Raw genomic sequence first — 288,358 nt, forward strand, 5'->3', positions numbered from 1 at the left:
TATTTTTGTGCCTTTATATCTAGCAGAATGTACACAGTAGGCACTTAATGATTTTTTTTTGCAATGAATTGAATTTTTCTTCTCTGATTTTTTAATCTCAGCTCTGGTGCCACCTCGTGGGTGAAATCTTCATTTAACCCTTGAGTTATTATTCTTTTCCTTCCTCAATGATCTTATTTACTAGTATAGTTATTATAACTCCTCTTTCTCCTCTACAACCTCCCCACTCCAACACCCATTAAAATCAAGGACAGGAGGGACTATTTCTCTTTCGTCTTTGCATTGGTAGAACTTAGGGTCATACCTGCACATAGTAAGTGCTGAATAAATGTTTAGTGAAATGAATTTCATAGGATTGAAGAATTTTTAGCTGGGAAGGATCTTAGACATCATCTAACCCAATGAAGAAACTGAAGAGGTTGTACTTTGCTGTAATGGTAACCACACTGGCATACGCAGGATGACAGCTAGTGCAGGTTCTTTTATCTGCTTTACTAGGAAAGACAGCTGTTTCAGGGGTCAACAATTTTCTTTAATTAAACAGAAAAAAATACAAAGAGGAGAAATAAAGACCAACAGACAGGGTTCTACTCCCTGAATCAAGAGAACCTTTACCTCTGAGGAATCTAGGAGCTCTGAGCATATGGCCACTCAGTCTCAACCAGGGAATCATAACATCTTTCTCATAAGCGAGCCCCCAAAGCAAAAGCTCACTTCTCAGAATATATACTCTTTCAGCTAATAGGTTCAGTGCATAATTAGAAATTAAAAAAGGTGTGTAAGCCTTCCTACAAGCAAGGAAGCTTGCCTTAATGGGCTCCACACGAGGCTCATTGATAGATGTGGAAGATCTTATTCCCCATTGACCTTACGCTTGCTAAAAGTCATACAAATAGTAAGTAGTTGAGTGGAAGATTTGAATCCAGGTTCTCTGATGACAAATGAGAGGATGGAGATTGAGCAAGGATGTAGCATTGCACTGATGAATGTAGACTGGAACCAGTTAAAATATGTGACATAAAGAAACATCTAGGATGGAAGGAGGTGATGTCTGTTTGAGGGGGCAAAAGAAGAAAGAAGAAAAACTCAAGCCCATACCACTAGAACTGTAGAACCTAGGATATTACACACAGAACAGTTATTCAAATCCTCTGGATTAGCAGGGAAATTTTTAATTTAATGTTATGGATGACAATAGTTACAAATGTGTAGGAATGTGACAACTATTTGAAGACAGGCAAAAAGGCTAAAAAACACTATTTTTACCACATTCACACTGTATGACCTTGGAAAAGCTACTTAGAAAATGAACAAAAAAGCATGTGTTAGGTGCCAAATATTAAGTGCAATGCATTATGTGCCAAACTCTATGCTTCTGAGCCCTGGAAACATAAATGAAAAAGCAAAGGCAGCCCTTGCCCTCATGGAATTTGTGTTCTTTTTTTAAAATTACATTAAAGTAAATTTTAAATTAAATTCCATCTCTTCCTCCTGCTCCCTCATTCTTTGAAAAAGAAAAGAAAGCTGTTTTGACAAATATATTTAGTAAAGCAAAACAAATTCCCACATTGGCAAGAAGATATATGTGTGTGTATGTGTATATATATATATGTATATATATATATATATATATATATATATATATATACACACACACACACACACACATATGTGCGTAGACGGTAATATATGTATGTGTGTATATATACATATATACACATATGTACACATATACATGTATACGTGTGTGTGTGCGTGTTCTTCTGCAACCTGAGTTCATCACTTGTTTGTCAGGAAGTGGGCAACCTGGTCATCATTGGTCCTCTGGAATAGGTTTTGATCAGAGTTCTTAAGTCTTTCCATATCAGAATTAGACAAACCTAATAAAGTTATATGAAAACAGACTCTAAGTAGAATTTTAGAAAAGTTAAATATAAAAGACCTCAGAAAGATGCATTCCAACAGAGGAAAACATATATGGAAGTAATCACCCAGGAGGGAAACTTTGGTCCTAAAAGTTACATGGACGGTAGTGAGTGGGCCAATGGGGAATAGACTAATATAACCCATCCAGGAGTTGATTTGATCATAATAACAGAACTTGGGGTGTGGGGCAAGCAGGAAGGACAGGGAAAGGGTACAAAAGGAGAGACATTAGGGTTGTCAGGGCTATGGAAATGAACAGAAAGTACGGAATTACATCTTATAGGAGAATCTGTAAGAGGGGGGATTAGCCTGAGTGACTATCTTTCAACTCTGAATTTATGATACTATGACTGGGAGTAGCTCGCTAAAGAAGACCAATTAGATTAGATTCCTTTACTCAAAGAGGGAGGGAAGATATACAGACAGAGAGAGCTTGAGGATCTAATAAATTTCTATCAGTAATGGTGTTACTCTAGAAGAATTCTACCAGTCCAAAAGCTTAACCTCATATGATTTACTCAAGAATATCTCATCAAGGTGGCTGTGGGTTTGCTTTCCTTAGATGGCAATATCCAGCCACCTTTGTTTACCTCATTATTAAAGCTCATAGACTGTTAGCATTGTCTGGCAATCAAAACTCACCATTGGCCTGAACCAAGATGACGTCTTCTCTGAACCAAGGTAACAGAGAGAACACATATCTTCTATCCTTTTTGTTTGAGTAAATATTTATTCAATCAATTCTTTTTCACTTGTGTCCAACTCTTCATGACTTTATTTGGGGTTTTCTTGGCAGAGATACTGGATTGGCTTGCCATTTTCTTCTCTAGCTCATTTTACAGATGAGGAAACTGAGGCAAACAGAGGTAAGTGACTTGCCCAGGGTCACACAGCTAGTAAGTATCTGAGGCTGAATTTGAACTCACAATGATGAGTCTTCCTTACTCCAGGTCCAGCAGTCTATCTACTATGTCACTGAGGTGCCAATAAGTATCTATACATTGTGCAATAAATGGTATGTTCGTTCATACATTCATTCATTCCAGAACCCCTATGTGTGTAGGTTTCCTCCCTTAGAATTCAAATTCCTTTAGGGTAGGGACTGTCTTGCTTATTTTTATTTGTATCCCTTATGCTTAGCACATAGTATGTGCTTAATAAATGCTCTATCTATATCTATTCTCAAAAAGCTGATATCCTAGTGGGGAGAATGACAAGTACAAAATTAGATAAATACAAAAATCATACAAAGTAAATACAAAATAATTTCAGAGGTCTAGGGAAAGCACTAACAACTAAAGACATGAAGCAAAGTGTCATGTAGGTGGTGGCGTATCAGTTGAACCTTGATGAAGGCCTGAGCCAAGATGGTGGCAGTAAGAGTGGAGAGAAGTGGATGAATATGAGAGATGTAGATGGTCTGGGAAGTTTTTGTCTCTCTTCCCTGAAATCTCCAACTTTACTAACTCACACCTTGTAACATTTGCACTTCCTGAAGTGGCTTGAATCTGCCAGGTGTGTTTCTCGTGCATGACTTTATTAGTTGGTTGAAGACCTTGTTTTACTTTCTCCATATCCAACCTCTTAATGGTTTAATTCTACTCTGCTTGTCTCTATGTTATACAAATGTATTTCTCTGATTGAAAAATTGGGTCTGTGAAAAACATAAAGGCTAGTCTAACCCTATTTCATTCAGTGTAAACATTTTTTTTAAAAAATATTTATTTATTTTTAGTTTTTGACATTCATCTGTATAAGATTGTGAGTTCTAGATTTCCCCCCTCCCCAAGATGGCATGCAATCTGATATATGCTCTACATGTACAATCATATTAAACATATTTCCATATTAGTCATGTTGGGAAAGAAGAATCAGAACAAAAGAGAAAAACCTTGAGAAAGTAAAAAGAAGGGGATGGTATGCTTAGATCTGCATTCAGATTTCATAGTTATTTCTCCAGATGTGAATAACATTTTCCATCATGAGTCTTTTGGAGTTGTCTTAGATCCTTGTATTGCTGAGAAGAGCTAAGTCTATCAAAATCAGTCATCACACAATGTTGCTATTAATGTGTACAATGCTTTCCTGCTTCAGCTCACTTCACTCAGCATCAGTTCATGTGAGTCTCTCCAGGTTTTTCCTGAAATCTGCCTGCTCATCATTTCTTATGGAACAATAGTATTCCATTACACTCATATACCATAATGTTTTCAGTCATTCCTCAACTGATGGCCATCCCCTTGATTTCCAATTCTTGGCCACCACAAAAAGAGCTGCTATAAATATTTTTGTACATGTGGGTCCTTTTCCCCTTTTTATGATTTCTTTGGGATACATAACAGCCCTATAAATGGTGTTGCTGGATCAAAAGGTATACACAGTTTGATAGCCCTTTGAATATAGTTCCAAATTGCTCTCCAGTATGGTTGGATCAGTTCACAACTCCACCAACAATGCATTAGTGTTACAATTTTTCCCACATTTTCTCCAGCATTTCTCATTTTCCTGTTTCTTCATGTTAGCCAATCTGATAGGTATGGTGTAGTAACTCAGAGTTGCTTCAATTTGCATTTCTCTAATCAACAGTGATTTAGAGTAGTTTTTCATATGACTGTAGATAGCTTTAATTTCTTCATCTGAAAGCTGCCTGTTCATATCCTTTGACCATTTATCAATTGGGGAATGACTTGTATTCTTATTTGACTTATTTGACTCAGTTCCCTATATATGTTATAAATGAGGCCTTTATTAGAGATGCTGGCTGTAAAAAATTCTTTCCCAGCTTTCTGCTTCCCTTCTAATCTTGGTTGCATTGGTTTTGTTTTGTGCAAAAACTTTTTCAGTTAATGTAATCAAAATGATCCATTTTGCATTTCATGATGTTCTCTGTCTCTTGTTTGGTCATGAATTCTTCCCTTCTCCATAGATCTGACAGGTAAACTATTCCTTGCTCTCCTAATTTGCCTATAGTATCACCCTTTATATCTAAATCATGTACCCATTTTGACCAAATATTTTTTTAAATACTCGTCTATGGAGAACCTTAGACAAGGAGAGCAATGCTTTTCCCATTAATAGAAAATGATGTGACTTCTCAATTGCATAGAGAAAGTTTGGCCTTAGCCAGCAATGGGGTGAGCAGAATTCTGAAGCAAGAGTACTCTAAACATATCAGCATGAGCAGTGCCAGCAACATAGTCCTGTCTCAGTGAGAGCCCTAAAGTATTAGTATCCTTTTTTTGTTCAGTGTGGCAAAGAGATGCACAATAGATGTGAAGATTTGTACTGCTCCTGTAAACAATCAGAAATGTGTGTGTGTGTGTATGTATGTGTGTGTGTGGATATATGTACTTTCTCTTTGAAGCCTCCATTTGAATACCTATTCAGTTGTTCCAAGTAACACACTACAAACACCAGAATGTAAGTCCAAACTTAACTCCAGCAAACCTGTTGTTAGAATAACAAGACTACTCCTCCAACTTCCTTTTCTCCCCTGTAAATATGTGTGTATATGTGTGTGTATGTCGATAAATGTGTTATAGGCATCTCTCACACACATATATACACACACACATACATATATATGTGTGTGTGTGTATACATACATATATATGTATATGTATATGTATATGTGTGTGTGTGTGTGTGTGTGTGTGTGTGTGTGTGTGTGTGTGTATATCATCCGAGAAAATAAGAGGGGGCACACAGAAATTTGACTTACCCTCAGATAATTGCTTTTCCATTTTGTGTCTCTAAGATCATTCTGACCTGGTCAACAGTTTCTTTTTAACACAAATTTCTCAAAGACATGCAATCAAGACGTAACATATAATGTGTTTGGCAGTCTCTCTAATGGGGAAAGCAGTGTAAATGAGCAACTTAGAAAACACTTCTAAAAAGGCAAAAAGAAATAAATGGGACTTTGGGAAGTAAAACAAAAACTACTACTCCCTCTAGGGAGTTATTTTTCTTTTTTCTCCCTCCACCCCACCCCCCACCCCCACCACAACCTGCTCAAACACACAGCCTGAATTTAAGATATATGATAACTGGTTAAACAAAGCTTAATGAAATATACAGACCTATGTGCTCTTAAATGGATAATTCATGTGCAGTTTTATTATCTCTCCAGGTTTAATTAAATACTTGCCTTTTGGCTAATCAGTAACAATTAATAAAAGTTGCTTCTATCCAGGCCATTTCTTGGGAATGTTGAAATGGCCTTCGTTTGCATCTTTGCATCTTCTTTATGAATGACAAAGAACAGAATGCAATGTTATGATATAATAGACATGAGTATAAGTCAAAATGAGCTTTGGCAAGAACGATAGGACAAAATATTTACTAAAAAGTATACGGTTTGAAATGATGGAAACTTTAAGAAGGTAGTTATATTAACATCCTTTGATTAAGTTCTTTATAATATTCCATTCCTATATCGAACATTGACTTTATCCTAAAGCTGAGCTGTAAGTAGTTTAGGGCAATCGGGGTTTTGTCCTGGGGCACTGAAATTTAAAGCTACTGATGACACAATCCTTCAGTAGAATAGAGACACCTAAATTTAATGCCTAGTTATCAAGAATAATTAATTTATCTTTGCAGAGGTAGGGAACTAGAGGGGTGGAAAATCACTTATACTGTCAAAATCAGTTGATGAGTTAGTTTTGCTGAAGTAACCTTTTTTCTTCTTTCTTTTTTAATAACCCTTTTATAATAGGGAAAGGAGAAAGAATATATTTGGAAATAAAGATAATATAAAATTATGATATTGATAAGAATTAAAATACATAAATATATAGCTCCCTGGAATTCTTTCCTAAAATAAAGCCTCACTGGTTAAAATAGAAAGTTACCAGAAGACAGACTTCTTTCCCCCAGGGACTGTATCCAAGGTGAACTCCTCCCTGGACTAGCCCTTCTCTGGTCCTCCCTCAGTCTCCATGGCAGCCTCTCCAACAATATTCTCCAAGAGTCTAGGAGTCTTGATTTTCCTTCCATATAGTAGCATACTGGCTTCTCTCCTACTACAAATGAATTTGCCTTAAAATTTTAATTTAAAGGTATATTTTGCGGGGCTTACCCAGGCATGTTTTTGTGACATATTTTCCAAGTGCCAAAGTGGCTACTTATGGCTCTGACCTACCTAATCGTAAAATGGAATAAGTATATTTTACTGTTTTCATAGGAAAAGAGACTTTGAACTTTCTCTGTGCCTCATTTTCCCTACTTGTAAAATGAAAGCAGTTAGGCAATGCAGTGGATAGAGTGCCAGGCCTGGAATCAGGAAGGCTCATCTTCGTGTCGTGAGGATAATTGGGGAAGTGTCAGAGAGTGGATTTGAACTCAGGTCTTCCTGACTCCAGCTCGATACTCCATCCACCTTAGCACCTAGCTGTCTCTAGCAAAGGGTAGAGCCAAGGAAAGAAGAAATCCTAAGTAACAGTGGACATTCCATACCTTATAATTAGGGAATAGGTGAGTGCTTTAGTTATGGGATGCCATGAGGAGCTCAGAATAACCATTGCATGGAAAACTTCAATTTGACAATTCTCTAAACTATTATATGCTTTCTTAAAAATAACTTAAGAAACCATCTCCTGCCATTACAATATAAGCTGTTAGAGAAGTTTGGTTATTTTTTTTCTCTTCCTTTCTGCCTTTGTATTCCCAACACCTAGCACAGTACCTGGCTCATAATAAGTACTTCATAAAGACATGTTTAATTGAATTGAATGGGCACTATCTTCTTTATTCATAGGGTTTAAATTAATTTGAGCTTCATCTCACAGTCAGAAGTGATGTGCAGGAAGGGTCCTCAGGGAGCCAAGTGGAGCACTTAATTCTTTCACTGCTGCTTCTCTGTGTGGACAAGCAGCATTTTATCCTTGTGTTTTGGAGGGTGATATGGAACCGTGTACCACATAGCCCTGGTGGTGTGATTTGGAGACCTTTGTCACCAAAAATCAAGTTAAGCAGCAAAACGGGGCTGCACTCGAATAACCTTGCAGAACTTCTTCAAATCTGCCTTGCCAGATCCTGTTTCACTGAAACTCTTTGAGTCTTTATTAATGATAAAAGGTTTTGATCCTTTAGTCGATAAATGTGTTATAGGCAGTTCTCAATTACGCAGAGTCTGATCATTCACTTTGTAGATGCCCTAGGCCCTTTGGTTTGCCTCTGCTCTCCCATCAGCTTGTTATCTCTTAACTATTTGACTACTCATTAGTAACTCAGGCTTAGAAAAAGAAAAGAGTTAAAACTCAAATCCATCAATGACATTATTAATTATCTCCCTGGTTTGGTGAGAAAGTTGGAAGTATCCAACATAACAAAGGCTTTGGAATTACAGAATACTGAGCTTGGAGTCAAGGAAAAAATCATTTAACCATATCCTATCATCCCTCTCTTGCCTGAGAATATATCTTCTCTGGAAGCCTGCTTCCTCCATCCCTATCCTAATTGATGAGTGTCCAAAGTGACACATTGCATCTAGGCAATGCTTCACTTTACCCCTGGTCACCTTCCCTTATCTAAGTACCACCCCTTCTAGTACTAGAACCATAATCAAATCACTCCTGCCATGGTTCCTGTGTCAGTCTGCTCCCAATTGTCTCCACTCAGCATCCTTGAAACTTTCTAAACCAAAATACCTCTCCTGGGTCACCATTACTTGATAGGTGTTGTCTCCCTCACTTTTAATTTAAGTTCCTTGAAGGAAAGAACTGGCTTCACTTTTGTATTTGTGTCCCAGAACTTAGCACAGTGCCTGGAACATAGGAAATGTGGCAAAATACTTAATAAATGGGTTTTTATTCATTAATTCATATATATAAAGGCAAAACCAACAATAACATAAAACAACTCTGCCCTCAAAGAGCTTACATATGTAGTGATACTCACTGTCCCAGAGCAAGGCTGGATGCATATTCTCCTCAGTTTCCCCCACTTAAGGCTACCCGCCTAACTAATAAGCCAAGGAGAGGAGCAAGGCCAAAGCACCAAAAAATGAATAAATGAACAACAACAATAACGAAGGACTGCTTTGATGTAAAGGATAGCCATGACACAATCCAATAGATGAAAATAGCTCAAAAACACCTAAAACCTCAGAGAAAAAACTTACCCACAAGATCTATTAGAATTCCTAAGAGGATGTATGCCAAGGAGATCATAAAAATGGAAAAGGATGCACACGTACCAAAATTATTAGTAGCTCTTTTTGTGGTGGCCAAGAACTGGAAATGGAGGGGACACCCATCAATTGGGGAATGGCTGAAGAAGCTGTGATATATGAATGTTACAGAATATGACTGTGCTATAAGAAATGATGCGTAGTGGATAAAGACTTGAGGTAGGGAAGCCAATTATCTGGTTATCACAATAGTCTAGTACTGAGGTGACGAGGACCCATACCAAGGTAGCAGTAGCGTCAGAAGAGAGGTGGAATATGTGAGAGATGTTTCAAAGTTAAACTCCACAAGACTTGGCAACAGATTGGATATGGGAGATGAGGGTGATGAGAGAGAGTCAGAAGGCAAGGATGACACCTAGGTTTTGAACCTGAGGGACTGGGAAGACAGTGCTACTTTGAACAGTAATAGAGAAACTTCAGAAGAGAAGGGTCTTTGTGTGGGGGTGGGGAGAGATAATGAGTTCAGTTTTGGACATATTGAATTTAAGATGTCCATAAGATATCCACTTTGAGATGTCCAATGGACAGTTGGACATGTGAATCTTTTGTCAGGAGAGAGATTAGGGCTGAAAAAGTATATCTGAGCATCATTAGCATAGGGATTTGATTAAAAGGAAGAAAGAGGAGCACCAAATTATCAGCATCAGAAATGAAAAAGGAGAATTCACAACAAATGTAGTAGTTGTTGTCATTGTGGCTGTTTGTCCTTCATTCTGAAGAGGACCATGACATCAGGGAGGTGATGCCATGACATGCAAGTCCAAATACATGCTCCAAATCTCACAATTTAAACAAAATATTTCTCAGAAAAAGCAATCGAATAAGAAATTGAACTCTTAAAGTTAGGGGGAGATAGGACTAGATGGATTTACAATTGAACTCTATCAAACATTCAAAGAACCATTAATTACAGTATTACACAAACTGATTGCAAAAGTATAAGAAGAAGGCAGCCTGCCAAATTCCTTCTGTGAGATAAATATAATCTTGATATCTAACCTCAGGAGAGTCAAAACAGAAAAAGAAAACTGTATACCAATATCTCTATGTTTGATTAAAAATTTTTAAACAAAATATTAACAAACATTATACACAATAACTAGGAATATAGTTTGGTTTAATATTAAGAAGACTATGAACGTAACTAACTATATTAATAATAAAAATAAAATCATGTAATTATATCAATAGATGCAGAAAGATATTTTGACAAAATATAATACCCATTTCTGGTGTCTGGTTTTTTTAAAGTAGAAAATATGGTAATAAATGGATCTTTCTTTAACATTGTATATAGTATATAACTAAAATAAAAAATCAGCATGATATGCAACAGGAATAAACTAGAATTCTGTCCAATGAGATGATGGGCAAAACAAAGATGTCAATTGTCACTTCTATTGTTAATTTGACACAGTTCTAGAAATCTTAGCTATACGAATAAGACAAGAAAACAAAATGGAAGAGACAAAGCATAGCTAAAGAAGGAACAAAATTATTGCTTTTTGTAGAGACCCATAGTCAACTAAAAAATGTTGAAACTATAACTTCTGCAAAGTTGCAAAATACAAAATAAATCCACCCCCCTCATCAGCATTTTTATGATGCCAATAAAATCAAGCATGAAAAGATAGTAAGAGAAATTCAATTTAAAATAATTGCTAAACATATATAATACTTGGGAGTCTATCTACCCAGGTACATACAATTTCTAAATAAACACAACTACAAAATGCTGTTTACAAAAATAAAGATAGGCCTAAATAATTAATGTTAATTGTTCGTGGGTAGGCCGAAGCGATATAATAAAAATTACAAAAGTAATTTACTAATTCAGTACTATACCAATCAAATTATCAAAGGACTATTTGATAGCTCTAGAAAAAAATAGGATGAAACTCATCTGGAGGCACAAAAATTCAAGAATTTTAAGTGAGAAAATGAAAAAAAGTGAAGCACAGAGAAATGAGAAAGTTAACACTTATAAAGAAGTCAGACTTTCTAATGTTTAGTAGTCAAACTGTCATTTAATTCAAACTAATTCTTAAGTGTCAATTAATAATTAATACAGAATAAAATAGGGTATCAATTTTCAATTTCACATCACTGTATCACCTAGCTGTCTCTAATCTAGAATTTTTAAGAAGTCTGATCAATAAATGATCAACCATTATTATAGAAGACGATAAAGAATACTGCACGTTTCATGACATGTTGGACAAACATACAGAAAAAGGAGCATTTTTGGATATTTCCAGTGTGAGAATTTGTTTTGCTTGCCTATGCTTCCTTCCTTCCTTCCTTCCTTCCTTCCTTCCTTCCTTCCTTCCTTCCTTCCTTAGCTCCCTACCTCCCCCTCTCCCTTCCACCTTCTTTCTCTGCTTTCTTCCTTCCCTCCCTTTTTCCTCCTCTTCTTCATTCTCTCCCTTCCTCCTTCTCTCCTTCCCTACTCTCCTTCTCTCCTCCCCTCTCTCCTTCCTTATTTCCTTCCTTCACTCCTTCATTCCTTACCTCTTTCCTTCCTTTCTTCTCTCCTTCCTTCCCTCTTTCCTTCCTACCTTCCTTCCTGCCTGCCTTTCTTCTTTCCCTCCTTCCTTCCTTCCTTTCTTTCTTCATAGTTGGTGGGGAGAGGTAAAAGGAAGAAAAAAATTGATTGATAATTTGAAAAAGAGAGAGAGAACAGAATCTTCATTCTGTTGGATGAAATGACAGAAAGAATCACAGACAAGTAAGACAATTTTGAAAATTACATGTCTGAATTTATCATATACTTAAAGAAAAAGAAGCTATATACAATAAAGAGACACAGTTTCATATACATACCTTTTCTGTATAGGGAAATGCTCATTTTTTTGGTATTTGTTAAGTTCAGTATAAAAAAATGAAAAAATAGCCTATCTCTTCCTCAGGTACCAATCAGAGATGAGAGGAAACCAAGGGTGACTTAAGAAGATAGAGAGAATCCAAACCTGAGTCATGGTGATGAGTTTTCAGGTGATAGCTTGAATTTGACTTGAATCTGAATCCTATTAGACTTCTGCTGATGTTATCATGAGGTTTTAAGGGTTTTCCTGCTCAAGAATCAAGTATAAATTCCCCTCTTACATTTTTACTCTTTTTCCCCTTCTCACACCTTCAAAACCATAAGCAGGGAAGGGTAACTGATGCTTTGCACCTAGGGCACCAACATTCAGAAGCCACAGAGCATTGTTTCCATAGTAGCTAACTTCTCCCTCCATTCAACAGAATTTGTATTCATTACTCCTTGTATTATATTCACATTATGAAATTCAAAGTTGATTTGAGGGTGCTTTTAAGCTGCTTACCCTAAGCCAGCTGCTGCTCTAAGTGACAAAATTGCTACTTACAGTATTCATGTAACTCCATGTCTTCATTCCACCATTGAAAAACCATATTAAACTTTCAGAAGTGCAATGCCAAGTAGTATGTTTTATAAAATGATTAAATACAATAAATGAAGTTTTACACACATATGTACATATATATGTAGCTAGTATATATGCTTATACATATGCATATATACACACATTTGTGTATATATGTATATGTGTATGTGTGTATATATATGATATATTTATGTGTGTGTAATGATAATTTACTACCTGCTGTTAGAAATTTACTGAAGTAAGATATTCTGAACAAGATCACAATGTGTTAACAATACCTAATATAAGCATAATGTGAATCAATAAATGTTCTGACTCTAACTTAAAACATTGGCTCAAAAAATTCTCAACAGATGATAGTATCTTGACCCATATTTTGGTTGTTATCTTCCCATTCATTCTTGAAGAAGACCTTCAAACTCACTTACTTGAGGCAGTCATGAGCTCCGGGTCTTTTAAGGGCATGGAAGAAAGGTAACAGTCACTCTTCAGAGTAAGATATTTGACAGGTAAAACTCAGTACTGAGTGGAGGGATTTTTTAATATCCTTTAAAAAATTATACCTTCATAAATCTTTAATTTATTATCAATTTATTTGCTTCTACAGACACAATCCACGGTACTGAGATGGATGCTGCTAGGGAGTTAGTGTTGCCTTTGTTAAAGTGTGTGCCCACGTATGGTTTAAGTGTTTCACATTGGGTGATCTGATTTAGGACATAATCAGAGCCATAACTAAGCCAAGGCAAATGGGACTTTTCCCTGGGGAGCTGAAATTTTATAAGTGCTAATGAAACTGTCAGTCCTTTAGCAGCTAGAAATTTAGCACCTGCTTATCAAGAATAATTCGCTAAAATAGGAAGCTAATAGAAGAAGTTCTTCACTATCACCACTACTTCTGCCCTGGAAGATATGCTACAAGTAAGAGTATCCCTTGGTCATGCCCTGTTTCTCTATCTTTTTGCCAACTGCCTCCCCAACAGTGTTCTGGGGTCTTTATCTCTTACTCCCCACTTCGCAACAAAACAAAATTAAGAATCCATTTGATATCACTTACCTAAACCCTAGTTTTAAAAAAATTGCAGGTAGTGATTCTGGACAGTTGTTTCTTAATGCTACATCAAAATTTATTATTTATAATAATCATTTCTCAACATGAAAGGCAGTAGGGTGGATTCTGGGGCAGCTAGGTGGTGCAGTGCATAAACCGCTTGGCCTAGAGTCATGAAGACTCATCTTCCTGAGTTCAAACTCTGCCTCAGACATTTAGTAGCTATATGAGCCTAAACAAGATACTTAACCCTGTTTGCCTCAGTTTCCTCATCTATAAAATAAGCTGGAGAAGGAAATGGCAAACCAGTATCTTGGCCAACGAAATCCCAAATGGGGTCACAAAGGGTTGGATGTGACTGAAATGACTGAATAATAAAAGGTAGATTCTACGGAGTCAACTTCTGATCTGGATGACTTGAATTCTAGTTTGACCTCGGACAGTGTAACAGTAAGACAATAATAACAAAGTAGATGATAATTGTCAAAATGCCTATGTGGTTCTGTATCTCAAAGTATAAGAGACTCTCCACATAGAAGGTAGAAGAAGTAAACCATTTATTCAGACACCAGAGAACCATATCCCATAACCAAATGCTCAGCTCCCACAACTAGTCAGTCCACTTTATCATGACAGCAAGGAACCCAAAACCTTCAATACACAATATGACAACATGTAACGTCGCCATCCCAAAACCTCTCCAACCCCCTGCTGGGGTTTTCCCCAAAACAAACTCACAGTACAGCTAAGTCAGCCTGTTCAGTTCTAACAATCACAAGGACAGCCATTAGCAACCATAACATCCTTCTCTCTCTTTCAGCATTTCCTGTGACATAACTTCCTTGTCCTGTCAGGAAGCTCCTCTCACCACATATGTCTTAGGTTTCCTGTGACATAAGCAGGTCACATGACCTATTAATGGGTGGGAAAGATCTTCAAATCTAATTGCTACTACAGACACGTACGGCTACATAACCCTATGCAAGAAATTTAACCTCTCAATGACCCAGGAACTAAGATTTTAAGTAGCCTAACAGTTACCAATCTTACATTGGTAGAAGAGTTTCCTCACCAGGAGCTCCTTAGGTCAAAGAAATTGAGAGACAATGTGGTGTAATGGATAGAGCATTGGCTTTGTAGTTGGGAACATTTGGGTTTGAATCCTGCCTCAAACTTTTACTAACCAACCATATTCCCCTGGGTCTCAGTTTTCTTATGTACAAAATGAGGGGGCAGATGACCTCAAAGGTGCCTTCCAGCTCTAGATTGTATGATCCCATGAAATCACTGGTCACTTTGGTCCTACAACACTCCATAAAAGAACCAAATCTCTCACTATGATGAAATGAGAAAGAACTTGTGATATAAAATTACTCTGATAATTTTGTTATTCCTGTTACTACAATATGTTGTCATTCAGGCATTTCAGTCAGGTCCTACTCTTGTGACCACATTTGGGGTCTTCTTGGAAGAGACACTTAAGTAGTTTGCCATTCTCCAGCTCATTTTACAGATGAGGAAACAGCCTTCAACATTAATATGGATTTAAGTTATTAGGTAGATGTGGTAGCATGGTGTAGCAGAGAGAATACTGGATTTGGTATAAAAGAAACTTAGGTTCAAATCTGTTACTGTGTGACAATGGATAGATCACTTAACCTCTCTGGGCCTCAGTTCCTTATATGTAAAATGATAGGTTCGCACTTAGTGATTTAAGGTCTCTTCCAGCTCAAAATAGATTCCTGCTACTTATAAATGAATGAGTCACTGCCTATGTTCCATAACCCTCTTCTAGTACTTTTGGGTGGTTGTTCCTTCCCCAGTGTCATAAGGGAGAAAGGAGGCAGAAAAAACATACGGCCTTTGTAAAACTTGGGATTCCAAAGCTATAATTTTAGTATGGTCATAAGATAGTGTAATCCATTCGGAGAGGGTGGGAAGGGCCACCAAAATTCATAAATGATTACTCCTGGACAACAAATGAGCTATATTGTCTCCTGGGCACATCTAATCACTCTATCAGATGAACTTAGGACAATCCCCAAGTCTATTCGATCTTTAAAAATTGAGGAGTAGGGGACATGGAAAGAACAGGGAGAAATCTAAGATATTCAACTACCTATTGCCCAATTATTTTCTTTACTAACCAATCGTGTGCTTGGGTGGTGTTTATCTTAACACCTTTACTGGCATAAAGAGGGACAGAAAGCAGAGGGAAAGCAAGTACTCTAAAAAACAAGTAAATTTCCCAGGGCCAGTGTACTTGAAAGTAGCTGCATAAGGAATTTTTACCTTTGAATTTTCCATTTTCAACTTTTTTTCCCACCAGTACTTCCAAGGCAAGGGGCTATGAAGTGAAGTCTGACAAGGAGAAAATGGAAAGCTGGAATAAACACTGGAGAGGGGGGCGGGGCAAATTCTCTTGAAAATATTTGCTTCTTTCCACCTGCCAATGGAACTGGGGAACGTGACAGTGATGCATGAGGGTGGAGAAGAGGTGTTTAATGAATTGTGAGTCTAGCTATCTCTGCTGAGAATTTTTACGAAGTTAGATTGTTTGATCTTCAGCAGCACTGCTGTCTCCATCTCATCACTCAATCTCAAAGTTAAAAAAAGAGTAGTAGTTTAGAGAGTTTTTGAGACTCCTTATATATTGCAAGTGAGAACCTCAACACTTTTCTATTCAGAAACTAGGAAGAATCCTTAGTGAGTCACTAAGATTCTGTTTTCACAAATGCAAATATATTCTACCCAATGCATTTCAGTGACAAGAAAACAAATTGCATAAAGCAAGTTCAGTTTGTTTCCTGGAGATGCCATGTAGATTGAAAGAGGTCCCAGTTCATGAAATTTCTTATCTTTCCTACTAAAGTCTATTTCTCTTCCCAACATTTTTATTTCTGCCATCCTCCTGGTCACCCAGGATGGCAAATCCAGAATCATCATCAAATCTTTTCTCTGTCTCAACCCCCATATTTAATCAGAGTGAATAGTGAGCTAAATTGAATTATTCTGTATTTCCATTTGTCTTTTTTTGCATCAAATTTAAGACTCCTTCAGAAATGATCAGAAGAAAGGCAACAGATTACAGAGTTGGAAGAATCAAATCCCTCTTGATTGTCATGTCCAAGTTTCTTTTTTTCAGAATTTTTCTAGTTTAAATATTTTATTTTTTCTCCAATTATACATTAAGAAAATTTTTTAGCTTTCATTTTTACAAGATTTTTGAGTTCCAAAGTTTCCTCCCTCCTTCACCCACCTCCTCTCTTCTGAAAGTGGTGTACCTATTTTATTGAATGACCATTTTTTTCCTTGATGTATTTATGCTTAATTTTGCTGGATAAATGATTCTGGCTTGTAGTTCTAGCTCCTTTGGTCTCCGGAATATCATGTTCTATGACCTCTGATCTTTTAATGTTGTAGCTGCCAGATCCTGTATGATCCTGATTGTGACTCCGTGATATTTTAATTGTTTCTCTCTGGCCACTTGTAGTATTTTTTCCTTGACCTCATAGTTCTGAAATTTGTCTATAATGTTCCTTGTGGTTTTTATTTTGATATCTCTTTCCTGAGGTGATTAGTGGATTCTTTCAATGCCTATTTTTGCCCTCTGGTTCCAGGATATCAGGACAGTTTTCCTTGACAATTCCTTGAAAGATGCCATCCAGGTCCTCCTTTTGATCATGGCTTTCAGGTAGTCCAGTGATTCTGATATTGTCTCTCCTGGATGTATTTTCCAGTTAAGTTGTTTTTCCCATGAGGTATTTTACACTTTCTTCCACATTTTCATTCTTTTGAATTTGACTGATTCATGACATCTCATAGAGTCATTAGCTTCCACTTGCTCAATTCTAACTTTTAAGGTATTGTTTTCCTCAATTAGTTTTTGTACTTTCTTTTCCATTGGTCAATTGTACTCTTTACGGGAGTCATCTTCTTCAGTGGACTTTTTAATCTTCTTTTCCATTTGGTCAATTCTACTTTTTAAGCAGTTCTCCAGGCTTTTGACTCTTTCTTCATAATTCTCTTGCATCACTCTCATTTCTTTTCCCAGTTTTTCTTTATCTCTCTTATAAGATTTTTAAGGTCCTTTTTGAGCTCTTCCATGAGATCTTTCTGGGCTTGAGTCCACTTCCCATTTTGGTGGGGGGGGGGTTGTATTTTGACATTGTTGTGCTCTTCTGAGTTTGTGTCTTGGTCTTCCCTATTCCCATAAAACCTTTCTATGGTCAGATTCTTTTTTTGTTGTTATTGTTTTCTGTGTATTCCTTTTTTTTGGGGGGTGCTTTTTCCTTTCTTTTAAATTTGAGCTCTATCTACTCCCAGGGTGGAAGCATTGTCTCTAGCTTCTCATGCTAGTGGCTATTTACCTGGTGCTGCTCTGATGTTGCCCTGAGGCCCTTGGGGGACTCTTGTGTCTGATGCTCTGCTGAGAGGGTGGGGTGGGGTTGGCTAGTGTTGCTGAAGGCCATAGGGGTCTGGCAGCTTAGTTGGTACTGACCTGGGGTCCTAGTGGTGGTCTCTGGTAAGTGCTGAGGCTCAGTGGGGTATTTCTGCATTTCCTAGTGGCTAGACTGAAGCACTTGTGGTTAGACCTCTGGAGGCTACCTGTTTGCCTAGCTGTGGCTGGGTGGGTGCTGGCGGTGGCTGGTTGCCTGTTTGCTTAGGCACCCCTACAGCTAGTGTCTATCTGTTTGGCCTGGGCTGTGCTAAAGCGTCTGACCACCAGAGGCTGTCTGTTTGCCTGGGACTAAGCTGAAGCACCTGGTGGTTCTCGGACCTGGGGGGGTGTGGTTTCCCTAGCTATGCTAAGGTATGTGGTGGGTTGCTGGTGTTGGCATTTGCCTGCTCCACCACACTGGGTCTCAGGATCTCCTGCTGAGGTGGGGCTTGCTACTGGCTTGCTGGAACGCTTGTCTTGGGCTGCGCTTCCCTTTCACTCAAGTGAGGTGGACCTTTCTTACCAATCCTCCAAGCTTCTTGGGCTAAAAGATTGTTTCACCCCATCTTTTTGCTAATTCTGCCATTCTGGGATTTGTTTTGGGGCTCTGTTTTAAGGTTCTTTGGAGATGCATATGGGAGAGTTACAGCAATTTACTGCCTACTCTGCCATCTTGGCTCCCAAAAGTATGAATTCCATGTCCAAGATTTTTTGAGCCACCATACATTATAAAGGAAATTCTGTCATCCTCTAATCACTCAAGTAAATGTAATGAATTACCATATTAAATACTGAAAGGTTATATATACCATACCAGTTGTTGGAATTGGCAAAATGTCAGCCCAAGGAATGGGTCTATAGACAGCAGTTTCTCGGTGATCAGAGAAACCCATGATACAGTTTAGAGGATGCCCAGGTTAGTCATTTCTTCATTCCTCTCTGGGATGTACTCTTGACACTCCACACTTTCTCTACTATGCCCCCTGTCTGGATAACTTCCTCTCTTCCTCCCTCTCCCCTCCTTGCTTTTCAGCTTTTCATATTCATATGTTATCTTCCTCCATTAGAATGAAAACTTCTTTAGGACAGAAACTTTTTTTTCTTTCTGCTTGTATTTGTATTCCTAGCATTTGAATAGCACCTGGCATACATCAAGTGCTTAATAAATGCTGACTTGCCTCAGTTTGACTAATCTATTGTATCTTACAATAATCTCCATCATTGCTGGTAACAAATTCATCCTTAATCTCTACAGTTGTGAGAGAAAAAAAGGACATCGATTCTTCTTTTAGTTTTTACTTTTTTAAGCATGGTGCAACAGAATGAATGCTGGATTTGGAGTCAGAGCTACCTTGGTTAAGATCCTAGCTCTGCCATTTCCAAGCTGTTACAAAATGTCACTTAATCTCTCTAAGTGTCAATTCCTCATTTGCAAAATGAAGATGTTGGATTACAAGACTCTTGAGGTCCCTTCCAGATCTAAAGGTAGTACAGTATTGATTTATTCTGCTTAATTCCTTTATCTTTTTGGAATTATTGTGGTATGTACTATAAGAGGCAGTGTGGCATTGGGTTCAAGCACTACCCTAAGGCACACTATATGTATGAGCACAGGCAAGTCACTTAACATCTTAGTGCCACAAGCAGTTCATGAAAACTTTACTTTGTAGGTTGAGTCTCCCAACTGCTTCTGTGGAAACTTCCACATAAGGATGAAATCATATAGCAGTTCTGGACCACATATAGACAGAAACAGTAACAACAAAATGCTGTAAGATGATGGTCTAAACCTATTTTCTGCAACATTTTTATCTATTTTCCCTAGTTTTTTTTTCAAGAATAGAGAGTTCATTCACCCCCTAATACTACATGACCTCATTTATATAAAAAGACTAGATTGCTATGACCATTACATTCTGAGTCTTACTCATCTAGTCATTCATGCATCAGTTCTTCCATTGTCTATCTAGTACCAAATAGTTTATGGAATGATTACTTACAATTTGAGGTATAGTTATGACCAAAACCCTCCATTCCTGTCTGAATTATTCACATATTTGCCTCAATTCTTTTATCTTGACTTTTTAATTTTGATTCCCTGTACTATGTCACACTGAATTATATAAATCTTCTCAATTAGAATGTCACTTGATTGAAGGGTGGTAATGGGTGCAAAGACCCTGTCCTGAATTTACCTTCTTGTCTCCTCATAGCGTACAAAAGTGCTTTGCACCCAGGGAGTACCTAATGAATAGCATTGTCTGACTAAGATCATAAAATCAGTTTCTAATTGTCTCTTAATTCCAAATATTCCAAATCAGTAAAAATCTTCTCTTGTTCTTTGACTTTGGTTTTGTTTTGTTTTGTTTTTTACTATCTTCCTTAGCTTTTTTAGAGTAATGCTGATTTTAATTTTGCTGCGTTGTAGTATTTCAAAATATTATTTAATGTGACTACTCCCTATTTTCTTGAGACTAATTCAGTATTTGTTTAAATTTTTATTTAATAAGTTGGAAGACATTACTGGTAGTTAGAGTGGAGCATTACCAAATGTGGTGTTTGTTATCTTGCTTAAAACATTCTTTGAAAATATCCTTACACATTGTAATTCTATTCATTTACTTCTGAATTCTCCATGCATATACATAGCTAGAGTCATATCTCAAAAACATCTGTAAATAGATGTTTAAATGCTGTGGCATTCTGAGTCACATCATCACTACATGCCTATGTAGGGCAGTGGAGGCTTGAACATCTATCTAATGGTATCATTGTGTCATGTGATGAGTTGGCGTTACTGTAGAGAATTCTGCCATTGGAACTTTACCCATGGAGATTATTCTTCCCATCCACCCTAAATGGGGAAATTAACTCATTATTTTATATTTCTTCTGGGACCATTTTGCCAATTCCATATAGGTCTTTGGATACTGTGTTCATGTATCTAATTTAACAGCTATGATAATTATAGCAGCCCTGGGATACTCAGTGTTGCTAGATTACAACACGATGCAGGTTATGTCCACGTTTAGACATTTTAACAGTCACAAACATAAAAATTAAAAGAAGACCTGTAAAAATTGGAAGAATGATCTAAAACTCATCAGAGATTACTGTTTCAGGAAAGAAATTCTCTAGACCTGTTCCAAGGATTAGTTAGTATAACAAATACATTGTGGTGAAAGCTCTGAAGCTACTATCTCAACCCCAATTTGCACTGGTAGATTGGGTACTTGGTAGATTGGCTACTAATTTTTTCCTTGAAATTGCAGGGCAACATGAAGGATTGGGGGTGTACTTAAAGTAATGGAGCTCATGGGTCCTCACCAGTGTGCTTCTCTCATTGATGATTGCTATTGCTGAGTTATTTCATTTGTATCTGACTCTCCATGACCCCATTTGAGGTTTTCTTGGCAAAGATACTGGAGTGATTCGCCATTCCTTCTCTAGCTCTTTACAGATAAGGAAACAGAGGCAAACAGGGTGAAGTGACTTGCCCAGAGTCACATAGCTAGTAGGTGTCTGAGACTGGATTTGAACTCATTAAGATGAGTTTTCCATAGTTGATATCAATTATCCAGATTTAATTAGCTTGTATGAAAGGAATTCACTAAAATTCTGTGGAAAGCAGAGTTGGTATAAAATCCCTCCCCTCAGAAATTATGGAGACAGCCTCTCAAGTACATAAAGAGTCTAGGGGAAGGTGGACTTATTCTGAGAGTACACAATGTGTCAAAAGGGGTAACTCACAGTTCCTTGAAGTTCTTTTCCTTTGCTTAGTTTAAACCTCTCCTCTACATCTCTCCCCCCCTCCCCTCCCCTCCCCTCCCCTCCCCTCCCCTCTTCTCCTCTTCTCCTCTTCTCCTCTTCTCCTCTCTCCTCTTCCCCTCCCCACTATCCCTCTCCCCACCACCTCTCTCCCCAACAAATAGCTATTTCTGCTTAGGGCTTGGATGGAACTGTGCTCAGATAGATGGATGGAAGGAAAGATAGACAGAGAGATAGACAGACAGATAGATATAGAGATAGAATAAAATGGCAAGCTAGTTTGGAACCCGGGTGTATACACACATGTACATGTGTGTTTACATTTGTATATATGTGTATATGTGCATGTATGACAGCTAGGTGGTTCAGTGGATAGAGCACCCAGCCTGGAGTAACAAAGAACTGAGTTCACATTTGGCCTCAGACACTTGCTAGCTGTGTGACCCTGGGCAAGTCACTTAACCTTGTTTGCCTTAGTTCCTCATCTGTAAAATGAGCTAGAGAAGGAGGTGGCAAACCACTCCAGTATCTTTGCCAAGAAAATCCCAAATGGGGTCACAAAGAGGCAGGTACAAATGAAAAGACTGAAAAACAATTACAGCAAGATGTATATATATATATAGAGAGATATATGTTCCAGGGACATCTCCAGTCATCTTGATCTATATACTGCCCCTGGACCCAAATGTCTCTGGTAGAGAAAGTGAACCTGGTGACTTTGTATAACCTTAAATCCAATTCACTTGCAAGTCATCGTATCACCTTCCTGATGTCATGGGCCTCTTCGAGAACAAAGGATAAATAAGAATCGATAGAAACATTTACACACATGTGTATATGTATGTGTGTATATATATATGTATATATATATGTTGCTGTGTGTGGGCGTATATATGTATGTATACATGTATGTATGTATGTATGTATGTATGTATACACAAACATACACACACACACACACATACATACACACACACCCCTAGGTTCCAAACTAGCTTTCCATTTTATTCAAGACCCACAGGACATGACTGAGTCTCCTCAAGCAGTTCTTCTATTCTTCCTGTAGAGCAGCATTGTATTTTGTCCAATGGCTTTCACTCTTTCTAAATTGATCAAGGCCATCTACATCTAATCTAGTATCCATTATTGGCTAATTGGTTGATTACCTGTTATTCATATGTTGTTCCTATCTATGATTCAATTGGGAAGTCTAGACCTATATTTATTGAGGGAGGGATATGACACAAACTTCTTACAAGATATCACTTTACTAGTGATTAGCATTACTAGTATATATTATATATTAGGTAGTGGAAACCATGTGTGGATTTGCCCAAGCTGGAAAACAAGTATTGACACCTCCCAGAAATCTAGAAACACCCTTTTAGTTCAAGATAGAGTTGAGAGTCTAATTCATTCATTGGCTGCTATTAACATTGCTTTAAAGGAGAACAATTCATTTCCCCACAGTCTCCCGCCCTCTACTCCCCATCCACTGTTCCTGGTGATAACCAGGTAATGAAAGTAGTATGCTGAAATGTCATTAAAGCAGAGTATGGGTAATTATCAATAGCTCCATTCTCCCATCCACTTTTGTGCTCACATTCCATTCACTCTTTCCTTCAATGACAGTTTCCTCAATTGTAACTGTCTGGCTTACTTGACTGAATTTTTTCTTGTCTTGTAAGTATATATTGAAAATTATTAGAGTGGCTCCTTTATAAGTGTATATGTGTGTGTATGTGTGTGTGCCTGTCTGTTTCTGTGTGTGTGTGTGTATGTGTATACGTAGCAATATATGGAAGGTGAGGGGGAAGAGAGGGAGGAAAAGGGAATTTCTGCCATAATGATTTACTATGTTTAATAAAATTTATGTTTAATAATTTAAAAAGACATCTGAATGCTTTCTGGCATGCATTAAGAATATTCAGAAGCCCTATCTCTAAAAGGATGTTTTTAAGAACCATACAAACTTTGGTCCAAACAATTTTGAAAGAATTAGATACTTGAATCAAAAGATGTGGTTTTAGATGGCTCTTTGATAAAACATGCTACCCACCTCCTGATGGAGAGGTGATAGATTTAGGGTGTAGGATGAGCCATTATCTTTTTTTGGACATGGCTAATGTGGAAATTTACTTGCTTGACTATGCACATTTGCTACAATTTTTCAATTGGGCTGAAGTAAGAGAGAAAATGGAGTTTTGTTCATTGAAAAAATACACTAAAATATTGGTTGGACTCACATTTTAGATGGTTTGTGAGGGTGAATAGGGCATTTCTTTAAATGCTGAAAATAAGCATAGGATTTTCTGCCTGTTCAAGTAAAATTACATAAAAATATTTAATGCCTCAAATCAAAATAGGAGTCATATGTTGGTTTTTAATGCTTGTGAACTGTATTTTCAGAATTGTTTTTCTGTTGTGTCTGACTTTTTGTCACCCTGTGGACCATAGACAATGCTGTCTATGGGGCTTTCTTTCTTTTTCTTGTTTGGTGAGACAATTGGGGTTAAGTGACTTGCCCAGGGTCACACAGCTACTAAGTGTTGTGTCTGAGGCCAGATTTGAATTCAGTTCTTCCTGACTCCAGGGCCAGGGCTCTATCCACTGCAACACCTAGCTGCCCCTATGGGGCTTTTTTGGTCAAAGATACTAAAGAGGTTTGCCATTTCCTTTTCCAGCTCATTTTACAGATGAGGAAAGTGAGGCAAATAGGGTTAAGTTACTGGCCCAAGATCACACAGCTAGTAAGTGTCTGAGGCCAGGCTTGAACTTAGGTCTTCCTGACTCCAGATCCAGCACTCTATATATTGAGCCACCTTTGTCTGGGAGGTTAATGTCCAAATGCTTGAACTCTAGAACTTAGAACTACCAAAAGGTAATTTCCATTCTGGGGCTTCCCAGGAAAATTACTTTTTCTATTAGCCATCTAAGGCTAATGATACCGGAGAAATGCAAAATCTTCCCTTCTTTACACAGAAGGTTGGGGTTAGCAAATAGTGTGTTTGAGCTATCTCAGGCAATCTACAAACCTGCTTCTGATATAAATCACCATTACTCCTCCTTATGGGGAAGTGGAGATAAATCTAGACACAACCCTTACTATACTCTGGAAAAAGGCTAAAGCAGAAAAGTGAAGAAGAGAGTTTTGTGGGTTGAATAAGAGAAGGAAAGCTTTGGAGAGACAAAGAGAGACAAAGAGACAGAGAGAGATAAGGGTAGAGGGATGGGGATGAGAGAGAAAGAGAGAGAAAAAGGAAAGGAGAGAAAGGGAGAGAAAGAGAGGGAGAGAGGCAGAGAAGGACAGAGAGAGACAGAGAGAGAAGCCACTAGGAGAAAAAGTAGTCAAATAGCCAATTATTAGGTAATCCCCATACCCTATCATTGTTACCAAACAATGACCCATGCCCTGTAATCTTATCAGGTTGATTGAGGAGCTACCCACAATCGATCAAGGACTCCTTTGATTCTACCCTTTACATATGAGTGTATCAAAGGCAAGTTTAATTCCAGTCGGACCCAATAGAATTAATGATCCCCATCAGGCCTCTCATTTGGACTGTGGCCCCAGCCATTCTACCTCAATTATCTTATTGCTGCCTTGGTGGTGGTGAGCAAGAGAGTGTTCCCATGTCTAAACTCTTGTGATTTTAACCCTCAGAGAGGTCTAGGAAAGAATCTGACCTTCTAGGGGTGCTTTGGAGCAGCAATCAAGCCAGACCCTGGGGACCTTCTGCCACTAGAAGTGAATGAAAGTTGAACTAGAGCAGGGCTAAATGTTTAGTGTTCAGCCAAAACGAGACCACCTTCAAACACATAGCAAAGTCAAATGACTATTGATCTACTCTCTACTGCCAGCTGGTTGACCTGGGATATTGATCAAGTCTTCACTTTAGCAGAAGTGCTAAGTGTCTCTTTTAGGCTCCAGAGTTATCTCTTTGACAGGTTTGTTACCCATACAGCTCAAGCTTAGTAATGCTTATACAATTTGTAACATCTGTAAGAATTACTTCTATTACTGACTATGTGCTGTTTTGGGCCCTCCAAAAAGTTTGTTTCAAAGTACAATTTCCAGCAGTTTGGCAGAAATTAGGTTTAGACTAACATATTACACTATGTACCATAATAAGCTCAAAATGGCTACATGACCTAAAAATTAAAAGTAATTACATTTTTTTAAAAAATAGAGGAATAGATCAGGAACTTTTCCTAGTAATGGCTAGGGAGAGAGTTCTTAACCAAACAAGGGATAAAAGCCAACAACACACACACACACTCACACAGTTAAATAATTTCAATTACATGAAATTTAAAATCTTATACCTAAACAAAATAAATGCAGTTATTAATTAATGGAAATTTTAAATTGGGAATCTGCAAAAGGTATCTCTAATAAGGGTATGATGTCCAATCATAAGAAACTTATACAAATATATAATATCAAGACCCATTTGCCAGTGAATAGTCCAAGAATGCAAACATAGTTCTCAAAAGAATTAGAAATTACTAACAGTCATACTCCTACTTACTAACAGCAACAGCAGCTAGTGTTTATATAGTACAGTAAGGTTTACAAAATCTATTATATGAGTTTCCTCATTTGATCTTCAAGACAGTTTTATAAGGCAGTTTCTATTATTATCCCCATTTTACAGGTGAGGAAACTAAAGCTAGGTGAGGTTAAGTGACTTGCCCAGGATCACAGAGCTCTGTGATCTGAAGCAGCATGTGAATTCAGGTTTTCCTGACTCCAAATCCAACACTCCAAATCCCAATCCACAGAGCTGCCTAACTCTTTAATAATTTTTAAAGTGCAAATCAAAATAACTCTGAGGTTTCTCCTTATGCTCATCAAATTAGCAAAGATGAAAAAGATGGAAATATTGTCGGAGGGGTGACAGAAAGACAGAACACTAATACCTGTTTGGTAGAGCTATGAATCGATACAACCATTCAAGAAAGCAATTTGGAATTAAACTAAAAAAGTTACTTAAATGGCCATATTTTCCAACCCCGAAATCCCAGTGTTAAAAATATATCTGAAGGAGATCAAAGACAGAAAAAAAGGTCCCAAAATATTCCTAGTGGTACTTTTTGTGGTAGCAAAAAACTGGGAGCAAAGTAGATGTCCATTAATTAGAGAATAATTAAACAAGTTGTGCTGGGTAAATGCAATTGAATATTATTGTGCTGTAAGAAATAATGAATAAGAGGAATTCAGGGAAGTGTAAAGACATATGATCAGAGTCAAGTTAAGTAAAATTAGGAAAGCAATATTACATAAAATCTATAACAATGTATTCCTTCTGACCACACCTCACTTAATCTGCCCTCCCCCTTATCATGCCTCACCTTTTTCTCTTAGCTCCTTCCCCTCCTACTTCACTGTTGGGTAAGATGGATTCTATACCCAACTGGAGATCACACACACACACACACACACACACACACACACACACACACGCACTCTTCCCTCTTCAAACCAATTTAGATGAAAGTGAGGTTTAAATGTTACTCACTCCTTTTCACCCACATTTCCCCCTCTACTGTAAAAATTCTTCTTTGCCTCTTTTGAGGCACTTCCACATCCTTCCTCTGCCTTCCTCCTTCTCTCAGTACATCCCTCTTTCTCATCCTTCATTTTTTTCTTTAGAGTTCAACATCATATCTATGCCCTATGTTTAAGTAGATGCCTTCTATCTGCTCTAATGATGTTCTAATGATACTGCAATGAAGTTCATGGGAGTTACATGTATCATCTCTCCATTTGGGAACATAAACAGTTTAACCTTAAGTTCTTCATGATTTCTTACTCATGTTTATCTTTTAATGCTTCTCTCAAGTCTTATATTTGAACGTCAAATTTTCTCTTCAACTTTAGTCTTTTTATCAGGAATGCTTGAGAGTCCTGTATTCCATTAAATATCCATTTTCCCTCTGAAGTTTTAAGTTTCACTTACTCATACTCAGTTTTTCTGAGTAGGTTATTCTTGGTTGTAATCCTAGCTCCTTTTTCTTTTGGAATACTATATTCCAAGCCCTCCATTCCTTTATAATGGTAGCTGCTAAATCTTGTGTGATTCTTACTATGATTCCATGGCATTCAAATTATTTCCTTCTGTATTTTCTCCTTCACCTGGGAGCTGTACAACATTCCTGTGAGTTTTCATTTTCAAATATCTTTCAAGAAACCATCAGTAGTTTTTTTTTTCAATTTATGTTTTGCCCTCTGGTTCTAGGATATCTGGGTAGTTTTCCTTTATAATTTCTATTACCTAATCTCTTATTTTATCATGGCTTTCAAAATAATGGAATAATTCTCAAATTATCTCCCCTTGATCTATTTTCCAGATCAGTTGTTTTTCTGATAACATATTTCACTTTTTCTTCTATTTTTCATTCTTTTGACTTTTTTGTTTCTTGAAGTCTCATGGAGTCATTAGCTTCCACTTGACCAATTCTAATTTTTAAGGAATTATTTTCTTCAGTGAGGTTTTGTATCTACTTTTCCATTTAGCCAATTCTATTTTTTAAGGAGTTATTTTCTTCAGTATTTTTGTGCCTCTTTTACCAAGCTGTAAATTCTTTTTCCATAATTTTTTTTCCATTGCTCTCATTTCTTTTCCTATTTTTTCCTCTATTGCTCTTACAAATAAGATTTAAAGTCTTTTTGCTCTTTTTAAAAATTTATTTCTTTACCTCTTCTAGAAAATCTTGTTGAGCTTATATTCAATTTGCATTTTTTGAGAGTTTGATTTTCAATGTTTTCATGTCATTGTCTCCTGAGTTTCTAACTTGAGCTTCCCTGTAACCATTAGTAGCTTTTATGGTAAGCTTCTTTTTTGTTGCTTGCTTGTTTTTCCAGCTTGTTCCTTTCTTGTTGCTTGTTTTTCCAGCCTATTTCTTGGATTTGGACTTAATGATATATTTAGTCTCTGCTTACCTGGGCTGGGGGGTCATTGTCCTAAGCTTCAGGCTTTTTTGCCCTGCTATTTCCACAGCTAGTTTTGGGGGCCTATACATTTTTGTTGCTTCCAATGTGATGCAATATAGGGAGAGGAATAGTTACTGCTCTCCTCATCTGTGCTCTGGTCCTTACCTGAGTAAATACCCAGTTCTTTTATGACCACAATTCTTTTCCTCCCCAAAACTGTGATCTATACCCAGGTAAGGTCCCTGCTCCAAGCACTTCTCTCTGCCCTGGTACTGCAACCTGGCATGGGCAATAGAGTTGCCAAATGATGTTCAGTCCTGCTTCCAGTGCCAGCACAGGGGTCCCGTGTAATCTCTTTCTGGTCAGGTGTTCAATCCGTTTACCATCTCTGGGAGTTGAGTACTCCCAGTACAGCTGTTACTGTTTCTTCTAAGGCCCACAGTTTGGCATTGCCAACAGACTGTGCTCCCAGCCACCACCCCCCCATTCCAATGCTACAGAATTCTCCTTCTGTCCTTCTAAGTTGTCCTGGGCTAGAAAAATGTTTCACCTTGACCTTTTGTTAGTTATGCCACTTTAAAATTCTATTTGATGCATTATTTTAGAGTTATTTAAAAGGGAATGTTGAGAAGGCATGGCTTGAATGCTCTCTTTACTCCATCATCTTGGCTCCCATGACTACAACAATGTAAATGGGAAGACTAACAACAAGGAAAACATGCCTCCCTCCCTTATTTGCAGAAATGGAAGGCTATAGGTGTGGAGTACTGCAAATACTATTAATCTCAATGTAGTGAGAACAGTCCCTTATATGTGTGGTTGTGGTGGTTGTCATTGTGTGGCTTAAAGGGAGGCAGAATAGACATCTCTAAACTCTTCTTCCCACACTATTCTACAAGGGAGACTGATTTCTTACAGGAGGAAAAGCAGGAGGTTGTATCCACTCTAGAGTGGTTTAGCCACTCTAGACTCCTCAGAGATAGCAGTACTGGGCTAGAATTATCTCCATCTGTTCCCTTACATATTATTAGTCTAGGAGGGTATGTGGTTTTCTGGTTCAACTAAACTTCTGATCACTGTTCGTTAGTTGGAAGAAAGGAGGACCCAAGCTTTAAATCTAAGGCTTGACTCCCTTTCAACCAAATACTTATTTCATAATAAACACCTATGGGAAAAGAAACTCATTTATCCAATTCAACAGCAAATCAAAGAAGGTATATGGAGGAAAATATATACAAAATAGTTCTGGGTGAAGGAGCTCTTCCACTGAGAGCAAGATAATTCAGCTCAATCAGGAAAGAGTAGCAGAACTCACCAAAGGAAATTCCTCAAAGTCTCTGGTGCAGCAAGCTGGGGATAGGGACATGATGGAGACTGCTAGCTTCTCTTGTGTTGCTTTCTTCCCATATGAATCATATTCTCCTTTCAGCAACCTGAAGTGGGGCTTGGTATCTTCCATCTTCTCTCTCAAACGTGGAAGCCAGAAATGCCCCAAATGACTGCAGAACCCAAAGAGACTTAAAGAGATTAAAGAAACTCCAAAAACTCAAAAAGACTAGTGTTCTCCTCTTACCTGTTCTCACCAACTCTGTCTTACTGCTACATGGTGTTAATATGATTAAAGATCCACTCCCCCCCCCCCATTTAATAGGCCTTAGGTGGAGCTAGTTAAGGGAAGCTTGATTAGAGGAGGCTTGTTTGTAGGAAGGCCCATACCCTTTTGCTGATTATATATGAAGCCCTTGGACCCTAAACAGGGTATATATAAACTCTGAGGGTAGCTATTAAGATCAGAAGAGAGAAATGTGAGGGAGAGAGAGCTACGAGAGAGAAGAGAGAACTGGAAGGGCTGAAAGAGAGGACTGCAGAGACACAGAGATAGAGAGACACAGAGACAGAGAGAGAGAGAGAACTGCAAGAGCTCCCAGAATTGCAAGCTCTCAGAACTCCGGGAAGAGAGTACACAGGCAAGCAGACAGTTAAGATTCATGAGTGAGTGTTTTCAAGAAGGCCCTAGCAGAGGGAAAGGTTACAGGATGTCTTGGCTCCTTGCTGTGATATCATGTTTTAATTTCCCTTGATTCTTGTATTTGAAAGTCAAATTTTCTATTCAGCTCTGGTCTTCTCATTGAGAATGCTTGAAAGTCCTCTATTTTGTTGAAAATCCATATTTTTCCCTGGAGTATTATACTCAGTTTTGCTGGGTAGGTGATTCTTGGTTTTAATCCTAGCTCCTCCCTTCGATCCCTTAATGTAGAAGCTGCTAGATCTTCTGTTATCCTGATTATGTTTCCACAGTACTCAAATTGTTTCTTTCTGGCTACTTGCAGTATTTTCTCCTTGACCTGGGAACTCTGGAATTTGACCACAATATTCCTAGGAGTTTTCTTTTTGGGATCTTTTTCAAGAGGTGATTGGTGGATTCTTTCTATTTCTATTTTACCCTCTGGTTCTAGAATATCAGAACAGTTTTGCTTGATAATTTCTTGAAAGATGATATCTAGGCTCTTTTTTTGATCATGGCTTTCAGATAGTCCAATAATTTTTAAATTATCTCTCCTGGATCTATTCTCCAGGTCAGTGGTTTTTCCAATGAGATATTTCACATTGTCTTCAATTTTTTCATTCTCTTGGTTCTGTTTTATAATTTCTTGATTTCTCGTAGAGTCAATAGCTTCCACTTGCTCCATTCCAATTTTTAAGATGGTATTTTCTTCAGTGGTCTTTTGGACCTCCTTTTCCATTTGGCTAATTCTGCCTTTCAAGGCATTCTTCTCTCCATTGGCTTTTTGGAGCTCTTTTGTCATTTGGGTTAGTCTATTTTTTAAAGTGTTGTTTTCTTCAGTATTTTGGGGGGTCTCCTTTAGCAAGTCATTGACTTGTTTTTCATGATTTTCTTGCATCACTCTCATTTCTTTTCCCAATTTTTCCTCTACTTCTCTTACATGATTTTCCAAATACTTTTTGAGCTTTTCCATGGCCTGAGACCAGTTCATGTTTTTCTTGGAGGCTTTTGATGTAGGCTCTTTGACTTTGTTGACTTCTTCTGGCTATATGTTTTGATCTTCTTTGTCATCTGAGTCTGAGTCCTTTTTCACTGCCTGTTCATGTTCCCAGCCAACTACTTGATTCTTGCGCTTTTTGAAGGGGTATGACTGCTTTCAGAGTGGAGAGTGCTTTGTCCCAAGCTTCAGGGGCCTTGTACTGTTGTTTTCAGAGCTACTTCTATTCCACAGTCACCACAAGCTCTACCACACCAGCACTCCTCCTCCCCCAAGAACTGCCAACCAGGTTTGCAACCCACATCCAAGCAGGGCAAAGCAAGAGAACCTGCCTCTGTGCCAGCAAAGGGCTCCCTGCACTCCCGCTCTGATATGCCGCTTGTTTCCTCCCACCTTGTGGGCCAGGGACTCTGGAAGCAGTTGCCTGGAGCTTCCTGCTGCTCCTGAAGCACCACTTCCACTGCCCCTGGGGGCTGGGGCCAGACAGCCCTCTTCTCTCACCCAGATCCAGCAGTTTTCCCACTCACCTGCTCCGTTGTCTTTGGTGTTTGTGGGTTGAGAAGTCTGGTAATTACTACAACTCAGTGATACATGGCCCTGAGGCCTACTCGCCTGACCTCCTCCATTCTGGTCTGTCCTGGTGCTGTTCATGGTGGGCTGCACTCCACTCTCAGTATGGTGAGATAGACTCTTCCCAGTGGCCATCCAGGCCATCCTGGGCTGGAGACCTGCTTCCCTCTGTTATTTCATGGGTTCTGTAGCTCCAAACTTGTTTAGAGCCATTTTTAACAGGTGTTTGGAGGGTTTGGGGGGAGAGCTTAAGCGAGGCCCTGTTTTCAAGCTGCCATCTTGGCTCCTCCCCCTCCTTGTGTTTTAATTTCTTTGCTATTATGATGAAGTGGACTTACTGGTTTTAGGATACAATTGTTGCTATGTTGAATTGGAATTATTGGTTTGGGGATTTGATCCTCTGGTGTCTGAATAAATGTTTTACTTCTTCTGCCTTCTATATAGAGAGTCTCCTATATTTTGTCATCCCAAACTATACAGGCTTATTCATGGTCACCATCAATATCGTGAATCTTGCCTTACTCATACACCCTAATGCAGGCACAGGGCATTGATCTCCACCAATGAGGAGAGGAAGAGGAAAAGAAAGCCCATAGCAATGAGTTTTAGGATTCAGGTTACATCAGTCAACATGTTAGTTTTGCTAAACAGCTTTTTTCTTCCTTCTTTTTTTCTATATTACAAAAAGTGACTGGTGTGAAGGAGGGAATTGAAATACTTAGATATGAAAGTGATGCTAAAAAGTATCCTTTTTTCATTAAAAAGAGAAAGTAAAATGTCTATAATCACATTAATTATACCATCTAAGGAGGAAGAAATTCATTCTTTGATCTTTCTATTCATAAGTATACTTTCCTCTTCAAATTACATTGCATTCTTTTATCTGATTAAATGTTTTATTCACTGCCTCCCTCCTACCCCCAGAATATAAGTCCTCTGAGGTCAGGTACCATTTGATTTTTGCCTTTATAAATCTAGCACCTAACACAGTTCTTTGTATGTGCTTAAGAAATATTTATTTTGATTGTATGGACTTAAATTTGGGTAAAATAACTATAACCCCACTGAAATATTTGGTAGTATTGCTCCATTTGGGATGCTCGGGTCCCTACTTACAGGTCCCACCATATTTCAGTAGATTATATTTATATACACTCTATTTCTGGAGTCCATCAGTGCAAAATTCTTGCATGCAGCCTGGTCTAAGGCAGAGATTCTTTCTAGTAATGTACCTAAACTAAGAATGTACTTTACCCTTGAGAAGGGTAAAATACATTTCCCAACAGCTTCATCCTTTGAACTAGACATCATCATCATCATGCACCTGTGCTGGGTACCTTTTTTCCTCCCTTCCTCTTCCTCATCCCTCCCCACTTTTCAGCTTCCTTCTGTGTGTTGTCTTTCCCCATTCAAATGTCAGCTCCTTGTGAGCAAGGAGTGCCTTTCTTATTTGTATCCTCAACACTTATCACAGAGCTTGGTACATAGTAGGTGCTTAATATATGTTTATTGTATTGTATATTATGGCATGGCATGGCATGGCATGGTATAGTATGGTATGAAGGAGCCATTGTGTAAGCAATTTGCTGCCTATTTTGTAAGTCAGTTCATACTGAAGTGAAGCTGAACAAATGAATGAAATATGATCAAGTTGGGCTGTTAGGTGGCAGCCTGGAGTCAGATACTTTTTAGCTGTGTGACCCTCGGCAAGTCACTTAATCCTATCTGCTTCAGTTTCATCATCTGTAAAATTAATTTAAGAAGGAAATGGCAAACCACTCCAGTATCATTGCCAAGAAAACCCTACAAAGGGTCACAAAGAGTCAGTCATGACTGAAACAACTGAACAGGAACAACATAACAAATGATCAAGTTGCCACCAACTTTACCAAGGTGGCATGCCCAGAATATAGACTAAGGATAGGGGTATGTTTAGACTTGTGATTTCACTTACATTATGAACTCCCTTTTACCAGTGTAGGTTGGCAACTTAATTCCAATTTATAGTGTTAGAAAGTTCCCTAGGGCACTATGAGGATAAGCAGCTTGCCCAGCATCATGTAGCCAGGATGTGTCAGAGGTGGGAGTATCATTGCCTCTAAGCTGGTTCTCTATCTGATACCCTGCTGCATCTCTCCAGACTATAATAAGATACTAAAGAAAGATTTTTAGTATTTTGGATCAATTTAGATCATTTGTAATAATTATAATAGCTCACATTTAGGGAGACTTCAGGTTTATAAAGTACCTTACAGACATTACCCAGAAAGATCAGTGCCATATTTTCATCCCCATTTTACATATGGATCTGGGGTCATAGTGCTAAGTGTTTGATGCAGGATTTATTTAAACCTAGGTCTTCTTGACTCTTAAACTCCCCTACAAACATGCTTTTGAAGAAGGTGAGGAAAAATCACAATCATTCTGACTGGGTCCACTACAAATTTATGTTATACAACCTCAACTTGACTCTCATGGTTGCTAAACAATCCTTCTATACCTAACTTATCAACCTACTCTCTACAGTGGCTCTTCCAAACCTTTTCATCCCTCCTCAAATCTCCTATGATTCCCCCTCTCCCACCCTTTCAGAAAAGAAGCTTGACTCATTTTACAGAAAAAAATGGGGGCTGTTCACTGTGAGCTCCCTCTTTCTCATCTCATATCACTCAGGTGCCTTCTGTCACTATGTCTTCCTTCACCCATCTCACTTGAAGACATGGCCTTACTGCTTCAAGACAAATCCCTTTACCTGCACAAGCAATCTCAGATCTTTCTATCTCCTCTATCAGATTACTCCTGTCATCCCCATTCTATTGCTTATTTTCAATCTCTCCTTCCCTATTGTCTACAAACATGCCCATGCCTTCCCCATCCTCAAAAAAACGTTCTCTTGATCTTTCCATCCCTGCTAACTAACATCCTCTATTTCTTCTGCCCTTTGTGGCTAATCTCCTAGAGAAGATCACCTAGGATGGGTGCCACCACTTCCTAGCCTCTTGCTCTCTTCTTAATCCTTTATGATCTGACTTCTGACTTCATCATTCTATTGCTACTGCTCTCCAAAATTACCAATGATCTCTTAATTGGCAAATTAATGATCCCTTCTCAATCTTCATTCTTCTTGACCTCTATGAAGCCTTTAACTCTGATTACTCTCTTCTCCTTCTTACCCTCTTCTCTCTAGGTTTTCAGGATACCATTCAATCCTGGTTTTCTTCATAGCTACCTGACTCCTCCTTCTCAGTCTCCTTGTTGGATTCTAATCGAGATCATGCCCTCTAACCATAGGTATCCCACAAGGTTCTGTCCTGAGCCCTCTTCTCTTCTCCCTCTATACTACACTATGTGTTTGTCCAATTAGCTCCCATGGATCTAATTATCATCTCCACGCTGATGATTCTCAAATCTACCTGTTCTGCCCTATCCTCTCTACTGGCCTCTAGTCCCACATCTCCAACTGCCTTTCAGATATCTTAAACTGAAAGTGCTGTAAACCGCCTCAAAGCCAACATGTCTAAAACTTAACTTACTATTGTTCCCCCTAAATACTCCCTGCCACCTACCTTCTCTATTACTTTAGAAGGCAACATCATCCTCTCAGTCCCATAGGCTTACAACCTAGGTGTCATCTTCAACTCTTCACTATCTCTCGCCCTCCCACATCCAATCTATTGCCAAGTCCTATTGATTTTCATCTTTATAACATCTCTCACATACACCTCAAATTCTCAAATTCTCTCCTCTTTGGTACAGGCCAATATCACGTCATACCTGGATTATTGCAGTAGCCTGCAGGTGAATCTGCCTGCCTCAAGTCTCTCTCTACTTTAATCCATCATCCTTTCAGTCACCCCCACCTACTTAATAAACTCCAGTAATTCTCTATCACCTCCAAGATCAAATACAAAATCCTCTGTTTGGCATTCAAAACCCTTCACAACCTCACCCTACCCCCTACCTTTCCAGTCCTCTATACTTACTCCCCAACATACATGCTTCAGTCCAGTCACATTGGCCTGCTGGCCATCCCATGAAGGAGATCCTTCATCTCTCAGCTCAGGTCATATTCTCTGACTGTCCCCCAGACCTAAAATATTCTCACTCTTCTTCCCTCTTCTCCATCTCCCAGCTTCCTTCAAATCCCAACTAAAACCCCATCTTCTATAAGAACCCTTTCCCAACTCTTCTCAGTTCTAATGCCTCCCCACTTTTAATTATTTTCTACATATAGTTTGTATGTATTTGTGTATATATATATATATATATATATATATATATATATATATAAATTTGTTTGCTTATTGTCTCCCCCATTAGATCTTGAGCTCCTTGAAGCAGGGACTGTCTTTTGCCTCTTTCTGTATCTCTGGAATTTAGCACAGTACCTGGCACAAAGTGGTGCTTAATAAATGCTTATTGGCTGACTGAATGACTGAATGACAGACCTCAATCCTAGTTTATACCATACTGCCTTTCTCTGAAAGTATGACTCCATGGAAGCAGATTAAGAAAAGTTTTTAATTTCTGTAAAAATATTAAGAAATATTGTATCCCCAGCCTAAAATCCTTTCCAGACCTTTCCCTTTAGGAAAATAGGAAGAACAAAAGCTTCTGCTTTCCTTTGAAATGGAATAAAAGTGACAACCAAATTTTTAACTCTTCTAGATAAGACCATTGTCTGTCCACCCACCTGAGTGATTTGGCTTTAACCTTCCAAAGAGTAGTGTCCTCGTTTACATTGGCTAAGACATTAATCAGAGGAAGGAACTCTTCTGTCCTTAAGGGGAGTGATAAGGTAACTCTTCTGGAATATTAACACCAAACTGTGTATTAAAATACTATGATCTTTTCACTGTTCTAAATTCCTATAAATGTTACATCAAATCATCTTGGGACAGAGAATCATATCAGAGATCATAGGAGACATTTTGTTATATTAAATAAAATTGATTCTAGCAGACAAGTCTAAACCCAGCATACTGTTTTAGTTATATTTTGTCTTCAACACCACATCAGTATACCATCATCCCCATAAGCTACCCAACATCTTCTCCAGAATCTTCTCCAGTAAGTGCTATGTGACCTTTCTGATAAAGTTCTCTTCTGATGACCCATTGTTCTTCCAGAGGTGGTTCTGGGTTCTTGAAGACTAGAAGGTGTTGACAGCTCTTATCAGGTATCTCATCTATAAAACGGGGATGGTAATATCTACTTCTCAGCGTGGTTGTGAGACTCAAATCAGATAATGTCTGTAAAGGACTTTGCAGACTTTAAAAGTACTGTATAAAGGTCAGTTGCAATTATCAAGTTGGAGATAAAAAAATACAGGCACGGCAACAGATCTTCTATGCCTGTTATCTAGAGGCATGGTAGATGATGCAGTGGATAGAGGGCTGGGCCTAGAATCAGGAAGACCTGAGTTTAAATTAGGTCTCAGATAATGACTAGCTAGCTGTGTGACCCTGGGTAAGCCACTTAACCTCTATCTCTCTCAGTTTCTTCAATCATAAAATGAGAATGATAATGACACCTGTATTCATGAAGGCACAGAGGACACAATGACCTATACAGGTGAAAGGAAGATTTATACTGATGAAGATTCAGAAAAAAATCTTGAAGAAGAAAACTTTAATCCGTCAGTACAAAGTTTTGTTATTGTTGAGTCATTTCAGACTCTCCAGGTTCCCATTTGCGGTTTTCCTGGCAAACATACTGGAGCGGTTTGCCATTTCTTTTTCCAGCTCATTTTACAGATGAGGAACTAAGGCAAACAGGGTTAAGTGACTTGTCCAGGGTCACACAGCTAGTAAGGGTCTGAGGCTGAATTTGAACTCAGGTCTACTGCAGGGCTAGCACTCTGTCTACTGTGCCACCTCACTGCCCTATGGTACAAAGCAGATAGGACAAATTCAGAAAAGATTTGTTGAGCTTTCAACATCATAGAATTCAGAGTTGGTGTCGCAGGAGATAGACAGAAAATGAAAGACCAGAGTTAGACAGAAACTCTGAAGATCATCTATGTCAAACTTATGTCAAACTCAAATAGAAATGCAGGCCATTAACTCAATCATATCTTTGCAGGGTGCATATTGACTTGGTTTTAAAATATACTGTTGTCTATGCTTTATTGCATTTTTATTTATTTTGTTAAATTTTCCCCAATTATATTTTAATCTGGTTTGGTTGCACTACCAAAGTGTTGTCCCACAGCTGGTGGTGTGTTTGACACCTCTGATCTAGTCTCATTCCCTCGTTTTACAGATAAAGAAATTGAGGCCCAGGGTGGGTGGGTGGGTCAAGTGATTTGCCCATGTTTAAACAGGGAACAGGTGCAATGCTATCTCAAGTTCTTTACTTTAAATATAGCACTCTTCCCTCTTACCATGCTGCTGATTTATATGCCCTTCATTATTCTAGGTACAGTAAGACCTACTAACAAAGGTTAGTAAGACATGTTCCTGTCCTATTTATTTGGAGAAGACAAGTTTGCACATGTGAAACAACAGGAGAATTGTGTAAGATGGGAGGAAAGAAAAACCTACCCTGGCTCGTGTGATACTGAAAATAAGCAGGATACGATTTCAGGGAAGTCAAAGATTACACCAAATCTGGGAAATTTTCGTGGAGAAGGTGAAAAGAGCCTGGTATCTAAGGATAGATAGGTAGATGTTGGCAAGCGGGAGAGGAGGGAAAGTAGCACAGGTGGCGATCAGCGTGGCATCGTATCTAGCAAGGAGGTCACTTGTTGAGTGATGAAATAGTGTTCTCTGTTCTCAAAAGGACCCAGTTCTTCTTCTGACTATTTCTATGGGACTCGGAAAAGTCACTTAAATTGTTCAGGCCTCGGTTTTCCCATCTGTAAAACGAGGGTGCTGGATCTTTAAGGACCCTTCCAGTTCTGATCCTCCATCTGCTACCTATGATCCTGGGATTCTAGGCTCTGACGGGTACTCACCTTCTCCTAAGACCCGCCCCTTCTTAGGCCCCGCCCCGATCCGAGGGGGATCTGGCGGGAAGCCCCGCCCACTCCTCTGAGGTTTCCCTGGTGACCGCGCTTGGCGTCCCCCCTCCCTTCCGCAGCCCTTTCATGCTCAGGTCACCTCTCCGCCTGGGGCCCGCGACAGGCGAGGGTCGAGGTGACCGGGGCTGCGGAAGAAGCTGGAGGAGGGGGCAGCAGCAGGGTCCCGGGGCAGTCGCCGCCGCCCCAGGAGGAGGAGAAGGTGGAGGAGGAGCAGGGAAGAGAGGAAAACATTGGCTTCTTCTTTCCCCCTAGACAGCCCGGCTGAGGTTCGTGGACCCTGAGCGGGGGTACATACATGGGTGGAGGCGGGAAAGAGAACCCATTCACGGCGTTTCCGCCCGTCCCGGACCCCTGCCTGGCCAAGGTTGGAGGGCGCGGGTGGGAGGGAAGGACGACCTCTCGGGGAGAGGAGCAGTTGGGCTGAGCCGAGGAGCGGGACTTGGTCACCACCCCACCTTTTTGAGAGTGCAGGCTGGGTGGGGTAGGGAGCACTTAAGCCTGCCCTCCTCAGCTACCCCACCCCCACCTCTCCCAAGCCTGTCCAGTTCTGAGAATACCTCCACCTGAGCCGAGTAGCGGAGCCTTCTAGAGGCTAAATTAGCAAAACCAGACCCCTCCCCACCCCCATGCCACATACCCGGTGCACTCTCAGTTAGTAATAATGATGAAGGTGATGATGATAGCAATACAATTAATCCAGCCAGGAAAGTCGGTGGAAACGTAAAGAAGAGAACTGAGAATCCTACTTGTATGTATGTATACACATATACATGCACATAAACTGATATCTACCAGCTGTATATGGATATAGATATATAAACATATATAGGTATTATATTCCCCCCACATATATAATCCACATACAGATATCTATACACATATGTATATATTTATATTACATATATATTCCACACACAGATATAAATATAGGTATGTATAGACACATACACACATATGTGTGTATTTTATAATACACATGTATATAATACATATTTCCACATATATATCTGTTCCACACATAGCTATAGGTCATTCCATTTTTTAATAGTTCCAAATGTTAGGCAGTTTTTCTTTACCTCAAGCCTAAATATGCCTCTTTTCATTCTTACTTCCGTTATCTCTCCTGCCAAACAAGATAGCCAGATAGATAGATAATATACCTGGATATAGATACGTATAGATATAGAGACTAGATATTTATTATTCATTATCTATCTATCTTAACCTTTAGTGTTAAAACTTTAGCTGGATCAGGCTTGTGCTTCTTGTGTCCTATATGAAATACCCATAAGTTGTAGAAAACTGGGAAAGTGAATGAGTCGGGGGTCCTAAATAATGAACTCTGAAGCTCAGGTAGGTCTTCATCAAAAAAAGCCACGCAATGCAAAATGTGGGAGAAGTTCCTTTTTGTTTTATTTTTTGGTCAGGGAGAAGTGATTCACTAAATTAAGGATATGGTCCTGTAATAGCGTTCATGCTTTTAAAAATATACAAGAAATTTTAGGTCTTCTTGCACATATAAAAATGTGTTATGTTCCAAAAGTTGACCTTAACCATCTTCTCTTCTTTCATTATTGCTATCTTGATTTTTGCAGCTGGAAGTCCATAAGACCTGAGATACATCTGGCCTAACCTTAAAATGTAAGTTAAGTTGGGCTTTCTAAGCTCTTTCTGTATTTATTATCCCATATTTTAAAATATGTATTTAATGTAATCAATAAATGTTCGTTGACGGGATTGCACACTCATCAGAAAGTACACAAATAATTCAAAATTATAAAAAGGATATAACTTTCAGTGGCTACTGTTGCTATATTCCATAATTCTGGCAAAGTGGAACTTTCTGACTTTTTAAAAACAAATCTAAATATACTTCATTTACTCTTAGTTAAAGTAACGTTGCAATTACATCTTTCCTTATAGATGTTTATGGTAACTTGTGATGTTGGTATGAAAATTTCCATCCCTCCTAAGTCAATGTGTATTGATGGAATCATTACATTGTACTATGTTGCAGACAACTTAGATTTCTCTTGAATTTACTTTGTTGTTTGGTCGTTTTTCAGTCATTCCTGAGCCTTTGTGACCCCATTTTGGGGTTTTCTTGACAAAGATACTAAAGTGGTTTGCCATTTCCTTCTCCAGCTTATTTTACAGATGAGGAAACTGAGGCAAAGTTAAGTGACTTGCCCAGGATCACACAGCTAGTAAGTGTCTGGGGCCAGATTTGAACTCCGGAAGATGTCTTCCAGATTCTAGGCCTGGCACTTGTCCATTGCACCACCTAGCTGCCCAGTCCACTAGCAGCTGAATAATTCATTCATCGTTCAACTAACATTTATAGAGCACCTAGGATGTACATGGAATTTATAGACTGTTTAATACCTCACAGTAACATTCTTAAAGGTTTAGAGAATTGGCATGAGACAATGGTGTCCACCTGATGTCTCTGAACAGAGAAGCAGTCATGGCTACATAATCATTCCTCCTAAAGTGCCAGATCCCTCCGGCCCCTCCCCAGCCACGCCCCTCTCCTATGGTTCAGGATAAAGTTGGACAAGAAGGATCGCCTTTGAAGAATTTTACCAGGAGGCCGAAATTTAAACTTACACTCCAGGAAGCTTTCAGTCTTACCCAGCACTCTCAAACCTTTCATCCTGTACTTTTGCATTCTCATTTGTCTGTGCTAGTGGGGGTCAACTACCAGAGACAGTAACTGTTACATAGTCAACCAGGAGATCAAAGGCCCCACCAAATTTCTTCTGAATACCACCAATGGAAAGGCTTTAGGCAGCTCTTTGATCTTTGGCTCAGCACTCCCTTAGTGCCAAATGTAGCACTTCCCATAAGCTAGCACCCTGGGTCGGTGCCCCCTCTCCTCCTTCTGCTCAGGATGTTCCTGGTACTTCTCAAAGACACTAAGCCTAAACTTCTCATATGGTGCTTCTTTCTATGCCCTCTATAGCTGGCAGCTGGAGAAGATTCCCATCAGCTAATTCCCTTCTCTCTCTTGTTTTCCCTCTCTTCGGCCTTACTCCCAAGGCCTCTTTCCATCTTGCTTTTAGAGTAACATTAGTAACCAGGGTGTCCATGACTGCAGTATAGGTGACCAGAGGCCTATGTCATAATCACAAGATCACACTGCACTCAATCTTTGATGTTGCCTCTAGCTCTGGAGGGTTTGGGAGCACAGCTAGACCAAGCCAAGCTTGGGGAGCGTAGCTCAGCTCAGTGCGAAAAAGGAGGCTTTCTAAACTCCATCAATGTGGTGTCTAAATTCAAGCCTACAGTGGGGAAACATGTAGACAAGATAGACAACCGTGGCAACTGTTCCAGTTACTGATGCTCAGAACCGGTATTAGCTTCCCCACAACTCCGGTCTCCTAAATTGCAGTACAAGTATGTATCACTGTAATTAAGCATGGAAGAGTTACAGAGCTTCAAGGGGGCTTGGAAGCCATCTAGTTCAGTTCCACCAATTCCCAAGGATGGATTCCCTCTACAACCCCGACATGAATATCTGTAAATCAGATGCACTATATGATTTACCCACATGCCTGGTGATTGGTTAGCCAGCCTTTGCTCAGACACCTCCAGTGAGGTTAAAGCAGTGCACTACCTCCAGAGGCAACTCGTTCAGCCTTTGAATAGCTCCAATTGTTGGGGGGAGTGGTTTCCTTACCTCAAGCCAAAACTGGCCTCTTTTCTCCCTCCTGCCAAACAGAACAAATCTATTCCCTCCTCCATGTGACAGTCTTTCACGTTCTTAAAAATAACTATCACCCCCCACCTCCTAAGTTCTTTTCTCCAGACTGAATATCACCAGACCTTCGAGGGATCATTTTATGCCCTAATCTCAAAACCAATATAATTGTCCTTCTCTGGATGCTTTCTAGCTAATCGGTTTCCTTCCTAAAATGGCGTACTCACATTACAAGCAACCTTTATGTGTACTGAAATCTATTCTGCCGCCTTGTCTTGGTATGGAGGTGACTCATTTCTTGAGCACCATGCAAGCTGAATATGACAACAAAGGTGGGATAGCATTAAGCAAGGGCCTGAAAATCAATTTTACTTGAGATGCAAATGAGGACCAGCCTGTCTAAATGCAGAGAGGTTCACCACAAGGATGTTGACCACAAGATGAAGATTTATTTTGGCCACAGCAACCCATGAAACTATCATTAAGGTGTGGAGGGCTGATAAAATGGGTCTGGAGAGGAGAGTAACACACTGGGAAAAAAAATCTCATGCAGCATTGTACAGTAGGAAGAGCACTGAATCTGGAGTCAAGACTTGGGTTTCAAATCCTAGCTCTTATGCTTGAATGGGATAGATAATTGTGAAGACTTCACAGGGTATGTCTAAGGGAGTAGGAGAGGTTTGGGATTTGGCCTTGTGATTCTGGAAGGTCAGGGCCTGGAGCTGTGGGCATGCCCTTCCCCCTCTCTCTCAAATGTTAGAAGATAATGGACTTCCTGTGAGCTATTTGTTCTCTGCTCCAGGGAGGTCTCTCCCCCCACCCCCTTTCTTCTCCTAGACTTTCAGATGCCACCCCAGTAGTTGAGTTCTGATAGGGAAAACCTGAATGGACCGGATCAACCTTGGTCCTCTGTCTAGTTTTCACACCTAGACTGTAAGCCCACCTCCCAACCAATGGTGAGAAGGGATATAGGTGGGTAGGAATCTTTTCATTAAAAGTATAAATTAAGGCAAGTTCCCTTTTACCTCGCCTCCTCCATTATGGAGGTGTGCCCAAATCTTGCAATGTTTGTAAAATAAATTTACTTTGTTTCTCCTAAAGATGTCTCTCCTATTATTTGAAAAGTATGTCCCACACATGCTTATGATCTGTGTGACTTTGGGTTTCCTTTCCTTATCTGTAAAATGAAGAGATGGGGTGAGATTATATCTTTGATCCCATGACAGATCTTTGGAAGACTTGAGAAAGTATGATACTTAACCAGAAAAGTGATCATCAAATATGAATTGATTATTTAAATCGTTCTAATATCAGAATTTCTATTTGATTTATAAACATTAACTCGGACACCTTTATGCCAGCACGTATTTTGTCTAAAGTGAACCGTCCTTATTTATGAGTATACTGTGCTATGGTCTTATCCAATGGAAAAAGCAGATGGTGTATTTGAGGACAGGGAGAGAACAGATGCCCATGGTAGGGGACAGCATAAGAGCAGCCCTTGGCTGCTATAATTTGAGTTTGAATCTTTGCTGTATAGATTAGCTCTGAATTCGATTTCTTTTTCCTGTTTTGCACGCACTTAAAATATCTCAACTTTTTTTCACTTGAAAATTCAGTTTTTACCACCCCCCATTCAAAGTTTATGCCTTCAGGCTTGCCAGCAGGGCTTACGGTACTTACATTAAACTAAATTTAAGAGTAAAGGTGCTCCCGCTGCTAATGTTCTCAGATCAGAGGAAAGCAAAATGAAGGAACTGGCAGCTGAAACTTTAATAGTAGGAAACGTTGACTGAGAACTTGAAAAAAAAAATTTCCAGTTGATCTGGATGACAAAGAAGTCTTGTTCATCTCTATGTACAGTACTTTGAAATGACAAACTTGACTTTGTTGGATAATTATCTTTTGGAGTGTGTTTTTTCTGTTCTGTGTTTTAAAAAAATTGAACATAGGTAGGCATATTTTATGGGGTCAGTATTAATCCAAGTCCTGTGATGACGGGATGCGTAGACAAGTACTATCTCATTTGACTGATCCTCACAACATCCCTGGGAGGTAGAGACCGTTATAATCCCCATTTTACAGATGAGGAAACTGACGCAGAGATTAAGTGACTTACTCAGGATCACACAGTTAGTAAGGCTGGATTTGAATTTAAGTCTTCCTGATTCCATGCCCAGGGCTCTATCCACTACAGCACCAAGCTGCCCCAATTGCCCTTTCTCAATCTTCGTCCCCTAGGACCTCTCTCTAGTGTCAGACACTGTTGACCACAATTGAAATGTACCCCCTTCTCACCTCCACCTTTTAAAATCCCTACTTTCTTTCAAACCTCAGCCCAACCACTACAAAGCCCTTTCTGAACCTCTTAACTATTAGTGCTTCCCCCCCAAAATAAGTAATCTATTTTACATCTATATCATATCATCTATAAGTTCTCTCTCCCATACATGTTATCTCCCCCTATAGAAAGGAAGCTTCTTAAGGGCAGAGGCTGTTTTCCTTTTATCTAGTCCCCGGAACCTAGAATGGTGGGTGATACATAATTGGTGCTTAATAAATACTTTTCTGTTTATAGCTGATTAGGTTTTTTCATACTTTCTCCTCACAACACCAAAGCAGGTAGCACAATGCCTGACCCATAGCAGGCATTATACAAATGCTTATTCCCTTCTTCTACTCTCCTCAGCCTGTAGCTCACCCTGAGGTTACAAAAGCAGTTGGCATGGTGGCTTAAGTTCCTGTGGTCAGTCAGTGCAGTGTTGGATGAAAGCAGAGGGGCCCCTTTAGATGTTTCGCTGACATATTATTTTGTAGGGATGACATTGCCATGGGATACTTAAGGAAGACAAATTTGGTCCCCTTAGGTTTGGATTGTTTACAGGGTATGTATGGCCCAGATGAGACTTTGTGACCTGGGAAGGACACCACTGAATTCCCAAGGAGACCTTTTCCCTACACAAGTTTGTCTTTTTAACTCATTTATTGTAACTGTCAAAGAAGCAATTGGAGAAGAACGGACATAGCCATATATGAACCTGTCACAAGGAGAGAATTTTCTCATGGGGTTGGGGTGGGCTTGCTAGGATTCTGGGTTGCTTTCAGAGGGATGGTCTTTGCCTTTTGGGGTCCTGATCACACCAGCTGGATTGGAATTTAGGTTTTCTAACTCCAATGCACTCTCCCTATTCTACCTCACCTACTCCATCTCAAACTCAACCATTCTAAAACAGAATTTATTTTCCCCTTTTGTTGTTATTCAGTCATGTCTGACTCTTCATGACCCTATTTGGGATTTTCTTGGCAAAGATACTGGAATGCCTTGCCATTTTCTTCTCTAGCTCATTATACAGATGAGGAAACTGAGGTAAACAGTGTTAAGTGATTTGCCCAGGGTCACACAGCTAGTAAGTGTCTGAAGCCAGATTTGAACTCAGGAAGATGAGTACTCTATCCATTGTGCCACCTACCTGCCCCTAATCTATTCTAATCTAATCTATATTTCATCTGCTCTATTATCTATTATCTATATCTAATCTATTTCTAATTCTAATCTGTATTTCATATTGCATATGCAAATCATTTATCAAGTGGCCAAAAGCAAGAAATGGAAAGAAGAAGTGAGAAAGCAAGCAGCCCCAAATCCTCCCTAACCTGGACAGCTGAGTGTCTGCCACACGAATGCTTTCAGTACCAGTTGCTGTGATAGCATATGGGTCTCTGATAAGATCTCCACACTTTGAAACCCTTCATTAAAATAAACAATGTTTCTGCACTTTTCTCCTAGTTCACAATGACAACTTTGCCACCTGTGCAGATAGAATATTCAAAGCTTGCCCGCTTAACAAGAAAGAGGACAACATGTTCCCCAGCAGGCCTCACAAGGTAAGTGGCTCTGATCCTGGTGTTTGGGGGCTTTTTTGTTTCGTTTTGGTTTTTAATTTCTGTGATTCTTTGTCTCCTACAATTCCAGTGGGCATAGAGGGAGGGTGGTCCAGGAAGAGAAATAAGAGAAGAATTCATGGAGTGAAGTTTGTCCCAAGAGATTATGATATCCCAAACATTTTCCATCAGTTCCATAGATTAAGTATGTCCTTGAATGTACCCAGGTCATTTACTCCTATACTGGTCATAGTTAAGCTAAAGGTACACTATTGGTTTCTGTCTCAAAAGAAAGAGGTCTGATATTTACCACTCACAGTGGATTGGGTCTGAGTTAACACCAGAAATAATAGCTTTGGTGTCATTGGTGACCAGCCACGGACTGTCTGAGTAGGAAGGCTATCACAAAGACACTCAGAGAATATCAGAACTCAAAGGGATCTCCTCAGAGGTCATCTATCACAACACACACCTAGAGTACGACTCCCACCTGTAGCGTCTCCGACCTGCAGTCATCTAGGTCCTGCTTAAAGACCTTCAGTGACAGAGAACTCACTATTTCCAAAGACAGCCAGTTCCCTTTTTAGGTAGCTCTAAGTGTTCAGAAGTTGTTCTCCATATTGTCTCAAAGTTGCCTCATTGTAACTGTTACTCTAAGTTCTGTTCTTTAGATATAAACAGAAGTGTTCTATTTCTTCCATATACAACACTGCATCCTCTTTTAGATAAGCTCTAGTTTTTAAAAGAAATAATATTTTTTTAAATTTAAAAATAGAAATCACAGATCTGAAACAAACAAAAAACACCCTGAAAATAAACATGTGAAATGACTTCCATAGATGAGAAAATAGAGTCCTACTGTTAGCAACTTTTTACATTTAAAGGCCTCTTAGTGATTATATTATATTATAAAATATAGCATATTATATGTGATATATTATATGTGATATATTATATGTACATATTACATAAGATATTACTTATTAATCTATTATTATATTGTTTTCAGTTACATTACTAAAGCTTCAAAATTAATATTTGAAGGACAAAAAAGACTTTATGACTATCCTGTCCTTGAATACCATATTGGTTTAGAGTCTGGGCTCAACAGTTTTTCCCACCTTGAAAATTTTCAGTCCTACATAATAAAGACTTGAACACAGCTATTTATTCCAAAGGTTTAACTCAGTTTACTCAATTCTTTGTGCAAAACTGCTCATCCCCAGCGGACTCATCAATGTTCCTTTCCAGTACTTCTTCTCCTCTGGTTTCCATCTGTATATCTTGTTCATCTTTCTACTTGGCACTTTAGTTCTCTTTTAACTTTTTTTCTCTCATTTAAATTTAGGGCTCAATTGATAAAAATTAAAGATGAGACAGATAAGTATCTGGAACTGAAATGGAAAGGGTTGACAAAAGAAGAAGCAGCTGCGTAAGTGTAGCCTTTAAAAAGGCTTTCATATATAAAGTTTGTTTCTTTTGTCTTGATTCTCTGTTGAAATTTCCAGTTCCCCTATTCAGTATACCTTTTTTATGGGAACATGGCATTTAAAAATTAAACATCCATTAAATTATGATGAATCATTTCTACTGATCTTACATGTATCAAAGTCCTTTAATTTCGTGGCTCTCATAATTCTCGTATTTACCAAGGTATTATGATATCACATTTGCAATATTTTAGTTAAGGTTTTGTCATTAATTGCCTCTTAACCTTCTTTTTAAGGTGTTTTTACAGTCATGAAAAAAAAAAAACTTGTATTAGGAGAGCTTATTAGATCCATATTTTTTTCCTGGTACTTTTATCCTCTATTAATGTACCTCTTTGCTTCCAAATACTGACTTAAAAGACTAAGAGGACTAGAGAATGTATAATAATATAGCTGCCATTTATGTAGTTTTTTTAAAGGTTTACAAAGCCCTTAATGGACATTATCTCATTCGATCCTCACAATAGTGCTGTGAAGTAGGTACCAGAGGTAACATTATCCCCGTTTACCTGGTGAAGAAACTAATGATTCTACATGGAGTAGGTTTTAGTGTGTTTAAATTTTTAAAATGTGAAAATATACGCATAATTTTTTGGTGTGCCTGATCTGTGTATTTGATTATTTTTTTTAAAATCCTTGTTAGACTAGGAGAAACTGACAAAGACCTAGAATAGCATTTAAATAAGCATCGTTTTTTACCTGTAGCATCAATGGTTTTGTTGGAGTCTCTTATGATATTTCTTAGTGTTAGCTCTTAAATGAACTCATTTTTTAGGATCCCAGAATCAGAGAATGGAATTGAAAGGAGCTCTCCCCTCATATATAGATGTAGAAACTGAGACCCAGAGAATAAAAAAAAAAACATGACTCTTAATCTCTTTTACGTGACTCATTTGATAAAATAGTTTAATTTAATTTTGCTAAAATCTTTGAAGTTCTTAAAAATCACATTGAAATTGTATAACTGAAATAAGGAAATGTACCGTTACTGAAATAATGTGTTCAATTCAGTTAGGAGTATTTTGATACAAAGGGGGCAATGCTTTAGTCATTTTCATAATGTAATAAACATTTTGTACTAATTTCTGACCTAAGTCATTAGCATATCTAGCACCAAGTCATTAGCATCTCTAGAACCTCTTTTTATAAAACATGCTTGCTGGTGCTTTAATGGAGTAAAATCAGTGGGGTTAAAAATCTGAAAGAATTTGATTCTAAATTAATTTAGGAGACTTCATAACAAGTGAACTGTGCAATACTGGGTAAACTTGAAGTTGAAATGATCCTCTAAAACCTTGATTAAACCTGTTCACTGTTAAGAGCAAGTTTTCGGGGGTGATGGGAGGGGGATGGAGGGAAAGGAGGGGGAAAAAGGGAAGGGTAGGGGGCGGGTGGCCTATAAGAGACCTTTTTTAACAAAGTAAAAAGAAGGGGAGAGTATGAACATAAACTAGTGGTCACTTGCTTTCATGCTTCATTTGAGCTTCATACAATACAAATGTGTGATTATTTGCATAAATAATTAATAAATTGCATGCATAAAGTATGTATCAGTTCTTTGCCAGCACATATACCTGTGCATGCTGGCTGAAAATAAATACTGAATATTTAACTGCATCAATATGCATGCAGCGTAAGGGAGGATTACAAACAGGCCCTTCTTACATGATTTTTAAAAAATTTTCCTGACTTATAAAATTTTAAATTAACTTTTATAAAGTAACTATGCAATTCAGTATTTCGGTGTGTCTTATGCTGTGTCCTAATGGGGATTTGAGATAAATACAATTCTCATTCTAACTTGATGTCCTTGCCACTAACAAGTGGTAGAGAAGATTCATGTTTAATACATTATGATGCTGTAGCTATTTTTAAAGGCAAATGTTATGTGTATGTGGTGCTGGAGTTCTGGTTTAAAGGTAAAGAAAGCAAAATCTTTTTAAACAATTTATTTTGGATTTATCTAGTGCTTTATAATACTTAGCCAATGGTGCAGTGAACAGCTGCCCAAACCTTAGCAGAATGGGGTTGGCTCTCGTGTATGCAGGTCCATCGTTAGACAACCCACAAGGGGGTAAGGTGGGCATCTGCTGATCCCTGTGCCTTTGACATCAGGGCCAAAGCCTCACTGGGGTTTATTTCACTGGGTCTGAAAGATTGAATGGAAATGGATTCAATTCGTAGAAGACAGGAAGCTAGCTTTGTGAATAGAGAGTTGGTTTCAGAGTCAGAAAGATCTGGGTTCAAGTTATGTCTCTAACATCTTCTGGCTGTGTGACCCTAGCAATTCACTTCTCAGTGCTCCCAGGCAATTTTCACAGATAATCAGTTATAGAGCAAGTCCCATGCTGCATTGCTAGAAGGAGTTTCCTCACTAGGAGTTCCTTATCCCAATGAACTGATAGGTTTAAATCTTTATGGCCACCACCACCACCAATTAAATATATATATACATATGTGTGTGTTGTGTGTATGTATGTATGTATGTATATATATATATATATATATATATATATATATATATATATATATATATATACTTTCAATGGCGGGACACTGATCAACCAAGTACTTGTGGAAGAAATTATTTTAGAGACAGAGACTGAGAACCAGGAACGCTGAATTATCTTTCTTTTCATTGTTCATTTCTTTCATGTGGTAGCTAATAGAGGAAGGGAGACAATAGGAAATAAAAGGCTTTTAGCTAAAATAAAAACCAGGAGAAGCTTTATTTATGGAAACCTGAAGACTTAGAGAGTGATGATAAATCATTAGAACAAAGTTTCAACAAAAAGTTAAGTAAGTGAATGGGAAAAAAAATAAGATGCTCCCAGTAGAAAACTGAGTCAGAAGATGGGAGTTGGAGGAAGGGAAAGAAATAAGCTTTTATATATTAGCTACTGCCTGCCAGGCACCGTGATTAGAATTTTACAAATATTTTTTTTCATTTGATCCTTACAACAGCCGTGGGAGAGAAGTGCTACACATTTAATGGTTAAAGAAACTGAAGCAAACAGTGGTTAAGTGACTTGCCCAGGGTCACAGAGTCAGCAACTGTCTGAGGCAAGATTGGAACTGAGGTCTTTGTGACTCTGGGCCCAATGCTCTATCCACTGTGCCATGTGGTTGCCTCTACAATGCCCTATCCACTGTGCCACATAGTTGTCTCTAAAAGAGACAAAAAAGTAGAAATTTCTGCGAAGATCCTGGCATATTGAACAGAAAGTTGGCCTCAGAACCAGGAAGACGTAAGTTCCAATCTTGCTTTTGATATATACTGGTTGTACAACCTTGGGCAGGTCATTTAAACTCTTACTGGTTTTGACAGCTCACCAAAATGGTCAATGGAAGAGAAGATGCAAACCTGCATTGGCCATGGGAGCTCCATTATCCTGGAGTTCCTATACCAATGAGATCACAGGTCCAGAGCATATCATTTATTCAGCGCTCATCAAATATGCCCAATATACACAGAACCATGGTTCATAGGGAGGCTGAGTGGTACAGTGGGCAGCAAGATGGCACCATAGTGCACACATAGAACACTAAGCTGGAAACCAGGAAGACTCATCTTCCTGAGTTCAAATCCAGCCTCAGACACTTACTAGCTTGGGTGACCCTGGGCAAGTCACTTAACCCTGTTTACCTCAGTTTCTTCATCTGTAAAATGAGCTGAAGAAGGAAATGGCAAACCACTCCAGTATCTCTGCCAAGAAACCCCAAATGGGGTCATGAAGAGTCAGACATGACTGAAAAAATGACTGAACAGCAACAACAGAGAGTAGTACCTTGGAAAGATGACTGACTCTGGAGTCAGACTCAGGTTCATATCCTGCCTCAGATTCTACGTGATCTTGGGCATGTTGTTTGGCCTCAGTTTCCTCATCTCTAAAATGTGTGTGTGTGTGTGTGTGTGTGTGTGTGTGTACGTGTGTACACTGGCTCGCCTCTGAAGTCCTTTCCAGCTCTAAATTCACATAACTATTATGTTTTATAGGGGATATAACGATCAATAAGATGTGTGCCGGTCCTCAAGTATCGAATGCAGGTGTGGAAGAATTAATTTTTTAAAATCCTTAGTGAGGAAAGAGGAGGATATGCATCCTAGGAGTTGAGTTCCTAGATAATTTTCTCACAGCATCCTCCGTACCTATGCTTCAGTGGAAAGTGGGATTCCATGGCTGTGAACGCTCCCTTCACTAAGGCAGAGCACTCCCTCTTTAACTAAAATAGTTATTCTTGGCAAACTGCTGTGGCCCAATAATTCATCATCAGCCTCAGGCTAACCCTCCCAGGAGCCTTTGAACTTAGCTGGGCGAGGCCTCAGATGACCAAGATTCAGGCCTTTGCTCAGCGGCCTTGACTTGGCCATGCTCCAAGCCTCTCTGGCTTGGGTAGAACCTACGGGATCATAGGCTTGGGCTGACACAACTTCAGGGAACTCAGACTGAATGCTACCCCACCAGAAGGCATGAGAGTGTCACTGAAGGAAGTGGTCTTTAAATATGGTAGCGATTAAGTTTTTTAAACTTTAGCTACTTAACTAGGTGGTACGGCACATAAAGGGCCTGGGGTCAGGAAACTTGAGTTCAAATCCAGTCTCAGACACTTACTACCTGTGTGACTCTGGGCAAGTCACTTAAACCTGTTTGCCTCAATTTCTTCATTTGTAAAATAAGCTGGAGAACGCTATGTATCCTTTCACAATATGAAGCAATTAGCCCCCAGCTAGATGGCCATGCAGTATGGAGAGAACGCTGGGCCTAGAGTCAAGGAGACCTAAGTTCAAATCAAGCCTCAGACACTTACTGGCTGTGAGACCCTAGGAAAGTCACATAGCCTGTCTGCCTCAGTTCCTTCAACTGTAAAATAGGGATGATAATAGCACCCACCTGCCAGGGTCATTATGAGGATCTAGTGAAACGATATTTGCAGAGTGTTTAGCACAGTGCATGGCACATAGTAGATAATTAATAAATGTTTATTTCTTCCCGCACCAAAAAAAACCATATGAAAAACCCCAAGTAAAATGAGCTGAAGAAGGAAATAACAAACCACTCATATTCCTGGTAAGAAAACCCCAAATGGGGTCCCAAAGAGTCAAACACAAATGTCTGAACAGCGTCAACATTTAGAGAAAAAAGTAGGAATTCAAGGTTTAAAAATCAGGGCTCTGAAGGAAGGAGTTTGTTCTGATTCTTGTCATATTTAGGAAATGTTAAGGGTTATTATGACATATTACCACTGCCTGCTGATGTTACTGGAGTACTGGAGTGATGAGGGGAAGCCATAAAGAAGTTAGTGCTAAAAGTAGAAAAACTAAAAGTTTCATGAAAACGGTCCTTTTCTCCTCCATAGCCCTGATGGAATTGTTCAATTATAAAAGCCACCAGAGATCACAGGTCCAGACCATATTATTTATTCAGCATTCATCAAATATGTCCAATACACACAGAATCAAGGATCCTTCAAACAAGATAGGGGCCTGTAGACTATTGTGCTTTAATGCTGCCATAGACAGCAGTGGCTTTTCAGGCCATTACATTCAATTCTGTTTAATCGTCTTTTTTTCTCAGCATTTATGGGACTATACCAACATAAAAACCATAGCTATTGACATTTTGTGACTTTTTTCAGTCACGTTAAAACTTCGTAGAATTCTGGAGTTTGTCTTCAACATGCCGGAGAAATGGTCCTGTCACGTGTTGCCTGGCAGACACCTCACAGCCTCATGAGGTGCCCAATTCCATTTTTGCTCAGCTCTCATCCGTCTGATGTTTAACTGAAACCCGCTCCCCGTGACTCCCATTTCCGCCTTGTGTGACCAGATGTTATTTTTCCTTAAATATATGATTTTTAAAACATCCATTCTTAAGTAGATTTCTGCTACATGAGCTGTTTTAAGCAGTTTATGTACATATTTTGTATCTTTAATTTACATATTTATGTTCTAATAATTTTATTCTTTCATTTCATTTTTACATGACACTTCTTAGCTGTTCACTGGTTTATATTCTTCCTTACAACAACAGAAAATCTAATCATTTCAGCAAAATCAACCAACATAGTAACAGTGTCTGGCAGCTTTTTACAAAATCCTACATCTACAATCCCTACCTTTCTAATGAGAGGAAGAAGGCTGACAAATATGCTTTTAAAGAGCTTTTTTTCCTTCTGTTTTTGGTATTTTAGTATATTGCCTCTTTCTCATTAGAGGGTCAAATGTGAATTCTTTTGAAGGAAAACATGTTATCATTTAGTTAACACTCATTAATCCTGTTGGACCTTTTCCAACATTTGAACTATGACTTCATTATTTTAAATTATAAAAGTTTTTGCAAATTGCTTAAACTCTTTTGACAAACATTCAAAATAAGTCATATTTTTAGCATAAATCTGTAACTGGTTCATACATGTGAAAGAGGGGCAAATTTGTTCTCTTTGAGGTTTGGGTTTTTCAGCTTGCTGTCTGTATGTAAGCAATTAGGTTTAAAATATAACCTGTGATTTTGGCCCATTTTACAAATCTTCTGTAGACGATTTAGGATTTCTCTGCAATGACAGACTCCACCCCCCACCGATGTCGACCTTCTTTTATTCTTTCCCGTAAAGATTGAAAAACACTCATCCTTAAAAGACAAGTGATAGAAAACTCATCTCTAAGCCTATCCTCACCCCCAGGTGTCACAGCCCTGCTCTCTTTTCTGTACTGGAAATTGAAGACACTGTGATAGCCTAGGTCACCTTGAGACTGCTCAGCGTGGCATGGGCTGGTGGTGTTCCGCCTGGTGCTCTCGCCTTCCCACGGCCACTCTTGAGCTCTGTTGTTCTTTGGACTGTGTTCTGATTTGAGTCTTCTGGACACACACGATTAGGTGGATCCTGTCTCTACCGTAGGACCATCTCTTTACAGACACATAAAACGTTGGTTTGTGTGCTACTTAAGAGATTTCTTGCATAAGAAAATGAAAAAATGTTACTTTCTCACTTTCTATAATAAGTAGTGGAGAAATTTTCCTAATTGTTTACTTGGGCAGCTAGGTAGCTGGATAGAGTGGATAGAGTACTAGGCCTGGAGTCAGGAAGACTCCTTCTCCTGAGTTCAAATCCAATCTCACACACTTACTAGCCGGGTGACCGTGGGCAAGTCACTTAACCCTGTTTGCCTCAGTTTCCTTATCTGTAAAATGAGCCAGAGAAGGAAATGACAAACCACTCCAGTGTCTTTACCAAGAAAACCTTCCAAATGGGGTCACAGAATCGGACACAACTGAAAAATGACTAACCAAGCACCAATCCGTTCTCTATACGGCTGCCAAAGGGATTTTTCTTAAATATAGGTCTGACTATATGACTAGGTTCCTTAAGAAGCTGCGCCAGCTTTCCCGATCAAATAGGAAGTCCTTTGTTTAGTCCTTTGTTCAGTCCTCTACTGCTTTGGTTAAAACTCTTCAGCTTAACCCCTTTCCTTGTCTTCTTACATTCTACTCCCCTCAATGAATTCCAGTGTTCTATGGATCAGTCCACTAGCTGTTCCTTGCACATGATACTGTGTCTCCCACCCCTTCACCTTTTTCACTGGCCATCCCCCATGTCGGGGATGCTCTCCCTCCCCACGTTCCTCCTCGTCCCTGGCTTCCTTCAAGACTCAGATCAAACGCTATCTTCTGCTAGAGATATTTGTCCAGTTCCCCCAGACTCAGACCTTTGCTAGCTGGGTGCCACTGGGTTAGTCATTTAACTTTTATCTGCCTCAATTTTCTCATCTGTAAAATGGGGATAATACCAATATCCCCTTCCCAAGACTGCTGTGAGGATTAAATGACATAAGATTCATATTGGGCTGTTATAGCCTTTCTCCTTACGGCTAGCTACCATTGATGATAGTATCTTGTTGTTGTTATTGTTCAGTTTTCTTGGCAAAGATACTGGACTGGTTTGCCATTTCCTTCTCCAACTCATTTAACAGATGAGGAAACTGAGTCAAACATCATTAAGTGACTTTCCCAGGGTCACACAGCTAGTAAGTGTCTGAGGCCAGATTTGCACTCAGGTCTTCCTGACTCCAGGCCCAGCTCTCTATCCCCTGTGCCCTCTAGCACACGTATCTTGATTATACCTGTTTAAATATACATGCTCACCCCTCCATTGATATATATGAGCTCCTGAATGGCAGGAGGCCTATTTTTAGTGTGTGTCCCTGGAGCTTTGCACAGTGCCTGGCACATAGGAAGCACTTAATGCTTGTTAATTGACTGAAAAAATAAGCTTGATCACCTGGCTCAGAATAGCCCAGTCAGGTCCATTTCGAACTCTTCATACTTTGTGTTGATTTACAAAGGTGATCTTGAGACCATGTAGAGAAGTGGATGGAATCCCTCACTTAGACCCCGAGTTGCATCCCTGTTCTAGCCACTTGGGAGCTGCATGAACATACAAAAGCCTTTTAGTACCTCAGATCCTCAGTTTCTTCACCTGTGAAAGAGGGATCATAATATTTGCATCACTTCTCTCACAGGGATATTGTAAAAATCAATTGAAATAATACATACAAAGCATTTTTATAAACCTTGAAGCATTGTAATGTCAATGAAAGTGGATCTATGACTCCTTGAGAGGATTGCACTAATGTGGGTAGTCCCCCCAAGGGTGACCATCACCACCCGGCCATTTCCTCATCTTTGAGGTAGGCCTACTTCAATATTTCTTGATATTGCATGATGAGGAGTAAGATTGCTCTCTCTGCTAAATTAGTTCATCTTCTTTTCAGGAAGGTATCTCTCTTTTGGGCAGCTAGATGACATAGTGGATTGAGAGCTGGGCCTGGAGTTAGGAAGACCTGAGTTCAAATCCAGCCTCAGACACTTATTAGCTGGGTGACCCTGGGTAAGTCACAACCCGGTTGGCCTCAGTTTCCTCATCTGTAACATGAGCTGAAGAAGGAAATGGCAAAACTACTTTAATATCTTTGCCAAGAAAACCCCAAATCGGATCACAGAGAGTCAGGCATAACTTAAAATGACTAAGCAATAAACAAACAAACACATCTCTCCTTTGCTCCACTTCTTGGATGAAACTTTTTGTGGTAATCCATTTCAGAGCTATTCACGCTTGTTCTGCGCCTATCTATTGTTGTTTTGTTGACCCACAACCTGAATCCCTTGGAGAATATAGCATCCCCTAGCTTGTATCTGTGAGGCATTAACAGCAAAATAATACAGATGTTAAAAAAGATGAGCCTTGAGGGGGTGGAGCCAAGATGGCGGCTGGAAAGCAGGGACCAGCCTGAGCTCCCTGCCGAGCCCCTCCAAAAACCTATAAAAAATGGCTCTGAACCAATTCTAGAACGGCAGAACCCACGGAACAGCAGAGGGAAGCAGGGCTCCAGCCCAGGACAGCCTGGATGGTCTCTGGGTGAGGTCTATCCCGCACGGAGCTGGGAGCAGGGAACGGAGTGGAGCAGAGCCCAGCCTGAGCGACTTGGACCATCCAGACCAGAAGCCGGGTGGAGGGGGCCCTAGCACCCTGAATCAGTGAGCTGCGGCAGTTACGAGACTTCTCAACCCACAAACACCAAAGACTGCTGAGAAGGTTAGTGGGAAAAGCTGCGGGAGTGGAAGGAGTTCGAGGTTCGGCTTCCAGCCCTGGGGGCAGCGGAGGTGGGGCAGCTACAGCTGCTGCTGCTTCCGGCTCCAGGCCCACCTGGTGGGAGGAATTAAGTGGCGGATCAGAGCAGGGGTGCACAGCCTGCCGAAGATCTGAGCCCAGTTCAGGTTGGGGGTCCTTGGGGAAGGAGCAGTGCTGGTGCGGCAGAGCTGGCACCTCCCCCCCAAACGTGGAACATAGAACTCTGTAGTCTACAAGCAGTCATACCCCACTGAAAAACTCAAAGGTCAAGTTAGTTGGCTGGGATTATGGCCAGGCAGCGAAAACGCACCGAGATTCAGTCTCAGACTCTGCATTCTTTCTTTGCTGACAAAGAAGACCAAAACATACAGACAGAAGAAATTAATAAAGTCAAAGAGCCTACAACAGAAACCTCCAAGAAAAACAGGAACTGGTCCCAGGCCATGGAAGAGCTCAAAAAGGATTTGGAAAAGCAAGTTAGAGAAGTAGAGGAAAAATTGGGAAGAGAAATGAGAAGGATGCGAGAAAACCATGAAAAACAGGTCAATGACTTGCTAAAGGAGACCCAAAAAAATACTGAAAAATACACTGAAGAAAACAACACCTTAAAAAACAGATTAACTCAAATGGGAAAAGAGCTCCAAAAAGCCAATGAGGAGAAGAATGCCTTGAAAGGCAGAATTAGCCAAATGGAAAAGGAGGTCCAAAAGACCACTGAAGAAAATACTACTTTAAAAATTAGATTGGAGCAAGTAGAAGCTAGTGACTTTGTGAGAAACCAGGATATTATAAAACAGAACCAAAGGAATGAAAAAATGGAAGACAATGTGAAATATCTCCTTGCAAAAACCACTGACCTGGAAAATAGATCCAGGAGAGATAATTTAAAAATAATTGGACTACCTGAAAGCCATGATCAAAAAAAGAGCCTAGATATCATCTTTCAAGAAATTATGAAGGAGAACTGCCCTGATATTCTAGAGCCACGGGGCAAAATAGAAATTGAAAGAATCCATCGATCACCTCCTCAAATAGATCCAAAAAAGAAATCTCCTAGGAATATTGTCGCCAAATTCCAGAGCTCCCAGATCAAGGAGAAAATACTGCAAGCAGCCAGAAAGAAACAATTTGAGTATTGTGGAAACCCAATCAGAATAACCCAGGATCTGGCAGCTTCTACATTAAGAGATCGAAGGGCTTGGAATGCGATATTCCGGAGGTCAATGGAGCTAGGATTAAAACCTAGAATCACCTATCCAGCAAAACTGAGTATCATGCTCCAAGGCAAAATATGGATTTTCAATAAAATAGAGGACTTTCAAGCTTTCTCAGTGAAAAGACCAGAACTGAATAGAAAATTTGACGTTCAAACATAAGAATCAAGAGAAGCATGAAAAGGTAATCAAGAAACAGAAATTGCAAGGGTCTTACTAAAGTTGAACTGTTTTGTTTACATTCCTACATGGAAAGAGGACATGGATGATTTATGAGACCTCAGTATTAGGGTAGCTGAAGGGAATATGCATATATATATATATATATATATATATATGTTTATGTATATATATAAGTGAATGTGTATGTATGTATATATCTATGTGTATATATATGTGTGACACAGGGTGAGTTAAAGATGAAGGGAAGATATCTAAAAGAAATAAAATGAAATTAAGGGATGAGAGAGCATCATACTGAGAGAGGGAGATAGAGAGAGATAGAATGGGGTGGATTATCTCACATAAAGGTGGCAAGAGGAAGCAGTTCTGTGGGAGGAGGGGAGAGGGCAGGTGAGGGGGGAACGAGTGAACCTTGCGCTCATCAGATTTGGCCTGAGGAGGGAATACCATACATACTCAGTTGTGTATCTTACCCCACAGGAAAGAAGAGGGAGGAAGAAAAAAAAATAAAAGGGGGGGGATGATGGAGGGGAGGGCTGACGGGGGTGAAGGTAATCAAAAACAAACACTTTGGAAAGGGGACAGGGTCAAGGGAGAAAATTCAATAAAGCGGGATGGGTTGGGAAGGAGCAAAATGTAGTTAGTCTTTCACAACATGAGTATTATGGAAGGGTTATACATAATGATACACATGTGGCCTAGGTTGAATTGCTCGACTTCTTAGGGAGGGTGGGTGGGAAGGGAAGAGGGGAGAGAATTTGGAACTCAAAGTTTTAAAATCAGATGTTCAAAAACAAACAAAAAAAAGTTTTTGCATGCAATTAAAAAATAAGATACACAGGCAATGGGGCGTACAAGAAAGGAAGGGAAAAGGAGATGAGAGGGGAGGGGGGTGATAGAGGGGAGGGCTGACTGGGGAACAGGGCAACCAGAATATACGCCATCTTGGAGTGGGGGGGAGGGTAGAAATGGGGAGAAAATTTGTAATTCAAACTATTGTGAAAATCAGTGCTGAAAACTAAATATGTCAAATAAATAAATTTAAATTAAAAAAATGTATAAACAAAAAAAAAAGTTGAGACCAAGTACAGAGAAATTGATTCAGAGTATCGGGTGGGGGGTGGGGATCCCCTTCTTGCTCCCAATCCCTCATGGAACATGCCCAGATATGCTTTTCCTAGTTCTCAACGACTGCAGGGACCTGCTTCTGATTATGTATGACTTAGCAATTAAAAGCTTGCATTGTGAGATGGCAAAAAATCTCATTATAGTATGGAAAACTAGGGGAACTGATGATGGGCAGGGGGTGGTGGGGGGTGGGAGATGGGCAGGGGGTTTCAAAGGGAGCAGTAGCACCCTCAGTTCTCCCCATCTGGCTACAAATCATGTAAGATGTGTGCTTCAGGCATGTGCTCAAAACTACATGGAGGCTGAGACGGGGGAATGGACTGCCCTCCACCACTGCCCTCCCACCCAACTCTCTGGACCCAGCTTGAAACAGTCCTGCGTAATTCACAAGTGGGTAGGAAGAGACACGTAGTTGAGGGTCCTGACTTCTCCTTTCTGTGCATCTACTGAGCTATCAGCTACTCTGGCTCTGCACCCAATAAAGGAACTCTTTCAACATCTCACACTTCAAGCCTCACAAAAATGAGTCATAAGTGGTCAGAAGCAATTCCCAGAACAGTCATAGTCTACAGAACCAGGAAGGGCATTTCTTAGTATGTTCCATTGGGGAGGTGGGATGGAAGGTTCCCAACACAAGAATCCAACTCTGGAAATTCATATTGATTCCCTCACCAAAAGAGTTAGCATGGGAGGCAGAGTAGAGTACTAGATGTGAGCATTCATTCATTCCTTCACAAAATAAACATTTATTAAGCACCTACTCCGTGCCAAGCATTATGCTAAGCACTGGGGATACAAAAAGAGGCAAAAGACTGTCCCTTACCTCAAAGTACTTACAATCCAAAGGGGGAAACAACATGCACACAAATATACACAAGCAAGCTATGGACCAGATAAATAGGAAATAGTTAAAATAAGGAAGGCACTAGAAATAAGAGGGGTTAGGGAAGGCTTCCTGTAAAAGATGGGACTTAAAGGAAGTCAGGGAGATTAGTAATTGGATTGGAGGACTGAGTTCTAGGCGTGGGGGACAGCCGGAGAGGATGAGGAAGATTATGGTTTCAATCCTGTCTATGATATTTATGAGCTCCATGACCATTGGCAAATCATCTAAATGCGTTGAACCTTATTTTCTCATATGTAAAATGGGCACACTTCCTAAAGCTAGCTTCCCAGTTCATAGGATTACTTTTAGGCTCAGATGAGATCATAAACACAACTGCCTTGCAAACTTTAAAGTGCTGTTTATTCACTTGGGACTACTTAGCCTGGATTTCTGTCCAATTTCTCCAGTCCTGGCTTTATAGAGGCCAAAGTTCTCTCACAGTGCAAAGCCCGTGGAGATCAGAGGTAGAGTTTCCATGTGTGAGGAACATTACAAAGGACCAGTTTGGCTGGATTGTAGAGATTATGAAGGGAAATAAAATATAATAAGGCTGACAGGAAGGTTGGGCACAGGTTGTGAATAGTTTTAAGTGCCAAATATAGGAGTTTCTATTTGATTCACTCAGTCATTTAACACACGCTAATTAAGTGTTCCAGGCACTGTACTAAGGTCTGGGAACAGAAATACAAGGAAAAAGAAAGACAGTTCCTGCCTCCTAGATTCTAATGGAGGAAGACAACATGTAAAAGGATGATGGAAAAGGGGATGAAGAGGAGGGAGGTGGGTGTGGGGCATGGTGGAGAAGTCTATAGCACAGCCTGGTGAGAAATGAAGAAATTGCTGGCTTGGGCACCCTCTTGGAATTGAAGTTCTGGGAGGATTCATCCAATCAGAGGCAGTGGACTACGAGACTGAGGACACCTCTAAAGTGCAAATTCCTGGGCTGAAGTGGTCATGCAGGATGAGGAATTTTCTGGGGCAGGATAGAGGAGTCTGGTTTCAAGATTCAAGACACAACAGAAAGGCACTGGAGTTTATTGAATAGAAGAGGTACATGATCAGATCCACCTTTAGAAAAACAATTTTGGCAGCTGTGTGCATTTATAGATTGAAGTGGGGAGAGATTAGGCAGAAAGACCCATTAGAAGGTTACTGCCAAAGCCTAGGCTAGGGTTGATGAGGACCTGAACTAGGGTGGTGGTTATATGAATATAAAGAAGAAAATAGAATGGAGAGATGTTGTAGATAGAGTTAACAAGATTTAGCAACTGATTCTGTATATGGAGTGAATGAGAGTAAGGCATCAAGAATGACATCAAAGTTGCAAACCTGGGTGATGGGGAAGATGATGGTGCATGAATAGAAGTTTGGAAGAAGGTAGATTTTGGGGCAAAGGCAACCAGTTCTGTTTTGGACATGTTGAGATTGAGATGCTTAGGAGTTGTACGACCTTAGGTGAATCACTTAACCTCTCTGAGATTCAGTCCTGATTTCCTTTTTATTCTCCTGAAGCCCAAGCATAATTCTAAAAAAAAAAAAAAAAAAAAAAAAAGATGAGCCTTCATCTCAGGGAGAAATGTTGGGTCATTCAAAGCATTATACAGTTTCCCCCAAATACTCCAGCTTTCTCTCTTCCAGTTTAACATCTAATTTTTTTATATGTGTATGTTAGTAAGATCACATCACTGCACTATTCAAATAACTTTCAGTGTCTTAGGATCACATATTTAGTGTTAGAAGGCACCTTGGAAGGCATCTAGTCTAACAGCCTCATTTAATATTATGATGATGGTGACGGTGGTGATGGTGGTGATAGTGACGGTGGTGGTGATGGTGATGATGATGGTGGTGATGATGATGGTGGTGGTGATGATGGTGGTGACGGTGATGATGGTGATAACTGATATTTATATAATGCTTTTGTCAAGGGCCTTACAAATATTTACCCATTTAATCCTCACAATAGCTATGGGAGGTAGGCATGATCTATCCCCATTTTCCATATGAGTGCACTAAGGCAGCATAGGTTAAATGACTAGCCTAGGGGCACACAGCTAGTAAGTGTCTGAGTCCAGATTTGAATTCAGTTCTTCCTGACTCCAGTTCCAGCATTCTAACTTCTATGACACTTAGATGCCGAGAAGTTAAATAACTCATGCCCAAGGTCACAAGGTGGTATGTGATGTCGGGCAAAGCCAGGATTTGAATCTATATCTTCTAACTCCAAAAGCAGCATTTATTTTCTTTACATCAAATATAAATTCCTGGTTTCCTGGCATCCAAGAGCCTCCAAAGTCAGGTTCTAACTTAACTCTGTTTAGGCTTCAGTCATATTACTACCACTCATATGCTCCACCTTTCAGCCAAGATAGCCTTCCTTCCTCCCATGTCCTCATCAGCCCCTCCCCTGACTCTCTGCCTTGCTAGGGCTATCCCTCCCATGTCTAAAACAGACTCCTGCTCCCCACATCTCCCTTTCCCCCAGGAAGCCTTTCTTTTCCATCAAAGCTCAGATAGAACTTGTATGAAGGCCTTCCCTGACCCACCCGGATGAAAGTGTTTCTCGCCTTTTAGATTTTTCCTAGTGCCTTTACTGGACTCTCCTTTCAGCCTACCTTGCTTTCTCCTGGCAGACTTATTTGTATACATGTTAGTCCCTCCCTCCTCATTAGATTGCAAACCCCAGGAGAGCAAGGTCTTGGTATATCTATTGTTGTATCCCCAGAACCTAGCATCGCACATTCCACAAAATAAGCACTTGATTTTTTTAAAGAACTTAAAATAGATGCCTGATGAATGGTATTGAATAAATATTTTCTGAGCGAATTAATCTTATATTATTCAACATACGTGATCCTACATAAAATTAAATCCTAACCCCTATACCTAACCAAATAATCTTAGTTTTTAAGATTATTTTCTAGTGATACTTCAACAGATTTACAAAAGATTTTTTGGTTGAAAGCTTTAAAATGTAACAAGACATGTTTATACATAGCAAGTTTCTAAGACCAGCATTTTTTAACATTATACTGTATTTTAATTTATTTTTTAAACATTTCCCAATTATATTTTAATCTAGTTCTGGTCTGCAGGGAAATTTAACACTTCTGCTTTACATCATTGTCAACATGTACATTAAAAGCTCAAATTGTGACTGTTTTATTGAATGATTACATTATCAATTAATGATACTACAAATCTTTCACAATTTCTTTTCAACTGGTATTCCTCAAAGTGGGTGCTCATGCACTGATTATAATTACCAGCCACTTTTACCTGTCTTTACTCCTAGACCAACTTCCTGACAGCTGATTTCCCTTTAAAAACATTTATTTACTTATTGTTTTCTGCATTCACTTTCATAAGATTTTGAGTTTTAAATTTTCTCCCTCTCCATCCCCTCCCCCCTCCCCAAGATGGCGTGCAATCTGATATAGGCCATACATTGACAATCATATTAAATATATTTCCACATTAGTAAGACCAGCATTGAATGTAAGCACCCTTAGGGCTTTCTTTTTCTCTCTGTATCTCTGGTGCCCAAGGCAGCCCAGGTGGTCACTGGGAAGGGTCTATTGCATGGTGCTGGGAGCGAAGCACAGCCCAGCTGTGGGCCAAGCCAGGACAAACCAGACAGGGAGTTGGGCATAGCAGGCCTAAGGGCCATGAATCATTGAGCTGTGGCAGTTACCACAAATGCCAAATCTCAACCCACAAATGCCAAAGACCACAGAGCAGGTTAGTGGGAAAACTGTTGGATAGGGGTGAAAGCGGTACAGCCCCAGCCCTAGGTGTGGTGGAAATAGCACAGCAGTGGCAGCGGCAGCAGCAGGAAGGGCCAGCGGCTGCTTCCAGAGCTCCAGCCTCAGCTGCTTCCAGAGTCTCTGGCTCATAAGGTGGAAGGAATCAAGAGGTAAATTGGAGCGGGAGTGCAAGGAGCATTTTGCTGGCAAAGAGGCAGGTTCTCTTGCTGTGCCCTGCTTGGACCTGGGTCACTGTCCTGGTTGGCGGTTCTTGGGGGAGGAGGAGCACTGGTGTGGCACACCTTGCAGTGATATTGGAATAGAGGTAGCTCTGGAAACATCAGTGTAACACCTAAAGCTTGGGACAAAGTACTCTCTACTCTACAAAAAGAGTCATACCCTGACAAAAAGCTCAAAGGTCAAGTAGTTAGCTGGGAACATGGCCAGGTAGTGAAAAAGGACACAGACTCAGACTCAGACTCTAGAATCTTTTTTTGGTGACAAAGAAGATCAAAACATACAGCCAGAAGTCAACAAAGTCAAAGACCCTACATCAAAAGCCTCCAAGAAAAATATGAATTGGTCTCAGGTCATGGAAGAGCTCAAAAAGAATTTGGAAAAGCAAGTAAGAAAAGTAGAGGAAAAATTGAGAGGAGAAATGAGAGTGATGTAAGAAAACCATGAAAAACAAGTCAATGACTTGCTAAAGGAGACCCAGAAAAATACTGAAGAAAATAACACCTTAAAAAAAAAAGACTAATCCAAATGTCAAAAGCGCTCCAAAAAGCCAATGAGGAGAAGAATGCCTTGAAAGGCAGAATTGGTCAAATGGAAAAGGAGGTCCAAAAAACCACTGAAGAAAATACCACCTTAAAAATTAGATTGGAGCAAGTGGAAGCTAGTGACTTTATGAGAAATTAAGATATTATAAAACAGAACGAAAAGAATGAAAAAATGGAAGACAATGTGAAACATTGCATTGGAAAAAACCACTGACCTGGAGAATAGATCTAGGAGAGATAATTTAAAAATTATTGGACTACCTGAAAGCCATGATCAAAAAAAGACCCTAGACATCATCTTTCAAGAAATTATCAAGGAGAACTTCCCTGATATCTAGAGCCAGAGGGAAAAATAGAAATTGAAAGAATCTACCAATCACCTCTTTAAAAAAATCCCAAAAAGAAAACTCCTAGGAATATTGTCATCAAATTCCAGAGTTCCCAGGTCAAGGAGTAAATACTGCAAGCAGCCAGAAAGAAACCATTTGAGTATTGTGGAAACACAATGAGGATAACACAAGATCTAGCAGCTCCTACATTAAGGGATCAAAGGGCTTAGAATATGATATTCTGGAGGTCAAAGGAGTTAGGATTAAAATCAAGAATCAACTACCCAGCAAAACTGAGTATAATGCTCCAAGGCAAAATATGGACTTTAAAGAAAAAAGAGGACTTTCAAGCTTTCTCAATGAAAAGACCAGAGCTTAATAGAACATTTGACTTTCAAATACAAGAATCAAGAGAAGCATGAAAAGGTTAACAAGAAATAGAATTCCTAAGGGACTTACTAAAGTTGAGCTGTTTTGTTTGCATTCCTACATGGAAAGACGATGTGTGTAATTCATGAGACCTTTCTCAGTATTAGGGTAGTTGAAGGGAATATACACACACACACACATATGTGTATATATATATATATATATATATATATATATATATATATATATATATATATATATATATATATAGACAGAGGGCACAGGGTGAGTTGAATATGAAGGGATGATAAATAAAATAAAATTAAGGGGTGAGAGAGGAATATATTGAGAGAGGGAGAAAGGGAGAGATAAAATGGGGTAAATTATCTCACATAAAAGTGGCAAGAAAAGGCAGTTCTATTGGAAGGGAAGAGGAGGCAGGCAAGGGGAGATGAGTGAATCTTGCTCTCATCAGATTTGACTTGAGGAGGGAATAACATACACACTCAATTGAGTATCTTACCCCACAGGAAAGAAGGACAAAGGGGATAAAAAAGGAGGGATGATAGAAGGGAGGGCAGATGGGAGCAGGAGGTAATCAGAAGCAAACACTCTTGAAAAGGGACAGGGTCAAGGGATAAAATTGAATAAAGGGGAACAGGATAGGATGGAGGGAAATATAGGTTAGTCTTTCACAACACGATTATTGTGGAAGTGTTTTACATAATGATACATGTGTGGCCTATGTTGAATTGCTTGCCTTCTTAGGAAGGGTGGGTGGGAAGGGAAGAGGGGAAAGAATTTGGAACTCAAAATTTTAAAAGCAGATGCTCAAAAAAATTGTTTTCGCATGCAACTGGGAAATAAGATGTATAGGGAATGGGGCATAGAAATCTATCCTGCCCTACAAGAAAGTAAGGGGAAAGGAGATGGAGGGGCGGGTGGAGTGACAGAAGGGAGGGCTGACTGTGGAACAAGGCAATCAGAATATATTCCATCTTGGAGGGGGAAGTGTAGAAATGGGGAGAAAATGTGTAACTCAAAATCTTGTGGAAATCAATGTTGAAAACTGAAATATTAAATAATGAAATATGAAAAAAGGAAGAGGCCCTGTGGAGAGTCATCTTCAAGCCTTCATACTAATATTGTAAAAGAGTAAAAGTGAATTTACTCATGTAAACTCAGCCACTTTTTAACTCAGGCAGCCTCTGATTTTTCCTACATTTCTACATGTAGCAGGTTGAAACATGAAAGGAAGAGAAGAAACTGGTTAAAAACCAACAGATGGAGGCTGGGAGGGAAAGAACGAAAGACTCAGTCACTAGTACAGTCCAGCAGTCAGGACAATGCAGCAAAAGGCTGAACCAAGCCCCAAAACACTTGAGAATCCCCTGAGATCATTCCTGTATTACTGTAGAGAGCAAAACTTGATGAACCTTATTCACAGGAACAGGGCACATTAAGAAGTTTGTCATACATTAATTTGGGAAGATTTCCATCCAAAGTGCCTAATATAAATTTTTAAAACATTTTGGGCACTTCTGGAAAATTCAGCTCTGTAGAGCAATATATTTCCTATGTTACCAGATAAGGGGCCTTCCTCTTAGTTGTAAGCTCCTCTCCAAGATTTACTTTGTGATTATTTTATATATATATTTCATATTGACTCCTCTCTGTCCCCCAATAGAATGTAAGCTCTTTGAGGGCAAGGGTTTTTGCCTTTATATGCCTAGCATCTTGCACAGTGCCCAACACATAACAGGCCCTTAATAAAGCTTGGTAAATGGACTTTCAGAAAGAACTGGGAAATTCTCCCTTCCCACTTTCCATTTCTCTCCTTGGGCTCCTCAGAGTTGAAGACAGAAACAAAGCTAGCTAAAACAGTGAATGACAGTCAGTATCGAAAAGGCTCTTGACAAGATCTGCATCACTGTGTTAAATTTAACAAGATGAAATTCAATAGGGACAAATGTAAAGTCTTGCCCTCGGGTGCAAAAAAATCAAATTCATAAGTATAAGATGGGGAGGCATGGTTCGACTGTATTCTGATAAAGACCTGAGAGTTTCAGTGAAATATAAGCTCAATGTAAACTAACTTAATGGCCAAAAAAGCTAATGGCATTTTGGGCTGCGTTAAGAGGGGCAGAACTTGCAGAATTAAAGAGGCAATAGTCCCACTGTACTGTACCCTCCTTTTGGCCGGATGAGTTGTTTTTTCAGTTATGTCCATCTCTGTTACCCCATTTGGAGCTTTCCTTCTCCGGCTCATTTTACAGATGAGCAAACTGAGGCAAAAAGGGTTAAGTGACTTGCTCAGGGTCACACAGCTAATAAGTATCTAAGACCAGATATGAACTTAGGAAGAGGAGTCTTCCTGACTCCACGCCCAGCATTCTATCCACTGCATCATCTAACCACCCCCATCAGTAGACCTCTTCTAAAGTATTGTTGCCAGTACTGAACATTACAGTTTAGGGACACTGATAAGCTGGAAAGTGTCCTGAAGAGGCAGTAAGGATGAGGAAGGGCCTTGGGTCTATGTCATATGAGGATTAGTTGAAGGAACTAGGCAGACCTGATTATCCTGTAGAAATGAAGACTTAGGAGGGACCTAGTAGCTGTTTTCAAATATTTGCAAGAGCTATCACAGGAGGAGGAATTTAGCTTACTTTATTTGGTCCCAGAGGACAGAAGCAGCATTTGAGATCTACGCACCCATACATTGCAAAGAGGCCAGTTTAAGTCTGGGGGCCGGAAAAGCTTAAACAATTAGAGCTGTCCCAAATGTAATGGGCTGCCCCTTGAGGGGGTGGCTTCCCTCTGCTTGGATGTCTTCAAGGAGAGTCTGGATGAGCACTCATTGAGGATGGTACATTTGGGGGGCGGGGGTTCCTTTTGTGTATGTGTCAGCCTGGATGGCCTCTGAGAGTCCTTCCAATTCTCCAATTCTGTCATTCTTTCATTCTGTTCTTGTGAGATTCTGTGACACTCCAGCCCTTCCATTTGCCCCTGTCACTTCTGAGGAGTCCCGGGTAATTCCTGTCACAGACACATGCCTTTTCCTGGGCTTCTTTGTGCTTCCTTTTGATGGGCGGGTGCCCAGCGAAGATTCTGAACTGCTGTTGAAAGCGTTTAAAAAGTACACTTTCTTGCCTGTTGTAAAATATGCTGTTTACAATCATCATCTCTTCTGATCATTTCAAGTCAAGTTCAGTTATGGTGCCGGGATGGCGCCTTTTGGAGTCTCAAGGTGTTTGTTCTCCCAGATGACAAACGAGCAAACATCAGTCGAATCGGGATGTTGATCAGTGCAGACTCAGAAGGCAGTGGCTCCGATTCTCATGCCTGGGAATCAAAACAAAAACCATTTTAGGACTTGCTCTTTTGTCTCGATTTTTTTTAATCAGTTAGCCCTGGTAAAATGATGAACTAATTAGAAATGATAATATTCCTTTTAAGTTTGGACAATGCCGGTGATTGCTTATGTTCCTTTCATTTCGATTCATTAGATATGTACTAAGCACCTACTACTTCTCAGGTACTATGCTAGACCCTGGGGGTAGTTTATATTTTATATATAAAGGCCAGCTTCTTTAATGCCCTCCTGTAACTCAACCAAGGGCATATTTTCTCTTGCTTACACAAGAATTATGAGTTATAACTCCACGGAGGAGCATATGGAAGGAATATAATGTGTTATTATTATCATAATGATTATGGTGATGATGGTAAACTTTGGTTTGGACCCATGCTTTTATAGGTTTAGGGAAACAGGAAACTCCTTTACCCAATTCAGCTTACAGTCCTAAGGGAGTTATTTAGGGTAGGCCAGAGCTGGGGAACCTGCAGCCTTGAGGCCACATGTGGCCTTCTAGGTTCTCGGGTGTGGCCTTTGACTGAGTACAGGTTTTACAGAACAAATCATTTTATTTTGCGGATTTGTTCTGTGAAGTTTGGATTCAGTCAGAGGGCCATACTTGAGGACCTGGAGGGCCACATGTTGCCTCAAGGCTGCAGATTCCCCACTCCTGGGGTAGGCCGTGATATACTGGCTAGAGCACTGGACTTTGAGGACCTTGGTTTGACTCTTGTCTCAAATGTTTACTAGCTATGTAAACCTAGGCAAGTCACTTAGCATCCCCGTGACTCAGTTTCCTCTTTTGTAAAATTGAAAGGGTCAGATTTGACTTCTAAGCTCTCCTCCCACTCAACCCACAATTCTAGGAAAGCCCCACATCACTGATGCCACTTTGTGCTTCAAGCCTTTTGTGTTCACCCCAGTGTTCCTATCACCCTCCAGAATCACTCTGTATTTAGTTTGCTTAGGGCAGTGAGGCGGTGGTGCAGTGGGTGGAGTGCTGCGTCTGAGTTAGGAAGACTCATCTTCCTAGGTTCAAATCCAGCCTCAGACACTTACTAGCTGTGTGACCCTGGGCAAGTCACTTAACCCCATTTGCCTCACTTTCCTCATCGGTAAAATGAGCTGGAGAAGGAAATGGCAAATCACTCCAGTATCTTTTGCCAAATGGGGTCTCAAAGAGTCTGGAAAGACTGAACAATGAAAATTTACTTTGTTGATATTTTGTATTTGCTTATCTGTGTATACTGCGTTTCACCCAACAGAATGTAAGCTTGTTTAGAGCGAGGCTTGTTTTCATTTTAGACTTTGTATCCCTGATGTTTAGCATAGTGCCTGGTACCTAGTAGGTTGTTGAATTCAATAAACCATTGTCAGAAATGGAGAAATGCAGAGGGACTAGATTTTGAGAGGAAAGATAATGGGTTTGATTTTAGACACATTGATTTTGAGCTGACAGTGGGATATCTATCTGAGTACAAAAGCCCAGGAAGGAGGAAGAGATGCAGAGCTCAAGATGAGGAAAAAAAACACTGCTGGAGACCTAAATCTGGAAAACAGCCTCATTGAAGGAACAGCTGAAGCCGAGACAGCACATGAGATGTATTAGGGAAAAAGTAAAGAAAAGATGAGATGCTGAAAATTTTCTCCCTAAAGTGATTTTGCAATATTCTGACTTCTCTTCTGGACTACAAATTAAATTTTTAATTTTATAGGATGCTGAGATTAACTATATCACATCTGCTGTTTTCTGATCAGGAAATATAGTTCTTTAAAAAGTCCAGTTATAATCATTAAAATGTGCTCGGTTGTGATATTTATACTATGGACACATCATGGAATGATAAATTCTCTCATCTATATACAAAGTATGAATGCACTTTCATGCTCTGAGGACAGGACTTCATTCTTCCTTAGTCTATTTAGTCTTTCTGCGTATTACATATTTATGTATACACTCATTTCTGTTCTTTCCGATGAGCTCTCTTTTAAATCATTCCTAATAAGTAATCCTGCTCCCTAACCCACCCACTAGTTGTGGTCCAGCACAGCAAAACAGCTTTCCCTGCTCCTTGATAGATGCAGACCCTGGAAAATAAAGCAGATCTCACCTCTAATTTATATTTCCAGATTTGGCCTTAATAAAATGAGATGAAGTTGGGGGCTTATAGTAGACACTACAGTATTCCCCTTACTAGAAGCAGTGTTTTTCAGCATAAAAACTAGAACCATTGCTAGCAGGGTGTGCAATCCTTGGGACAGCCCACTATATTCCTTATACACCCTTGAAATATTTTTCCCTAGGGGTCAAATGAAGTTAAAATGAACTTCAAGAGGAATCTTGAAATGAAAAAAAAAGATCACAAAAAAAGGGCCTCATGCCATCTCAGGAGGAGAGTGATAATTAGGTCAAAGTGAGTGGGACTTTGCTCAAGATACCCAAACTTAGATGGAAGCCAACAGCACATTTACTCATCCAGCTGCACTTGATGGTGGCAAGAGCTGGGGATTTGGTGTCAGAGAACTTGGGTTGGAATCCCAGCTCTGCCGATTATTTTCTCTGTGACTTTGGAGAGGTTCTTGAGGTCACAGAGGACAATCCTCAGTTTTCCCTTCTGTGTAAGGAATGAAAGCTTTGGTCTCAGTGACCTCTAAGGTGTCTTCCACCTCTAACCCTATGCTCCTATTGTATAGCATAGAAAACTACTTAGCAAAAAGAGAAAGCTGCCAAATGGTGTTTTTTTTTCCCCTTGCTCCAGGTGCTTCTCCTCAGGCCACTCACCTGCCCTGCTTCCTTTTCCCTCTTCCAGCCTCCATTAGAGCAGCATCAAAGTTTCCTTGGGTCTCCCATCATGTTCTCCCAACTCATTTTAGTTGATTAATTTTATGTCTCTTGCCCAGAGAGAAAATTGTCAGCTACAACTGCCATCCTGTTATCTTTTATTTAGTGTTGGAGGATTAAGGGGGGGGGATGGGGAAAAAGGGAAGGTGATGCTTCTGGAGCTGAAGTGACTCAGTGGATAGAGCACTGGGCCTAGAGTCAAGAAGTCCTGAGTTCAAATCCGGCCTCTGACACTTACTAATTGTGAGACCCTGAGCAAGTCACTTAACCTGTGTCTGGCTCATTTTCCCCAGCTGTATAATAATAGTATCTGCCTCCTATGGTTGTTGTGAAGATCAAATGAAATTATATTAATTTGTAAAATTTTTAGTACAGTGCCTGGCATATAGTAGGCACTTAATAAATGCTTGTTTACTTCCTTATGTTTCTGTATAACCTTGGTTGGGGTGGGGGTCTTTTTAGCTTTAGGTGTTAGTCACCACTTCCTCTAGTTAGCATCACAATGCAGGAATACCCTGAGCCAAGTGATCACAAGAGGGATGGTCTGGGCCAGGGCAGGCAGACATTCTCTTCACGTAGATTTAAAAAAAAATTATTTATGTGGGTTGAAAACCTGAAAATTGCTTACACTGAAAACATGCATAAATAACCAATGTACACATGTCTTTGTGACAGGACCAGTATCTACCTCCCCCCCACCTTCCTGCAACAAGGTTGTGGTAGCCCTTTCTAGTTGTTCAGTTATGTCTGTCTATTCAAATATACTGTCTATGGCAAAGATACTGGAGTGGTTTGCCATTTCCTTCTCCATTTTACAGATGAGGAAGCTGAGGCAAACAGGGTTAAGTGACTTGCCCAGGGTCACACAGCTAGTGAGTGTCTGAGGCTGGATTTGAACTAAGGTCTTCCTGACTCCAGGTCAGCACTCTATCCACTTTGCCACCTGGCTACCCGTGCAACAGCTCTTAGTCTTCCTAAAAGAGCAACAAAGCTTGGAGGGAGGGGAGAGATTTGATGGGCCTGTACCTCCCTAGACACAGCTTTCTGGTCACTTAACGGTGTGAAAAATCCCACCCATGTGCAGTCAGGACCTTTGCAATTTTGTGGACTTCTTAAGTCATTTACTCTACCCTGAATACTAGACAGAGTTTCATATGGAGATATGGCTGTGTGAGTGTAGAAGCCAATGGTGTCTGTATCCCTCCAAATTGTGCCCTGTGCTAGGATGTGGCCTTGCCAGTCTTGGAGCTTGGAGCTTGGAGTGCCTATCCTGCCAAAGTAGTTCTGTTTTGCTTGCTTTCTTCATAGAAGCAGGATTTCTTCCTGAATGTGTTCCATTTGACTTTGTGGCTAGCAATCTGTCCCTTTTCTACAAGCATTATTTCCTTAACAAGGTGTTGTTGTTAACCTTTGATTAATAGCAATTGATGAACCAATCTGCAAGAATTTATAAATGCCCTACTCTGTGCCAGTCACTGTGCTAGGGGCTGAGGGCTCAAAGACAACGAATGAAATAATCCCTACTTGCAAAGACTTTACATTCTAATGGGGGAGACAACAAGTACATTTATCAAAATAAGGAGAAGAAACACAGAGAAATACAAAGTAGTTAAATACAAAGTAGTTTCAGGGAGATGGTGTTGTCACTTGGGAAATCAAGAAAGGCTTCATGTTGGAGGGGGTTCATGAGCTACGTCTTAAAGGAAGATCAGAATTGTTAGGCAAAAGTGAGGAGGGGATGCCTTCCAGGAATATGTGATGGTTAGTGCAAAGGTGTGACATAAGAGACGGAGTGTTGTGTGTGAAGCACAGAAAAAATCAATTTGCCTGGATCTCAAAGTGTAGAAGGAGTGACGTCTAGTGAGGTCAGAGAGATAGGTTGGGGCCAAGTAGGGAAGAGCTTTTAAAAGCTAAGCAAAAGACTTTATATTTGATGCTAGAAGCAAAAAGGAACCACTGTAGTTGGTGGTGAAGGGGAGAGACATCGTCAGATCTGTGCTTCAGGAAAACAGTTTTGGCAGTAGTGTGGAGGATGAACTGCTGTGAGGAGATATTGAAGCGGAGAGACCAATAAAGAGGTAGTCACAGAGGGTTTATGGAGAGGTAACAAGGGTCTGAACCTGTGTGGTAGATATGTAAGTCAAGAAGATGATCTGAATATGGGAGATGTTGGGGGGATAGAAATGGCAAGATTTGGCAATTGCTGGATATGCCGGGTAAGGGATCATGAGGGGTTGAAGATAACGCCAAGGTTATGAACCTTGGAAACTGAAAGAATGGTGATACTTTTGACAGTATTATCTTTTAGTAATTTATTTTTTATTTTTCAAATAAGTATTTTAATTAATGTGTCCCCTCTGCAACATCCCCATTGAGTATTTTTAAAAGCCCTAAAAAAACAGATCCCTCAATACAAATCTACATAGTGCTTCCTGTATTCCCACATTTGCTGTGTCTAAAAGTGTATGTTCCAATGTGCACTTTAAGTTCATCACATCTCTATCAGGAGATGTGTCATATTTTATCTTCATCCTTTTGTGCTGCATGGTCCAATTTCTAATGTTTTGCAAAATTGTTTTTCCTCTATAATGTTGTTATCATGTATAAATTATTCTCCTACTTCTCATTTTGTTCTGCGTCAGTTCATAAATGTCTGTCCAGTTTCCTCCTTGTACAGTTAATCACTTCTTGTGGCTCAATAATATTCCATTATATTAATATGCCACAATTTGTGTATCCATTCTCCAATAAGAGGACCCCCCCCCTTAGTTTCCAGTTTTTGGCTACCACAAAAGTTGCTATGAATATTTTTGACGTACAGACCCTTTTCCTTTTCCTTTTATTTCTTTGGGGAATAGGACTAGCAATGATTTAGCTGGATCAAAGGGTATATAGAGTTTAGTAACTTTTTGGACAATGTTTCTAAATTGCTTTCCATGGTTGCTGGACCAATTCATGGCTCTACCCTAGCATGCCTGTTTTCTCACAACCCCTCTGATATTTGTCATTTCCCTCTTTTTCATTTTTTTCCAGTCTGAAAGATGTGAGGTGGAACCTCAAAATTCCTTTAATTTGAGTTTTTTCATTTCATCATTGATAGCTTGGATTTCTTCCTTTGAAAGCTGCCTATTCATATTCTTTGACTGTTTACATGTTGGATAATAGCTTTTAATATTTGCAAATTCGAATCAGTTACTTCTACAGACCTTTCTCAGAGAAATTTGTTTCAAAGATTTTCCCCCAGTTACCTGTTTTCCTTCTAATTTTTACTACATTAAATTTGTGTCAAAACTATTTGATTTTATATAATCAACATTGTCTTTTTTATCTTTCGTGAACCTCTCTATCCCTTGCTTAACCATAAATTCTTCCCTGATCAATAGATCTGAAAAGTAATTTCCTTCTTACTCCTCTAATTTGTTAGTGATATCACCTTTGGTTTCTATGTTATATATTCATTTGGAGTTTATATTGACCTATGGTGTGAAATGTTGGTCTACACCTAATTTCCGCCAGGCTACTGTCCAATTTTCCCAGCAGTTTTTGTCAAAGAGTGAGTCCTTCCCCCAAGTAATTGAGGTTTTTTGGTTTCTCAAACCCTATGCTACTGTTTTTGCTTGCTTCTTCACAATTGAGTACTTAATCTATTCTTGTATAAGCCAGTACCAAATCATTTTTTGATTAGCAATTTATAGTGCAGTTAGAGATTTGGCACTGATAGACACTCTTCCATTATGCTTTTTTCCTTCATTGAACTTGAGATTGTTAATCATTTGATCCTCCATATCAATTTTGTTATTGTTTTCCTGGCTCTATGAAATACTCTTTGGGTAATTTGGCATAGCACTGAATAAATTAATTAATTTGGGTAGTATTGTCATTATCTATCTATCTAGTTTGTTTATTCTTGCTGGACTTACCCATGAGCAATTAATGTTTCTCCAATTTATCTTTATTTCTGCAACAAGTGTTGTATATTATATTTATATAGTCCTTGAGTGAACCTTTAAAATATACTCCCAAGTTTCTTATAGAGTTTATAGTTATTTTGAATGGAATTTCTCTTTCTAGCTTTTCCTGGTGGATTTTGTGGAGTATGTGTAAAAATACTGGTAATTCATGTGTATTTATATTATATTCTGCAACTTCGTTGAAATTATTTATTTTATTTAATTTTGTCTGACTCTCTAAGTTTTTCCAAGTACACCTTAATGCCATTTGCAAAAAGTGATGATTTTGTTTCATCTATGTCCATGCATATTTCTGCAATTGCTTCTTCTCATTTTAGTGCTGTAACTAAAATTGCTAATACTGTGTTAAACAGTAATGCTAATAATAGTCATCTTTGCCTACCCCCAATCTCATAGGAAAGGTTTTAAATTTTGTCTATTGTATATAATTCTTGTTCTTAGATTTACATAAATATTATTTACTCTATTAAGGAAATTAACATTTATTCCTGTGATTTCTAGAATTTTTAACAGAAGTGACTGTTCTGTTAAAAGCCTTTTCAGCATCTTCTGCTGTAATCACATTATTTCATTATTTATATTATTAACATGGTTTATTTATATAGTTGTTTCTATGTTGAACCAACTCTGCATTCATGGTATAAACCCACTCTGGTCATAGTGTATAATTTTTCTAATATGTTGTTGTAGACTACTTGCTAATATTTTATTAAATTTTGGCATCAATGTTCATTAGAGATATTGGTCTGTAGTTTTCTTCCTCTGATTTATCTTCCTGGTTTATGTATTAAGAACATATATGAAAGAGAAGGGAAGGCCTTCTTTCTTACTATCACAGCTTATATAGAATTGGAATTGTTATGAGTGTTTGATAGAATTCACTTGTGAATTCATCTGGTCCTGGAGTTTTTACTTTAAGAGTTCATTTATTGCTTTGTCAACTTTTTTTTCAGATATTAAGTTAGTTAAATAGGCTGTTCCTTCTTTTGTTAATTCTGAGTTTATTGAAAGCAAATAAAATGGTCTTTGCCTTTTTAACTATTCTTATCAAGTCTTCCAGGGTCTCTTCCCTACTCAGGATTGCTACTGATGGTGGCTATAGCAATCACAGGGGTCATAGATTTAGAGGTTGACATATTTAGTCTACCTCTGTCCCCATTTTACAGATGAGGAAACTATGGTAACCTGGTCAAGGTCAGACAGGTAGAAAGTGGGAGAAATGAGATTTGATCCCATTAATTTGGCTTCTTCTGTATAATACAGAAAGAACATAGGAGGCAGAAGACCTGGGTTCAAATCCCAGTTCCACCACTTACTATCTGTGAACCCTCAGATAAATCACTTGACCACTACATGATTTCTTTAAATTTTTAAAATTCTATACTGGGTAACTCCCCCTCTACCCCCGTAAACCATTCTAGGCATACTGGAAACATGGGAAGATTATAATGTAATTAATTTTGAATTCTAATTTATTTTTTAAACATCAAATTCATAATGTTTTATAATTTCTGTTCCTATTAAGCACATTTCACTTCACCCAATCTCATAATCTTATGCATGTAGGTAAAAATAAAATTGCAGCCTCTCACATTCAGCAAAATAAGAAACTATATTTACATAGAAGTGGACTGATGTTCCTGAAAAGGCATCTGGATCACTAAATTTGTTACTTCTCTCTAAATGTTGTGAGCATTGCCTGGATAGAGTCTGTATTAGGCTCTGGAGTGATCAGCCTCTCTAGCTCAAATGAATATTTGAAAAAAATATTTTTTTTGCTAAAAAACAAAGAAAATAAGTAAAGAATTTTGTAAACAAAATGAGTTCTTCAGTTTTGTTCTCTATGTTATGATATTTTTATCATTATGGTTATTATTCTAGACCTGTCACTGTGTGCAGATTAGCCATTTGTCTGTAATTTATAGTCAGAGATTTTCCTGGCACTGAGAGACTGACTAATTTATCCAGAGTCACACAGCCAGCATCTGTCTGAAGGAGGACTTGATCCCAAGACTAGTCCCAAGGCTTGCTTTCTATTTACTGAGTCCCTCTGGTGATTTTTAAAGTCTTTATATTTTCATAAAGTAGCTCTCTCCTCCTCCACAAAAAAAGTCCTTGTCTCATTTAAAAGTAGGATCCAATTATGTTTAATGTAGAAACCAACAACCACAGAAATGTCTTTGCCTGCTGATCTAAATCCTTATGCTGAATGAATTTTCATATTTCCTTTTGATTACAATTTAATATTTACTTTTTCTTTCCATGAGATGCGGTATGGCATGGTAGATACAGTGCAGGTCATGGAGTCTAGAAAATTAGGTTTCAAATACATACTAGCTGTGAGACCAGTACTCCAAACACAACTAGAAGTTATATATAAGTTGCTTATATTTATAAGTGAGTTTCTAAACCTTATCTTCATAAGTGAGTTTCTAAACCTGAAGTTGTTTGTCCTGAAGAAATTTAAAGTCTAAATCCTACTCTTCACTGCTCACTCCTTACCCTCCCAACAATTGTAGGATGGAAGAGGCAAAGGGGACTATAGAAAATCATCCAATTCATTTAACATCCTCATTTTTACAAATAAAGAAACTGAGGCACAGAGAAGTGAGGGGACTCTTCTACCAAATTAATTTAGGGATGAAAGTTTTAAAAAATAGGATCTGGTTCACAGTATTAACTTTTGCATTTTTCATTATCACAAAAATATATCACTACAATTAAAGGAATGTCATCATAATAATATCATCATTAGAAAGGAAATATGAATGATTTTACTCCACTCCTCAAATTCCTTTTACCATGTTGATGCTTTTAAAAAGGAAAGGAGCTTGGGAGAGGAATAATAGTTTGCTATTCAATTTTGATTTCTTTGATATCGGACCACCGATCACAATGTTAATATGATTTTAGTAAATACTTTCATGTGTATGGTTTAGGAGCAGAGATTTAGTTCTCTAAGGGTCCAGTGAGATTATGGAGGGTGCGGAGCACCTTGTGACCAGCAAGTGTTATAGAAATGTCTGCTGCTGCTGCTGCTGCAGTTGTTAGAGCAAATACTGTCTGGAACATAACGGCAAGATCCCATTCGAATGTGTTCTAAAAGAATAGACATAGTCGGTCAATTGGTTTACTTTTCCTAAAGAAACTTCTCAGATTTTGTGTAATACAAAAGGTTTTTTTCTTGAAAAGGTTAAAAAAAAGTTCTAATCAACTTCTGTACATTATGTAGAACTTCATTTTCTAAATTCCGCAAAAGAAAGTTTCATATTTAATGGGAAATCATGAATTATTCCATTTATTATCTACTTCCTCCTTTCAAAGACATGATCTGGATAAAAGGCGGGGTGAATAATTTCAAAAAATACAATACATTTTTAATGGGAAGGTGCAAACTACAGATTCTCATGACTATTAGCAAGTGTAGAGGAAACAGAATTTTACTTGCAAAATCCATCAAACTCTTGAAAAGGTAAAATATACGACATACTGAATAAAAAAGGAACACAGCGAGCCGAAGTTTTCTTTTTAATGTTGCTTGTTGTTTTTACTAAGTTTTCGTCTTTATAGTCTACAGATTTATTTCCAAATGAAAGCTTTAATTTAGATTGCTACATGAAAATTTGGCAATTAGTTCTATTCATGTGGATGGAGATGAAATAAAACTATACATTTTTTTAAATGTACGTTGTTCTTCACGAAGTGGTATTCTCATTTTGGATATTGTAATTTTATTTACAAAGTTGTAGTGAATATTAAATTCTATTGAGTGAACAGTTAACCAGATTCTACTAATACTGTTATCAAAGAGGAGACATATTCTATTCATACAGGTAAATCCTAACAGTGCTATTGGCATGTTATATATGTGTGTGTATACATGCGTGTAAATTTATATATATATATGTATATATATATTTATATACATATATACGTATATATATGTGTATACACATACATAAACACACATATACATACACACACACACATATAGCTTTGTTCTGTGGTTTTTGTAGGAGTTGTATGTTCTACTTACTGAAAATAACAAACTGTTTTTCTGCATTTTAGAACCATCATTTACATATTTACAATTGAAATGCTAATTAAAAATCTTTGCCACCTGTTTCTTAAAGTAGGTTCCCCAAGGACTTCAACCAGGCTGATACTTTTTACTTTGCGTTTCTGTTTTATGATGTTTTATTGATGTTTTAAAACACAGTAATTTCTGTATATGTCATACACACAAATAACAACTTAAGAAACATGCATCCAGTGAGCTGGAATAACTATTTCCTAATATGCTTAATATTCGGTACTTGCCTCTTTGAGTAGAGCTCATTTGGAATTGGTTTTCTTTACCTCTGGTTTGTAGCAATTCTATCAGAATCTATCAGTTCCACTCCTTGACGTGTTTTGCCCGTTTTTGTGATAATCGATTGGTAACTGAGAATTTAAGTAATTTGAAGTCAATTTCTCAAAGTTTGCAATTGTTTTTGTAGTAGTTTTAAGGTTGAATGGATTTGGAACACGAATGAAAAGAATAATTAAAAATCTTTGCATGAAGGTACAATTCAGCTGAGGATGTTTTGACATGGAGTAAATGTTGTGCCACCAGTTTGGAAGGATTTTCTCTGAAAAGGATTCTTAAATGAGGTTGCTTTCCTACATTTCCATGTGGCACATTCAGTTTGAAACATTCTGAGAGAAAGAAATCAACATTTCTGCAGGAAACTGTTCATAGGTACTTGGTACTGGTTTCTTTTTCGCTTGTTTGGATTTTTGTATCTTTTTAAAGTAGATGATCTGTTCAGTTCTTCTTACACAACCCAGAGGGCTTTATATTATAACTCAATGGTTTTCTCTAAACATCTATAGGCAACTTTTCCTCTTATTTATGTAATAAATAGCATCTGGTCATATCCATTATATGAAATAAACCCTTTTCCAAAAAAAAAAATTGATGTGGTCACTTAACAACCAGGAAGGGTCATTGTGAATATTCTGTTAATAATTCATTGATGTTGATTGGTAAAAAGGACATTTTTTTGCTGTTATGGACAGGTTGTCGATTACTAATTGATGATATTTAATGCTTTTCCATTGATATTGAATGGGGTTTACAAGAATAAATAATTACAAATAGCATTATTTAGTATACTGTTTGCCATAGGGAAAATTCAGGATGACTTTTACAGACTGTGGTGTCTGATTGCAAAATCCAATGAACCTGGTGGTTGGTTCATCAACACTTGTTGATGCTGAAAAGAGCAGGTTAGTGACTCAGGACTTATGCTAGGCTGAAAGCAGATTTTTAAAAATGCACCATATTATATTATGGTGAATATAAGAAATAATGTCCTTCATCATAACAAATATCCCATATGCCCTAATACCAAGTTACTATTATTTAATGTCTTCTGACTCCCACAAAGCAGTATAATTCTTTGCTGAAGAAGAGCATGCCTCTTGGGGAATATATTAATGTCATTCTTTTGGGGACAATTGACAATCCAATCCACAAATTGAATAGATACAGAGAAATATGACTCCTCATCCTTTTGGTTGTTGTTGTTAGGATCATGGAAGAAACAGCAGGCAGATCTTCTTTTGTAAATTGCTTTTCCAAATTGCATTTTAATAGCTGCTGTATATATGCTTATTCAGAATTTTAATAAATAATTCTCATGGTGCTTTTTTACTTTCATTGTTTATAAATGAAACTCTTGATTCTTCACAGATAGCAAATTATTTCCAAGTGCATGCCAGATTTCTATAAGTACTGGAATGTAAAATAAACCAATATGTCAATAAATGAATGAAAGGATGAAAATAAATATCCTTGATTTGGATTTCTTAGTTATACATGTTCAAGCACTAGTATTTCAGTAAAACTCAAAAACTCACTGGTCTTTTTTATGGCTCTAGATTCAAGGTATAATTAGCTCGGGTAGTAAGTCATATCCAGCACAGGAACAACAAGCATCATTACAATAAAATGATTTCAGAGTAGACTTTCTACTAGAATGTAAAAGAAAAATCATGTTCATTATTAAAATATTGCCATTTTCAGAATATCCTGTTCACTTGGACAATAATTATTATGTTTTATTTTTAATGTTGTTTTACCAAAACACAACAAATAAAAATAAGCCAACAAATACGATAAAAACTCAACTTTAAAATCAATTGCATATAGAAGAAATGTTAAAACATAAAATGTTTTAATATCTTTATTGTGAAGTTTTCATTAAAATTACAATAAATGGCATACATATAATTTTGTCTTTAACATTAATATTTTAATGGCTACATCTCCAAAACTCTTTTACTTATGTATATACATAAGGCACATATGCATTTCATAAAGGACAAAATTCTCTAATTTTTAAAGAATTTAAAATATTTATTATTTATTTAATCTTAAAATGATTTCATTTTATTTACCATTTCATTTAAAAAGCTATGATTTGAGGTTATTGCTATATATGTAAGGACTTAGATTATTTGCTACTATGATGCAAGAACTGTATATGTTCATTATTCTTCAATGAAATCCCCATAAAAATGTTTATGGAAAATTGAAGATATTGTCAGTCTGAATGGTTAGTTGTAGGTATACTGTATGAAATGCTAATCACTTCCTGGGTATACTATGTTTGAAATACAATGAAGTTTGTTTGTATGAGTTAGAATATTTAAAATATTTAAATTAATTCAAAATGTTGAAAATAACCAATGGGTATACGCTAAATTATTACAAGTAGGTATATTGAAATGTAAGATGAACCAATTTGTTTTTATAGGCCCTATCATGTCTTAAAAGTATCTTTTATATGTACCATGTGAAATATTTTTCTAACATATTATAACTAGATATATACATATTTATAAAATCTTTAACATATTTAACAACAAAACAGAAAGAAAATTAGCCATTTAAGCAACGTGCCCTAAAATGAAATTTTATTTGATTACAAAATAGCCAAGGTCCCTTCCAAATATATTGGCATACATTTGTTTTCTGACAAATGGACCCAGTAGAATAGTTTACTCAGCTTTAAATAAACTGCTTTGTCATGGTATTTGTGTATTAATTAAAAATAATATTTGTGCTAAGATTTGCATGATCTGACTGCAGTTTTGCTAAATTTCCAGTAGATGCCCCCAGAGACCATTTCAACTCATTGATTAAGCTTTCCAATTCCATTAAATGCTATACTTCTTCTTTGGGAACTTTTTTTAAAAAATTACATTTTGGAATGAATCGAGGATTCATAGGGACTCTCATAGTCTTAAGCAGGAATAATACAATCATTAGTCATGATCACTGCAGAGATTCTAATACTTTGCTAAAAACAAAAATGTGTAATTTTTTAAGAATAAAGAATAATTTTTTTAGAATGTTTCATTTAGATCTATTTACTTTTGAAACAAATCTTTTAAAAATTAATCAAAATATTAATTCTGTAACTTCTTCCTCCCTGTATATTTGTATGATTAGAGAAAAGTAAACATTTGTTTCAGTTTTTGCTTAAAATATTCATACTTATGTGTACATTTACATGCACCCACACAAATTTGTAATCTCCTATTTACATGCTTGTCTCCCAGATTTCATGTGGTTATCTTTTCACTATACAAATGACACAGCATCCCATATTATACTGTATGTGAGGATAAGAATAGTGACTGACTGACTCTTTTCCCTAGAAATTATATTAACTGAAGCTATTTAAGTATTAATTTAAGAGTCAAAGTAATTATCCCTTAGGTGACTCTAATAACATTTATTCCTACAATATGAATGTAAGACAGTTATAACTCATGCATAGATAAGCCACTTGTGAGTTATAAATATTAACATAATGGAATAAAACTATTATCATGACTCACAATTAGGTATTCACTATCTTTTCAGGGCAACTTTGTCAGTTAAAGTATAATTTTATGCTTCCCATGTTAAGGTACAGCATTTAATCATGTTGCCTTTGAAATAGTATAGCCAAGAATGAAGTTCTTATCAAACCAATATTCGTAGCTTCCCTTGTAAAGAATAATATCACGAACAAACAGCATTTGAATAACTGAGTATGTGTCCTTTGGGTGTATTCTACATGGATCTCCAACTGAGAAATTAAGTTGTGGCTTACAATCTCTTAGATGATCCTTCACTCTATATACCTGTTTTCATGTTTATATTACTACTCATTGTGAACTGTAACCGAACCTTAAATTAAGACTTAAAAAAAATTTTTTTAGCAAGGTTAGAGAGACTTCATGAAAGTCTTGTGATTTCAGAGACTCCTTGAATAATGAAAGCTAGTCCTTGAAATCCTCCCTTTTTTATTGCATTGTTTAAAAAAATGGAAAATTCAGATAAATATGAGGATGCCTATGACCTATTACAAGCTGAAGCAAGAGAGCTGGAAGAGTAAGATACATAAAGATTGCAATGATGTAAATAACATCAACATGGAGAGGCAACAAAACTTTGGTCAGTTACAGCGGTCCCTATTAGATTTTGTCAGAGCACACATTGCTTCCTTCTGTTGACAATGGATAAACTAACAACCCACAGCAGTGGGTGGTATGCTGGTGGTTTTTTGTGTTTTGTTCTGTTTTGTGGTTTCTTTTTTTTTCCAACTGTGGAAAGCTTTTTGTTAAGGGGTTGCTTGGGTGCTTGTTGTGAAGTATCTGTTAAGTCTGTGATAGGGAAAGAGATTGGGATTGAACCTGTGCTTTTATTAGGATAGCAACTTCCCAAATGAGTTAACTCCCTCTACTAATACTTTTCTTTACATTTACTCTTAGGGTTTGTCTAGACTAGAGTCTCACAACGTGGCTTAGCAGAGAGAAAACCAAATATATCAATAGATTTTGTTTTAAATCCTACCTTGTCCATGATGCTTTTCTGTATACAATTATTACCTCCTAACTTGATCCTGGACTGGAAGGCTGGCCAAGGATTTTTCTCCACACAAGCAAAAACCATTTCTGCCATAATACATAACCTACAATATATATTTGATTTGTTGAATTGGTTATTGGTTATCTTTTTCAACATTTGTAAGGTTTTTTTCTGTATATTCTTTTATGTGTTTGCTTTTTCCTACATTGTTTTAGGCTATAAACTCCTGACTATGGGCTCTTAGAATAGAATCACATCATTTAACTTATTTTCTGCACACGCTCCTGGTTTCCAATTCTTCTCCCTCCCAGGAGGAAGGGTATGGGGGCCACAGCGTCATAGAATGCCTCTAAACCTTTCTTGTCCATAATTAGTAGCCTTGAAGAAAAATAGAGTCCAACATAGATGTATATAAATCAGTGATTTTGTAATTAAAGAATCTCAAGAAGAAAACCTATATGATCATAACATTATAATTTTATTGCTTAGGAAGATTATTTAAATTTAGTTCCTATTTTGTAATTTTTTAAAAAGTATTTTCACAGTTCAGTACAAAAAAGGGAAGAGGCTTGTTTTAAATATTTGTGTTGTTGTTAAGACCAAACGCCCAATGATTAATAGTTTGCATGGCTGCCTAGCAATGAATTACGTTTTCCAGGAGCTTCTAACATCGGAGTGCTGGCCAATTCAAATTCTACCAAATGGTGTACTTTTGCTTCACATGTTAGCCTCAGGCTTCTTTGCTCTCCCATATCTTTGGTGACTGACACTGGGATGTAAGTTCAAAATGTTTGTATAGAGTAGTTTCTGAACAATACCTCAAAATAAATTTGATCATATAGCACCCGACCACTTAAGTCTATGCAATCTTGAATCACCTAAATTCTTTTATAAGATGCTGGCTCCTTATCCCAATATAGCCTGAGGCATCTTCAGTAGCATAGATGAGTAGGCCCTGTGTTGGGTTTTGAGACTAAATTTCTCAGTACTCTCACCCTCTTCATGAAGTTACAACTTCTGTCAAATTTTACTTCCATAGGGCAGGTTCACTTTTTTTAAAAGGTTTGGGTTTTTTTTGTTTCATGAGGTTTTTTTTGATTTTCAAAAGAAGAGTTTATAAGAATTATAATAATCTCAAAATAAGTTCATAATAACATGAAAAATTATAAATAAAGCATTGTACTAATAGTACAAATTAAGTTTGAATTAAATATGAAGATTTAGAGCAGGAGGGACGTAAGAAATCATCTTGTCCAACACCTCATTTCATAGATGAGGAAACTGAGGCCCACAGAAGGAAAATGACTTGGCTTGGGTCACACAGGTAGTTAGTAGGAGAGTGTGGGATTTAAACCCAGGTCATCTGAATCCAAAAATCTAATATGCTCTTACCTCTCTCACAATTTCCATAATAATTATTCACCAAAATTCTTATTTTCACTTCACTTCACCAAGAGCAAGAATATAAAGCCATCTTCGGATACCTACATTATCTTCTATTGAAACATGATTTTGTTTTTATCCTTTAAAAAAAGATAAAAGATTAGAATTTATTTAACAAAGAAGAAGGAAACTAGCGTTCAAGCAGGGAGGAATGATGAACAAATCAATGAATTAAGGTTTTCTTTGTATTTGTTACTAATGATATTTATTCTTTAGCTTAAGAACCTATGGATACATCACAGATCCCAATAGGTAAAAAGATTGATAGGGCCTAGATCACTACTCTGAAATGTAACATGTGTGGATCGCTATTGTGCCTGGAGAAATTAAAACACATTTTTTTTTATTTACTGAGAGTCTTGATGTCTTCAACCAAGGCGGAACACTTTATTGAAAACAAATGGTGGCCCTTTCCGTCTCCGGGAGCCACAGCGAGTGCAGCCCCGACCATGTCGGCCCACCTGCAGTGGATGGTCCTTCGGAACTGCTCCAGCTTCCTCGTCAAGCGCAGCAAGCAGACGTACAGCACCGAGCCCAACCATCTCAAGGCCCAAAACTCGTTCCGCTACAAGGGGCTGATCCACCAGAAGACGGTGGGCATCGTGGTGGTGCTGAAGCGGAGAGCAGGTCAGTGCAGTGGAAGCCTGCCACTTCCTACACGAGGACCACAATCAACAAAAATGCCCGGGCCACACTCAACAGCGTCCGGCACACCATCCGCAAGAATAAATACCGGAAAGATCTCCGCATGGCCGCTCTACGCCGGGCCAGAGCCATCCTTCGAAGCCAGAAGCCAGTGGTGGTGAAGAAGAAGCGAACCCGCCCACCCAAGAACACCTAAGGTGCCAGGCCTGCCTTTGGCTAGTAAAGTCAATCTGCCCAACAGAAAAAAAAAGAAAACAAATGGTGACCTGGTTTGGTTCAACTATAGATCTAGAAGAACATCCTGCTTAATGAATTACTAATTGTTCTTTCTCGCAAACAGATCCACATGGGTGGCTTTTTAACAGGGGAGTACATGAAGGAAAAGAGAACACATGCATATCTACATACATACAAATATGTCTATATATGTGTGTACGTATATGTATGTGTACTATGTATGCTGTGTGGACATTTCCAAAATGCAGCCTTTGCTCAGAATATAATTCTGCCCAGAATTTTTTTTCAAGTATTAAAAAAACAAGCATTATTAATGGTTCATAAACCCTTAGCCAGAAGGGATCTTTAAAATCTCGTTTTACAGATGAACAAACTGAGGCTTAGAAAGATAAGATGATTCGCCCAAAGTAAATGGTTAATTTGTGGCAGATTCAGTAGAATTTAAGTTATGTTTTGTTTTGTTTTTAGAATTTAAGGGTTTTTTGGCAGCTTGTTCTGTTTGTGTTCCTTTTGTTTTATTGTTCTCATTTTTAAAATAATACATTATGCTTTAGTTAACAAAAATTACTAAAGATATGATGGGGGAACGGAATAATCCTTTATGTAGCATCCACTAAGGTCTAGACACTGTGCTAAGTGCTTTTTTACAAACATCTCATATGATTTACTTTGGAACCACTTGCATTTGAAAATTAATTTCTACATTGAACGTATCTGTAATAGCTTATTAGTTATCCTGGGCCCCCTTTTGTATTCTGTTTGCCCATTCTTTTTTATGTATTTAGGTATAGTCAGTCTGTCAATAAGTATCTATTAAGTACCTACTATGTAATCAGGCAACACATGTGTTAAGTGCTGAGGAGGCATAAAGAGGCAAAAGACAGTTTCTGCCCTCAAGAAGCTTACAGTCTAATGTGGGGAGGGGAGAGACAACAAGCAAACAAATAATGTACAAATAAGCTATGTACAGAATAAATAATAAATAATTAACATAGAGCTGGTACTAGAATTAAGAGGGGTTGGGACAATCTTCTTGTAGAAGGTGGGATTTTAGAACAATCCTTTCTGTGTAGTGGGAATGGGTATAGATGTGGCCCTGTTTTTTCACTTTAAGTAATTTCTTTATATTCCTCTTTTTAATCTTATTTTTATTTAGGATACACTATAGTTTTATCAGCCATTCTCCAACAATAGAACATTTAGATTGTCACCATACTATATTCCATATTATAAATAATGCTATTATATATTTCCATACCATATTCTATATTATAAATAATGCTATTATATATTTTTAACAACAGATTAGGATATATCTTTAATGATGAGATTAATGGGTAAAAGAAAATTATTATTGTTTATGACTCTTGCATATCACCACCTTCACTTCCAAAAAGTTTCTATCAGTTTGCAATTCTGCCAGCAACATGTGCTTTTTAAAAATCTGATTCATTGTAACTGCCAGTATTAAGTTTTAAAACATTTATGTATTTGCCGGTTTGATGGTTAGAAAGTCGTTTGTGTTTCCTTTCAAAATCTAAATTACTTGCTACTTTCATAATTACGGTGGAACCGTCTCGTGACGAGTGAGAAATAAGAATAACATCTGCCTTACGTTCTATTGTGTATGACATAGTTTTGGAATAGTTGTTTATAGTCTTTCAGGGTTTTTTTTTTCCTATTACTACTTTGGTTTTAATATCCAGGGTATAGATTTGATCTTGAGTTGAAATAAAAATAACTATGTTGATTTTGACACATTTAATAAAGTAAATATTTGTACAGTATAATGAAAATATCTGTTTGATATCAAAATATAATATGCTATGTTATATAATGATGTTGCTAATATAATAAATTAATCATACTAATGTAATTATTTATATTATAGTGATATATTACTAATATATACTACTAATAACATATACTAATAATATACAATGATATTTATAATAATACATAGTAATATGCCACTGTATATCATAATATAGCAATTGTATGACATAGTAGTATATTATTATCATGTATTAATATATATACATATAAATATAATAATATAGACAATGTAGATAATATAATATAAATATAGATAATATAAAATAATATACTATAGGTAATATAATATAAAACTAATGACATGAAATATTTATTACTGTATATCATTGGTAATGTTATTGCATATATTCTATTGTAATATGTAACAATAATTGGTTATAATGTAATAACATATTATATAAGTATATTAACTTCATTGCTTAAATTTATTTAAATGATTTCTGGCCTGATTTTTCTCTCATTAATTGTGCATGAAGTTGCCATGGATTAATTAAGTTTAATTTTGGCTTTTGGAGCTCCATGTAGCTTATCACTACCTATTTAGTTGAAAATTAATTATAAATACTGGTAATTCTTTAAGTGATGAAGCATTTTGTAAGCGATGAAGGCCAAAAAAGTAAATGTAATTAGTTAAAGTATTTCGGAGAATTGTCTTTCATGGAAGACAGAGAACAGTAACAATGAAGACCAGTATTATGTCAGTTAATCTAAATATTCAGTTGCTTCTCATAAATAATGACTTGAGGGAAATTGAAATCCAGCTATATAATATTATCTTTTGAAAATTATATAATAAATTAATCCTTTTATGCATTGTGAATATAATATTTTAGTGGAATAATTTTATACTAATTCATCACAATATCTTTCTGAATGTATAATTTGTTTTTCAAATTATGTCAATTATGAAACTGTCACATCATTACTTTAATCCCAAATGAAAACAGGAAAAGGACCCTGGCAAAATAATATGCAGCAATGGTGTTTCTTGTAACTCTCATATTTTTTACATTTAAAAACTGAACGTCCTCACAGGCTTTCTAATGTACCTAACATGCATTGTCTGACTTTGCCCCGATGTGTCATTTTTCCTCTGCTCACTTTTTGGAGGTAGTTCATCTAGTAGTTCATAACAGGAGTCATTAAACTATATAAATGAGTGCTGCGCGCGCGCGCGTGTGTGTGTGTGTGTGTGTGTGTGTGTGTGTGTGTATGGTATACCCTTTGAACCAATATTTTTTATGTACTGGGGACGTGAATTATCATACAGAAGAAAAAAAAAGTTCTAAGTCCCTTTCCACTTTTAAACCCATGATCCTAAGATAACACGATCTTCAAAAATATATTCTTTTGGGGGGAAGAGGGGACAACCTGTGGTTTGACTGCCAGAAGCAATTCTTATAGAAGCCAAATCACAAGTCTGGTCTGGATCAGGAACCCTCCTCTACCAATGTAAATTAGCAGATGCCTGGCAACTTACAGTCTTAGTAGAGCACTGGCAATGTAAAGAACTTATCCAGAATCACAGCTGGTGTGTGTAAGAACCCTGTTCTTCCTGTCCGGGAGACTGACCCTCTAACCACTGCACCATGTAATTGAAGAGCACTAGAAAGCACGCAAATAACCAATGTTTTAGAAATACTTTGAAGCATTTTATTTCCCAGTGTACAGTAATTGGGGAGATTTGCATCCATCAAGTAGATCTTCTGACCTCAAAAATAACTGAGTTGCCCGAGCTCCTGACATCTTGCGTGAAATGGTTTCCCTTAAACTACATGTGTGAGAGGCCAAGGTCTCCATATCTTTTGATCATTTCCAGTCTCTTCCCACCTCCACCCCCCAAAGTAGCACAATTCAACCTTTAATTACTCGAGGCTAACAATGTTGTGCAGATCTGCAGAATTAAAATGAGCCTTTGAATGTCCTGATTCTCATTCCCCAGCTACCGGAATTCATACAAGAAGAACATTTGTATAGACATGCTACAACATGGCCATCATAAATCTTTCTGTGAGCTCTTCGCCCTCCTCAAGAAGTGGCACGCCTTGAGGGAAGCCGGAGGGATTCGGTCGATCTTCTGGATGCAGACTCCCCTGGAGGAGCTGCCTGAAAAACTGGACCAACTGTACTACTTCCTGACCAAGGCTGAGGATGCTGAGCTCACAGGTGAGCAGAGGCATCCTGGGGAGCTAGAGCCTCTGCAGGAGTGGCTTTGAGCCAGTGCCTGAGGGGAAATTCTGCATTGTTTCATAGAGGGACCAGAAACATTAAGGCAACTTAGCACATCTCTTCCTCAGTCAACTGGCTTTATAGTGTAAGGGAGGGAGAGAAGGAGGGAAGGAGAGAGAGGGGGTAGGGAGAGGGAAGAAGGGAGAGAAAGGGTCGGGGAGGGAGAAGAGGGAGAGGGGAGGCAGAAGGAGAGAACAGAGGAAAAGAAAGAGGAGAGGAGAGGGGAGGAGAGGAGAGGAAGAGGAAGAGGATTACCAGGTGGTCAGTATACCATCAGGGGTCCTGGTGACATCATTAGGAACCAGGGAAGAAATTGACGGTGCCTTGAGATTTCCCTATAACCTTTCAAAACATCGATGGTTTAGACTATACCTTAATTATGTGCTCAATCATCATTTTCCTTCCTTTGTAACCCAGTTATTGATTTTGACCCAACTGGGTTTATTTCTTGATGGAATTTCTTTTTGGTAGGCTGCTTTTACTTTTGTTCCTTAGATTTTGGGGGGTATATTTAAACCTGATAGTTATGAATAGTCAACATAACCAGAAGAAGTTGTGATTCACTTTAAGTAGAAGCCCTTTGTGAATCTCTCTGGCGCACATCACAAATTCTGCAGGACAGGTTCTTTTTTCCTGATACTTTCACTGATTTTTATATAATATCTATGTATGTATGTATGCATGTGTGTTTATATATATATGCATATATATATGCACGCACACACACATACATATACACACACGAGGCAGAATGCATGATATAGTGACTACAGAGCTAACCTCAGAGTCAGGAAGTCTGGGTTCCAGTCCTTCTTCTGATGGCATACTGCCTGTATGACCCTGGCAAAGTCACTAAACTTTTCAGCTTGTCAGGCCATTCTCTAATACCATAAATTGCATTATATTAATCTGCATTAGTAGGTGTTTCTTCACAGGGAAGGCCTTTTACATATGAAACCACAAGAGATGAGGAAGAGGAAGAAGAGAAGGAGGATGCATCTCTCTGTGGAATATACAAAACTCCTATCATAACCAGACAAGAGAATGATATCATTGTGACCGTCTGTTATTATGGCTGTTTTCTGGCTTGTTAGAGTTTTGCTTTAGGATTCTACAGTTATATGATTGGGACAGCTAAGTGGCCAAGATTGCCCAGACTGGGGTCAGGAAGACTCATCTTTCTGAGTTCAAATCTGGCCTCAGACACTTACTAGCTGTATGACCCTAGATAAAGTCACTTGACTCCATTTGCCTCAGTTTCCTCAAGTGTAAAATGAGCTGGAGAAGGAAATGGCAAACCACTCCAGTATCTTTGCTAAGAAAATTTCAGATAGGGTCACAAAGAATTGGGCACAGCTGAAACAACTGAACAACAAAAACAACAGTTGTGTAACTAGAATATCCAGTTGAAAAAACACTTATTAAATGTCCATTTGTTCTGTTTAAAACACTTTGCTCATGTCCTCCAGGTATGTGTTATAAGCGGTGAATCAGTCAACATGTGTTTATTAAATACCTATTGTATGCATTGTGTCAATCTGGAGAGAGAGGGGAGATAAAGAGTGAAAAAGAAAGAGATGGAGACTGAGTGACAGAAACAGAGACAGAGAAAGACAGAGAGATTGAGACAGAAAAAGAGAGTAAGACTCAATAGGTTTTAAAATAAATGGATTAATTGCAAATAACCCACTCTGGCTGCTCTGGCCAGTCCCCACTACTCACTTGGGCTAAAGGAGTATAAAGGTACTTATGTATCTTTACAAAGTGAGATTAGAAAATATCAGTAGCCCTCCTTATCAGTCATTGCTGAAATGGGAAATCATTTTGGGGGTAAATGAGTGGGAGGGGATTATTTTCAAACTTTTAAGGGTCTATTTGAGATGAGAATTTATCACCTCATGAAACTTCAAGGTTTTGCTTATATGTAACAGAATAACTATTTTGGTTTTAAAAATTTCCTTTGGAACCCTGGAGACCTGGGTCACTTTAATAATGAAGTTTGCAAGTCCCTTTAATATTCAAAAGCTGTCAGATAACCTTATCTTTGTTGAGAGCTTAGTACCACTGCCTCATTCCACAAGGCTCTTAAATTACCTTGCAGCCAGGTTTAGGGCATCATTCTGCATCTTTCAAAGAAAATCAGTTTTTCTCAAGAACTACAGAGTATTAGCACTGGAACAGCCTTTCTGATTGGGACCTAGTGAGAATCATGTTTATGCCCTGAAGAATAAATATGAGCTTTTTCAAGTGTCCCTCCCTGCCCCACCCCCCAAAATGGCAGTGAATCTTTAATGTCAGAACTTTGTGGTGGAAACTTCCTTCCAACTAGCTATGGCTATGATAAGAAATCCCTGGCAATGTCATCCAACATCCATATATGCTCTTATGATAGTGATCACACAGTTGAGGGGACATACAGAAGAATGGAATAAAATTACTGGTTTTTTGTTGTTCAGTCAGTCACGTCCCACTCTTTGTGACCCCATTTTGGGTTTTCTTGGCAGAGATACTAGAATGGTTTGCCATATCCTTCTCCAGCTCATTTTACAGATGAGGAAACTGAGGCAAACAGGGTGAAGTGACTTGCCCAGGATCATACAGCTAGTAAATGTCTGAGACCAAATTTGAACTCAGGTCTCACTGACTCCAGGCCCAGTTCTTTATCCACTAAACCATCTAGTTCTGTTGTGACCTGCTTTGTATAGGGCTTCTGACAATTGCTACCTGTGTGATCTTAGGACTGTCACCCTCTCTATGCTTTAGTTTCCTCATCTTTAAAATGAGGCAGTAGACTAGATGGCCTCTGTGGTCCCTTCCAGCTCTGTATCTGTGATATCCTCTATACCCCCATCATGGCAACACAAGACGATGTCACGTGTTCACAATCCATAGGTACAAGCTCACCTTTAGAGATGCAAGCTCTGATGCCTACCCTAAAGGAGAAAATTGTGAATGATATTTCATAGTCAGCAATACTTTCTATGAGACAAGAAGACACGGATGCCGATTAAGATTTTCCAGATGAGAAAAAGAAAGAGTAATACATTTGCAAAAAAGAAAAACATTTTTGGATTCAAGATACAGAATGAGACATAACATTTTGGGATATGATGAATGTTGGAATTTGTTTTGCTTGACTATGCATATTTTTATAAGTTTTATTTCTTTTCCATGGTAGAGGAGGGATATTGAGAGAGAAGGAAAATAAATGCTTGTTAATTGAAAAAAAAATTAATTTGAAAAAGCCACATCATTAATAGTTGGAGATGTTGAATATATTGCTTTCTTAGGTCAACCTAACCATCCTTTTGTTTCCTCTTGCTTTTAGAAGCAAAAGATTTTTCCCTGGTGGGGGGGGGGTGTGGTGTGGGGAAAGGGAGAGGGTTTGAAGAGAAGACTTATGTATTTCAATTTCCTCTCTACTTTCTTCATATGCATCATCCTCATGTCATGGTTGAGAAACATTGCTTTCTCTGAAACCTATAAACACTTTTCAGGCCTCCATCAGAAAAAGGGTCAGGGCGGGGGGGCAAATGATAATGTATCAGGCTACTTACTTCCCAAGGGATGGAAAGCATTACTGGATGAGAGTGTCCTATTCTATGCCTCACCCAGGTGCTTAGGTGTTAACGCTGTGGTTTTTAATAGGTCATTTTGTTTTAGTTTGTTGGATAAAATGTATTCCCTTAGTGATTTGGCTCTTTTTTTGGGTCCTTCAGTGTGTTTATTGGCTACTGATATTAGGCATGGTATTCATCCTCTGCATTGTCCACCTTAAAGTCATTTCATTTTTATCATTAGTAACCTTTTTAATTGGGAAGGGGTAAGGAGTATTCTTTTTTAAAAATTTCAATTAACATGTATTTTTCTCCCTCCCACCTTTGTCTCTCCCCAAATGAAAAAAAAAGAAAAAGGGAAAAGAAAAAACCTTGTAACAAATATGCATAGTCAAGAAAAACAAAATCCTACACTGGTGGCCATGTCCACAAATGCATATTTCGACCTGCATCATTAGCCCATCACCTCTGCCAGGAGATGGTTGTGTAGACAGCATGTTTCCTCCTCCATTCTCTGGAATAATGGTTGACCCTTGTGTTGATTCTCAAGTCTTTCAAAGTCATTTGTGTTTACTATGTTGTTATCATATAAATCTTTCTCCTTGCTTGACTCACTTTACTCAGCATCAGTTCATGCAAGTCTTGCTAGTTTTTTTAAACCATGTATTTTGTTATTTCTTATGGCATATTAGTATTGTATCATATTCATATGCCACAGTTCAATCAGCTATTCCCTAGCAGATGGGCACCCCTCCGTTTCCCATAAATATTTTTGCGCACATGATTCTTTTTCTTCTTTCTTTGATCTCTTTGGGTATTACTGGGTCAAAGGGTATTCACAGTTTACCAATTTGAGAGGCATAGTTCTAAATTGCTTTCCAGAATAGCTAGTACCTTTTAACATTTACTAACAAAAGAAATTCATTCAATATGTAAAACTTGTCAAGTCATCTTATGGAAATTTTAATTCGTGATACAATATTACTTTGTTTCCTGTTGTATCTAATAGAGACCAATAGAGCTGGTACAGGATTTGTAATCAGGAATACCTGAGTTCAAATCCTGCTTCAGGCACTTGCTAGCTATGTGACCTTGGGCAAGTCACTTAACTTCTCTTTGCCTCAGTTTCCTCATCTGTAAAATTAGGATGATAATAGCACCTACTTCGCAGGGTTGTTGTAAGCATAAAATAAAATAACATATATAAAGCATTTTGCAAACCTTAAAATGTTACACAGGATATCCCAAAAGTCTCATTGCAGTGTTAAGCTTCAGCTTAAAGACTCTTGGGACACTGTATGAATGCTAGCCATGTGCACAGAGATGTCTGTGTACATTAGGGGGATTGTAATTTCATTCGTATAATTAACTCCCAATGTGAAAATTTCTTCTATAAATGCAGATCAGCAACCTATATATAACTTTTAGTTTTAGAAAGTTAATTGGTCTGGGCACTTGTTTTGTTGTTTCATTTTTGTCTTTGTGACCCCTTCTGGGGTTTTCTTGGCAACGATACTGGAGGGGTTTACCATTTTCTTCTCCAGCTTATTTTACAGGTAAGGAAACTGAGGCAAACAGGGTTAAGTGACTTGCCCAGGGTCACACAGCTAGCAAGTGTCTGAGGGCAGATTTGAACTCAGAAAGATGAATCTTCCTGGTTCCAAGCCCAGTGCTCTGTGCATTATGGTGCCACCTAGCTGCTCTAGACACAGAGAGGTTAAATGACTTGCCCAAAGTCACAGTGCACTAGTATATATGAGAAGTAAGATTTGAACCTAGGTTTCCTATATTCTGAGGCCAGCTTTCTATCTAATATGTCATGCCACCTCACATTTATTCATTCCTATTTGGAAAATTTCTTAACCTTTTTGAAAACAGGCACTAAAAGTCACTACTTAAGTTTGTCATTTGGAGGGGATATTAAATTAGCTGTTAAACAGATGTTTACAAGTTATTCTGTTGTTATGTATTAATAATGGAGTTTATTTATGTTTGTTTTCTGTCCATTTTAAGATCACTATGAAGAAATGTACAATAACCTATATGCTTTGGCCTGTTACTTCAACAACCCAGATGACAAGTGGTTGAGGAATTACTTTTATGAACGATGCTTTAATATTGCTAAAATGATCAAGGCCGATGGTGGGAGAAAGGAAGCGGAAGCCTACTCACACATGGGTCTTCTCTATGAGGAAAATGGTGAGTAAGATCTGGAGAGTCTGTAAACAGAGCCATCCCTAGAATCAAGATGATCGCCCTGCTCCCCGTGCTTGGGGGGCCATGAAGTAGTAGCAAGGAGGGAGCTAGCAAAACAGGAGGAGGAGGTGATAATATCGCTGTTAATGGGGAAAGGGCTCTGGACTCCTTTAAGTGAGGCATGAATGAAAAGGAATAATAGCATGAGTGGGGCCAAAGGGGGCTATCATTAAGGAAAGAGTGCTTTCTGCCTATCTCATGGCTTCCGCCCATCTCCCAGGATTCACTTCCCATTGAAAGGTCCTGCCCTACCAGCTATATCCCTTCCCCATCCTCAGGGTTTGCCCAACATGACTACACCCACTTAAGATGAACAGTCTTTTGCATTGTCCCCACAACTGAATTTGCCCTAAATGCCACAATTCTAATTTCACCTCTTCTCTAAAGTGATATGAATATTACTTTGTAGAAATAACATATAATTATGTATCTTCTAGAAATCAATCACAAGACTGAATTTACCCCTTGGGTACTATTATTTCTTTTTTTTTTAATTAAGACATTTTATTTTTAATTTACAACACTCAGTTCTGCATGATTTTGAGTTCAGATTTTCTTCCTCCCCCTCCCCACTCCTCTCCCAGATGGCATGTAATCCTATATATCTTCTACATACACCTTTGCATTAAACTTATTCACATAATAGTCAAGTTGTAAAAAAGAATTATGACCAATGGAATGAATCATGATAAAGAAGAAACAAACAAAAAAAGAAAAAAAAAGGAGAGCAAACAGTTTGCCTCAATCTGCATTCAGACTTGTTCTTTGTCTGGATGTAGACAGCTCTCTCCATCATGAGTCCTTTGGAGTTGTTTTTGAACATTGTATTGCTGAGAAGAGAGAAATCTATCAAGGTTAGTCATCACAGAATCAGTATATCTGTGGTTGTGTATAATGCTGATTAGAGAAATGCAAATCAAGACAACTCTTAGGTACCACATCTCTCCTGTCAGATTGGCTAACATGACAAAACAGGAAAATGATAAATGCTGGAGAGGATACGGGAAAATTGGAACACTGTTACATTGTTGGTGGAGTTGTGAACTGATCCAGCTATTCTGGAGAGAAATTTGGAACTATGTCCAAAGGATATAAAACTGTGCACACCCTTTGACCCAGCAATACCACTTCTAGGGTTGTATCCCAAAGAGATCACACAAGTGGGAAAAGGACCCATATGTACAAAAATATTTATAGTGGCTCTTTTTGTAGTAGCAAAGAATTAGAAATCATGGGGATGCCCATCAATTGGGGAATGGCAGAACAAGTTGTGGTATATGAAGGTAATGGAATACTGCTGTGCTATAAGAAATGGGGAAGATACAGACTTCATAATAACCTGGAAAAACCTACATGATATAATGCTGAGTGAGCGGCATTATTACTTCTTAAAACTTCCATGCCCAGCCATAATCACAAAGGTAGCTTTAATATAATTATCTGTATTTCCATTCTTACTCTCCTCATGCTGTATGTTTTCTTTTTTTATTTTTTTTTTTGGATGCAATTGGGGTTAAGTGACTTGCTCAGGGTCACATGGCTAGTAGTGTCTGAGGTTGGATTTGCACTCAGGTCCTCCTGACTCCAGAGCCAGTGCTCTATCCACTGTACCACCGAGTTGCTCCAGTATGTTGCCTTTTGAGCCAGTTCTTTTTCCCTTCAAGGCTGCCTTCATTGATCTTATCAATCTTATTTCTCCAGTACAAAAATGATGGATTCAGCTAAGCAGTGTAATTTTTCTTTAGGGCTCTCAATGCATTAGACCTGGGTCTATCAGCAGGGATGACATATAGTTTTTTTAATTAGATTTTTAAAGAATCACTCATTTTCTTTCCCTTTCCAACTAGAAAACAAAACCTAACCCCAGTAATAAGTATGCATAGACAGGCAAAATAAATTCCTGCTTTGGCCAGGTTCCAAAAACACATGTCTCATTTTGCATATTTGGTCCATCTCCTATCCCTCAAGACATGGGGAGTGGTATTCTTCATCATCAGTGCTGTGGTTCGTAACTGTTTTGATTGGAGTTCTTTGGTCTTTCAGAGTTGTTTGTTTTAACAATGTTGGTATTGTATAAATTGTCATTCTGGTTCTGCTCACTCCTCTCTGCATCAGTTAATAAAGGTCTTCCTATGTTTCTCTGAAACACTCCTATTCATTATTTATTATGGCACAATTCTATTCCATGCCATTCATCTACCTACCATATTTTGTTCAGGCTTTTATGCTTCAAATATCACCTTTTAATTTTTGTGAGATTTTAAAGATGATTATTCACTTAAAGTATAATAACAATTGGCAATATACTTCAGAAATATCCCAGACTGGGAAATTATCATCTAAAACCTTCAGAAAACAAGATTTATTGGTCAGGGCAGAAGAGATGACCCTAGAGAAAGGTTAGACATGAGACTGTGCAAATTTAGATTCCGCCACTGTTTATCAGTCACCAATTATGTGCAGAACACTATGCTGAGTATTGGGGAAGAAGAATCCAAAGATTGGATATAACATGAACTCTACATCCAAGATGCTCATGGTAGCACTTGTATAGGAATGGGGGGAAGACAGTGCTTCAGAAAATCAGGGTGACGATGGCGGATGGGCCAGCATGGAGAGTATAACAGACCATTACACTCATCTAGATGTGAGACTCATGAAAACAGTATGAATGATTTTACCCTGCTGTTTAAAAATAAATATCTTTCCAGGACTTTATAGGGTTGTCAAAATTTTGATAAATTATTTCCTTAGAATCATTATTTATGCCAATTTTACAATTTAATAAAAATTATAGGTTTTTTATTTTCTAAAAGCATATACTTTTAAAGTTTTAAAACTCAGTTACAAATATTCCCTCCTCTAATGGGATAGTGGAAACATTGAATTTAGAGTCCAAAGGCACGGGTTAGAATCCGGACTTCGACACACTCCTTCATGTGACCTTGGGCAAGTAATTGAGCCCCTGAAAATCTGTTTCTTTATTCCTAAAATGAAAGGATTGGCCTAAGTGCTCTTCAAGGTTTCTCTCTGCTCTGAATTGTATTATGCTGTAATTACTAGACAAAAGATCTCTCCTTAGTGGACACACAGTGACGTGTCTTATCACTAATAAGGGGGAAATCGGTGGCTGGCAGTCAGTCTCCTTGGTGTTTTTTTAATGACATATTAGAATATTATAGCTAATTAAACTAATTAAGTTATTTTGATGATTAATAAGTATTCTGTATAGACATTTTACTTAAATATAATCTGGACTGTTCAGAGTGTTTTTAATAATCTTCCATGTTATTATTATCTATCTATCCAGGGATTTATACTAATATAAACAGTGCTGACATATGTTTAACATCTGGCTCTCCAAAAAACAATGTTCTCATGACACACTTTTACATTTAATATGTGGTATTTACATTTTCTGCACCCCTTTCTTAAGTCTAGACTATCAACACATCAATCATTTGTACCCTGGTTTAACGCATTTGCCAGTTTCTGGAGTAAAAATGCCCGCACTGAAAATTTAACCATCAGCTCTCATGAGCCAGTATGAGCTGCCTCCAGCATGCCTCTGATTATAGATCTTTTCTAAAAAAAGAAAGCCTCTTTTAAGTGTGAAAGTTGGGTTAGTCACTTGGCCTCACTGAGGTTGTTTCCTCTTCTGCTAAGTGAAGGGCTTGATATAGATGGCCTCTGATAACCCTGATGACTCTTGTTCTACTTATCTATTCAAAAGGAAGGAATAGCATATAGGGCTATGAGTTCACGGATTGCCTTTTAAAGTGTAAGAAGACCCAAGAGCAAACATGGTTGATGCTAAAGGATGCTCTTGAGGTTGAAAAGGTAGCATGGCCATCAGATTAAGGAAGACTTTGAATGCCAAACTGTGGGGTGTGAATTTAATTTAAGCACAGCCTATGAGAGCCATGCAAGGTTCTTGAGCAGAGGAGTGATATGATGTTAGATGTATGCCCCTGACTTGCTTTCTCCTTTGCCTGCTTCTCTAGGATCTTGCCCTTCATTATGAATTCCCAGGCTGGCTTGGAAAATACCTTTCCCCAGAAGTATCTCACAAAGCAGTCCAGTTTCTCTGAAAAGAAATTGATATCCATATTAGGAAAAATTAAAAAAAATTTGATTTCTTCCCAAATAGAATGCTGTACCCATAGAGACAGAATTTTCAGCTGGACCTTACAGCTAGCTGTTTCAAGCCCCTGGGTTGCTCTTCATTCATTAATGCATTCATCCATTCATTCATCAAGCATTTTCAAGTACCTTTTTGGTGTCCGACCTATACTAGGGACTCCTGTACAGAGACAAAAACAAAACAGTCCCTTTTCTCAAAGACCTTACATTCTATTAGGGTAAATAACGTGAACACAGATAAATAAATATAAAGTACATTCAGAGTTAACAGGAAGTAATTCCCAGGTTCAGCCACTCAAATATAGTTTAGGCACGGAGATCTGGCTATGTGTAAGAAAATTGTGCCAAACCCCAATCCCCTGCCTTTTAAAAACATTTAGGAGACTGGTTAAGTGGGAAGGAAGGAGGAAGGGAGGGAGGGAGGGAGAGAGGAAGGAATGGAGGGAGGAAGGAAGGAAGGAAGGAAGAAAGGAAGGAAGGAAGGAAGGAAGGAAGGAAGGAAGGAAGGAAGGAAGGAAGGAAAGGAGAGAGGGAGAGAGAGAGGGAGGAAGGAAGGTTGGTTTTATTAAGTGCCTGCTATGTGCTAGGCACGGCTCTAAACATCTTACAAATATTATTTCATTTGATCCTCAGAAGTGGGTGCTATTATTATCCCAATTTTACAGTTAAGGAAATTGAGACAGTCAGAAGGTAAGTGAGTTGCCTAGAGTCGCACAGCTAGTAAACGTCTGAGGCCAGGTTTGAACTAAGGTCTTCTTGACTCCAGGCCTCAAAATACATTTAAAATATATGTTAGCACTAAGAAAAAAAATAGTTTGTGATTTACTTATAAGATGCTATGGGCCAAACTCAGGCATTTACCATATGGCAGGTTCTATGTTAGAAGTTAGAGTTGTGAGATCAAAATCAACATAATACCACATTTGGATAAGTTAACATATGAGGTGTTTTTTTTTCTTTTCTGGGGAAGTCTAGACAACCTGACGTATTGGAGAGAGTTCTGAGCCACAATCAGAAATACCTGGGTTCAAATCCCACTTCATCCACTTACTAGTATGGTGACCATAGACATAGACTTTTAACTTCGCTGTATCTCAGGAGACTCCCTTAAGCCTTAGCTAATAAGTTATGAACTAGCTGTGAGTTCATTCTTGACATACTGACATGACGCGCCGTTTATGAGAATTAGTATCAATGATTCATCAAAGTGTAATTTAGCCAGTCTTTGTTCTTTAATGTAAAAAGAGACAAAAATAGCTTTGTGAGACAATTCTGATCATTGACCCTCTGCTAACTCTGACTAGAGATCAAATACCTGATATTACTGGTAATGATTCACTAAAGGAAATATGTGGAAAAATTATTTCCCCAATACAGAATTTTTATGGTGAGGATGATGGCTGAAATAAATCTTCACCTGTTTACAAAATCAAGAGAAGCTGTTGTCTAGGTAGTCTTAAAAATCATAAGCACAAAAGCCTTGTTTTAATAGAAAAAATGAAAATATCTATGAAACATGATTTAAAATGGAATCTATCTGAAAAATAAGTTCTGGGTTAGGTGAGCCTTCTGTGTCCTTGCAGCTCTAAATTGCTCTGACTTTCCTGACTTGGCTTTCCCAATCCATCCCCTCTTCTTCTTGCCCTTCTACATCTTATTCTGCCAGTACTGGCTCCTGAAGAGGAGAAACAGTTCTTTCTTTCATTAACCACCAACATGGGACAGGTTAACATCCAGAACAATTGAATCCCAAAGTCCACATCCTACTTAAGATTTAAGCTAGATAATTATGTTTACTTTTCTTCATCTAGTTGTGGCTGCCTATACTTTGGCGCTCTCTCTCTCTCTCTCTCTCTCTCTCTCTCTCTCTCTCTCTACATATATATATATATATATATATGTAGATAGATATATAGATAGATAGATAGACATAGATATAGATATATACACACATACACAGACACACACACACACATATATTCAGGGTGTTCCTAAAGTCTGGACACATAGGCAAAAATGCATATTTTCAAGAAATGAAATGAATGAAATTTTTATTTGATTGGAATATTAATAAATAATACCTTCAATAGGATTTCCATCATTTGTGATGCAAAGGTTGATGAGCTTTGCCAGATTCATGTGAACTCGCAATAACTCCACATTGCCATCAATTGCCTATGTGTCCAGACTTTAGGAACACCCTGTATTTTATTTTTATATATGTGTGTGTGTGTATGTATATATGTATGTATGTATATATGTGTATATACAAACACATATATTCACACACATATACATGTATATATACACACGTGTATGTGTATGTATGCCTACATGTGTGTGCATGCATATGTATACACATGCATAAACACTTATATGTGAGGAAGGAAGATCCAAGGAAGTAATTCCCAGGTTCAGCTACTCAGATGTAGTTTAGGCATGAAGATCTGGGTAGGTGGAAGAAAATTGTGCTAAACCCCAATCCCCTGCCTTTTAATAACATTTAGGATACTGGTTAAGTGGGAGGAGGGAAGGAAGGACGGAGGGAAGGAAGGACGGGAGGGAGGAAGGAAGGAAGGAAGGAAGGAAGGAAGGGAGGAAGGAGGGAAGGAAAGGAGGGAGGAAGGAAGGAAGGAAGGAAGGATGGAGGAAGGAAGGAAGGAAGGAAGGAAGGAAGGAAGGAAGGAAGGAAGGAAGAAAGGAGGAAGGAAGGAAAGAAGGAAGGAAGGAAGGAAGGAAGGAAGGAAGGAAGGAAGGAAGGAAGGAAGGGAGGAAGGAAGGAAGGAGGAAGGAAGGAAGGAAGGAAGGAAGGAAGGAAGGAAGGAAGGAAGGAAGGAAGGAAGGAAGGAAGGGGAAGGGAAGGAGGGAGGGAGGGAGGGATCCAATGATCTAAGACAATTCCAAAGGACTCATGATGAAAAATGCTGTCCACATCCAGAGAGAGAACAGATTGAGTCTTAAGGCAGATGGCAAAGATTATTTTTCACTTAATTTTTTTGTGTTTTTTTTCTTTTGGTCTGTCTTCTTTCTTGACTATTATGGAAATATGTTTTGCATGATTGCACATATATAACCTATAGCAAATTGCTTACCTCTAAGGGAGGGGTGCAGGGAGTGAGAAGGGAGGGGAAAAACATTTGGAGCTCAAAATTATTTTTAAATGAACGTTAAAAATTGTCTTGACATATGATTGGGAAAATGTAATACCATATAAAAATAATATATATAGACATTTTAAAAAAGCAAAAGTATAGGTAGCAAGAACTAGGTGAAAAAAAGGAAACAGACATATGTTTGTATGCATGTGTATGTATATATACACACACATATATACGTTTACTTTTCTTCATACATATTTATATGTTACATATGTTTAGATTTAAATGTCTACTTTTTAAAGGAGCAAAAATGTAGGTAGCAACAGCCAGATGAATAAAAGTAAGCGTAATGGGAGAGGGGAGACATGTGAGTTCATTTTTTATGAGAAACTGTAGGCGTGCTAACTTCTGAAGTCCTAGAAGATCGACTGTTTTAATCCTAAACAAGTCAAGGCGACAAGTATTTATTGAGCATTCCTAGTTCACACATTGAAGGTGAAAAATGGTCCCTGCCCTCAAGGAACTTGAAATCTAATAGAGGAAGCGAGGGTGAGGAGCGTTTAATGAATATAGATGTAGAGACAGAAACGTATCACCATTGCATTGCTGTACATTGTAGAAATGGAAACGACTATTGAGACATCCAGCGTAAGTGGTTTTCTTTCTTGTTTTAAAGTAAAAAATGGTCATCATAAATGTAATAATTATCAACAAGAACAAGCAACCAAGTAATGAATAAAGTCAGTGCTAGCGTTCTTGGGAGGTTTCGTCTGCTGTTTTAACTCTTAATCTTTAAGAAACAAATGCTCGCAGTATATCTGCTAACTTTCCTTTTAAATGATAGTGGCATCTATTTGAAAGCTGGGAGGTTTCCCATTAGCCACTTTTCCCCAAATTAGAATTTATATCCTGCAACATCCTAGACTTTAAAGTCCTAGCATCATCCATCTAGAACTGGAAGAAACCTGAGAGGACACTGGATCCAACCCCCTGTTTTATGGATGAGGAAGCTTGACCCCAGGAAAGGTTAAATGTTATGTCCAGGGTCACGCAGTAAGTATCTGGGGCATGATCCAAACCCATTTCTTTCTGACACTTTAATATAACATAAGTGCCCCACCTACTGTACTATGTTGGGCCATTAAGAGCCGCCATGCTACACACAAGTGTAACAAACCCTGACCAGATTGTCTTTCATCTTTGAGAAAGGCTGAGAGGTCACATTAAATGGGTGAAAGGTCTAAATGGGCAAAAGGTCAAGGTATGATCTTTCTACCTGATCTATAGTGTAAGGACAGCTAGGTGGCCCACTGGGTAGAGCCCACCACTTGGAGTCAAGAAGACCTAGGTTCAAATCGAGTCTCAGAAAGTTTACTAGCTGGGTAGGTTTCTTATTCTCCCTTTACCTCTGTTTGCTCATCTGTGAAATGGGGATAATAACAGCACCTATCTTTCAGGGTTGTTATGAGGAGAAGATGAGATAGTATTTGTGAAGCACTTGACAGAGTACTGTACTGACTCATAATACGTGCTATATATGGGTGTGTGTGTATGTATATGTGTACATACATATATATGCCAGCTATTATTGTTTTTATTTGTGCCTATAAGTGTTTAGCATGGGGGGTGGGGGAGGATTTAATTTAATTCACCAAGGATTTATAAGCACCTATGTAAGATGCTGAGGGTATAATGACCAAAAGAAAATGGTCCCTGCCCTCAAGGAACTTACCCAGCTACTAGGAGTTTCCATCCTCAGATAAGGCAATATAACATAGATACACAATATTGGGTGGGGTGGGAGGGAAGTAGTACTAACAACTGGAAAGATCAGAAAGGGTAGTCTGCAAGAAAAGACCCTGAGGCTCAGCCTTGAAGGAAGTGAGCATTTCCAAGAGGCCAATGTGAGGAAGGGAAAACATTCCAGGCTTGGGGGATAACCTTCTTAAGGTCCAAAGGCAAGGGATAGACCATCTTGTGTGGGAAAAGCCAAATGGGTTTGTTTGACTGGAATGTAGAGTATGAAAGGGGAAATGATGTGAAATAAGTATGGAGATACAGGCTGGGGCTAGATTGTTAAGGGCTTTAAATGTCAAACAAAGGAATTTGTATTTTTTTTTATCCTAGAGATAGTTGAGGGTTATTGAAGGTTCATGAGCAAAGGAGTGATATGGTCAGATCTGTGTTTTAGGAAGATTATTTCAGCACCCACATGAAAGATGGAAGATGGGGAAGGTGAGACTTGAGACAGAATTATCAGTTAGGAGGGTATTATAATGGTCCAGCTGAGGGATGATAAAAGACTGAAATAGGGTGCTAGTTGTATTAGTGAGGAGAAAGGGATAAATGGGAACAATATGGCGGAGGTAACAGTGACAAGACTTGGCAAGTGATTGGATATAGAGATGAAGAAGAATGAAGAATAGTGGATGACCCAAAAATTGGGAAACTGAGAAGGATGGTGCCATTGATAGAAATGGAGATGGGGTGGGAAAGAGGGGCAGATTTAGAGATGGTGAGTTCTGTTCTGGATCTGTTGAACCTGAGATGCCCCTAGAACTTCCAGATAAAGATATTTAGCAGATAGAAGGTGGCCTGTGACTGGAGCTTGAGAGAGAGAGATCATGGAGGGTTATATAGATTTGAGAGTAATCTCCACAGAAATTACAATTAAACATATTGATGCTGATGACATCATTAAGGAAAAGAGTGTAAGGAGAGAAGATGGCCTAGAACGAAGCCTTGGCATACAGCCATGTTTAAGGGACAGGATAAAATGATGTGCTAGTGAAATACACTGAGAAGAAGTCAGATAGGTAGAAGAAGAACAGGAAGAGAGAGTTATCACAAAAGTCCACAAGAGTCTCTAAAAAGGTAGCTGATCAACAATGATAAACAAATGTCCTTAGCTTGAAGGAGGCTAAAGAGAATGAGGGCCTAGGAAAGGCCACTGAATTTAGGAATTAAGAGTTGTCGATACTTTATGCATTAACATTAATTAATTTGCATTTAAATTGTCATTAAGCAAGTCAATTATGCATAAAAACAGATTGCATTTTAAAGAAATCATTTAATTTTAAATAAAGAAACCATTGGAAACTTTGGAGAGGGCAGAGCCAGCAAAGTAGCCAGGTCATGCAATGAACATTTATTGAAATTTTACAGTAAATCACTGTGTTAGGCAATAAAAGATATACAAAAATAGGGAGGACCCACACTCCTTGAAGGAGTTTGCAATCCAATATCAGTGATTAAGAAAAATCCTCAAAAAATTATAATGCAAAGCAGAATATGATAAATACCTAAGAAAGGTAGAAAATAAGAGTATGAAAATTTGCAGAAGGAAAAAGTCACTTTCAGTAGGAAGAGAGATTAGGGAAACTTCATAGACATGTTTGAACTGAATCTTGAAGGATGGCTATGAATTCAACAAGCAGAGATAGACTTCAAGGTATTCTAGGTGTGAGCAAAAAGGATGGGACTGGGAAGACCGTGCTATGTTTGGGGAAGGGGACAGTTGTATTTATTTAGGCAGAGGTTTTTAAACTGAGATCCATGAACTTGCTTTTTTAAAAATACATTTTAGCAACTATATTTCAATATAATTTGCTTCCTTTGTGATCCTGTGGATTTTATTTTATGCACTTAAAAACATCATTCAGAGAAACAGGCTTCACCAGACTGCCAGAGGGGTCTGTGTCACCAAAAATGGTGAAGAACCCTTCATCTAGAATGTAGAGAATGTGACAAGTAATCATGAGCGATAGAGCTGCAAAGGTAGGTTGGAGACAGTTATGAAGGGCTAAGGATTATGGACTTTATTCAGGAGGCACTCAGAAGTTATCAAGGGTTTTTGAACTCGGGAATGGCATGATCAGAGCTGTGCATTGGGAAAATTAGTTTGGCAGTGATATGTAGGATACATTATAGAGAAGTCAAGAATGGAGGCAAGAATCCCAGTTAGAAGATTATTTAGATGGTGCATGAAGGTTAATGAGGGCCTCATCTTGGTTGGCAGTGGGAATGGAAGGAAAGAGACAAATGTTAGCAAATGTTTATGGGAGTAAATATATATGTGTGTGTGTGTGTGTGTGTGTGTGTGTGTGTGTGTGTGTGTATACACACACATGATTTGGTGACTGATTCATTGTGGGGGGTAAAATATATATGATTTGGTGACTGATTCATTGTGGGGGGTAAAGGAGAGGAAGGAGTCAAAGAATGTCAACATTTCTGAACCTGTGTGACTGAGAGAATGGTGGTACCGTTAACAGAAATAGCGAAATAAAGAGGACAATCAATTTGTGGGGTAGAGGGGCTGACAATGATGAGTACTGGTTCAAACAAACTGAGTGAGAAGCCAGAGTGGAGATTTGCAATCATGGTTCTGTAATTTGGATTGGAGGCTAGAGCTGGACAAATTTAAGGCTGTGGGAAAGAGGTAAGCTGTACTAAGAGAGAAAGTATATATAGAGAAAAGTGACAGAGCCTTGGGGAACAATCAGTTAACATGTCCCCAAAGTCATCTCATTCAAGGAAAAGTCTTTTGGTATGTATCTTTGGGAATCTAGAATGATGGCAGTGCCCATTCTTTATTCATGGCTTTGAGAATTATTACTGGCTACATCTGTCTGTCATTTGTATATCTGTCCACTCTATCTACCTATCTATCTGTCTATCTATCTATCTACCATCTGTCTACCTATCCACTCATCCATCCATCCATCATCCATCCATCTGTCCATCTATCTATCTGTCTGTCTGTCTATCTATCCAACCAACCAGCTTCTTGTGCAATTTCCATCAACTTAACCTTTATATCTTTCTTACCTACATATGATGAAGGAAATATTAAAACACAGCCTATCCCCTTTTATGAAAGTGTCACTTCCATAAATACAGTGTTAATAAGAAGGACATGAATGCAAGATGACAGAATATCTAGGTAGTTGCTGAGGTAGGGCTAGTGTAACAGGATAGAAATTTTTAAGTCAATAAACACATTGACTTCATCAGGCAAAAGCCTCATTTTGCCAAAGAATTTTCTATTTACAGCAGAAAGGTATTTTGCACGTAATGGAATCTTTGATAGCCAGTGTCAAAATGGTTTATATTTTGGTATGCAGAATTCAGGAAAATATGGCACTAGTTCATGTTGCATACTAAATGCATGAGCTCTTTCGTCCTTTCCATAAGCATTTATGAAGCACTTCTTGTATACAGAGCTCTGTGTTAGATGCTGAGGGAGATACAAAATCTAGATAAGATGTGGGCCCAGTTCTCATGGAGTTTCCTGCCTAGTAGCCCAAGGCAAATGATAGAAACAAACCATTTTAACTCCCAATTTCAATGCAGGAATTATGAATTTGTACTATATATGACTATCCTATGTTTTGTAAAAATCTTTTAAAAATAGAAAATGATGGGTTTATCTGGTAGATTAATCAATATCTTTTTTGAATGTTGATTTTACAGTCTTGCAGATAGAATTTAAACTCTAAAATTTTAGAACTTTAAAACTCTAAAAATAAAATTTTAAAAAATTTAAAACCTTCTCAGATGGTTATTGCTTTTCAAAGCTTTCAGCAACCTTTATGACTTCTATCATTACCTATGATCATTGAACTGGTTGGCAAAGAACTCAAATAGTGCAGTGTTCTGGGCTGTATTTTCAAGTTTTTGCTAAAGCTCTTTCTTCCCCAAAGTGTGATTGACTTGAGACCTCATCTAATTTCATTCTAGGCCTGGGCCTGTGACTCAATGTTTATCTGTATGGTTATATTTAAAATTTAGAGTGAATATTTGTGTATGTGATAAAACCATGCTTAACCCAACCAATTTTAACAAATTTCTCAACTACATTTCATTTTGAGGAACATCAGAAGAAAAGGAGATGACATCAGGAAAATAGTTTGGGTTTTTTAAATGTGTCCTTTTTTTAATCTAAGATATGGTCTAGGATCACAACAAATTTTACCCTAGTACCTTTTTATAATTTTAGTACTGCTCATTCAGTGAAATTTTATAAAATTGAATCATCAAAGATCAAACTTTGCATTTTTAGAAAGTTATTTTTAGTAGCAATATTGAAATAAAAAGGGTTTTTGATTTTTCCTAAGCCAGAAAAAAAATTTAGTTCATCCTGAGATTTGCAGTTAACTGAGACTATCCTGCTTGGGTACATCACCAGTAATGAAATTTGTGGGTGGGAAAAGGGGAGGGAGTAGTAATGGAGATATATGGGGAAAGTCCTAACACTCCCTGACCCAACAAAATTTAGCTCCTAAAAGTAGAAAGGGAGTGAAGGAAGTTGCAAGAGTCACATGATGCAATACTTAATTATGATACTAATGAAATACTTAATTATACTTAATACACATTAGAAATTATTTCTATTTATACATCCAAAATTAGGGAGAGTTAGGAAGACAGAACTGAACTTATCCATATGTAACATAGACTGGGCCCGACTCAGGCTGGTACTCTGGTGGTTTAGGTCCAAAACTGGATCAAAATGATATACTCATAATCCATCTAACAATTATCAAAAGGTTTATTCAGTCATTGCAGGGGAAGGATGTTCAGAACAAGGAAGGGATGTTAATCTAGGATGAAGCACTGAGTCAGTTGAGCTATTAGTCTTATTCAGAGGAGTGGTCTGTCATCTTAAGCCTCAGCCCCAGCCCCTCCTGTCCTTCATGTGACTATCACATTATATCTGATTTTTAGTTATCCAATCAAATCTCATGATCCTCTTTAGGGAAAACCAGACTAAGTTATATGTGGGGGTGGTTTAGGATATTGCTCCAACTAAGTCTCGCAAAAGTTCAGATGCCAATAAAAACAAAATTTGTAACAAAAAGTAATGGAATGATCAACAGAATAGAAATGAGAGAGTTATGATATGCTTCTAGAAATCATAAGAATTCCCACAAATTGAGAGAGAATGAGAAATTACTGCAAAACCAATACATCTAGAAGTTAGGGAAAACATGACTGGTTTTTGAAGAAGGAAAGATGGAAAGAAGGAAGGAAGGAAGGAAGGAAGGAAGGAAGGAAGGAAGGAAGGAAGGAAGGAAGGAAGGAAGGAAGGAGGGAAGGAGGGAGGGAGAGAGAGAGAAGGAGGGAAAAAGGATAGAAGGGAAGAAAGAGGGAGGGAAGGACAGAGGGATGGAAACAAACCTCAAGAACTTCAAATCCAAATGAGCTTTTCCCCCTTCAAAGTAATCACCTTGGAAAGCTTTCCAATAGGCCTGCCATTGCTGGAACCACGCTTGAAATGCTTCTAATTGCCTTTATGGATTCTCCTAAATATCTTCAGTAAAGGAAACTTATCCTGTTGTTAGGGTGGACTTGACTTTTTTTTAGCAGTCAGAAGTATTTGAACCAAGTCTGGTGAATGATATGAATACTCAATGTGGGTAAATAAACAACAATGAAAACAAACAAATAAATAAATAAACAAATAAATAAATAAATAGATAAATAAATAAATGAACGGATAAATGAATAAATAAATAAATGGATAGATGAATGAATGAATGAATGAATGAATGAATAACAATGTCATTTCTGAACAGTCTTCATCCTTCATGTAGCTGCCAAATGAATATTCCTAAAACACAAGCCTGATGATATCATTCCCTTGCTTAGAAATCTTTAGATGGCTCCTTATTGCCTCTGAGATAAAAGATAAACTTTTTATCCTGGAGTTTAAAGCTCTCATACTCTGACCCCCATCTGTCTTTCCCTTTTAGTTCATGGTGCCTCTTTCTATGTTCAAAGCAATTCCCCAAACTAGATACTCCATCTCCCATCACCATGGCTTTGATCAGACTATTTCTTATTCCTGGAATGCACTCCATTCACATCTTGGCTTCTTAGTATCATCAGTTTTCCTCAAGTCTCAGTTCAGATGCCAACTTCCTTTATGAAATTTATCCTGTAGTGAACTTAGAGTTAGAAAGATCTGAGTTCAAATCCTACCTCAGGCACGTACTATGATCACTTAATCTCTCAGTGTCTCAAAATGAGAAGATTGGTTTTGATGACTTCCCAGGTCCCTTCCAGCTCCAGAGCCATGATCTTCAGGTGGTAGTTCTCTCTTCCTCCTCAAGTTATCTTGTATTTATTTCTGTTTCCATGTTGTATTTTCCCGCTCCCAACAGAAGGCAGACTGAGAGTAGGGACTGTTGCTCAAGATCACATTGCTTCACGTCCGATAGGCTCTTGAATAAATACTCGTTGAATTGAATCAAGCCTGATTTTCTTGAGTGGGTTGTAAAATGGCAATTCTTTAAAATTACTTCCTGAAGTGTTTTGGGTAACAGCAGCATTGCTGGAAGTAGCGAATAGCCTCCCAAACTGACCACCTCCAAAGACAACGCTCATCTTTTACTCCTGTTCTCCCACGTTTCTCTTTGATCAGATATTTCAGGCTGCTCACACCCACTATGCACCTCTCTACTGTCCGCTGTGTGTTATATATTTTTAATGCTTGGGAGATGTATTCCATGACTTGCTGCCATATAGCAACAAGGGTGGAATGTTACTTTTTTTAAAATGGGCTTTTATTTCTATGGGAAGTTTGGGGTCGTTACAGGAGCTTTGAGATTTCCCAAATACATCCAGCCCTGTCTTCTTCTTGTTAAATTCTGGGCCTATTATCTGTATGTATTGACTGCCCCAGATAGAAATAAAAAGGAACAAATGAATGAAGGAATGAAAGAAGAAGGAATGAAAGAGGGCAGAAAGAGAGAGGAGAGAGAAAGGAGCCTAGAGGGAGGGAAGGAAGGAAGGAAGGAAGGAAGGAAGAAGGAAGGGGAGGAGGGAGAGAGAGAGAAGGAGGGAAAAAGGATAGAAGGGATGAAAGAGGGAGGGAAGGACAGAGGGATGGAAGGAAGGGAAGTAGATAGGAAGGGAATGAAGGAAGGACAGAAGGAAGGAAGGAAGAGAGGGAGGGAAGGAAGGAAGGAAAGGAGGGAAATGAAATCCTGTAAATTGAATAGAAAAGTCATTATTTATCTTTGATAAACTGATACAGAGCAAATCATCTAAGGTCTTTAGGATAGGATTGCCAGTTACTTAAAAAACACCTTTCATGGCTAGTGTTATAAGGCTCTTCAACGCCATTTTGCTAATTTTATAGTGGTCTTTATTTGTAAAAAGGACTAAGAAAGTAATTTAAATGATCCCATATTTTTCCTCCCTTAAAGTTTTAATGCCTGCAAACTGACCTAAACATTTTTCATTCTGAGGTTGTTAGAATCTTGGCAATGTTTTGAATTATATTACTAGAGTATTGGTGTTCTCATACTGCTAATCTGACATGGTAATACTTTTTAAGGCTAGGGTCATTCCTGTCTTTTCTGACTTCATTTCAATTATACAGATGTGAAAAATGCAGATCCATTTTCTCTGGTCACCCTAAGTGTCTTGCTAAATCATTTGTACTCCTAAATTATCTGACAGTTAACCAAGACAGCATTTAGACCAAGTGACGTATCAATGAGGAGTATAGGTGGCTTTCCCCTAAAGAAAGAAAAACTTGAGATGTCTAAATAAACAGGGTGATCCCCATTGCCCCAATAGCATCCTGACTGCAGGAAGGTTATTACTGCCACTGAAGTCTCCCTACTGACCCTCAACAAAGCCATTCATGCCTTTTCCCTTCATTGACATTTCAGTGGTGAGTAGAACCTGTTCAGCCGGGCAAATGTTGACCTGCTCAAAACCTCAAAACCTTCAAAGCTTTATCACAGTTTCCAATTATCTGCACACTCACAAATCATTTAACTAGGACATCAGCTGGTTATTGTCAGCTCCCAGGGTGAACATGATCTGCATACGATTGAACGAAGGCTCGCAGACCGTCACTTCTAACCCTCCTGCCACTGCCACGAGCATCTTGGATAATTTATATAAATAGGGGTGAGGGAAGCACATACATACCCATTCTCTTCAACACTCACCTGGCCTATAAATTATCACTGAGTAGCAGTTCGAAGGCCTGAAGGAAACTAGACCAGGCCTAAAATAAATAAAGCCATGGAAAACACCTTCTATGCATACGCAAGTGCTACCGTTGCTCAGTGGGCAAGAGAAGAAGAGAACCACCTCAGATGTTGGGTGGAATAACATTAAGAGGGTTTTTATTATGGTTCAGTTGTTTCAGTCATGTCCGACTCATCATGACTTCATTTGGGGTTTTCTTGGCAGAGATACTGTAATGTTTTTCCATTTCCTTCTCCAGCTCATTTTACAGATGAGGACACCAAGGCAGACAGAGTTAAGTGACTTACCCAGGGTCACACAGCTAGTAAGTGTCTGAGGCCACATTTGAACTCGGGAAGATGAGTCTGACTTCAGGCCTGGGACTCTATCCACTGTGCCATGTAGTTGCCCAATGAAGAGGGTACCATCATTTATCCCCTACCCCTCATCCACATCCATCATTCCTGGAGTGTAAGCTTCTCAAGAGCAGGGATTGTATCATCTTATGTCTTTGTATCTGTCCTCAGACACTTAGTAACTGTGTGAACCTGGGTAAAACACTCAACTTCTGTCTGCCCCAGTTTCCTCAAATATAAAATTAGTATAATAATAGCACTTACCCCCCTCATGGTCATTGTGAGGATCAAATGAGATAATGCTTGTACATAGTAGGCACTTAATAAATGCTTGTTTCCTTCTTTTGCAGTGCCTGGTACATAGTAAGCACTTAATAAATGCTTGTTTCCTTCTTTTGCAGTGCCTGGTACATAGTAAGCACTTAATAAATGCTTGTTTCCTTCTTTCGCAGTGCCTGGTACATAGTAAGCACTTAATAAATGCTTGTTTCCTTCTTTCACAGTGCCTGGTACATAGTAGGAACTTAATAAATGCTTGTTTCCTTCTTTCACAGTGCCTGGTACATAGTAGACAATTAATGCTTATTGAACGGAACTGAATTGAATTATAATTTGGGCAGTGCATTCCTGGCAAGACAAAATGCACACTATAAAAGCTTAAATTAGGTCTATCAGAAACATGGGGATAGAAAATCTTTGGGATGATGATAATATCTTCTGCAGCTTTCCCTTTCTGGGGCCATAGACACAGCCATTCGGTTGTTTCAGGCGTGTCCGAATCTTTGTGACCCCATTTGGCATTTTCTTGGCAAAAATACTGGAATGGTGTAAAGGCCAGTAAAGTGAGACTTTTTACTATTTTTTCTTTTGGAGTGCTTCTCAGCACTAAGGCAATCAAGTGCCTTTGATTGAGTCTTGCCTTTGTTTGTAGGAAGGCCCACACCCTTTTGCTAAGTAGGTCAGTAGAGGTATGAAGCCCTCGGGCCCTGAAAAAGGGTATATATACTCTGAGGAGAGCCATTTAGCTGGAACTCTAAGAACTGCAGGAAGAGAGGTTTTGCTTTGGGGGCTCACTCACTGGAAGTGTTGTGTGATTTGACCAGAGGAGACTCTGGGTAGCCATTAAGGAACACCCCAGCTTTGAAAAACCCAGATGTTGGTGCTTTTCTCTCTGGCAACTATGTATATATAATGTCTTAGACATAAAGAAGCCTGTCTGTTGATTTGTGTTGTTTTGCTCTTCTTATAATTTCTGTTTGTATTTTCTCTGAGGTTCAGGGTGCTGACTTTCTCCCCTGAGCTAAGTGAATTATATATATATATATATATATATATATATATATATATATATATATATATATATATATATATATATATATGTTTAATTAAAGTGAGATTGTAAGCCCCTTGAAGTAACTTTCTTTAGAAAAGGAAGAACCTGTGCTAGCAGCCCTCTTATGTGCTGGTGTTATTGATCTTACATAGCCACAGTAGTGGCAAGTAGCATTGTTGTTACAAAGTGGTTTGCCATTTCCTTCTCCAGCTCATTTTACAGATGAGAAAATGGAGGCAAAGAGGCATAAGGGACTTGTCCAGGGTCACACAGTTAGTAAGTGTCAGAGAACAGATTTGAACTCAGGAAGATGAGTGTTCCTGACTCATGCCTTAAAGATAGACCCAAGGGTTAAATTTTACACCGTGATCCCTTCAGTTCTGTTGAAACCCTGTGTACACTGTTAAACCGGACAGCTTATAACGGTGATCTGGATAGGGCAAGGAAATGATACACAAATAATTACTTGTGACCAGCAACCACTTTCTGACCCAGCCAGAGTATTAAAGATTTCTAGGAAATCTCTATTTTCAGCCATTCATATTTGTGATGGAGCAGAGATTGGCCACAATGGGGTTTTCAAGATTAATCTTGGACTCGATTGAAATATGTTAACAAGTTGACTGGAGAGCCATGTTGGTTGAGGCGACATTTCAGAGTATACCAATATTGATGAAACCCTATAACAACCACTCCTCTATTGCAAACTACAAATTGATGTCTTAACTGGTAACTGGGGAAGTGATTGTCTACAAAATAGTCTTCCTATGTCATAAAAAGAACCAACTCCAAAACTTTTGAATTGTCAAATAATCTTTCATCGAAAGGGAAGACATTTCATTGATTGGGAAGACATTCTCATCTTTTTAGGGTATTGAATTAGACAAATGTTTTAAACATCTCTTCTTCTTTTTTATATTTAATTTTGCACTTAGAGGCAGAAGACCTGTGTTTGAATTTTGCCTTAGATTCTTAGTAGCTGTGTTACCTTGGGCAAACCACTTAGCGTATCTGTCTACCCAATGGAGATTGTTACCCACAATAACTATTTCCCAGGATAGTCTGAAAGATCGTATGAGATAACACTGGTAAAGTGCTTTGCAAACCTTGACATGTTACCTAAGTGTCAGCAGTAATTTCACGTAAGGGTTCCGTGGGGTGACAAATGTATAAGCACTCACTCAAAGTTAGCGGTTGGTGGAGGTAGGCTCTCCAAACAGAAGATATGGCCCGTATAATAAATGGGCAAAATTATGGACAGGGTGCAGTGCCTAGAGTCAGGAAGACTCGTCCTCCTAAGTTCAAATCTGGCCTCAAACACTCACAGCTGTGTGACCCTGGGCAAGTCACTTAACCCTATTTGCCTCAGTTTCCTCATCTGTCAAATGAGCTGAAAAAGGAAATGGCAAACCCCTCCAGTATCTTTGCCAAGAAAACCCCAGATGGAGTCACGAAGAGTCAGACATGACTGAAAAGACTGAACAGTAACAACAAACAGTCCTGCGAGGTAGGCACAGAAGATATCATTATTCCAGTTTGGCAGGTGAAAACATTGAGACTCAAAGAGATCCAATTACTTGCTCATGGCCTAATTAGTTCCCATGCCTACAAAAAAACAGTGTGGGGGCAACAAGCGGCCAACCTAGATAAACTGAATCCTTCATTGTGCTCACCTTTTTTTCATCTAGCCAAACTATGAATAAGAAATGGTTGAGCATCTAAGAAAATATGAAATGACGTATAATTTTGCTATCCGTTTTCTGTTACCTCAGTATCATCATCCATTAGTGCAAATAATAGTCATCGAGCAATCATTTATTGAGACTCCTCTGCGTATATGCCAGGTGTTTTTAGGTCATATAAAAGAAGTTCTCAGTCTTTGTCTCCTTCAGAGGACTGTGAGTCAGATGAGCTTTGACTTGGAATAAGAGACTTGGACTCTAATCCTGCCTCTGACACTTTTAACTAGATGTGTAGATGTGTGACTGTGGACAAGTGACTTACAAAATGAGTGTCTCAGTTTCCTCATCTGTAAAATGGAGAGTCTTGTGCTCTCTCATGAGGTAGTTGTCAGTAAAGGGCCTTTTTAACCCCTAAAGATGTATAAACGTGAGTTATAATTATCTCATTGGAGGATGAAACACAAGTACATCAGGAAAAAAATGCTCATCTGAGAGTTTTGACTTGATCCCAGAATGGGAGCTGGAAGGGAATTCATAGATGTTCCAGTCCAACTCCTTCATTATATAGATGAGTAAATTGGGGTCCCCAAGAGGTTAAGGGATTTGTGAACAGTCAAATGAATCATAAATGTGTGAGCTGGGATTTGAACTCAGATCCTCTGATTCCATTATATAATAAACGCTTACAAGAGTTTTTAGAAGTAAACAATTCTGGAAGCCAGCTACGACTGGGGAGAGACTAGAAAAAGAACAGAAAGCCTGGAAACAAGGGAAAATGAATTTGTGAGGTGACAAGGACTCCAGCGCAGATGATAGTTGTTGTGTAAATGGAAAGGAAGGGTAAATTAAAAAGAAATTATAAAGGATCAACAATATTTTCATGTCAGAGATAAAGGAGACTGGAGTAGAAAATAACATTGTATTGTACTTCCTGGGACCACACTCACATGCACCCCCTGAAAAACTATGCCACGTTCAAGGCGCACTGCGGCTCAGCAACAACCCCCTCCCAAACCGGAGCTCACAAGCCCCCACTGATGTATTTACTTTTACAAGCCAACAAAAGGACATATTAGTTCAAAGCAAAGGATATTTAATCAAACAGCATAGCAAATAAAGTGACAAGATTCCCCCCATGCAACATGAGGTACACTCTCCCACAGGCCACTCTATTGCCAGTGGGGGAGGGCATACCCACAGAGAAGATGTGTGATCAGGGAGCACATCTTCCTGAATATCTTTGTCAGATATGTATTTCTGTTTATGATTTATTAACATTTATAAGAAAAATTATTTCTTTCTTGGAGTCTGTGCAGTCAATATCAGAAAAACTTCCATTCTGCTAAATGTGGTTCTTCTCTCTGCTAAATCTTATTTATGTACAGACAGTAGTAAGCCTGCATCTCACTATGCCATTCATGCAAAAGGCTTTTTAATAGGCTTTTAACAAGCCTAGCATTGTTTTCCTTTATTTAGATAACTTGTATTTTCAGTTTAAATTGCCTCCCCCTTTTAAAATTTGTAACAATGAAAAGTGCTTTAGATACAGGACGCTGAAGGAGAAAATGACAATTGAATTGATAAAGAACATCTTAATAAGTATTTACCCCAGGGGGGAAGAAAAGATTCAGTGATGGGCATTGAGGATGTTTTGGATTAAAAACTCTAGCAGAGATTCCCAAGGGTTATTGAAAGGATAATCCAAATCTCTTCATGTTTTTTCTGTTGGTGTCTTTAAGTCCCATGGTATGGTTCCTCTTGATATAATAAAGTCATTTTGCAATCTTATTGCTTATTCTAATAGGTTTAAAATAAAACAAAGCCAAAAAATAAAAAACAACCTAAAACTGGTTTTGAAGGGTGAATTTTGATTTGACCTGTAATTTCATTGGGTGTCTTCACTGGAATGTCCCCCCTTGAGAAAACTTCCTCTTATCAATGAAGGCTAACAACTGTTTAACAGTTGATAGTCATGGAGAATTTACTAGGAAACTGAGAGATTAATTGATTGCCCAGGATGGAATTTCTAGTCTATGTCAGAGACAGGCCTTGAACTCAAGTCTCACTAGCTCCAAAGCCAGCCCTCCAACTCCTGTGTCAGAATGGTTTACTGTTGGCAAGATTGTAGAAATTTTCTAGGATTCCACTCTAAGATACTAGATAAACTGAATCCTTCATTGTGCTCACCTTTTTTTCATCTAGCCAAACTATGAATAAGAAATGGTTGAGCATCTAAGAAAATATGAAATGGCGTATAATTTTGCTATCCGTTTTCTGTTACCTCATTATTGTCATCCATTAGTGTAAATAATAGTCATCAAGCAATCATTTATTGATTTTTTATAGGGCCTGTTTGGAAAAATTCACTTATCATTCAATGTATTTAATAAAAAAAACTCACCTTGCAACCATATTCATACAAACAGTAATAACCACAATGTTCGAGATAGGGAAGATCTCTCTTTGTTGCTTTTCTTTGGGTTTTACTGCAGTACTTGCATTTCATTTGAAATAACTTTGTAAAACTGCTACAAAAAAAATGTTGGGTGTATTGTTTCCATTTCTGAAGGTAAATTTAATTATGCAAATATCAGAAATCGAGGTGTTTTTATACAGGAGTATAAATGCAGTGGCTAGTTAAAAAAAAAGAAAATCCCCCAAATTAAGTGAATTAGCATTTCTATCCTAATATAAATTAATTGTTACCTTTTGGGGGCATATCAGTTTATTCTTCACCAACCCTATGTACATGTTCCTAAGACCGTATAGTATTTAATGAAGAGATCCTTTTAAAGTATTGATAGCCATGAGAAAATTATACCATGTTTGATCTGTGTTAAAGAATCAAAGTCCAAGATTTTTGAATAGAACTTAGAATAAAAATGTAATTAGGTTACATCCCTAAAGTCTGATATATCTTTAAACAAGACTGCAAATGAAACTTTATTAAAGCTTCAAATGAATTATTTCATTGCCCTTTTTTTAAATTCATTTTCTTCTCTTCCCTTTCATGTCGATGTTACTGACATTGCTGCTTGTATTTTACCTGTCTTTTTCAGGGTATATTAATTATTTACTGCTTAACGAGTAGTACTGAGACAACGGTACCACATCCAGAGCTGCCTGCTCGGCAGTGGGTTTTTCTGTTTCAAAGCTTTACAAGGTCTGGAATTGTTGAAGCTCAGCCTATAGTTCTTGCCATTCTGAATAAACTTTTCTGGAGGCCTAGTTTCCCCGCAGCAGAGAGAAGGCCCTCTATCCCTTCTGACAAACACTGCATCCCCCAAATACCTACTCACTGACACGAATGACTCAGAGGACTGTGAAGATGTTTCAGTTAGACAATGTGTTTTCTTGCCATTTGGCACATGAATGTTTTGCAATTTTTGAAATCAATCATGTGATCTCATAAAGAAAAGTTCAGAAATTTTTGAAGCCATCCAACTGAAAGCTGGCATCTTCTTGTTATTGTTCAGTCCTTTCAGTTGTATCTGACTTTGTGACCCCATTTGGGTTTTTCTTGGCAAAGATATTGGAGTGGTTTGCCATTTCCTTCTCCAGCTTATTTTACAGATAAGGAAACTGAGGCAAACAGGGTGCCAGGACCACACAGCTACTAAGTGTCTGAGGCTGGATTCAAACTCAGGTCTACCCGACTCCAGTCATGATACTCTATCCACTGAGCCACCAGCTCACCTTTAATTCAATCCAAAATGGCAGACCTCAAATACAATGGGAGAAAAGAATAGTGGAGCAACATATTCATGTTTCTGGAGAGCCACAGACTTAATAGTGATAATAATAATAATATTAGGGTCAGCTAGGTGGCACAGTGAGTAGAGCACCAGCCCTGGAGTCTGGATGACCTGAGTTCAAATCTGGCCTCAGACACTTGACACTTATTAGCTGTGTGACCTTGGGCAAGTCACTTAACCCCAATTGCCCTGCCTTCCACCCCGGCAAAAAAAAAAGACAATTAAAAAAAGAATTCTAAATAATAATAATATTAATCATAATAGCTAGCATTTATTTAGTACTTAAAGTTTGCAAACTACTTTATACTAATTATCTCATTTTATCCTCTTAACAAGCTTGGGAGGTAGGTGCTATTATCCCCATTTTACAGATGATGAAGGAGAGATTAAGTGACTTACCAGAATCACACGGCTATGTAAGCATCTAAGGTGGGATCTGAACTCAAGTCTTTCCAGCCTCCCAAGAATGGATATTTTGAGAGATAGTAACATCTTAGAAAGGTTATATTGTTCCTTATGGGCCAGCTACGTGGCATAGTGGATAAGAGTGCCACGTCTGATGTCAAATCTGGCCTCAGACACTTACTAGCTAGCTGCGTGACCCCGGGAAAGTCACTTAATTTTTAAAAAAAAAAAAAACTTGAAAAATAGGCTTTATTTTAACCAGTGGTCTTGTGTGACATCCGAAACACTAGTTTTTTGTTTCCTCGTTTGTAAAATGACCTGAAAAGGGAAATGGTAGGTGGCCGGTATCTTTGCCAAGAAAACCCCAAATAGGGTCACAAAGAGTCGGACGCAACTGAAACGACAACAGGAACAACAAATAGGTCGAAGGTGGAGATGTGTGGTGCCTGGTGATGTGCTTGTTTTCTTCAGACCTTTGAATGAGACCAGTATCTGGCTTTGAAATGTTCCTTATTTTCCTCATAGTCATACAGTTTGTGAGCGGATAGGATGTCAGAGTCAAGCTCAGTCTAACTCGGACTTCTTAGACTTCTGCTCCCTTCAGCGCTTTCTGTACATCGTATTATAAGATGGATGGTGGGAAGGAATGAAGTATAACAATTTATTTTTAATAGGGAAATATTCAACCTGACAAAACTCATCATGGCCGAGATGCATTCCTTATTCGAATGTTTTTAAAATTTTATTTGATTTGGCAGTGGTATCCGTTGGTATCCGTACAAAGTTTAGTAATAATGATAAAATAACTGGCCATTTATATGGTGCTTTAAGGTTTGCACAATGCTTTACAGATATGATTTCATTTTGCCCTCACAGCAACCATGGGAGGTAGGTACTGTTATCATCCCTGTTTTACAGATAAGCAAACTAAGGCAGACGAAGGTCAAGTAACTTGTCCAGAGTCACACAGCTGCACACAACTAGTAAGTGTCTGAGGCTGGATTTGAACTAAGGTCTAAATCTAAGCCCAATGCTCTATGCATGAAGACAGTACATGTCCTCACCCTCCCCACCTTGCCAAGACAAATTGATGGGAGGATGGGAAAATACAGTTGGGAGTTGCCCAGGCATATAGATGCAACGACTACATAATAATAGCTAACATTTATGTAGCGCTCTGAGTTTTGCATCTATTTTACATATATGCAAATACATATATTTTCTCATTTGACCTTCTCAATCATCCTCCGAGGTAGGTAATACTGCCGTCCCCATTTTATAGCTCTACATCAGTGGAGGGAATGCTCACACTCAGGAAATCACATATCCATTGGAGTATTGCAGTATTGATTTGACCTGACAGTGGCTCACCGCCAGCTCCCAACCCCCAGATCTGCCTCCACCAATCCCCCCTCACGGATTTCAATACATCAGATAATAACAGTTTAAGGCCAAAGCTGACTAATGGCTTCCAGCTTAATCAGGGGTCACACTCAGACAGAAATAATGTGCCTGAAGCCTCTGTTAACGGTGATGATCTAGAATAGTCTGACTGACATAGAAGGAACCTTATGGGGGGAAAAAACCATCTAAATCATCAGGCACCACGATTCAACCTTCTAATTATAAATTACAGTTTGTTGTTGTTCAGTCATTTCAGCCATGTCCGGCTCTTCCTGACTCCATTTAGGGTTTTCTAGGCAGAAATACTGGAGTGGCTTGCCATTTCTTTCTCCAGCTCATTTAACAAATGAGGAATCTGAGGTAATCAGGGTTAAGTGACTTGCCCAGGGTCACACAGCTAAGACTTGTCTGAACTTGAATTCAGGAACATGAGTCTTCCTGAATTGAAGGTACCCCCCCCATCCACTGTACCCCCTCTGCCCACAAATAGCAATACAATGGATAATTATTTATTTAAAAATAAAAATTTTGTGTTTTATTTTCCCCCAACTACATGTAAAAAAAGTTTTCAACATTCATTATTTAAATTGAGTTCCAACTTCTCTCTCTCCCTCCTCACCTCAATTTGATATAGGTTATACCTGTGTAGTCATGCAAAAACACATTTCCATATTTAGTCTTTAGACTCTTTATAGGCCCTGATAAAATATTTAGATTTCTCTCTGCATTGCCAACATACGCTCAGTCGCCATATTGACACAGGTGTCGTCAAGCCCCTTTTCCTGCTCAAATATCTGCAGTGGCTCCCTGCTACCTCTAGGACAAAATGCGTTCTGCTCGCTATCAAAAGTTTCTGCGTAATCTAGCTCCAGACTGCCTTTTACTATTTCCTATTACTCCTCCACACGCTCTATTTAGAGGTGGCTGTCTTGTAAGCTTCACAAAAGCACATTCCATTTCCCTTTGTTCGGACTCTTCCCCATATCACACTCTCCACCCAATGCCTACTTACATAGGTTATTCCCCATTTACACTCTCTGCTCACCTCCCTTTGATAGAACCCCTCACTTAGTTCAAAAGACAGTTCAGGTGACGCTTCCTCCAGAAGGCCTCCTGGCATCTTCCTAGTCTTCCCCCCACCCCATGGTTGTTAATTATGCATTCTTAAAATTACTTTGAATCACTTTACATATACTTTAAATTGATGTATCTATCTATGGTTGGATTGCCCCAGGAGATCGTAAGCTCCTTGAGGGAGAGACTTTTCCATTTTTTTCATATGGTATCACCACTATTGGAACAGTACACTGTTGAAGTGGATTGAATTACCAGGACTAACAGGAAAAAGTTTTTGCTTCTCATCTCCATCTAGCTTCCTCTGACCCTTACCACTTCCTCATTCAAGTCCCCACCAGTATTCTGAGTGGTTCTTGGGTGTCCTCCTTGTCAGGACACCTAACCTCTTGGCTGAAAGGAATGAAGCTAAGCATCCTTTTAGAAAAAAAAAAAAGATTGTTTTCAATTTCTTCCAGACTTTTTCCAAAGTTGCCAGTGGCCTTTCTGCCCCATTGATTAGCTGGGTCACTGAGAAAAGAACAAAAGTTTTGTTTCTTGGCCATTTTGAGGCGTTCTGCATTAGGCTACCGGACAGATGCTGTAAATCTCTCCCACGAGTTACAGTCCCAGGGACGTGGTGGCTCTCCTTGGATTGAGTGACAAACCCCCAAAGATGTCATCACATGCTGTGCTGGGATCAGTTTCACAAATGAATGTAAAAACCAAAAGATGATACAGATGGTTCAAGCCTTTGAACAGGCATGGAAAGAAATTGGTTTTTGTTTGTTTTGCTGTGGTTGTTTTGTTGTTTATTATTATTATTCTACAAAAACGCAATAACATCTTTCTCTCTTAGCTGCTGTTCGATATTGGTTCTAGCGGGTTTTATGTCTACATCGTACACTACAATAACTTACTCCCAAAGATGTCCGGTAGTTCTAGATTAAAATGTAATATAATATACATAAAGCTTTATTATTCCTTTAGGTTGTTGTTTTAAACTAAAGTGGAATATTTCCCTAAAGTCTTCCACAAATGTTCACAATTTAGAGCTAAATGCACGTGCTGTTTATACCAGGACCATTGACGAAATGTGCCTCATAGACCTGTCAAATTATTTTTGTACGGCTGTTCCTGCTCCATCCTTTTTTCTTTTTCTTTTTTTTTAAACTGGCAAATGTTCAAGTAGCCGGCTGTAAGTGGCAATAATTAGCTGCTCTCGGTACTGCTGATGCATGGAACAGATCACTCAGTGCCTCTTAGAGATGGTGACATTTTAAATCACCTGAACAATTCCAGAAGCAATCCTCGGACATAATTAACACCTTCCCTAATTACTGCCGGGTGTAGGCAGAGCTGCTTTTTATTTATGGGATAGCGCATCATAGAGCATCCTTCACAAATTCTGTCTTCATTTCTGTGGTGCAAACTTCAGATATGTGGGCTCTGTGGTGAAGAGGAAGATCTTTTCTCCTCCCTCCTCACCCTCCCTGTTCCCTTCCTCCCCCCCACCCCCCTTTTTCCCTCTCCGAGTAATCAATGCACTGCTGAATGAGTTCATTTTAATGCACTCAATCATGCCTCTAATGTTCGTAGCTTACGGGCGCAAGCATCAGTAATGCAGGAATGTTATATGGCTTTAGTTTGGGCCATTTCATAAAATATTCATGGAATCAAAAATGTGCATCAAAATAGCGGCTGGGAGAATTACATTTATGTGCCCGCTTTTATGGCAGCTTCACATTTAAACCCATTTGTGTTAATATCTAGTCAATCTTTCTACTTTAAAAAAAAACCTAAAATGGTGGAGATCATATACATTCTCCTTTGCTTAATATTTGTTCAAGACATCTGCTGTGATGTAACAAATATCTATAAACTTTCAGCGATGTTGCTGTATAGAGAAAGAGAAGAAGGAGTGAACAAGACTGAGATAATATCCAGATAGAGAGAATCTTATTTCCCCTACATAGTGTGAGTCGGAGCCTACTGTCCTGCTTTTTAGTTTATGGGGCTCATGTGTTTTTATTTGTGTTTTCTTTCTTTCTTTTTTTTAAATGAATAGATAGATGAGTTTCCGTTTGTGTGGGCTTTAGCTAAAGTGAAATTCTCCTATAGTGGTTTTATTTTAATAGTGTACTTTTCTTTAGGTGAAGAACTATAAATACCTCCTTACTCCTTATGTCATCTCCATCCAATTAGAAAAAATATCCAGGATTTATTCTATTTTCATTTGTTAGGGGAATATTGTCTCATTATGAACATAACTGCTCACAACATATCTCCTCAAGTGTGTTTTATTAGCCTGCTTCACATTTATATTGAGACGGATGGATGATGGATTTGAAGAAGATCCTGGGGCTCCTGTAAAGTTTTGGCTTCGTTTTGTAGTAGTTTTTAATTATTCCTGGAAAAGCAGTTTCTCTGCATAGCTTGGGAAGAATGGATGAGAAATTCCCAGATTTTAGTTGTAGAGATTCTAGGATATGACAAATATATCATTCAACCACGCTTTTTTGTGGACAACTCACTTATCACCTTGCAGAGAGGCATTGTGGCAAGGTGGGCTGAAGTGTGTCTTTGGATTTAGGAAGGCTTACCTGGCTTCAGGTCCTGCTTCTGACATCTGCTGGCTGTGTGACCTTGGGCTCAATCAACTTCACAGTACCCTGGGCAATACTCTAAGATTCAAAGATGGGAATAAGCTGTTGATCTGCCTTGTTGTACTGGTCTTTATTCTGGTGTGGGTGTTCACTCTACCCATGAAGTCACAAGTTCAGATCTTCATAAATGAATACATAAATAGATATCATTGCTATTGGAATCCTCAGGTTTCAAAGGACCAGAGCTTTCCCTGAGAAGATAGATAGATAGATAGATAGATAGATAGATAGATGGATGACAGAGAGAAAGATGGATGGTGGATGGACGAATAGATAGATATAGAGAGAAATAGATATCCTCAGATTCATAGTAATGATTATGAGAGATTTGTTCCTATTTCCTCAAGCAATGCTCTAAAGACTCATTTCTCCATATCCATGAAATACTTCTGAGTTCTCTTTCCTGACCTGTTTTCTCTCTTTCTGCCTTTGATTTTCTGGTATAACCTTCTTGCTTCTCTGTCCTTTCTCAATGAAAGAAAAAAGTCAACTATAAACATGTCCAGGGAAGGAGGAACTAATCAAACACTGTTGTCTATGTTACTCTGGTGGAGGAGGACTAGGACCTGGGTGGGGTTCTACCCTGTGTCTTATTCATACATTAAAGTTTTTTTTAATTGACAAATTGGATTATATATGGAACTATCCAGGGTACATGGTAAAAAGTAACCAAACTGAATCAATAAACCAAATGATGGGGCGGGGGCAATCTGTCTTCTTCGAGCTATACATTAGAACATAAACTCCTTGAAGACAGGTGCTGTTTTATTTTTGGCTTTGTATCAATAACACCTGGCACAGTGTTCTGTACATGTTGGACACTTAATAGATCATTATTGAACTAAGTTGAATAGAATTGAATTCCTCATGTCTGCAACTTCATATTTCTTTAGCAACATGGCAACCATGTTAATGGTCCTTTGCATAAGCTTATGGAAGGAGTGGTGAGACTCTGAGTAAGCAGTTGACCTGCGCCACCCCGCCCCCTTGATAACCCAGACAGATATTGGTGCTTCTCTGGTAACTGTGAATTGTGATTTGAATCATACAAGGTCTGTCTGTTGATGTTTGTAATTTCTGTTTGTATTGTGTCTTGAAGTTCAGGGTGCTGACTTTCTCCCCTGAACGAAGTGAATGATATATGTATGTTTGACTAAACTGAGATTGTTAACCCCTTAAAGTTGCTTTCCTTAGAAAAGCAGATCAAAGAACCTGTGTTAGCAGCCCTTCTGTATGCTGGTGTCATTGGTCTTACACAGCCACAGTAGCTGCTAACAGATTGTTGCTATACTTGCCCAAGGTCCAATATCTAGCCACTGGCAAAATCAGGACCATCTGACTCCTAATTCACCATTGTAAAGTTTCCTTCTCTATCGTGGTTTCTATAGCATTATGTGGTAGAAAGAAAGCTGGTGAAGGTGTCAGAAAATTGAGTTTGAGTCTAAATTTTAATGCTTAACCAGGGTGTAGGACCCTGGCTAAATTATTTTACCTCCATAAGCTCAAATGTCCTCAGCTGTAAAACTGTTACAGTAATCTTACATGCAGTACTTGCCTCTTGAGGCTGTTACGAGCAAAGCACTTTGTAAACCTTATGGAGTTATATTAATGCAAGTTGATCATTATCCTTGGATCAGGCTTCTAAATTGTGGACAAAGAAGCTGTCACCAGAGTCCTTTCAGTTCTGGGAGCCCATTTGGAGTTTTTGTGGCAAAGGTGCTGGAGTGGTTTATCATTTCCTTCTCCATTGGATCCATTTGGTAGGCAGAGATTAAGTGACTTGCCCAGGGTCACACAACTGGGAAGCGTTTGAGTCTGGATTTGAACTCAGGTCTTCCTGACACCTGGCTAGGTGCTCTATCCACTAAGCCATAGGCTCAGAGTAGGGTTGTGTTTACTAGGCAGGGGAGGCCTATGAGGGACTGGGAAGAGACATGCTTCCATGGGATGAAATAAAGCACTATCAGCAAGCATGTGTAAAAATGTTCTCCAGAGGGGGACCTTGAATCTTAAGGTTACTGTATTAAATTGAATGAGTGGGCCCCAGCTTTATTGAGTTTCCAGAATATTTACTGAAATTTAGTGACTTCCTCTCTAACCTTCACCACCACCTTGTGGTGGCTATAAACAAAGATGGGAAAGTTATCTTTGCCTTATGTTGGTTTTCGTATCTATTCATGTAATCTTGACGTAATTCATGAAATGGAAATTTTAATAGGCCGTAGCTATTTTCATAACCACTGTCTAAATAAAAACGTAATTCTTTTCTATGGAAATGAGGTGTGGTCTATCGAGACAGGTTTCATCAACTGTAAATAAAGGATTTCATGGGGGCTCAGCCAATTTTTTGTACCCTCTGACAACTGAAGGCATGATTATACTTTAAGAAAATAATAGTACTAGCCTGGTCCATTATAAGTGACTATTTGGGGAGAAAAGGGCAATTTTTGTGGTCAGCATCAGAAATGGGGGCTGCCTGTGGTGCTGCCTAGAGAGTCCCAATTAGGAAATTTCAATGGCCACCACAATTTTTTTATTCATTTCCGCAAAGTAATGGATGCTAATGAGTAAAATATAATTAGTTTTGTGTTGTTGTAAACCACCATACTAGAAAACAAGTTTGCTAAACATTTGTGAGGAATGAAATGGCCTAAGGCATATTAAGTATTGCCTTTCCTACGCTGTATTTTTACACATTTCTGCCAAACCTCTTAAGCTTCCCTCAGTTTCTGCAGATGTGGAATGGGGAATAAAAGCTGTTTCTTAGAAGTAATCTTTAGTCAGATTTGTTGTAAAGTACTTTGAAATGTTGCTTTGGAATTTATAATCAATCAGCCCCTTATCAAAAAGCTAAAAACTGGAAAATGGGTATTGGGTTTCACTACGATGATCAATACAAAATGGCAGGACTTTCAAACTGGTCCCCAAAGATTACGAATCCATTTAAAGTCATGCTAGCCAAAGTAAATCTCTCAGAAGTGGCTACCCGGGAGTCTAGCAAAGGCAATGCTAAATTCATGGTCCTGTTGGGTTGGCCTTTTTTCCAGACATCACCCTTTAAACAATTACTGCTCATAGGTATCATAAATCCTTACTCATGTTGCTTCATCTGCCAGTCCTTCAGCATTCTTCATCACCACATCCCCAGTAATTCTGTCTCTTTTGGTTTGCACACTGTGGGCCTTGAGACATACACAAAATTTTAAGCTTGGTAGGCACTACCCACTTTGTATTTATGAATGTAACTTCTGTTCTCCAGGTCAGCTTGAAGAAGCTGCTGAGCGTTATGAAACCTTCCATGAAATGACGGTGGGAAGGTTATGGCAAGATGCAAAAGGCCATACTCTCAACTACATGGCCTGTGAAAATCTCCGGAGGATTTACACCATGCTAGCAGAAAGAATGTTGAATGACAAACAATACAAAAAAGCCATCAGGACTCTACTGAAAGCTTGTGAAAAAGCCAAAGAAGGTAGGTAGAAAAAAAAATACATACTTTCCCTCCGTTAATGCACTGTTCTAGGCTTTCCCAGGAGCAAAGTAAAAATTGTCAAGCGTTTGACTGGGTGATTATTTCCAATGAAATTCAAAGACAAACGCCATCAATATACTTCCAAATTTCACTATAAAACCAAAGTGCCTTCTTGCTGACCACAAGGAATCCATTAGTTTCTTGAAAGCTTTATCTCCAAAAATGCCATCTTCTGGGAACAACATTGTAAAACAAGGAGCCCATAATCAGAAGTTAGGGTCATTTATGGGAGTTAAGATTTTTTTTCCCCCTGAGGTTATACATTTTCATTCTACATAAGCATCAGGTCGTTATGGAAAGGGAAGAAACTGAGGCCCAGTTGTCATAGGGAACTCAGTGGTCTTTTCAGTGAAATAGGTAAGTTTACCTGAGTATTACTAATCAATTTAAGACAAACAGCACAAAAAAGTAGTTCTACAAAGGTTGCTATTTTATATGCCTATAATGTAAAGACGAAAGCCCAGGAACAGATACACATGATATATTAATTCATGATATTTACATAAAGGAGTGTTGTATAATAGGAAAAAACCATTAGCTTTAGAGTCAGAAGTACTGGGTTCAAATGCCAGTTCTTTTGTTTACCAGCTATCTGGCCATGGGGCAAATCACCACCCTTCTGAGCCTTCATATTCTCAATTGTAGAAGGGCTAGGGATTAGATGAAAAATTCTCAGAGTTTGCTTCCAGCTTTACATCTTGTGATCCTCGTAAGTTATGTTAACCTAGAGTCAGTCAATAATAGAGAAGCATCTCTGAGATGGCGAAAAGTGACTACAAACTTTCCTCTTCTTCCTAGTCCTGGCTTGGTGAAGTCACCCCATGGGAAGGGATTGACAACGCAAGGTGTCTCCCTCCATAAGTATCATGCTCGTGGTCTCTTCTCCCTCAACACCCCTGCCCCTCAAAACAACAGCGGCAAGAACTGAACTTTTCTTTAAAAGTTGACAATGCTGCTTGCCCTGGGTGTCAAAATTGCTAGTTATAGTTCTGATTCTGAGCCTCATTTTCCTTGTCACTAAAATGGTGATCATAACATCTGACCTTCCTACTCCTGGGGCAGGGGGGAAAGGGTACAGCTAGGTGGCATAGTGGATAGAGTGCCAGGCCTGGAATCAGGAAGACTCATCTTCCTGAATTCAAATCTGCCCCAAGGCACTTACCATCTATGTGACCCTAGGCAAATCACTTACCCCTGTTTGCCTCAGTTTCCTCATCTGTAAAATGAGCTGGAGAAGGAAATGGCAAACCTCTCCTGTATGTCTGCCAAGAAAACCCCAAGTGGGGTCACGGAGAGTTAGACATGACTGAAAGATGACTGAACAACAGCCCTCCTTGGGAGAGTTTGCAAGTGAGGGTTGATGTGACCGTGTTTTGTTAACGTGAACTGTTAGAATAGTAAAATATTTAGGACTTCATTGAGTTCTGGACTATCCATGATGTAAGCTATTTTATAGGATTACATTTTTATAGATAACTCTTAAACAACTCCAGATGTTTGTCTAAGAGGCCAAACTCTAATTTTGAATCTGAGACAGTGTGATGTCGTGGTTAAGATGCCGAAACTGAAATCAGGAAGACCTCAGTTTGCCTTCGACCTCAGATACTTCCTAGTTATGTGACCCTCCTCTGTGCTTGGATGGAGTCAACCTTTAAGGGCTCTTCCATCTCTCAATCTGTAATCCTATCACCCTATGAAGGGAGGATACTTTTTTTTCCCTAGAAGAAGAAAATTAGGAGCAAATTTACTCCCAAGAATTAGCTTTCAAGATTAGATTATTTGTGCATTATTAATGATACAGTTTGTGAAGTATGAAACATTGTTAGCTTTGTTTTATATCATTGATTACATATTAATTTTGTCATTAGAGTAAATCCCTTTTTTGAAGGTGATGACACCATTCCTTTTGAGTTCCATTCTGTGGTTTCCTGAGGAACTCTACATGCTCAGTGCTAGGGACTTAACTCAGAGGAAGCTCACTGATTAAAATTTTTCAGGCCTTTTATATGTTTTGTTGTTGTCTAGTCATTTCAGTCATGTCTGACTCTTCCTGACCCCGTTTGGGGTTTTCTTGGCAAAGATACTAAACTAGTTTACCATTTCCTTCTCCAGCTCATTTTTTTCAGATGAGGAAACTGAGGCAAACAGGGTTAAGTGACTTGCCCAGGGTCACACAGCTAGTGAGTACCTGAGGCCAGATTTGAAGTCAGGTCTTCCTGATTTCAGGTCTGGAGCTCTATCCACTGGGCCATTTTTATCCCTGAAGAGGTATAACTAAAACTGGGCCAATCTACGAGTGAAGAAAAAATACTGGATTTGCAGTCAGAGGAGGTATTTTCAAATCCTGGCTCTTCTATTTGCCTCTGTAACCCTGTGCAAGGCATTTAATGCATCTGGATCTTTTTTTCCTCTATTTTAAAATGGAGGAATCAGTCCACATTACCTCTCAGGTTCCTTCCCCGCTCTTAAGTTCATGAGCCTAAGAAAAATTCTAAAAGGCTCTCCTTTTCACTTCAACCTTTTGAAAAACAAAGAGATCTTTTTGTTTCAGAGTGCTTAGCACTTACTTATAAATGGACCCTGAACACGATAGCAGAAACAGCCAAAACTTAATCGCAGGACCTAATAGAACAACAAAACAATGGATAAATTAAATTCCATTTTTAGCTTTACCATTCATTATTTGAACCAACACTACAGCATTGCTTCTCTTTTCCAAAGATTTTGGTTTCAGGGGAATTAAAGTAATTAAAAGGCTTTGATTCTATGTATGTGTAAATAGACTCTGAAATCCATATCCATCATCCCCACATTTGAAGTTTTCCCAGGTGTAATGCACTCAGATCTGAAACACTAAGCCAAAGACCAATGGAGGAATTTCTTTTTTTCCCTGTATACTGGAAGATGATGTAAGTGAATTTTAGTATGGGTGAATTTTTTGGTCTGCTGTATAATGGACATCATGACTAAACGCCACTTGCTGAGTGTTGGTTGTAGGTAAGAGTGATTTGCTCATTCATGGATTATCCATTTTAAATATAGTGGGGGAAGCCCTTTGCTTAAATAAGGAATCTACCTCAGTGACAGATCTTAAAAGGCCATCAACAAACAAAATTCTGTTTTGACTTTACATGAAAATATATAGAATTTCATCATGGGAAGAAAAGCCAGCCATCACTTCCTGTGGTAAAACTTCTGATGGTAGCATTAAGCATTACTGAAGCTGTTCCTTTTTGAGTTGAATATAAGCAAATGGATATCAACCTTGCTAATTATTCCTTGTTGGTGTTGGTATTGTTCAGTCACGCCTGACTCTATGACCTCATTTGTGGTTTTCTTGGCAAAGACGCTGGAGTGGTTTGTCATCTTCTACTCCAGCTCATTTTACAGATGAGGAAACTGAGGCAAAAAGGTTCAGAGACTTGCCTACATTCACACAGTATTAGGTATCTGAGATTTGAACTCAAGTTGTCCTGATTCCAGGCCTGACCCTCTATCCACTGTGACTCCTAGCTGCCCTGCTTGGCACATAGTAGGCACTTAATATTATCAGTGGCTATTGATTAATTGTTAAATGACTTGCCCAGGGTCACCCTCAGCTAATGCGTGTCTCATGACATATTTGAACTTAGGTCGTACCAGCTTCATTAACCATCTTGCTGCTTCTAAACTCTATTGCGTTTGAAAACAACAACGACAAACTCTATTGTGCTCGTATCATTTCTTTGAAGAAAATGTCCACTTTGTCCAATAATAATAATAATAGCCATAAGTAACTCTAGGCAAGGTCCTTCTATGAGCCTCAGTTTCTTAATCTGTGAAATGGGGATAGTAATATTTGTACTCCCTGCCTTCCAGGGGTGTTGTGAGGAAAGTATTCTATAAACTGTAAAGTTATAGAACCTTCTAACCTTCTTTGTACAATGGACCCTTCTGGCAGCCTGATGAAGCCCATGGGCCCCTTCTCAAAATGCTAGTTTTAAATGCACAAAATAAAATACATAGGATTCAAAAGGAAACCAATTATATTGAAATACAGTTGTTCTCAAACTATTTTTAAAAATTATTCATACAATTCTGAAGAACTCATGATGAAAAATGCTATTCACCTCCAGGAAGAGAGCTGATGAACTCTGAGTGAAGATTGAAGAATAATTTTTAAACTTTCTTTATTTTTCTTGCTTTTTTGTGACCTGGCTAATATGAAAATATGTTTTGCCTAATTTCACATCTATGATTGATATCATATTGCTTGCCTTCTTTATGGGTAAGGGAGGAGCTGGAAGGAAGGAGAGAATTTGGAACTCAAAAAATTTTTTAAAGAATGTTAAAAATACATAATAATTTAAAAAAATAACAAGTTTATAGATCCCAGGTTAAGAAACCTTATGAGAGAATGGAATAATAATTAATATTATTTATTAATTCTAGCTAATATTTCTATAGTTATGTAGTACCTACTATGTACCAGGAACTGTTTTAAGTACTTTACAAATATTATCTCATAAGAGCTATGATATAAATGTGGCTTTTGTTACTTTTCCTACTTTAATCATTCTTTATATCACATGCTAATTTTCTACATTTTCTTTTTAGGGGGCGACAAAAAGATGGAAGGAGAAGCCGCCTTTGCTTTAGGCTTAGCGTATCATGCAGCTGGAGAGTTCGAATTGGCAAAATCAGTAAGTGTAGCAGAAATTGTTTTCTTATATTTTCTTCGTAGCTCTCCTTCTGCGAGGTGCCCTGCAGAAATGTGGTGAGCCTTATGCTAGTGAGCTGAGGTTGAAGGGTGAAAGTGGAACATCAATACCCATTACATTTGTATGTAGGGTTGCATATTTCTAAATTACTAAACCATTATCATCAAATACATGAAAGCCTAACAATAATGGAAGAACACAACCATCTATTTGACAGCCCCACCCAGTTGGAGTGGAAATGAACTCAAGTGCCAATAGTGGATGATAAAGGAAGAATTGTGTTTGGGTTAGAATTTAGAATAAAATGTGGAGAGATGAGAGGCTTCCTGGGATTCCCATCACAGGTGTTAGGCAATGGCATGGGCAACAGTGAAAATCCTACCTTACTAGCCTAATGGGGCTTCCTTATACAAAGCCCAATCCCAGGGGTCTGACCTCATTCTTTATGACCAAGGATTTGTTTTTTTTTTTTGTTTTTTTTTTAAAGAACTCCTAAAGAGCTTTTACAACCAAAGGCAGGTTTTCCTTTAGATTTATCAAAACTATTTATTCCAAAAATTTTCAGTTTTGCTTCTGCTCTTAAAAAACTCTCAGAATTTGCACCTCATCTCCTAGTGATTCCCTTATAATTTTCAGTTTTTTGACTTTCTAATTAGTGATTCAGATATTTGTGCAATCTAGGTAGGTCACTCATCTTTTCCAAAGAAATAGGGCTTTTGGGGTTTTGTTTTGTCCCCTGAGGCAACTAGGTGATGCAGTAGGTGTGGGTCTGGGAATGGAGTCAGGAAAACCTAATTTCAAATCTGGCCTCCTATACTTATTGGCTGTGTGACCCTGGGCAAGTCATTTAACCTCTGCCTCAGTTTCCTCAACTGTAAAAGCGGGATAATAATAGCACCTGCTTCCCAGGGTTGTTGTGAAGCTCAGAAGAAATGATATTTGTAAAGTCTCAGCACCGTACCTGGTACATGGTAAGTATTTAAATACATGTTTCCTTCCTTCCTTTAGTGTTAAGACTCAAAAAAGATTCACCTTTCCTAGTTTCCTTTTTCAAAATTTATTATATCATAAGCAACAGGAGGGCAGAGACTGTATCTTCTTCTTATCCTCAGCATAGAGCACAATGGCTTGCATTTTAAGAAGGCATTTAATAAAGGTTTACTGAATTGAATGGTAGGTTGAGATGCCTAATCTCCTTCCCAAAATAAGTTTTCATTGACTTTCTTGAAGTTATTAGAATTGACCTCCTTGAAATGAACTTTCTTGATGTTTAGTTCTTTCTTCGTTTCTGACTTCAGCATCTTAAATTTCATTAGTTTGTGATCAATATTGCCAGAGTTTTTCAGTACTTATACATCTATCAACATCAACACGGATTCATTGTTGTAAGGCAAAATTAGAGAATGTCCGTAAAGTGCTTTGCAGACCTTAAGCCACTCCTCTGCTGGATACTATTATTATTAATTACTTGACCACTGAGACGTGAAATTTGTTACCAGCTTAAGTAAATTATTGCTAATGGTACATAGCATTTAGAGGCATCCCACCCCCAATTCAGAGAGAGGGTTTCCCAGAGAATCTCACCCCCAGGTTCAATATATTGTGAAGGACTGCATCCATTAAAAATCATAGTTCATGAGCCCCTATTAATGCATTTATCTTTAGTAGTCAGCTAGTGGACTCAATGAATCAAGCACAAAAGCATTTAATGAAATAGCATCATAGTAAAAGTAGCAATAAGAAATTTCCTTCAAAAATGCATGGCATAGTGATGGAATATTATTATGCTACTGATAAGAAATGATGAGCAGGATGGTTTCAGAAAAACCCAAAAAGACTTACATGAACTGATGCAAAGTGAAATGCACAAAACCAGGAAAACATCATATACAGTAACTACAATATTGTACGATGATCAACCATGAATGACTTAGCCATGCTCAACAATCCAATGATCCAAGATAGTTTTTAAGGTCTCATGATAAAAAAAATGCTATCCACATCCAGGGAAAGAACTTATGGAGTCTGAATACAGATCAAAGCATACTTTTTCTTCACTATCTTTTTCTTTTTTGTGAGGCGGAGAGGGGTCTGTGTTTTCTTTCACAGTATGTCTAATATGGAAATGTTTTGCATGGCTTCACATGTATAATCTTTATCAAATTGCTTGCCTTCTCGAAGAGAGGGGCAAAGAAAATTTTTTAAATGCTAAATATTTTTACATGTAATTGAGAAATATTTAATGACATAAAGATGTGGCATGCCCTCCCACTAATACACACACTAGCAGTGGGAATGATGGGGTGCTTGTGCTCAGGCCCCACCCCTAAGTTCATGTCTCTGGAAGCCACCCAGTATCTCAGTAGACCCCAGTGAGAAAATTTTCCCTTGTTGAGGAACACATGACCATGTAATTCCTTTATCAGAACAGATTCAGGGATGCTGACCCAAGGACTCCCCCTGGCACCAGATCCCCAAGGACCATGCCTCTGGCAACTAAAACAAGAATTGTCTTTTCTCCCTCAAAGGCTGGTATCAGCAGAGTTATCTCTGCAGATTCCCTGAATTTTCCCATCTATAGATTACAGGTGCCTTGAGAGAAGCATCATTGACATTCTTTTTCCCTATCTCTTTTCCATATAAGCCCCAGCACCATTCTCACTGGCTTTCAGGTTCCTTAGGAACTTCGCCCACTTCTCCAAGCATTACAATAAACTTTGCCACTTGACTAAGAGATGACTTGAGTGCGTGAATTCATTCCAGGCAACACCGCCCTGGCATTCTTGGGGTTCCTAATGTCACAAACCTCATCAGGAATAGTTGACACACGTAGGAAACACGTGCGGAAGGGTATAGACATAGGGAACGTGTGTTAGCCTGGGTGCATCTACGGAGAAGCACACATAAAAGGCACACATGTAGCCAGGGTACATTGTGGAGAAGCAGCTCATAACTTGTATACAGCAGGACCTTCTAGTCTGATACTAGTGTTTTCTAGTGATGTCATCATGCAGGTAGCTGTTGTCAGACTTGTCTCCCACTAATTTCCATTGGCTGTGCTGCCTGGGCTGAATACCACCTCCCTCCCCCTTGGATGAACAGACTTTGCCAGACATTGTTCTGCTGGCCACATTGTCTTTAGTGGACACGGGATGCATGGTCTCTACCAAGTGCTTTTCCATGGACACATGGTCTCCACTAGATATGGAGTCTTTGCTGGGTATGACCTCACTCATCAGTGTCTCTAACACCTGCTGCCCAGCATGTCCCTACTGGGCACATGACCAAGGAATTCCTCTCTGCTTCTAGCTTCCAGTGTGGCTAGTTGCTTATCATCACTTATTCATCAAATCTTAATCTGATATCTAAGGCAAGATCCTTTTCTTCTTTATCTCAGACTTTTTATGCAACATATATTATGTAGATACATCTTCTTGCTCTATGTCACAGATAAAAGGAAATTTACCTTCAGCCCTCTTCTGGGGCTTATTTCTTTTCCTCTGGACCTGCCTCATTATAGTTCCTTCTTATATGATTTAATCCATTACCTATCTGCAAATAAAAGTCACCTTTTCCTTTTCTACACCAATCTGTATTCACGAGTCTGCATTGTTCCATTCGATGAGACGTTGGTGAATCATTCTGGTGGCTACTTATGTGTACCCGACTGGTTGCTTCCCTCCCATCCTCCAGTAAATCCGCAGCCCATCAATGGCTCATTGTGCAGACAGTAACCCGTCAACCCTTCCTATGTAACTCTGATCCATATCTTCCCATTAATTCTTCATAGGAGTTTAACCTAACATACTCGAGACCTTCACTGAATTCTTTTGACATTAGACTCACAATGGAGTAGGTGAACTGTCCACTGGTTGGCCTCTCATTCTTCCTAGATGACCAGCACATCTTTTCTTTCTGGTCATACTTTCTCTGATGATTATCCTTTATACTATTTCTCTGTAATCCCTTATCTGATCAAATAAGATAATAATTATAAAGCGCTTAGTACAGTGCCCATCACATAGTAAACTCTATATAAATGTTAGCTATCATTAGTATTACTATTCTTTGTATAGCCTGGTTGTACCCACCGGGCATGTCTCCATAGCCCTTTGGGTGCTCCTCAACTTTGAATTTTGGGAGATTATAGTACTTCATGACCCACAGCCATACAGAAGAATATCGGTGCTAGAACAATAGATGTCACCCATGAAGAAAAATTAAATGTGACAAATATAGCCATTCACCTTTCTTCTGAATTCCTTCCATCCCATCTTCCCGCTGTATAAAACAGTGGTGCCATTTTCTATTCACTCAGTGCTCATTGTGTTCTTCGCACTATCCTAAGTAGAATGGAAGGGTTACCATTTACAGAGAAATTAAAGTAAGATACGACATGTTCTTCGTTGTTCACAATTTGGTCACCTTGTATTCCCATCAGTTATTCTTGGTTAAAATCTCCCAAATTAACTCCTGATTGGGTGTTGTCCTTTGAAAACTTTTCCAAGTAGTTTTCTAAACTTTATGCTATTTCTTATGAGTCTTTATCCTTCCTCTTAGTTCCTGTTCTCTGTGTCACCTCGGACAAGCCTCTCTAACTTCTCCGCACCTCAGTTTCTTGAGGATAATTATATCCTGAGGATAATATTATCCTGGAGATAGTCATAGCATTCACCTCGCAGGGTTGTTAGGAAGATGAAATGAGCTAACGTATATAAAATGTTTCACAAATTATAAGCACTGCCTAAATGCTGACTACTCTTGTTTTATCATTATTGTAGTTCTTCAAAATATGACTTGGTCACCTCTGTCATGCTCACTATTATTATTACTTTTGGCTATAGTTCTTCAAAGGGAGATGGCTTTGTCACCTCTGTTACTAACAGATGTACTAATGAATAACGTCTGCTAATAAGAAAGATTGGGGTCATCCACTATTCAGTGTAGAGCTTGAAAGAGTGTCTCTAAATTATGAATTATTGTAAAAAAAAGAAATGTGTTCAGAACCATGTGGGGGAAACCTCAGTATTCTTTTCCTTGCTTGTTAAAAAGTTAACGACTGAAGTGATAATCATGGTGAATAAGAGAAAGCAAAGAATCGATTTGTTCCAAGATTTGTTACCTACTACTAGGGAAGGGTTTTGTTGGTTGTTCAGGTATGTTCAGTTCTTCATGACCCCATTTGGGTTTTTGGTTGGAGTTACTTTTGGTTTGGGTTTCTTTTTTGGCAGAGATATGAAGTGGTTTGCCATTTCCTTCACCGGATGAGGAAATGGAAGCATACGGGGTTAAGTGACTTGCCAAGGGTCACACAGCTAGTAAGTTTCTGAGGTTGGATTTGAACTCAAAACAATGAGCTTTCCTCCAGATTTGAACTCAGGTCTTCCTGATTCCATGCCCTGTACTTTATCCACTGTACCACCTAGCTGCCCCAATAGGGAAGGTTTCACAGCTTGTGGGAAAAAAAGCAGTATTGACTAAGAGTAGCAAACTTGGCTGGTCAATGACATTTAAAGAGTGACAAACTCTCTGAAGACATCAGGTCCTGGAAAAGAACTTCTCCTTGCCTGTAATCTCATTAACTCATCACATCATCTAGGTATAAATTCAGAATTGCAGAAGAGAAAGAGTCTTGTGTACTGGTATTCTTTGGGAGCCCTTAGATGTGGGATAGGAAAGACTGAAGTCCGGGATTAAAGATTTTATCATTAGGGCTCAGACCAGGTTTGAAAATCCAATGATGACCTTTGATCCTAAGTGTTCTTTTAGGGAGCAGGGAAGATTTCCCTAATACTTCACTTTTAAATGTAAACTTGCTTCCTTTTGGGGCAGCTAGGTGGCACAGTGCACTGAACTTGGAGTAAGGAAGATTCATCTTCCTTAGTTCAATTCTGGCCTCAGATACTTACTAGCTATGTGACCTTGGCAAGTCACTTTTAACCCTGTTTGCTTCAGTTTCCTCATCTGTAAAATGAGCTGGAGAAGAAAATGTCAAAAACTGTTCCAGTATCTCTGCCAAGAAAACCCCAAATGGGATCCCCAAATGGGGAGTTAGACGTGACTGAAAAAGCCAAACAGCAAATTGCTTACTACTCTAGCCAGCCCCCTTGAAAATTGTAGGGAAATCAAATTTATTCACTTATCAAGGTTGTTAATGTGTTATTGGTCGTCTAGCATTCATCAGTGATGAAAGATACATAGCATGGTAGGAAGAAGGCTGACCTTGGAGTCAGGAAGAACTGAGTTCAAGTCCAACCTGAGACATACTTGTATAACCATGGAAAAGATGTTGAATCTCTCTACCCACAGGCAAATTCTCTGAGACAACAAGTTTTAAAGAGTTGTCCATCTGCATCTGGGGTGTTTCAGCCCTGGGAGCCCCAAGCAACTAACGAAATCATAGGTCTGGACCATAAATAATAAATAGTCCTATTGGAAATTATATTGCCAACGCAGCCATTTTATTCACTCACTTGGTTTTATAAGACAGAACTTTTTAAAAATGCATTTCAGTTTAACAGTACCTTCACAAAACAGTACCTTCCCTTGGTTTTACAAGATAGAACTTTTAAAAATGCATTTTAGTTTAATACAAAACAGTACCTTCCCTGGTTTTATTTCTTTCTGGATAATACCAAAAGTAGTCTGTCTTACTATAGTGCTTCATGGTTACAAAATACCTTACAGACATCATTTTTTGATCCTTATAACCCTACAAATTAAGTAGTACAAATATCATTAGCTCCATTTTATAGATGAAGAAACGGAGACTCACTGAGGTCGTGACCTACTCCAATTCATACATGAAGTGACAGATTCAAAACTACAACTGGAGTCTTCTTTTTGTTGTTGGTTTTTGCTCATCTTTTTACCCTTTTTACTTTCTTTTAAATCTGAGCTCTGATCCCAGGTTGGAAGGAGCTCTCTCTCGAGTTTCTTGTGCTAAAGGCTACAGACCCTGGCTATTTACCTGGTACTGCACTGACGTTGCCCTGAATCCTCAGGGGACCCTCACGTCTGGTGCTGCACGGAGGAGGCGAAGGGTGGCAGATGCTGCTATAGGCCGTAGGGATCAGGCAGCTTACCTGGTGCTGAGTAGGGGTCCTAGTGCTGGTATCTGGCTTGTGCTGAGACTGATGGGGTGTTTCTGCGTTTCCCTGTGGCTACACTGAAGCACATGGTGGTTTGACTGCTGGAGGCTGACTGTTTGACCTGGCTACTCTGAAGCGTGTGGCAGGGGAACCAGCACTGGCAGCTGCCTGTTTGCTCAGGCACCCCATAGGGTTAGCATCTACCTGTTTGCCTGGGGCTGTGCTGAAACATGTGGATGTCTGGCCGCTGGAGGACAGCCATCTGCCCTGGGCTACTGTGAAGCACATGGTGGTTCTCAGAGCTGGAATCTGCCTGTTCCCTTGGCTAAGCTGAGGCATGTGGGGGATCCTGGTGTTGGCCTTTGCCTGTTCCACCACACAGGGGCTCAGGATTTCCCCACTGGTTTGCTAGGGTGGGGCTTGCTAGGATGCTTCCTGTCCTGGTGCTCCCCTTTTACCTGAGTGAGACAGACCTCTCTTCCCAATCTTCCAAGTTTCTTGGGCTAAAATATTGTCTCATCCCATCTTTTTGCTATTTCTGCTGTTTCATAATTTGTTTTGGGGTGCTATTTTATGTTGTTTGGAGGTGAATGTAGGAGAGTTATGGCGATTTACCGCTTAGTCCACCATCTTGGCTCTCCGAAGTCTCTCCAACCAAAGTCTTCTGACTCCAGGTTCTGTGACCATATGCCAAGTTTCATTTTAATACTGATTAGAGCGTATCTGCTAATATGCTTATCCTCCTAATATCTGGGGATATTTTTAATATTGTTTCTAAAATCCCGAGACCTCTCTAACAATGCTGGAGAAAATCACAAATTCAGATCTTTGGGGATGCACCTGTTCTTGATATAGCTAGCTATGTTGGCCCTTTGCTTCCTTTCCCAAATGGTCAGAGACCCAATTCCTTCAATAATATATTTTAGAATTTTGTGAGTAATTTAAGTCAAGCAGTCTCCTTTTTTTTCCTTTTTCAAGCACCAGGACATGTCATGCAGTAACTTCTCCATCCTTAATGATTTTTGTCTCAGCAAACACAATCACCTTCCTCCAAAACCTGTTATCCTTCCTATAGCTGTCTGTCACCAACAACATTCACATGATCCCTCAGGCTTTAAAAATTCAGTTTCATCTTTGGCTTCTTCTTTTCCCTTGCCCTGCTACATACAAGTGATCACAGAGCCCTATTAAGTCTTTCTACTCAATTTCCCTCCTGTCTGTCTTGCCTTATTTCACTACCACCACCTGATTTCAGGGCCTGGACCAGTGGGGATAGGTCTCCCTGTTCCCTGTCTGATGTCTCTTTCCATTCCAAACCACCCTGCATACCACTCCCAGAGGAATCTTCCTAAAGCACAATTCCAATCATGTCATCCCCCTGCTCAAAAATCTTGAGTAAAGTCCATACTCTTTTACCTGGAATTCATTGCCCCTCCCAATTTGTCTCCATCCTGCATGTTCTGGCCTAACACCTGCTGCTCCACCCCGGTCAAATTGAGCTATCTGAAGCTGCCCCAGCACAGACTAAGCTACATAGACACAAGTGCTGACACTTTCCCAAAGAAAGCAAACACAAATCATGTCATCTGTGTATCTGATTGAACTAAGTAACCCCTCAAATAGATGCAAGAAAATCCACAAAAGGAAGCTCACCCAGTGCTCACTTATACTACTGTGGTTGTATCACTGTGGAGGAGTCAAGACTCAATCCTACCTTCCTCATACTTAGCCAATTGGGATACTGAAGAGTGATAGCAGCCTGGTTTAAGAAAAAGCACCAATGGCCATCTGCTGCTGTTCCCACTTGCTGGGCTGGGAGTTTTGGATTGATGATTCACCGATTTGCTGATTACTAAGCTGTGAAAAAATTGCTAACATGTTGGTTCACCAAGAGATCCAAAAAGACTTTTACAAGAGAGATCAGGGGTTGGCAAACTTTTTCCTGTAAAGAACCATGTAGTAAAATATTGTATGCTTTGAAAGCCAAAAGGCAAAATTGCGGATGTTATAGAGGTAATTAACAAGAGAGAACAAATTTCTATAATGTTTGTTGATGAAATTCAAAATGTAATAACAATAATCAGTTTTGAGTACAATTTTTTTATAATACTGATTTACCAATTAAAAGAATTAAATTCTTTTTTGGGGGTCTAACATTTTGTTTAATTGGGGTTCAAAGTCAAAGCTCTCTATCATCAAAATCAGTTGCGAATGTTCATCTGTTAGCTAATCTGTAATGAGATTTTACATATTTCATCCTTGAAAATATCTTTTCATACAGATAGATTCTGCCAAATATTGATATCAGTCTATAAGCACATCATTTTAATTGAGCCAAAAGGCTAAATGTCTTAAACAAGTTTATTTTCTCTAGGTGCATTAATTCAGCAGCTTCATTTAAACATGATTTAATTAAGGAATCATCAATAAAGGACTTTCCTTGCTTAGCGAACAAATGAACCACTTGAAAAGTTATTTTGGTTACAGCCTCATTTTCCTTTTTTATTTTTGTCAGGGAATTATGCTGCAATGAACTATCCCCTTTTAAACTTTCTGATTTTTCTGACCATTGTTTTCCTGTAAGTCCCAAATATTGTGATAAGTGCCTGGTCTGGTAATGTTCTTTTAGCACTGCTACAGCGTCATTGCATAATAAACCCAATACTTTGCCATCTGATTCAGTAACAAAATAATCCAACCTCCACTGTATCTTAAAAGCATGACTTTCAAAGGCTTCTGGTTTTGACATGATGGGTACACAGGGGTAATAAAAATAAATAAAACGTTGCAGTACGGTGATACCCGTGGCACTCTACACACTGTTGAGTTATAGCAGCATCACTGCAATTTATAGCACGCTAGATAGTAGTACAAAGTGGCTGACATTACCACACACCTACTGTCTCTGTCACAACTACTCGACTCGGCCATTGTAGTGTGAAAACAGCCATAGACGATAACATAAGTGACTGAACATGACTGTGTTGGAATAAAACTTTCTTTACTGACACTGAAATTTGAATTTCATATAATTTTCATGTGTCATGAAACATTATTCTTCTTTTGCTTTTTTGTGCCATTTAAAAATGTAAATTATATACACGCACGCACACACACACACATACATACACACACATACATACATATACATGTATATTAGCTTTGTGGCCATACCAGAATAGGAAGTGGCCTGGATTTAGCCCACGAATTATAGTTTGCCAGTCACTGGGCTAAAATATTGAGCAAAATCAAATAAGGTAAAATTCAGTAGGGATAAATGCAATGTGTTGCACAAGATAGGAGAGGAATTGGACAAGCAACACTTTGGGGGAAAGAAAGATGTGGGGGTTTTAATGGACTGCAAGCTTGCCATGTGTTAGAAGGGTGACATGGCAGCCAAAAGCTCATGTGATCTTGGACTACACTAAGGAAGTCCTGGCTTCCAGGAATAGGGAGGTGTCGGCCCCACCGTATCCTGCTCCCATCAGACATCTGAAGTATTTTGTTTCGTTCTTGGAACCACAACGTAAGAAGGACATTAATAAACTGGAGACCATCCAGAGAAGGGCAGCTCAGATAGTAGAGGGCATTGAGTCTATGTCCTGTGAGGACTGGTGGAAGGAAATGGGAATGTTCCACTTAGAGAAGAGGAGCCTCGTGGGCCCTGTCACCTGTATTCAAATATTTGAAGGACTGTCTTGTGAAAGAGGTTTAGGTCTATTCTGATTGGCTTTAGAGGTCTGAACCAGGAGTAATGAATAAAAGTTGCAGAGAGGCAAATTCCTAATTATGAGTGCTACCCAAAAGTGAAATGGGCCACCTCCAGGGGTTCTGAGTTCCCCCTCACTGGAAGCTTTCAAACAAAAGCTGGATAACCACATCTCTGATCTAAGGGCTGGTCACCACTCAGGTCCTTTTCAACTCAGTTATTTGGTAATTCTTTGGCTTCTCTTCCATCATCTTTTCTTTTGGTCACTGAGTGAATCTTACATAAATTATATCATATTTGTATTTACATGTTATTATATTTTTAGAACATAAGAGGACAGGATAGAAAGAAGTAAAATAAATCAACTTTTTCTTTAAAAGAATCTTGGTCAAGGAGCAGCTACTGGAGTCAGGTAGACCTGAATTCAAATCCAGCCTCAGACACTTCTTAGCTGTGTGGCCCTGGGCAAGTCACTTAACCCTGTTTGCCTCAGTTTCCTCATCTGTCACATGAGATGGTGAAGGAAGTGGCAAACCACTCTAGGATCTTTGCGAAGAAATGGGGTCACATAGAGCCAGGCATAACTGAAACAACTGTACAACAACAAAAGAGACGATTCCTGAGATTTGATTTATCTTTCGATTCTTTTTCTTTTGCCAAAACATTCTCTCCTGAATCTTAGAATGAGTAGTGAGTCGGCCGTGGCTTTCATTCCTTTCATCCTGAAAGCTGATCGATATGCATATTAGCTAAAGATCAGCAGCATTTGCTGCCCCTTGAAAATAAGTTGTCTTTACTTTCCAATTAGAAATCATTGCCCAAGATTTCCCCTTCTGTTCTCAGTTTAATGGTCTCAACATCCAAGGGGAGCTCAGATGCTTACAGAGATGAAATCCTTGCCTCCTTCTCCCAGAGGAGACCTGGTTATCATTACCCATAACATGCAGACAATATTGCTTGGAGCAAGTTTGCCTCTTGGTACTGTGTAGTTCATCACCAGCTTCTGTTACATGCTAAAGAGGTCTTGCCACACAGCTTGGGACTATTTGGGTGGAAGCTCAGGGGTCTCAGCCGTTGTCTTCCTGCTTTGCATCACGTTTCATCTTCTTTATCCTTTTGTCCTGTGGCCCACCTCAGGCAGTCCCCTTCTAGGGGAAGCTCAGCAGAGCAGCTGTGGCGGGGTCTGTTTCCCCCCATTGCGGCCACTGAGCTCCCTTCCCCGGCCCACCCCCGGTACTGACGCCAGCACACATTTAAACTTCTTTCTCATTCGTTCTGCTTTTTCACATAGGTCCAGAATACACATCAGGTGACAGAATCATTAAAAGGTGAAGTAATAATAAATAATTAATAATCCCCTCTGAGATTACTTTCCAGCTATTCTGTTTGTATCTCATATGTACTGATTTATGTACGGATTGTCTTCCTCCATTAGAAGGTGAACTTCTTGAGGGCAGGGATTATTTTTGCCTTTCTTTGTATCTATAGGACTTAGCACAGTGCCTGGCATTAGTAGTAAGGGCCTAATAAATACTTTTTGGCTAACAACAGCAACAGAAGTGATATATGCAGGTGTGTATATACATACATTTATGTGCATATATGTATACATACATATATACATATGTAAACATGTATATATTTCTACTACATACATATATGCACATGCCTATTTCTACTATATACATATACACACATGTGTATGTGTATGCATACCTGTATATGCATGTATATTACTACTATATACATATGTACAGATTTATATTATATTTACAGATTTATATGATCTATGCATATTGTATATGCATTATATATTTGTACAAATAGTTATATTATTTGCAGATATGTGTGTGTACATGTATACCACATATGTATATATGTGTACATATACAATGTAGTCATCATGATCATTGTATTTCTATAATCATGAAAAGAGATTTATTTTCAAAAATGCATGGAATTGAGAATCCTCAAAACAAACACACACCTAACAGGTATAGGCAGGATCATTATTTCACATTAACTCTGCTTAATGGATTTAGAATAATCCTTCTGTGGGGGTCATAAACAGCATTTATGATGGTGCCTAATAAAATCTCTTAACTTTTTATAACTTTTGGATTTATGAAAAAATTGAAAGATAGTACTAATCATTTTGTTTAAATTGTCTATAAATATTAAATTACAGCATTTCTAAAACATTAAGGCAAATATCTGCCTGATAATAGCTTAATTCAGCATCAAAGACTACGTATGGAACCACATTTACAAATTACATAGTTTGAATATGACCTAATTCATGGGCAGGAAACTAGCCAGTTTTCAAATTTTTATAAATTAGATTTTAAATAGCCTCTTTTTTAAATAGTTTTCCCCCCTGTATGTTGTTAATAGTGATCTGTTAGGGCTAAATTTTCTAGTGTATGTAAGATGATACTTCACATAAGAGGAAGGAATTTCATTGCTTTAATTATTAGAAACTCTAATCTAGCATTCATGTGTATTGGGAAAATAATCAGAAAATGTGAAAACTTGCTTTCAGTGCCCTGGGGAGCTAGTAGCATCCCCACATTAAAATACATCAATATATGTCATAGAAAAAGGACAAAGCCTCTATAAATCTGACTTAGCCACTTTTTAAAGGGACCAGAAATTTTGCTTTCAGTTCTAATGGGTATTCATATTAAAAAAAAAACCTCTAGTAATTTCAAAAATATATTCAAATGTAAAGTATTAGAGACAACGAGTGAATCGTAGTACTCATTTTATTCATACTAAGGTGACCTATGAATTTCAAGAAACTGATGGCTCCGTATTTTGTAGAAGATAGCAATATGAACCTGAGGTTGGTGAATTTGGATTTTTTTTAATATGATTGGTTTCTTTTGTAATCCTGTGTATTTTATCTTATGCGCAGACTTCACCATCAAAATAGTTCATGAAATAAAGTGGCTAAAATTTTTTGATCTAGGTAAATAGGTAGGTAAATTAGATAGATAAATCTTAGATACATAGATAGATGGATGGATGGATGGAAAGACACATAGATAGATAGATAGATAGATAGATAGATAGATAGATAGATAGATAGATAGATGGATGGATGGAAACATAGATAGATAGATAGATAGATAGATAGAAACATAGATAGATAGATATATAGATGGATAGATAGATAGATAGATAGATTAGATAGATAGATAGATAGATAGATAGATAGATAGATAGATAGATAGATAGATAGATAGATAGATAGATAGATAGATAGATAGATAGAGAAGCTAGCATATTAAAATGTTCCGTAGAACATCAAAGCTCCTGTGTAATCCATCATGAGAATGATTGTATAATAGACCTCAAGGCAGTAGCACAGCTGTTAGCTACAGGCCACTGAAAAGGAAGACTAGAGGCCATACCTGGAGAAGTCCTGAGTGGTTTATTAGGATGATGAGGATAATTCTTTTCCATTTGTAATTTATCCAAATTATCCTCTAAAGAAAGAAATTTCAGAAAGAAAATCCAAACCCCCTAACATTCTCAAACTTGGCAAAAAAAATGTATTCATGAGACTTCTAGACATCATGATTCATCTAGAGACATAATCTAGAGTAAAAGATAAAGCCACTGGTAGGTATATTTAGCTGCCACCCAGATGAGGAAATTGACACAGACAGGTTAAGAAACTAGCCTAGAGTCATACAGCAGCTAGTAAATGTCTGAGACAAGATTTGAACTCAGGTCTTTCTCTCTGTCTACTGCATCTCCTAACTCTCCACCCTGCCTTTTTTTTACATTATTCAAATTATGAAAAATATGGATCTATGGGAAATTAGAATATATTATAATTTATTCACTACCCCTAATGACTTTAAAGAAGGCAGATTTTTAACTGCAATAAACAAATGATTAAATGTAGCAATAGAAGTATAAAAATGATCCTGAATAATAAATCTGTTAATCATTCATTCTTACATTTAGGCTTTAGCCATGTCATTATACATGCATGATTTGTATAGTAGTGCCTAAGATTGCCTGATGACAGAGACATCCAGACTGCCTAAGCAGTCTCTATACTGGCTGGGAGTGGTAGTGACGGCAGGCTTTCCTAGTATTCATTTTGCAGCTAATAAAGTAAAAAAGTCATTTCTGAAATTTTTAGTTGGGGCCCTGAAATGTTTGCTTATGTGCAACCTGGAGGCCTTTTAAACAATACATATTTTATAGATCTACCTTTCTCTTCAACCCCTCAAAAGGAAAAAAATAGCAAGAATTTACCATTTAAAAAAAATAAGTGATTTTTACATGTGTCAGATGTAGAACAGAATCCATCAAATCCTAAAAGACCTTTACAATGCAAAATCATCATTCTAATTCATTTTTGTCTCATTCAGTTCTCAGACATCTGGATATACTTGTTAGGAACTATAAATGCCTTTAGAAAGCATAACTCAGTTGGCATAATCTTTGCCTGTACACAAGTCAATATGAATTTTACTACCCTTTAAATAGTCTGGCTTTTGTTCATTTTTATTATGATATAAAATAATGTAAACATAAAAGAGAAGGCAAGAAATTCATTAAATGTTTCTACTAAAGCAGACTACTCCTACGCCTGACATAGTTTATTATTAAAATTTAATAATCGGAGTTTTAAAAGTAAACAGAATTCTGATAGAAGAGAACTGGCCTTGGGCAAAATCTTGAAGCAGGCAGGTTGTCTTTGCAATTTCTCTATCTGCTTTTCTCCCTTTTTTGTTCCTAGACATCCAGGACTCCCCTGGCAATAATTCTGGGACCCCTCACCTATGATGGAGGTTTGGGGGAGTCAACCGGCATATCACAATATTGCAAAACTCATGGTGAGAATAATTCACCTGACAATTTATAACGGGAGACCCAAAAGTTGGTGATTTTTTTCAGGGCAAACTGTGCTACCATTTATGGGTAGTAGTCTAACTCCATTCTAACCTTCCCCCCCCCCAAGTTAATTAGGCTAGTTTTGCCTTAAAAGAAATTGAAACCATCCTCAAGAGTTGGTTGGCTCAGGGGACTAAAAGCTCAGGCTGTTGAGATCCCTTCCTTTTCACCTGAGTATAGTACAGTCATGAGAAGGCTGATGGGCCCTCTAGAATACTTAGTTGGTGTATCATGATGGATAGTTCAGGCAAGGGGACTCCACTAGGTGAATCATCTAGAAGAGTCCTCAATGCCTATCCTTGTGGAAGATATTTCTCTTGCTACACATCAGTAAATCTCATTTTGTTAACCACTGAATGACCTACAGTTTTTCATTTTGTTCCAGTATGGAAACAAAACTACTGAGCAACTGGTCAGAGTCAGGCCCAGCCTGGAGCACCGCCATTATATATTTTCTATCTCTATGGCGTATGAGTTAGATAGGGTTATGTTCCTCAGTCTCCTGCACTGATGCAGCAAAGATGGGGTTGGAGACACTGGCTTTCCATTCCTTTGGTAAAACTTTTTTGTGGCTCTTTTGAGGCTTTTAGTTGGTCAGTCATCACAATCAGATGTTTGGAAGGTGGACTTTTTATCTATTTCCCTTGAGAAAATACCATATGTGGCTTACCACTAAATGTGTCTGTTCAAGGCTATAAAAGCACTTGGTATAGAATCCAATGATGGTATTACCCATAGAACATTTCATTTAGTTGTTTCAGCCAGGTCTGACTTTTCATGACCCCATTTGGGGTTTTCTTGGCAAAAAATACTAGAGTCTTTTGCCATTTCTTTCTCCAGGTCATTTTACAGATGAGGAAACTGAGGCAAACTTGTCCAAGGGTCATACAGCCAGTAAGTGTCTGAGGCTGAATTTGAATTTGGGTCTTCCTGACTTCCTAATTCCAGGCTTGGTTGTCTATCCACTGTGTCACCCAGCTGTCCCCAATGTGCCCCAAACTTAGCTCATTTCTTCTTGTTTAACAAATCCTTCCTGAAACATTGCCCAAGGGTAACAGCAGTATTAGATTCATTTGGTTCCGAACACCCTGAGCCATTCCCTCTGCCCTCCCCTACACCAAAAATATACCTGTCCTGTGTTTCCCATCATCTGGAAAAGGAATATGATAAATTAATGTCCCTGGAGGTATTAATGATTGATGATGGTTTAATGAGTTGATGAAGTACTGAGGATATTTAAATTTTAACTAAGACCTCTGGGAGATACAAAACTCTATTGTATAGAAATGTTTCTAAGGCTGGACCATCAAGCACTGAGCCAAGATATCTCTAGCAGCCCTCAAACCATATTATATGGAGAGAAGGCCTGCAAAGTCTTCCTGGAACACCAACCTCAGGGAGCATGATGCTCTTTCATTAATAGAACGGCAAGATACTATATTTGCGTTACTTTTTGTAATTGGTCTGTATTTTTGGTATCATAATTTAATGTACTGATCTAGAGGTAAGCACACATTCTTCAGCCTTTCCAACTTGGTATAACTTCGGAGGACTTTTATATTGCTGGCATGATCTTGGAAAACCCAAGATCAGCCTCATGCTATGGTGAAGAGTGGGAAGAGGACTTTGTTCAAATATTAATGAAAGCTATTTAAAGACATCCTATTCTCCTAGATCTCTTTCTAACTGTTTAAATCAGGAGTTCCCAACCTGGGTGTATGTACACACAAGGTTATGAGATGCTTGTCAAAAAGTACAGGGAAAATCCAGCAAACCATGATATTGAAAAATACACAAAACTTCACATTGACTTCCAGTCAATGAAGTTAGAGAATTTCTGGTGTAGCCTTGAAAGATCAATTAATCTCTTTAACTTATGTTTCATGTGTATATGCATGGTAAACTCTAGAATTTATTTCCTTTCATAGTAAATAAGAGATAGGGGGATAAAAAACAAGGGGTAACTGCTCCCTTTCTAACCCTTTTGCTGATTCCTCATGGACTTCCCTGACCTAAAAATGAGGATTGCTCAAGATTCTGTCTTTGGCTTTTTTTCCTTTTCTGTCTACAAATTCTTGTGGTATTGTTATTTCTTTCTATGACTTCAACTAGACACTCTTTGCAGATAAATGCAAAATCCACATTTCTAGCCTTAGCCTCTCATCTGCTCTCCAGACCTCCATCTCTGGCTTCATATAGGACATATGATCATAGATCACAGGTTGGGATCATTGATTTTTTTGTAGTCCAAAGGGATCACATTTTATATATGAGGAATTTGAGAATGCAAGAGGCGAAAGCTTGCCCAGGGCCATGCAGGTAGAGCCTAAATTTAAATCTAGCTCTTCTAATTCCAAATCCAGTGCTATTTACTTTGTACCATGCTGCATCACCTGGACTCAAACAATGCTGATTGAAAAGAATTGCTGAAGATAAGTCTTGCGTAAGACACTGAATACTTTCCTGCCACTGGTGTTGTTTTCATTACTACTGTTGGTCAAAGGCAAGAGATTAGCAGAAGAAAAAGGTAGATTTTGGCAGGGAATTGCTGCAAGGTACTGGCCTTAAAAGTCCTGGCCTCAGAGGTCTACACAAAACATACACAACAAGCATTCAAGGAAGCCAGTTGGCCTCATTCATATCATTGAAATGTAGTGGGGTGGGACTCAGAAGTGGAAATGTAGACTTCATTCAAAAGGACAGAAATAGTAACACGGAAATGGGAGAGTGTTTGTAGCAATCACAAAGACCTTGATTCAAATCCTGCTACACTTACTAGCTGTATGACCCTAGACAATTTACATAATCTTTCAAGGCCTCAGTTTTCTCATCTGTGAAGTGAAGGGATTGGATTTGATGAGACTTTGTAACCAAAATGGCCTTTGTTTTCTTTGAGTGACTCAATTTATCTCAGTGAGCTTTACTAGGCCCTAAACCCCAGGCCCAAACCCTGTTAGGTGTTAACATAATCCATGTGGATGTGAACCTCTCAGGGTCCTAAGGGGAGGGGCCAACTCAAGAACCAATCACCAGAGCCTAAGCTCTGGTGATTCAGATGGTATTTGATGTCTGAAGCCCTATAAGAAGGGAGGACAGAGCCATTTGTGCAGGGCTCTGGAGGTGGTGTTGATGAGGAGATTCTGGGCAGCTATAGTTAAGGAGCCCTCCAGCTTGTAAACCTGGATGTTGAAACTTTGTTGAACTCTGGTAACTATCTGTTGGGACTTGAATCAGACAAAGTCTGTTGATGTCTGTAATTTGTCTGCATTTTGTTTTGAAGTTCAGGGTGCTGGTTTTTTCCCCTGAACTAACTGAATGATATTTGAATTAAAAGTAAGCCTGTCAACCCCTTCACCTTGCTTTCCTTAATTAAGCAGATCGAAAGAACCTGTGCTGTTGGCAGCTTTCTGGGTGCTGGCTGTGGGTGAATCTTATACCCCCACAGAAGCTGCTACCCGGATTGTTGAAACAGACTTCTAAATTCCCATGCAGTTCTGGATCTTATGGTTCTAAGATATACTCCTGTGAGGAGATCCAGGAATTGGAAGGAGCAGGCATGGTGGACAGCACTTGGATAAAGGTCAATGTAAGCTAAAACAGAAGAGATATTGTCATCAGAGGATGCTACAAAACCACCTGAATGGAAAGAGGAAATAGATGAGCAATTTAGGAAACAGATTACGAGCCTAGCACAGAGGCATGACATGTGTGTCATAGGTAAGTGACTTTATTCAGATATCTACAGGAAGATAAAGAAGAAGTCTGAGAGCAAGAAAAAGAAGAAGAAGAAGAAGAAGAAGAAGAAGAAGAAGAAGAAGAAGAAGAAGAAGAAGAAGAAGAAAAAGAAGAAGAAGAAGAAGAAGAAGAAGAAGAAGAAGAAGAAGGAGGAGGAGGAGGAGGAGGAGGAGGAGGAGGACAAGAACAAGAATAAGAGCAAAAGGAACGAGGAGGAGGGAGGAGGAGGAGGAGAACAAGAAGGAGAAGGAGGAGAACAAGAACAAAATGAGAACAAAAACAAGAAGAAAGGGGGGAGGAGAACAGACATAAGACTCAGGACAAAAAAACAAATACAGAGGTGGGGGGAGCAGGAGGAGGAGAAGAAGGAGAACCAGACCAAGAAGAACAAGAACAATGAGGAGGAGGAGAACAAGAACAAGAACAAAATAAGAACAACAAGAGCAAAAACAAGGAGAAGAAGCAAGAGGAGGAAGAGGAGAAGAACAAGAATAAGAACAAGAAGAATAAGAACAAAAAACAAGAAGGAGCAGGAGGAGGAAGAGAATAAGAACAAGCACAATAAGAAAGAGGAGGAGACCAAGAACAATAAGGAAGAGGGGGAGAACAAAAATAACAAGGAGGAGGAGAATAAGAACAATAAGGAGGAGGAGAACGAGAATAATGAGGAGGAGGAGAACAAGAATAAGAACAAGAAGACCAAGAACATTGAGGAGGAAGAGAACAAGAAGAATAAGAACAAAAAACTAAAAGAAGGAAGAGGAGAACAAGAAGAATAAGAACAACAAAACAGAAGGAGGAGGAGGATAACAAGAACAATAAACAGGAAGGAAGAGGAGCAGGAGAAGAAAAAGAAGAAAAGCTAATGATTTTTTGACTAGCATTAATAATGATTTTATCCCTCAAAGGGTGGAGGTGCCAACAATGAAAACTTCTAACCAAAAATTTAGTTCTTGCTTCCAAGGAGAAACTAGTAGTTAGAGTTAAAATTATGGAAATGACCCTTATAGGAAAATGATTACTTCATCTTAAACTGTACTGGAGAGCAGAAGAGAACTGACCATAGTGCAGCATATACCCTAATAGTGGGAAGGGCAGATTCCAAAAGGTTCATAGAAAAATAGCTAGGATTCCGTGAACTAAAGTGGTATGAAGAAACAGTGCAGGAGTGATGGGAAACTCTCAAGAATAAATCCTGAAGACACAAAGAAGAGAATCAGTTCTGATGAGGAATGAAAGGGAAAATCACAATTTAAAAGACATATATGGAAGATAAAAGCATTGGCCCCACGAGAATACTTTCAGGAGTGCCGAGACCCAGAATGAGCTGAGACCTTCAAGTAAAACAAAAATGGTGGGTGGGTTGTTGTTGTCTACATCGTCATTGTCAATGGCGCTATATTTGGGAAAAGAGGAGTAACAAAGAAGGGAAAGTAGCCTTCCAAAAAGCGCAGGGGATGATAACTGATTACAGAAAAGACAGAGCTGTTTAGCTCTTATATTGCTTCTGTTTTCTCTGCCAAGAAGACACTTTGTGCTAGAAAACAAAGCATAAAACTATCTAAAAGGAAAGTGATACACAAGATAAATTAGGGCTGTAGAAAGCAAGCACCAAGCTACACCTGCTGAATTTCAGTCTCCGGGCCTATTAGAACTAAAAGTGTGGGTTCACTTGGCACTTGTAATGATCACAAGTTACTATTAGTTTTCTTGCAAAGATCATAAAGAAAATGAGAGACAGTGCATGATTGAAGTAGGATGAATGTTGCCCCAGTTTTTAAAAGGGGGTGGGGAGAGAATGGAAAGCGAAAACTAGTGAGTTTACCCAGATGTTAGCAATGCACTTTAGTCATCCAGTCAATAAACATTTATTTAGCACCTACTATGTGTCAGGCACTGTGCTGATTGCTGAGGATACAAATTTGAAAAAGAATCTAATGATGGAAGAAAATTCACAAAAGAAAGCTGAAAAGGGATAGGAAGATGAGAGGAAAGGGATAGCGAAGAGGTTCAAAGTAGTGTAGCCAGGCAAGAAATGAAAAGATGGCTAGTCTGGGGGCCTTCCTTAAATGGAGCATTTAGGAGGGGCTCTTTGCTTCATATTCCATTCAGAGGGGTCACAGATTTTCTCATGCTGTTCTTAAGAATAATATGGGTTATAGGCTAGATAATGGTAATTTTAGATGGAGAAAGAACAGGTTAAATGGCCAGACTCAGTACATAGTAATTAATGATTAGATGCTGTCTTATACAGAGGTGTCCATTGGAGTGCTTGTGCCATTAAACATTTTTATCAATGACTTGGATAAAGGTACAGGTGACCAGTTCATCAAATTTGTAGATAACACAAAACTGGAAGGGATGGCTAACATACTGTGTGATAGAATCAGGATCCGAAAGGACCTCGACCAGATAGAACATTGGGCTGAGTTTAATAAGTTGAAATTGATTAGTGATAAATACAATGTCTTCTACCTGGGTTAAAAAAATCAACTTCATCTTACCTTTAAGTCCCAACTCAAATGCCATGTCTTATATTAAGCCTTCCCTGGTCCCCTGAGGGAATATTTTCACATTCAGACTTCACGTAACTTTTCTAATGCAATGTAGGCTCTGTCTCTAGTGATGCACATTGCAATCCATTTGTGCCTTTCCCATCCTTGAGAATCTAGTCCATATCTTCCTGTAAATCATCTACAAATCATCCACAGAGGGGGGTCCATGCAGAGGACTGAGGGCCTGCATCAAATTCACTCGATACATTGCATAGATACCATGGGAACACAAGGACTGTCCCTCAGTTATCCTTCTCCCCACATTTTTGTTATTTAGTCATCTCATTTGTGTCTGACTCTTCATGACCCCATTTGGGGTTTTCTTGGCATAGATATCGGAGTGTTTTGTCATTTCCTCCTCCAGCTCATTTTACAGATGAGGAAACTGAGGCAAACAGGGTTAAGTGACTTTTTCCAGGGTCACACAGCTAGTAAGTATATGAGCCCAGATTGGGACTCAGGAAAATGAGTCTTCCTGACTCTAGGCCTGGCATTATATCAACTGCACCATCTAGTTGTCCCTCTCTCTCTATAAACAGCCCATATTTTTCCCTAGTTACACATCCCTCTGAAGGCATTCTTTATACTATTTCTTGTGCACATTTCTTAATTTACAGTGTATTTCAACCTATTCCCATCCACCATGCTCCCCTATCTTGCCCTTTGGGTGATCCTCAAGTCTAATTCTTTGACAACTATAGTGTTCTGTTACTTACAGCTATATAGAATCACCAGAAGAATATTGCCCTTAAAAAGATCAGCCTTTTTGGTTGGTTGGTTCTCCATAGGAAGAAACTCTGGGTTATTTAAAGCACTGTGCAGTTCCCTAAAGGCAATCCAGCCTGGTGTCTTCTTCCACTTCATTGCTATACCAAACCCATTGTCCATTTGCAGAGTTGGTCCAAGATATGGACTGAGGCACTAAATAGGTTGTCTATCCAACTGCCTATCACAACATTGACAATATCTGTTCTTTATCCATTTAGTTCTCCATACATAGAAATTTGCTGAAGAAGGAAATGGCAAAGCACTTCATTATCTTTGCCAAGAAAACCCCAAATGGGATCCCGAAGAGTTGGACACGACTAAAATTCTGAACAACAACAACCAACTTATCCGAACTTTGGATTTCTCCCAATTCTTATGATCCTATGATAAGTTGGCTCTGAATATATGAAAATCATCAAATCCTACCCCTTTATCTTGCAGTATATAGTAGTGGAAGGGGCAGAAAGATTGGAGTCAGAAGCTACTTGAGTCCAATTCAAGCTCTGATCCTTACGTGGATGGGCCCTTTTCCTTCCCTTGACTTCATGTTAGATTAGGCCTGCACAACCTGTGGCCCGTGGGCCACCAAAGAATTTTGGGCAGCCCGTGAAAAAGGTAGAGGAAAACATTGTCTATATTTTTTGTGGGCCGCCCATAATCCTTTGGCATGCCTACAGGCTGCAAGTGGCCTATAGGCCGCAGGTGTAGGCCTGTATTAGCTTGTTGTCAGAATAGAGCTTTTTAAGCATTATAAGGCTATGGAATCATACTTATAATTATCTCCCATAATACCCAGCATAGTGCTCAGCATACAGTGAGCATTCTATAAATGTTTTTCAAAGAAAGATAGAGGAAAGGTAAAGGGAAGAAAGGTGAGAAGGAAGAAGGCAAGTGAAGGGAGGAAGGAAGGAATGAAAAAGAAGCAAGGAAGGAAGAGGAAGAAAGGAAGGAAAGAAGGAAGGAAAGAAGGAAGGAAAGAAGGAAAGGAAGGAAAGAAGGAAGGAAAGAAGGAAGGAAGGAAGGAAGGAAGGAAGGAAGAAAGGAAGGAAGGAAGGAAGGAAGGAAGGAAGGAAGGAAGGAAGGAAGGAAGGAAGGAAGGGGAGAGTAGAGGAAGAAGAAAAAGAAAGGAGGAAAGGAGAAAAAGGAATGATGGAAAAATCTTGTGATCACCTTTATTTTATAGTTTGGGAGGTGATGTAACATAGTGGAAAAGATACTGGAATTATATTCAGGACATTGGATTTGAGTCCCAGGTCAAGCCCCACGTAATTTCATTCATTTATGTGACCCCAGTGGACAAGTTGCACAGCTATAATAACCATTTGAGGACTCAAAAATCCAGGGCTCTAGCTGGACGTTCCATTTTTTGAGATTCTCTGAGACTCAGTTTCCTCCTCTGTAAAATGGGCACCATAATCATTTTACTTCCTAGTTCATAAGACTACTGTACAGAAGGATCTTTATAAACTGCATAAGATGGTATGAAAATATGAGTAGCTGCTGGTATTCTAGACGCAGACGCTGAGAGGCTAAGTGGCTTGTTCTCTGAGCCAGCTGATTGCTTGGACCCCTACCCCCCGCCTAGCTAGCTGATGCTTATTCTACTGTACCATACCAAATGGCCGCTAGCACATTTTAAAAGTTCCATGAACTGACCTACATTTCTCCAGCGGATACAGACCGAACACAGAGTTAGAAAACAGTTATTCTTATAGGCCTCCATTTAAGACATTGTTGAGTTTTGTTTTTAAATTAACACGACTGGCAAACTTCACGTAGAAAAGGCAGGTATAGGCCTTACAGGAGCATAGCCGTTGATTGGCTGTTTCAAATGCATCTGGATCTAAAAAAGAATGAAAATAAGTTATAAAAACTGAGCAAAACCGAGAAGAACGTTCAAAGAAACATCAGGAAAAGAAAGACAAGTATCAGAGAGTTATGACGATGACCAACATTTAAAAAGACTTAAAAAGTAATTTATTCACAGATACGAGGTAGGGAGTACAAATATTACAATTCTCATTTTACAAATGAGGAAACCAAGGTTCTCAATAAGAGTAAGTGACTTAACATGACTAATGTGGAAATAAGTTTCATTTGTTGTACGTGTGTAACCTCTATCAGATTGCTTGCTGGCTTGGGGAAGGGAGGAAGAGAAGGGGGAGGGGAGGGGAAAATTTTGGAACTGAAAATCTTATAAAAATGAATGTTGAAAGCTGTCTTTACATGTAATTAGAAAAAACAAAATACTATTAAATGGGGGGAAAAGAGTAAGTGACTTGCCCGTGATCACTAGTAAATTTTCTGAAGGAGATTTGAAAGAGGCTTTCTAAGTCTTCGTGCTCTTTCCACTAAATGGTGACAACAGGAATAAAATACCCTTTGTTTACAACAATTAGGAAAGAGAATAAAATTGAAAGAGACTAAGATATAAATCAGATAGGATTTCAGGTTTGGCAGGGAAGAATATTAAGCACAGTTCAGGAAAAACAACCTAGGTAGGGCAGTATTCTAAAGTCAGAGAGTCCATCAGTTAGTCAGCAAGCATTTATAAAGAGATTACTATGTGCCAATCACTAGACTAAGTAGTGGGGATTCAGAAAGAGACAAAAGACAGTCCCTGCCCTCAAGCAGCTCATAGTTTAATAGTCTAACAATTATACGTATGTATGTACGTATGTATGTATGTATGTATGTATATATCTCAAGCTATATAGGGAAATAATTAAGGGAGGGACGGCACTATAATTAAGAAGGCTTGGGAAAGGCTTCCTGTAGGATTTTAGTTGAGACTTAAAGGCTTTCTTCTTGGGTTTTTTCTTGATGGTGGATGGGTGGGTCCATCTTTAATGTATGTGGGTATTTTGGAAAAATTACCCCAAAATGTTATAGCACAGGCAAAGAATGTTTATGTAATCACAGATTTAGAACTAAAAGGAACCTTGGAGTTAATCTAGTCCAGCCCCTCCATTTTACAGATGAAGACACTGAGCCCCAAGAAGGTAATGACTTACCCAAGGTCACACAAGCTGTCAATGACAGCAAGTTTGTGAACCCAGGTCTTTTGACTCCAAATCAATACCAGTTAGTAACTGAACTAGAATTCGACCCTCAGGCCTCTCAGTCCAAATCCAGCATTATTTCTGCCATACAGTGCTCATGTTGTGTTTTCCTGGTCATGAGAACTGCTATAAGTAGAGAAAAGAAACAAGACAAAATCAGAAATTTTGTTTTCTTGGAATTACAGATGGGATGACGAGTGGAAAGAACACTGACTTTGGAACCTGGGTTCAAAGCCCACCTCTGATGCTCACTACTTGTGTGACCTTGAGCAAGTCACTTCCACTTCCTTGGCCACAGTTGCCTTATTTTTAAATAAAGGAGTTGGACTAGATGAGACCACTTCCTCTTGTAGATTTATGATCCTAAGATCGGATGGTTGAGAAAACATAAAAATGAGATCAGGGGAAATGGGAGGAAGAAAAGCAGATTCAGCCAATCAGTCAATAAACATTTATTAAGCGTCCACCATGTGCCAGGTGCCACACTAAACACTGGGGATGCAAACACAAAGAAAAAGAAAAGCCCCGTCCTCCAGGAAGCTACAGTATAGTAGGAGAAGACAACTTACAAAAGGAAGCTGAAAGGGAGAGGGGATGAGAAGAAGGCTCCTGGAAGGAAGGCATCATGGAGGAGTCCAGAACAGGTGAAAAGTGCATGCCTCTGGGTGGGAAATGAAGGAATGGCCGGCATGGACGCCCTCCTAAAATGGAGGCTTTAGAAGGAGCTGTCCCTTTCACCCTCCAGCCAGAGGAGCAGAGGGTCCTGGGCGTCAGAGGTAGAAGGGACCTGGAAGGCCATCTAAACCAACCCCTTTATTTTACAGGCGAGCAAACTGAGGAGCAGAGTGGCAAACTGACTTGCTGAAAGTCATAGAGGCTTGGCCGAAATTTGAACCCAGATTCTCTGGCTCCAACTTCTGAGTTCCAAAACTCACTACAACCACAATGACTATAGTGCTCTCTATGTAGATTTCAATTGTCTGTACTATTCCCATGAATAATTGAGTAATCTGTGGTTTAAATGGCATCCCTAGTATTTCAGAAGGTTGACCTGATGGTTTCACACAAGGATCATGACTGCTTCCACTATAGCTAACTTAGTCTCATCATATGCAGATTACTTAACTTCTCAGTTTAATGAGGATAGTGCTTATGGATATTGTACTGAGATAAAAATCCCAATGGAATGGGGTTTTTTAAGTTTATTGGCCCTTATTATTACATTGCAGATAATTTAACTGTAATTTTCCCCAAATTTAATTAAACATATTCATTTTCCTAGTGAGCTTACAGCAATAAGAGTATACCGTATATGTGGGAGGCTTTTTTTTCCTATGTGCTTATAAAATGACAGATATAACAAAAAGAATGTTTTGCAGACAGCTCAGTGCAACAGAAAGAATGTTAGATTTGGAGTCCAAAGTCCCAATAATCAAAGATCTTCAGTTAAAATCGCAGCTCTTCCACTCCCCTAGCTGTGTGACTTTGGATAAGTCTTTTCCCCTTTGCTGAGATTCCATTTCTCATCTGTAAAATGAAGCAATTGGACTAAATTATCTCCTAAGTCCCTTCCAGGTATAACTCCATGATTTCATGACTTTCTGAGTAAATAACGTAAGCATGATTGAATTTGCCATCTGGTCACCCTCTTGAGCTATGAAAACCAAACAATTTATCATTGTCTGTGGTATGGAGTTGCATGGAAATAGGAATCAATTCATCAACCAACAAGCATTTATTAAGTGCCTACTATTTGCCAGGTACTGTGCTGGGCACAGAGCAAAGATCTAATGAAATGGGAAAAAAAGTTTTATTATGAATTTGCTGTTTTTAGTAAAACACTAAAATATTGTTAAAGACCTTGACGATACATAGTATGGTGCCATTATTTCTGTGAGCTCTCTATGAGCGCAGAAAAGCCTAATGCTGACTCTAAAAAGGCAAACAGCAGTGAGTTTTGCTGTTTTATGTGTAGCTTCTCTGTTATTTCAGAGCTGATCAAAAGCATCCATTGCAGTGCATAGAATAAATCACACCTCTAAATAAACCACTAAAGAATGTTAAATCGATGTAAGTGATTTGAGCCATATTAATATTTAAAACATCTCTGTCCCAAGCCTCTTTATGACTACATACAGCAATAATAACTACCATTTCCCTCTGCCATTTTTCATATTATAATATTGCATAGTAAACTGTGTGGAAATATCCTCTTTTAGCGCTGAAATGGACGCATAGGATTCCAGCTGCCTATTTACGCTTAAACGTCTGCGATTTTATTCAGCCAGTAAACGTATCCTCCATTAAGACATTGATTGTACTCTTTGCAAAAACTAAAACTGAGAAAGAATGTAATGTTTGGGATTTTCTTAATGAAAAAAAAAGTTTTTTTCTTTTGCTGGCGTATCTATTTTTAAGTAAATTTGACTTTAAGTTATATGGATTTTGAGTTGAGCCAATCTTTTAGAAATTTTCTATCTGTTACAAACATTACATGCGCAATTTGTCAATTGCAATCTCAATATTTTTTGAAAGTGGTTTTATGGATTTTCATATGTAGGAATAAGGCTCTTATTAAGGATTCAGCTCTAGATAATCTACCCTACAAAGTTCTGGGCACTGGAGCGTGCCCATGCGTGGGCTCCATTTGTAGGGTCTTCCAAGGCTGTGGTTACTTGACAGCCAGGTATATTCCTATAGACACGGCAATGCCACAAAAGCAGTCCCGACATCTGGATCACAATATAACCCTGCCAAGGTACAGTTTCTGTATTTGTACTTACCCCAGTCTCCAGCCTTGTCCGGCACATTCTCTTCATCTCTTTCTCAGCCTCTGCCCACCTTTTGCCTTTTATGTGCTCTAGGAACCTCAGTTTTCCCCTTCCCAGGTCCCTTCCATCTGCCTGTGTGTCAGTGGGGCCCTTCTGCCAAAACATCTCGTGGAGGAATTCTCCAGACGAAGGACTGAAGGCTCATCCCCGTTCCCATCTTCTCCTGCTTCCCCGCTTGTCACTGCTCGGCTCTCAAGCCCCACACTGGCTTGTTTTGTCAATAACCATTTATTTGTTGCCGGGATGGTAGCAGCCATTACATCTGACCTCCCTGTTTCATCAATTATGGATAGATTATTGGATGTGAACATCTGCAAAAGCTCACTGCTGAACTCACCTCCTGGCTGGGATTAGATCAAGTATTAAACTGTTGTTTATTGTCAGGCCAAAAATCTACTGGGAAGCCAGGGGATTCCAAGGCAAGCAAAGCCCCCATCAGCAAGTACCAAAAATTGTTCAGTATTGCTACCGTTTCCCTGAAGATTCTAACCATTTATTATTTACACTTATTACTCGTTGTTATAACATACTTGATAAAAGCTCTTGGCAGGCCTCCTGTTCCCAGCTATTGTCACATCTGTCAGGACCACAACGATTCATAAATTGTTTTCTTTCCCCTCATATCACTCAGAAAGGGTACGGGATGAAGCACCTTCCCAGCGCAAACGGATGAAGACGGGGCTATTGGGTTTTATTTCCTGGAAATGCGTTCACACGGCCTGATATGAAAACATGACATTCTGGATCTAAATTAGGGTTTACCGAGTTGACCAGAGTAATGGCTTGTGGTGGGAGAGATAACAGATTGCACAAAGAGAATGTGCTCCAAATGTTTTTTCAGGGCTTTTGTGGATTTCTGGAAAAAGGAAACCAAAATGAATTTTTATTGAATCTTGCTCTAAATGAGGAAGAAATCAAGTAAGAGGGATTACAAATAGATGGTGGCTTTGTGGCAAGGGAAAAGACAAATCTTCCAGTCATCATTGATTCATGCAGAAATATAGAAATTTTCATAGTATTTGGTATTTATTAAAAACCATTAGGAATTACTCATGAATATAGAACACTTTTCTGATCCTTCCCCCGATGACTGCAAACGGTAGGAGCCTCGTGTTAGAGCAGAGAGAAGGAACATGGATAGGGCATGCAATAGAAAGGTCAGAAACTTTACTTTTTAGCTATGCATGGTCAATTCAATTTAACAAACATTTATTAAATTATTAGGCAGCCAGATGGCACAGTTGTTAGAGTGCTAGACTCAGAGTCAGGAAGTCCTGAGTTCAAATCCTGTCTTGAACACTAGCTGTTCAGTGATTCTGACCAAACCACTTAACTTTTCTCTGCCTCAATTTCATCATCTGTAAAATGAGGATAATACGTCCCAGGGTTGTTGTGAGAATCAAATGAGGTTGTTTATAAATAAAACATTTTACAAACTTTAAAAGCCCTAGGTAAATGTTAGTTAAGTTACAGGGGTGAGCTTGAAATCATCTCATGTTGACTTGGGTGAGCCAATTGGGAGCATTTCCACCTTGGAAATCAGCAAATGCTACAAACAATGGCTCAATTTATCATTTCATTGATTGTGGATTTAAGAAATTGTTGGAGAAAATGTTAATAATGCAGATTAAAGTTGTGTAGACATCTCCTCCCTCTCCCGTAGAGAGCTGGTTGTTAAATACTTAACAGCATACCTCTGGCTAGGTACCTAATATGTGTGAGGAACCTTGCTAAGTTCTGGAGGTGTAAAGAAAAATAAAATAAAATCCCCCCTGTCCTTAAGGGACTTCCATTCAATTTGAGTGGTACAATATATGGCTTTGGACTTGGAGTCAGGAAGAGCTGGGTTCAAATCCTGCTTCAGTTTTTTAATTAGCTTCATGCCCCTGGGCCTCAGAAAGGGGGTTGGACTTGGACTTGAGAGGTTTTAAGCTTCTGAAGCTTAACAGTGATGCTGACTTTTCTGACATACATATGTATGTATATGCATGTATGTATGTATATGTATATAAAAATGTATGTTCATATGTGAGAATATGTTTGTGCTAGGTGGCACAGTGAATAGAGCCAGGCCTGGAGTCAGGAAGACTCCTCTTCCTGAGATCAAATCCGGCCTCAGACACTTACTAGCTGTGTGACCCTGGGCAAGTCACTTCACGCTCTTTGCCTCTGTTTCATCATCTGTAAAATCAGCTGGAGAAGGAAATGGCAAACCATTCCAGTATCTTTGTCAAGAAAACCCCAAATGGGGTCTTACAGAGAGTTGGACATGACTAAAACAATTCAACAGCAACAAACATAACATATGCATAAATGTATGTACATATTACAGCACATGTATCTGAGTACATAATATATACATGCATGTGTGTATGTATTTTATATATTTTATATACAGACATACATAAATATATACATACATGCACAAACATACAGAAAAGATGTCCTAAAAGTCACAGTGCAGTTGTAAACTTCAATAGCTTAAAATAGGTGTGGATAGCACACTAGTAAAATAGGTTTGTAGCTCCTATAACGTGTTAGGCACTGGGCTTATAAAGACATTTTTTTAAAACCCGACTTCAAGGAGTTTACATTCTGTTGCAGTGTACATTATCATACACTATTTTTGTACATTAATTGTACATTATTTTTGTAATCCATAGAAATATCAAATTTTATATCTGCAAGGGACAAAAGTTGGACAATCTTGAGGGTATTTATGGGGGTGGGAGGTTTCCAAGGTCTTGTCTCATAACACCAAAATTTAGAAGACATTAGCATAATTGAAGCTTCCAAAGCAGTGTAGAAACAACAGCGCTTAGGACCTAGTTAACAAGAATAATTAGTTCATTTAGGAAGCAACTAACTGGCCTGATCCTTTCACATTCTGTCAGTCACACCCCGGATAAGCCCTTCCCAAACCTCCATGCCCTTCTCAGCTATGATCTCACAGTTCTGCAGAATCTCTGCTCATGGAACCCACCACAAACTGATTCGTCTAATGCAGCTGATTTGAGGACATTTCCTCAGTGTGTTTTGCAAAGCACCAAAATTTCTAAGTATGTTTGTACTAGGATTTAGACCAGGGAGGGGTCTTAGACATCATCTCATCCAACGCCTGCATTTCATAAATGTGGAAACTGAGGCTCAGAGTTAACTGCTTTAGCAATGGTCACATTGAGAGCTATTCACAGAGCTGGGACCCCCTGATGCCCAGTTCTTCTCCTTCTATAGTATGTTGTACCTACAGTATGCTACTGTACCTATTTTAAGTACCTATTTTTTTTAATGGGCAAGTTAAGCATCCAATATGTGACAAGTTGTCCAAATGAGGAGTACTGAACTTCACAAAGGAAGAGTGCATGCCCCCAGTAATCAGTATAGGTTTGTGCTACACTAAGACCACTTCTAGGATGAAAAAAGGTTCAGAGGATGCCAGCTCTTCAAACACTTACATTTTAGGAATTCTATAGTAGGCTACGCATTTGCGGTCTTCTCTGTTTATTCAATGTTACTGTATGTGTAGATGAGAATGACTATTTGTTATGTGTCAGATCCTCATGCTTTTTCTGAAAGTCTGCAAGGACCCCTAAGTGACATGAGATAGACCATCCTCGCCCTGCTTGCATTATCTGTCTACCACCAGCCCTTGCTGGCTCCAGTAACATATCTGTGGATGCTGCTGCCCAGGCGGGTCGTCAGCCTGTTACTGCACTGCTTGTCAGAAATCATTAGCGACTGATTCCTTTGACTAATGTTGCAGCTGATTGTCTGAATCATGTTCCAAAACTGCAAATGAGGCAGAACCATCCTTTCTGCTCACCAACTGTGAAATGGCTAAATAGGCCTAGATTGCCAGAAATCAGAAGAAATGTATTTCCAATAACATTTGACAGTGATTTTGAGTACAAGAGGGCCAAACTGATTTTTCCCCCTTATCACATAAAGCATAAATCAGGAGAATTGCCCTCTCCTTTTCTTCCCCCTCTTCAAAGTACCATACTTTATCCAGATCTGGGCAAAACTTTTTTTGTTACAAGGTGGCACAATTGGAGATTTGCCTAAAATTTAAATTATGCAGGGTATCTCAAGATGTAAAATTCAGTGCCTTCTTATTGGTGAGCTAAGTGGGAACAGATCTTATCCCTTTTTTTATTGTCACCTCTCTGACGGCTCCTATTTGGTGTGTAAGTAGTGTTTGGGACTAGGGGGATTTATTTAAGCTCTTTTATAACTGATAGGCTTGTAGGTGAAACTGGGAATCACGCTTCTCCATTGTGACTGCTTTGTGATGGGTCTCATTCACTTTTACTCTGAGAGATCCTTAATGACTGAAGTAAAGCATGCTCTGCTGAATAGAATGCTTTAATCTCTCCTCGATATTAGGTGTTAGGGAGCTCCTACTGATTTAAAGATGGGGCAGAATTTTGGGCAGAGGAGCTGGGGCTGATGGCTAAAGAAGGAAAAGATGGCACATATGGGGGAAAAAACCTACAACGTTCATATCAGGTCCAAAGAGAAACTATTTAGCTGTGATTATGCTATCCAAATATTGGCAACTTACAAATGGTTTATGGTCCAAAAATTCATTTGTAAGGCTGTTGTTTGGAACTTGGAACACATTTTTTTCCCTGAGAAACATCTTATGGTTAGGGTCCCAGGTGGATTCATTGCACGCATCCGACATCTAGCCCAGACTGTAGTCAATCTGTACTCCTAATAGTACTAGCCTAGGTTCAGGGTCCCCATCTGGTACAAGAGTGAGGAGGGTAAGGAAGACAGTTTCAATCCCTTTTCCTGGGTGCAAGGCCAGCTACAGGCACACTTGAAAAAGGTAGCAATTTGTCTTTGTGAATGCAAATGAAACCCTACCTTTCTGAAATGGTGGGAAACAAAAAAGGCAACCTGGTCTAACGTGGGGTGTGTGTGTGTGTGTGTGTGTGTGTGTGTGTGTTCTCAAACAGTGCTGCCTGCAAGGGAAAAAGAATTTTGAAAGGAGAAAATCCCTGCAAAGACCTATGCAGAATGAAAGACCTCTAAGAAATACACCTACCCCACCAATCAGTCTTCAGATAACAATGAAGTTAGTAACCCTCTCTTTAGATGTGAATGGCAGATAACAGTTGCCTTGTGGTTTATGGATTGTTTTACTTAACATTATTTATTAAAATAATGCATGAAACTATGAATTATTCTGCAAAACTATGACATAACAGCAAAAGCACCATATTTGGAGTCAAAGGATATGAATTCAAATCTTGGCTTTGCTACTTGTATAACATAAGGCAAGTTCCTTCACTTGTTGTTGTTCAGTCATTTTATTCATGAACCCATTTGGGGGTTTCCTGGCAGAGATACTAGACTGGTTTGCCATTTCCTTCTCTAGCTCATTTTACAGATAAAGAAACTGAGGCAAACAGGCTTAAGCGGTGGGATTCAAATAAATTAACAATGGGTCCCGTGCTGAGCCGAGGCACCGCCACCACTGAAGTGGTGGGTGCATGTCCTGCCCTTGCTAACAACCTGTTCATGAATTCAAACTAAAATTTGGCGCCCATTCTAACTGAACTGGTGCAAACCAGCTGAATCCCACCTCTGGGCTTAAGTGACTTGCCCAAGGTCATGGAGCTAATAAGTACCTCAGGCCAGATTTGAACTCAGGAAGATGAGCCTTCCTTATTCCATGCCCAGTGACCTATCTACCACTCCACCTAGTTGCCCCAGCTTTCCCTCTACTTCAGTGTGCCTCAGTTTCCCTCATCTATAAAATGAAGAAATTGGAGCTTCACATAAGATCATAGATATAGAAGCAGAAGAGGCCTTTGATTCCACCTAGTCCAATCACTTCATTTTACAGATTTGACCATTGAGATCCAAGTCCCTTAAGATTTTACTCAAGATCATAAAAATACCTAAGTTGCAGAGCAGGGATTTGAATCCTAGTCTTTTGTCAGTCGGTCAGTAAACAGTCACTAAATGCTTGCATGTGCCAGACCCTGTGTAGGCACTGGGCTTTTTGCCTCCAAATGCAGTTGGATTTTTTTTCCTACTGTACCATACTACAGATGTTCCGTGATTTTATTTTATCCTCACAGTTCTATGAAGTACAAAAATAGGGCTGCCTTATCCTTATGTTGTCAGTGGAGAAGGAAATGGAGTCACACTGAGGTGCAGTGGATAGAGCACTGGGCTTGGAGTCAGGAAGACTCATCTTCATGAGTTCAAATGTGACTTCAGACACTTATTAGTTGTGTGACCCTGGGCAAGTCACTTAACCTCTGTTTGCCTCAGTTCCTCATCTGTAAAATGGGGCTGCATTGGAGAAGGAAATGGCAAGCCACTCTAATAATTTTGTCAAGAAAACCCCATGGACAAAAGTCCATGTAGTCACATGGAGACTGTCTGACACACTATGAAGGCCTGAACAGTAAATTGATGAAAAAGAGGGTGGTACTACTAGTTTGTAAATGAATCGCATACTTTAATAATATTTTATTTTTACCCAATTACATGTAAAAACAATTTTAACATCCCTTGGTTTTTGTTTTTTTAAGTTTTGATTTCCAAATTCTCTCTTCCTCCCTTCCCTCTTCCATACCCAGGATAGCAAGTAATCTGATATAGGTTATACATTTGCAATCAGAGTTATCTATTTTTTAATGGGTGCCATTGGCCCACACCACCATGGAAGCCCCTTCTCCCTCCTGCCCTCCACTGCTGAAGTGATGTAAGATGCTGAGCTGTAGTAGAAAGATTAAGAGTAAGAAGACCAGGGTTTCTGTCCGAGCTTAGCCCCTTATCACCTGTTGTAACAACAATGTTGCTAGCAGCTGCTGTGGAGGTGAAAGACCAAGAACAAGAGCACACAGGAGGGCTGCTAGCACAAGTTCTTTGATCTGCTTTTCTAAGGAAAGCAGCTTTAAGGGGTTAACAGTCTCACTTTAAATAATCATACATATATCGTTCACTTAGTTTAGGGGAAAAAGCTGGCACCCTGAACTTCAGAGCAAATACAAACAGAAACTATATAAACAGAGCAAAATAACACAAACCAGCAGACAGGCTTCTATCTGTCCATAGCAATACATACACAGTTACCAGAGAGAGAAGCACCAAAATCTGGATTTTCAAAGCTGGGAGGGAGTGCTCCATGATGGCTACTCACAGTCTTGTCTGGTCAAATCACGTGACACTCTTCCAGTGAGTGAGAGGTTCCAAACAAAATGCCAGCCTCAGATCTTATATGCCCTTCTCAGGGTCAGAGGGCATCACAACTGTGAGATTCAACCCCATATGAACTAGGCTGTCTTGTTTCTTAAGCTAGTCATCAAAGACTCTTGATTCAATCAAAGAAACAAAGACCAGGCTCATCAAAGGCACTTGATTACCTTAGTGCTGAGAAGCACTCAAATGGAAAACAGCAAAAAGCCCCACTTTGTTTGCCAAGACTCATTTGCTCACCTTAGCATTCCAAAAGAGAAAACAGTAAAAAAACATCCCATCCTTCTTACCATTACACCTGTGTGACCTTAAGCATAGAAGCTGAGTACTGATAGTGATACAGGGCTTAGATAAAACAGGCTTCCTGGTGTTGATCCATGAGTGATAAAACACCAACACAGATCTACACATTTTCATCTTCAGTGATAATTACCCCCATCTTCCATAGAGAATCTCTACAACACACTAGAGTTTGGGTCTTCTAATGTTTTGTTGATTTTCGAGCATCATTTGGACCTCAGTTATCCTTTGCTCTCCATACATGCCTGACATCCTCCCTTTCTGGCTATACATGGCCTGGATGGCATGTGCAAATCATCTTTGGTAACATGCTACATATTTCTTACATACATTTCTTAGGCCACATACATTTCAGTTGAGGCAGTTGGGCTCGATAATCTCAGAAATGCTTTTTTTTTATTTTTTCGGATCAGTTTATAGTGACTATAAACTTTATACTTTCCTACTAACACTCAGCTAAAACCATGAGAAGAAGGCTTTGGATGATAAAAGTAGGGCTCAGCCAGGATAAAGAGGTAATTTTGGAGGGGCTGGCTAGGTACCTCAAAAGTGAAGCCTAAGGCAGCCCAGAGTTGCTAGAAAACCTTGAAAGAGAGGGTATGTGGAAGTGGCACAGAAGAATCAAAAGAGTTGGAAGGGTGCCCAAAACAAATATTTTCTGATGTTGAAAGTAAATTTACCCATGAGTGGTCCCTTGGCCCAAGAATAGACCTGAAATCTTTATATTCCTTCTCTTCCACCTTCTACACTGTGTGTCTCCTGTTTTCCAAAACCCAAAACTCATGCCAATACTATTAGAAGAATACTTCAGGTATTTGAGCTTAAATAGGCTAAAGAAAAATATGTTCTAAGTCCTGATTAACCATTTTACAAATGAGCTCTTCAGAAGCAGCCCATCTCTGCATTGGGGAATGCCAGTCTCTCTGTTCTATCACCCACGAGCCTGGTGGTATGAGAGGAGCCAGCCCGTGAGCGGGTCAAGGACCTGCCTCAGTGATTTGAAGTGAGTGCAGCCTGGGACTGTAAGACTAGGAGGAGTGACTGCCCTGGCACCTTCTTCACCACCCAAATACAACCAAAGAGAGCCGTGGACAAATGGAAAATTGAAAGGGGTCAACCTGAAATCAGGAGTGGGAAACACAGTAGGAACAAAGGGGAGCATGGTGCTGAGTGCCTTCGTTTGTCTGCTCCCAGTTATCCTCAGAGCTGCTGTAACATAACCAATAGAATATTAGAATTGTAATCCACCTGGGGCAGTGGAAAGAGCAGGGATTTGGAATCAGAGACCCGACGTTCAAATTGTGTGACCACACATGTGTTATTTTGTTTCTCCTTGCCTCAGTTTCCTCATTTGTTAAAGGGAAAGGGTTCCACTAGGTTATTGAGCTACTAATTTCATATATGACAAAATAAAGCTCCTCAAAGTTGGGAGCTTTTTGTCGTTTAACTGTATGCGAAGGTGAAAGGCAGTGTGAGGTAGCAGACAGAGAGCTAACTTTGGAGTTAGGAAGACCTGGGTTCCATCCTACCTCTGATACATATTGGCTGTGCAACCCTGGGGAAATCGCCATAAATAAACAATCATTTACTAAGAGCCTACTATGTGCCCTGTGTGGCACAGTGAAGACAGTACTGAGTTCACATCCAGCCTCAGACACTCAACTAGCTGTGTGACCCACAGCAAGTCACTTTAACTGCTGTTTGCCTCAGTTTCCTCATCTGTAAAATGGATGCAATAACCGCCCTTCCCTCTCAGGATTGTTGGGAGGGCCAAATGAGAAAATAACTGTGAAGCACTTGGCACAATGCCCGGCACATAGTAAGTGCTGTATAAATGTTAGATATCATTATTATGATGATCATTATCGTCAGTTGGAGTCAGGAAGAGACCAGGCTTTGACACTTAGTAAAGCGACCTAGCCACAAGTCATTAATCTCTCTGGCCTGAGTTTCATCATCTATAAAATGAATGAGTTAGACTCAGCTCCCTGAGGCCCCTCCCACCCCGAATCCCTGATCCTCTGACCCCGCGGCTCTATGAGCATGAATAGAATCCCATCTTTCAGAGCCACCGTGCTTCAGAATCAGCGCTATTCTGCATCGGTGGAGGGAGCTTCCACGCTGGGACGTCCTTATAGCAGTGACACCACAGATGCAGTCAAACAAACAAGCCACCAGATCATACGAGAGAAAGAAACGCCCGGTGTTCTCTGTGTTCTCTAGCCCGCTCACCCCCTCAGCCAATAAGAATCCCGATAAAAGGGCAACGACCCCTTCGAGTCTGTCAATGAGATTTCTGTAGGTGGATTCTACAGCAAACATTTCTGGCCAAAATTGGTACATGCAGCAACATATTATCAGAACCAGCCTTTGGTTCCTTCTCTCCTTAAAAAAGATAAATAAATAAATTTAACTGTAAGTACTCAAATGACTTTGCTTTTAGGAGATAACAGAAGTTATATCTTTAATTTGAAGCATGCAGGCTTTATTTTGAAAAGAAGGAAGAAAATAAACAAGCATTTAGTAAGCACCTACTGTGTGCCAGCCACCGTGCTAAGCACTTTTACAGTTATTATCCCATTTATTTTATAATTATTATCTCTTTTAATTATCACAACAACCCAGAGAGGTAGGTGCTATTATTATCCCCATTTTGCAGTTTGGGAAACTGAGGCAGACAGAGGTGAAGGGACATACTCATGGTCACAGAGCTAGGAAGTGTCTGAGGCTGGATTTGAACACAGATCTTCCTGATGCCAGGCCCAGAGCTCTGTCTACTATACCATCTCAGCACTTCTTAAAAGGGTTTCGGGTACTTGGAAGATATGCTCCAACTCCCTCCAAACCTCCAATGACAAACACATTGTCTAAACCTTTTTAATCTACATCTCACTTAGACTTACTTCTCCTTTAATCAGGATCATAACAGTAGACAGACCGTCACACTAAGAAAACCCATAGAGGAATTTATCATATGAAGTCATAACCCTATTCAAACCTTTATTTAGAGTCCACTTAACCTGCGACCTCTTGTTTTCTCTTTGTTTTCATCTTGACTCATCTCCTCCCCTTTTTATGAAACTTTGATCATCCTCAGTACTCAGAGACCTCAGAGATGGGACCAGATTTTTCCTTTCATTAAATATTTTGAACTTGCCAATTTTTTCTCCTCCCTTTTAATATTTGGTTTGTGCTCCCAGATGCTAACCTTTCAGACCCTGGCTTTGTTATCAACATATTGCTTGCCACAGGGGCAGGTCACCACAGTGGGGCCCTCTTAAGGTATCTGGCTCTTCATTTAAGGGAGCCTGCTGAGCCCAGGCCTTTTTCTTTCTTTTTTTTCTTAGTTGTTCTAAGTTTCTTAGTTGTTCTAAGCTTCCACGGTTTAGCACACCCTCCCTAATCACTTTAGCTCTCATTGATCCCCCCGCCACCCCCCATCCTCTGTGCTTGAGACTTATTCTGCATGGCCCCAGAGGGCCAGAGCAATGGATGAAAGTAGCAAGAGGAGAATTTGGGCCCCATGCAAGGAAAAATTTCCCAATGGACCCAGAATTGTAAGCGATTGGGAGTTCTTGCACCTGAAACCAATTCAGTTTAGAGATCCTATTTAAAGCTAAAAGGGCTGTGGGTGGTCATCTAGCCCAACGACTGCATTTTACATATGAGGCAAAGAAGGCTGAGTGTCTTGCCCAGAGCTACAGATTACACACAAGGTTTAACTGGCCAGCTCCCCTGGTTCTCGTTTAATGAACTCTGTTCTCCCCATCGCCTCAATCACTCCACTTTATAAGGATTTAGGGAAGTTCATTAACCAGATGTGGTGGAGATCTGTGCTCTCACCCTGCTACTAACTAGTTGCCTGACCTCGGCAGCAATCCTGTCAGAGCCAAGACTCAAACTCAGGTCCTCTGGTTCAAAACCCATGGGTCTTTCCATTGTACCATGTTCAAGTGGAGGAGTGGAGAGGGGCAAGAGACAGACGCCAGGATACCCCGAGACCAATGTGCATTGCCATTACTCACTGATCTCTAGCATCACGTGTGTCATGGGTCTTCATATCACATGGATGCTGGCAGTCACCCTGTGCAGCAGTGAGCTGAGGAGTGGGAGGGTTACAAGACAAGACCACTGGGTGGGAGGCATCCTGGAGCTGGTAAAGGAGAGGCGCTTGCTTGCTTTTTGGCATTAAATATCAAAACCTTGGAGTCAATTTAGACTCTTCTTTTCTTCTCTTTCTTCTCTGCATATGAGTGGGGAAACAGAGCCATGCTGTAGTAGTAGATTGAAAGTGTTTATAGTTGTTGTTCAGTCAGGTATGACTCTCCATGACCCCATTTGGGGTTTTCTTGGCAGAGATACTGGAGTGGTTCATTTCCTCTCTATCACTCATTTTTGTGGTACATGTCACGTCATCCCAGTGGAATATTTGCCCCTGAAGGATAGAACAATTATATAATTTTTTTATCTTGGTATTCCCAATGCTTAGCATAGTTTATGGTATATAATAGGAACTTAATCAATTTTTGTTGGATTGCGTTGAAATGAAGCTCCTTGAGGGCAGATTCTGTGGGATTTGGTTTAGTCTTTGTACCTTGAATACCTTACACAGTTCTCACACATTTTAGGTCCTCAATATTTATTTATTAAATTAAATTGAATCAAAAGGTTCAAAGTTGAAGTCAAAAAAAGGAAAGAATATTTCAGGCTAGTAGCGACTCAGTGAAGACTTCCCACAAAAGTTGTCATTTGAACTGAACCTTAAAAGATGGGCAAGGTTCATTAAACCAAGTGAGTTTGGGGTGGGACGTTCCAGGTAGAGGGAAGGGTGCTGGTGCTCTAAGTGAGAAGGCAGTGGATGCTTACAATGGACTGAGCATATGCCAGCTAGGTAGGAGCAGAGAGTGGTACATCAAAACCTCATGAAATAAGGCTCAAAAGGTCAAGAGGCTCTATGTTATAGAGAGCCTTGAAGGCCAAACTAAGAAGTCTGAACTGTATTTAGAAAACAACAAAAAACTACCTAAAGGGTTTTTCACATAAGAGTTATGGTTAGTGCTGTTGCCTAAGGAAGATTAAGCTGGCGGTGGTGTGAATGTTGGACTGGAGACAAAGGAACCTAGATTTGGGGGGAACAGAATCGTGTAGATTAAAGAGTCAGCACCATGCGTAGATGCGTCATTAACATCCAAAGAACAGCTAAAGTACTAGTATAATATAATTATGTGGTAGCTTGAGCAATAGATGAGACTCAGGAGACCTGGCTTCTCTTCCCATTTCTGTCACTACTTTTCTGGGTAACTTAGTGCAAGTTATTTCATATTCCTGGGCCTCAGTTTCTCCATATGTGAAACATGGTTATTGGACCAGACAAACTCCAAGTTCTAAATTTATGAGATTCTATAATTGCATCCAGTGATGGGTCACTCTTCTGCTAACTGATATAGCTATATGATTTCCTCAAAGGTTGTTGACATCTCCCTAGGTGGCATCTTCTTTTAGACAAAGACAAAAAATTATTTCTGCATGAACCTTGCAAACTAAGCCTTGATGGTGGCTTCCTGTTGCTGACTAAATACAGTTCAGACTTCTTAGTCTGGCATCCAAGGTTCTCTTTTCTTTAACAATCAGGCCAGGATTTAGAATTAGGCTTATGGGAATCTGTATGCCTGTTTTCTGGCAGCTAGGTGGTGCAGTGGATAGAAGACCTGAGTTTAAATCCAGCCTCAGAAACTCACTAGCTGTGTGACCCTGGCAAGTCACTTAACACTATTTGCCTCAGTTTCCTCACCTGTGTAACAACAATGTTGCTTGCAGCTGCTGTGGAAGTGTAAGGCCAATAACACGAGCACACAAGAGGGCTGCTAGCACAGATTCTTGGATCTGCTTTTCTAAGGAAAGAAACTTTAAGGGGTTTACAATCTCACTCACTTTAATTAAACATAATCTATCATTCACTTAGCTCAGGAGAAAAAATCAGGACCCTGGACTTCAGAGAAAACACAAACAGAAATTACAAGCAGAAATTATATAAACAGAGCAAATAACACAAATCAGCAGACAGGGCTTCCAACCATCTGTCCACAGCAAAACATACATAGTTACCAGAGAGAGAAGCACCAACATCTGGGCTTTCAAAGTGGGGGGGGGGGGTGCCTTAATGGCTACCCAGAGTCTCATCTGGCCAAATCACACAAACACTCTTCCAGTGAGTGAGCCCCCAAGCAAAATGCTAACCTCAGAGTATATATATACTTCCTCAGGGTCAGCCCACAGAGGGCGTCACAGCCATGTGACTCAAACTTGTGTAACTTAGGCTTTCTTGTGACTTGTAACTTCTTGTGACTTGATGATTTAAGGTCATCAAAGACTCTTGATTCAAACAAAGGCAAGACTCAATCCAAGGCAATTGATTGCCTTAGTGCTGAGAAGCACTTCAAAAGAAAACACAGCAAAAAGTCCCCTTTTGCTTGCCATTACAGTCTGTAAAAACAAAAATGAGCTGGAGAAGGAAATGGTGAACTACTCCAGTTTCTCTGCCAAGAAAACCCCAAAAGGAGTCATGAAGAATGGGACACAACTAAAAACTACAACTACGATGACAACATGGCTGTCTTCGCCTATAAAACTTGGCAAAAAACAACTCTGAGAGAGAGTAAGAGAGTGAATTAGGATATCCTTTCCTCCGTGTCTCCCTCCATGTTTGGTCTACGCAAGGCCTTCAATATTCAAGAGTTTTGCGATCTTAGGCCTTCAACTAAGAAAGGCGAATGTTCATTCATGCTGTGATATCAGATACTTAGGAAAGGGGAAAAGAATATTCTCAAGATTATATTAATTGTTGCTGGATTCATCAAGTATCAAGGTCTGTTTTAACAAAAGAATGCTTAATTGTACAAAATTGGTGAGAACCTAGTCAACCCTTTGACAATAGAATTTTAGTGTAGTAAGAGACCTTAGAAATCATCTTCATTGTTGTTTGTTTCCAACTCTCCATGACCCTGTTTGGTGTTTTCTTGGCAGATATACTGGAGTGGTTTGCCATTTCCTTCTCCAGTTCATTTTACAGATGAGGAAACTGAGGCAAACAGGGTTAAGTGACTTACCCAGAGTCACACAGCTAGTAATCGTCTGAGGGAGGATTTGAACTTGTGTCTTCCTGACTCTCGGCCTGGCACTCTATCTACTGCCCTACCTAGCAGCCCTTGCCTAAAGTAGAATTCCTGACAAGTCATCATCTGGCCTCCACTTAAGAACTTCTGATGATGGGGACCTCACTACCTCCCGAGGCACAACCAATTTCACTTTCGCTTTTGGACAGCTCTAATTACTAGCAAGTTTTTTCATATGTTTTTTGAGCTGAGATATGTCTCTATTTTTAATTACTTAATTATTGCTTAATCCAGCATTGCTCGTTTTGCCTTCCAGGGACAAGCAAAAGAGGTCTAATCCCTCTTTTTTATGACCACCCTTCAAATATTTGAAAGCAGCTTATTCTTCTCTCTCCCTCTCCTACCACCGTCAAGTTTAGTCCCTAGCTAAACATTCTCCTTTCCTTCGACTGATCTGGCATGAAACTATCTGGCTGTTCTGGACAAACTTCTCCAGATCCTCTCCAGTTTGTCATTGTCCCTAATACTAAATCCCATAGATGATGAAAGACTCGTACTAGTTAGTGCCTCAGAGAACATTCAGACTTATCTGAGATGATTTGTAGTAAACAACATAAAATCTAGACAGTCACAGAATTTCTGAGAAATACAATACCTCTTCATATCCTGGTGTCACATAAGTGATTTCTCAATTCATTGGTTTTAGAAGCTGAATTAAACAGAAGCATCTCTCTCCCCACCCCCATTTAGATTGCCAGAAGCTGCCTCAGATGGTTGGATTTAGGGCATGTTCATATCCTCCCGCACACCTCCTCTCTATCCCAAATCTAGCCAAATGACTTTCACTAATCCTTTCTCAGAAATGTGCAAAAAGGATTTCCATAGAGGGTCTTTAGAGATTTCTTGTGTCCTCATGTGTGTAATAGGTTGGGTCAAGTAACAATGAGAGAAGAAGAAAGAATGGAATTTCATTTTATGTATTTTTCCTCCTGCCCATTGGAAAGAAAAAAAAAGATGAAAGGGGAAATTATACAATACAGATGATGTGAGTGTTAAATTAAATTAAGATCATATGTTTGACTGTGGCAGCTCTAATCCTTTGATTATCGAAGAGGTCATCATTAATGGAGTGCATTTGTAAGAAAGATTTTTAGTGTATATTAAGTCCTGGTTAACAGATTTTTTGTGTGTGCACAAATAATGAAAGATATAAGCAATAAAGTGACTGATTGAAATGGAATGTAGCCTAAACTCATGCTTTTTAAATCACTATTTGCCCAAAGAAAATGCTGTTTTAAGCTGCTATATTAGAGTAGTATGCAGTGCCTTATGTCACTTTGAGTAGCGATGCATCATTTGAAAATCATATTTGAGAAGCTTTCAATTATTCCTTCACATTGAAAATTATGTGGATTGGGAAATTTGGGGCTATGAGGCCAAAAGCAAAATAATGCTTGTTGGGAAAAGTTACTGGCATGGTTGACAAAAGGCTGGTACAGTACAAGTTCTATGCAGAGAAACAGACCAATATTTCTGTTTTGATGAATCAAAGTGTTTTGTGCTACAAACATATAAAAATAAGTATTGATATGAATGAATGAGAAAGCACGGATTAAGTACTAACTATATGCCAAGCATAGCTAAGGGCAAAGGATACACATAAAATAAGCAGACAATCCGTGCTCTGAAGGAACTTTCAATCTAATTGGGGAAGAAATAATTACATTAGAGTTTTGCTTCGGGGGCGATAGAGGTCCCGAAGTTCTAAGGTGCAGCAGGTTGGCTACAAAGCAGAGGAGGCTTTATGATGCATCGGGATATCAGTCCTTCAGGGCTGAAAGCCTGGAGGAGGGTGGCCCACCAACATTGGGAAGCGAGGAATGGACTTAAGGGGCTCCGGAATTCTTCATTCCTTCTGGCAGAGCTGAGAATTGAAGAGTCAATGTCTGACCCAGGAGGGAAAGAGGAAGGAGCCATGTGAAAGAAAGATTTGGGGTGGCACCCATCCAGGGCCCTTCAGAATCTCCCGTGGGAAGCCAGAAATGAGGGAGGGGGAACTGGGTGTTGTGATTGGTGTCAGCTTAGGCTGGGGAAACTCCGCAGGGTCTAGGGCAGAGTCTAACAAAATAATATCAAAATAGTTGGAATTCAAAATCCAAAGTACCTGGCCCTGTAATGATTTTATTGTGTGTGTGTTGTTTTTTTTTTTTCTGCCTGACAGGCTCTCAACATCTTCTCAGATATCTCCATAAGCCTAGATGATGCTGTTGGCCTAAGTAGGGCCTATGAAGCCATAGCAAAGGTTCTGGTAAGGTAAGTTAGCATATCCCTGTCCTGCTGTCCCTGTGAATTCACTCAGCTATGAAAGACTGAAATTGTTTGAGGTCTGTCGCTTCCCATTACTTACTGCTTAAATTTTAAGCAGTGCCTTTCTTAAATGATCCCTTGCATTGTTGCTTATCTTAACTAAATACGCTTTTCTTTTTAAAGTCTGGCTTTCCAAATTCTTCTTTGTCAGTAAATTGTTTCCTATGTTTTCGTGGTTCTTGTTGATGTTCTCATTTTCCTTAAGCTTTGTAATGACCTTGAAAGACAAGCGACAAATCAGGTCACATTTTGTGGGTTAAAAAAATCAGAAAGCATGGAAGCGTACACTAGACTACGGTGGATGTGCCTCACTGTTCATAACCTTTGTGGAGAGCTCTTCTTGGGGAAAAAGCATCTAGCTATTGTTCAGTCCTGCCTCTTCCATGAAATCGTCGGTGTGTGAAGCAGATGAACATAGCCATTTGGTTGCAATAGCAATAATCTTATCATTTCACTTCAAGCTGTCTCAAAGTCATTATGGTTATAATATTAAAAGAGAAATGCCAGTACTTAGCACAATGCCTAGCACATGGTAAATACTTAATAAATGTTTTTTTAAGGAATGAAAGAAAGAAGGCAGGAAGGAAGGAAGGCAGGAAGGAAGTCAGGAAGAAAGGAAGGGAGGAAGGGAGGAAGGAAGGGAGGAAGGAAGGAAGGAAAGAAGGGAGAAAGAAGGAAGGAGGGAGAAAGAAAGGAGAGGAAGGAAGGGAGGGAGGGAAGGAGGGAAAAGAGAAAAAGTAAGGAAGAGAAGGAGGGAGAGAGGAAGAGAAAAGAGGAGGGAAGAAAGAGAAAGGAAGGAAGGGAGGGAGGGAAGTAAAAGGGAAGGAGGAAAGGAGAGAAGGAGGGAGGAAGCAAAAGAGGAGTGAAGAAGAAGGAAGGAAAGAAGGAAAGAAGGAAGGAAGGAAGGAAGGAAGGAAGGAAGGAAGGAAGGAAGGAAGGAAGGAAGGAAAGAAGGAAGGAGGGAGGGAGGAAAGGAGGAGAAAATGGGCATGGCCATCCTATGAAAATTTTTTTTCTCTTGAGATTTGTCTTTGATTCATCTCAGTTATGATCTCTTTGTATTCAGTTCAAGTTACTTGCTATGGCATCATGGCTTAAGGCCCCGCAAAATAAGACTGTAAGGTCCTTGGAGAGAAAGATCGTAGTTTTCAATATAATGCACTTCCTCATCCCAAGTGGACATCATAATATAATGAGACAAGCACTTGGTTTGAAGTCATAGTACCTGGTTTTGATTCCCAGCCTGACTACTTACTTGACTAAGTGACCATGAGCAAGTGGCTTCACCTCTCTGGTACCCAGCTTCCTCATCTGTAAACTGAGGAATTGGACCAAATGGTCTTTCACGGGTCCCTTCTAGCTCTAAATCGTATATACAATAGGATGAGTGCTTCAGTATTTCATTGTAAATGTGATCACACTGATGGGGGCTCTCCCTCTAAGGGTACAGATCATAGTAGCCCATCCTTGCCTTCCCAACTGTGTGACTCTTGTGTGTGTCCTCCCAGAACTCCTTGATAATAATCATAATAACAACAACAACATTAATAATTGGGCTGGAGGTGGCGGTGAAGGGCATAGCAGTCCTGTGATTTCACAGCTCTAGGTAACTCCTAGTGAAGAAGTTACTTTACCAGGGCAGGTCAGCATCTTCTCTACAGCATCTTTTCATAAAAACCTTCACAATAACAAAGATACCACAAGGGATACTTCCCCCCCCCCATTTTAAAGGAGAAAAAGAGGCCCAGAAAGGAAATGAGCTTTTATTGAGCCCTACTATGTACAGGCACTGTGCTAAACACTTTACAAATATTCTTATTGAATCCTCGCAGCAGCCCTGAGAGGTAGGTGCTGTAATTATCCCTCTTTTTTCACTTGAGGAAACCAAGGCAAACAAAAGCTAAGTGATTGCCCAGGGTCACACAGTAGTTACTAAGTGTCTGAGATGGATTTGAACTCAGGTCTTTCTGACTCCGGTCCTGGTGCACTATAGCACCACCCAGCTGCCCCTTAGTACTAGCTTAACTACTAACCTGTTAGAGGCAGGATTCACATCCAGACCTTTCCTCATAAGACCAGTGTTCTCTCCCTGTATGTCTCCTTGGTGTGCTAGGGACCTTCCTCTAGATTTGCTCATATTACATGAGTACCTGTTGTAGCTCCTTCATTGTGTGACCTGCCCACTCTCTCTCCCAGTCATGCGTCTCTGGGATGATTGTGGCATGGTAAATGGTGTGCTGGCGCAAAGTTCTAGGTTTGACTCCAGCCTCAGACTTACTCGATATGTCGCACCCTGGGCAATTTAGCCTCTCTGAGCCTCAGTTTTCTCATCTGTCAGATGGGGATAACAACAGCAAGATTATTGTGAGGAACAAATGAGCATAGAGAAAGAGATAGCGAGATAGATAACACAGATAGAGACATAAACATGTATGCAGCTAGATAGTGCAGTGGATAGAGAGCCAGTCCAGATTCCTCTTCCTGAGCTCAAATCTGGCCTCAGACACTTAGTAGCTGTGTGACCTTGGGCAAGTTGCTTCACCCTGTTTGCCTCAGTTTCCTTATCTGTAAAATGAGCTAGAGAAGGAAACGGCAAACCACTCCAGTATCTTTGCCAAGAAAACCCTGAATGGGGTCATGAAGAGCTGGACAGGTGTAATATCAATTAGGTTGGAACTTTTTTTTACTGTTTTAGAATGATAAATTAATTCGCTGTCTTTAATTGAGCCTTACTAGGTGCAAAGCCCCAGGCCCAAACCTCTATCTACTAGGTGCTAAGCCTATGTGGGTGTGAAGCCCTCAAGGTCCTAAAGGGAGTTGCTAAGACCAGAGCCAATAGTAGGAGCCTAAGTTCTGGTCTCTCAGATGACGTTTGATGACAGCTAAAGAGTGTATAAAAAGAGAGAACAGAGCTATTTGTTTGGGGCTTTCGCTCACTGGAAGAGTGATGTGTAACTGGAAGAGACTCTGGGCAGCTGTTAAGAGCCCTACAGCTCGTAAACCCGGATGTTGGGACTTTGTTAAACTCTGGTAACTATGCATTGAGATTGGAATCAGACAAGGTCTGTCTGTCGATGTTGGTAATTTGTTTGTATTTGCTCTGAAGTTCAGGGTGCTGGCTTTTCCCTCTGAACTAAGTGAATGATGTCTGTACGTTGGATTGAAATTAGATTGTTAATCCCTTGATGTTACTTTCCTTAGTAAAGCAGATCAAAAGAACCTGGGCTTTGGCAGCTCTTGTTATTGGGCTTGTGTTGGTCTTTCACCCCCACAGCAGCTGCTAGCCAGATTGTTGAAATAACAGGACTGAAAAATAATCAAACTAAAATGTGTGTGTATGAGTATATATACACACATCATACACACACATATAATATATACATGCATATAACATAAATATAGATATACATGTGTGTACATATATGCATATGTACATTATATACACACATATGTACATGTATATAATATAAATATATGCATACATGTGTGTGAGTACACATATATGTACATTATAGATACACTTATAATATATACATGTATATGATATAAATGTATACATACATATGTACATTATAGATACACATATAATATATACATGTATATAATATAAATGTATACATACATATGTACATTATAGATACGCATATAATATATACATGTATATAATATAAATGTATACATACATGTGTACATTATAGATACACACATATAATATGTACATGTATATAATATAAATATAAATGTATAGTGCTTTCAAACCTTAACACTATATAAATTATATTGAAATTATTTTGTCCTTATCATCATCCTGGTTATTAGTATGTTCACGCTGCTTCTTTCACAAGTCATCACTGGTGATATAGTACAGCCTGTTTCTCTCTGGGTATAAGTGAATGTTTCATCAAATATTAAATGATAAAAAGATATTGTGTTAGCTTTAACTTCAAATTTCTTTTGGATCATAGATAAGAAGCTAGAAGGGACTGTAAGGCAACAAGTCCACCCCCTTCAATTTTACCGATAAGGACACTGAGACCTAGAGAGATTAAGTGACTTGTCCAGGGTGACTCAGGTAAAAAGTGTCTGAGGCAGGATTTGAACCCAGATGTTCCTAACTCTTGATCCACTGCCCTATCCAGTTTGCCAATTTTGTATTTTGTAAGGCAATTTTTTTTGTTATTTTAAGAAACTTTTAAAACCTTGAGTCCTATGTATTTAAGAGTGCAGCCATTATCATCTACAGTATCATTATGTGTGTACCAAGAAAGCTAACCGTTATTAAAAATATGCCAAGGGCTAATGGCAATCTCACTGGCCTCCTGAGGACCAGTGTAGCTGTGTAGTCTAAGTTGACAGACATTATACTGACAAAGGAGAGATTGGAAATATTCTCAGAGGAGACCAGGGCAGCAGGAAGGGAGAGTAACCAGGGAGCATGTTAGTCCTTCCAGATACAGAACAGTGACAGGCCATGCTCAGGGCTAAAGCAAGGATCCCTTAGCTTCACTTCCAAACAAGATTGTCTGGAACAAAGTGACTGCTTAAATTTCTACAAAGGAGCAGTTCTCAATAAGGAAAACTGAAACCCATTTAGGGCTAACCAACTACAGGCTTCTTTGACCAGTTCTGTGGCGCAATGGATAGAGCGCCAGGCCTGGAATCAGAAGGACCTGAGTTCAAATCGGGCCTCAGACACTTCCTAGGTGTGTGACCCTGGGCAAGTCACTTAACCCTGTTTGCCTTAGTTTCCTCATCTGTAAAATAAGCTGGAGAAGGAGATGGCAAACCGCTGCAGTATCTTTGCCAAGAAAACCCCAAATGGGGTCACGAAGAATCAGACATGACCAAAGCGACTGAACAACAACAAAAGCCTAAAGTAAAAACTGACTTTCATAGCTTGTCCAAAAGTGTCTACACCACATTAGGTTCATCAAAGATGCACTGAAGTTGTTGCTTCACCCTCTAGAACATAGACCCAGCCTAAGTCTCTACAGCTATGTGTCACTTTACATAACCAATGTATTCCTGAAAAGTGGTTTTGTTTTGGGGTTTTTTTTTGGTAAAATTAATATCTTTCTGTCAGTAACCATTATCATTTCAGAAGTGCATTCAGGGAGGAAAACAATTTTACTCTCAGCCAAAAATAAGTTTTCCCCTGCGTGAAATGTCCTCTGCTCAGTGATGGGCGATGAGAAGTCCTTCTGTATTTGCCTTTTCTCTGGGGCACGTGTATTTGACAATGCGCGGACCCTTCCCTGCCTCTGATTCATGTTGGGTTCTTCCTGTGTCAAGGTTCACGTGGATTTATCGTGTGCACTGGGATACTGATGTATAATTCACTTTCCAATGATGCCTGGCAAAGCCTTGGGTGACCTCAGCCCTTTCTATTGTCAAATAATTCTCAACTCATTCTCTTGTTAGCACCTAGAAATGTTTTGCTTCCTCTGCCTGGATTTGTATTCCTGGTCCAGTTCCATGGAAGACCAATTACCTAGTGAATTTAGGTTGTGAAAGACAATCCTGAATATAAATTTCAATTCAACTCAATGCAAAATGCTATATGAGATAATAGTAATAATCACTAGCATTCATATAGTACTTTAAGTCTGACAAATATTGTCTGTTTGTCCTCACAACAACCCTGGGAGATAGACTTAAAAGCTTTATTTTTGTTGAATAAAATTTTATTTAAAATTCCTCATTTTAAAAATGTGGAAACTGAGACTGAGGTTGAGTGACCTGACCAGAATCACACAGCTAGTTAGTATTTGAATTAAGTTCTTCTTGACTCCAGGTGCAGTGTTTTAATCACTGCACTACCTTACTGTCTCTTTAAAAAAGACAAAAACAAAAACCAGCACTGTGCTAGGCTCTGGAGATACAAAGAAAACACACTAAAACCATTCCAGCCCTGAAGGAGCTTAACTTCTTTCTATACAACATACACAGGTAAGATACAAAGTCTCCATAATGTCAAAGAGAGACAGAGATAGGGAGAGAGGGAGGGAGAGACATAGTGAGAAACAGAGAGGACAGAGACAGAAATAGAGAGACAGAGACAAAGAAAGACAAAGAGACAGAAGTAGAGAGAGAGACAGAGACAGAAAAGAGAGGAGAGAGACGGAGACAGAGACACACACACACACAGAGACAGAAAGAGGGAGGGAAAGACAGTGAAACAGCTAGAGATAGAGAGACAGAGGGAGAGAGAGACAGAGATTCAGAGAGAGACAGAAAGAGAGAATAGGGAAGAGAGAGATGAGGGGGAGAGGTGGAAAGGGAGGGAAAAAGGGAGGGAGGGAGAGGGAGAGGAAGAAGAGGGAGAGAATGGCAGATCAGGGCAAGCCTGGTCTTGTAGTTTGCCCCTGAGCTGTGCTTTGAAAGAAGCTGCTCGCTGTGCCAGAGGTATTGGGGCTCTTGTGGGTGGTAGAGGAAGGAGAAAGACTGACCGTATTTGCTAGTTTTGGAGGGGGTTTCTGTCCAACTAGGCACTTTAGGACTTAAGCTGTACTCAGTGCTTCTTATTCCCCTTCTCCATCATGGTCTCCACATTCACCATGACCAAGCAAAGGCCAACTTTTTGCTTAATATACCAACTAGTTGGCCAAGAACCCGTTTTTTCCAGGATACTTGGGCAGGAGCAGTTGCACCCCAGCTCATGTGTACAGACTCTGTGCTCCTGAACATCATACAAAGAGCCCAGTAATTGGCTCTTTGGGATATGGGAAACCTCTCTCTATAATCTAGTACAAAGCTGTTGGAAGCACAGTACAGGTGTCCTTCTGAGGTTACTGTAAAAAACTTGCCTTGTGAGCACAGCCTACAGTCCTAGCCCCAATCAGCTGTCTCACAGCATCAACACAGACCATCATAGGTCAACACCTGTTGACCACCAGGGCCCATATTGGAGAGCATGAATGGCCCAGGCAACAGTTACCCCTACATAGCTCCTACTAAGAAACTATTTCACTTCTAACATGTTCCATGCAAATAAACAATACATTTAGTGTTGTAGGCTCTGCAAATGAGGGCTACAAGCTTGAACCAAAGAAGAGCTTTCAAAGTCTAAGTTTTCTTGATTCCTGCATTAATCACGTGACATCCATAGGAGGAAAGAATATTTAGCAAAATCATTAAAAGTTCAGTTAGTCCTTATGTTATCAAATAGGACTGTTCTCTGAAGTACCATCTAAGCCTTCTCCAGTCATTTGAATTTATTAGTAAAAGAGAGAGACTTGAACTTGAAATGAATTAAAAGGCATTATGGCATATTGTACCTGGCTGGAAAATCAGATGGGTCACTCATGTAGCAAAAATGAAAACTAAGACTGTCCAAGTCCAAATAGTATCCACCAAAGTGTAGGGCTGCCTCTACAAAGATTGCTCATATCTTTAACTGATCTTAACCTTTACTATAGCACAGACCCTTTTGGCAGTCTGGTGAAGCCAATGGTCTCCTTCTCAGAATATTGGTTTTAAGTGCATAAAATAAGATGCATATAATGGCTGCCTGCCAAGCACTTCCCTAGCACTTAAAGAGTTTTCCATGTGTTATCTCAAATATTTATTTCACATGATGGTTATATAGGACTGCAAAGGAAACCAAAAGTTAGTGAAAATCAAGATAATTTTGTTCCCATCTAAGTTCATGGACCCCCCATGGACTCTTGTTATAAAGGAAATGTAAGAAGTGCCAATAGAACAAAAGATCCTGGTGGGGAGGAACATTTTCATTTATGTCTGTGTATATCCCCACAATGCCTAGTAATCAATTGAACAAATATTTATTAAACAACTATTATGTTCAAGGCATTGGAGATACAAAGGAAAAACAAAACAATTCCTACCCTCAAGAAGATTACATTCTACTGGGAACAGGAGCATAATAAAGCAGATATATAAATGTTACACTGACTGCCTTGATCTCCACTTATACAAGTAAGTAGAGAATAAGAAAATTGAGGAGAGAAAGAACACTGATAACTAGGGAGATCCCCAAAGTATGCATGGTGAAGCTGGACCTTGGGGGAAGAAAAGGATTCTGAAGGACAGATATGATGTCAGAGTATATAATCTAGGCCCAGAGAATGGTGTATGAGAGTGGGGAGAGGGGAGAGATTGGGTATTGGGTTTGGAAAATATCTAGTAGTCCAGTTTGACTGGAGCATCTAATTCATCAAATATTTAACGAGGTTGGAAAGGCAGATGAGAGCCAAAGCTTGTGGAAATGCCAGCCTGAGCAGTTTTTAATTCTGGCTTATAGACAAAAGAGAATGACTGAAGCTTTGGGGGCAAGGCTGTGACGTGATCGTATCTGTGCCTTAAGGGAGATAACTGTGGTGGCCATGCAAAGGGTGGAATGGAGATGAGAGAAACTAGAAGGAGGGAGACCTTAGGAGGTTGGGACAATTCTTTGTGATGAAGGCATGATCTCAGGTGGTCATCTTGAGAGTGGAGAGAAAAGAGAAAATACAAGAAATGTAGAGTTAGATTGGACATGACTTAGAAGTTGATTGAATAGGATAGGTAGGGAGAAAAGAGAGGTGAAGGAGAGCCAGCAGTGACTCTGAGGTTAAGAGCCAGAGTCACAGTGAGAATGGCAATGCCCTTGACAATAATAGGCAAAATTTAGAAGGGATACATATTTAGGAAGAAGGATGGTGAGAGTTCCATTTTAAATCTGTTGACTTAGAGATGGAGAATCTACGTGAACATATCCGGCACATAGTTAATACTGAAAGGCTAGTGTTCATGAGAAAGATTAGGGCTGTTTTATAGATTTGAAAATCATCTGCATAAATATAATACTTTAACCATTGAGAGGTACCGAGATCAGCAAGAGAAGGCACAAAAGAGGGAAAAGCAGAGGGCTCAGGACAAAGCCTTTGGGAATAATCATGCTAAGGGGACGAGATGTGAATGACGATCCAACCAAGGAGACTGAGAGAGTGATCAGAAAGATAGTCTGATCACTGCTTCTTATACTATCCTTATGGATGAGGTGGAGAGATATGGGCAGTTGGGTGCTTAATGAATGGTTCAATTGAATTGATTTGCTCCACATGCCTAGATAGATATGGATATAGATATAGATGCAGATAGATATAAATATAGAGAGATATAAATATAACTACAAATATACGCTAGTGGCAAAACATATACAAGAGTAAAAAATGCTTTGGAGACTGGAAGCTTTCAAAATGAGTGTGAGTAAGGCTTGGGGTAACTTAGACTTTCTCCCATGTCATGAATGGCCTAGAGATTGGTGAAATTATTGAGAAGATATGAATGATGAGCAAGGTTCTCTAATTTTGGTTGGTTACTTCAAAATCAGTTTCTACACATATATCATGTCTACGTATCATGGTCCATGATACATGATGCTCCATGTATCATGATAATGTTTGTTTGATAGGAACACAGATGAAGGAATGGATTTACAAAAGAAATATTTCAAAAAGACCCTAACACATCCTCATGCACTATTATCCTTTCATAACTAACTTTTCCTCCACAAAGTGAAATTTAATAGGAGGTAAGCTCTTTGAGAATGGAGTTTTGTATTGTGTTGTTGTTCTTGTCTTTGTAGCCTCAGTGTCTAGCACAATTTTGTTCTTGTTTGGTCCTTTCAGTCTTTTTCAATTCTTCATGACCCCATTTTGGGGTTTTCTTGGCAGAGACACTGGAGTGGTTTGCCATTTCCTTCACCAGCTCTTTTTGCAGATGAGAAACCGAAGCAAGCAGGGTTAAGTGACTTATCCAGTGTCACATAGCTAATAAGTGCCCGAGGCCAGATCTGAACTCAGGAAGAGGAGTCTTCCTGATTCCATACCCAATCCACTGCACAGTGCTTGTTGAGTTGAATCGAAATGAACAGTAAGAAAAATCAAGTAAATATGTTGCATATGAAAGCTAATCTGAGATTCCATCCCTTCCTCACCTCCCAAAAAGGGCATTTCCTTTTCCCTGATAGAATTGTTACCGTGGTGATTTTGCCTGAATTATTCTAACTACCTCAAACCTCCACCTGGTTTTATTTCTATGTTCTCAAAGAGGCTCTTTAGAAGTCTTAGAAAAATCCCAGAAACACAGAAGTGGTTGAGATTTTTGTGACCACAACCTGCCATCCAGATTTGTTGTCAATTTCCCTGCCAACAAAGCTGAAATTATTCCTCTAGTAAAACTCCTCCACTGTAGAGATCTTTAGATCAATCAGTATAAAGTTTCATCTGTGAAAATTACCTTTCTGTTAGAGCTGAGATTAATTTCTTTTTGCTTGAGAGAAATGACATGCCCTAGTAATTTTCATATTTCCTTTAAAATGGAACATTGGGCCTTTGATGTGAAATTTCCCAAAAATGACCCCCCAAAAATACATCAAAACATTTCTATTAATTCATGGAATTAAGAAAAGCCTTTTACATTTTCTCCTGTCACTGATTCCATTTGCCTTATTACTTTCATCTGTAGCCCACAAACTTGGTGGCACATTCAACAAACCCCTTAGTGGCTGTCTCATCTCTGCTCTATTTGATTTCTTCTCTCTGAGTAAATGATTAAGTTTTCATGCATTGGTTCAACCAAAATCTATGTTCACTCAACCACATCCTTTATTGATTACTTCTACTGCAAACAGTAGGCCAAGTGTGATATACATAATTGGACAGTTGTCAGGGGATGTGGGTGTTAACAGTCCTGTTTTCCCAGTTGGAAACTGGAATCACCTTGATACACAAATATTCTGCACTGCTTCATTCTCATTCTTTGGACCGAGGAGTCCTGTTCCTCGGAATATATGTTTTTAACTCTCTAAGGTCTGGTTGAATGAATCTAATGATTATACCATATAATATGCTCTCCGACTTGCACCTGTGCACTGCATATAGAAAACTGGAATTAATATTTGTCTAACACTTTAACCTTGTCCTTTAACTTATACAAATCATCTGCAGCTTTTCGGGGTGGAAATGTTTGATTTTTCTCCCCCCTGAAAGGAAGATTGGTTTCTAAATCTATTGCTAAATTTAAAATTTAGAAACCTTTTGACCTAAAGAGAGGATGTACAATATATGTTCCAGATGATATATTAACAACTTGGCTGAATATAGAACTGCATATTACTCGGACAGGGTATATGGTATAACCAGAGAAAGATTTTTTCTCTAGCATTCTGTATCTATGGCAAGCTGGAGGTAATTCCTGGATGTTTCAGAAAGCAGGGAAAAGGAGAGGAGGAAACCAGACTCATCTGGAAATAGTTGCATTTTCACTTTGTATTTCTAGTTCACTGAACTTACTCTTTTTCTGCTGGCACATAACTCAACCTCAGCTGAAAGAGCCGGGTCTGGGGTGTGCCGCCATCAAAAATATATCTGTTTTTAGGAATATGAACTTAAATAAGCTTCGCTGAGTCCATTTGACTATGGAGATGATTTTACCCCAAGGTTTTAGAGAGATGTGTAAAATAAGCCACAAATTTTCATCTTTTTTTCATAGATTCAATTTTCTTTTGAAGGTCATAGTCTAGAAACAGTGCTGAGAAAGGCATATGTGGCCAGAAAAGTATGATGCAGGCTTGCCAAAGCATTTCCAGCTCTAAAGAGAATGGTCTCTTATTGAGGTGTTCTCTTGCTTTCCTTTTTCCTCTCACCTGATAACACATGTCTATTATTCCACAATATACAGATACAGATTGTTATCTCTCTGATGTCATCTTCTTGCCCATAAAATCTTGGGTTTGGTCTACACTTGAGAAATTCCAGCTCATGACTGACTGTTCCCTGGAGAGCTCTGCTAAATCTTAAGCACAGAACAAGAGAGCTTTGGAAGGGAGGACAGGCTAGTAAAGGCTAATTCCCCAAACACTAGAGGTGTTTTCCTCCCTCTCTTCGCCCTCATTTCGCTCAGGAATACAACCTGAAATAGAGTCAGAATTCCATACTACCCTATTTCTGACCCATAGAGCATGAAGTTAATGCAAGAAGGAAGTTATATAGCATTTGACCTTTGGTTTCCCGTGGAATCATCTGAAGAAAATTGTGTGGGTGATTTTATTTGACACAATACACTTTCAAACCATAACAGAAAGTACATAGCCAGCCACCACCTACATGAGATTGAAGGCAAGGGGACCATTAGCACCTTCAGCTCATACTCAGATACAACTCTACAGTTTAGTGGAAAACACTGAAATTAAGCTTCACAACTGGCATCAGCATCTGCTGCGTGTGTTTTTGTATAGCTTCAAAAATGGCAAATTGTCATCTCCTGTTTTGTTGTTGTGGGAGGGGGGCATTGGGGGAGGGAGGTGATAGCTAAAAGTCATCTGAAACGAATTCTGGTGAATACTTCAAATACTAATTTTCTCATGTGGTTCACTGGCAGTTCCCAGAAACAATTCCAGGAATGTTTTGGGCAATCTTGGTATTATTGGAATAAGTATATAGTCCCACCAAGGTGACTACCTTGAAAGGGAGGAGATTCATTTGAATGTGACTACAAAGCTTCTTATCCTCAGTTGGGGGATTCAGGACTTTACACCACTCTGGCTTAGCCGAGACATTTGTAGTACTTGTGTACATAAGGGGAGAACTGGGCCATAGGCACATAAGTGGTGGGTCCCATAGCCATGTTCTTTCACCATGTAGACCAATTTATAATCTTGCATCTAGGTAAGAGAAGACAAAAAGTAAATTAGAGGTGGTATTGAATAAATTGAAGGGTGGTACAGATGAATGATCAGGCCCTTCTTGGATGGGGCCTTTTGACTGAGTCCAAGTTTTACAGAACAAATCCTTTTATTAAGGGAATTTATTCTGTGAAGCTTGGATTCAGTCAAAGGGTAACACTTGAAGACCTAAAGGGCCACACTTGACGACCTAGACAGCCACATATGGCCTCGAGGCTGCAGGTTTCCCATCCCTGGGTCAGGGTTTGTCCCACAATGCTAGGAGAAGAAAGCTCCTTGCACTACCTCTAGGGCCTAGCATAGGGTTAGTCACCTAGAAGGCACCTAGTACTTTTTTACTGATTGTTTCTTGAGATTGATAAAGACATCATTAATGGACCCAGTGCCCAAATTGTGATTGTGTACTTGGGCCAGGAATAAGTACCACAGGTCAAGAAGGTGGTTTCTGTTGTCCTGTGTAGGGAAAGTGTTTCTTTCTCATGTGATACATTTCCCCAGAGCTTCATGAGGTTGGCAATACTTAGTCTACCCCAGGTCTTCATGGTGATATCAATCTTGCTACAAGCTCAACAAAACAAGACAGGCCAAAGGTCTTGATTTCTCCCTCAGTCACATGGACAATGGATCTCTTTTTGGTGGTTTTACTTCCACTAAGCTAGAAGATTGACAAAATACCCCAATTTTTTTTTCCAACTGCATCTCAAGTCCTGGAACATTTCCTTGGGTGGGATAATTCAGAAGCACCTGAGGCTGTTAACCAACACACCAAAATGGACAGGAAGGGGTCGAGTAAACTCTGGTCTCGCAGGGTGGGAGAGGAGGGTGGAGAGAGAGATAAAGGATCAGTCCTTAACCATTACTTAACCCACATTCCAGGAAATTTTCTCTTCTTATTCAATTCCAGCCAAGGAAACATGATGGAAGCCCTTGCTTTCTTGGAAAAAGTTGTGGAAATTGCAAAAAATACTTACCAAAGAAGAAGAGTGGTAGAAGCCTGTACATTGCTTGGGGACATTTACAATGCAAAAGTGAGTATTTTTAGGAAGAAAAGGGTCATTACACCAGGGTAATGTTAGGACCCTCATCATATTATACTTATCCTCCTCCCTCTGCCTACAAAATTTGATGTCTACCAGACTTGAGTCAACAAGGAGTTTGTTACTATTATCTCTTCCCTTTGGTTGGAAGGTTTAAAATTAAAAAAAAAAAACACCTGATGAGAAATTGACACCTAAGATGGAGAGAAGTCATTGAAAGAACTTGTTGAGGGAGAGCTATGAGAAACAGAAAAAGAACTAGTGTCTATGACTGACAACAAATTATCTATCATCTCTGAAAGATGGTGGAGAGCAAGAGAAAAGCCACAAGAATGTTTTCCAGTTTCCGACAAAGGGAAGAAAGTAGAGTCAATACAATGTGGGCCATTAAGCTTGCTTTGATTCCTGGCAAAATTCTACCAAGTATCAGGGATGCCAGAGAGCTAGCGTGTCTCAATCAAGAACTGGTCAGGCCAGACAGATTAAGCTCATTTCTTTTGTGGTTTATCTTCATGTACAGATAGGGTTGGGGGGTGGGGGTAGGGCATAACAAGGCCAGCAGGTCAGGAGACTACTGATAGTTCACTGGTTTTAACAAGGCATTTGGCAAAGTCTCTGATTCTCCTACTGAGAAAAATAAGGATAGATATAGGTTAGAGTTAGACCATTAAGTAGATTCAGAATTGGTTGAATGGTTGGTCCCAAAGATTAGTCACCAGTGGACTGGCACCATCTTGGAAAGAGATCTCTAGTGGAGTGCCCCAAAGGTCTACATTTAACCTTGTACTAATTAACATTTTTATCGACAGCTTGGATAACGACATAGATGAGTCGTTTATAAAATATATAGATGACACAAAGTCAAGAGGGAAAACTGGCAAGCTTTATGCCAAGATCTAAAAGATCAACTGACTAGAATGTTGGGTCAAATTTTATATGATGAAATTTATATTTGCATTTAAAAAGAGGCAGCTAAGTGGTACAAATAAAGTGCTGGACTTGGAGTTGGGAAGGCCCAAGTTCAAATCCAACCTCAAACACTTAATAGCTGTGTGACTCTGGGCAAGTGACTTAACTTTTATCAGCCTCAGTTTCCTCATCTCTAAAATGGGGTTAATAATAGCTACCTCCCAGGGTTGTTATGAGAATAAAAAGAGATAATATTTGTAAAGCACTTTGAAAATCTTAAATTGAGAAGATTTTGCAGGGAATGTGATGACTTCCTTTGAGGGTTTGAAGGATTGTCATGGAAAGAAGAGTTAGGCTTCTTTGGTATGGCTCTAGAGGATAGGGCCCTCCTGGAGTCCTGAAGAAGCTCCCAAGAAGTGGATCGAGGTTCAATGTAAGGACAAAAATCCTGAAGATTAGAAATGTCCTGTAATAGATCAGGATGCTTCAGACACAGCCCCTTCCCCTCTTTGGAGCTCCTTGTGATGTTTGTCCTTCGTTCTTGAAGAGGAACATGACATCAGGAAGGTGATGCCATGATGTGCAGGTGAATTGGGATTTAAGTGAGGGAAAAATGTGCAAAGTCGCCAGCCTCACTCTCTCTCCTCCAGAGCCATCTGGGTCCAATGGCAAGATGTAGATCACAACAACTGGAGATGGCCTTGGGTGCAGTGGGAGACCTTGGCCTTTTTAAGCCAAGGTCTTTAACAGGTCTCAGTCTGAGGTGACACCCATTTATTGATTAAGGCTAGGTAAAAAATGAGGTAGAGAATGGTCACTTTTACCTAGTCAAAAAATAAATAAATAAATCTAGGAGAAGACCCTTTGGGTTTCTGGCCAACACAGAAACAATTGCTATTTACATTCTCTTGGAGCCAATCAGGGCCCAACCAATGACCAAGTGGGGCTTGGCCTGGGACCTGTTGTTGGCCAATTAATGAGAGCCAGAGTGATTTGCGTTCCGTGAGCACACTGTGGATGGCCACAGGATGTTGTAGTGAGATTCCTCAGTTAGGTAGAGGCTGACTCAATTGACTTCTGGTATCCCCTTCCGAGGCTAAGATTCTGTGTCCTATAAACTTTACATCTCCCTCCATACCCAGCTCTGCACACAGTAGGTTTTGATAAATGCTTGTCGAATTGAGGAGTGCAGATGCAGGCCTCACTCAATCCCAACGGTCTAGAAGCTTGACAAAATAACCCAAATTTTTGTCCCAACTATGTCTCAAGCGCAGGCAAATAGAGACAAATAGTAGACAGAGAAAAATAGTAGAGGATATTGAATTAATAGGAGCTAACATTTATATAGCACATACTATGTGAAGTGGAACAGTGGTAATGGGAAATAGAAATAGATGATAATTGGGAGAGGAACTGAAGGTAGAATAAACAGAATTTGGTAACTAATTGGAGGTTAAGTCTGGGGAGGAAAAAAGAAATTGAAAGATGTTAATGGTTTTAAGTCATGGATAAGACAACAAATTACAAAGTTGGGAGGAAGAACTACACATTTGGCAGAAGGGCGAATTCAGTTTAAGAGAGACAAAATCTGAACTGTCAGTGGAACAGGCAGGTGGAGATATCTCCTACAGGTCGTTGGAGATGTGGGACTGGAGCTAAGGGCAGTTATTAGGGCTGGAAATAGAAATCTATTTTGAACTGGTCCTGGGTCCCATTTCCTCTTTCAGTCATTGGCAAGCATTTATGCATTAGGCATTGTGCTGAGCTCTAGAGACCCGAGTATGGTGGAGATATGGTGGAGATGAGCTCTCTTCCCTTGAGGAGCTCCCCTTCTGATGTGGGAGACATGTCTATAAATAGCCACATGTAAGGTGTTCTTAGAATAGATGAAAGGTAGAACCAGAAGAAGCCTCCTGCAGAAACTGACATTGGAGGTGATTCTTGAAGAAAACCAGGGATTCTCAGACACGGCTGAAGAAGGAGCAGGCATGGAGCATGGGAGACATCAGTGCAGACACATGGGGAAAGAAGGTAGAGTGTAGTACTCAAGGAAGAGCAGGTAAGCCAACATGGCTGCGTCACAGAGTGTACGGATGGGAAAAAGTCTAATATTATTAAGGTAGGATAGAGCCAGGTTGTGAAAAACTTTATAGATGCCAAACAAGAAACTTTAGACAAGACTACGCTAGTTTTCAGCTGTTCCTTTCTTCTGGAAACTGAGCATTCACATAGAACTTGCTGATGGCAGCCCTTTCTTCTGAAGCTTATAGGCAAACAGTAATTTCTTAGGGACAATATAAATATATTTATGTGTGTATATATATATAACTTATATGCAATATATATGAATGTAACCAGAATACAGTTGGAACCATAGAAATTCATTGTTCCCCACCAGCCCTAGATAATTTGCAAAGAGCTTTCATATAGAACATGCTGCATTCAATGTTTTCATCCTTACATAATTCTTTGTAAAGATGGTCACTTTCTGGCAGCTTTCAACAAGTCCATTTTCAAGAATATCCAAAATTCTAACTGTGAATAAGAGCTCTATGATCTGGGCCCATTCAGGATGCAACATCCTCCAAAGAGCTACGAGGACTCCCTTGGGTTTCAGTCCCTTTCACAGGAATGTCCTTTCGTTTCCACACTACCTTTCTTTAGATTAAGAGGTAGTTGAATGCTTTATTGTGGGCATTCCCAAAGAATAGTTCCAAGAGATTCTGCAAATTGCCTTTGATCTTATTATACATACCAGGTAATAACTTAATTCACTTTAATACTATAAATCTTCTTGCAGCCAAGAATAATTCTTCTAAATTCCTTTTCTTTAGTTTATGAGCATTTATAGAATATAAGAATGTTTTGTTTGGTTTTGTTTTTCTATAAAAAAATTAAGGGGAATAGGTAATACTACCATCATTCAGGATGATAGAGAATTGTTTCTAAGGCTAACTATCCAAATCTTTGCTATGATCACAAGCAAAAGAATTCTGTGGTCTTATTAAGATCTATATGCATTATGTGTTATGAGACCACCACATGGTTCTGATAGTTCTGGTATTTGATATGAACAATTAGACGAAGGAGACAACAGACCTGATTCACAGGGGTTTGTTAAACCAGTAAGGAGGCATGTGGACGTTGGCAGAACCCTGAAAGGGTCTGCCAATTTTCCATTGTGATTTCCTATATAATTTCCAGCTTTATAGCAACCATTTTTGATCATGTGTTTATAATATTTTAAAAATCATTACCAACTGACAAACCAAATCATCCATCAAAAATCAAGGGTAAACCATAATGCAAATTAGAATGGATTGTCGGTTTGGTGTTAAATATTATTTGGGTCACTTAATTTTTTCCAGCATTTTCCAAGAAATATCATGTCTTAAGTTTCTATAGTGTGCAGTGGGTACCATTCTAGGTAGCAGGAGTATAATGGAGATAGTATGCAGACTTGATGTCAGGAAGAACCAGGTTTAAACTCTGCCTCTGCCATTTACTAGCTATGTGACCACTGGCAATGCATTTAACCTTCAGTTTTAGTTTCTCCATCTATAGAGGTACTATATTTTAGGACTGCCTCATAGGATTGTGATATCTCAAATGAGATAATGTATGTAAAATGTTTGCCAACTTTGAAGTGCTATATACAATGTCAGTTATGATTCTCTTTTAAAAAGTAATCTCATGAGGACCAGGATTGTTTCTTTCTCTTTTTTATATCCACAGCACTTAGCATGGTGGCTGATACATAGTGGATGCTTGATAAATGCTGAGTGAATAAATGGACGAATGAATTCTGAGAGTGGTTAGAGAAAGGAATCACTCTTTGTTCTCAAACATGCACTTGTGTTTTGGGTTTTAATAGTACTCGATGAGCAGCACAGCATATAATCCAATCCAACACAATAAATGTTTATTAAGCACCTACTAAGTGCCGGGCACTGTGCTAAGCACTGGAGATACAATGGATGACGATGACAATGATGATGATGATGATGACGATGATGATGATGATAAAACTGTTCCTGTTTTTAAGGAGTTTACAATCTAATTGAGAGAGATGACACAAAAAAGGGGGCAAGAAAGCAAGGGTAGGGGAGAAAGACCACAGGGTATCTTGTTCAGTAGAGTTGAAACCAGGCAGAGCAGCAGCTGCAGAGTAGAGTGAGCTAAAGTCCATTTTCTGTCCTCTCTAAAGGAAGGTATTGGGAGGAATTTAGTACTCCACCCTCCAGGCCCCCAACCAGAGCGGAGAGGAAACTGAGAGAGATGGTGTCAGTCAAGGCTTGAGTTAGCAACTGGTCATGATTAGAAGTGATGAGCCTAACCTGGGAGGGGCATCTTATTCAATTGGAATTGAAACCAGGCAGAGCAGTAGATCATAGAATAGCAAACTAAATTCTTTAGATGATGTTAAAACTATTTTCTCCATGAACTTTCCCCTTCTACAGCAACATCTGAGATCTTCTTTTCAGAGATTCAGTGATCAAGTTAGCATCTTGCATTGGCCTTTCTGCTCAACTTTCAGGAAATTCCCCCATGCAAAGATCTCTCTGATTTAGCAGTAACCACTTTCCATGCCCTTAAAGATACCAGCAGCCAAGATATTGGTTGGGATAAAATGCTAATTATAGAAACTTACAAAGTGGTATTTTTTGTTTGGAAAAGGCAAAGCATTCAGCAGCCCATCTGCAGCTTCTTTGGTAGGTGAAGAGCTCGGAGTAATATGAAAAGGAAAGGTTAAGGTTCGCTCTTGGTTAAGGAAGTTTGATAGAATAATTATGTTGCTTCTTTTTCTCATTCTTAAGAGATAGGATGATATACTAATTTGACCATCTCTTAGGCATCCTTCCAAACTCTCTGAGTCCATTCTCTATAGATAAATTATTTCATAGCCCTAATTTTCATTCTTTATTCTATAAATTTTTATTCTATAATTTGTTTTATCCCTGTTGTCTGGTGAAAGATTTACAATTGTATTCAAACCAATTTTGGGGAACACCTAATAGTTGCAGAGTACTGTATTTCTTTACAGTTGACATTTTTCTCAGAAGACATAGGTCTTCTGAGTCTAGAAAGCAATTTGTGTTTTTTGATTATAGATCAGTTATGCTGATTTCTTTTTCTTTGCATTTAAAAATATTGTTTATTACATGGAATGGCCCTCTGGGAGGAGAAAGAGGAGCAATGCTAAGGGAACAATTATAATTATGCAAAAAACAACAAAAAGCTTATTTTTTAAAAAATCATGAGAAGAAAGGAAACAATGGAGAGTAGTTTGAAGAATAACAAAGATACAAATAGAAGTGATATTGTCATCGGAATATGCTGCAAAGTACTTGGACGGAGACAGGAATTGAAGAGGTCATGAAAAGGATCAAAAGCCAGGCATGGAGACATGATGTTATTGTGATGGAGATCTGTCTTATTCTGTTGAAAGCAGAACTGTTCATGATTCCATGGTTTTCCTTAATGTTAACTTCAACCTTCAAAAAGCCAAGGAATTAACACAGGAAAATTCTATTCTGGATCTGATTCTTGCCAACTTGGTTGCAGAGGAAAAAACTAAGGGAACATTAGAGTCACATGACCATTCCATATTAGAATTTATGGTAAAGACGAGAGAAAATCTGAGTACAGTGAGATATGTGCCCTATTTTTGAGAGAACAGAATTCAGAAGTTTCAGAGAAAGGACAGGTAGGATTCTATGGGTTGAAATTCCATAGGAGAAGCCAGCCCTTGAGGGTTGGGAAGTTCGCAAGAATGCTGAAAGAATCAGCAGTTCCATATGCCAGGACGAGGGAGGTAATAGGGCTGCTAATTGTGTCCTACTCAGGACATCTGGATCAGTGTGTCCAGGAACAGCATTTTAGAGAGGATGTTGGTGAGCTAAGGAACATCCAAACCGTGGCAAGGCAAATGGTGAAGAGCCTGAAAATCTGTACAAGAATCTGCTGAAGGAACTAGGGATGTTTCACCTGGACAAGAAAAGACTTAGAGGAATTGTGAGCAGTCATCAAGGATCTGAAAGGATATTATATGGAAGAGGGTGTAAAGGCGTTGTATTTGGGCCCAAAGGGCAGAACTATGAATGATTGCTGAAAATGGAAGATTTTGGTTTGCTTGTAAGAAAAACTGTCCCAACGATTAGAGTTGTCCAAAAGTAGAACAGGTTACCTTTAGAGTGAGCATGGATTCCACCTCCACTGGAGATCTTCAGGCCAAGGCTATAATGAATACTTGCTGGGTGTGTTTGGAGAGCAGTTTCTTGATAAGATAAATGGGTCAGCTGTGGTCCCTTCCAACCCTGGGTTTATCTACCACACCCCCAAACCCAGGACACAGTAAAACAATTTAGTACAAATTTGGCTCTAAATAGATCTTAGGAAATACTTAAATTATCTTAATCATATCCACTTCAATAATTTAATGATCTCTAATTTCATTTGTGTGGATACTCTCCCTCCCGATGCAAATAATAACTTCTCCATGACTTTGTAGATAATGTCATAAACTACAGTGACCCAAAAAAACCTCCATCACTTTATGAACCAAACTCTGATGGTGAGCTTCTCTGAACCTAACCTGGGCCAATCCTTGGATTATAGAGAGAGAGTTTGCTATGGTGCCTATAAGATCAAAAGGTTTTCAGTTGACCAGAGCCTGTACTCCATTAGTATGGCCTTCAAGAGCCCAGGCTCACATTCACGTACAGTGAAGCAGAGGAAAGTATGAACTGAATGAAGAGGTGGATACATTTCTTTGAGTTTAGTTTTCTTTTGCTAGAGAGTTCTTCAATGTATAGAAAATTCCTAGTATATTCCCTTGACTGATATTAGTTAGCAACTCCTCTCTAATGCATAGTCTCACAGATTTTTCTGGGGTACTGAGAAAGAAAGTGACTTGTCCAGAGTCATAGAGCCAGTGTGGATCAGAGGCAGGATATAAATCCAAATCTTCCTAACTCCAAGGACAGTTCTCTACCCATCTCACCATCCTACCTCAAATATACACACACATATATATATATATATATATATATATATATACACACACATATATATATATACACACATATATATATATACACATGCACACACACACACATATATATATACACATATACACACACACACACACATATATATATATATAATACACCCTGTTTAATTGGCAAAGGAAACATATGTTGAAAGATTACCATCAAAACATAGTCTAGGTGTAGATATTTGATTACTTAACTTTCTATTCCCTGGAAAAAATACATTATTTAGAACCCTTTATTCCCCAAATTAGTAAGGTGGTAAGTTGTTATTTTAGGGCAACTAGGTGGCACAGCAGATAGAGTGCCAGGTCTGGAGTCAGGAAGACCCATCTTCCTGAGTTCAATTCTGGCTTCAGATATTTACTAGCTGTATGACCCTGGGCAAGCCACTTAACCCTCATCTATAAAATGAACTGGAAAAAGAAATGGCAAATCACTCCAGTGTCTTTGCCAAGAAAGCCCCAAATGGGGTCATGAAGAGTTGAACAAGACTGAAAAATGGCTGAGCAACGACCAAGTTGTTATTTACCCAGAGTTAGGGGCTGGTAAATTGAATAAGCAAGTTAAAATAAAGTGGTCAGATATATGAATAGTTCACATCCCTAGTTTTCACTTTTCAATTTTTAAAGATTCAATTTTATTTTCGGTTCCAAATTCTCTCCCTTCCCTCATCCCCCATGCACTAAGAAGGCAAGAAAAATTAAGCCAATTATAAATATGTATAGTCATATCAAACAAATTACCACATTAGAGAAGGGAGGGAGGGAGGAAGGAAGAAGGAAGGAAGGAAGGAAGGAAGGAAGGAAGGAAGGAAGGAAGGAAGGAAGGAAGGAAGGAAGGAAGGAAGGAAGGAAGGAAGACAATATGCTGTAATCAGATCACCAGTTTTAAAAAAACTGAAAACACCATAAAATATGCTTGGTTCTATGTGGTACTAAACACATTTTGTCTTTGGCAATTCGGAAGGTACTTTAGGATTTCAGATTACATTAAGGTTATCATAATGATATAGTACCATAAAAAACCCAACTTATTCTGATCTGAGATTTACAATTCCTTGGATTTTTTTGACAGAATAGAAGTTATCCTTGTTTGTTTTACTTCTTCTTAGTGTCCAAAAATAGCAGAAAGGCTGTTATCAGTTGGAAAATTCAACCTTGTATGTCACTAAGAGTCTTAGTCTGTGCATGGATGAGAAACACTGTATATTTGGCTATTTATCCATATACTGTCAGTCCTCTAGATGTTTTCCTTTCAAATATACACTCCTATCATGCAGGTTTGTTTATCTAAAAACTAATACAGGAGTATTTATAAAGCATAGCCACAAGATAGTTTCTAACTTTAACCCAAAGCCTGATTCACTCATTCTGCCTCAAACCAAATGTATTATGTATGGTATATAATTGAATTCTTCCAGATTGAATAAAGTTAGTGTGTATTCCTTCCATAATAGAATATTCCAAAAAGCATATTCTGTCCTTGGATAAATATAACTTTAGACTTATTCCTAAATTCTAGTCAAATTAAATGTCAACTCTGCTTTTACTGACAAATTCATTAGGACCAAAGGAGGAATAAAAACTCTATCCTTTAAGTAGTCTACATTTTTTAAAAGTTATTTCTATCCTAAATGGCAGTCAAGAAGCAAGGATACCAACAGTACTCTGACAAAGGAGTAAAAAGCAACAGTGACAGACAGTTAAGACTTCTACTTCTCTTGTTCATGGTTTGGTCTCCTGGCCCCTCTGCCCACACCCACTGGCATGCCACCCTAAAGACCCGTAAGACTGAACCAGCACATTAGGGGAGAGGAAACATAGACAAAGGTTGGCCAAATGACCATCACTAAAGCTTATTAGCTGTAAAACAAACATGTATCCTTGTATGTCTCTCACTAAATGAAAGAAACCTAGGGCATATAATGAACAAGCAAGTAGGAAAATAAATGATAGATAGATACATAGATACATAGATGATAGACACATGATAGGCAGACAGACAGATAGATAATAGACAGACAGATAAATAAGATAGATAGTTGAAAGAGAGAGTTCATTCTCTCTAGTAAGTTTATAACCCAGAGAACTAACTTATCCTGAAGACCCACAAATACTAATGTTATTTAAATAATGTTCACTCCTAAATTTATACGTAACTTCAATTTAATCCACTGTGCAGAATATTCTGTTGCCCTTAGAATATCTCAAACTTATTCCAAGTGGAGTTTGGTTGTTCTTTTTAAAATAGTAAGCCCTGAAAGCCTTGTCCTTCCTTAGAAACAATTATAACATTTCTAACATTAAATCTTTGCTGCTTGCCTATCAAAACTCTCCCCAAGGTTATCCCCCAATCACTCATCCCCCAACTACTACCAACTGCTATCCTCATTAGACCAAACTCTCACTGACTTCAAGAAAAGGCATGCTCATTCCTGTTAATGATAGACCAAGTTCAGATATCTCTCCAGACCACTCCCAATCCTTTCCACAGGAGAATCTCTTTCTTCTTCTTCTGTTTTTCAGTATCAGAATCTAAGATGGAAAATATCAATGCTGATTTGATATAGTTAAAAGTTATCCAATTAAAGAAAGTGGATAATTGTGTGTGTGTATGTCTATTGTGTGTGTGTGTGTGTGTGTGTGTGTGTATACACACACAGAGACAGAGAGAGAGAGACAGAGAGAGAGAGAGGTTTGTATTCCACTTGAGACGAAGCATACCTTAGTAGAAATAACAATTAATGGGAGTCTTCTAGAGGCTTTGGATCTCAGTTTACTCATCTGTAAAATGGAGCTAAACTAAAATGATTATTAGTGTATCTCTTGATTCTATTGAGTTCTTATTTTCTGCTTTCATGAGGCCAGATAATATTACAATAGCTGCATACTCAGAAGAATGATAATAGTAACAGTTGTGAGAGAGAGAAATGGAGAAATACATGGGACTTCTTAACCCATCAGACTTTTGGGATAATAACACTCTATTAAAAATCAGCACAAGAATTCCAATAACATTTGCAATGCAAATAAATTTCATATGAAAACTTAAAATTCTACAAATCAGAGTAACTCATGGAAATTCTATTTCCTAATTGTGACCATCCTAGTTCTGTTTAGCCATCTATGAGCTCACCAAAGTTCTTTCTCGTAATTATATTCAGGATTCCAAGACGAATACCAGTGAGTATTAATCCCACATTAAAATATAGCTCTTTCGTTTGAGTTGGTACATCTGTCAAGTGACTGATTTATTCTGAAGTTGTCACTGAAGTTCAACATTCAAGTTGGTGGAACAAATTCCTGAAATCTGGATGTTGGGGATAAAATTTTTGTGGGGATAAGAATTAGTAGTTGAGCAATGACATTGAATATAGGGTTAAAATCTTGCATTGATGTGTCAAGGCTCCCATTAAATTATAAGTTCCTTAAGAGTCTTTGTTTTGGGGGCAGCTAGGTGGCACAGTGAGTAACGCACCAGCCCTGGAGTCAGGAGGACCTGAGTTCAAATCCGGCCTCAGACACTTGACACATGTACTAGCTGTGTGACCTTGGGCAAATCACTTAACCCCAATTGCCCTCCAAAAAAAAGAGTCTTTATTTTTGCTTGTATTTGTATCCTCAACTTTAACATACAGCCTGGCACATGGTAAACATTTGATAAATGTTAGTTGCTTACTGAGAAATATAATGTGAATGGGATGTAGCCAAGATGGCAGTGTTAAGGCAGGGACTCACCGGAGCTATCCCAAATTCCCCTACAAACAACTTAAAATAATGCCTCAAAAGGAATTCTAGAGTGGCAGAAACAACAAAAAGGCAGGGAGAAACATTTTCACTCTCCTGGTGTAGACCTAGTTCATTTATACAATCACTATGGCTTTTAGGTGTCAGATCAGTCCCAATTACCCTCATCTCTCTTGCCAGTAAATCCTTTATTCTGTGAGTTTGGTGGTTCTCTGAACTTGCCAGAGAACTAAATACCTATCCATGCATTTTCACAAGTACATTTCCCTCTTAGTAGACAGTGTGGCAGAGTAGAAAAAATACTGGATAGAAAGTTAAAGGAGTCATGTTTTAGTCATGATCTTTCCACTAATGAGCTGGGTAACTTTCAGCTGGTTACTTTTACTTTGGGGGCCCTGGTTTCCTCATTCTTCAAATAAGGAGGTGGGATCTTAAAGTCTTTACATACATTCTGATTCGGAAACTCAGTGAAGCTTTGTATTTCATGTAATTTTTCCCATCCCGGTCCGCCATAGAATAGTTTGGAGAAGCAGCCTGAAACCCTTGGCATAAAATCGATCATCTGCCTCTTGGTAGAGGGGAGTAGTGGGATGGGGCAGGGGGCTGGCTGCAAAGGGAGGAAACTGATATTGGCAGCACAAACCTTTACTCCAAAGTGTCTATCCTTGATAGATTACTCCCTAACATACTATCGTCATTCTAATGAAAGTACTTTTCAGATGGAGGACATTCAAAGAGGGGTTTGAGAGACAGGCAAGAGTCTTTAAGAGTTGGTGACTAATGAAAGTTTTGAGTGAGTAGGTAAAGGTTGGTGAAAGCTGCAGGAATTTCAGATAGTCTTTGAGAAAACTGGATAAAAGTAAAGGTTTCTGGGCTTTTAGATGATGGAGGAAGTAGAATGGAAGGAGGAGGTTGAAATTGAAGGCAATTCATCATTACCAGCATCATCGGAGCTAGCTTTTATATAGCCCTTTAAGAATTGCCAAATGCAAATATGGCGGCTAGAAAGCAAGAACTAGCAAGAGCTCCCCGCCGAGTCCCTCCAAAAACCTATAAAAATGGCTCTGAACCAATTCTAGAACTGCAGAACCCACAAAACAGCAGAGGGAAGCAGGGCTCCAGCCCAGGACAGCCTGGATGGTCTCTGGGTGAGGTCTATCCCACACAGAGCTAGGAGCAGAGTGGAGTGGAGCAGAGCCCAGTGTGACCGGCACGGACCAACCAGAGCAGGAGCTGGGCAGAGTGTGCCCTAGTGCCCTGAATAATCAGTGAGCTGCCGCAGTTACCAGACTTCTCAACCCACAGACACCAGACAACAGAGAAGGTTAGTGGGAAAAACTGTGGGAGTGGAAGGAGTTCTCGGTTCAGCTACTGCCCCAGGGGCAGCAGAGGTGGGGCAGCTACAGAAGTACAGCTGCAGTTGCTTCCGGCCCCAGGCCCACCTGGTGGGAGGAATTAAGTGGCGGATCAGAGCAGGAGTGCAGAGCCTGCCGAAGATCTGAGTCCAGTCCAGGTTGGGGGTTCTTGGGGAAGGAGGAGTGCTGGCGTGGCAGAGCTGGTGCATCCTCCCAAGTGTGGAACATAGAACTCTTTAGTCTACAAGCAGTCATACCCCGCTGAAAAACTCAAGGGTCAAGTTAGTTGGCTGGGAATATGGCCAGGCAGCAAAAACGCACCCAGATTCATTCTCAGACTTTGGATTCTTTCTTTGGTAACAAAGAAGACCAAAACATAAAGACAGATGAAGTTAACAAAGTCAAAGAGCCTACAACAAAAGCCTCCAAGAAAAACATGAACTAGTCCCAGGCCATGGAAGAGCTCAAAAAGGATTTATAAAAGCAATTTAGAGAAGTAGAGGAAAAATTGGGAAGAGAAATGAGAAGGATGCAAGAAAACTATGAAAAACAAGTCAATGACTTGCTAAAGGAGACCCAAAAAAATACTGAAAAATATACTGAAGAAAACAACACCTTAAAAAATAGACTAACTCAAATGGGAAAAGAGCTCCAAAAAGCCAATGAGGAGAAGAATGCCTTGAAAGGCAGAATTAGCCAAATGGAAAAGGAGGTCCAAAAGACCACTGAAGAAAATACTACCTTAAAAATTAGATTGGAGCAAGTGGAAGTTAGTGACTTGATGAGAAATCAAGATATTATAAAACAGAACCAAAGGAATGAAAAAATGGAAGACAATGTGAAATATCTCATTGGAAAAACCACTGACCTAGAAAATAGATCCAAGAGAGATAATTTAAAAATTATTGGACTACCTGAAAGCCATGATCAAAAAAAGAGCCTAGATATCATCTTTCAAGAAATTATCAAGGACAACTGCCCTGATATTCTAGAGCCACAGGGCAAAATAGAAATTGAAAGAATCCATCGATCACCTCCTCAAATAGATCCCAAAAAGAAATCTCCTAGGAATATTGTGGCCAAATTCCAGAGCTCCCAGATCAAGGAGAAGATACTGCAAGCAGCCAGAAAGAAACAATTTGAGTATTGTGGAAACCCAATCAGAATAACCCAAGATCTGGCAGCTTCTACATTAAGAGATTGAAGGGCTTGGAATACGATATTCCGGAGGTCAATGGAGCTAGGATTAAAACCGAGAATCACCTACCCAGCAAAACTGAGTATCATCCTCCAAGGCAAAATATGGATTTTCAATAAAATAGAAGACTTTCAAGCTTTCTCAGTGAAAAGACCAGAGCTGAATAGAAAATTTGACTTTCAAACACAAGAATCAAGAGAAGCATGAAAAGGTAATCAAGAAAAAGAACAAGAAAAAGAAATTGCAAGGGACTTACTAAAGTTGAACTGTTTTTACATTCCTACATGGAAAGATGATGTGTATGATTCATGAGACCTCAGTATTAGGGTAGATGAAGGGAATATGCATATATATATATATGTATATGTTTATGTGTGTGTATATATATATATGTGTGAATGTGTATGTATGTATATATGTATCTGTACATACATATATATATAGAGAGAGAGAGAGAGTGGGAACAGGGTGAGTTGAAGATGAAGGGAAGATATCTAAAAGAAATAAAATCAAATTAAGGGATGAGAGAGGAATATATTGAAAGAGGGAGATAGGGAGAGATAGAATGGGGTAAATTATCTTGCATAAAAGTGGCAAGAAAAAGCAGTTCTGTAGGAAGAGAAGAGAAGGCAGGTGAGGGGGGAATGAGTGAATCTTGCTCTCATCAGATTTGACCTGAGGAGAGAATACCATACATACTCAATTGCATATCTTACCCCACAGGAAAGAAGAAGGAAGAAGATAAAAAGGGGGGGAATGATAGAAGGGAGGGCAGATGGGGGTGAAGGTAATCAAAAGCAAACACTTTCAAAAGGGGACAGGGTCAAGGGAGAAAATTCAATAAAGGGGGATAGGTTAGGAAGGAGCAAAATATAGTTAGTCTTTCACAACATGAGTATTGTGGAAGGGTTATACATAACGATACACATGTGGCCTATGTTGAATTGCTTTACTTATTAGGGAGGGTGGGTGGGAAGGGAAGAGGGGAGAGAATTTGGAACTCAAAGTTTTAAAAACAGATGTTCAAAAACAAAAAAAAAAGGTTTTGCATGCAACTAGGAAATAAGATACACAGGCAATGGGGCGTAGAAATTTATCTTGCCCTACAAGAAAGGAAGGGAGAAGGGGATGGGAGGGGAGTGGGGTGACAGAAGGAAGGGCTGACTGGGGAACAGGGCAACCAGAATGTACGCCATCTTGGAGTGGGGGGAGGGTAGAAATGGGGAGAAAATTTGTAATTCAAACTCTTGTGAAAATCAGTGCTGAAAACTAACTATATTAAATAAAAATGTGCATTAAAAAAAGGAATTGCCAAATGCTTTACACATATTACCTTATTTGATCCTCACAACAACCCTGGCAGGTCAGTGTTATTATCATCTCCATTTTTACAGATGAAGAAACTGAGGTTTGGTAGAGGTTAGCTTGCCCAGAGTCACACAGCTTATAAGAGTCTGGGGCAGAATTTGAACTCAGGCCTTCCTGACTCCAAGTGCTGTACTCTATCCACTGTATCATCTACCTGCCTTTAGAGTTAGCCAGAGCTAGTGAAAATTTGGGGGAAAGGAGAAGATTTTCAAGGCAACATTTTATTTTTATCATTGCCACTGTTTGAGGGATCACTTCATAGTGAGACGCAATCTGCTGATAAATGACAGCTGTCAGTTGTCCATGACTTACTCTAGATGTTTACCAGTCCTGATTAATTTAAGAAAGTAAGGGCAGAGGCCTCTGCCATCAGGGTATGCCAATTATTTTTCTTTTGGCACTAATTTGGTTGAAAAATGTCCTCTTGCTTTGACAGAAAATAGCAACTGTTCAAAATGTTCCATGTGACCATCATCTAATTCTATCCTGAAAAAAAAATTCCAACCATATCCAAGTGGATGGGTCCTTCCCTTCCCCCATTTTTAAAATTACCATATATAGACATAGTATGTAGCACATGCAACAATCATGATTTTTCCCCCTAGAATCTTATTTTAATGGACGGTGTACTAACTACAACATAATCCCGAAGAGTTGACAGACACCATGATTGAAACATGATCAGTACTGGGAGGGAGAAATATGAAATGGTGAAAAATGAAGTTAATAAAAAGGAATCCTTTCTCTTTTGCTTTCAGGGATTTTATACAGAAGCCTGTGAGTTCTTTAAGCAAGCTTTTGATACAACCACTGAGTTTATGGATATCCCGTTGGTGGATGAGACCAAAGTCCACTATGGAATTGCCAAGGCTCACCAGATGATGATAACAGTTAACAGTTACATAGAATCTGCTGACTTCAACAGCCTCAGTCACCTTCTGAACTGGAAGGAGAACCGAAGTAACATTGTCCCAGAATCCACTCTTGGTAAGAGCGAGATCAAGAAACACGTTCATTTCCAATGCTGTTGATGGCATGTTTGGTTGAGATGTTTGCTCAGTTGTAATCCCTCCTGGATTGACCTTGTGCTACAGGGAAGTTAGGTACACTTTGGTGTATGATATTCTAATTGATTTTAAAGGAATTTCACAAAGAAAAATGGACAATTATGATCTGTTTAAAAAGGTAACTTCATTCCCCACACTACTTTTATAGATACACAACGTATTCTCCAAGATGGATTTAGCACAGCCCTGCCTCACTCAAATCCAATTCAGTTGAAAGTCATGTCCTCATCTCCCTGAGTATTGGTCCTTTTCGAGAATGAAGGACAAACCACATTGACACACTGAGTTGTAAAAAATGTGAATTTAAAACCTACTCTTACTGACAAAAACAAAGACAATGATAGACCAAGATATTATTGCATACAGTCTGCTTTTAATGTTCATTTTTTTCTATCCACTTTCCTTCAGTACTCTGTGGCTTTGGATAAGTATCCATAATCTTCTTCCCCAAACTATGCCCTCTCTCCAAAGGGATTTTGTACCCCATTTGTCCTGTCTGATTTTATCCTCCAAGAAACAGGAGTTTAGAACTTTGATGCAAAGTGAAAATTTATACCCAAGGTGGGTCCACATAAGAGTCTGTGTGATAAAGATCTGGGGTGTTTTGGACCTCATCCTCAATGAAGCAGTAATGTAACACAGTAACTTTTTTAAAAGCAGCTAATACAATCTCTGGATACCTTTTCTCCAGAACATAGATTGTAAAAAAGCCTTGCTGTTCTCTGCCCTGGTTAGACCGAAAATAGATTATTATGTCTAGTTCTAGGTGTCATGTTAGGGAGAACATTGAAAGCTGGCAACAGAGAAGGGATGAAAAGCATGTGAAGTAAGGATGATGGAGACCATGCCACACACAGATTCGTTAAAAGAATTAGGGATCATTAGCCTGCCGGAGAGAAGACTTAAGGCTAACAAAATAGCCATATCTGAAGGGATGTCATGAGGGCAGTAGGATTAGACTTGTTCTTCTTGACCTCAAAGAGGAAAAACTAAAATTACTGAGTGGAACTTGTAGAGAGGAAGATTTAATTTCAATATAAAGAAAATTTTCTTAATGATTAGAGCTAGCCAAGAGTGGAATGGACTGCCTAGGGAGATAGGAATTTTCTTGGTATTTGGGATCATCCCGAAAAGCCAGGATGATTATTTGTTGGTAGTTCTTGGATCAGTTACAAGTTGGACTAGAAAGTCTTGGAGGTCCCTTCTGCCTCTCATATTCTGAAAGACAATAGCAAGTATGAGCATCGCTTCCAGTGTTCCTGGAAAGTTGCCTTCAAATCAAATTTGTATGTAGCAGAACATTTAAAATACGCTAAGGGAACTTGAATGGAATCATAGTGGGTGATTCAGTGGAAAGAGTGCTAAGTGTGGGGTCAGCAGTTATGGGTTCACATCCAGGCTTCTTCATTTCCTACTGTACCTATATGAGTTTGGTCAAATCCCTGGACTTCTCTGGTCCTCAGTTTCCTCATCTGTAGAATGAAGGGGATTGGACTAAGTAACCTCTAAGATCCTCTCCAGTTCTAAATCTATAATCCTGTGAATCTTTTGAAACATAATGAAGTATCATCTAATTTACCCATTAGGCAAATGCAAATGTTCATATATACACCGCATAAATGTATTGTGTCCAACTCTTTATGACCCCATTTGGGGTTTTCTTGGTAAAGTTTCTGGAGTGGTTTGTCATTTCCTCCTTCAGCTCATTTTTACAGGTGAGGAATTGAGGCAAACTATATTAAGTGACTTGCCCAGGGTCACAACTAGTAAGTATCTGAGGCCAGATTTGAACTCATGAAGATGAGTCTTCCTGACTCTGAGCCCAGTGTTCTATCTACTGTACCACCTAGCTGCCCTGTACAAATATATACCTACATTTATATGTAGCTTGTAATGAGGATCTATATTAAACTTTTTTTCAAGCTTACAGGTTCCCTATGTAATTGATTAAACATTAGAAAGTTTTATCAACCCTCTTGCAAGCCAACAGAATGCTGCTTAATTCATTACTAAAAGGGTCTTCTGGTCATCTTTTGTATAAAAATGGGAAAAACAGCTCTTTTCACACACATGAAACATGAAACAAGATGAACAAAAAAGTTTAGTAATAGATGACTTGCAAATGCTGAGTAATTGTAATATCCAATCTTGGCCCCAGAAAAAAAAAAGGCAAAGTGCACCTCCCTCCTTTCAGCAAAGAGGTGGGGTACTTTAGATATTGAATATTGAGTATGCCTTCAGGTTATAATCACTATGATACTTGTTTTTTTTTTCTTTGTTATAAGTGAAGGATCATTGAGTGGGTAGGCTGAGAGAGGGTATCTGGAAATGTCAGTAATGTAAAAGCAAAAAATATCAATAAAACATATTTTAAAAAATTATAAGTAGCTGAAATAAATGGCTTGGTTGAATTTGGCATGTCCAAGTATCCAGAGATAACGTTATAATTATTAATCTATCTTTTTGAGGAGGATATCTTGCTTATATCCTTAAGATTGAATTCTCAGAGATGTGGGGATTGGTTATCTAATTTGTGCCTCTCTGTATCTTTGGTTTTGCCTCCTCCCTTCTGTTGTCATGCTTTTTAATTTTTTTTCTTTGAATGATATTTTATTTTTTCCAATTACATGTGAAAGCAATATTTAACATTCATTTTTAAATATTTTTAATTTCCAAATTCTCCCCCTCATTTTAAATATTTTTAATTTCCAAATTCTCCCCCTCACCTCCCTGAGACAGCAAGCAATTTTATGTAGGTTATACATGTGCAATCATGCAAAATATATTCCTGTATTAGTCGTGTTGTGAAAGAAAGAAAAACACAGACCAAAAAACAAACCACACACACAAAAATCTGCAATTAGACTCCATCAGTTCTTTCTCTGGAGATGGATAGCATTTTTCATCATGAGTCCTTTGGAACTGTCTTGAATCATTGTTATTACTGAGAATAGCTAAGTTATTCACAGTTGCTCATCATACAGTATTGCTGTTACTGTGTACAGTGTTCTCCTGGTTCTGCTCCCTTCACTTTGAATCAGTTTGTATGAATCTTTCCAGGTTTTTCTGAAACCATGCTGCTCGTCATTTCTTATAGCGCAATAGTATTCCATCACAATCATATGCCACAATTTGTTCAACCATTCCTCAATTGATGGGTATCCCCTCAATTTCCAGTTCTTTGACACCACAAAAAGAGCTGTCTAGTCATATCCTTTGACCATTTTTCAATTGAAGAATGACTAGTTTTCTTATAAATTTGACTTAGTTCTGGATATATGTAAGAAATGAGGCCATTATCAGAGAAACTTGATGTAAAACTTTTTCCCAGTTTTCTACTTTCCTTCTAATCTTGGCTGCATTGGTTTTGTTTGTGCAAAAACAGCCACTGCTGCTGACTCCGTCACCCCCAAAGCCTGCTGCTGGTTTGCACTAGCCATGACCTGCTACTGGCTTCCAGTGGGGGAGCTGGGACCTCACTGCTGGCTTGCGCTGAGGCTCATGGTCTCACTGCTGGCTTTTACCTGGGCTCGGGGCCTCAGTGCTGGCTTCTACCAGGGCTCAGGGCCTTGATGCTGGCTTGCCAAGATAGCCTGGGCTGGACTGTGCTCCACTCTCACCCCAGTGACACATATCTTTCTCACTGACCTTCTAGGTTGCCTTGGGCTGGAAAATTGTTTCACACCTTCCTTTTGTTGGTTCTGATGCTCCAGAATTAGTTTTGAGGTGCTATCTTAATGTTGTTTAGAAGGTAATTTGGAAGAGCTCAGGAAATTCCTTGTTTTTATCTCACCATCTTGGCTCCACCCCCTCTGCCATGCTTTAGGGGGGAACAAGAGAAGGAAAAGAGTTGGAATTCTTGTCAGTCTATTTGAGCATTCATTAGAATACTTTAGAAGGTCTGGCAGAGGATGGGCACAGTCTATATATTTCATTTAGCCAAAATAGTTTTTTTCTACCTCACCCCACCCTGATCTTCCTCCCTCCACATTGTGAATGAGTTGTTTGTCCCTCCAAATACAGACTCTCCATAGTGACTTGTCTCTTCCTCTTCCTTCTTGTGCTTTCTGTACCAAGCCTTACTCTTACAAGTTTCCATCCTCTTCCCTACATGAGTCATTCAATAGTCTTCTAGAAGGCAGTGCCAGAGTGCTGAGACCTCCCACACCAAAGGATACATTGAAAACATTTTTTGTTTGACTAGATCTGACTCAGATAAGAGAGGCCGGATCTACAATCAGAAACAACAATAACAAACCTATCTAACTGGTAGGTTCATATTATCTACCTAAAACAGAACTGCACCCAGATGGGCTAAAAAATTTTACAAGAAAGAAATAGCCTGCTCTGATATAATTCCTTTTGTAGATTTAAATTAGAAAACAAAGTGGTATGTCATGAAACATGCTCATTCTTTTCATGTGAGTGTGTGCTTGGCTAGGACTAAATCAAGGTTATGCCCAAACAAAAAAACAAACAAAAAAGCTATTGTATAGATGTACACATGTGTTTGTGTTGAAAAATTATTTTCATTAACCACCAATTAAGCAAAAAAATATCTTCCCTTGGGAAAAGATGTCCATACGTGTGAATCAATATTATATCTTGATTTTCATTCACTTTTAATGTGTGAGAGAGAAAGCTATGACAGTTAGTGCTGGCCCAACATGATACTGTCAAAGCAATGAGCTATGAAAATATTATTTGCCAAACTGATGAGTTCTCAGATCTTTGGAGTTCGCCTCTCCTATGGAGAAGCATCCTCAAACTTGCTTCCAAGAGCTCCCGCGTACTCAGTAAAGGGCAGATCAAAGATCAGGAAGATGCTGTATAAAAACTATGCCTTCATCCTCCCCTTGGAGACTTCCAACCCCTCCAAACAAATCATTAGCTCTCAGAGCCAGCAATATTCTTTTAAGCAGAAGGAACCTATCCCCTTAAGGGAATAGACCAGCAAGAGCACTCAGGTCTATAGATAAAACAGAGCTATGATTCATTCACCAATAATCATCCATCACCTTTATGTCTTTCCAAGGGAACACAGCAAACACTAAGAGCCTTCCTTTTATTTTAATAGAATTTGAGGGGGTTGGAACATGTCAATATTGCACATCTTCTTTCTGATGACAATAATGAGGAAGATAAAATACTTCCACCAAAATTGAGGAGTTTAGGAAGAATTAATATGTATCCCAGACCCCCAGTATCTTCCTCCACCCCCCCAAAAAGTGTACACACTCAGACCCCAAGCTCCAGAAATCTGTCAATTCTTTAGTCCTCAGGGCTTTCTGTAGATTCCTTTGGACTTCTGCAGAACAAAGTATATTTTCTTTACTAGAGCTATTATCTCTGCAACCAGGGGGAAATTAATTTCTTTTGCATAAAAAGCTAATACATCTTGCCTTTTGGAGATGGCAGCTGTACATGTGGAAACAGTGATTCTCTGTGAAACAAAACTGCCCTTCATTCATCTTAATAGGGACGTTAACCTAAAAGTGTAATTACGGCCAGTAAATGCCGACATTGTTAACCACTTCCCCGCTCTTCTCTCTATCAGAGGCATCTTTCTAATAGACTTCCTTGGGGCATCTAGATACCAGTCATCTTTGGGTATGCCTGATCGCTCTATAGAAACAAGGTGCAAGCATGGAGTATGGAACCTGTTGAAAATACTGATTATTCCAGTTGTGAAGACATTTACAATTTCCTATGTCTTTAAATATCCAAAATGCCATCCCAGCTCCATTAATTACATGGTATTTTAAATGAAAGGCAATGTAGTATAATAGGGAGAGCACTGGGGGTCTGAAGGACCTGGGTTTGAATCCATCCTCTGACACTCACAAGCTATGGGACCATAGGCAAGAACCTCTGAGACTCAGTTTCCTTATTTGTAATATGGGAATCATAGCGCAGTTAGAATCAAATGAAGCAGGAGAAAGGAGAGTTGGGATTCCAATCAGTCCATGTAAGTACTTACTAGGATATTGTATCAGATTTGATAAAGGATAGAATGAAACTTATTTTTTATGTTAAATGCTTTGCAAACATTAAATCACTGTTAATCAGCAAACATTTATTAAATGCCTTCTCTGTGCTGTGTACTGTGCTTAGCTATCACCATGATTATTATGTAATAATAATTTTACAGGAAAGAATAAGGAACCAAGAATCTGGCTCCCTCCAGGTATTAATTGGGAAGTGGACTAAGAATTATACAGGGATGATTCTAGACTAATGGTTTCAAGCTCAAATAGAAACAGGGGCCACTGAACCATACATAAGTATCCCTGAAGGTCACATATTGATTTAGAAAACCACATATTAACATTAGCTATGATTTATTGTATTTTTATTTATCTTGTTAATATTTCCCAATTACATTTTAAATCTGGTTAGCCCACACTAAGTAGTGTCACACACATGCAACCTATAGTCATGTGTTTGATGCCTCTGTAATCTAGACAAACCCCCAGATTCAAGGATGTGGAACCTTGGAGATCATCTGGTTCAACTCCTTCCTTTTATAGATGAGGAAGTATATGGTTTGCAGGTTTTCTACAATTTCTGTCCCATTTATCACTCAGGATTTGAGGCCTTTTTCAAGAATGTAAAAAGATTGTGTATACACATATAAATATACAAACACACTATATGCAGACACACACCACGTATATACATGTTACATATATGTTGTGTATACTTACATACACATGTGTGCATGCATATATTAAAATATTTGTAATGTGTATATATAAACTATGTTGTTTATATACTGTATGTGTCTGTGTATATAGACTGATTAGCTCAGTTGCTTTGCACACTTTGCTAATGAGCCCCAGGCCAGATTGCTTCGCTAATCCATGGCCTTGTTTCTCCAGCCTAATTTCTCAAAACTTCATACTCTGAAGATTACCAAGTGAGAGGATGGGGCTGAGTTGGTACAAATTCATCACAATTTATGGAAAAGAAACAACTCAAATCATAGGACCTCCTAATGGCCATAGGGTCATCCTTGCGAGTACTTGGAAGTATTAGAGGGTAAACTAATGTATTTCACTTAGAAGCATTCTCAGGAACTTACTGAGCTGTTTGCATGTCATAGGATCATAGAATTTAAGAGCTAGATGAATCCTTAAAGAGACGATCAAGGCCTTGTCCTTTATTTTGCAATGAAGTGAGGACCAGGGAGGTTGGTGAATTTCCCAACATCATAGTGGTACAACCAGGACAGAAAGTTAGATCCTTTGACTCCTTCACATTACATGATTCTAACTCTATCTCATTATTTATCTAGTTAATAGATTTACCTGGGTATACATTTTCTGTTAAATTTCTAGGTAAAAGTATTCATAATAAAAAAAGTTTAAAAGTCAAATTCATCTCTCCTTGAGAATTACTCAATTTACTGTTTTTCAGGAATTTGAATTACCAGTAGTATTCAAATTCATTTCAGTCTAAAAACTACATTTTCTGGGGAAGTAGATGTAAAATGATTTTAATAAATTAAGACTCACATTTTGTTCTCAAAGTGGCTTATAATAGCCATACTGGTTCCATTACCACTTTTACCCAGTCAGTGGTTCACCAAGTGCCTTCCTATGGTCCACCACTGTGTAGAGGGCACACAAAGAGTGTAAGGCATTCTGCCCTTCCAGAATCTATTCTCTAATTGAGGCAATAAGGCGTATGCACGTGAAACAGCTAAGGAATACGATGGTGGTATAATAAGTATTGCATGATACTGTCCAGTGTTTCCCAGTCTTTTAATGTCAAAATATTCAGAGGCCCCCATACAAAGCCTCTTCCAGCTCTAAATCTATGATTTTATGAGAGCAGTATTTATTGAGTCATTCTCTTTTCCCATCTACCCCTTCCTTTGTATTCTCAAGCCCATCCTCCCGGCCTTTCTTTCTCTGACACCTGGGTTATCTCAGTAACTTCATAAATGGATGCTTCTCTGGTTTCCACTGTCTCCATTATGCTAAATCCCAAACGCTTACCAGATTAATTTTCCTGAACCCACACAATGGTTATATTATTTGTCTACTAAGAACAACAACATCAACTGTTTCAGGGTTTTTTTTTTTGTTTTGGGTTTTTTTTGTCTTTTTTTCTTTGTTTTTGTATCTCCAAAATCTAGCACAGTGCCTGGCATATAGTAGTAGTCACTTAATATGTTTGTTGAATTAAATTGAATTTTAAAATGACCATTGTCATCTTCCTCATGTTTTCATTAAGATCAGAATGATTCCCAGTACACTGGAAACTAAATATTAAAATAAGCCCCCAAAATTGACTTAGCATCATTTCTTTTGGCTTTCTGTCAACATTTTTCTTTTGTCCATTATTTTATCATGACTAAATTTATGAAAATATTTAAAAACAGAATGCCTTGTAGAAAATCCAATAAAAAGAAAATAATGCATTTTTCATCTGTTAACTACCACTGTTTGATAAGTGCACCCACATACGGAAGGAGAGGAATGAAACAAGTTTTTGCTAATAGGGCTTGTCATTTTCCAAAAGTGGTACCAACCCCAGGTCTCTCTACTTACTCTACAACTGTTTATCTCTTTTCTTAGGTTTTCTTTATGAGGAAAATAAAGTAGAAAGTCAAGACAAGTATCTTTCTCTCCCATCTCAAAGTTCAGTGCTCTTTTCGATACCCCACAACAACTCCGTGACAGATAATCACTGTTCACTTTTGAAAGAAGCAAGTTCAACTCAATCAACATTTAATAAAAGTTCCTACCATGTGCCAGACACTGTACTAAGTATTGATGATACAAGACATTTTTTTTAAATGAAGCAATCCCTGACCTCCAGGATGAGAGCCATCAGGGGAGATGACATGTATAAATATAAGTATATTCAAAAGAAATAGGTCATTAGAGACAAGGTAACTTGGGGAAGATTTCAGCAGTTGCTAGGATCAGAAAAGGCTTTGTGTAGAAAGAGGTGTTGAGCTCTATCTTGAAAGAGGTGAAGGATTCCAGCAGGCAAAGATGAGGAGGAAGCACATTCCAAGCACAGGGGAGGTCCAGAGCAAAGGCACAGAGAGAGTGCTATGTGTAAGGAACTGAAGGAAGACCAGCTTGGCTAGATCTCCAAGTGCAGGAGAGGGAATCACATATAAGGGTAGAAAGATGGTTTGGGACCAGATTGTTAAGGAACTGAAAAGCTAAACAGAGAAGCTGATTTTTATCATGCAGTTAAGAAGGAAACAATGGCGTTTATTGGGCATGGGAATGACGTGGTCAGATCTGTGCTTAAGGAAAATCATTTGTATAGCTCTGTGGAGGAGAGCGCCTGGAGAGTTGAGTCAAGTTCAAAAACAATACCGGGTAATCTGCTCGTGCACTCTGATGGATATATTTGCAGGAACACTCATTTACAGTGTCTTTCTTAGACAATGATGCCAAAAAAAATTTTTTGAGAGTGCACAGTTATCTTCCATGGTACCTACTTCAAATATTGATATATCTTCAGTTTCTATTATTTGTTGTGTATCTCTGTGACATTAAGAAATTCACTTCTAAGCCTCAGTTTCTCATCTGGTAAATGGGAGATTCATCATACCTGGAAAGCTTGCATCACAGACTTCTCGTGAGGTTCAAATGAGTTGATGCATGTCAAATGCTTTGCCAATTTTAAAGGGCTACATAAATGTCAGCTATTGCTGTTTATCATCATCTACCTATGAATTTATCTCAACCAATTTGAACCCATTTATATTTTTATAATGTATTTTAATACAATTAAATTAAGTTTATTTAAATTAGTAATTAAATTTAAATTAATAATAATTCAATTGATAAGTAATTCAATTAATTTAATTTAATATAATATACAATATTTTATATAAAGTATATAAATATAATTTGTAAAATAATATATTTTAGCACCTCCTAGGTAATGAGTTTCATAAGTTTTAGGAAGCAGTATGGTGTAATGGTGAGAGTGCTAGAATTGGAATCAACAGACTGGAGCTCAGGCCTATGTCCAACACTTGCCAGCTGCATGAGCAAGAGCCAATCAGTCAGCAACTTCTGTGGACCTGCCTTTGTTCATCTGTAAAGTGGAGATAATATTTGTAGTAACTTATTCACCAGGTAGTTGTGAGGAACAAACAAGATGATACACGTAAAGTACACTGATAACTTTAAAGGGCTATGTGTCAACTATCATCGTTATTATTATTATATGTTTACTACTTACTGTGTATACTAATGCTTTTTTAATTAAATTTACCTCTTACAAGCTTTAAGGAGTGGCTCCCTAGTTATAGCATTCTAGGATTTAGTGAATGAGTATGTGTTCCCTCCTTCCATCCCTCTTGTGATTTTATAGGTTTCTGTTCCTTCTCAACCTTTAATCTGTCTGAACTGAGGTCTAGTTTGTCATCGTATGTCTTCATATGTCAGTCCTTCTATTCCCCTTTAGGGTGCCTTTCCGGTCAGATAATATAACCATAGAACCTTGAATTTTTCTGATTACCTGTCGCATGAATTGTTGGGAGAGCACTGAACTTTGATTTGGGAAGGAAAGAAGGAAAAAAGCATTTATTAAGCACTTAACACAGCACTGTGCTAAAGGAAAACCTGGATTCTTATCCCACCTTTAAAACTTACAAGCTGTACGGTCCTAAACAATTCACTTAATCTTTATGTACTTCGTGCAGCTCCCTGGCCTCAAGCAGTCTATAGATTTCTATCTGCCTTGGTGGAAAGAGTTCCCAAAGCCCTTATATTAAATGGTTTTCTAGAACTATAAAACTGTGTTTGCCTGATAAAGGGGTCTCTTTAAAGAAGGCTTTCTATAGTGACCTGTCTTGGTCCCAAGAATAAATGATGAAACCCACTTCCCTCCTTTTAAGAAAGAGGTAGGGGAATATGGATTTGGAATGTTGTGTCCTTTGTCAAAATTGCTTTATTGATCTATTTCGCTTAACCATTTTTTTCTTTATTACAAGAGAAGGTTCAATTTGTAGCAGAAGGAATATTGGGGCGGGGAACTGTGTAAAAATCAGAAGGCATTAATAAAAGGTTTTCTCATCACATCTAGGACCCCTGATTTCCTCAAACTGTCTAAGATTATAGTCTTAGAAAGTTGTCATGAGGCTGAGAGAGGTTGCTTGGCTTGCCTAAGGTTACATAGCTAGCAAGTATTCCAGGTAGGATTCAGGCCCCTCTTCCTGACTCTTAAGTACAACCCTCTAAGCATCAGTCAAACTGAGACCTGGGAAAGACCTTAGTTTAAAAAGGTCAAGGTCTCCCACTTCATCCAGGGCCATCTCCAGTTGTACTGATCTATATCTTGCCTCTGGACCCAGATGGCTCTGGAGGAGAAAGTGAGTCTGGTGACCTTGCACAGCCCTCCCTCACTTAAATCGAATTCATTTGCAAGTGACAGTATCATCTTTCTGATGTCATGCAAGGTTGTCTCTTGCCAATGAACCAGCAAGAGAGGAAATGATGGAAGAAGAGGCCATCTGAGATGCAGGTGGGAGTGTTTTCCAGAGGAAGGGGTTCTTTCAATACTAGGAAGATGTAGCCATTTATTTGGGACCACACTAACCAATTTAGTCTAGTATCAGGCAGCTGACCTGGCTTAATGACAACAATTACTGTTAAACACATATTAAGGATTGCAGGAGGCTGCCTGATTTGTCTCTTCTCTTTCTTTCATTTATAAAAATGAAAAACGTAAAACTACATTTAGATGAGTTTTTTTCTAATTCCATTTTTCTTGTGGAACACAACCTATAAGAAAATGTTCCTAAATGTATTAGGCTTTATTCCCTATGATGGTCATAGTCTAACATTAATCTTTTTCACCCGTTCAAAAAAATGGCATATATAACTAATTTTAATTTGACTTAGTATGGGATTTCTAACATATTTTTCAAGTTCATTGTCTTCAAGTTTTCTATTAACTTATCGGTGAGCAAGTTTACTGCAGAGCTAAAGTTACTTGTAGTTTCAATCAAAATTATAAGAACAATGTTGTGAATCATAGACTTAGAATGAAAGGGACCTTAGAGAGAAGCTAGGCCAACACCCACATTTTGCAAATAAGGAAAATGAGTCCAAGAAAAATTAGATGTCTTTACCAGGTACCACCCTGGCTACCATGCTGAATGGTGGTTAAGGATGGCCTACAAAAACCTATTTAAGTCACGATATAATCAAATTAGATGACACGGTAGATAGTGCATCTGGCCTGGAGGCAGGAGGACCTGAGTTCAAGTCTGGCTTCAGACACTTACTAGTTGTGTGACCCTGGTCAAGTCACTAAACCCTGTTTGCCTCAGTTTCCTCATCTGTAAAATGAGCTGGACAAGGAAATGGCAAACCACTCCAGTATCTTTGCCAAGGAAATCCCAAATGTGGACAAGACTGAAACAACTCAACAACAAAAATTGAGCTATTTCTAAGAATAAAAAGCCTGAATTATGGGTTCCCCTTTTCCTAGGTAAAATTTTGAAAACGGTCATTTGCCTTTAAGATCCATCCACCTCCTAAAGCCCTTCTTTCTAGGGCAGGATGCTGTTTTAAGAACCCCCACCCTCCTTCTGCAGCCCCTTGTCCTGTGCTGCTTATTGGAAGGTTATCCCAAAGAATGGATGGAAGGGGAAGAAGAAGAAAGAGAAAAGGAGGGTAGAGTGGGAAAGGGGGCAGGAGGATATGAAAGAAAGAAGGGAAGGAAAACCATTCAGCAAAACTAACCAGCTTATCCGCTGAATCCAATAGGATATGCATCTCTGTAGTCACTCGTGCATCGTCCACATCCATCAACACCCACCGCTGCATTTTTTTCTCTTCTTTGGGACTAAGTTCCAAAATTATAGCAATGTTTCTTTTTCTTTTTCTTTTTCCATTCGTATTATCGTGGTCAAGGTGGTGGTTACGTTTTCTTGGTTCTGCTCTCAGTTTCTGTGCCGTTCATTTTCCACAGCTTGTTTGTCCATTTCTCAATCAATGATGATCTCCTTTGTTTCCAGTTCTTTGCTGCTACAACAAATACTGCTACAAATATTTTCGTATCCAGGAGCCCTTTCTCTCTGTTTTCCACTTCCTCTATTCCTAGCAGTATTGATCACTGAGTCAAAGGACACGGACCTTTTAGTCTCACTGTCTTAAAATAATTCCAGATTGATTTGCAGAATTGCTAGACCAATTCACAGCTCCACCTACAATTTGTTAGCTTTTTATTATTATTTATTGATATATTTATTATCATATATTATCCCGCCAATCTGGCACCTTGTCCAGCCTTCCACATGCTCACTTCTCAGTACTGGACACTCTCCTGAATAGTATCTCCTCCAAGAGAGAGGAAACTGTGGTTTCTTCAGAACTTAGTCTCTCTTTCTGGAGAATTCCATCCCAGCCAGCAGACCTTTTTGTTTCCAGCTCTGTCCTTGGCAGAGGACAAGAGAATGTATTTAATTTTGCCTTTTATTAATTCTTCCCACCCAGAAACTACTTGGATTTTGTATTTATTTATCTGTGTTAATGTTGTGTCCTTCCACTAGAAGGCAAACTCTTTGAGGGCAGGAGACTGTTTGCTTTTTTCTTTGTATTCCCATTACCTGCCACAATACCTGGAATATAGCAGTCACTTAATAAAGGCAAAATGAATTACACTGAAATGAATGTATCGAACATTCAGTTCAATGAATTGAACTGTACTGAATTGAATTAGCTAAATGTCTGAAGGCCAAGTACTCCCTTGGGACTAAATCATACTAAAATGTGAGCTATTTTTGGTCCCCCTAATTCTCCTCAAAGTACTTGGTCTGGTTTGGATTTTTTAAAGAGCCTGCTCGTTGACACAAATCAATATAATTGGTTTCCACCATATAAACCAAAATTGATATGATAACATTTATAAGTGATAACAATATGAAGATTGAAGGATGTATGTACTTGACACTTGACGCTAAGAAATACTATGACACTTTGGGGCAGGTTTCTGTTTCTCTGTAGTAGGCCCGACCTGCCACACCACATCTTGTGGTATGGGCCGGACCTGATTTTCACTGATGCTTCTCTTCTGCACCTGGCTGCGGGTTCTCTGGAAGGTCCGAGCTTGCTTTATCTTTTTCTTTTCTTCTCCACAATAGCTTACAACATGGGAGCTGATCTTCTGGGGGCAGTTGCGTATGGAAATTGTTTTTAAGTCAGGGAAGTGCCTGTATGAATTTAATACTTCCATCCGTTCTTACGTGTATTTCCTCTTTGTTTGCTTCTTCTGACTCTGCCCGTAGGCAATGACATCAACAGGACACACAGTACAAAGGCCTCAGGTGCAGGTGGGGGCTCTAATGTCTAATTTTACAAAAGTACCACCGTGGGTTCATAACTTACGTGGGCCATGCAGGATATGGATCTTTTTGCTGATCCGAGCATAATCAGTGAGGGAGTCAGGGGTGGGATGAGTTGGGAGCATTTGGAACTAAGCATCCATTAAAATGATAAATAGATGAGTAGAGTTTCTGCCAGCAGCAACCAAAATATAAGATAATTCTAAGGATGAGAACCTATTTAAAAAGTCAAGGCAATCCTTTCATCTAGGGGTTATTGTAAAGAATCACAAAGACATTAGATTTTGACACTACCTGTTTAAATTGATCTCCTCTTCCTCCCCCTTTTTCCCCCACTCCCCACTATCAGATGCAGGATTTTCTAACCAAGAGACAAGTTGAGAATGGAAAGTTTCCTTAGATAACTAATTCTTGGTTTATTAGGAAATGATAATGCAGCCTCATATCCCTTGGGTTGAAAGATCTTTTTTTTTCCCCTTTTTTGGGCTGCCTCTGAGCCTTCCACCTATCTGCTGGCTTGGTTCAATAAAAGAGAATTCTTGATCGCTCGAACGAAACCTGCCTCACTTTTAGATTCTGCTCACAGCTCCCAGTTTCTGATAGTGGCACAAGCTTTAACTCTCCAGTACTCACCAAGAAAAAGCGAAGCAGGGTTGTGTGCTCACAGAGGGGTTGTTAACAGGCAGTGCTAGTGGCTCAGCTAGGGGGGTTTGTTCATTAAATTAAGCTAGAGCAAAAGCCACACAGGTGGTCATCTGGAGCCCTGCTCTTGGGGCCTCAAGGGAGGGTCCTCTGCTTCCCCTAGCTTTCCTTATTTGTCCCTTCGCCCCTGCTGGGGTAGCAGGGATGGGTAACTGATTTTCATGCTTCAAGTACATGAACTGGGGGTGGGGAACCTGAGGCCTTGAGGCCACATGTAGCCCTCTAGGTCCTCAAGTGCAGCCTTTTGACTGAATTCACTTGAGGACCTAGAGGCCACATGTTCCCCACCCCTGACATAGGCCCTTTTGTTTTTAGTTCCCTCCCCCTCCAAAAAACCCCATATTTTTGTTTATTCTGTCTATTTTGTGTTTATTTATCCAACTATATGTTAATCCCCTGGGTAAGTTGATTTTGTCTTTATCCCCAGCACCTAAGACGGTGCCTGGCACAGAGAAGGTGCTTAATTAATATTTGCAGAAGAGGGTATTGCATTTACTGATATAAATTTCAGATAGTGCCCATTTGGATGAGCAGTATTGGTGTCTGGTAAAGGTTATGATTCTCTCCAGTCTCCCTTGTTCTTTATGAAGGCTGCATAAGAAGCAGTAGGACACAGTGCAGAAAAGTCCAGCCTTGGAGCCTGGAAAATCTGCACTTGAATCTTATCTCTGACGTATACTGGCTGTATGACTCTGAGCAAGGCATCTACACCCTTGGTATAGCACATCTATCTGCATTACTGTGGATTGGTAGAACAGTTTTCTATGATGGAAGTTTTCTATACTAATGCTATCACAGGTCCTGATGAATGAATGGATGGATGAATTAATTAACTAATTGATTAATTAATTAATCTTCCACACAGAGGAAGAGTTTCTCTAAAATTTCTCATTTCACAAGTTTTCTTCTTGATGCATACAACATTCTTTGAAGCATAGAATGATTTAAAGCCTAGGCCTCCTTTGTCACTTACTTTACCTAAAACCACTAACTTCTGTAAGAGTGTTTTATTTCCACTTATCTTTTTATTATTCCAGTTTTTCCCCCACCCCACCCCACCATAATAACCATCAACACTTATATTCAGGACTGCTACAATCCTTCCCTTTGCATTTCCATTCTTCTCTTTTCACCTTTTTTTCATGCCTACGTAGGATCATATTGAGCAAACCTAGCCAATCAGAGTTAGAAAGGTAGCCCTTTGGGGGGACAATATTTCTTTACAGATTTGCAAGGATTCATTACCTCTTCTCATGACGACTGACTTGAAATTCAATCCCTGTGTAATTTTGTGAAGTCTCTGGTTTGCATCCTCACTAATTGTCTCTGTGGCTTGGGGGTGTGCATTTCTCAGTGGGAGAAGTATTGACCTAGAATAGAATTGTCAGATGGAATGGTTTGTCATAGTATGGTTCTTGATTTTAAAATATGCCGGTCCTCCCTGACCGGTGCCTCAGTCCCTGATAAAATGTGTCCTTTGGCAAGTATGAATGTGACTTACATTCATTTCTCCCCTTTATGCTCAGAAATACTGTAAACAGTCAAAATTAAAAGCATTGATTGTTGTTTACCAAAGAAATTCTTTTAACGGTGCTCTGAACTCCATGTCCTCCTCTCTCTCATTTCATTCTATCCTTCAGTCAAAAACCTGAGCAAACAGATGTTCTGGCATCCATGCCCTTAAGGTCAGCAAACTCAGACTTTGTTAAATCAATAGGGAAAACTCAAGTTAGCTCATTTGATAGCAGTGTGCTATACCTTGGGGGGATTCGATTTATTGACTTCCACCCAGTGCACAGACACCCTGAATGAGAAAGAAAGGACTGGTTAATTTTTAGTCTGCGGAAGGATGAGTCTGATCTTCTAAAATTAATTCTCCAAAGTCTTATGTTTTATGATATGAACAGAGATAGGCATTAAAATGTGCTCTGCCAACTAGCCAAGGGATGCTTAGCTCCTCTCATCCAAATGCTTTTGCATTGTAAAAACCCACTCAGTGATGGGACACTGAAGGTGAGGTTCACCCTCAATGTTAAGACAAGACTTTTGTTGTTGTTCAGTCATGAACGGCTCTTCATGACCCAATTTGGAGTTTTCTTGGCAAAGATACTGGAGTGCTTTGCCACTTCCTTCTGCAGCTCATTTTATAGATGATATCCTAGTATATCCTAATTTTGCAGGATCCTGGATTTAGCATTGGAAGAGACCTCAGAGGCTGTTGAGTTCAACACCCTCATTTTACAGATGAGGAAACCAAGGCCTAAGAGGTTCAGTGATTTGCCAGGGTTAGACAACTAGCAAGGGTCTGGAGTGGGATTTGAACCCTGGTCTTCTGACTCTAAGTCAAATGCCTAGATTTAAAGCTAGAAAAGGAAACTTAAAAGTTCATCAAATTCATCTCTCTCATGTGACAGATGAAAAAAACTGAGGCCCAGAGACATTCTCCAAACCAAGTATTCTTGTCCCCTCTATTACAATACCACAAACCGATCTTTGTTGGAATACATGGCAAACTGGCTGAAAATTAGTATTTGGAGACTGGAGTATTACTTAGAAACACGGAGATCTAGAGGGAGAATAAGCTGTCTCTAATCTGAATGGATTTATCTATTCCCTCACCCACACCCAGGGCTTTATATCATAATATTACTTGAAAATTTTAAATCCTCTTTTGAAAAAAAAAAAGACAAATACAGATTATTCCTCAATAATTTGATTGGCAGGAAATGGAGAACAAAACATTACAAGAAGCACATTTTAATAATGCATCATGACTTACATGAATCTACTAAGTTTAGGCATACAATTAGATGACTAATTATGTTGAGAATGCAAGTGGATGCTTAAATAGATGACCATGCCCCCAGGCCCTTCCAGTTGTTTCTGCTGTCTCATTTAGTCATGCAAATGTTATTAAGCATCCCCTGTTAAAAATTTTCAAGGCTCTGCAAGTGTAATTGCATAGATAATTATACATAATCTTGTCACTTTCTATATCCAATGTGGGTGTTTAAAAAAACTATATATCAGCTTGCTACTTGGGAACATTCTTGGTGAATGTCAAGGAAAATATAAGTTGTATAAGATATGAAGGCACAGGACAAACTCCAGCTCTGTAACTGGGTAAAGTTCTTGATTTTACCTCATTCGTTGATTTGGGGGAGGAGAAAAAAAAAACCCTACAAGTTTCCATAAGTTAAAATGACCTACTGTTAAATACACACACACACACACACACACACACACACACGCGCGCGCGCGCGCGCACGCACCACAAATGTTCAAGATGTTGTATTTACATGTATTTAGTATTTATAGGAATATTAATGGAACGAGAAAAATTATACAAAATTAATTACCCTCTGCCAAGAAGAAAGTAGATGGTTAAGTCTATCAGGTTTGTACAGAGAGGCAGCATGCTGTGATGGCTGGAGTCTTAGACTCCAGTGGGTTCAAAATCCCACCTCTGACAACATATATTAGCTTTGAGAATAAGGGCAATTCATATAAGGCCTCAGTTTTCTCATCTGTGAAGTGGAGATGTCAATACCTCTGATAACTGTTTCCCAAAGTTGTCGTGCAGCTCAAATGAGATATGAGAGCTTTATGAATGTAAATTGTTATTATTAGAGCAGACCATATCAAAAACAAATACTTAGAGAAAGAGTTAAAGAATTAATTTTTGCCGGGAGGACCAGAATTTTCCTATCATGCTAATGAGGATTTTAGATACAAAAATATTCCAAGCTATCACTGTAGAATATTCTGGCCTTGTCTGGATGGTGATAGCACACTATTTGAAAAATGAACAAATAACAAAACCAATACTCTTAAGTCTTTGTCCCAAAGAATTGATGATATGAACGGAGGGATGTTGAAATGACTTCTTCATACTTGCCCCAAGGATATGTAGCTCCATCCACATCACAGGACTTGATGTGAAGCCAAATCCATTAAGGTGAAGAACTCAATCTGCTTTATATTCTTACATCCAAATCACAATGAATGTTAAAATTTGGGGATAAGACCAGCACAAATTCAGAAAAGGAGTTTGTGTACCAATCAGCTGCTATCCAGCTAAGAAAGCTCAATCAGTCAATTAAGCAAGCATTTATTAAGCACCTACTGTATAGCAAACACTCCAGGCAAACTGCCCACATGGGAGGAGGCAGTAATTAACCTTTTAAAAAAAAAAACACTTCTGCCCTAAAAACAGAGACCCAAAAGAAATAGTCATAAGAGGTGAAGATTATAGATGAGTGCTGGAAGGGACTCAAAATCAGAAACAGCAACAATAAAACCCTGCTGTTTAAAAAAGAAAGGAAAAGGGACTTGGGTGGGGAAGATAGGGAGCCATGTTCCTACAAGGGAAAAATGGTGATCATCAAGGCTGACCAAAACGTTAGATGTCTTCATGGAAAGTGCTTTACTTTTTTCTGCAGAAGGCATAGTTGCTAGTGCAGGTAGGATAGAGTGTTGGACCTGGAAACAGGAAGACTCAGCTTCATGAGTTCAAATCTGGCCTCAGACACTTGTTAGTTGTGTGACCCTGAGCAAGTCACTTGACTCCGTTTGCTTTGGTTTTCTCATTTGTCAGATGAGCTGGAGAAGGCAATGGCAAAACCACTCCAATATCTCTGCCAAGAAATACCCAAAAGGGTTCACGAAGAATTGGACACGACCAAAACAACAACCAACCAAACAACAACGTAGCTAATACATGCTGGGATCCTTTTGGTGGTGGGGTCTCCCCAAAACATGCAGATCTGGCCATTTTTTTTACCCACCTCCCAGGCATTCATGACAGGAATGGCCACGATCAAGTTCAGGGAGCCTTCACTTAGTACCATATTTCCAACTATAGATAGATGACCAACATGAAAGCAGAGATGAGAAGTGTCGAGGGTCACACTTTAGAGTAATGCTTCCCAATGACTGAAGTCTTAGCTTTGGACACTCATGCTGTGTCTACACCCACAAAGCCAAGCAGAAGAGCAGGACAGTTATACCCAATGAAAACGAGCCTGGGGGACAAAATGTAAAAGTTGATCTTTGCTTGCTTCCATTTTTTGCTCAAACTTTGATAGCATTAAGATAACAAAAAACACAAATTGGAGTTTCCTATTTTTAAATGAATTGTAATCAGACACAATTTAAACATTATTGTTGTTCAGTCTCTTTCAGTCGCATCCTGCTCTTGGTGACCCCATTGGGGCACCTTCCCTGACCACCATGCCCATATATGTATGACTCCCACTGCCCCTCCCCTTATTTGAATGTAAGTTCCTTGAGGCCAGTGACTCTTTGCCTTTGTGTTTCTATCTTTATATCTTAGCACATAAAAAGCACTTTAAAAATGCTTTTTTAATTCATTCATTCAAGACGATTTTATCTGAAAATTAGAAATATCCCTGAGTTGTTTTCCTAAGATGTACATCCTATGATCATTTCTATTGTGAGAAAGGTTCATGGCACTGGACTTTGATTCATACCTCCAGCAAATATTGAACACTTGCATTACAACTCTTTTTAAATGTGGAAAATCAAATTTATAGCCCTCACCCCTGGAGTTCTACAATGTTTGTAGAATCATAAAGCAAAAACTAGTTTATCCATTCTTACCATGCATTGTATTTTATCTTGACATTGGTCATTGCTTAACCTTTACAGGGAAGTAGTTTGATGACAACAGCTATAGGTCATTAAAAAAAAAATACAATGTGTACTTTTTGCCCCATCCCCCATGGTAAGCAAGTCTCTTAACCTCTCTATGGCTCAGTTTCCTCCTCTGTAAAATGAAGAGGTTAGATCAGATGACCTCTGAAGTCTCTCCCCATCTAAATCTCTGCTTCCACGCTCTTCTGACTCAAACAAGGCTATAACTATGCATTTTTTTCATGGTCTGGAAGACCTGTGCTTCAAAGGAATCATCCGTTATCAGCCAAACTTTCAAGGCAGCAAGGGGCAAAACAAGTTCTTAAATGTTCCTGGGAAAACACGGGGTTAAAGTGGACTCTATTTCAGGAAGTCTTCAGTTGACTTGCTATGTAGGGAGAGACTGAGCAGGCCTGGCTAATGACTTGTAGGTACTGAATCCTCAGGTCTCTCAGGTGGTTTCAGTCGATCAGTTTCTGCAGAATGATGAAAAGGTTGAGATAAAATAAACTGACAGTTGCTAGTCATCGTAGGCAGCAAGCTGTACCCCGGCAGCTGAGACCCTGGGAGCCCTCTTTCTTAAACAAAGGCTTTCACTGCAGTAAGCAGTGAACTCCAAATAAAAAAAAAATGGGGGCAGATTGGCAGCTGGTGACCGACAGCCAGGAGGAGGGGAAGGAGGGAAACTGGGAAACACAGCAATTGTTGGCTAATTAGAAGCCATTCCCACCTACTTAATACCAACCCATTAAGCAGAAAACACTTTTCATCTTACTCTCCTGCTACACATGACATTATATTCCAATCAATACCCTCCCACTGGCTGCCTCAGTGCCCACAAATGAATACATCGCAGTTTAAGAATGCGGTAATTGAGCTGGGGCGCTGGAACTGGAGCCCTTTCAGACAAGACATTTCTCTGAAGATCCTAATGTAATGTTTGTGATGCTCAGATAAAGAAATCACATCTGTAAATTGACAGCTGTCAGAAATTGACAAACACTGGAGAGAAGCTGTGCATTCGGAACACATTTTAGACTGGCTAGCATGCACTTGTGCAAATCTGCTGAATTCCTCCCTTCCCTGCCCTCCCCTCCCCCCTCACACACATACACACTTGTGAGTAAATACTTAAAGGGAACCTCAGATGTTTGATTTAACAGCTCTTCATCCTAAATTGTTCTCCCTTGGCGACCTTATCAGTTTTTATGGAATCAGTGACCAAGATGATTCCCTAATCCGTTCATCCAGCCCTAATTCCCTAGGCTGGGCCCACCACTCCTCCTAGATCTCCCACTGGCACCTCAGACTCAACAACCAGATTTAAATTCATCCGCTTGCTTCCCCTAACATGCCCCTTGTTGAAACTTCCCCATTTCAGTTGATGTCACCACTCATTGGAGCTGTACCTAACAGGTTTGGGGCCCAAAGCAAGAGGCACAAAACACCTCTCAGATCAATCCTCCAAGCCCTAAAAAAAAAAAAATAAAAACAAATAAATATTTTTTTAAAAGATAGAGGCAGTTACAGGTAGAGAGGAGTTCACTTGGCAGGCAACCCATCCAGCAGCTTTATATTTTAATTCATTCTTGTCCAAAAGGCACTAAGGGCAGTTTAGTGAAAGATTTCAAATGCTGTCTAAAACCTTTGAATTTTGGCACCCTAGTTGAGGCTCTCCACCCAGGCTGGAAGCCTCTCCCTTATCCCCACATATTCCCATCAGCGGTCTACTCCTCATGCCTGGAATGTTCCCTCCACATCCTCACCCTTCAAAAGCATCCTCTTCCCTCAAGGTCAAGTTCAGATGACACTTCTTCCACGAAGCCTTCTCTGATGTCCTTGGCCAGAAACATTGTTTCCAGCTTCCATTTTTCTAGAGCACTTTATCAAATGCTCTCTTTTGCATCATAGTCATCTGGCTATATGCCATATCCTTCATCCTCCCCACCCCTATGTTAGATTTTAAGTTCCTAGAGCACAGGGACTATATTTTTATTATTTTTTTTTATTTCCAGTCCTAGCATGGTGAACTTTGAATACAACTTTGTTGAACCAATAGACTAGAATATTAGTTACATACAATGCTAGTTTGTGTGATGGATATCTAAATGTGCTTTCATGAAGATTGTTTCATTAGTCAAGCTTTCAAGAAACTCACCTAGGAAATTTTAGTCTGATTTATCCTAAGGAAGGTATTTATTATCAATTAGTCCTACTTTTTGCCACCTACAAATAGCCTGGGGCATCCATTTCCATTCTAAGCTAGAAGATACTTATTTGGCAATCAAACACAAAACTAAAAAGAGACTCCCACTAATGGCCTTTGCAAAGGGTTATGCCAGGACACTCCCCCTGCCCCCCCTGCAAAAAAAAATTCATCAAAGAGAATCATAGTTCCAGGAAAGGGAGTATGGGTAGATATGGGGGGAGGATAGAGCTTAGATCTGTAAAAGAGTATTCCTACATACCAAATGTCATCTCGTTAGTTCATGTCCATATCTCTTGCAGAGTGTTACTTTTCTCAACCGTGATATCAGTCTCCATGACTGATGTACCAGAGTAGTATCCGCTCAGTTGGTCTAATCAGTAGAGCTATTCCTAGACCATTGGGTGGGGCTGTCAGTTCCTTACAAATTAGTGGAGAAAGTGAAGGGAAAATTCAGTTCCACATTTATTAAGTATATACTGTGTTCTAGGCACTATGTTGGGGGCAGAAGATGCAAACACTAAAAACAAAACATCTCTAGGGACTTAGGACCATAATTCTTCTTTCTCCAGGGAGTTCCTACAGGCAGTGGAGCAAAGTCAATCACTTCTCTCAGAGTGACACCACTGATTCCCAGTCTCCCTATGTGTTCTGAATTTCCTTACTAATTCTTGAACATGTAGTAAAAAGAAGCTAGACTTCACCATCAGACTCCTCCATAAGAAAGCACGATGCCAGGCCAAGCATCCCTTTCCACTGGAAACTTTTAAAACCAAGACTTCTACCTAGTAGCCTTTAAAAATCTTAATTCTAATGGAAAGGTCATAGAATGGTGAGTTTTGTTTCCTCTAAATTACTAATTTGATGACTTTGGATTAATTATTTTAATTCTGTCTAATTCAGATTAGGCATTAATAAAACAGATCTAATAATAAAAGTGGTAGTGTGATTTTAGTCCTGAACTAAATAGCCCCAGACTGCTGCATCTATGAATTCAGCTCTAGTCTCATTCTGCTAGCAGTTTATCAATGATATTATGATATGTGGATATTACTATACAACTAATAATAATAATAGTTAAATGATTTCTGTAATTTTCAAAATGCTTTAAATATAAAATTTAGTAGGGTGGGTACACCTTCCACCAGTGCAAATCCCAACTCCTCTACAATATCTTAGTTTAATGAGTTGCTGCAGCCAAATGACAATCACCCAGTGGCTAGATGTCATTATGAACATTGTCACCTTACAATGACTTTCAGAGAGTCAAACATACAGGGCATAGTCATACTCAAAGCCTGCCTCTTGGTAGCACCTCTCAGAGATTTCTCTCTGATGGCATTCAGCTTCAAGACTTCAAGGTCACCTCCAAGCCATGAGGAAGGATGAAAATGGGACTTCATAGGAAGACTTTAATATGAGTTAACTCCTGCTGGGGGCCATTCTCTAGATCTCTTGGTGTTGCCTTCAGTTTAACGGAGCATGTGGGCAGTCTGTTATTCCTTGTTTTGGTCATATATCTCCCCACTGACAAAATTTATTTCAGCATTGAAAAATTTGAAACTCAAAATCTTGTAAAATGGATGCTAAAAATTGTAATTACATATAATTTTAGAAATTAAATAGTGCCCCATCAGTCCTTAAAAAATTTTTCCCAGTGAATGCTACCTAAAGAGATCATAGGTAACTCTTTTCAAAGATATCGAGAGAGAATTTTGTAGAATTTTGTATCTCAGCTCCATTTGGGGAAAACATTTCCTTGAATGTTTGCAAGGTTCATTGGGTTCATCCCAACTCTCTTCTTCCGTGTCAGCAGATTATCCAAGAAAGCTCGTGATTCTGTAATATCATGCTGACTTCAGAATCTTGAATGGAAAGTTATATCGTTCATGTTTTCTTTCATAGAGAGAAATTTCTATCCTTAGTAAAAGATGAACTTCACAGCTTCTCCTTTTGAAAGTCACTGAAGTTCATTTGAGTGTCATTCCCAACATATTTTGCTCCCATTTCTTGACAAAATCTTTTAAAATGTTATTTTTCAGACATCTGCTCCTGATAAAGTTGATGAATTTTATGGCTGTTGATAAAACCTCTTTCAGAGTTGTTGGAAGAATCTTTTGTTTTCAGGCCACGTCTTGTATGTGAGAGACAGTGATATGAGGAGCTGCCTTTTTCACTGAAGTAGCAAACCTGGATGTCATCGCAGAAGCCCCATATGTCCAAAGAGTATGAATCTTTTCTTTCCAACCAGTTATCTTTGTCAAAAAACCAACAGCATTTTTTAAAATTTCCAAATGAAATTAATTTCCAAATGAATTTGACATTGTAATTTCAAAGGGGACTCATAAAGTAAGAATTCTTCTTTGATGGCATTAGCATGCCCAGTGAATAAAAAAAAGAAGTTGGCTGAATTGAGAGCTGTCTGAAGTTTCATCCAATTGCGTATTGATGGGAAATGGCCAGATTTCAGGTCCTCAAAGATCTACTTAAAATGCACGTGTGTGTATACACGTATATATGTGTGTGTGTGTACATATATATATATATATATATATATATATGCACATACGTATATATACACACACATACACACATATGTATATATACACATCTATCAGCTATTCTAGAGTGTATCACTTCAGCTGACAATGAAACCTCTTTCATTTTTCCCATGTTCTAGCAACAATTATTAAACAATCTTTTCCAATACTGTGAGGCTTCATTTCTTTAGCAGTCTAGTAAGCAACTTTGTAGTATGCTTCAAGAAAATGTTTTTGTGAAACTGAAAATCCAAATTTTAGAAGTATTCCAACTTTTTAAAATTGAGATTTTTTTGGGAAAAATAAACTTGCACCTCTATATGCCTTTTCAGGATGGACAGGTGTGAAGTGCTCTTTCAATTTTTAAATTTTTCTGGCTTCTTATTTCCATTTACAAGAATTTTTTCTGGACCAAAAAAAATGCTGTGGCTTTTGCATCCCATTATGTTTATTACTGAAAGTAAAACCATATTATACGTGGTCTTCATTTTGCTTTCTTCCCTTTGACATTTCAACTTAAATTGGGTCTATAAAAACAGAAAATAAAGCTAAAATAAAATGGTTCACTGATATTTTAACTCAATGTTTTGAATGGTTTTCAAGTGATTTTGTTTAATAAATCTGCATGGAAATAATGCATTAAATGTTAATTAAGTACTATGCATTTAAATGCTAATTAAGCATTAAAGAAATTTCTAGTACAAGTAAAATAAGGTGGATTTTACAAGTAATCCAAATTTTAACACTTTTAATGATTTTTTACTCTCCTACAAACACACGCACTATAGCAAGAGCTAAGATATTGTGTTCTTCCTAGAATTCAGCTGCTGTTGCATGTGGATTTAAATGGCTTTCTATGTCTTTTAGAGTGATTCCCATTTCTGATATCATTACATTTTTCAAGAAGTTATTTTTTAAATTCATGATATTTTCATGGAATAACAAGACAAACAATATACTGTGTGTTCACGCCTTCACTTTATAACACAGACCATGTACAAAAAGGGAGTGTGAAGAGAAAAATAAATGGAAGAACCTTCTCTACTCATAGAACTTACCACACTATTCATGACCTCTATCCCTGCACAATCTGTTAGCAATAATAAGGAGTTACTTTAAATAACACACTTCAACAGTTATCACAACTGGCAGAGTTCTATGAACCTGCCCACCCTCCTAGCATGTTACAGAAGGCCAAGCTGGTCCATCTTCTAAACAGTTAAAAATTCTCATTTGAAACTATCCGGTTTTGTAAAACTTTAACAAAGAATGAAAAGGATTTCTCTCCTTCTGCATAGTATTCGATGAACATTTGTAGATTGAGAATACTGGAAAGCAACATGGGTTTCTGGCTCACCAATATGAGAAGATACTTCACCATTTGGTGACGTAACAGCTAATAGGCTCAGTCACCTGTTAGTTGGCCAGCTCTATCACATAAGTGTCTATAAGAACTTTACTTTCTTAAAGTAATATTTTAGGAATGCATATGGGAGCCATTTTCTTCCATTACTTAAATTATTTGCCTTCAGCTCTTGAAGATATCCTAGCAGATGTTAAATGAATGCATTGGTTTGAATAGTAAATTGATTTCAAAAATAATACAGTTCCATGTTGATGGCCGTGATGTGTTATTTTATCATCAATGATAAAATTGAATAATAAAACTATTCCATTTGAAAGTTACCAATTTCAGTTAAGACAGAAGAAAAGAATACAGTTATTCTAGAAAAAGTACAAAGTAATCTATGTTGAAATTCCTAAGTATTGGTCTAAATGAGTTTTTAATCAATCAGCAAGCATTTATTAAATGTCTGCTATTTGCTAGACACCATGATAGATGCTAGAAATACAAAAATAAAACTGAAATAGACCCTGCACTCAAAGAGCTTATTTGTCCATCAGTAGACAAAGCACACACATGTAAGTATATACAAAATAAACATAGGGATAGGAACTGGACCTGTAATTTCAATGGCATGGAATTCTTTATACCAATGCAGTTTGGTAACATAGTTGGGGGAGGGGAAGTTGTAACTTTTTTTAATTTCTCAATTACATGTAAAAACAATTTTTAATCTTTGTTTTTTTACAATTTTGAGTTCCAAATTCTCTTCCTCTCCCTCTCTCTTCCCACCACCATTGAGAAGGCAAACAATTCCCTATAGATTATACATGTGCAGTCATGCAAAACATTTCCATATAAGCCATTTTTTCAAGGGAAAACAGACCACAAAAATAAAAAATGTATGCTTTGATCTGTAGTCAGATTCCATCAGTTCTTTCTCTAGAAGTGGATAGCATTTTCCATCATAAGTCCTTTGGAACTGTCTTGGATCATTGCATTGCTGAGAATAGCTAAGTCATTCACAGTTGATCATTGTGCATTATTGCTATTACTGTGCACAGTGTTCTTCTGGTTCTGCTCACTTCACTTTGCATCAATTCATATAAGTCTTCCCAGGTTTTTCTGAAACCACCCGCTCATCATTTCTTACAGCACAGTAGTATTAAATAACAATCACATAACACAATTTGAATTCAACAATTCCCCAATTGATGGGCTTTCCTTCAATTTCCAATTCTTTGCCACCACAGAAAGATTTGCTATAAATGTTTTTTTAACGTATAGGTCCTTTTCTTTTTGCTTTGAGCTCTTTGGGATACAGACCTGGTAGTGGTATTGCTGGATCAAAGAGTGTGCACAACTTTATAGTCCTTTAGATATAGTTCCAAATTGCTCTCCAGAATGGTTAGATCAGTTCACAACTCTACCAACAAAGCATTAGTGTCCCAATTTTTTCCTACATCTCCACCATGTCATTTCCTTTTCTGTCATATTAGCCTATCTGATAGGTGTGAGGTGGTACCTCAGAGCTGTTTTAATGTGCATTTCTCTGATCAATAATGATTTAGAGTATTTTTTCATATGACTATAGATAGCTTTGATTAAGTTGTCTGAAAACTGCCTGTTCATATCCTTTGACCATTTCTCAGTTGCGGAATGACTTGTATTCTTATAAATTTGATTTAGTTCTCTATAGATTTTGAGACATGAGGCTTTTATCAAAGAAACTTGCTGTAAAATTTTTTTCCCAGTTTCCTGCTTTCCTTCTAATCTTGGATACATTGGTTTTGTTTTTATAAAAACTTTTTTAATTTAATATAACCAACATTATCCGTTTTATCTCATAATGCTCTCTTTCTCTTATTTGGTCATAAATCCTTCCCTTACTTACAGCTCTGACAGCGAAAATATTCCATGTGCCCCAATTTGCTTATGGTATTACCCTTTATATCTTAAATCATGTACCCATTTTGACATTATCTTGATATACAGTGTGAGATGTTGGTCTATGCCTAGTTTCTGCCAAACTGCTGCTTTTCAGTTTTCCCAGCAATTTTGGTTAAATTCTTGTCTCAAAAGCTCAGATCTCTGGATTTATCAACCACTAGATTATTATGGTCATTTACAACTGTGAATTGTATACCTAGTCTATTCCACTGGAGCACCACTCTATCTCTTAGCCAGTGCCAGATGGTTTTGGTGATCAGTTTGAGATATAATACTGCTAAGCCACATTCCTTCACATTTTTTTTATTGATTCCCTCGATATGCTTGACCTTTTGCTCTTCCAGGTGAATTGTTATTGTTTTTCTGGCTCTATAAGATAATTTTTTGGTTGCTTGATGGGTATGGCAACTTATACTTTTAGAGAGTTGCTTGGGACCCTGAAAAGTCAAGTGACTTACCCAGCGTCACAGAGCCAGGTTGGGCCCAAGGCCAGACTTGATTCCACCATCTTCCTGCTTTGAAAGCCGGCTCTTTGTCCATTATGCCACACTTCCTCTCCGCAGATGCCACACAAATAGAAAGCTTGTTTCATATGACACTTGACTCTTATGGTGTGAACATAATGTATTTAAGTTGTTTACCTGAACCTTCACACACTGTGTTCAACAGACTGTATAGTCTACCAAATTGTTGATCTTTCTCTCCTCCTCTCCTTTCTTTAGTGTGTGTGTGTATGTGTTTGTGTGCCCCCAAATGTGTGATTTCATCTGTGTAGAGAACTCGCATTGTAGGAATCTCCCCATTGATGCAAGTCAGTGACTTCCTTGTAGCATATTGTCACAGAGAGTCACCAAGGCCCTTAGTGGTTAAGTGGCTTGTCCATGGTCCCATAGCTAGTATGTGTCTGAGGCAGGATTTGAATCCAAGTCTTCTTGTCTCCAAGGCAGTGCTTCTATCCACTATGCCATATTACCCCTCAATTGTTTGTCTTGTATAATTCACCATCTTTATCATATTCTAGTAAAAGTTATCTGTTTTATCCTCATCCCTCTGAATGTCTTGGAACTCTGCATATGTTGTTTGTTGTAATAGTTCTAAGATTTCAGTTTCAGGAAACTTAGCAGAAAGAAATCTTTCAGAAAAATTCCTAAATTATCGTATTTATGACTATTCCCAAATTAACATATATGAAAAATTAGCATATCATTAAGTGTGAAGTGTTGGAATTTTTTAGCTGCCTATTTCTTAATGAAAAGAGGCAAATATGGGCATTGGGTTCTCCCATCCATATCTCCTTTTGTTTTTTTGTTTTTTTACTTCATCTTAGAAAGTACTGCTTTCCATTATTCTGGTATCCAAAGACACTGACAGGTCCATTTTTGTAGATGTTCGACTATTGCAAATATAGACAAACTTCTCATGCTTTCCCTTATCCCCACCCTCTCAGCTGAGAATCTTGACTCATTTTTTATAGAAAAAAATTGAGGCCATTCACCATAAACTTCCTCTTTTCCCCTCTTCCTCATCTCCTATCACTCAGGTACCTTCTGCCACTTACCTTTCCTTCACCTCTGTATCATATGATAAGGTTACCTTAATCCTTGCCAAGCCTAACCCCTCTGTTTGTTCAAGAGATCTCATCCCATCCCATCTCCTCTAACAGACTGCCCCCTCTGTTCTCCCCACTTTCAATCTCTCTTTTACTGGCTCGTTCTCTACTGCCTACAAACATGCCCATGTCTTCCCCTCCTCAAAAAACCCTTACTTGATACTCCCCATCTACGCTATCATCCTCTATCTCTTCTGCCCTTTGTGGCTAAACTCCTTGAAAAGTTCAAGTACAATAGATATCTCCACCTTCTATCACGTTTCTCATGGATAGGATTTTGTGTGTGTGTGTGTGTGTGTGTGTACACACACACACACACACACACACAGAAAAAAGGCAGAACAATGAAACCTACTCCTCTTCGATTGCCAGATCCTCGACCCTGCCAAAGTAATAGTGATTGTGCTATTATCTCAGTCATTAACTCTGGACTGACATTCAGGTTAGCTAAAATCCCTAAGTATCCTAGGATACCCATCATTAGGGCCTGCAAATTTAACTCCGTCTCGTTTACTCAAATAACCTTCCATAACATCTTCCACAATCCCAGTTTAATTTCCTGCACTCCTATTTTCAATGTTCTCTTCCCCCTTCTAATTTACCTTGTGAACTTTCAGCCACAGATCAGACTAGACCAAAAAAGTTCTCAATTCGAAAGTTCCAAAGGTGTCCTCTGCACTGGACAGAGAAGAGATAAAATGTTGGGGGAACCTCTTTTTCTATTTGATTTACATCAGTCAGCATTTATTAAGTGCCTACTACATGTAAGGCACCACACTAGGCAATGCAAAGACAAAGATGGTCCCCTACATTCAAGCGTGATATACCACGTATACAAGTAAATAGGAAGTGCATGTAAAGTAACGGCGGCTAGGTGGCGCCATAGGGCACAGAGCTCTGGACTTGGAATCTGGAAGACTGATCTCCCTGAGTTCAAATCTGGCCTCAGACACTCAGTTGCTTATGACCCTGGGCAAGTCACTTAGCCCTGGCTCCCTCAGTTTCCTCATCTATAAAATGAGCTGGAGAAGGAAATGGCAAACTACGCCAGTATCTTTGCCAAGAAAACCCCAAATAGGGCCACAAAAAGTTGGACATGACTGAAGCTATTCAACAAAAACAAACAAAAAAAAAAACCCAACAGTTTTTAAATGGCGGGAGTTCTACTAACTAAGGGGGTAGAGATGATAGCTAATGAAATGCCAATAATCTGCCCACTCAGCTCTGGAGGGAAAATAGTTGATAAAATCCCAAAAGAACACCCTCTCCTAGAGCAATAATAGCTGATGCTTGTATAAAGCTTTACATATATTATATCTCATTTGATCCTCATAGTCATCTCATTCAGGCTGCTATTATCCCCATTCTACAGATAAGAAAAACGAGTCTAAGAGTACCCAGAGTTACACAGATATTAAGTACTAGAAACAGAATGTGAGCCTAGGTCTCTCCTGACCTTGATTTTAACTAAATGGATCGCTTTCCATTGCACAGCCCTCACAAGTCTTGAGGCTTCAAAATTTTGACTGGAAGAGGCTGTTCCAGTGATCGAGGCTAACTATGATCAAAGAGGTGGGGGCTATGATTGTGCCAATTGTAGAAAGACAATATTTTGTGATAGAAGGAGCTCCTATACTTCCTACTAGTAAGACTAAGGGCAGAGTCTCCTATCTTTACCAAGTGCCTCGGTTTCCACACCTGTAAAGAAGGCAGTGATAACACTTGGTTTTCCAGTATTACGTGGTCCACATGAGGAAGGTGCTCTGTAAATCTGAAAGTTCCAAATAAGCTCTGAGAATATGTGTCAACCTTGGAGCTTCTAATACTTACTTCTTACTGCTCCCAAACTATTCATTCTCCTAGCATTTAACTACCTAAACTAACATTAAGCCAATCTATCACTGAGCAGATTTTCACTAATATTTTACATGAAAAAATTTTAGCAGAAAGCAAATAATTGCATAATTTATACATTTCCTTTCATTTCTTAGTTTTGGGTACAGGAAATTGATGCCTCTATACAGGTACTTTGCTTTGACTTAAATCTAATAATTTCTCTCTGACAAGCGCTGACTATCCTGGATGCTCAGAAAAATAAGAAATTATGCTTTCTGATTAGAAAAGCTGCTAACTTCTGTAGAATCTCTGCAGATGCAAAACCCCACAGCACTCTAAATGGCATTGGCGTGATCGAGGGGAAATTGTGATAAGTTCAGAGCTACCAAAAAGATTATTTGACTAGAACACTTCCCTGTAAGATTCATTTTCTTGCTAAGATCATCCAGTTATAGGGAGAGGTTTTAAAACTTTTTGCTCTGAAAGCAGTGAAAAAGCCAATGCTTCAATTCAACATTGAAGTTCATAACTTCAACCTTATTTTGACTGGCTGCCAGTTTCTTCTTCCATTAGGAGGTTTGAGAGAGATGTAAGGGAAGTAAAATGAGCAATTGGCAGTGTTCGGTGCCAAAGCCCGTGGTGTTGACTCTAGAAATACGCTGAGTCATTCTGGCAGCGTTTTCTCAAATCTGTTCTAAGACCCTGGAAATGAACTGCCTTTGATGGAAAACAAACAAGACAAAATGAATCCTGTCATCTGCTTTCTTTGTGGAAAAATGTCCAGTCAAATGCATGGATCTTGGAATTAATGGATTGGACTCAAGTTTTATGGAGCCCTCCTACAATTCTCTGTGGCTTATCTAAATGAAACCCATGCTTGTTTCTAAGTTTCCACTAAAATCTAGTAAAATCCTCATAGAATTTTAACTATTTTATACATTTATACTCTCTCTGAATATTCAAGACTTTAGGAGAATAAAATGTTAGAGGATTGTAAATGTTTCATTTCTTCATTTGTGAAGGGCTGACATTGAAAGATTACTCAGTCTGGGCTTGGTGGATCACACCTGTAATCCCTGCTCCTGGAAAGGCTGAGACCAGAGATCCTTTGAGCTCAGCAGTAGAGACAAGCCTATAAAGTGCCCACACTAAGTCTGGAACCCATATGGTTGACCTGGTGGATTAATTCTGACCTGACTTTTTCCATCAGTTGAATGTAAATTGAACAGAATTTTTTTTTATTGTTTTTGTATATAGTAGAAAAATTGCTGGATTTAAAGTCAGAAAGATGTGAGTTTGAATTCCTCCACTAATACTCTAATACCACAGATAATAATATTGAATTACATTTATATAGTACAGAGATGGGGAACCTGCAGCCTCAAGGCCACATGTGGCCTCAGGTTTCCCACCCCTGAAATAGAACTTGAAGGTTTGGAAAGCTCTTTATCTCATTTAGACAAATTAACATCTCTGAATCTCAGTTTTCCTATCTGTGAAATGAGGGGATGGATGAGAAGACATCTAAGTTCCTTGCCAACCCCAGATCTCTGATCCCCGAGTACATAAGCTCCTCAAGGGCAGGAACTGTTTCCTTCTTGTCTTGGTATCTCCAGAGCTTAGTCCAATTGCCAGCATGTAGGGAATGTGTACTGAACTATTTAATCTGAAAATATATGAACCAGCTTATTACAAAACACTTGTCTTGTTTTCATGCCTACAAGTATATTATATACAGTGCCTTTGATTAAATCGTAGAAGGCAAGAAGCAAAATCCCAGGAAGGTGTTAGCATTCATCTTCAGTTCATACGGGAATGGTAATTCCAGTTCCCAAAGAGAAATACAGAGAGGGGATTTGTCATGGTTAAGACTTTGTAACTTTAGAAATGTTATAAGTGAGGAACATTTTAGAAATGTACAAACGTTTAGTAGGAAATGCAAATATGGCAGCAGAGGGACTTGGGGGGGTTCTAACATCAGCTTATTTTCCCCTTAAAAATATTAAGTAATAAAAGTTAAGGGGAAAACTAGGTGCTCCTGGCCATAATAAGTTATATTAAAGTAGAATCTTAGATCGTCTTACTAACATCTTGCCAGGAACTTCACTTTTGTTAACTGCTCTTCAAAAAACTCTGCCAAGTCCTGACTATAAATGAGAGAAGTTCATTTTGAACATGTACCGAATTCACAGTGAAATTTCATTTTCCATTTTTAATAATGTATTGGCATGTTTCCCACTATGAAGGGAGACTATATATGGGTATTCATATACTGTTATGTATATCAGTGTACTCCATGTATATTAATATACATAGCACATCCTCTCTCTGGATCTCTCTTTTATGCTGGATAATTCCTTAGGTCTTTTCCAAGGCTAAGTTATAATCTCATGCAAATGCCAGCCCAATTGTGGATAGGCATACAAAAAAGCACCAAGCATTCCTGCTCAACTAAAGAAAACATCAAGGAACTTTGAGAACTCACCAAAACATCAATATATCTATTAGGCAAACAAAAATGGAGCCATCTGCACTCAAGAACAAAAGCCAAATAGGTACTGTTTCTCCAGTCCTTGTGAGACATTCAGGATTGAAGAGATTCGTTTGGATGAATCATTTGTCCTCGAGCAGGGGAGTGATTAACCCACTTATTTAAAGACATAGCCAACAAAGTTTAATAGTTTTAGATGATCCTAAATGTTTCTCTGGAAGAGAAGGATCTAATGGGACAGTTTGTACCCACAGGGGCCATAGTGAATATATACGTGTATATATGTGTGTATACATATATATATATACACACACATACATATATATAAACACAGATGACACAACCACTTGAATGTAAAATTTTTCAAAGTACATGCACATCTATTTTTTAAGATCCTCAGAAGAGTTATAGTTAGAATTGTGTTCAGCCTGCCATTTTCCATATTTTCCTGCAATCAGCATGAGTTCTTGATATACTCTTCTCCTGTAGTACTTTAAGGTCGTGTGTTAGGGTTAAATGTGACTGCCGCAGTCTCTCTGGCTTCATAAGTCATTGAGGGCAAGATTTCACAGTATCATATCCTAAGACCTTTTCCATACAGGGCCAAAGATATTGCACTGTGACACTTTGCCATAGTACGATCTCACTTTGAACACAACCTAGTGACATCACCCTCCAAGAAACACATTAGAGCACAATTCCAATGTGTCATGTTAGTATAAAGGAGAAGTATAGAAAGGCAGGTAGATTTTGCATATGCAAATTAGATTAAGAGCCAGTCAATCAACAAACGTTTAGTAAGCAGCTAATGTGCTAGGTACTGGTGATACAGATACAAAAATTAAATAATCCTTACTCTCAAGGAGCTCACATTCTACTAGAGGATTCCACAAAGATGTATATACAGAAAAAATGTGAAAAGAATAACTTCAAGGTCACATTAAATACAAGGTAGTTAAGGAGACCCTAGAAGTTGGAGGATTCAAGAGAGATTACATATAGATGTTAGCGCTTGAGGTGCATCATGGAAGGAAGAGAGGGGTTCTCTGAAGTAAAAGTGAGGAGGGATGTCATTCTAGGTATGGGGATAGCCAACTCAAAGGCCTATAGACAGGAAATGAATACCTTTTGGGAGGAACAGAGAGGTGGTTGGTTTGGCTGGACTAGAGAGTGATGAAAGACAGAGAAGTTGGATACAAGAGTAGTCATGGAGGTAGAATCAGTTGGCTACTGATTGCATGTGTGGGATGAAGAAAAGTAAGGAGTGGAGAATAACACCAAGGTTACAAACCAGAGAGACTGACAGAATAATGGCACCCATTTCAGTAGAGAGGTGGAAGGAACAGTGATGAGCTCTGTTTTGGACATGATGAGTTTGAGATGTCTCCATGAAATCTGGTTTGAAATGTTCAATAGACAGTTGATGATGTGGAACTGGTGCTCAGGGGAGAAAATGGGGTTGTACATATAGAGCTGGGAGAGATGATATGGGGATAGAAATAACAAGATTTGGCATCGGATTGGATGTGTGAAGTGAGAGAAAGTGAGAAGTTGGGGATGATGCCAATGTTACAAACCTGCGAGACTGGAAGGATGGTTGGTCCCTTTGATAAAAAATACTGTAGTTTGGAACTGAGGAGAAGTTGAGGGGGGATATGATAAAATGTTTCATAATGTTTCATAAAATGTTCATAAAGGCAGAATATTAAAAGGGTAGAAGAGCAGGAGCAATCAACTCAGCTTTTGAACCAGGAAATGCTATTAGGGTCTCTAGACTTTTAAATAAACAGATTTCTGTTATAAAGATGTGGTTGAAACCATCCTATACCAGTTTGGTTCTGATACCTTAACAACATGAGTAATGTTCTCAATCAATAAATCAATCAAAAGACCTTACACCAAGTGAGAAAAGTCTTTGAAGTAAAATTATACCAGACAGAAAGAATGTACCAAAAGGCTGAGGAAACTCAGTCATACCCTTGGGTGTCAGCTATAAATTATCAAATAAGTTCATTGAAGGGTATGGAACAAGTGTGGAGTTCCAACACACTTCTGAGGGAAAATTGCTTGAGGATGGTCTCCCCCCCCCAATCCTCAGCTTCAGCCTTAGCCAAGTCTTCTCCCCCACTCCTCTGTCCAAAGAAGAACTAAGTGAGCTTCCAAAAGTCTGAAAATTTTGGGATTTTCCATTAGTGTCCCAGCAGCATTCTCAGATCATCTGGCATCAGGACCTGCACTGGTATCCAAGGAGAGATAGACACAAATTCACCATGTTTAAGGGGAATTAAGTACCCCAAGAATAGAATAAAAAGACTTCTAGCAATCTACTCCTTTACTACATGGGCTTTTTGCTTGAGCTCATTTTCCGCTGGACTGTGGGAAAGCATGTCACTCAGACATTTTGGGGTAGGAGAGAATTTTTATAATACCTGTTCCTATTATACCATTGTCATAAATAACCCTTTCTAAAGCCTACTTATTGCTAGCTGACTAATATTCTTACCTGATACTCTTGTGTGGAAACACACCAGTGGGGGCTCTAGCCAATAACATTAGAGAGTTACTCCTTGACCCTTCAAGGTTATCCCTATAGAAAAGGGGAGATATAGTTAGCTAAGCTCTAGGGATCTGACTCAGTTGTAAGAGTGGGAATTGAGATGAGGGTCCTCAAAGCTTACATAGGCAACACTTTAAAAGAAAATTTTCATTTTAACATGGTTGAATAGTTCACATTAATGAGGATAAGTCTAAGAAGGGACTATTTGTCTATTGTCTGAGGGCTAACCTAGCCAATTTTGAGAAGGCTTGTCACCAGATTGGCCACAAAATGATGAATATTTCAGTGAAGGAAAAATCTTGAAATTCTTCTGGTCAGTTGAAGAGGAATTGTGATCTGTATTGCAAAAGGGAACATCTAGATAGACAAAGCTACAGATGCTTGAATTATTAAAGTGAAAAATTCAATAGATTTGAAGACTGTTGGACCATAAAGTAAATTTGTGATCATTTTTAAATTGCTTAAGTTCAGAATTCTGGTAAGCAAGAGCTTATCTGGAGTTATCTAAGTCAAGACCAAGTGAAAATTTCCCTTTGAATCCCGAGCCTATTTTAACAAGTAAGAATGTTGTTATCTTTTCTGTTAGCACAGGAGCACAGTAGTGGCACACCACAAACTACTGACAAGTGACCTCACAAAAAGATCTTGGGATTTTAGTGGACTACAAATTCCAGTTGAATTAACAGTATAATATGGCACCCAGGAAAGCTTAAGCTTTACTTGGCTGAATTAAGAGAATACAGCTTCCTGCAAGAAGAGGGTGACAGTCCCTCTCTACTTTGCTCTGGTCAGATCACATTTGGAATCTTGTGTTCAATTCTGAAGAACACATTTTAGAAAAGATATAAACAAGTGGAGACCATCCAGGGGAATGATGGTAAAGGAACTCAGGGTCATACCATATGATGACTGGTTGAAGGAATTGGGGAAGTTTAGCCTAGAGAAGAGAATCTAGACTTAATGGGGGTGTGATAGTTGTCATCAAGTATCTGAAGGCTTGTCCTATTGAAGAGAAAATACAATTGTTCTCATTGGCCCTGGAAGGCAGAATGGGGTTTATTGTGAACAATGAGTTTATCTGGCACAGTGCCTGGTACACAGTGAGTGCCTAATAAATGCTTGTTAATAGACAAATTGACTGACTGATTGAAACTAAGACCTATGAATCAAAGTTGCAAAGCAGTTAATATAGGCTTGATAGGAGGGGAAACTTCCTACCAATTAATGAGCAGGCCTCTGAGTCAGAAAGACTTGTGTTAAAGACCTGCCTCTGACATTTGCTGGCTGGGTGATCTTGGGACCTTCTCAGCATCCTAGGGGAGTTTCTAAGACTAGAAAGTTACAGAGCAATTGTATTGGTGAGGTATTTTCCTTATTGAAATTTTTCTGTACCAATAAGATCACGGTCCAGTCAAAATGCCATTACCTACCCCTCCCCCTCACAAGGTGGATTCTCTCATTGAAGTTCTTCAATCAAAGGCTGAATGACTATTCACCACATACATTGTAGAGGGAGCTTTTGCTCAAGCACGGTTTGGATTAAATGGCCATTGAGAGTCGTTTCTGATTCTTAACGTTCTGTGAGAAATAATAAGACCAGAACAAGCTCTGGGTCACATGTGGACCACACCCAGGCATGTTGACCCAAGTATAACCAAGGGAGAAATTAGGCTAATTGCATACCCACCATATGGAGCAACCCCACTCCTTTTATATTGTAAAATATCTGCAGAGCCTGAGAATTACCTCTTTTTGTTGTTAATAATGTATAAAGTGTTTTCAGATCTATGCATTTTTCCCAGGTATGAATATCAATGTCATCTCCTATCCTTGTGGTAGATTCTGCAATCCATAGTCAAGTGATAGCAGATCCATATGCTGCCATTTACCCTTTTTCACATAGCAAAACCCTATAACCTGTACAGCAAGAGAACTACTATAGAAAACTAGATAGTCACATTCACTGGGAGAAGGGGGTGTGGAATTGAATTCTGCAGTTAAAACTTGATTATTTCTTTATATTTCCTATTGCTTCTAAGTCAGTGTTCAGGTGGGGGAAAAGATAGTCAAAGAAAATGCTCACAATTAGTACCTCACATGGAAAGTAGATTTGGAACAAGAATCATAAACACCATCATCTAGGACCTAGATGTAAAACTCAAGATTCAAAGGTTACAAAATGTGACCGTAAGTAGAGAAAGACCTGAAGCCAAGGGCAGGATCCGCTTGCAAGCTAGCATTTTGCTTAGAAAGTTGGGCATAGTTAATAGGTTAATTTCTGCTTATTGAATAAGAGCGCCCAATGCTGATGGATCTCGTAATTTCAATGTTGGCGATGGCAAATATTTAGCTCATTATCAGTTTTAATAGCATTTTGCCGAACAAGCCTTTTCTTGACATCCAGAAAATACTATTAAATTTCCCCACATAGATACATTGTTATGACATGCAATAACTACTTGAATATAAAGGGGATTAATAATTTAAAAGGTGTTAACAAATTAGGGCCATCATTAAAAATAGACTTTGAACCATTTTGTAGCAAAATCAGATTGAGGTAATGCTCTGCTCTTATGATAAAGAATTACTGCATTAATTCTGCAAAGTGAACTTATTGCTACTATTTGTCTCCAAAACCCTGGAGCATTCAAAGACAGGAAGAATGAAATGATCGCTGCGTGGCTTTTTTTTTTTTTGCCAGGCACCACAGCTCTAATATTTCCATCACAGTTTCACGACTTGGCTCGCAGAGTTGTGCTCAGAGGAAACAAAACAAAAAGCTCACAAATGCTATGTTCTCCCTTCTGTTTGCTTTAGCTGGTCCTATAAAATCAGGTTAGATTTTTTCAGGCAATTTATAATAATTAAGAAAGGATAGCGTTTGGCTTGGATGGTGTCAGTGTTTGACTCGGAAGCCTAATTGTATTTTGCACCCGACTTTCTTAAATTTAAGATGAAACTTTAGGCACTGTCTCTATCTTCCTAGCAAAATATTTTATAGAAGTGTTCTGTTTGCTTACAAGACAACTAAATTCTTAGTAGAAGGAAGTTTCATCAGTCGAAAGAAGTAAAGAGCATTATTAGTTGGAGACTTCAGGAATTGTAACTAGGTTGAGTTCATTTACACAAATAAACTTTGAATACTGGTGGAGAAAGTAAGGCTGGTGACTTTGCATAGACCTCCCTCACTTAAATCCAATTCACTTCTATGTCATAGTATCACCTCCATGATGTCATGGTCCTCTTCGAGAACGAAGGACAAAGAACAACAATCTAAAACATAATGTAATTGTAAAAGAATTAGGATTCTGTCTACTAATCACTTGTGAGTGTGAATTAGGTCAATCATATTGGTAATATACCTAGCTGAGATGCACCGCAATGAGAAAACTTTCTTAGATGGAGATGAGTCTAAGCAATTCAAGATCATGGTATTTCATACCTAACCTAAGCCCATGATACAAGGGTGTACCAGAGTGAGGAAACCATGGCAGCAGGAAAGCACTGGAAGCTGGGGGCTGGGGGAACTGAGAGGTGGGGGAAAAGGGGTACAAAAAGGGAAGGGAGAGTGTCTGTGATACACCATCTATTTTTGAAATGTTATCTCTGGCTAGCCCAGGAATAGAAAACTCTTCTTTCCCTTCACCATTCTATTTCTCTTTCCTACTTTTCTATCAATTCTTCTCCACACCATGAGATTCCTATTCCCAGGAACCAGAATTTAGGCTACTCTTAGTTCATATTATGAGTTAAAGGAACTTTTGCAAGTTGATCTAGGAGTCTAACAAGTTATAAAACACTGCTTCTAAGGGAGAAAGTCAATTTTGCATTCCAAACCAACAAGTTACAAATGAACTTTTGGTATATAAAACCTCATTATCTGGGGATTTAAAACATAGATAAACTTCCATAATTGGAGATAAGTGGTGGAGACATCAAGGAGATATATAGGCATTTCACTGACAATCAGCATTTTTCTCCTCAACCTTTAAAATAAGAGAGTTGGACTAAATCATTTCTCTGTTCCCTTCTGGCGCTAAATCTTCTGATTCTGTGATCCTGTATAATAACGTATTCTTATCTCAAAATACAATGTAGATTTAGAAAATCCCTGGAAGAGACCTAGAGACATCCAAGAGAGATCCTCTTCTCTTTTTAAAATCTTTAGGAACTGGGGCTCCATAACCTCTTTTAATAACCCACACTGATATGTTATCATTCAACGGTCAAAGTGTTTTTTGTTTTTAATTGATCCCAATGATAGAGAAGAGTATGGTGTATCCAACTGTAATCTATTCTGCTCGAACAAATCTCATTTGGTCTTCCGTGAAAATGAAAAAAAACTAATCGATTTCCTTCTCCTCACCCCTAATTAGAACTCTTTTACACACCTGAAGAATGAAATCTCTCCCATTGGCCTATCTTCAATAACCCCAATTCTCTTCATTGTTAACCCTAGCACATAATTTCTAGCCCATTAAACACTTTTAGTTCTCCTCTCTGAATTCTCTTAAGATATTCTACATCCTTTTTGAATTTCAGTGAGCAGAAGCAATGGCAGGTTATCTAACTGACATACTAGACATGGGTTGGGGAGAGGGGGAGTTCTTCAGGGTCCCTTTCCTCCACCTACCCTAGACACACATGCACGCGTGCGCGCACACGCACACACACACACACACACACACACACAGCCTGGCCCTTTCACTGAGGTGAAGGAGTGTGGGAGCAGGAATAATAGATAAGTGAAAAAACATGGGGCAAGGCTAGGGCTGGGGGTTTGAGTCCTTCACACCACTCACAAGATCCAGAACTAAGCAAGAAAATGATGGGAAAAGGGCAGGAAAGGCTGTTCTATTTCCATGTTCCCCATGAGACAGTTCTGGTCACTTTCCAATCTTAAAATATGAATTCACAATGAGTACAACAATGTAAATGAGGTCACTAAAGAAAGCAGAACTCTACACAAGTGAAAACCAGTGACAGCCCTGAAGAACAAAATAACAAAACCTCCCTCCCTCCCTCCTCAGAGCTCTCCAAGAGGTGGAGGAGTACAATGTCCACATTTTATCAGGTTCTTTTGCTTAATTGTTTTTGTTTCATGGGAGTATTCAGTCTGGAAATGGGGTAAAAGGGCCTTTTAGAAATTTTTATTGTTTGGTCATTTTTCAGTCGGGTTTTCTAGGCAAAGATACTGGAGTGGTTTGCCAATACCTTCTCCAGCTCATTTGACAGATGAGGAACCTGAGGCAAATGGGATTAAGTGACTTACCCAGGGTCAGACAGTTAAGTTAATATCTGAGGCCAGATTTGAACTCACAAAAATGAGTCTTACTGATTTCAAGCATTAACACTCTATCCACTGCACTACCTACCTAACTGCCCTTCCGTAGAAATGAGGGATAATATGTGATAAAATGACAAAAGATGTATCAATAAAAGTATTAAAATATATAAATGAAAATGTAAAGAACCTGAAAGAACAATGACCTTGCTTTCCTCTTACTGTTGAAATGTATCCTTTGAAGTTTTTCAGCATATTTTTTTAAAATAATGAATATTACAAACTATAAAAAGGCCCCTGAACCCTAAAGTCCTAGTGTCTTGGAAGCCCCAGAGGATTTTTAATCCACTATTAAACACCATTAGAAAGAAGATCATAATTGGGATCCAATAAATCAAGAACAAATAGTCACAAAAAATGCCTGGGAGCAGAAGTGATCTATAACCACCTGTAAGTAGCATATGGGGTAACAGTATGGTGGGAAATGCCAGAGCGATGCTGCACCATGTTACATGTTACATGTTTGCTCTTTTAAGTCACATCCTAACACAGAGATTCTCTCAGAAGCATCTAATGTGTTCATTTTTTCCAAGATGATAGCACAGTGAGGATTTTGAGTGTTTGAGTATGGCTGAAAAGAACATATATGTAGGCCTTTATGACAACATACCAATGGTTTTGCCCGCTGTTTTATTGCTCCCACCTTGTAACTGAGTCCATGTGGCTACAACCCCCATTTCCACATCCAGAGCCTTTTGTGCTTTATATTCACCCTATAGCTTTGAGTTTCTCTTAACATATTTGTACTATTGTTTTTTATCTCTATTGAAATTTATCCTGTTTTTGTAAAAAAAAAAATTCCAATTTATTACAGACTTTTTGGATTTCATTCTGGTTTTACTGAATATTAATGATACTACTCAAGTATGACCTTGGGTAAATCATTTAACTTCTCAAGGAGCACCATTATGTGTTTGTGGTTGGACTAAATGATCTCTAAGATCTCGGCTAATTCTAACATTCTCTGATCCCATGATTCTGTCTACTTGAAATGAAATGGCAATTTGAGTAGTTGTCCCAGGAATCTGATCAACATGGGTCAGTCAATCAATCTGGATAATTCAAAGAAACCTCTTTTGCTTCATTTTAGGAGGGATTTTATGGGTTTTTCCCTGCTTGAATTATCCCTAGAACCTCCTTACTTCTCTACCTCCCATTTCTGATTAAATGCAACTTATGAATCAGTGATATTTGGGGCTGAGAAATGAATGAGGAGGTGATGGAATGGCCCTGCACATAACCGACCCTCCACGCGAATAGAATCATTTGGAGTTAGTGAAAATTTGTGTCTTAGTGTAAAACTCAGGAAAAGTTATTTTTATTCCAGCCATCTCATGGGAATGAATGGAAGAGTCCTAAACGTCACGTGCTTTAATAAAGCTATTATCCTCCCCAGGGAAAGGGCTGCATCCTCTAGTGGTCATGGTCCCTATTGGAAAGGGGGATGATGATGATGGTGATGATGATGATGGTGATGATAATGATGGTGATGATGATGGTGGTCATGATGATGATGGTGATGATAATGATGATGGTGATGGTGATGATGATGATGGTGGTGATGGTGGTGACGATGATGATGATGATGATGGTGGTCATGATGATGATGGTGATGGTGATGATGATGGTGGTGATGATGATGATGATGAAGATGATGGTGATGATGGTGGTGGTGATGATGATGAAGATGATGAAGATGATGATGATGATAGCTGACAATTCTATAGCACTTTGAAGTTTGCAAACTAATATATATGTGTGTGTGTGTGTATATATATATGTGATAATACACACACACACACACACACACACACACACACACACATATATTATCTCATGTGATCTTCGGCCCTAGGAGGGGGATGCCATTGTTGTCACCACTTTATAGGTGAGAAAATTGAGGCTCAGAGAGGTTCAGTGACTTGTATGGGCTCAGATGGGTAGTTTCTGAGTCAGAATTTGAGCTCGAGTCTTCCTCCCTGCAAGGCTAGCATTCTAACCACCACACCACCAATGTCCAGTTGGCCAGTGGATCTTATCTTATAGCTTTCCCCTGGTGACATGAACGCCTAAAGCACACCTAAAGGATTACGCTTTCTAATTGTACTCAGTGTCAAAAACCTTCAATTTGTCCTTTGGCTTTCTTTGTCACAAGAATCAGAGTCCTTGGCTTGCCTATGATTGGCCATGCCAGAAGCTGAACATTCCCCTGGAGAGATCAGCTTGGAAAACATTTCAATCTGCTTTACAGAGAGCCAATTCGCATCCTTTAAATTTACATTTATGAGACTGGGCTTCTCTTCCTATCATGGAGTTTCATCCCCATTTAGAATGGTGATTCTGGGTACATGCCAAAATCGGCCTGACTTTCTGAGTGCTGCCTGTCGAATCAGGGCATTCTGGAGTGTGCAACATGCCATAACAAATGGACAGGGAGCCAGAGTGCTTAAGTGGAAAAACACATCCCGCGTCATCTTGGAAGGAGGAGATACTCAACCTCAAGAGATGCTTTCAGGAGAGAGTCAGGGTTTCTATGCTTATGCTGTGAATTCATTTACAATCCTAGCACCCCTTCCCTTCAAAGTCTTATCCCAATATATGCAGATAAAAATTAAAACCTGAAATGTAGACTATATTTGTATACATACATACCTATATTATATATGCATATATATAACATCCATTTCCAAATGTTGGGCTTATTATGCAAAGATTCAGTCATTTCAAGTATATTTTCACTATAAAACAGCTTTCTATAAAAAAATGTATTTGTTCTTCCATGTTTATTTGCCTTAGCATGTGCTCTCATTTTCCTATAATTACTGGATCTAAAATAACAAAACAATGATATTATTTTTGTTTGTTTTCTTTGTTTCAAATCTGTGGTGTTTCACAGGTGGAAACTCCCTTCACTATGCCAACTGGTATCTGGTCAGTAACTTAAGTCTTAGAGTTTTTCCTGGGGGCACTGGGAGATTTCATTACTTGCCTATGGGCTCCTCAGCCAGCATGTCAGACAGAAGTCTTGCACCTCAATCCTTCTTAATTCCAAAGCTAGCTTTGTATCCACTATGCCACCCTGCCCTCTCTTCTCTCTCCATCTATTCCCCTTGGAAAACATGGAAGCCTTAAGTTATAGAAAGCTGACCTTTTGGAGACATGCTCCCTAAAATTATCCAAATCTTTTCATTACTTTTTTTTGACCTGCAGAATGAGGATAGTTTGTTGAAAGGTTGGCTTATAACTTGTAACTATAGTAAAGTTAGAGATTATACGTATACATCTCTATACGGAAGGGAAGGGAGGATAAAGAGAGAAGAGAGAGAGGAAGAGGGGAGAGAGAAAAGAGAAAGAGAAGAGAGAGAGGAGAAAGAGGAGATAGAGGGAGATGGGAGAGAGAGAGGGATGAAGAGAGAGAGAGAGAGAGAGAGAGAGAGAGAGAGAGAGAGAGAGAGAGAGAGAGATAAATGGCATTTGCCTGAAGGCCAGACTTAAAGTCAACGAGCCTGCTCATGCAAAATAAAATAATGTATCTAGTAAACGAGATGCTGATGATCTCTAGAAGAAAAATCTCTATAGATTCTGCCCCTTTTAGCAGGCAACAAGGGGAAAAAACCACAGAGTGGTACCTCGGGATTAAATCGTCCTTTCAGAACTGAATTTGTTAAAGTACCTTTTTGTTCCTTAGTGCTGTATCTCCAAGCATCACTTTAACACAAATGGGAAGGTTCCAGGTCTGGCAGTCATTCCTTTATTACGTTTTGATTATCTTCATATTAAATGTCAGGCACAAGTGATATAATGGAAGCAAATGATGCTTGTGTGTGAGGATGATCAAAAGAAAAGAAAGATGATTTGTTGAATAAACCGGACCTAGGCCTTCTCTTCTCTCCTAAATGTATTTTTCTTCTTGAATGGTTTTTTCTATTTCTTTTAATTACTTGTCCTTTTGGAATGGCTTGTAAACTCATTAAATAGAACCAGATGTCAGTAGGACAACTTCAAGAATGCCACTTCTTGGGGCAACTGGGGCTAGGCGTTATGATTGGCTCTGCTACTGCCAAGCCCCAGGAGAGGGGATGAAGGCAGCTTCTCTCTTGAGGAGCCCCCGGAGGCTGGCTTGGAGCAGCACGCCCGCTTTGGAGGAAGCTGTCAGCCCTCTGGGCTACAGGAATATGCTGTTTTTAATAAGTAGATACCAGGGGGAGGGTTACCCTGGGAAATGTAGGTGATGTAAAAACAAAAGATATCAATAAAAAAACTATTTCAAAAAATACATTGCACGAGTCAGTTGCTATAAGCGAGGACCCCTTTTCTCTCCTATGTGCCTCTTAAAATGGGATAGATCACAACAGACAAGCTGGATAACTGATTCTTAGCTTGTCTTCCAGGTTGGACATTACCAACAACTTTAAATCCATGGGTTAAGCCTGAGAAAAAGCAGTTTGGTTGAGCTGCCTCTGAGCCAAACGCTTGCCCCATGTACTCTGAATTCTAAACGCATAGCAGCATTGCCATAAAGGAGAGGACTGAATTGTGAGGCCAAGTTCAGGAAGCTGTCAGCATTGTCCTCCCCTCTGGCTTAGCAATAACCAACTGTGTTATTTAGTGTGATCTTTTCTCTAGAACAAAGTTTAGAACTTGCATGGAGGCGGCCTATAAATATTAATGTCCCATATTTGAAAAAGGAAAAAGCCACAGATTGAAAAAGAAGAGGCTTTCTACGTTAGAGTCTGTTGGTACAGCAGGCTTGGAGGTCATTGTATGTGACTTCCACTTTCAGAACTCACTTTAGATGGGGACTAGGATAAAGAAAACTGATACAGGCTTTATTCCACAGAATTCGTGTTGCTCCTCTCTCCCCTCCCCTAGATCAATTAGCCATTAGAAGTTAGGCCTACTTTTAAAAAATACATACGTGTATATAGATATGTATAGAGAGATATGTGTATATACATATATACATATACACATATATGTGTATGTGTGTATTTATATATATATATATATACACACACATATATATATATACATATGTATGTTATATATAATGCATCAGAAAGTTTTTAGGTAAAGATACAGCTGCCCATTATAAGTATACCAAACACAATTTGGACTTAACTGAGCTTACTCAATAGCAGTCTTTAAATTTAGAATAAAGAAAAAAAAGGATTTTTTAACTTCAGTCTGCTCTAATTGGATCTAAGGAAAACATATTATTTCAAGTGGTTAATCGGAAATGAGGAAAAAACTTTCTTATGCTCTGCCAAAGCATGTGTATCTTCTGCCTTACTGTCCATGTGCATCACTTGGTGAAATGTGCTTTGAACTGGACAAGGTATCAGTTGAACTTTCTGAGCCTCAATGAGAGAGTGACAGAATAGGGTAGCCCATCAGGAAACTGGGAAGATTCCTCATCTTTTCCCCTAAGAATCAATGAGGCTGTTGTGACTGATATCAAAGGACCAATGCAGAACAGCTTCTGGATGGGAAAGCAGAGAGAAGTAAAGTGGTTGGGAGCAGCCATGAAGGAGATCAAAGCAACAGCAAAGGAAATTGGTTGGACAGACAGTAGATAGAAGTCCTAATAAGCAGTTAAGAAACTAAATACAGGAAATGCCCATAGTACAGGAGGTGTTTGAGGAGTTAAGGGGACCTATGAATTTAACCCTGAATTACGAGAGAGGAAGCTGGGATTGATTTTTTAAAGAGAGAGAGAAAAACAAGACATAGAAAGAGAAGGAGGAGGAGAGGAAAAGGGAAAGAGAGAGACCCACAAAAAGCTAACCATTAAAATAGCTGCACACAAACTACAAAAATAACTTTTAGCAAAATTCTGTCCGGAAGATTAAAGCTTTATTTTGATTGCTATTTCTGACAGTTGCCCTTAATTGAAGGGCAAGATTTATACAAATAACAAAACAAAACAAATTGTGGACCATCCATGCACGGTGCGGCTGTTAGAGTGCAGCAGTTTAGATAAAAGTACCGTCACCCAGTAGTCTAAGCAGAGCCATAACTGGGAATTTTTGCACTTGAAGCGACACCAACTGGTTGCCCCAGGAGCTGGCACTATACTTTACCTCAAACCAACTTTGAATAGCCAGGCTGTTGTAGGTCTTTCATTCTCAAAGAGGACCAGTGACACCAGGCACAGAGCCCAAGGGAAGCCTAGCAGAGCTTCTGCCTCCAAAGAGCAGGAGAAAAAAAAACCATCTGGCAGATTCCCATTTTACCTAATCCTTCCTAATAATTAAATGCTAAGCTCTGTTACCTTCTATGCTTTTAAAGGACTGTGGGTGTTTTCAGAGCCCACTAAATTCAGCACCCTAGGATGAAGCCCCAATTGCCCCATTCTCCTTCTTTCTATGAGTCTTAGCACAAAACTCCTAAGTTGAGAACTCTCCTTTCTCACCCAGAATTCCTTTCATGGTGACTTTCTTTGGCTGAATTTGCTCATCTACAAAAGGGTGTGTATGTGTAGCCAGTACCCAGATATTGCAAATTAGCATGTAAATTAAGAAACTAGATAGATAGAAAAATAAATAGATTTACACACCCATATACAAACACACATACATATACACACATATATGTACACATGCATGTACATACATACACACATAAATATATACATATATAAATATATACGTATACATATATACACATGTACTCATATGCATGTTTGTATTATTTGTGCATATATGCACATACATGTTTGTATTATTTGTGTACATGTACACATGTAGGTGTGTATTATTTGTATATCTATACATAAATGCGAATTCACACTCCTTATCTACACACTTGTACGTGTATCCATATGCAGACATGTGTCCGAATTCCCATCTATGTACAAAGGAAGTTCTGTGGTTATCGTGGTATTAGAAGGACAACTTTTCAAGGGAAAACATACTGGGTCAAAAGAAATCATCCCCTGTCCCCAAAGAGGCAGAGCAGTCACCGATTAACCGGTTGAAATAACATGTTTTCCTTAGATCCAATTAGAGCAGAGTGAAGTTAAATAAATCCTCCTGAATGCACACAGAGTGAGGAACCTTTTAATAGAATTAATGCCCCTATGTATTTAGCAGTTGTCTTCTCTCTTCCTCATCGAGGGAGTTGTTCCTTTGTTTAGCGTAAGTAGCGGTGGGATCACAGTAAAAGAGATGGCTAGCCCTCCTTGGCTGTCTGCAGAGTAGATTGCCTTAAGAGACATTGAGACCAGCAGAGAGAAAAAAAAAGAAATTACACTGATCCAATAGATATACTGCTGAGAGGTTTCTATTATATTCCTACCTCAGACGTTGTACCACCATTAAATTCACACATTCAGGCCCTGGGAATCGGGCCAGCATGACAGAGAAGTTGGGCTAAAATGAATCTACTATATTAGTTTCTGTGAGAATGATTAAGCTCGATGGGTTCGAGATCAGTCCTATTTTTCAAACAGTCAAAGCATTCTGAAGCTAGGCAAATAAAGCCTAATGTAAGAGAGGAGAGGAGAGAGAAGAGAGAAGAAGCCGGGCAGAGATAAAATCAAATAGCCAAGTCAGCAAGCTACTGGAATGCCCAGTCTCAACCAGAAAACAACACAAGGTCATCTATTTGGCATAGTAAAAATAAATAAATAAATAAATGGAAACTCTGCTGGCAGGAGGTTTTTTTTTATGTATATCTTTTAAGGAGACTGCCCATCCCAGAGCATAATTATAATCAGAATTCCTAAAACGTTCCCCAAATTCCTAAAGGCAATCAGCTCCACTCAAATTAGTAGCTCAGATAAATCACCATTAATTAGCTAATATAAGCCAGCAGGTGGTCTTGAGCCCAGAGACATTCCCTAGTTATTTAAATTATGTATACAACACTACGCCAAAGATAGAGTAAGCAAGAGGGGGGGCAACATATACAAGTCCATAAAAAAAATTTTTAAAGAAAGAAAAGAAAAAATCCTGTTTAGGAATAATGCCCAACTAAAGTGTCCAACACTCCCGGATCTTAGCCAAAGGAAAACAAGGCAGCTTTTGACCCTCTGCCCACCCCACCCCCAGCTCCAATCAGATCATTTCCCAGCATTCTGTCCCCCTCCTACCACACTGATTATGCATTCAGTGTACAGAAGATGCAGCAGAATCTTACTTGAATATATTTGTTCTAGAAAGATTACCAATTACTAGAGGATGGGCCCAGAAGAATTCTGTTTTGATGCATGATTTCAGAGGACACAGGAAAACCATCCTCTTCCTCTTTACACCCAATGTTCTTTAATTGACCTACTCTAATTTATATGATGGAGGTTTAATTCCTAGACTGCACTAAGAGGTAACAGGCCTGGCTTACAAGCCAAACTGTTATCCTTCCTACAAGCACTACATCTTGAAGTTGTCTGGAGTTTAAAAGATGGGTTGTTTTGATAGACATTCTGTTTGACCATGGATGATGCCAATCTTTCTTCATCATCACAGAGATCATCAAGCTTGTCTTTTTAATAATGCTGAGAAACTTCTCATGAGATAATAAAAGCTTTGGATGGTCTAATCATAGAACAATCACCAGTCAAAATAATTCACATACATCCAAATACCCAGCTTCATTCTATTTTACTTATACTTAGCTAATGATTGAATTTTTTTTTTAATTTCACATCTGGGCAGCTCTTTTTGCCTTGATGTAATGGCTAGTGTAACTCATTCAATACAATACAATACAATATAGTAAAATGTGACCAATTTAATTCAACGAACATTAAGTGCCTACTCTTTGTTAGGCACTGGGGACATATAAAGTCAAAAAATACAATTTTGCCTCTGTCCTTAATGAGTTACTCCTTCTACTGATAACTCTGGTGGTCTGATTCTATTCCAACATATTTACTCTTCTCAGAGAGTTGGATTTTAGTAGCCTATGAAAGCATGAGAGAACTAAGTTCTGGCATTTCTATTTAATTAAGTCCACATATCAGTGTCCCACCCATCTCTGGCCTTAAACTAGCCCTACATGGCACCTTGTCTTCACAGCCTGGCCCCTTCCTACCTTTCCCATCTTCTTAGACTTAACTCCCTGCCCTCCACATTCTCCACCATCCAATGGCACCCATCTTCTTGCTCTTCCTCGAACATGATGCTCCATTTTTTCACTCCCTGACTTTTCACTGGCTGTCTCCCCCATGTATGAAATGCTCTCCCTCCCCCCACTTCCAGGCTTCTTAGGCTTCCCCTCAAGACTTATCTCATATCCCAAGAGGCCTTTCTCAGCCCCTCTCCCCACCTTTCTAGAGCCTCATCTCTGAGATTTCCTCCCATTTACACCATATATATCTTGTGAGCACGTAGCTATTTGCCTGTTGTCCCTCAGATCTGAATGTGAGCTCCCAGAGAGCCAGGACCCGTACTTTTTGTCTTTGTAAGCCCAGTGCTTAGCGCAGTGTCTGGCACATAGTAATCACTCAATAAATGCTTATTGACTGGCCTGTAGGAGTCTAAATTGGGTGCCAGCCTGGAGCCTGAAGTCTGTCCTAGCTTTGGGCAGGGTCAGAAGGGCCTGAGAGGAAGGAATCCATTTCCCTTTTGGACTTGAAAGGGGTAATTGAAACCGATGTCTAGGCCACACTGTGTAACCTTGACTTTCCAAGGGCATGGGTACATGGGTGACAATCCAAAACTATTTGTAATCCCTATCTCCCCCATCCAGGCTTATCTCAGCCCCCACATGTGGAATCCTCGCCTATGGAGCTGGGCGACCTTAAGGATTGGCCAAAGGAGACAGTGAGGGCCTCACCACAATTACCTGAGAACCATTACCTTTATCTTGCTACCAAGTGGCTCAGTGGGCAGGACTGCTGGATCGGAAGTCAGGAAGAGCTGAATTCAAATCGTTCCTCACATACTTACTAGCTGTGTGACCTTGGGCAAGTCACTTAACATCTCAGTTTCCTTGTCTCTAAAATGAGGATCACAATAGCACCTACATCACATTGTTGTGGGGTGCAGATGAGATAACCGACGTATAGTACTTTTCAAACTTTAAAGCGACACATAAATGCTAGCTAGCTACTATTATTCTCCCATTAAAAAAAGGAAAAGAAAATTTTCTTCTAAGGGCCCTATGACAGCATAAAAGGAACATCCTAAGTTTGAAAAGATTCAGAGAAAAAATTATATGACAAGTGCTTCTCAACAAAAGATGCAATGCATTAGCATATTTACAGTAGGGGTTGACTACACAGAAAATTAAGACTATTTTAATTTCCTGAATTTAAGGTTTTAATATGCTACTGCCTAATCTCTTCATAAGTGCAAACTGTGAAAGTAATGCAATAATGCAGAGCTGATTACAAGGGCTGCATGGAACTGACAAAAAGTGTATTTAAAAGTTGGGATATTTTAATGTCTTTTCTTAGGTGCTCCTCACTTCTCCATTCTTACAAAAGCACATCAGCCAGTCATGGTATTACATGTTGCTCAAAGCACGCCACCACGCCCTTTGATATCTTTTTTCTTGGGGGGGGGGGAGCAGGGGAGGAGCTTATCATAATTCTGTGACTGCTGCTGCTCAGAAATATTTTATTTATAAAATCTCCCTCCCCCAGGGCTAGTCTACATGATCTACAAGCTGAAGGCCAGTCAGTAAATTCTGTTCACTCAAGGATACTGAGCATTCTCTAACATTGGTGATTGAGCTGGGGGTTTAGACATGGTTAACTAGCTGTGTCTTCCTAATTTCAGGACATAAAGGAAAACATCACTTTCCAAATAGCTTGGCCTTTACTGTCTATGATGTGATGTCACAGTGCCCATACTCCCAGTGATGGTGTTCTTGGCCAGCACTGTAGCTAGTTGTCAAATGAATACTGGCCAGCCCTGGATACTAACATTTAGGAATGGCCTGGGTCAGGAAGTACAGTTTCCACCAGGAGCAGAGGAGGCAGGGTCAGAATTGGGAAAAGAGCAAGCTGACACTGAAAAGAAGCAGGGGTATGTCCTGCCTTAAGAACCAAGAGGCTGAGGCATCTTACTAGGGCTAGAATTCAAGGCCAGGGAGTCTGTGACAGCTCTGGAAGCCAAAATTTAAGTGCCAGGAATAGGATCATATGTATGACCGAACTTGATTTCCCCCAAAGCATCAGGCTTTTTATTGCAACTACTGTCATTCTCAGTGCCCAGCCCCCAACACTTCCTGGGGCTGATACGTGGGCATTATCTCCTCCTCCTTGACTGAGCTATTCTGGAGAGAAAGTCAGTTTATTTGGATCACAGAGTGTGCGAGAGGGAGCAATGTCCAGTCAGGCTGGATAGAGAAGTTGGGGTCAGATTGTATTACAGCACTTAAAAGCTAAACAGAATAGTTTATATTGGATCCTAGAGGCAACAGGAAGCTGCCAGAGTTGGTTGAGTAAGGAAGATGCATAGTCAGACCTATATTTAAAGAAAATCACTTTTGAAGCACTGTGAAAATGGATTGGAGTGGAGAGAGACTTGTGGCAAGGAGACTGATGGGAAAGTTGTTGCATTATACTAGATGAGGGGTGATGAAGACCTGAACCTTGTGAAAGGAGAGAAAGGAGTCAGATGCAAGATGTATTGTGAAGGGAAAAATCACAGAATTTGGCAAGTGATTAGGGGAGTTGGCTGAGGGAGAGTAAGGAGCCCCAAGATAGTGCCAAGATTATGAACCAAGGAGACTGGAATGATGGCGGGGGTCTTGATAGAAGTTTGGAAGAGGGGAGGGTTTAGGGGAAAAATTATTTCATTTTTAGACAGTTTTAGGCTCTAAGTTGGCCCCAGGACTCTGAATTGAAATATCCAATAGATAATTGATGATGTGACGTTGAACTCAGGGGTGAGCCTGGGTCTGGGTATATGGTTCAAGGAGTCATGTGCTTAGAAATAATGGTTAAATCAATGGCGTCTGAGGAGGCCCTGATTCCAAGTCCATGGCTCTGTGTCCACAGTGCCACCTAGCTGCCAAAGTGAAAACAATTCCACAGCACATAAATGATTTACCATTTATGATAAATAAATGAAGTAGTTATAGATTCCCCAAATAATAGTGTTTATTATACAGCTTAATATTTTACTGTGAGTTTATAAGACTTATTTAAACACAACAGTGCAGTGCAGTGTGTCTAGTAAAAAGAACATCGTCCCAGGAGTCAGAAGACCTGGCTTCTCTAAAGATGGAAGGGTTTTTTCCCTGATAGTCATGTCAACAAGTATTTATAAAGCACCTACTATGTAAAAGTCACTGTGCTAAACTCTGCTGATACAAAAAAAGCTATTAAGTTAGCTATTTGTTGTCTCCCCTTCCCCAATCATGCTGTTCTAAATATAATCTTTTATGCCCTAAACCCCAGCTATACTAAGCACTGCTGAGTTTCTAGTTTTGATTTCTTTTTCCCCCCTACAATTCAATATCTAGGAAGTACCTACTACATGGAATTCATATTCTACCAGGCAGCCAAGGGAGACTCCCTGTAGATGAACGTCCCCTACTAGCTGAATCTACCAGGATCTGAAGGTGTACCTTTTGACGTTCCCTTTCTACCTGACTGAATTTCTGGCAGTTGGCCTCTATTTTCTGTTACCTATTCATTTCTTCAAAATTTCCTGCAGAAATTCAAGGCACAGGCCCCCTTCCCCTGGAGGAGCTTCTCTCAGCATTCTCCAACACACACACACACACACACACACACACACACACACACACACACACACACACACACCCCTTCTCTCCTCTCTATTCCTCCATCTAGGAACATGCCATGTGTTAAGTCAGGAAAATGACAATTGCCCTAGTGAGAACCTAGGATATGTAGCCCACATTGTTTCTCCCTACCCAGCACCCCCAACTCCTTGCCCAGCCCAACATAAGCTATCATCACGGCCTGGGCAAAAAGAAGGAGCCCATCTCCCCTCCACCCTTGACAGCGTAGGTCAGACTTTTTTTTTCTCCTCCTAAAAGGAAAGTGCAGCTAGAGGAAATTCACAACTGGTAATGCCCACCCATCCTATCCCCCAACTCAAGGGAGCAGGGTAGAAGCAGATGTTTGTTTACAGAACCCTGGTAAACTCATTAAAGATCAGTGAATTCTTTGCCTTTGTTATCGCTGCTATGATTCACTTTTTTTTACCAGATCTAGTCTCCACACTATTAGCCTGGAATAATTTGTCTTAAGTTCTTCTTCATTTGGGGTGAGTCACAACCACAGTTTCTGTTGTATATTATCTCACAGGCAAAGAAATATACTGTACCAGACTCCCAGGTTCCCAAGTATGAAGCTGATCAAGTTTCCTCTTCTAAATGATCACTTCTTGAAGAGCTCACTCAAATTAAAATTCTCCTGAAGATCTCGTATTTTCAATCTAATCTCACTTTCCAATTCTTGGTGGGCCAGCTACATGGTCATATATAACAAAACAGCTGGCAGAATGGTCCTTCCATCTTTAAAGCAACTGAAATATTGTTACTATTATAGTAGACTTCTCCAGCAGATTGCTTCTCAATCATCCCTTCTCTCTGAAATCTTCAGTCTCCCTCTATCAACTAGTTCCTTCTGTGCTGCTTTAGAGCATGCTCAAACATCCCTCATTCTTTAAAAAAAACCCTTCAGTAGACCTTACCTCTCAAGCTATCATCCTACATTCTCTCCCTTTCTCAACCAGTCTCTGAAAATTTTTCTATACTCACTGCCTCTACTTCCCCTGCTCTTGCTCCTCACTTCCTTTTGCAATCTCACTTCCAACCTCATCATTCAACTGAAACTACTCCTTCTAAAGTGAGCAATGATTATCTTAATTGCCAAATCTGATGGTCTTAGTCCTCATCTTCTTTCTCTTCCTGTCTACTACATTAGACACTTCTTGCCACCTTCTCCCCCCCACCCCAATACTCTCTGATTTTTGGGCTTTTATGACATTAAACCAAGTTTATTGGCTAAAACTTTACCCTCTTCCATCTTCCCTAATTCTGTCAAAACCACCCAACATCTTCCTAATCTCAGTATTATCCTTGACCCCTCAACTCTCTCTCACCATTCACATCCAATCAGTTGCCAAATCTCATCATTTCTACCTTCACAATATATCTCATATCCAACCCCTTCCCTTCTCTCCACTCATACAACTACCACCTCTGCCCAGACCCTCATCCTCTCTCACTCCTAAGTGTTGCTCCATTCCAACTCATCCTACTACACGCTTCATCCAAAGTACTTTTCCTTAATTGCAGATCTGATCGTATAACTCCCTAACCAACTTCAGGGGCTCTCTATTCCCTCTAGGATAAAATATAAACTCTTCTATTTAGCTTTGCAAGCTCTATAATAAGATCCAACCCCAACCTGTCTTTCCAGCTTATTTGAACATTATTACCTATCTGTGAGATCCAGCCAGACTGGCCTTCTCTCCGATTCTCGAACACAACATTCCATCTGTCCATCCGTTATGTCCAACATACCCTCCTGCCTGGAATGCACTCCCTCCTTACCTACCCCTTATACAATCTCTTCCTTTAAAATGTAGTTCAAACTCCATCTTCCTCATGAAGCCTTTGTTGATGCTCCCTCCTCAATGGCTAGTGCCCTTTCTCCCAAAATACCTTATACTTAACTGGTTTGCATATATTTGTATTTATGGACTTTATAATTATGACATATATATATATATATATATATACATACATACACATACTTGTCTCCCACATTTGAATGTAAGCTCACTGTAGAGATTATTTCATTCTTTGAACTTGTATTCCCTTTACCTAGCACAGTGCCAGGTACATAACAGCTATTTGCTTGACAATTCTGTATGTCAGATGGTAGGTCAGAAAAATGTTATAGATGTAGTATACGTACATTTTAGCAAAGCTTTTGCCAATTATACTAATACCATCCTACTTATGAAAGAGAGGTATGGATAGATGATGGTAAAAGTTAGGTGAATGAAGACCCAAAGAGTAGTCATTAATGGCTTCATATCAACTCACAAGGTCTCTAGTGATGTGTCACAGAGATCTGTCCTTAATCCTAATTTATCAGTGATTTGGATAAAGGAATAGGTGCCATTCTTTTTGTGAGATCTGTAGATGACATGGCTGGAAGGCATAATAATTAAAACCCTAGATGACAGAGTCAGAATCAAAAAGAATTTGACAGTCTGGAACACTTAACTGAATCTAATAAAACGAGATATAAAAGAGATAATTATAACTAACATCTTGTGTTTAGGTAAGACAATTAATTTTATAAGTAACAAGATGGAGGAATTCGGGGGAATTTGGGTTTTTTAATTAATTTTTAGTTTCCAACATTCACTTCCATAAGATTTTGAGTTCCAAATTTTCTCCCCATCTCTCCCCTCCCCCATCCCAAGGCAGCATGTAATTTGATAAAGGCTCTACATATGCATTTATATTAAACATATTTTCACATTAGACATGTTGTAAAGAAGAATTACAACCAATGGGAGAGACTATGAAAAAGAAGAAACAAACGAAAAAGAGAGAGAGAAAAAAAAATAATGTGCTTCCCCCTGCAGTCAGACTCCATAGTTCTTTTTTTCTGGATGTGGACAGCATTTTCAAGATGGAGGAATTTTAGCCAGTTCATCTGATCCCATTAATAAAAGGATTTGTTCTATAAAACTTGGACTCAGTCAACAGGCCACACCGAGGACCTAGAAAGCCGTATGTGGCCTCGAGGCCACAGGCTCCCCATCCCTCATAGGTGATGATCCCTGGAACACTTTCCAACTCAGATTCTGTAATCCTGACATATATATATATCCATATATACACACACACATACATGCATACACGTATATGTATATATGTATGTGTGTATATATTATGTGTGTATATGCATACATACATATATGTGAGTATATATGTGTGTATATATATATGTATCTCCATTTCCACTGTATTACTAGACAACTGTCATATCACTTGAAAAATAAGGAAACTGAGTCCCTAAGTGACTTCCCCAAGGTTATGCAGGCAATAAGTGGTAGAGATGGGAATCAGATAATATATCCCAAAATGTTTGACAAACCATAAAGTGCTATATAAATGTCAGCTCTTTCTAAATGTCTGCCATCACTATCACCACCACCATCCTCATCACCACCACCATCATATCCATGCTCAGCAGCAGATCACTTATCTCACTAAGAAGCTGGGCAGAGCAGATCCTATGTCCCTTTTGAAATGAGGAAGCTAAGTCTCTGAGAGCTAAAGACTTAGAAACATGGAACTTTAGAGCTGGAGAAGCCGTTGGAGGTAATCTAATCCACCCCTCTCATTTTACAGATGAGCAAAATGAGACCTCCCAGCAGTAAGTGCCTTCCCCAGGGTCGTGTAGCTAATAAATGGCAGAGCCAGGATGAGAATCCAAGCCACTGCCTTCCTCTACCCCACCAGTGACACTTAGAACGTCTCACTCTCCTATCTTATCTGGAAGTAAAATTGGAAAAATAGAGAGGTCCCATATTGACTGGGCTCTCCCCCTTTCTAAACATGGGCAGCTGAATAGATGACCTTCCCAACAAGTCATGTGAATGGGGGATGGAAGAGCCAAGGTCAAAAGCCTTCTGAAGACTTACATTGCATGAAGGGCAATGCCTCCCACCACAGCTGCCAGGCACATCACATCCTTTCAGAAATTGGGTTGCTGTTCATGACCCAGCTCTGGAATTAGCTAGGTGACCTCTGGCATGTTCTGTAACCTCTCTGGACTCAACTTCCTCATCTGTAAAGTGAGAAAGTTGACAAGATGATCATCACACTAAAGTCCAGATCTTAAAAGTATGACTACTGTCTAGACAGTTGGCATCCAATTTTTTTTGAGATACCTTTGAATAAAGTTTAGTGCCACCTACTTTAAAAATTACTGGGCGTGGGATGGGAGGGGGCAGTGTTAAAAAACCAACATGTTCAAATACTTTATTGTATTATAAATCTTATTTAACTATCTTCTTTCTCCTATTTTTTTAACTCCTAGTCACCTTCTCAACTTTCTACAAGTACTCATCAACACAAGTATCTACTTCTCATAGTGCATAGGTGGTATAGGCCATAAAACACAAGACCCAGAATCGGTTCAAATCCTGCCTTGGATGTTTACTAGCTGAGTGACCCTGAGCAAATCCCCTTCTCAGCCTCAATTTCTTCATCTGCAAAATGAGGATGATAAGATAATGCTTACTTCAAAGAGTTTTTGTAGGAATCAAATGAAATAATACCAGCAAAGCAGTCGTGTCCAACTCAAATAGAAACTAAGAGACCACTAAACCATACATAAGGCTCTCAGTGTGTAGGCGCATATCACCTTAGAAAACCACATCCTAACATTATTGGTGTTCTATTTTATTTTTTTTTTTGCTTTCTTAAATATTTCGGAATTACATTTTAATGTGATTCAGGCAGCACACAGGAGTGTTGTTCAGGTGTTTGACACCTCTAATGTGAAGCTCCTTGTAACCTTGAAACATTTTATAAATGTTAGGTTTTATCATTATAATACCCCTGTACAAAGAGTATCACCAGGGATCTTTCTTCTGCCTCTTCCTTTTGATGAAAAAACAATGCAGCTGTCATTCTGACCCCGTGTTCTGCCCTTGTGTGGGCAGTATGGTTCCATGGAAGGAGAGCTAGTTTTAGAATCTTAGGACATGGATGTATATACCGGACTGGAAAAGCAGGGGGAGCCAGGTTATAAAGGACTTTAAATGCCAAATGGGATTTTATATTTGGTCCAGGAGGTGATAGGGAACCACTGGAGTTTACTGAATTGGGGGCGGGGCGGGGAGAGACATGGTCAGACCTGTGCTTTTAGAAGATTTTACTTTGACAGCTAAGTGGAGGATAGACTGCCTGCAGTGTGTCCAAGGTGACTCTATAGAAGAGCTGCAATTCAGTCTCAGGTTTTTTGATTTCCAAATCTGGTGTGATTTCTACTGTATATCACCAGAGTGTCATACCACTTACAAAATAAGGAAACTGAGTCCCTAAGTGACTTGCCCAAGATCATATAGGTAATAAGTGGTAGAGATGGGAATTAGATAATATATCTGAAGATGCTTGATAAACCATAAAGTGCTATATAAATGTCAGCTATTCATAAATGTATGCCACTATTCTTATCACCATCTTCATCACCACTACCACCATCCATGCTCAGCAGCCTATAAAACACACAAAAAAGGAAAGAAAGAACCTGAGGACAGCAGTTAGATAGTGTGACTGCTTCACTCTTGAATTCTTTCACTGTAAACCATCCACTTCTAATTCAATCTGACACGGCTAATTTTGGCATTAGAGTTTGGAATGAAAATCAATATCCATTTTGAGCTCAAGAAAGAGTTACTGTACTGTGGGTCGAGTGGGGCATTGCACTTACTCTCAGTGATCTGAGAAGGATGGCGATAGAAATTCTTCAATTGCTCTGCTTTAAGAAGTTGAAATGATTATTCAGATTAAATTTTTACCATCTCGAGGAAATCCCAAGAATCAGGATGAGCACCCTTCTGACCCTCCGTAAAAGGCCGTTGTTGGCTCAGTGGTAAAGTGCTGTGGCTGGAGTCAAGGAAGACCGGAGTTCAGATCTGTTCTCAGACACTTCCTAAACTGTGTGACCCTGGGCAAGTCACTTAACTTCTGTTTGCCTCAGTTTCATCGTCTGTAAAAACAAAGCTGTTGTGAGGATCCAATAAGATAATAAGTGCTATGTAAATGATAATTCCCTTACCCTGAAAAAAAAATCTTCCCAATTTCTGGCCATGCTGTTTTTGTTGGGTTTTGTTGTTGTTGGGTTTTTCTTTTTAAATAAGAGCTGTTGAATGAGTTTTTCCCATGAGGTTTAGAGACTTTGGTCCATGCTGCTGGTCTGCAATGCCTTTGACTAATGCAGGGAGAGAATGAAAAGTGCTCTGGGCTTGAGAACTGACTTCTCTCAAGTCAGGTTAAGATGTCAGCTGATGCTTTTAATGAAAAAATTTACTAAGGGAATTTGTTTACCTAGCATGTATTTTTTTTAAAGTTCTTGTTTGCTTATACTTTGGAAAGGGTGCTGACTCTGGAGGCCACGGACCTGGGTTCAAATTTGGCCTCTCACTTTTATCTCTGTACCCTGGGGGAAAGTCCCTTAGCTTTCTTGAGGCTCTGTTTCCTCCCTCAGAAAATGAAGAAATACAACTATATGGCCTCTATGATCTCTTCCAACTCTACATAAAGGATCATATCATTCTTTAAAATAAAAGTTTCTCAAAGAAATTGTATCACCCCTACATCAAAATAATTGCTTTTTCACCCAATTAATCTATACTCATCAAACCTTTGCTTAAATTAGGTATTTAAAACCAGCATCACTACAACGAACACAAAAGACACCTACTATGGGCAAAGTACTGGGCTTACAATGATGAAAAACAATAGTCTCTGCCCTGAAGGAGCTTGTGTCCTGTAAATTCCTCCACAAGATGTAAGCTTGACCTACTGAGCACCTCCCTTTAGTTTTTGGATAGCAGTAGAGTTCTGGCCCCTCCATCAATTCTCACTATATGACCAGCTCACCTTCTTTCCTAATCATCATACATCCTTCTGATGATACCCTTTCATGCCATTTTTCTTCATATACTGCCATATACAAAGATATATACTTGATGCCACCATTAAAAATACCTTTGATAAGCATCGATAATTCCTCTGCTAAAAGCTTCTTGGCATGCCCCTCTTCTTAGACTCCTGTGCCTGGCCACCCAACCTTTCTAAGCTTTACTTCATGTTACACCCATTCCCAAGCTCCAGCCAAACTGGAATCCTGACTATCTCCCAAACAGGCCCTCTATGCCTTTACTCATATTCTTCCATCTGCCTAGATTCTAGACTCTAGAAATTCTGTATGTGTGTATGTGTGTACATGTGTACCTATGAACCATTTTCTCAGAATGTTTTTAAATGCATGAAACAAAATACATAATAACATAAGGGAAACCAATTCTATTGAAACAGTGACCAAATTCATTTTTTAAACCAAGTTCATAGTCCTCAGGCCAAGAACCCCTGCATCTGGAATTTCATTCCTCTTATCCATCCTTTAAAGCCAACTTCAGTGTTCCCCCTGCCATAAACCTTTCTCTGAGTTCCCTTTGGAGACAGTAACAAGCTCTCTCCCCCTCAGAGTTCATAAAGCATTTTGCTGTGTACCCCTCCAATCAGGCATGTGCCAAAACCAGTTCTTGCAAGAGTAGATTGTTAAATCTTCATTTTCACCTCAGAAATCAGCTAACACTACAAATCAGGGCTTAATTTATTGTTTTGTTGATTTCTGTGCTTAAGAAAATCCTAATGAAAATCCTAAACTTAAAAGTGTGTCATGAGTCTGTTCCTGGATAGCTGGTTCATTTCCCAGCACACCCATGCCTCCAAATCACTTATCACTGTTTGTTTATAGTCCCATGCCTTGGATGTCACCTTGTTAGACTGTGAGCCCCAAGGGATCAGGAATGTGCCTTATCTAACCTTCACTTCTTCCCAAGTCCCTATCACACTATTCTCTCTCTTACAAAGTAACCGTTTAATAAATGTTGGCCAAATCAAATTGCGTACACATGCATATGCTCATTTCTGATTTTAAAAATGAAGATGTCATATTGCACAGCAAAGCTTAGATGGGGCTGTCCTGACCATAAAACAAGTCAGTCAAGGCCATAACTAACAATTCTCTTAAAAATACTTTATGACAGTTAATAAGATGTGACCTAAAGTGGTGCCAGGGAGAAGGACACAGAGGGGACAGATCACAGCTGTATCAACAGGACTTAATGACTAATCGCATATGTGGAACAGTCTTCAAATTTGAGGGGTTGAGGGTGGACATGTTCCAGTCTGTTCCCATGGGTTTAGGATTTAGAGAGGTTTTCACTAAAGAGTCTGACAGGCCAGGCCAATTGCTTAAAGCAATAGTCCTTTATCACTGCACATTTTAACACCCAAGGGAAGGATTTTCTTAAACGAGGAAAGGATGAGGAATTCAGGGTGAGGGCCGTGGGGGAACTGAGATCCTAGAATCATAGATTTCAAGTTGGAAGGGACCTTGTTCTCGCTCCCCAAGTAAAACAGGTTGCAAAAGTAGTCCGTGACCCTGAAAGTACCCTGCTCTCAACATTGAAGGAATCAACTCACCTGGCCAGGGTGAGAGACAAACTTCTCTCCTCACCCCTAAGCCAGGTGCCACTAGATTTAGCACTGAGGCCCCCTCTCTCTTCACTTGCCAAAGGAATCCCATGAGAGAGAGCTGCAGCTGGGTCCATTCCTGGCTCCAGTCTCATCATCCTGTCACCAGCTCCATGCTGCCTATGTTCCCCCTTCGTGGAATGCAAGTGCTATCACTAGTCCTTTCAATTTCCCACCAGGGAACAAAATTCCTTCCCTACCATGGTTGCAACACAGAAACCCAGGAGAGAAAAAGGGGAGTCGGTGGTAGTTCTGTAGATATGTACCCTCTGTAGAGCTTGACATACCCATGTTCTAGCAGGCTCTCATCACTCCTCCTAGGCAGTCAATGAAACAACAGTTGGGTCCCTTCTCACCTTCACACTAGGGCAGCTTGTCTAGAGAAATGATGATCTTGGGTTTAATAGGGAGGGGACAGTTTTCTTTGTTTGTTTGTTTATTCAGTCCCATCTGATTGGTTTCCCATTTCTGATGTCACAGGCAGGGAGTCAACCATTGAGGACCAACTGCCAATGCAAGGGCCAAGCTGTATGTATGGCAGGGAGGATGGAAGTTTCTAGAAAGGGGAAAAGCAGTAAGTCCAGGAAAAAAGTCAGCTTTTCACAAGTACTCAGAGGTTACCAAGTCCAGAGAATTACTTGGACTCTCACAAGATTAAAAAAATTCTAAATAAGTTTTCTATAACAAGAGAGTACCTGACTTTAAATCATATGTCTGGAGAAAGTCTTTCCAGGTAACCTTGTACCTACACAATTCCAGAAAGTTTCAGCCTTTCTTTATAAATCATCCAAAGATATTTGCAACATACGACAGCTATAATCCCTTTCAGGAAGAAGTTCTTAATATCCAAATTGAATCCCTCCTGCCACCTGTTAAGCCTAATGCTTTTAATTTTATCTTCAATGAAAATGAAGAACACATCAGCATTGTTATCCCTGTGGTCTCTCCTTATATAATTTTTTTCAGAGAGTTTTAAAGCTGGAAGGGACCCTAGAAGTCACTCAAGTCCAAGCTTAGTCTTGTATTCTCTGGCTAAAAATCCCGATGTTTCATTATGCATATTCTCTGTTCATCTTAAAGTATACTAAAAGTTTTGACCATATGGGCAGTCTTTTTTCCCCAATGTAGACAATCTTTTTTTCTCATATGGCAGTCTCCCCCCACCCCATGTGGGCAGTTTTTTCCCCCAATGTGGACAATCTATTTTTTCTCATATGGCAGTCTCCCCCCACCCCATGTGGGCAGTTTTTTCCCCCACTGTGGATGATCTTTTTTTTCTCATATGGCAGTCTCCCCCCACCCCATGTGGGTAGTCTTAAGCATTTGGGATGGAGAGAAGTACTATATTTCGCCCTTGGATGTCGGCCTCCAATAATGTCACCATCGGTTTCTCCATTTTGATTGACACCCCCAGAATCACTGGAGCAGCCTAACTGGAAAAGGGGGGATTGTTGATCAAGAGTAAATTATGCAGCAAATAATAACACAGAAGGGATATTGCTCCTTGGGCTCAAAAGATATTTCAACCTGACCCGAGCAGAGGTCAGTCTGCAAAGGTGGATATTTTTTTCTTTCATGAAATGTTTAAGCCATATTTAGAAAGGATCCAGCCCAACCATAATAACCTTCTTCACAGAAAGGTTGAGATATATCAAAGGAATATTGCAATGAACTTATTTTTTTATACATGTGAAGAAAGGTGGTTGGCTGAACGTGGATTCGTATGAAGATCTGAACAAGGTCAAATAAATCTCAAGCTTCACACACTTTATTTAATGTTTCTTTACCTAAAAAATGCTGTATTCCAAATGTGAAATCTTATTATCTTTTCCACCAAAGCCTTCTCCTCCTTCTGACTTCAATATGACTCAGACAGTGGCACCATCATTCCTCCAGTCTCCCATGTTTGAAACCACAGGTTTATCTTTCACTCTTCCTGAGTAGAATTAGAAAGAGGTTGGGAACAAGGGACCTGGGTTCAAATCCTGACTCTGTTATTTATTCTTGTGTGATCATAGAAAAGTCACTCAAGCCATCTGGGCCTTGGTTTCCTCATCTGTAAAATATGGGCTTCAGACTAGCTGCCATCTCTTAGTTTCCTCCCATGTCTAATTCCTGTTTTCCCTTTCCCCTCTTTTCCAGGCAGTTGCAATCTTACATCCAAAATATTTCTATCATCCATACTCTACAATTCAAATACATACTACATAATATTACAATACATACTATATACTATGATACATAGTATACTACAAATACAAATATATACTCTACAATTCAAATAGAAAGGGAAAAGGGGGGTGGGAGGGGGTGCTGGAGAACACTAAAACACACGTAAGAATCCCTGTGGGCCACAAACTGACTTAGTTTTAAGATACAATATTATCCTTGTTTTATTGTGTTTTGATTTATTTTGTTAAATATTTTCCAATTTCATTTTAATCTGGTTTGAGCAAATCTGGGGAGTATTGTGGGCCCTACGTGACCCACAGGCTTTGTATGTGAAAGCTCTCTGACCTAGACTATTTCGATGCCCTCCTAATACATCTTCTTGCCTCCAGTCATCCTACTTAATGCTCATAGCAGACCGATCCTCCTTATGCATAGACCTGACCATGTTTACCCTCCTCTCAAAATTCTGTAGCTGGTCAGGTTGCCTTCTAAATCAAGTTCATCCCCCTGCTATTTATTCAAGGACCTCTGTAATCTGGTGCCATCCTGGATTTCCAGCCTTATCCCACATGACTCACCCATATATGGCCTATATTTTCCAGTCTCTATAACTCTGATTATGTCATTTCTTATGCCTGAAATACCCAACCCTTCTCCAACTAAATTCTTAACCCATCCAACTCACCTGCCACTCCCTCCATGGAACCTCCTCTGATCTACCCAATCTGTAATGACCCCCCCTTGCCCTTAGATCACACAAAGCACTTTGCTGACACCTGACTATGCATTTGGATATCAAATTGAATATCAAATTCCTCAACCTAGCTAAGGTATATTCGAGTTATTTGTGTCTGGGCTGTATAACCTTCCACTGGAGTATAAGGTCCATGGGGGCAGGGACCATGTGTTTTCTCAACTTTAAGTCTTCCCCACTACCCAACACCACACTCTGCACAAGATTGGCATTTAATTAGTGCTTTTCAAATTGAAATTGTTGAGGTTCTCAATAGAAGAAGAAGCTGAGAATTGGGTGGAGGGAAGAGGAAAGGAACAGGCATCATGGTGTCATGGTGCCCTAGACTCTCAACCCAGACCAATCAACCAAATAAAGAAAATTGTATTTAATGCATACTGTGTACAAAACATAAAGGTCATGGAGAAGCAGTGTGCTCGAGAGATGAATTTGGAATCATGGAAACCTATGTTTGAATCCTGGCTCTACTTCTCCCCAGCAACCTTGGGCACTTGGGCATGAAGATTAAGTCACTCAGGTTCTCAGTCTTAGTTCCCCCCGCCCAAAATGGTGATGATAATACTTCCCTTACCTGGCTTGGGAGATAATGTTTATAAAGTTCTCGGAAGGCCTGAGTTTGAATCCTGTTTCTAATACTCACTAACCATGTGATGCTGGGCAGATCACTTCACCTCTCTAACCCTTATCTAAAAAATGGATATAATAGTGCCTATCTCAGGGTTGTTATGAGATTCAAATAAGACAACATTTGTAAAGAGTTTTGCAACAATGCTAGCTTTTGTTATTATTATTATCAGATAACACAGTGCACATTTTAGGACAGAGAAATCAGACTTTATTTAATAACATCAAAAAGGAAAATCAGGGGGGGCGGAGCCAAGATGGCGGCTGGTAAGCAGGAAATAGTCTGAGCTCTGTGCCGAGACTCTCCAAAGACTTATAAAAAATGGCTCTGAACCAATTCTAGAACGGCAGAACCCACAAAACAGCAGAGGGAAGCAGGGCCCCGGCCCAGGACAGCCTGGATAGTCTCTGGGTGAGGTCTATCCCACACAGAGCTCGGAGCTGGGAGCTGGGAATGGAGTGGAGCAGAGCCCAGCCTGAGCGGCGTGGACCATCCAGACCAGAAGCCGGGCGGAGGGGGCCCTAGCGCCCTGATTCAGTGAGCTACAGCAGTTACGAGACTTCTCAACCCACAAACACCAAAGACTGCGGAGAAGGTTAGTGGGAAAAGCTGCAGGAGTGGAAGGAGTTCGTGGTTCGGCTTCCAGCCCCGGGGGCAGCGGAGGTGGGGCAGCTACAGCTGTTGTGGCCCCAGGCCCACCTGGTGGGAGGAATTAAGTGGTGGATCAGAGCAGGGGTGCACAGCCTGCTGAAGATCTAAGCCCAGTTCGGGTTGGGGGTCCTTGAGGAAGGAGCAGTGCTGGTGCAGCAGAGCTGGCACCTCCCCCCCAAACATGGAACATGGAACTCTGTAATCTACAAGCAGTCGTACCCCACTGAAAAACTCAAGGGTCAAGTTAGTTGGCTGGGAATATGGCCAGGCAGCGAAAACGCACCCAGATTCAGTCTCAGACTTTGCATTCTTTCTTTGCTGACAAAGAGGACCAAATCATATACACAGAAGAAATTACTAAAGTCAAAGAGCCTACAACAGAAACCTCCAAGAAAAACAGGAACTGGTCCCAGGCCATGGAAGAGCTCAAAAAGGAGTTGGAAAAGCAAGTTAGAGAAGTAGAGGAAAAATTGGGAAGAGAAATGAGAAGGATGCGAGAAAACCATGAAAAACATGTCAATGACTTGCTAAAGGAGACCCAAAAAAATACTGAAAAATACACTGAAGAAAACAGCACCTTAAAAAACAGACTAACTCAAATGGCAAAAGAGCTCCAAAAAGCCAATGAGGAGAAGAATGCCTTGAAAGGCAGAATTAGCCAAATGGAAAAGGAGGTCCAAAAGACCACTGAAGAAAATACTACTTTAAAAATTAGATTGGAGCAAGTGGAAGCTAGTGACTTTATGAGAAATCAGGATATTATAAAACAGAACCAAAGGAATGAAAAAATGGAAGACAATGTGAAATATCTCCTTGGAAAAACCACTGACCTGGAAAATAGATCCAGGAGAGATAATTTAAAAATTATTGGACTACCTGAAAGCCATCATCAAAAAAAGAGCCTAGATACCATCTTTCAAGAAATTATCAAGGAGAACTGCCCTGATATTCTAGAGTCACAGGGCAAAATAGAAATTGAAAGAATCCATCGATCACCTCCTCAAATAGATCCCAAAAAGAAATCTCCTAGGAATATTGTGGCCAAATTCCAGAGCTCCCAGATCAAGGAGAAAATACTGCAAGCAGCCAGAAAGAAACAATTTGAGTATTGTGGAAACCCAATCAGAATAGCCCAAGATCTGGCAGCTTCTACATTAAGAGATCGAAGGGCTTGGAATGCGATATTCCGGAGGTCAATGGAGCTAGGATTAAAACCTAGAATCACCTACCCAGCAAAACTGAGTATCATGTTCCAAGGCAAAATATGGATTTTCAATAAAATAGAGGACTTTCAAGCTTTCTCAGTGAAAAGACCAGAACTGAATCGAAAATTTGACTTTCAAACACAAGAATCAAGAGAAGCATGAAAAGGTAATCAAGAAACGGAAATTGCAAGGGACTAAAGTTGAACTGTTTTGTTTACATTCCTACATGGAAAGATGATGTGCATGATTCATGAGACCTCAGTATTAGGGTAGTTGAAGGGAATATGCATATATATATATATATATGTTTATGTATATATATAAGTGAATGTGTATGTATGTATCTATGTGTATATGTATGCATGTGTATGTATGTATATATATATATATGTGTGTGTTTTTATATATATATATACATATATATGTAAAAGAGAGAGAGCAGACACAGGGTGAGTTGAAGATGAAGGGAAGATATCTAAAAGAAATAAAATGAAATTAAGGGACTAGAGAGCAACATACTGAGAGAGGGAGATAGGGAGAGATAGAATGGGGTGAATTATCTCACATAAAGGTGGCAAGAGGAAGCAGTTCTGTGGGAGGAGGGGAGAGGGCAGGTGAGGGGGGAATGAGTGAACCTTGCTCTCATCAGATTTGGCCTGAGGAGGGAATACCATACATACTCAGTTGGGTATCTTACCCCACAGGAAAGAAGAGGGAGGAAGATAAAAAAATAAAAGGGGGGGATGATGGAGGGGAGGGCAGATGGGGGTGGAGGTAATCAAAATAAACACTTTGGAAAGGGGACAGGGTCAAGGGAGAAAATTCAATAAAGCGGAATGGGTTGGGAAGGAGCAAAATGTAGTTAGCCTTTCAAAACATGAGTATTGTGGAAGGGTTATACATAATGATACATGCGTGGCCTAGGTTGAAGTGCTCGACTTCTTAGGGAGGGTGGGTGGGAAGGGAAGAAGGGAGAGAATTTGGAACTCAAAGTTTTAAAAACAGATGTTCAAAAACAAAAAAAAAAGTTTTCGCATGCAACTAAAAAATAAGATACACAGGCAATGGGGCATAGAAATTTATCTTGCCCTACAAAAAAGGAAGGGAAAAGGGGATGAGAGGGGAGGGGGGTGATAGAGGGGAGGGCTGACTGGGGAACAGGGCAACCAGAATATATGCCATCTTGGAGTGGGGGGAGGGTAGAAATGGGGAGAAAATTTTTAATTCAAACTGTTGTGAAAATCAATGCTGAAAACCAAATATGTTAAATAAATAAATTTAAATTAAAAAAAAAGGAAAATCAGATTTCAAAAACTATATTTATTACCTATCCATTTAGCAAGGAGAATAAGTTAGCACCTAAGTCTGGAATTTCTATTTTACATTATATCTGTAATTTTCACATTTAGTTCTATATTAAATCTAGGCAAGTTTTTTAAGAGTTAGCAACTCTATTCACTATTTTAAAAACTAAATATTGTATTAACCTCCTGAGCACATTAGATTCAAATTAAAGTAGCCAAATAGGGACAATAATATTTGCATTACCTACATTACAGAGTTGTTGTAAGAAAATTGCTTTGTAAACTCGAAAGCCTTACATGAATGAGCTGCTTTTATTATTAAAAACTATAGAATAATTCATGTTTCCCTTGCTGGATTTCATTCATTCATTTGCAACTATTGACTGAGCATCTACTATAGGCATGACATAGCGCTAAGCTCAGTGGGGCCATGAAGATGTGTCTAAAGCATGATCCCTGAAGGAGGTTATGATCCAGCAGGGAAGATGAGATGTATAGAAAAAACTTTATTATAAAAAATCATCATAATAGCTAACATGTATATGATGCTTTAAGGTTTACAAATGGTTTTACTTCTATGATTTTTTTGAGAACCCGAGTTAACTAAAGTGAGCATACAAGGTACTATAAGAGCTCATTGGAAAGAGAGACCCTCCAACGAGAATGATTGTGAAAGACTTCATAAATGAGTTCTGAAATGATAAGGACATGTTGTTGTTGTTCAGTCATTTCAGTCCTGTTCAACTCTTTATGACTCCATTTGGGGTTTTCTTGGCAAAAAATGCTAAAATGGTTTTGCCATTTCCTTCTCCAGCTCATTTACAGATGAGGAAACTGAGGCAATCAGGGTTAAATGACTTGCCCAGGGTCACACAGCTAGTAAGTGTCAGAGATCAGATTTGAACTCAGGAAGATGAGTCTTCCTAACTCCAGGCCCAGCTCTCTCTCTCTCAACTGAGCCACGTAGCTGCCATAATGATGTGTAAGTTTCCCAAAGATGGCGATTGAGAGGTAGATTGGTTGGATTCTCGCATAGCTGTAATAGCTATATTGAGTAAAGATGGCAAGGGGACAAACTGTGTTTGGAGAGTGACCAGTAAACCAAACCGAGTGCAGTGGAGGATCGATGGTGTCAGTGAGTAACTGGAGGTAAGATCAGGGCCACATTGGTGGAGAGCCTAGAAATCCAGTCTACAGAGTGTGGCCTTTGTTCCACAGACAATAGGGAATCATTGGAGGTTTTTAACAAGAGTACAGACAAACATGATCAAAGCAATAGTTTGGGAAGATTATTCTGGCAGTAAATAATATGAAGGATAGATGATAAAAGGGAGCAATTGTAAATAAAGACATCAAGGAAGAGGCTATTTATTGCAGTAGTGAAAGTGGCTGGTCAAGGCCTGACTAAGAGGCTGGACATTGAGTGTGGATGGTCAGAACCAACACACCAAGAAAATAACTTTCTTTAATTAAACATTAGCATTTTTTCCTATGCAAATAGGAAAGCAAGTCTTGCTTTAAACAAATAAGACTACAGATATTGGGGGCATTGCCATGTTTTATGCATAAAGAACTAGCTATCCAGGTAACAATCAGAGAATTCTGATTAACTGCTCTTTCTTATTCCTTCAAAGAGACCTCAGTGAATGTCTCCCTCTTTAATAATGCTCTCTATGTAAAGACACTGCGCTCATTTTCCTTCCTTCGAGCTCTGAGTCCTTTACTAGACCTAGTTTATATTTTATAGTTCAGTAAAGGTGGCCTCCGAGAGCCATCATTGATATGCATAAAGCACTAGATTCTCTTTAACACCATTCAAAATATGTTGTTTGTATAGCATCTTAATGAAAAGTATCACTCAACAACAAGCAAGATAACAAGTGCCAAAGAGAAAAGGAGAATTTTATGACGAGATTTAAAACAAGGAAACAGGTCAGCAAGAGGGAAAGAAACTAGGGAGCAATCAATTCAAGGGCATAGTTGAAATCAAGTGAGTCCTAGAGCCGGAATGTCCTTCAGTAGATTATTGAGTATGGAATCTCTTGGCATTAAAGTGCCTTCTTTATCCATGGACCAGATTTATTTTATTTATTTTACGCATACTAAAAATAAAATTAAAATAAATAGGATTATGGGATCATAGACCTAGAGTTCTAAGGGAACTGAGACAGGAGGTGTGTTGGTAAATGCTTAACAACCAGCTCTTCTGGGGGGGAAAATGCACATCACTAACATTTTCTCCCTCATTTCCTTAAGTCTAGACAGCAAACCAAAAAAACAAGCCTTGATGTGTAGCATTTGCCAATTCCTTAAGTATAAATGTTGACAGTGAAAATTTAATAATAGGTTCTAGCCATCCAGGAAGGGCTGGCTCCAACACAATCCTGACCGTAGGGATCTTCCTGGAGGTCTCCATTGCATACCTTTTCCACAAGCACCATCCTCTCCACTTCTGCTCCACTGGAACCCTATACTCCACTCTCTGGAACTACCCTGAGTCCTAACTGGTGAGCTTCCACCTCATCTTGCCTGGATCCAAGCCTCTGCTGTACTTTGCAGCCATGTATAGACCATGTGTCCATCCCCTCTTATTGTCTCTTCTCTCCCTCCCTCTCTGTCTCTCCTTTACATGCTGTCATCTCTCAGTAGAATGGAAGCTCTTTGAGGTCAGGGACTGCCTTGCTTGTTTGTATCACCCGTGCTTAGCACAGTGCCTGGCCCATGCTTTATCTGTTTGTGGTCCAATCCACATCCTTCTAAAGAGCCCTGGGAGTGTGAAGTGACTTCTCTGAGGTCCCACGTGATGTGAATAGAAAATCCAGGATGTGAACAAAGTACCCCTGATTCCGAGACCAGTACACTATACATAATGTATGGGATGTTGCTTTTAAATCTAGTATCCTAGGCCAGGAAAAGATGGGTGCCTGAGATCATTCACATATAAGGGCCTTTCTGAGATTAGTCAATATCACAATTCCTTCAAGTTTAATTACTTAAATAGTATGAACCATGAAAACTGCCTTTTCTTTACCCATAGCTCTCAATTTATGAAGAAGTATGTCTTTTCTGACATCCCAATAGTCTGACAAAAGTTATTAAGGGCTTAATATAAGAGGAAGATACTTCAAAGCCAAGAACACCTGGGTTCAAATCCCACCTTTGAGTCATATTTGCTGTGTGACCCTAGGCAAGTCACTTAGCCTCTCACTGCTCTAGGTATCCCTCCAATGCTGTAAATTGCAAAGAAGGTGCCGACCTTCTTTGGTGCAGAGAGTTTCCTCACCTGAAATTGCCTTATCCCATAGAAATCACAGATACAGTCCCTATCCCCCAATAGAAGAGTATCCTTCAATACCTTTCCTCCATTTCCTCTACTACCATAATTTACCCCAGAAAAGTTGCAAAATTCCATAAAAGGCTCACCAGTAGCCTATAAACAATTGATAATTTCCATTCCTTTTCCAATGAGCTTTGCCAGTCCCCCTAGTAACCAATATAGACTTCCATCCTTACAGCGCTACCCTAAGGGCCTGGACTCCCTCCCAAAAGAAAAGGAGCTGTGGGTTACTAGAAAAGCCACCTCTGCTCATTAGACCTGCACCCACCCGGTAGCCAAGGGCAGAATCCACATTAGTAGTTTTTCCATGTTATGATAAAGTCTCTTCTTTCTCCACATAGTGACAAAGCCCTCCAGCTCCAGAGCCACATACTTGATTGATCTTCCTCTCTCAAAGAACCCATCACTGTCCAGATAGTCCCTTTCCCTTCTCTTTAGAAGACTTGGTCCCAGAACACTCTAGAAACTTATCATTCTCCAGGAACACCCCCACCCCTAGCTCCATCCAGGACACTGGGTCATGTGACTCCATCTTCTGGAGCTGCATAAGCATTGAGAGGCTCTATCATGGCCTCTCCCCTTGGGCCACTTGGGTGAGAGCATGTACAACTGCAACACATTTGGGTATCTGCCTTTCTAAACTTGTCCTTAGTGACTCCTAGAGAAGCCACTAAATAAGGACCCAAATAAGGATAAACCTGCACACATACCATGTGTACATGGATACATACATATCATGTGTGTATATATGTGTTGTATATATATGAAAATTATGTGTATACTATATGTACATACATGCCTATATACATACATATGTGTGCATGCATGCATATATGTGTGTATATACACAACACACACATATATGGGATAGAGAAAAACATCTCCTAACCAAGAGCTAGAGCTAGGTAATGAAAATGATCCAGGCTGCAGGTTAAAAACAATCCATATAAGCCAAAAGGCAATTCGCTTTGAGCAAATCCTCAATTTTCACCCCTGGCTATGGCCAGATATGGGTCTAAGTGTGCTACTACTTACCTTGCGTAGTACATGGTACACAGCATTGGGACTCAGTAAGCACTAGCTGAATGAATGAAAGAACATTGAATATCAAGATCAACAAACCAATTAATAAACATTTATTAAGCACCTACTGTACTCTGTGCTGGGGATATGTAAAGAGGCAAAAGAGAGTTCCTGCCCTCGAGGAGCTTATAGTCTAATGGAGGAGACAACATGTAAACAAATATATACGAAGCAAGCTATATACAGGACAAATAAGAAATGATTAACAGTGGAAAGTCACTGGGAATAAGAGGAGGTGAGGAAGGCTTCCTGTAGAAGGTAAAATTTTAGGTGGGAAAGAAGTCAGAACAGATCTTTCACTACTATTACTAGTAAAAACAGCTTCGAGCTTATGTCTTCTTGACATTAGGGCAGAAACATTATATTGATATTCTAAGGACAGCAAGCATGTGTGTGTATATGTGTGTGTGCCTATGTGTACCTTAAGATAACTGTCTCCAAAACCTCAATTTATTAGTCTATGAAGTGAGGTCAATGATGGATAAAAAGTACATTTAGTCACCAAAAAAAGGAAAGAAAGAAAAAGTGAAATGACATTTCCCCTTGAGCACGTGGGTTGCTGATAGGGTTCTGCAAAGCATGGGCAGTAATGGCCCAGGGCAGGTCTAAGATTTCAGGAATCTCTGCCTGCGTGGTTTTTATTTCTCATTGTCCTCACCTTCCTAGAGAAGAATGACAGATAGCCTTTCTTCGTGGTATCCTGGCTTTTAAGAGTACAGTTTTATTTATTTTTTATGACCAACCTCATACTTGTTAAGTGTAATTTTTGCTTTATGTAACATAAAAAAGCACATCTGTGAGATGAGGGTCCCATGAATTAACAAGAATGGCTGGACATAAGACAAGAAATCTTTTTAAAACGAATGTCCACATTAAATACCTTGGATAGGTTGGCCTTCTGGGGATTTTTTTTAATGAAACCCAAGCACACCATTTCTGTTCTTCAGAAATAGTTTCTCTCAGGTTTATATTGAGCTTGTCTAACGGCATATTACATAAGTAAGGGCTTAGTTTGGACATTAGGATTTTACATCCTGGATGCTTCCTAAATCCTTTTTTGATCAATCTGATTTTGAACAGATCTGTATTGATTTCTTCTACACATGTTTATGGCATTTGTTTTGATATATCTGGGATAAAAAGCCAAATTAACAAGCATAATCAATTTTCTTGGTGATAAAGAATAGCCAGCCCTTTAGTACCTCGGAAACATTCTTCCAAGGGAAAAAACCACACACAACAACAACAACTGAGGAGGTGTTGTAATAAATGGATC

General features: G+C 39.1%; 1 protein-coding gene and 1 pseudogene across 1 annotated transcript; both read left to right on the plus strand.

Moving 5' to 3' along the window:
- The first annotated feature begins 46,817 nt into the window (after window positions 1–46,817).
- Window positions 46,818–215,726, plus strand: TTC29 (tetratricopeptide repeat domain 29). Its single transcript, XM_036764998.1, has 10 exons — window positions 46,818–46,909; window positions 48,255–48,338; window positions 91,843–92,066; window positions 97,700–97,885; window positions 131,090–131,302; window positions 135,959–136,044; window positions 181,585–181,676; window positions 195,323–195,446; window positions 211,845–212,073; window positions 215,539–215,726. Exons 1-10 carry the CDS (start codon window positions 46,818–46,820, stop codon window positions 215,724–215,726), a joined length of 1,518 nt encoding a protein of 505 aa, XP_036620893.1.
- LOC118854093 lies at window positions 87,632–88,023 on the plus strand (annotated as a pseudogene).
- Window positions 215,727–288,358: the final 72,632 nt, after the last annotated feature.

The sequence above is a fragment of the Trichosurus vulpecula genome, chromosome 6 (assembly GCF_011100635.1).
Source record: "Trichosurus vulpecula isolate mTriVul1 chromosome 6, mTriVul1.pri, whole genome shotgun sequence".
NCBI classification, from domain to species: Eukaryota; Metazoa; Chordata; class Mammalia; order Diprotodontia; family Phalangeridae; genus Trichosurus; species Trichosurus vulpecula.

Bases quoted from the DNA above. Each gene is read 5' to 3' on its own strand.
- TTC29 (XM_036764998.1), top strand. From the start codon at position 46,818: ATGACAACTTTGCCACCTGTGCAGATAGAATATTCAAAGCTTGCCCGC. The intron at 92,067-97,699 runs GTGAGCAGAGGC...GTCCATTTTAAG, and splicing joins TGAGGATGCTGAGCTCACAG to ATCACTATGAAGAAATGTAC. The intron at 131,303-135,958 runs GTAGGTAGAAAA...TTTTCTTTTTAG, and splicing joins TTGTGAAAAAGCCAAAGAAG to GGGGCGACAAAAAGATGGAA.